The following is a 278786-nucleotide window of genomic DNA, read 5'->3' as shown; positions in this document are numbered from 1 at the left end:
CAATAATGATTCCCTTCTCCTTTCTGACCCTCAACCATAAGTGCTATCAGAGGAAGTCAGCTAAAACAGAAGGTTCAAATAAGATCAGGAGTCAAATGTAATACCCAAATGCCCAGATTTTATATGTGCTGCCAAAGCGAGCACCCAAATGCCCAGACTTTAAATGAAAATTGCTCATCAAACCATGGAATGAGGATTTCAGAGTGAATGGAAGAAGACAATAGATGTCAACATCAAGATGCTTGAAATGTTAGAATTATGTGACAAAGCATTTAAAGCAGCCATGATAGAAATGTTTCATGAACAATTATGAATATCCTTGAAACAAATGAAAAATAAAAAGAAAGTCTCAGCAAAGAGAAAAAAGAGGAACATTCATATCATTATAGTTCTGGAAGGAGAGGGAAAAGAGAATGAGGCTGATAAGGTATTTAAAGAAATGATGGCTGGAAACTTCCCAAATTCACCAAAAGACATAAACCATGAACAAATGTGAGATACTAAGAACTCCCAACATGATAGACCCAAAGAAATCCATACCAAGAGTACATCATAGCCAAACTTTGAAAAATTAGAGACAAAGAAAAAAATCTTGAATGCAGTAAGAAAGAAATGACATTTGTGGGGAAAGACAATTTGAATGACAGATTTCTTATCAGATACCATGGAGGCAATGAAAGCAGGACATTTTTCATATGCTGAAAGAAAGAACTATCAACCCAGAATCCTATGTCCAGCAAAAATAACCTTCAGGATTGAAGAGAAAAATCAAGACATTCTCCGATGAAGGAAAATTAAGAAAATTTGTCATCGGTAGACCTACTCTAAAAGAATGGCTAAAGGAATTTCTTGCAACAGAAAGGAAATGATAAAAGTAGAAAAGGTGAAACATCAGGAAAAGAAATAAAGAGACACAATGATCGTTGGAACAGAATGGAGAGTCATGCTTATTTGGTCAATTAATCTATGATAAGAAGGTCGGAATATACAATGGAGAAAATGTCTCTTCAATATATGGTGCTGGGAAAACTGGACAGCTACATGCAGAAGAATGAAAGTGGACCATTTTTTATATCATACACAAAAATAAGCTCAAAATGAATTAGAGACCTAGATGTGAAAACATAAAAGTCCTAGAAGAAAGCACAGGCAGTAATCTCTTTGAAATCAACCATACCAACATTTTTCTAGATATGTCTCCTTACACAAAGAAAAGAAAAGTAAAAATAAACTATTGGGATTACACCAAAATTAAAACAACAACAACAACAAACTTTTGCACATCAAAGGAAACCATCAATAAGATGAAAAAGCAAACTACTCAATGGGAGAAGATATTTGCAAATGATATATCTGATAAAAGGTTAATATCCAAAATGTATAAAGAACTTACACAATTCAACACCAAAGAAACAAATAATCTAATTAAAAATCGGTAGAGGACTTGAATAGACATTTTTTCAAGGACATACAGATGGTCAACAGACACATGAAAACATGCTCAACATCACAAATCATCAGGAAAATACAAATCAAAGCCACCATGAGATATCACCTCACACCTGTCAGAATATCTATTATCATAAAGACAAGAAATAACAAATGGTGAGGATCTGGAGGAAAAGGAACACTTGTGTACTGTTGGTAGAAATGTAGATTGATGCAATCACTATGGAAACCAGTATGAAGGTTCCTCAAAAAATTAAAAATAGAAATACCACATAATCCAGTAATCCACTAGTAGATATTTACCCAAACAAAATGAAAAGATATATTCACCCTTATGTTTATTGCAAATTATTTTAATAGCCAATATATGGAAGTGACCCAAGTGTCCACTAACAGATGATTGAACAAAGAAGATGTGACATATACGCAGTAAAGTATGACTCAGCCACATAAAGAATGTAATCTTGCCATTTGTGATGACATGGATGGATCTAAAGGGGATTGTGCTAAGTGAAATAAGTCAGACAGAGAAAGACAAACACCATATCATTTCACTTATATGCAGAACCTAAAAAACAAGACAAACGAACAAACAAAAACCAAACAGATTCTTAAATACAGAGAATAAACTGGTAGTTTTCAGAGGGAAGGGAAGTGAGGCATGGGCAAATGGGTGAAGGGTAGTGGGAGGTACAAGCTTCCAGCAGGAAATGTACAAGTCATTAGGATGAAAGGTACGGTATAGGGAATATAGTCAATGGTACTGTAATAGTGTGGAATGGTGACAGATGGTAGCCACACTTGTGGTGAACATACCTTAAAGTACAGAGTTGTGGAATCACTGTTTTGTACACCTAAAACTAATATAACATCATGTGTCTGCTATACTTCAATAATAAAAAAAAATCTTTCCACAAAGATAAGTCCTGAGCCAAGCACTTTAACTATAAATTTTACCAAATATCTAGTGAGAAATTTCACTGACGCTTTGAAAAAAAAATAGAAAAGGAAACATTTGCCAATTCATTCAATTTGGCCAGCTATTACCTTAATATCAAAACCAGAGAAAACCATCGCAATTAAAGAAGGTTATGAATCAAAATAACTAATTAATATAGATACAAAAACCCTCAAAATATACTAGCAAACTGAATTGAACAACATATAAATATGATTAGACTATGACCAATTGGCATTATTTCATAAAGACAATGTTTGCTTAACATCTAAAATCAATCAATGCAATACACAATAGAATAAAGAACAAAAAATGTCATTTCTATAGACCCAGAAAAGCATTTGTCAAACCCAAAACCCATTTGTGATAAAAACCTAAACAAGTTTTTAGTAAACAAAAATTTCTGAGACCTACAAAAATGCACCTACGAAAAACCCATAACTAACTTCACACTTAATGGTGAAGACTGGATGTTTAGGAACAATATAAGTATATTTAATTTGCACTCTATTCAACATTATACAGGGGGTATTAGCCAGTGAAATTCTCAAGAAAAGAAATAAAATTCTACAGTTTGGAAATGAAAAAAACAAAAACCATTATGGCTAAGTCAAGATGAAATTCCTTGTTTTTTTTTTTAAAGTAAGTTCTATGCCCAGTGTGGGGCTTGAACTCACAACCCTGGGATCAAGAGTTGCAGGCTCTACTGACTGAGCCAGCCAGGCACCCCCAAAATGGAATTCTTTAAAAAGTTCAAGTAACCCACATGAAGACAGGAAAAAAGAAACAGTAAAGTGAAAAGCAGAACAAACAGAAAACAAAAAATAAAATTGTAAACTTAAGTTTTGACAGAGCAATAATTAAATCAATTATAAACGATCTAAATACACTAATTAAAAGACAAGGATTGGCAGAGTGGATTAAAAACTGACCCAACTATACATTATCTACAAGAAATTCATTTCAAATATGATATAGGCAAATTGAAAGTAAAAGAATGAAATAAGATCTATCATACACACATTAATCAAAAGAAAGAGGTAGTTGAATTATTTCAAATAAAATAGACTTCAGAACAAAGAAAATTTCCAGAGGCAGAGGGACATTATATAATGATAACAAGATCAATCCACCAAAAAGACAGAGAAGTCCTAAATTGCAACAAACAATAGAGCCACAAAATATGGAAAGCAAAAAGTGATACAACTGAAAGGAGAATAAGAGAAATCCACAATTATAGTTGAAAACTTCAACACCCCTTTCTCAACAATTGATGAAGCAACTAAACAGAATGTCATCAAGGACATAGAAGAGCTCTGGACTCAACACCACCATCAACAAACAGGATTCAATTAACATATACAGACCATGCCATGAAACAATTCCAGAATACACATTCTTTCCAAATGTCCACAGAATATGTACCAAGATAGACCATATCTTGGGCCATAGAATAAAAAAAAATAAAAGAATTTGAAATAATACATTGTATTCTCTGACAACTGAATTGAACTAGATTTCAGTAACTGAAAGAGAACAGGGAAATCGCCAAACACTTGAGAACTAAATAATACACATCTAAATAATCAATGAGTCGTAGAAGTTTCAAGGGAAAAGAAATGGACTGAATGGAATGAAAATAAAAATAAAATGTATCAAAAATTTGGCAGGATTGCTGACAAGGAAATTTACAGCACCAAATGTCTACATTAGCAAAGGGGAAAGGCCTCAAATCAATAATATAAGCTTTCATCTCAAGAACCTAGAAAATGAAAGTGAAATAAATCCAAAACAAGCAGAAGGGGAAAAACAAAACAAAACAAAACAAAACAAAAAACAAAGCAAACCTGTTCTGTAAGAACAGAAATCAGTGAATTTGAAACAGAAAAATAATAGAGAAAAATTAACAAAATAAAGAGCTAATTCTTAGAAAAGATCAATAAGATAGAAAATATCTAGTAACCTGACAGAAAAGAGAGGGGACAAAAATTACCAATATTGGAAATGAGCAGGGGCTATTATAGACTTTTCAGAAATCAGAAGGATAATAAAGGAATACTACAAACAACTCTGCATAAATATGACCATTTAGATGAAATGGATAAATTTCAAAAAGAAGCACAAATTATCACAACTCACAACTAATATGAAATAGATAATGTGGAAAGCTTTATGACTATAAAGGAAATTGAGCTCATAATTTTGAAACTCCCAGAAAGGAAATCTCCAGGCCCAAATGGTTTCACTGGAGAATTCTACTGAATGTTTAAAGAGGAATTAATATTAATTCTACATAATCTCTTCTAGGATAAAGAAGAGAAGACTACTTCACTTTATAAAGCTAGTATTACCCTAATACAAAACTAGACAAAAACAATACCAAAAGACTCCACGCTACAGACTAATGTCCCTCATGAATTTAGAGACTCAAAAATCCTCATTATAATTATGTATTATGGCACATATAATTCAGCCATACATAAGATAATTACATGGTGAATTTGCTATATAGCTATAGTAATAAAGACTATGTGGAATTGGGGGACACCTGGGTGGCTCAATCATTAAGCATCTGCCTTCGGCTCAGGTCATGATCCCAGGGTCCTGGGATTGCGCCCCCCATTGGGCTCCCTGCTCAGAAGGAAGCCTGCTTCTCCCTCTCCCACTCCTCTGCTTGTGTTCCCTCTCTCACTGGGTTTCGCTCTGTCAAATAAAAAAATAAAATCTTAAAAAAAAAAAAGACTATGTGGTATTGGAAGAGGGATATCCACATAGATCAGTGGGACAGAATAGAGAACCCAGAAATAGATGCACATAAATATGTCTGATTTCAACAAGAGTGCAAAAATAATTCAATGGAATAAATGCAGCACTTTCAACAAATGATACTGGAGCAGCTGGGTATTTATGAGAGAAAAGAAGAAAACCTCACTCTAAGTCTCATTCTTTCTATAAAAATAAAGTCAAAATGTATCATGGACTTAAAGTAAAACATAAAGTTGTAGAGCTTTCACAGAAAAAAATTGGAGAAAACCTTCATATTTGGAGGTAGGCAAAGAGTTCTTAGACTTGAACCAACAGCAAATTCCATTAAAAAAATTGACATTTCAAAACTGAAAACTTTTGGGCGCCCGGGTGGCTCAGTTGGTTAAGCGACTGTCTTCGGCTCAGGTCATGATCCTAGAGTCCAGGGATCGAGTCCCGCATGGGGCTCCCTGCTCTGCAGGGAGTCTGCTTCTCTCTCTGACCCCCCCCTCCTCTCTTGCTCTCTCTCTCTCTCAAATAAATAAATAAATAAATAAATAAATAAAATCTTTAAAAAAAAGCAACACTGAAAACTTTTGCTCTGTGAAAGAACCTGTGAAGAGGATAAAAAAGACAAACTACAAACTGGGAGAAATATTCATATATCAAATATCTGACGAAGGACTGGTATCTAGGACACACAAAGAATGCTCAAAACTCAACAGTGAAACAAACAAATAACTCAATTATTAAATGGGAAATAACATAAGATTTCACCTAAGAGAATATTGAGAAGGCAAATAAACATGTAAGAAGATGTTCATCATTAACCATTAGGGAAATGTAACTGAAAACCCCTTGAGTTCACTATGCCCTAATCAGAATGGCCAAAATGCTGATGAGGATGCAGAGCAAACAAACCATTCATGCATTGCTGGTGGGAATGTAAAGTAGAAAGACCACTCAGGAAAATGATTTGGCAGTTTCTTAAAAAAAACACGAGACATGCATTTACTATACAATTTAGTCATTGTACTAGGTTTCTATCCTAGAGAATGAAACTTACACTCACACAAAAACCTGTACACAAACATTTATAGCAGCTGTATTTGTAATAGCCTAACCTGGAAACAATGCAGTTGTCCTCCAACAGGTGAATGACTGAACAATTTGTGGCACGTACACACCATGGGTTACCAGTCAACAGTGAGAAAGGATGAACGATTGATACATGTGACAACCTGGATGAATGTCCTGGGAATGAGGCTGAGTGAAATTCCAATTCCAAAAGGTACATAGTGTATGACTTAATGGATGAAATGACAAGATTATAAAAATGGAGAACAGACTAGTAGTTGCCAGGGGTTAAGAATGCCAAGGATGAGAGGGAAATAGGTGTGGCTAGAAGGGCAGCATTAGGAATGCTGTGTATGGTGAAGTCCTGTATATTGACTGTATCAATGCTAATATCCTAGTTGTGATATTACACTACAGTTTTACAAGATGTTACCATTAAGAAAACTGTTGAAGTGTACATGACATCTCTGTATTCTTTCTTACAACTGCATGTGAATTTATAATGATCTCATAATTAAAATTTTAATTAAAAATATCAATGCTTTGCTCAAATAATGTATTTTATTATTTATAAGACAACTTAGATTGTGAATTACTGTCCTAGAAGTTTAAATAAGTATTTTTTATTGAACTTTAAATTTTGAACTACTTTTAGACTTACAGAAAAATTGCAAACTGGCACAGATTTTCCATGTATCCTTCACATATATGCTCCCAATTGTTAACATCATACATAAACATAATATCAGAACTGGGAAATTTATGTTGATACAATATCATTAACCAAATTCAAGACTCCAAACTTCACTAGTTTTTCCATTAATATTCCTTTTTTTGTTGTTCCAGTGTCCCATTCAGGATCCTACACTGCATTTAGTTATCATTTCTCCATGTTCTGTGACTAGCCCCAATTGTTACTCAGTCTTTCCTTGTCTTTCACAACGTTGACATTACCACAGATCAGTTGTTTTGCTGAATGTTTCTCATTATTAACCTGTCTGGTGTCTTCTTGTAACTGGACTGAGTTCTTGTGCTATGAAGCCATCTGAAAGCTTCTAGCTTCTAAAATTAGGAAGGATTCCTAGGGAAAGGGAGGGGATGGGAGGAAAGTCACAGCTACTTCTGAGTCCTATGCAAAAAGATCCTTCCTCTTCTGATCTTTCAGATGTGTCACTGGGAGAAAGACCACAGAAGTCTCAAATAGACTTGTACAACTCAAGAGTGAAAGGAACCCATGTCCCTTTCCTGGACAGACAGGTTGGGGGGGGGCCTCTCAGTCAACATGGACAGGCAATATCAAAGGTATCACATCATCCCCTTCACGCTGTCACTGCATCTGGATGCAATCAAGAGGCTGGACAGACCCTCCAAATTGGCTATTCACTTAGCAGAATAGGGGCTCAGACTAGAATCTATTTTAAATTTTAGGAAAATGAAGGTTACATTTCTTAAGCCCCTGAGATGTGGCTTGGGATTTATACCTATTGGTAAGAACTGAAAAAATTACAGTGAATATTGTGAATAACAGTATAAACGCACAGAAGTGTGTGGATGAGTATGATGAGTGTGTTTGTTTTGAGCAGAAAGCAGCATGTTCGAAGACATGGAAGTTGGCATGTGTGCTTTGGGAACTGAAGACCATTCATGGCAAAGTAACTAACTGACTCTACTTGTGTGTGTGTGTGTGTGGGCTCCTATCCATATTGTGTTGTATTCCTTCTAGTACACAGTGATGTGTGTGATGCGCCAAGTTATGATGCCATAAAAACATCTTTTATGAAATGTATGAAATGCCATAACCACCCTCTGGGTAATGGTGCTGTGTGCCTTTGGTTCTCCAGACCACCCTAGAGGGTGTGCTGTCTTTGACCATGAAGGGGAGCCCTTGGCATGTTTACAAGTGTAGATGGGAAGACTTGCCTCTTCTTCTAGGTGATAAGCAGATGAAGTGAGAACTCAGCCATTCTACCACCTATAAAACTCCCCCAAACTTGGCTGTCCTTTCAGAACTGAATCTGTTCACATTTCCAGACTTAAGGAATGATAGGATTTTAGACCAATGGGGTTCTTAGAGGATCCAGCACCCTGAATTTACCAATGAAGAGACTGAGTGCAGAAAGGGAAGGGTAGCTTACGTAAGTATGCCCAGCCAGCCAGTGACTGAGTCTTTGGGCTCCAGGTTCCCAGCCCAGGGTTTGCGGCTACTTTACCATGTTTCATACCCCTGGCCTCCTCCCAGAAAAGCACTACCTGCCCCTCCAGCCCACCTAAATCTTATCTAGCTTCCAAAACCCACCTCATATATCTCATAAACTGACCTCCACTCATGGCAATTCTTGTCGATACTATTAGCTGGCAATTAAACAAGTATTATCTTTTTTTTTTTTTTGAAGATTTTATTTATTTATTTCACAGACAGAGATCTCAAGTAGGCAGAGAGGCAGAGAGAGAGGGAAGAGACAGAGACAGAGAGAGGGGGAAGCAGGCTCCCTGCCGAGCAGAGAACCCGACATAAGCTTTGGTAGATTTGATGCTGCTGGCAGAAGCTTACTGTTGTGTACTATGTGAAACAGAGCAGTGTAATATGAAGGCTAATAATATGGGTTCAAGGGTCAGTAGCCCAGGTTTGGTTGTGTATGAACTTGGGCAAGTTGCTTCAGGGTTGTTTTTTTTTTTTTTTTTTTTTTTTTTTTTTGAGGGAGTGCTTTTCAAGTTTTCATTTAAATTTCAGTTAGTTAACATACAGTGTCCTGTCAGTGTCAGGTGCACAATACAGTGATTCAGCACTTCCATACCACACCCAGTGCTCATCACACGTGCCTCCTTAATCCCCGTCATCCCCACCCCCTCCCCTCTCTTTTGGTCTCTAAGTTGCTTCGGTTTTGAGCCTCGGTTTTCTTTTCTGCAATATGGGATGATGATAATTCTCCTGGGACCAAGAGGATTCAATCAATCAACCTCTCTCTGGCATATAACATACTTATATAGCCACGGTCACAGCCAGAAGCCCTCAGTTGTTGGCAGCTATTACTACTAGCAACGTTATGTCATGGGTTGGAAATCACTGAAGGGCTATTAACTTCATGGAGCTCCATGGTCTTACAGTAATCCTTCCGCAGTCATTTCAACATCTCATAGAAGCGCTACAACATCCAGGCAGGGGCATGTCCCCATAACTGTCACCCATTTTCATCCTTACTCTACTCTGATCCCCATAAAAAGAGTGGTGTGTATTTTATATGTACACATACATATACATATGTATGTATACACATTGTGCACACACAGCACACATATGCAGGGCGCCCCTTCCAAAACACCCTTCAGCTGGTAGCGGGAGTCTCTCCTTGCCTAAATGTTTCAGCCACTAGGCGGTGCCTCAGTTCTTCTCAGGGCAGCATTTTTGCTCGTTCCCACTGGGGAGTCCGCTCTAAAAGTCTAAGCGAATCTTTCTTTCTCCACCTACTGCAGAGAGCGCAAATCATTTCCTCAGCTGATTCAGATGTAGTATGATGTGCTGGGAAACCTGAGCATTCTCTCACCCTGTGGAGATTAATTACCTTGAAATATTCATTGGATTAAATGTATTCAAACATGCACTGTTTAAAGCTCAGTGCTGCAAAATGCCATACTCAGGATATATATTATGGGCATTAAATAATTAACTTGAGTGTGTGAGAGAAAGGGAGACAGGGAGAGAGGGAGAGAGAAGGGGAAGAAAGAGTGGGAGGATGGGGGAGACCTTGTTTTGTGCTAAGCCAGGGGTGAGACTAACAGTAGCTAAGTCTAAAGCTTTCCACAAATCAGCTCAATACCGGCTTCGCTATTACTAGAATGATGTGACCTTGGGCAAAATACTAAGCCTCCCCAAGTCTCAGCTTCCTCATCTTTAAAAGGGAATGACAGTACCTCAGAAGAAGAAATTTTATGAGCTAAGACACGTAAAGCAGTGGGTATCCTATCTAACTCATAGTAGGCACTCATACAAAACAAGATTCTGTGTTGTTTTTGTTTCTTTGGACCCAGAGACGGCCTTGATCCCGGCCCTCTCCTTCTTTCCCCATGCCAAGGTGCTCTCACATAGCTCTGGGAGAAGCTCAAGAGTGGGGCTACTGGGTGCACAGACTCGGGATCTGGCTGCCCTGGTCCATGGCCCAGCTCTAGTACATACCAGCTGTGCAAACTTAGGCAAGACTCTTACACACTCTTGCCTCCTTGGGTTGTCTGGGTGGCTCAGTCCATTGAGCATCTGACTTAGGTCATGATATCAGGGTCATAGGATCGAGCTCGGGTCTGGCTCCATGCTGAGTGCCTGGAGTCTGAGATTCTCTCTCCCTTTCCCTCTGTCCTCCCGCTTGCACTCTCTTTCTCTCTGTAAATAAATAAACCCTTAAAAAAAAAAAAACCCTTTCTGTGCCTCAGTGTCTTTATCTGTAAAAGGGGATAATAAAAGTACCTTACCTGATAGGGTTGCTGTAAGGGGCAAATGAGTCCCCATCTAGGGAGCGATGAGAGCAGTACCAACCGGTACAGTCTGTACTCTGCAGATGTTGGTTATTATGATCGTTTCAGGCTCAATTCAGATCCTGCCTGCGTTTAATTCTGAGCCAGGATTCACACCCATTGTAGGGACTCAACTTCCTCCTAGTGCCCTATCCTGCTTGGCTTGGTACCATGCTGAGCCCTTGGACCTTCTAGAAGCCCCTATGTGGACCTGACCTTCACCAGGTGTTACCTGCTCCATGCTCTAAACCTAGCCTCCCCTCTGTTCCTCATTCAAATCCACCCCTCCTTAGTCCCTGCTGTGTGGCTGCTGTAGGAAATGGAGCAACTCAACTAATTCATAGTAAGATCCTAATGACTGAATACAAGTTCCAAGGGGACAGAAGTCTTGTCTGTTTTATTCACTACTTATCCCTAGTAGCTAGTAGATTCCTGAACATAGGAAAGGCTCTATAAATACCTGTTGCACGACTCTTTGGAACTGTGGGAACATAAAGCCTTCATTGAAAGTAATGCATCTTGAATGGTAGGACTTGAGACGTCGTGACAGCTGAAGAGGAAAATGTTGAAAGCAGGAACTCCCACATGTGTCCTTGAGACAGCCGTGCCTAGGGGACCTTCTACTTCATTTACATATACAGCTGATTTTTTTTCTTTCAATTTTTATTTTGAAATTAATTTTGACTTACAAAAAAATTGCAAAACAAACAAACAAAAAAGCACCTGTCTCTCAGCTTATCCTGAATGTTCATGTTAACCTATTCCACAGCGCTGTGACAGAAACCATGAAATTGGCATCAGTAGTCTTCACGTTACTCTCTGTGCTATGAATTAGCATTAACTAAACCCCAGGCCTAACCTGAGTTTTACTGGTCCTTCCACTGACGTGGCTCTCACATTGCATTTACTTGCTATGTCTCTGTGGTCTCCTCCAAGCTGTGACGGTTCCTCAGTCTTTCCCTGTCTTTGGTGACTTGCAGCTTTGCAAAAATACTGGTCAGTTATATTGTAGAATATCTGTCAGCTGGGGGGTTTGTTGGATGTTGTTCCCTACTAGATTGAGGTTATGGATTTTTGGCAGGGATACCAAAGAGGGATGTGGCCTTCTCAGCATGTATACGAGGGGATACATTATGTCAATATGTCTTATTACTGATGATAATTAACCTTGATCACTTCGTTAAGGTGGTGTCTGCTGAGTTTTTCCACCATAAAATTGCCATTTCTCCCTTTAAAAGGGAGATACTTTGAAACTATGCAAATACTCTCGTTCCCCTCAAACGTTCCCACACTAATTTGAGGATCCATTGGTAGATTTGCCCATAATAATTATCACTGAGTGCTTGCTCGTGGTGATCTTTTTTTCTTTCTCATTTCTTTAGCATTTATTTACTGGAATACTTCTGGAAGAAAGAAATGTCCCTTCTTCCCCATTTATTTATTTATGCAATTAAAATGTGTATCAGGGGGCGCCTGGGTGGCTCAGCGGGTTAAAGCCTCTGCCTTCAGCTCAGGTCATGATCCCAGGGTCCTGGGATCGAGACCCGCATCGGGCTCTCTGCTTGGTTGGGAGCCTGCTTCCTCCTCTCTCTCTCTCTGCCTGCCTCTCTGCCTACTTGTGATCTCTATCTGTCAAATAAATAAATCTTAAAAAAAAATGTGTATCAGTGAGGGAGGAGTCAAGATGGTGGAGAAATAGCAGGCTGAGACTACATCAAGTAGCAGGAGATCAGCTCGATAGCTTATCTAAACATTGCAAACACCTACAAATCCAATGGGAGATCGAAGAGAAGAAGATCAGCAATTCTAGAAACAGAAAATCAACCACTTTCTGAAAGGTAGGACTGGCGGAGAAGTGAATCCAAAACGACGGGAACATAGACCGCGGGGGGAGGGCCGGCTCCCGGCAAGGGGCGGAGCAACGGAGCACAAAATCAGGACTTTTAAAAGTCTGTTCCACTGAGGGACATTGCTCCAGAGGCTGAACTGGGGTGAAGTCCATGCACAGTCAGCGTGGCCCAGGTCCCACAGGGTCACAGAAGGACTGGGGGTGTCGGAGTGTCGCAGAGCTCGCAGGTATTAGAACGGGGAAGCCGGCTGCAGAGACAGAGCCGAGGACTTACCTTGAACTGGTCGCAGGCTTGGTGAGCTCGGAGCGCGGCTGGAGACCGGGGATACGGGAGTGATTGGGTGCTGTTCTCTGGGGGCGCACTGAGGAGTGGGGCCCCGGGCTCTCGTTTCCTCCGGGCCGGAGACTAGGAGGCCGCCATTTTCATTCCCGTCCTCCGGAACTCTACGGAAAGCGTTCAGGGAACAGAAGCTCCCAAAAGCGAACCCGAGCCGATTACTTAGTCCGGCCCCCGGTAAGGGTGGTACAATCCCACCTCGGGCAAAGACACTTGAGAGTCACTACAACAGGTCCCTCCCCCAGAAGATCAACAAAATATCCAGCCAGGATGAAGTTCATATATCAAGGAAAGCAGGTTCAATACCTAGGACAGCAGCGGAATTCCAGAGGAGAAAGCAAAGCACGGAACTCATGGCTTTCTCATGATTCTTTAGTCTTGCAGTTAATTTAATTTTTTTTTAAATTTTTTTTCTTCTTCCGCTAAATATTTTAAACTTTTACCCTTTTCTTTTTTAGCATTTTAAACTAGTTTATCTAATATATATATTTTTCTTTCTTTTTTATATTTTTTCTTTATTTGTTTTCTTTTTTAATTTTTTCTTTTTTTTCTAAACCTCTTTTTATCCCCTTTCTCTCCCCCCACAATTTGGGGATGCTTCTGATTTGATTAAAGCACATTTTTCTGGGTCTTTGCCACCCTTTTAGTATTTCATTTGCTCCTTCTTATCTGGACAAAATGACAAGGCGGAAAAATTCACCACAAAAAAAAGAACAAGAGGCAGTACCGAAGACTAGGGACCTAATCAATATAGACATTGGTAATATGTCACATCTAGAGTTCAGAATGACGATTCTCAAGTTTCCAGCTGGGCTCGAAAAAGGCATGGAAGATATTAGAGAAACCCTCTCTGGAGATATAAAAGCCCTCTCTGGAGAAATAAAAGAACTAAAATCTAACCAAGTTGAAATAAAAAAAAGCTATTCATGAGGTACAATCAAAAATGGAAGCTCTCACTGCCAGGATAAATGAGGCAGAAGAAAGAATTAGTGATATAGAAGACCAAATGACAGAGAATAAGGAAGCTGAGCAAAAGAGGGACAAATAGCTACTGGACCGTGAGGGGAGAACTCGAGAGATAAGTGACACCATAAGATGAAACAACATTAGAATAATTGGGATTCCACAAGAAGAAGAAAGAGAGAGGGGAGCAGAAGGTCTATTGGAGAGAATTTTCCTAATATGGCAAAGGGAACAAGCATCAAAATCCAGGAGGTGCAGAGAACCCCACTCAAAGTCAACAAGAATAGGTCCACACCCCGTCACCTAATAGTAAAATTTACAAATCTTAGTGACAAAGAGAAAATCCTGAAAGCAGCCTGGGAAAAGAAGTCTGTCACATACAATGGTAAAAATATTAGATTGGCAGCAGACTTATCCACAGAGACCTGGCAGGCCAGAAAGAGCTGGCATGATATATTCGGAGCACTCAACGAGAAAAACATGCAGCCAAGAATACTCTATCCAGCTAGGCTATCATTGAAAATAGAAGGAGAGATAAAAAGCTTCCAGGACAAACAAAAACTGAAAGAATTTGCAAACACCAAACCAGCTCTACAGGAGATATTGAAAGGGGTCCTCTAAGCAAAGAGAGAGCCTACAAGTAGTAGATCAGAAAGGTACAGAGACAATATACAGTAACAGTCACCTTACAGGCAATACAATGGCACTAAATTCATATCTCTCAATAGTTACCCTGAATGTTAATGGGCTAAATGCCCCAATCAAAAGACACAGGGTATCAGAATGGATAAAAAAACAAAACCCATCAGTATGTTGCCTACAAGAAACTCATTTTAGACACGAAGACACCTCCAGATTTAAAGTGAGGGGGTGGAAAACAATTTACCATGCTAATGGGCATCAGAAGAAAGCTGAGGTGGCAATCCTTATATCAGATCAATTAGATTTTAAGCCAAAGACTATAATAAGAGATGAGGAAGGACACTATATCCTACTCAAAGGGTCTGTCCAACAAGAAGATCTAACCATTTTCAATATCTATGCCCCTAATGTGGGAGCAGCCAACTATATCAACCAATTAATAACAAAATCAAAGAAACACATCAATAATAATACAATAATAGTAGGGGACTTGAACACTCCCCTCACGGAAATGGACAGATCATCCAAGCAAAAGATCAACAAGGAAATAAAGGCCTTAAATGACACACTGGACCAGATGGACATCACAGATATATTCAGAACATTTCATCCCAAAGCAACAGAATACACATTCTTCTCTAGTGCACATGGAACATTCTCCAGAATAGATCACATCCTGGGTCACAAATCAGGTCTCAACCAGTATCAGAAGATTGGGATCATTCCCTGCATATTTTCAGACCACAATGCTCTGAAGCTAGAACTCCATCACAAGAGGAAAGCTGGAAAGAACCCAAATACATGGAGACTAAACAGCATCCTTCTAAAGATTGAATGGGTCAACCAGGAAATTAAAGAAGAATTGAAAAAATTCATGGAAACAAATGATAATGAAAACACAATATTTCAAAATCTGTGGGACACAGCAAAGGCAGTCCTGAGAGGAAAATATATAGCAGTATATATTCTCAAGAAACAAGAAAGGTCTCAAGTACACAACCTAACCGTACACCTAAAGGAACTGGAGAAAGAACAAGAAAGAAACCCTAAACCCAGCAGGAGAAGAGAAATCATAAAGATCAGAGCAGAAATCAATGAAATAGAAACCAAAAAAATAATAGAAAAAATCAATGAAACTCGGAGCTGGTTCTTTGAAAGAATCAATAAGATTGATAAACTCCTGGCGAGACTTATCAAAAAGAAAAGAGAAAGGACCCAAATAAATAAAATCATGAAGATCACAACTAACACGAAAGAAATACAGACAATTATAAGAACATACTGTATGCCAACAAATTTGACAATCTGGAAGAAATGAATGCATTCCTAGAGACATATAAACTACCACAACTAAACCAGGAAGAAATAGAAAACATGAAAAGAGCCATAACCAGTAAGGAGATTGAAACAGTCATCAAAAATCTCCAAACAAACAAAAGCCCAGGGCCTGACGGCTTCCCAGGGGAATTCTACCAAACATTTAAAGAAGAACTAATTCCTATTCTCCTGAAACTGTTCCAAAAAATAGAAATGGAAGGAAAACTTCCAAACTCATTTTATGAGGCCAGCATCACCTTGATCCCAAAACCAGACAAGGATCCCATCAAAAAAGAGAACTACAGACCAATATCCTTGATGAACACAGATGCGAAAGTTCTCACCAAAATACTAGCCAATAGAATTCAACAGTACATTAGAAGGATTATTCACCACGACCAAATGGGATTTATTCCAGGGCTGCAAGGTTGGTTCAACATCCGAAAATCAATCAATGTGATACAACACATTAATAAAAGAAAGAACAAGAACCATATGATACTTTCAATAGATGCTGAAAAAGCATTTGACAAAGTACAGCATCCCTTCCTGATCAAAACTCTTCAAAGTGTGGGGATAGAGGGCACATACCTCAATATTATCAAAGCCATCTATGAAAAACCCACCACAAATATCATTCTCAATGGAGAAAAACTGAAAGCTTTTCCGTTAAGGTCAGGAACATGGCAGGGATGTCCATTATCACCACTGCTATTCAACATAGTACTAGAAGTCCTAGCCTCAGCAATCAGACAACAAAAGGAAATTAAAGGCATCCAAATCAGCAAAGAAGAAGTCAAACTATCACTCTTCACAGATGATATGATACTATATGTGGAAAACCCAAAAGACTCCACTCCAAAACTGCTAGAACTTGTATAGGAATTCAGTAAAGTGTCAGGATATAAAATAAATGCACAGAAATCAGTTGCATTTCTCTACACCAACAACAAGACAGAAGAAAGAGAAATTAAGGAGTCAATCCCATTTACAATTGCACCCAAAACTATAAGATACCTAGGAATAAACCTAACCAAAGAGGCTAAGAATCTATATGCAGAAAACTATAAAGTACTCATGAAAGAAATTGAGGAAGACACAAAGAAATGGAAAAATGTTCCATGCTCCTGGATTGGAAGAATAAATATTGTGAAAATGTCTATGCTACCTAAAGCAATCTACACATTTAATGCAATCCCTATCAAAATACCATCCATATTTTTCAAAGAAGTGGAACAAATAATCCTAAATTTTCTATGGAACTAGAAAAGACCTCGAATAGCCAAAGGAATATTGAAAAAGAAAGCCAAAGTGGGCGGCATCACAATTCCGGACTTCAAGCTCTATTACAAAGCTGTCATCATCAAGACAGCATGGTACTGGCACAAAAACAGACACATAGATCAATGGAACAGAATAGAGAGCCCAGAAATAGACCCTCAACTCTGTGGTCAACTCATCTTCGACAAAGCAGGAAAGAATGTCCAATGGAAAAAAGACAGCCTCTTCAATAAATGGTGCTGGGAAAATTGGACAGCCACATGCAGAAAAATGAAATTGGACTACTTCCTTACACCACACATGAAAATAGACTCAAAATGGATGAAGGACCTCAATGTGAGTAAGGAATCCATCAAAATCCTTGAGGAGAACACAGGCAGCAACCTCTTCGACCTCAGCCACAGCAACATCTTCCTAGGAACATCGCCAAAGGCAAGGGAAGCAAGGGCAAAAATGAACTATTGGGATTTCATCAAGATCAAAAGCTTTTGCACAGCAAAGGAAACAGTTAACAAAACCAAAAGACAACTGACAGAATGGGAGAAGATATTTGCAAATGACATATCAGATAAAGGGCTAGTGTCCAAAATCTATAAGGAACTTAGCAAACTCAACACCCAAAGAACAAACAATCCAATCAAGAAATGGGCAGAGGACATGAACAGACATTTCTGCAAAGAAGACATCCAGATGGCCAACAGACACATGAAAAAGTGCTCCACATCACTCGGCATCAGGGAAATACAGATCAAAACCACAATGAGATATCACCTCACACCAGTCAGAATGGCTAAAATTAACAAGTCAGGAAGTGACAGATGCTGGCGAGGATGTGGAGAAAGGGGAACCCTCCTCCACTGTTGGTGGGAATGCAAGCTGGTGCAACCACTCTGGAAAACAGCATGGAGGTTCCTCAAAATGTTGAAAATAGATCTACCCTATGACCCAGCAATTGCACTACTGGGTATTTACCCTAAAGATACAAACGTAGTGATCTGAAGGGGCATGTGCACCCGAATGTTTATAGCAGCAATGTCTACAATAGCCAAACTATGGAAAGAACCTAGATGTCCATCAACAGATGAATGGATAAAGAAGAAGTAGTATATATACACAATGGAATACTATGCAGCCATCAAAAGAAATGAAATCTTGCCATTTGTGACGACGTGGATGGAACCAGAGGGTATCATGCTTAGTGAAATAAGTCAATTGGAGAAAGAAAACTATCATATGATCTCCCTGATATGAGGACATGGAGATGCAACATGGGGGGTTAGGGGGGTAGGAGAAGAATAAATGAAAGAAGATGGGATTGGGAGGGAGACAAACCATAAGTGACTCTTAATCTCACAAAACAAACTGAGGGTTGCTGGGGGGAGGGGGTTGGGAGATGGGGAGTGGGGTTATGGACATTGGGGAGGGTATGTGCTATGGTGAGTGCTGTGAAGTGTGTAAACTTGGCAATTCACAGACCTGTACCCCTGGGGATAAAAATACATTATATGTTTATAAAAAAATAAGAAATAAATAAAAAATTTAAAATTAAAAAAATGTATATCAGTATGGAATCATGGATATTTATTTTATTTTATGGATAATAATCCAATATTTCTTTATCAGTTTGTCCCAGTTTTGGCTAATGGGGGTTGCCTTCAGTTTGCCCGTGTGTCTTGTCATGTTCCCATCCTTTTCTGAACCTTTCAGTGAGCTCATATCTGGTAACTGTAGAGACCACCTGGGCATATCTGCCATTGTACTCTGGGGGATAAGGTCCAAGGAGCAAAGCACTGTCAGGGGTAGATGCCTGTCCTGCTCTCTGCCAAGGTACCAGGCTGACTGTCCACACTTCTCAGTCTTTGTTTACCATGAAATTCCCATAACCACACATTCCCTTCCCCCTCTGATTCCTGGGGGTCAGCTAGTCACTGCGAGGCTGAGGGAGGGTCAGGAGGCCATGCTGTCTCCACACTCTGCCAGGTGTCATAGAGGGGTGGCCTTCTCTGTCATCTCTTTGCCACTAACAGCCAGGCAGGCAGTCAGGATTCGTTTGGGAAAGCAGATCTTTAGGTTATGATTATTGCTGTAGTTTTATACCTATAAGAAGTAAAGCATCTCACTTTTCAGCTCGCGTGGTCACCCAGAGCTTTTTAAAAAAGTGTAGGTACAACTTATTTCTCCTTTCTGCAGTAATGAATGTAAATGAAGCTTGTTAAAAGGTACTGGGACACTAAAGTAGGAAACAATTTCCTCTACAGAGAGAGGAATAAATGAAAGGATATCGTTAGGAAACATCGAGACATATCCAGAATGTGGATGTTCTACCATAAAGTTGGCCTGGACTCTACAAAATCAGTGTCATAACACTAAAGTGGTGGAGCTTTTATAGATTGAAAGAAGAAAGAGACATAACAATCAAATACAATGCATCGATCTCTGATGGGGTCCTAATTTTTGTGAAAGTCATTTGAAGACACTTGAAATTTGAATTTGAACTGGGTATTAGACTCCAGGAAATTATTAATTTTCTTAGGTGTGATAATGGTATTATCCTTCTGTAGGAGAACATTCTTGTTTTTAGGATATACATGCTGAAGTGTTTCGGGCAAAGTGTCTTGATATATGTAACTTACTTTCAAATAATTTTGAAAATAAGTTCGTAGAGTAAAGCAAATGTGGCAAAACGTTAACAGTTGTCAAATGCAGGTGTATAATAGAGTAGTGTTTCTCTTTCAGGGTTCTGTATGCTTGAAATTTTTCAAAATAAAGTCTGAATAAAAACTATTTATAATCTTGTTTTACATCCTCTATTTATTAAGGAAATAACCCTTCCCTTTTTATTCCCATTAAAATGACAAAAGTCAGTTCCATCCTGCTGAAATGAGCACATGACCAGGTGTTTAGAAACTCCCATTAACACGATCAAGTATCCAGCCTGGATCTGTGGAGAGACGGTTGGGATGGGGAGCAGAGCTCTGTTCTCTGCATATCCCATCTTAAATCCCAGCCACTCTGCTGTTTGATCACTGACCATGGCTAAGGAACATAACATTTCTGGGCCTCAGTTCCCACAACTGTAAAATGGGAATAGTAACATGTTATTTGTTTTGAGAACCAAGGGTTCCATTTGTACATGCCATATAATATGGATATGGGTGTCACCACCAATGATGGAGAGTATAGACCCACCACAAACAGTTGTTGATGTGTTAGGTACTAAGGGCCATCTTGTGATGGTCTGTTGGCCATCCAGTCCTCCTAGAGTGTGCAGGGATTATAGAGATGATAGCTCAGGCCCTGGGAGCTAGAAGTTGGCTGATGGAAGCAAGACTGGGGGGACAGATGGGAACGGGATCTGTCTTTAGGGATCTCAAGATCCTTTTAGTAAGAGAGATTATATACACAATCACCATACCTTCAAAACTTTCGGGCTAGGAGCATTAGCTTATTAAATGTGAACATTTAAAAATAGCTGACAATATTTTAAAATTCTGGATCTACATAGCTGCTGCTGCTGCTTTTTTTAAATACGGAAACCTCAATAATAGGAGAGTTGACAATTGGATATCTTTATGCAAAAACATGATCCTTGTCTGTTATGTGACACTACATGAAAAAGATTAACATGGAATAGATCACAGACTTAAATTTAAGAGCCAACTAAAAAACTTCAAGAAGAAAATATAGAATAAAACCTTAGTGATCTTGGGTTAGGCAAAAAATTTCTTATAAAGGACACAAAAAAGCACGAGTCATAAAAGAAAAAGTATTAAATTGGACTTCATCAAAAGACAGTGTCTTCAAAAGCTACCATTAAGAAAGTGAAACAGCATGCCCCTGACTGTTAGAAAATGTTCGTAAAACATGTACCTAAAAAAGGACTATCTCTAGAATACATGACAGATTTCTTATAACTCAGTAATGAGAAGATAAACAACCCAATTAACAAATGGGCAAAAGAGGGGCACCTTGGTGGCTTTTCAGTTGCTCCATATTCGTTTCTGCTCAGGTCATGATCTCAGGATCATGGGATGGAGCCCCATGTCCGGCTCTGGGCTCAGCAAGGAGTCTGCTTGAGATTCTCTCCCTCTGCCCCACCCCTGCTCTCTCTCTGTCTGAAATAAATAAATGAATCTTTAAAAAAATGACTCGAATGGACACTTTAGTAAGGAACATGTGCAGATGGCAAATAACCACATGAAAATATGCCCAACATCATCAGTCAAAAACACAGAGACGCCACCACACACTCACTAGGTAACTCAGATTAAAGACAGTACCTAGAGTTAGTTGGTGAGGATATGGAGCAACTAAAACTTTCATACACTGCCGGTGTAAATGCGAAATGGGAAGGTACTTCAAAAAACTGTTTGGCAATTTCTTATAAAATTAAATATACACTTAATAGAATTCCTGGAAATTTTGCCCCTAAGTATTACCCAAGAGAAATGAAAGCATATGTTCCCACAGAGACTTGTATGTGAATGTTCATTGAGCTTTATTCATAATAGCCTCAAACTAGCAGCAATTCAAACATCTATCAACTGGTGAGTGGATGAAGAACTATGGGACGTCCACATAATGCAATGCTATGCAGCAATAAAGAAAAGGAATGAACATGCAGAACATGGATGAATCCCAAAAACATGTTGAGAGAAAGAAGGCAGACACATAATTATGTAATTTCACTTATGTGGCCTTCTGGCACTTTTAAACAGAGGTGTTCTGGGAAAAATAATCTAGTGGGGATATAGAGGTGACTTGACTTGCAGAGATTTCCCAGGGTGGTGGACATGCTAGGAGGTGGGTGCTGCAACCTTGAACTGACTTTGGGGGACCATGGGCTGGGGGATTAGAGTGAAAGCATGAACATCAAGGGCATTATACAGAGATGTGGTTTCTCATCTTGGCTCTGCTAAGGATGAACTGTGTGCCATGGAGCAAGTCATTTAAGCTCTCTGGGTCTCAGTTTTCTCACCCATAAAACAGGGATTAAAGTTCTGCACCCAAGGAAAGTTAGAGGTTAATTAGTTATAGGTAAGATGTCTTATACCCAGAGTAGAAGTATGGCTCTTTGAAGATTAATTTCCTCCCTTGTTGGTTTCTTTCCCTTTGCCCCTCATTGATATGTGTCTTGCCCCTTCTCTCTGCTTCTTTTCTGTAAGAAATGTAAGCACAAAATGTATATTCTGGTGAGCTTTGCCCCAGTGCCAGCCCTCAGTTGGGTCTTTCTCCAGCCACCTTGTCCACTGACATCCTATGTGAGCTGGGCAAGTCACCTTCATTCTCTGGGCATCTTCTTCAAAATGAAGGGCTTGGCCCAGACTATTGCTCTGGGCTCCAATTTTAACTCCTTTACTGTAGGATTCTAGTCCAGGACTGAAGACATGGCAGAACTCAAGAAGCATTTGCTTATGAAAGTCTAAGGAAACAGCTGGATCCTCTGGGTGCTGGGCCTGGGCCTCAGGTCCAGATGAGAGTGGAGAGGGGGGCTTTAGGAAGAGTAAGTCTAGAATCTAGAGAAGGATGGTAAATTCAGACTGGTTCCTATTTCCCTTCCTGCTCAGCTCCCTACCCATGAAACCCTTGCGAGGTGGGTGGAGGCACTGTCCTTTCTCGAAGGAATCATTTCTCCGGATAAGGGTCCTGAGTGTTCTGAATCAGAGGTGCTTCCCGGCTCTCTTCCCCAACACAGCAGACTCATCAGTAGCTTCCAGCAACTGGTCCCTGCAATGAAAAATGAGGTGCCAGCCCTTGCTCCTATGGCAGTGAGGGGTGAGGCAAGGTCAGAGTATTTGGGGGTGTTACTGGTTGTGCAGGCTCAGCACAAGCCCCCTACTGCTCGGCAGCCCCCACTGCATGGAGAGGAAGTGGCAGGTTGCAGCCATTGGGCTTGTGACCTTGGCCTCCGAGAGGATCCTCCAAGTAGGGTGCCGAGCAGCCCCGGAGAAAAGAGCCAAACAAGAGCCATTAACTTCCTTGGTCTGAGGGGTGATTGATCCCACCCAGACAAGCCCCTTTTCTTCAAGCCATTCTTTTTTTTTTTTTAAGATTTTATTTATTTATTTGACAGACAGAGATCACAAGTAGGCAGAGAGGCAGAGAGAGAGGGGGAAGGAGGCTCCCTGCCGAGCAGAGAGCCCAATGCGGGGCTCGATCCCAGGACCCTGAGATCATCACCTGAGCCAAAGGCAAAGGCTCAACCCTCTGAGCCACCCAGGCACAGATTGGCCTGCAGTGTCAGCCCTGAGCTGTTTGTAAGGTAGGCCAGTATTTTGTCTCCAATGGACACGTACTTTGTTAAAAAAAAAAAAACATGTAGTCACACAGGCCTGGGTTCAAACCCCAGTTCTTCTCCTTCAGACAAATGACTTAGCTTCTGTGTGTATTACTTTCTCATCTGAATAATGAGATTAACAAATCTACCTGGAGGGGTTCTAGGGAGAAGGGATAAAAATGAATGCAAAACATGCAGTTCAGTGTGTTGTACATGGTAGACGTTCCATAAATGGGAATTATTCTTACAGTTGTTTTAGGACCTCGTGCACAGGAAAGGATTGCATACCGTAGACTCTTTTGGATGCAACAAGGTTTATTTTACTAGACCAGTAGTTCTCAGGTGTGGCACCCTGATCAGCAGTATCTGAGAACTGGTTAGAAATACAAATTCCCAGACTTTACCTCAGCTTCTCTGAATCAGGAACTCCAGAGTAAGGCCCAGTGAGCTGTTTTAATAAGCCCTCTAGGTGATTCTGATGCCTACTCAAGTTTGAGAAATGCTACAGTTTTTTTTTTTCAAATTTGAACATAAAGAATCTAAAATGGTGTCATACAATATATCAATTAGTTTCACTTTATGCCCCAAATTTGAAATAATACAAATCCCCCAAAATAAATATACCATCACAATTTGCATCATTTCAAAGCTGGCAAGTAAATGAATTTTGAACAGCATTTACATTGTATACACTTGGTAGCGCCATCTTGGTTGGTATCAGCTGGGATGTTCTCAGCAGCAGATAACAGAAAATCCTAACTAAAACGGATTTAAGAAATAAGAACATGTATTAGTTCACATGGAAGAATTCCACAGATGGACGCATCTGGAAACAGTTCATCGGGGCACTTGGCTGCTCTGCGATTCTGTTCTGCTTGCTTGTATGTATTGGTTTACTTTCAGAATGGGGGTATTGTGAACGCAGCAGTTCTAGATGTCAAACTCAGACTTGTCAACACTGCAAGGATGAAGCTGATTTTTGGGATCTTTCCTTAGGAATAAGGAAACCTTTCCTACAAGATCCTGGAAATCTTCCCCTCATCTTATTGGCTGTTCCTAAACTATATGCCCACTTCTAAATGCCCACAAGATGGGAAGAACACAATTGGTTTATACCAATCTTTGGGTGTTGTTATGGGTTTAATTGTGTCTCCCCCCCAACAAATTTACCTGTTGAAGTCCTAATTTCCCACTTCAGAATGTGACTTTATTTGGAAATAGGGTTACCACCCATGTAATTGGTTAAGATGAGGTCATACTGGAGTGGGACAGGCCCCTTGTCCAGTATGACTGCAGTCCTTATAAAAAGGGACACAGACCTACACATGGGGCAAATGTCATGTGAAGCTTAAGGCAGAGTTTGGGGTGATGCTGCAGAAGCCAAGAGAAGCCAAAAAATCACCAGCAAACCACCAGAATCTAGGAGACAGGCAGGGAACAGATTCTTCTCCGCAGTGGTTGGAAGGACTAACCCTGCAGACATGTCGATGTGGGACTCCTACCCTCCAGGGCTGTGAAACAGTAAGTTTCTTTCGTCTAAGCCTCCTGCTTTGTGGTGCTTTGTCATGGCAGCTCTAGCAGAGCAACAGAGTGGTGGAACAGATGTTAGGGTAGAACAGATGTGTTGATTGCCACAATCACTATACCTGCTATCGGGTAATCAGTGTTATGCTAATATCTTTACCTCAAATACACCTAAAATGTGAGACAAGCAGTATCATGAGAAAGTGCTCAGCTTTGGGATCCAAAGATCTGGGTTTAAACTGTATCCTCAGCTTGCTATGTGACTTTGGGCAAACCACTTGGGCTCTCTGAACCACTAAAATCTAAAGTCCACCACTGAGCTATAAGATGGGGTTCAATTGTTGGCATGGAAATATTCAGACATTCCCCTTTCCCAGCCCACCAAAGAGAATTACCCTCCCCCCGCAATTTTCTACCTGGTTCCATTTTGTCCCTACCTCTATCCTCTTCCACCTTACCTCCTCTCCAGGAGACTTGGAGATTGTTTCTATAGAACTAATTGGGTAGAGAAGGACAAAAGAAGGCAGTAGAGGGGAGAGAAGGAAGAGATGGAGAACTTGGCCCCTAGGGGAGGAGGTCAGTCTGCAGAATAAAACCTTGAGAGAAAGAAGAGGGGAGGTGAGAAAAAGAAAAGTTGAGAAGGTTGAAGGTAGAGAGACATAGTTTTGAGGGCCTTTTGGCTAGTGAGGGGCTTCAGAACAAGTAGAGGGTAAGAGAATTTGGAAACAAAGGAAAGAGATTTCCAAGGAGATTTGCTAGTGGTGTAGATTAGATCCACCTTTGTGGGTTTTTTTAAAGATTTTATTTATTTATTTGACAGACAGAGATCACAAGTAGGCAGAGAGGCAGACAGAGAGAGAGGGAGAAGCAGGCTCCCCGCTGAGCAGAGAGCCCGATGTGGGGCTCGATCCCAGGACCCTGAGATCATGACCTGAGCCGAAGGCAGAGGCTTAACCCACTGAGCCACCCAGGCGTCCCTCACCTTTGTGTGTTTTTAAAAGCTTCTAGTAAAGAATGTAATTCCTGAGTTCTAGAGAGAGAATAAAGTTGGATCACAAACTCACCCTCCTGGAATACTTAATGACAAAGTCCAAAATTAAAATGAGCTTTCCCCTGTCAAAACAAAAACAAAAACAAACGAAAACAAAAGCGAGCAAGCAAACGAACACCCCTAGCCACAGCCAATCAAGGAAAAGGGTACAACTTCTGCTGTCCAAACTATGGTGGTCAGGGAAAGAGACAGAGAAGTCTCGCTTGATTTGCCATGACTTGTAAACTTTTCCCATAAGCCACTCAGAAGTGAGTGAAAAAATTTCTGAGAAATCACACAACTATGCTCCAAACTAGAGCCAGAGGGACTAAGGCAGGGCTGCCAGCTTAAATACAGGATACTTAGTTAAATCTGAATTTCAGATAAACGATGAGTAGTTCTTCAGTGTACACCCCATGCAATATGGAGGACATACCCATATTAAAAATGATTTGTTGTTTATCTGAAATTCGAATTTAATTAGGGGTCCTGGTATCGTTACTATTATTATTTTGATGAAGTCCGGCAACACTAGACTGAGGTAATGAGCAGGTATTCTGTAGATAACTAAAAAAAAAAAAACAAACCCTAAATTGATAAGAACAACAACAACAAAACCCCTCAAGCAGAAGTCTCTAACGATTTTAGAAAGGTCTCAATGGCAATTGGACTCACCATTTCACGTGCTCCTCTCTGAGTGGGGATACCACTATCACATCTCAGGGAGCTGCCTGTGGCTTTAATAAAATCTCAGCGGAGAAAGAAAGCCAAAACCCCCCCGGCTCCACAGGATTCCTATGTGAGTTCTCCTTCCTACTGCACCCTCAGATATAAAATGTGGAGAGATCTGCATCACTCTAGCCACTGGAACTTGGAGAGGACATACAGGCTTCGGGTATGGCAAGATAGAGTTCATAAAGAAAGCCTTTTCATCTTGCCATTTATGACGATGTGGTTGGAACTAGAGGGTATTATGTTGAACGAAATAAGTCAATCAGAGAAAGATAATTATCATATGATCTCCCTGATATGAGGAAGTTGAGAGGCAACATGGGGGGTTTGGGGGGTAGGAAAGGAATAAATGAAACAAGATGGGATCCGGAGGAAGACAAACCATAAGAGACTCTTAATTTCACAAAACAAACTGAGGGTTACTGGGAGGGATGGGGGTATGGAGAGAGGGGTGGGGTTATGGACACTGGGGAAGGTATGTGCTATGGTGAGTGCTGTGAAGTGTGTAAACCTGGCGATTCACAGACCTGTACCCCTGAGGCTAATAATACATTATATGCTAATAAAAAAATTTAAAAAAAAAAGAAAGACTTTTCAGAGTTATCTCCATTATAATGAGCAAAAAAACAAAAACAAAAACAAAACAAAACAAAACAAAAAAGAATGTATCACAAGTATGAAAGCGAGCAATACAAAGACAGCAAAGAGATGAAGAATCCTACCTAGAAGAAAACCCAAGAAAAAAAAAAAAAAAAAAAAAAAAGAAAACCCAAGAAATGAAAGAAAATTCCCTCTGGCCATTTGGAGGCAGCTGTTTCTGTCCAAATGGCTGTTCATCAGGTTTTTATAGTAATGGAATAAAAAGAAAAGAAAGAAAAGGTTTAGATCTTTGATTAACTCTCTGCTTTGGGGAATTGATGCTTAAGGCAAAAATCAAAGAACTGCCCCAAACAAACAAAGCAACATATATAATAGAGATACTTGTTCTGCTGCTGTTTATAAAACAAAAATGATTTATATAGTCAGAAATTGGTTAAGTAAGTGGTAGAAATTCATACCATGGAATTTGCATGGAGTGTTGAGAATTGAAATTAAGATCTGTGTTTTCTATCTCTGAGTAAAAATAATTAGGTTATGGAGCAACACGTAAAGAAAAACCTCTTTGACGATCAGCAAACCTGTGATCATGTGCTTATGTTCATACAAGTGCCCACAAGGGTGTTTTCCCAAGATGTTATCAATGGCTTCCATGTCTTATGATGGGATTTCTAATTTTCCCCCCTTCTCTGCACTTTGCATTATTGAGTTCTTTTTTCTTTCACATAATACATGTACTGATTTTATTTTTAAAAAAACCTTGTATACCCTTTTGCTTTTCTTGAGCTCAGGGGACTTTCACATTACCTGATGTACTCTGGGATGAAGCAGACCAGGTAGAATGGGACTAGGTCACATTTGCTTTGTAACAAGTGGCCAACACCTTGCCTGGCCTCAGGACGGTTCTGCAGCCCCATACACTTGGGGAGTCTTAGCAACAGCTACTTAACCTGAAGCTCCCAATGACCAGCTAGGTTAGGCATCTGTTGGAGCATGGGACTTGTGGCAGATGAATTGTTTTGGAAAGCAGAATGGGGCCATGGAAGAGTGGGAACCCCACAACATATTGACCAGGCAATCTTGGGCAATAATTTCTCCCCTCTAGCCTCAGTTTCCCTGTATAAAATGGGGTTAATGAAACCTACTTTACAGGATCATCATGGGCATCAGATAAAACAATATATGTGAAAGATATTCACTGAACTTCAGTCTCCCTTTTCTTTCTTTCTTTTTCTTTTTGTTTTTTTAAAGATTTTTTTTGTTTAACCAAGGAGCCTGATGTGGGACTTGATCATGGGACTCCAAGATTATAACCTGAGCTAAAGGCTTAACCAACTGAGCCAACCAGGCACCTTGTCTTCTTTTTCAAAGACTTTCTACCATGCTGTTAAAATTAGATGTTCCATTTTATTGATGATTGGAACTTGGGTTGAGGGCAAATTTATTTGGAAATATTTATGTAAGGATAAATGCCCTCCCTCCCCTCTAGTCTACACCCACAATCTAGCCTTTAACACACTTTAGGATTTCACTACTGGTGGGAGTCTTACAACTCGATTATTTGTTTCCAGAACTAGACTTCCCTGTGCATTCTCTTATTTGATATGTGGGGAACAAGAGAATTCTACTGTAATTTCTATGAATAGAACATGATTAAACAGCTGTCAGGAAATCAGAACAAAAGGGAATGCTTTGCACTCAAAAGACTTGCAATCAGTAACGAAAGATCAGAATGGCTTCTGAGATGGACATCGGCTTTCCATTGCCTCCTGCAGGGTGAAAGACCCTTGGTCCCCAGCTTTTCATCTCTGGCTTTGGGCTCAATTAAACAGCAGAGTCAACCTGCTGCCCTGGGCTGACACACAAGTTGAGTGCATTTGGTTACTTCTACTTTATTCAGAACAGCAATTTAGATTTTAAAAATAATTAAGATGAGTTAACCAGCCTTACAGGTTGTCTTCGGAGGTACAGTCTGTCCTAGGGTGGTGAAAACTTTCTCTCTGAAGTCTGCTTCGCACAGGAAGCCAGCAAAATGGGATTGCTCCCTGGACCGGGGTTTTGGAAAGAATGCTTAAAACAGAAAATATTTTATGGCAACTAGCATATCAAAGCAGTGATATCAAAGAGCTGAGTTCCAGTTCGGACAGCAACCACGTGGCCACGGACTTCAGGATTAATCAGAGTGTATGACACATCTACATGTCTTCCAGGCAATTTCTCCCTCAGATGACAACATCTGAATTTTTCACTGAGGTTAAAGTTTAGGAAAGATGGATATACAAGTGAACCTAGTTATATGCTTAGGCCAGGGGCTTCAGAATTTAAAAATGCAGGAGGATCCACATCATAACTTTCCCAAGTCAAAGTCCCCCCACCAACTAAATCTCACCTGTTTGGTGGACATCCATTTGCATGGGACTTGACAAAATCTTGACCCTCACAAACACCCTCTATGTGGGGGAAGGGGACTGAGGGAGCTTCCAGGGGCTGTCTTGGGTTGAATATAGTTAGGAGGTGATGACGCTAATGAATCAACAACCAGTAAACATTCAAACATTGAGACCAAGCTCTTCATAATTTTGGTCGTTGGTAGCCATGGGGTTAGTAATTTGTCCTATATTGTGAGTGAGAGAGAGAGAGAGAGAAGAGAGAGAGTGTGTGTGCGTGCACGTTCAGGCATGTTCACACGTTAAGTGGAATAAGAGAGCAGAAATAAAAGATTCTAAACAATTAACTGCCCAATTAGCTGTCTTCACAATTATGGGAATGTGACATTTAATGAAAAACACAATGATCATTTTAAACTAAATTGCCCATTTTGAAAGTGTCCTCCTGGCTCAGTCGCCATGCCAACTGGTTCTTACAGTGGTGCCATTGCTTTGGAGAGGCAGGCACAATAGTCTCCCTCACACCAAGCCCAGTCTGCTTTCTTAATTAACAACATTGAAATGAGGGAGGGGGAAAGGTTGTGCTTGGGAACAGGCAGCTTAGTGAGAGTCCCTTTCCCGTGATTTCTCAGGCTTGAGGGTGGCCTGCCTGAACTTTGCATCTGAGGAAATATTGTTGGTGGGGGGCAGTAATGCTGGGCAGGGCTGGGAAGACTGGCTGATTAGGGACGTTGTGCAAACAGCTAAAGGTCTCTTTCCAAAGCAAAGTGGTATGTGGGCAAAAATGAAAGACAAGTGAATATGAACAAAATTCTCAGGTTCCAAAGACTCAACAACACGACTAATGGAGGTCTGGTTGGATTCTTTCCAACATTTCCTACTGGCTTCCAGTAGGGAAGGGGACAGAGAATCAGAATGTTCTTCTTTCTTCCCCTTGTTTTCATAATATTTAGTCTCATGGACTGACTTGTGTGCCCACCATGGGACCATCTCTAGGGTACACAAGGAACTTGTTTTTTTTCTTTCTTTTCTTTTCTTTTTTTTCCCCCAATTATTCCCTCCTGGCATCATGACCCCTACTGTGCACATACACTCTGCCCATCCATAAAGAGAGCACAGACCTGAACACAATGGGGTCCAGAGTTCCCACATATATCATTTTCATTGCCCTAAGCTCAGAAAGAAGTGCCCTAGGGGAACCAGGATTTGAAGGGCACTGAGACCTTCTCCTTGATAGGCCTCTTCTGCCTTGGGTGGCAGCTCAGATCCCAGAGCCTCGGGACAACTTTGCACTCAGTGAACATTTAACAAATGCAAGCTTGTCTATGTAGAGTTCCTGAGAGAGCCCCATTGGCCAACACTTCTGCTCTCCTGCACAGTGAAGTGTGGTGTTCATAATGGTCATATTGTAGGACATGGACCAGTACTTGCTTCAGAAAGAAGGGGGCTTTTGGATCTGGGTTTACTGAAGGCTCTGTTGTTTCTCAGCTGGGGGAACTTAAATAGGTCACTTAAATGTTACTTAGCATCAGGGAGTCTGGTCTATAAAATGGGGAGAAAAAAGGTACCTATCACATTGAGTCACTATGAAGACTAAATAAGCCAATGTATGGAAGGGGCCTAGCACTGCTAAATACTCCAAAATGGTAGACTTTGTTACTATGAATTTATTATTTCTTTCAAAATGGTGGCTCAGTGTCAAAGCTGGGATGTCAGAGAGGATCCATCAACTCCCAGCCTTGCACAGACTCTGGGACTTGGAGGCCAAGGCACAGGGACTGAGCCCACTCCTCACATGATCTCTAGTAGAGTCTTTCCAAAAATGGAACTCTAATGCATGTCTCTTATACTACCTGAAGGCCTTCAGTGGCTGACTGAGCAATGTAGGGTACTCCAAACCAATAATCGTTTCCCTCTGGAACTGGGTGGAGATTCATTTAGAAAGGAGGCGCCTGGGTGGTCAGTGGGTTAAAGCCTCTGCCTTCAGCTCAGTTCATGATCCCAGGGTGGGTCATAGGATGGAGCCCCACATCGGGCTCTCTGCTCAGCAGGGAGCCTGCTTCCCCCTCTCTCTCTGCCTGCCTCTCTGCCTGCTTGTGATCTCTCTGTCTGTCAAATAAATAAATAGAATCTTAAAAAAAAAAACCACGAAAGAAAGGAGGCAAGGGAGAGCTATGGGTTGGGTAGGCAAGCAGCTTCTCAACATGTTCTAACAAAGATGTACCTCACACTGGCATATGGGAAGCATTCCCAGGTTCTCAGGACTGTGATGTCCTCTAGCTTCATAAACACCTATGGCAAACTTGAGAAGTGAGCAGAAAAAGAGCAAAGTAGAGGTCTGGCCAGAAAAGGGCTCAGGGAGATTAAGAAACTGACTCAAGGTCACACAAATGGTGGAGCAGCAGCAGTACGTTCTTTACCTTCCCTGACTACTCAAAACTCGTTTATGGTCTAGAATCCTTTGACACCAAGAGCAAGAGGGAGTCCAGTGGGGGGCTGAGCTGTTTGTTCTGTGTACAGTTGGTATGTAACAACTCTCTCAGATAATTCCACAACACGTATATCGTAGAACTTTGGTGTTTGACTCCTCCCTACCCCCAGCCCTTAGCAGCCAATCAACTGCTCTCCCTGGCAGCTCTTCCCTGCCACCATCCCTGCTTCCTACCCACAGGCCCTGCTTTTCCACGTTTTGCCTTCCCACTCCTGGTGCCCTTTGTCCCAAGACTAATTACTATCAGTTAATGACAAAATCCTCCCAGTGTGGGTGTGACAGGCAGGGGACAGGGACAAGGGAGAGAGAAAGAACATTCTACACAAAGAGGCTGGGGCAACTCCCCTCCTTGGCAAAATGGCGGTGAAGCCCATCAGAGAAGATCTGGGCAGATGGGCCCAGCTGTTGCTTGCCAGAATGTTGACTCCCAAGGCAAATGCATTGATTTGTCTGTTGGAAGATGGGGTTCCTTCTAAGTTCCCTGTCCCTAAGTTTGGTACAAAGTAGAGGTTGGAAACAGGATTTCAGACAATCTGGCTTTCAGAGGGGCCAATGGGGGCTGAGTCCATTTGTTGGCAGGTGGGGCTTAACCTTTTCTCCTGAAGGGTTGTAGAAAACAGTGGACTTTTCTTGTTATTATTCTATTTTAATGGGAGAACTAGAGCCAAGAAATATCCATCCTGCCCTCCTGCCTTTGACAAGGAGGCTTCCCTTCCTAGGTACCATCAAGAGGCCACAGATTCCTTTAATAATTGAAATGCCCACCATCTAGGCCAGCATGTCCCAGGTGGCCTTAGGGCCTTACCTGAGTGTCTCTCTCTTTGCCAGGGCTGCCTCTAACCTTTCTCAAAGAAAGTCTCCCACATTTGAAGGAGCCCTATCAGGGATATCTGGGGACCCTGAGACTTTTCCTGCCTTTTGGAATTTCTGTGTCTGCAATAAACATGTGTGCCAGAGGAGAGGGGAAATGTCTGGAACATGACTAGGAGTATAGTGGCCTAGTGACAGCTCAGATAACTACTAAGTTCCTTCCTGTCTCCAGTTCTGTGAATCTTATTGAGTTATAATCAGGTTCCCACTGCAGAGTCTTGACTTAAAAAAAAAAAGAAAGAAAAGAAAAAAAGCTTTGTGGAAGTGTAACTGGTACAAACAGTAAACTTGGGACATCCACTTCTGGACAAGATGGAGTGATAGGGACTCGAGTCTTGATTCTTGTGGTAGCCTCAAGTTTTATTTTTTATTATTTTTTACTTTTTAAAGAATTTATTTATTTGTCAGAGAGAGAGAGAGAGAGTGAGCACAAGCAGGGGGAGCACAGGCAGAGGGAGAAGCAGGCTCCCTACTAAGCAAGGAGCCTGATGCGGGACTCAATCCCCGGACCCTGGGATCATGACCTGAACTAAAGGCAGATGCTTACCTGACTGAGCCACCCAGATGTCCCTAGCCTCACATTTTAGAGAAAATGTAGCTGCTTCCCAGATGATGCCTCTGCTTCCCCTGACCCTCACCCTGAATAGAGAAAACAACACTATTTTTTCTAATTATCCTGACATTTCTGACAAGACCATTTTTCCTTAAGTCTAAAGTGACTTCAGGTAGTTTTAATCTGGCTGGGCTCATGTCACATGGCACTGGCTTTCAGGGTTCCAATTAGGAAAGTGCATTAACATTCCCCCAAAGGTCATAAGAAGGAGACTCCGGGCCTCTGTTTGTGATAGAATGAACTTTGAGAGGATGGCCATTTGAAAACATTAACCAAATCTTTGGAATCTTGACTCTTTCTATAAAGAAGTAGGCTTTGTTTAACTCTTCCATGTTCCCTGAGAGAACCAGTATGACAGGGTAGGGGGTAGAATGAGTCAAACAGGGGCAAGACACCAAAGCTGGTCTATGAAGGAAACCTCACAGGTGAGTGAATCTCTTCTCAAGTCTTGGAAGGCAGGGTAAAGCAGATCAATCCTATACTTAGGTCACAAGAAAAGAAGAGTCTTCCAATTTATTCCAGATCATCAACCATGTCGTTGATTGCTCTGTATCCACTGAAATTGTTATAAAAGAATAGTTAATGATGCAAGAAAAGTTCCCACTAGATGAGCTGCGCACCTTCTGCACCACTGACATTTGGGGCTGGGTAAGCTTGTGCTGTGGGGCTGTCCCTTGCGCTGTAGCTCATTTACCAGCAGCCTCATTTCCAGCCATCACAAGCACCCCACCCCTATTTACCAAACCAAAAGTGTCTCTAGACATTCCCAAAAGTCTCCTGGGACAAAAATGATCCCATTTTGGTTAGAAAAAATAAAAGTAATAATAGACTAAAGTGTTGGCCACTATTTATTGTGTGACTGTTACATGCCAGGCACTGTGTTAAGGGTCTTACAGAAAGGATCTTGTTCATCTGTGGCTACCGGATTATAATAGCCGTTTATTTTCTTCTCTTATTACGAGAAACACATCAAGCAACAGGGTTCTGGTTTCTCTAGTTAATTTGTGGGTTCTCCCTCTGCTTCCAGCCCCACCCAGAGAGAAATGGCAGTGTCAGGCTGGGGCACAAGATTGGAGTCCTGGCTGTGTCCCTTCTCAGGGTGTGCTTTTGGATATCCTTATCACACTTTTGGAACCTCATTTATAAAATGAGGATAATAGACTGTCTTTGTTCCACTGGATATTTTTTCCTGCTTTGTCGAAGATTAGTTGACCATAGAGTCGAAGGTCCATATCTGGGCTCTCTACTCTGTTCCACTGGTCTATGTGTCTGTTTTTATGCCAGTACCATGCTGTCTTGGTGATCGTAGCTTTGTAATAAAGCTTGAAATCAGGCAACGTGATGCCCCCAATTTTCTTTTTCTTTTTCAAAATTTCCTTAACAACTCGGTGTCTCTTCTGGTTCCATACAGATTTTAAGATTGTTTGTTCCAGCACTTTGAAAAATGCCAGTGGTATTTTGATCAGGATGACATTGAAAGTATAGATTTCTCTAGGCAGTATAGACATTTGAACAATGTTTATTCTTCGGATCCATGAGCATGGAATGGTCTTCCATCTTTTTGTGTCTTCTTCAATTTCTTTCATGAGTGTTCTGTAGTTCCTTGAGTACCGATCCTTTACCTCTTTGGTTAGGTTTATTCCCAGGTATCTTATGGTTCTTGGTGCTATAGTAAATGGAATCGATTCTCTAATTTCCCCATCTATATTTTCATTGCTAGTGTATAAGAAAGCCACTGATTTCTGTACATTGATTTTGTATCCTGCCACGTTACTGAATTGCTGTATGAGTTCTAGTAGTTTGGAGGTGGAGTCTTCGGGGTTTTCCATATAAAGTATCATATCATCTGTGAAGACAGAGTTTGACTCCTTCTTTGCCAATTTGAATACCTTTTATTTCTTTTTGTTGTCTGGTTGCTGTTGCTAGGACTTCTAGTACTATGTTGAACAACAGTGGCAAGAGTGGGCTTCCTTGTCGTGTTCCTGATCTCAAAGGGAAGGCTGTCAGTTTTTCCTCATTGAGAATGATATTCGCTGTGGGTTTTTCATAGATAGATTTTATGAAGTTGAGGAATGTTCCCTCTATAATAATACTGGCTTTACAAGGCTGTGAGGCTCAGAAACAAATTTGCGAGGAGAGGGAACGTGCCTGCTTTGCTTCCGGCTCTCTCCTCAATGCCAGCCCCCGCCCCCGGATCTGGCACATAGACAGTATATGTGATCCATGAATGCTCTTTGAATGACCAGGTCAATGAAGAAAAATGCCTGGCACCTATCCCAGGCACTGATACTCATACGGGCCCCACAAACACTTGTGCGTGTCAGAGACACCAGCAGGTGTCAGATGCTGTGAACAGGACAATTGCCTCCGCCCAGTGGAGTCTGGGACCCAGGAGGATGGGAACAATGCTGAACAAGAATTACAAATCACTGCACAATTGCAAGTGCACCAGTATTGCAAAGGGAAGGTTCAGAGTCACCCTCATGCTCACGGTCATGCACACACACAGTCACACACAAGCACACCCAGCTATGAGCAGGCGAGAGCAAGTGCCCAGCGGTCCAGCCTGTGGGATTATGGTTAGCCGGGGATCGAGGCTCTGGAGACGTTTTCGAGAAGTTTTCATTGCTTTTGAAGCTTAAAACCATAAACTTTGATAAAAGAAAACATTTCCATTGAACTTGTAAATACTTAATAGGAGTTAGAAGTCATTAAAGCTAACCAAACAGTCTCTTTTGTTCCAATTAAATACGCACATTCTTTTATCAACTTCATCGTCCGTTAGGATTGGGATTCGGGTTTGTCTGCATCCAGAAAAGGTCACATTCGCCCAAGGACTGATGGAGAAATGGAGGGAGGCAGCTGCTTGCACTGAGGGCGCCAACCAGAGATGGGACTCTGTGAGGCTGCCCCACACGCCAGCCCTGCATGGCCTGGCAAGCCCCGCAGACGTGTTCCCCTCCCGATTCTGCCAAGACTCCATTTCCTCGTGTGTGAAGATCAGGTGTTACCACCGTGTGAGGGCATGTTGAAGATTAAGGGAACTAAGATATGTGCGGAAAGGTATACCTAGTTCGTTGTGTGCTACAAAGAGGGCTCGTTCGATGGCAACCCCCTCCCCTCTCTCCTTCCCTCCAGAGACGGCCTCTCTAGAGTGGGCTCAGCCTTTAAATCTCAGGTCAGGCGACAGTGCAGGTGGGCTGGGCCCTCCTCTGGGCTCCTTTAGCCCTCTGCATGCTCAGTCTCATGCATCCTTGCAATGGTCTGAGTCTGACCGGGAGCTCATGGGGGACCGGGGCTGGGGGCCCCTCAGTGCCTGATTGCCATCAGACACCCACCCCTCCCTTCCCTGTTCTACCCTGCACTATGGGGAATATTTCCCAGCCTCCCTGGGAGTAGGCTCTGGGCAGTTTCTACCAGTGGCAGCACTGATGGAGGGTAGAAAGTGGGAAGGAAGGAGGAGCCAGGGCGCTTCTCTGTCTCTTCCTCCGTCTTCAATTTGGGTGTGTTTAGAGGCTGCCTCTCCTCTGATAGCATCTCCTGCCATAGTCTGTCTCACTTGGCAGTCCTGGCTGCTGGGTTCTGATAACACCACCGTCCTCCCAGAGTTCCTGGTAGTATAGGCAGCTTCCTGCTGTGGCTAAGCCTCAAGTCCCTCCCCCATCTCCTGTCAACCTTCCTGGCTTTCCCAGCTTCTGCATAAGCAGTTCCCTGTATTGAATTCCCTGCAGGTGAAATGCCCAGCATGATTTTTTCCTGACAGGAGCAGACTGATGCATTCTGTGTCCCCCCGCCTCGATGGCAGCTCTGATTGGCTAAATGGATTTTCCAATTGTCACTTTCCAAAGAAGGTGGGGTTTTTGTCCATCTTTCCAGGCCTTGTCTTTGGTTCCCTCTCACCCTCCAAAACCGTAGTGATCCAAAAGCATGAGCAACTAATGTGAAGGCCAACCTCAGAAAAATCTAAGACCAAATCTTCAAAGTTCTTGAAAATTTGGTCTTGTTCATTTCTAGTTCATTTTCTCATGCCCCAGCTTCTACTTGGGTCCATTTATATAACAAGTGTAATCAGGGAGCCAAAATGAAATATCTGTCTCCAACTTCTACCCTTCTAATCAGTCACAAATCATGAGTGAAAAGAGCTGGTTCAAGTGGAAGAATTGGTTCTGGGAGGCCTGCTCTGTCCATCCATTCTGTCCCGCTCTGAGCAAAAGTGGGACTAAACCTCCCAACCAGGGAGGGTGTGAACAAGTCACTTCTAGCGACATCTGGTCTGCAGTGGAATTCGTCTTGGAGGAAACTGAGGATGAATGCTGAATTAAGAAGAACGAAGCCTGATTTCAGATCCGACTGGGAAGAAATGGCATTAAAGATTTCCTGAATATGCTGGCTGTCTGGACACTGTTGGGTAGGTTTGGATTTCCAGGAACAAGAGGCCCCCCTGTCCCTACCAGGAACCATCTCCTGCCTGCAAGGTCTAGGCCTCTGGAGACAGACCTACCTGGGTTTAAATTCTGCCTGGGCTACTGACTAGCTGTAGGGTCCTCGGTGAATGTTCGACCAGTCCAAGCCTCAGTTTCCTCATGTGTAAAATGGGTCCCTCTATCCTAGTCCTGGAAAGAGCTCCAGGACAGTAAGAGGAATTACTTAACAAAAGGTTTGTTATCCTCTCTTTGATTTAAGACCCAGGCCTCTCCCGTGACTGTAAGTACACTTGCTCTATGTTGACTTGACTAGGTGTACTGAATAGAGCTTCCTGGGCTTTGGGGAGTGTGTCGGGACAAAACTAGAGAGAACCCCTGGGGTCTCTGTCAGTTCCTGTGGAACTGGCTGTGGCTGGTGTACACTGGCCTCTTGCCTCATAGTTTACTCCGGCCCTGTCTTCTGCATTTGCTCACAGCAAGTGGGGCTTCTAATTCCAAGCCGAGACCCCTCCCTCCCCTCCCTTCTTTCTCCTGATCCCTTCTTTCCCAAATCCTCCTCTCTACGCTTTCTCCTCCCCTCCCTCCACTCCCTCCTCCCCCCCTTCCCCTCCCCTCCCTCCACTCCCTCCTCCCCCCCCTTCCCCTCCTCTCTCATCCTGCACCCTCCTCTTTTCTCTTTCTCCCTCTCCCCTCCCCACCCTTCCCTTCTCCTCTCTCCTGGGGGCATCAGCACTTCCTCACCTCAGAAGTGTCTGTGGCAGCCTGGCTGCTCCTCCAGCATGGGCCCAGGCCTTCCTCCCTCCCCAGTAACTGGAGGCTGTTGGGTTCCAGGTGTAACATGGAGCCACTGGATGGTTGCAGTGGGCAACTGGAGAGAGGGCCTGCTGGCCTTGGCAATCATTGCTTTGCCCCTCACATGCCACAGGCCTAAGCCAAATGCATCATCTCCCTACCAGCTGTCTGGAAGACCATCCTTCCCTCACTTCTCCAAACTCTCGAAGACCATCCTTCCCTCACTTCTCCAAACTTCCACTTTTGTTGCCTCCCCTCCTCTGTGAGCTTGCTGCAACCACTGCCTCGGGCAGGGGCTCCTAAATTGAAGTGCCTTTCACCTTCTTCCCTGCCTCCCCCTGGCTGCTCCCCGGTCCTGACCCCCAGCCCTCGCTGCTTCTCCCCTGAGCTCCTTATGACCAGAGCCTCTGAGCAGGTGAACCTGAGTCCTTCTCCCCAGCTCCATCTGTCCTGCCAACAAGGGCTGGAGAATTTCTCCTGGCCCATGTCCTAGGCCACATCACTCTGTGCTCAGAAGACTGCATCAGCTCCCACGATCCTCTGGATGAGGGCAAGACCCTCACCCCCGACTCTAGTCTGAGCTAGCAACTTCCCGGCCCAGGCCTCCTTCCTTCCATTAGGAGCAGGCACTGCCCTCTCACCTCTCCCCGACACTCTGTGTCATTTTCTGTCTACCACCTTGGCACATGGCAGTCACTTCTCTGCTATGCCCTGCCTCCCCCTTGGCCCACCACCATCTTCCAGTCCAAATGTGCCCCCTGCCACGAGAGCAGGACACTTCTCTTACAGGGCTCAGCAGGCGCGGGCCCACACAGAGAGAGACGGGCAGGTGGCTCTCCTGCACTTGGCCCACCTGTGGAGACGGACTGAGCTTTGCACGAGAGTGTGCAGGTGTGGGTACGTGGATGAACACACATTTAAAACGGATCATGCTTTAGCTGAAAGAAGCAGGGCTTGTCGCTGTGCCCGCCAATCACCTGCAGGTGACTCACGTGGGGATCTTATCACAATACAGTTTCCTAGGTCCTGCCCATGACCTCAGAGACAGAATCTTGAAGGGGGAGGGAGCGGGAGTCTGTGTTTTTAATCCACCCTCCGGTGATCTTCAAATCTGAGGACTGTGGAAGGGATGTTGGTCGGTGTTCAAGCTCCCGGAAAGCAAGAGTTTTAATGGAGGGATTATTATCTCGTCGGGCACACATGCATAATAAGTGGAATTAGGGAGAAGAGTGAGTACTGGCTGCTGTTGGCCATGCTAACATCTGGCTCCGTCTCGCTACTTCCTGTGACACAGGTCCCTAGTCCTCATTCCTGACCCTACAGAACAGGAAATGGGGGCGCACAGTTTCACAGTTGGGGTGGAACAGAACAGGACTTGAGCTCAGGGCTTGAGCGACTCCGTGGTGCTTCCCATTTGTGAACTGGAATTTTTCACAGGGCAGGCTTTCTTTAACTTGCAAGATCAGTCCTCCTGGTTCACAGCTCAGCCCCCCGTCTCTCAGGACACCCCTGGAGGCTGGCTTTCTGAGGTTCTGAGAGTTTCCCAGCAGCCCCACCCCACCTCAGTGTAAGATGGGTTTTCAAAGGCGACCCCTTCCGCTCTGTTCCCAAACAGCCTTGTGCATGCTGAGGGACAAGTTCCTGTCATGGTTTAGTCTTGAAATAGGCTAAGGGAACAGAAATAGGAAGCAGGCAACTTGCCCTGTCCCCCCTAGTGCACGCAGGGCGGGAAGACAAGCCCGGGCCCAGAACATCCGCCCAGCTCATTTGTAGTAAATGTATACTGAGAAAATTGCACTTGGAAATGGGAGATTCAAGTTATATTGTTTGTTACCTGTAATTGAAAAAGTGCTCTGTACATGTAAGAAACCGTCAGTGTTTCCAAAACATTGTGCAGGGGTGCAATGCTGTGTGTAAGGGGACTCCAGGGTTTAGGGTCTGTCTTCTATGCTGCAGGAATTTTCAGAGCTTTAAAAACAGGAATTCTTGCTGTGAATTTCTAAGAAGGAGATATAGTGCTCAGAATTCCCAAAGTTCATTTGACCATGAACCTTTTCACAGGGCAGGTGGGGGGAGGGGTGTCTAACATCCCCTAGAATACACTTTGCAAAACTTAGGATCAAAAGTTACTAATATTAGAACCCTGCCGTGGACAGAACAATTTACAGTGAGTCCCCAGTGGGCTTTCAGATGGATTTTGCTCTTGAGGGGGGAAGGAGAAGGTGACTTGAGGCAGTGCTGGGCTAGGGCAAGACAAAAAGAGGGCATCAAAAGGGGAACCCGAGGCTCCTGGAGAAGCTCCAGAGGAGCTGGGGACAAAGAGCTCACTTTACCAGTCTCTACACCTGGTCCCTGGTCTGCTCCAGGAGATGGGCCTGCAGCTCCTAGGAAGGCTCCCCTCCTTCCCAGCATCCATGTGGGGGCACCTCCTCCCTCCCCGCTCCCCATACCTCCCCAGCCAGCATGAGACTCCATCCAAGCACTTCCCGGACTTTCTTGCTGCCAGAACACAGCTGTCGGAGAGAATAGCTGGCCAAGAGGCCCAGGGCATGGCTGCCTAGTCACCAGGGCTTAGGCCAAGATTGGCCCTGGTCCACATGGCCAGATTACAACTTTACTCTCTGTCCTCACTTTCATTTAGGATGCTTAGGATCAATGAATGATCTGTTCATTCAAGTCACACTGGAGTAGGCCAACATCACATGCTACCTTTCTGGGAATGAACCTGCTTTTCAAAGGTACTGCTCGCCTAATGGTAGGATTCTAGGGCCTGCTACAGACGCGGGGAAGGAAAGGGCTTTGACCTGCAGGGCCTTCCCAGAACCCCATGAATGATCCACCATAAATGTCCCTAATGACCACTCTGCTCTCCCAGGTGCACTATTCCATTTGTGTATCCAGCAGGAAAACACAGTTCTGCTCAGAGTAACAGACCTAATGTTCTGGAGTACCAGGAGGCCTCAGAGTTACTGACCCATCACTAGTTAGCATCCGCCCATTTGGACCCCTGGGCTGTAGAGGGAGTAACTTTACATAATGACCAGAGCTAGCGGGGACCTTGCTCCTGCCATGGGTCAGGCCAAGCTCCAAGCATTCCGTATGCACTGACTGGCTTACCCCTCACAGCAACCCAGTGGAGGAGATGCTATTTTTGTATTTTCCATGTTACAGAAGAGAAAAACAAGGATAGAGAGGCCAAACGATGTGCCCATGGCTACCCAGCTAAGTGGAGCAGCGAGACTGGAACTCAGGCTTCCTGTCAGAGCTTGGGAGTCCTCTGCAGGGGTGTCACTCTGCCCAGGGCTGAAGGGGAGAGTGCTGTCCTGGACCGAGTGCAGCTGGCCCTGCAGACCTGCAGAGACCTTTACAAGTGACTCTTCCCATGCTGCTGAGGGCAAAGCACAAACTAGAAGCCATATGTGTCTTAAAATAGACTCTTGGAGAAATGTCTGTGTTATTCAAAGGAATGAATTTCAAAGGGCAATCTTTAAGAATGAGAAGGGGATGCTAACTTTGCCAGACAATGCTTCCAGGTAAAGTAATCCCCCCAACAAACAAATTAACAAAAAATAAACAAAAAAAAAACCAACAAAAAATAAGCAAAAAAACCCAACAACAACAAATCTTCCCAGAAAACCATCATGCAAGCCATCACCACTTTGCCTGTAGATAAAACTGACAGTTCTAGAAATAAAAGGAGATAGGTATAAAGGGCTTCAAAGTATGGGAGTGATTTTTGTTTTTTTTCATTTAATGCTAGGTTTCAAAGAAGGAAGGATATGTCTGTCAACAGTTACACATTCATTTTATTTAAATCCCCTCCAGATCTCTTAATGGGCTCTGTCAAGAGTGGGAAGGTCCCCAAGGCTGCTTCCCAAAGCCTGTAGAGAACGCTTGGTGGGGAGTGTGGAGCCCAGACTCAGCAGCCCCACTGTGGCCATTACTTCTTCTTGAACACTTGATGGCACACCTGGTCACCGCAGGTCAGCTCCTGCAAGGTCAGAAAGTGGGTGAGTGACTCACAGACCAGGCCTACCTGTGCCCCCCCGCCCACAACTCTTGGTGTCTGTGAGTTGGGGTGGGGGTGGGGAAGCTGGAGTACAGAGGACACTTAGTCCTTCTTTGCCCACACTTTGCCCACCTTCTGGGCAAAGTGCATCTCGTAGACCCCATCAGCTGGCATGCCCTGCAGGTAGCAGTAATTTGCTTTTGACACTTGAATTGAGCTTGAACAACTATAAAAATGAAAAATGCAGAGAAATTACCCTCTTGGGCGGGATTTTTCCTACTCCCGTGATTAAAGCACCATCTCCTAATTTGTAAAAGGCAGTGAAGCTGTGAAGAAGGAAAGGATCTAGGGGGAGAAGTCTTTGGAAGGCAAGAGTCCAGGAATATATAGACTGGTGGGTTGTCACTCTGTGCTTTCTGGGTTTCTGGCCTCTGGTCACTAGAATATTGATTGGTGGCATCCCAGGTAAGGACAGGACAATAGGGTATGGGCTGCAAAAGGGCTCCCCCCGGGCCTGCCTCTGCAGACAAGATGCAGCTTTTGATCCAGATGGAGGAAGCCCCCAGGCCTTACCTACACACCATGACTCCTTGAGGGAGGAGAGAAAAATATGAGTGTGGGGATGGCCACAAAATCATTGCAGCTGACAATGAATCCATTGTCTTAGCCACAGGAACCACTGGGGATTGTACCACAATTAAAAAAATCCATCATCCAAACCTGAGCAGGTAGGGAAAACTGTCAATGGAAAACATGGTGAATGCTTTCCATTTATCACCAGTTGACAATGCCTCCGAAATAAAGATCTCAGGTGAGGCCAGCCTGGCTCTGAAGGGCACGATGGTGACCTGAATACTGACACTGGGGCCAAGTGCTTGCCTGACTCCAGAGGTGAAGTCATGACTGACTGAACGAAGAGCCATTTAACAAATGAGTGACTTAATGCATGAAGGAGTGAATGATTCCTCACTGTTTGAATGCTGGACACATAAATGGCCTTGAAGATTGAAGACTGAAAAATGTAGCTATCTAGACACATATAATTTATTTCAGGAGATCAGCTATTGTTCCTACTGCTCTGTTCTAATACCAAGTTAACTTAAAGTATTTCAGGATTAGGTGGACGCACCTGCTGATGAGAGGTCAATGCCTGTGGTCTGTAAGATGGTTCCCAAGCCCACCTGCCCCTATCCATCCCGCTCCCACCCCTCTTCTTCCCGGCTCTCATAATGGTGAGGAGGCCAGGAGCTACCCTCCTCTGGGCCATCTTCATTCTGGGCTTCACATTTCTCTTTAGCTGGTCTTTCATAGGTTGTGTGCATTTCTCCTTGGACCTCGGCTTCCTAACTCAGCAGTTTGAACCCTCATTTTAATTGCAGCCATTCACAGAAACAGCCATATAGATTTCTTCCTGGAGTCCCCTGAGCCAGATGGGAATGGCTTTCTGACAATATGACCGCACGTGTTTGGCTGGAGCTCAGGGGAGGAGTGCAGGGCCATTTTTCTTGTCAGAGCACGTGGGGAGGTGAACCTGCAGTTTGTGGAAGCACCAGGGAAGGGACCCGGGCAGACCCTAAGACTTACCAGGTGCAGCTTGTCCCCCTCAACCCACTGCCTCCAGCCGCGGTTCTCCTTCTCCCCCTTCTGCACGCACACAAGGACATCACCTTCCCAGGTGACCAGCGTCTGCAATGACAGTTTCCCAGGCAAATAAGATGGATGGTCATGATGGGGTCGGAGCAAACCTGAGCCCGCAGCTGCAGTTCCTACGGCCACTGCCGGGCTCCCGCTTGTCCACAGGGCGGAGTCTTCAGCCTCTGCCAAGCAGAGATCTGCCAGACTCTCCACATATACCCTCCATTCCCCCAAACCGGCTCATTGTAGCTGCTCCTGTTCTCTTTTAAAGAATTCTAGGGGTGCCTGGGTGGCTCAGTCAGTTAGGCATCTGCTCTCAATTTCAATTCAGATCATGATCTCGGGGGGTCATGGGCTTAAACCCTGCTTCTGGTTTCTTGCTGAGCAGGGAATCTGCTTGAGGTCCTCTCTCTTCCTCTCCCTCTGCCCCTGCCCTCGCTCATGCCCTCTCGCTCTCAAATCAGTAAATAAATCTTTAAAAAAAAGAATTCTACTCTCCCATTTTACCATATGGTGAAGATAACTTTCCAAATCAATGGGGGAAAAGATGACGCATTTAACTATAAATGATGTAAAATTTCTCAAAGGGCAAAATAGCATAAAGTCAACAGATGAAGAACAAACTGTGAAAAATAATTGTAATGCAATAAAAAAACCTGATTTTCTTATATATAAAGGGCTCCTGTAAACTAATAAGAGAAAGATCATTAACTTAACAGGAAACTTTAAAAAGGACACAACCAACAGCTTACAAGAGAGAGGAAAAAAAACAACCTAAAACCCAGCAGATGGCTTTTAAACCTAAGAAAAGATATTCAACCTTACTCATAATAGGAGGAATGCAAATTAAGGTTGTTTTGAGATACAATTCATCATAGGGTCAGAGATCAAAGAGTCTGATAACACACTGAGCTAGAGGAAGTGTGGAGAAGCAGGCACCTCCATTAATGGCTGGTGGGTATAGAAATTGGTATGAATCCTTTTGCGGGGCAATTTTATATTATCTCTTGAAATATAACATTGTTATATCTCTTTGACCTAGAAATTCTGTGTCTGGGAATTTTCCCTACAGGAACCACATGGTGAGGACTGCCTATTGTGGGACAATCATATAGGCAGAGAAGCCACCTGACTAGCAGGGGACCACACAGATGGTTCCAGGGCCTCCTCATTATCCAGAAGCAGAAGCGTGGCCCTTCCCCCAGTCCTGGACTTCCTGTGGGCAGAATGCAGACTGGCTAGTAGCACAGGCGGGGGCGGGGGGCAGCAGAGAGGGAGAGTTCATGCTGGACGGCCAGGCTGAGCTGACCAGCAAGTTAAAGAACCCCAAGAGGCTCAAACTCCTGTGCACAGATCATACTTACAGATTATACCCCCCAACTCCTCTGGCTTCTCTTTCTCCTTTTATTACTCCTAGCACCGGCCTCTGGACCATTTGTACTACCCCTAGGTGGTTCTCCAGGGCCACCCACCTCTGAGCCCAGATGAGGACTCCACATGTGCCTTCTGAAGGATGACGTCACTCCTATCCAGACAGTGGCTTTTTGTCAGTCTTGTCCTTTCTCAGGGATGACCCTGATGCCAGCTGGTTTTCTTCCAAGTATGTGCAAACTGTGCTGTGCCTTTGTGAACAATATTATGCTAAGGACCAAATGTTTGCTTTCCTCTCTATCTTGTAAACCTCGCTGGTGACGAACTGACCAGTGCTTCTTTATACACTCTCCTTGCACATTTGGATCTATATTTTGGGACAAATTTGTTGTCTACAGATTGTTAAATATACCTCCTTCTAAAATAATATTTGACCTTGACCATAAGATATATTTTATGTGCAATTTTATCCCTCCTCATTTTACTCCTCAACACATCACAGTGTCGTTTGTTACGAGGACTAGAAGCCTCATAAATTCCATCAGTGGGTGGCTGGTTTAAGTCTGTGTGGTTCAACCATGCTATGCAGCCCTTGAAAGAAGAAGGCGGTTCTATACCTATGGAGGAGACCAGTCTCCATAGTGTATAATGAAGTTAAAAAAGCTAGGAGCGTGGCCATGTGCATAAGACAAGGTGGGGGGAATATGTATGCATGCCTATGTATGCACATGTTCTCTTGCAAGGAACTAAAAGAGTCCTTAATGGTGATCTTCCTTGCAGAAAGAACTGAGAGGCGGGGAGCCAGTTTGGGAAGGAAATTTCAGTTTTTAATCTTCTTAAACCATCTGCATGTACTAATATTCCCTAAATTAGCTTAACAATAAAATTTTACATGTTTGCTAAAGAAAATAGGTCTCCTCCTTCTTTGGAGCCATCTGAAGCCTCCCATCTTTGAATATCTTGAGGAAGCTTAATTCACAGGTTGCTTTCCTTGCTCCTCTGGGGGGAAGATGTTATTTGGAATATTCCATAATTCCCTCCCAAATAGATGAGAAAGGAATATTCATTTGTCATTGCCCATCATTGGTCTTGGGACTCAGTTCCCTCCCAAAAGTATGAGAAAGGATGACGTCTTATTTGGGCAAAGACTGTGTCTTCTAACCCTCCCTCCCCCAGTCCACATTGCCTTATACATCCTGGTACATATTGACTGAACTAGTGTCTATCTCTCCCAATAGACAATAAGCTCCATGAAAGAAGGGACCATGTTGGCTATTTATTTCTGCAACCCCAGACTAAACAGAGAAGGGGCTTGGTGAGCAATGTTGAATTACTCTGTGACTGAGTTATTTTGTCGAAATGGAATCTTGAAGCAAATCCACATGGGAGAATAAATGAGCCTATGTATTCTTCATTGGTGATGATTCTTGACAACGACTCAGCCAGCCTGCCTCCTTGCCTTGATTTCTATGGTCCCCCTGGAATGCACACATGACCATCAATATGGACACTGGATGGGAACTGTCCATCTACTTGTCTGCTTCCTCATGAGACTGCGAGATCGTTCATGGCAGAAAGGGCTCTAATTCATTACTTTACCCATAGCTCCTGACCCAGGTCTCTCATGTAGTAGGGGGTTGGCAAATTTGTAGAAGGAACAAAAAAGAAAAATGTTGGTGCACAAGGACCTGTCCTAATATTTTCTTTTAATAAATCTTACTGGGCAGCAAGATTAAAAGTTATTCTGACCCTGAGTAAATTGGTTACCAGTGAATGATGGTAATACATACAATATTATAACCTTACTCCTACATAAAACAGACAGTAAGAAGAGAGAATGGTTAAATGAACTAAAATTCCACAATTCAATTTCAGATGGTGTCCTTCATCCTTGTGTCAGAGGAGGTTTTGAAAAAGGCTCAATTGACTTGAAAGATCTTGAGATTGAGGGGATGGAGATAAGCGAGGAAAACCATTGCTTCTGAGTCAGAGGATAAAGAAGACACACTGAACAGAATTAAAGAAGGAATCTGGGCCCACACTGCCATTTCCCTCTCTCCGTATCCAAAGTTAACAGTTAAAAATAGCCTTGTATGGGAAATAGATATGGTACTATCTCAATGTTAAAGTCACAGAAGTGGATCGCTACACTGTGATTACATGAGAGAATATCCTAATTCATAGGAAACACTGAATTACTTAGAGATAACACATCAGATTGTTCAGGGAAAAAATATGTATATAATAGCAAGAGAGCATGTACAAATGGGGCAAAATGTTGACAGTAGGTAGCTCTCGGCAAAGAGTATATAGGTGTTCTTTGCTATTTTCATGCAACTTTTCTGTAAATTTGAATCAGTCCTCTGAGAGTTTTTTTTTTAAAGGAAAATAATATTTCTTTAAATTAAACACATTGAAGGGCACCATGAACATGCTTAAACCTTCCCAGCACACCTGTCCTTGCCCAAGAGTGATTTTTGGCAGCACCCATCCCCTCCAGCAATTCCAGGTGGGGGCCTCCTGGAGAAGGCTGCAGCCCCTGGGCTCTCATGGACACCACAGTGGCATTACTCGTTTTAACTGCCATCGTCGTGCCTGCTTTCCCCTGCCCTGATTGTCCGCCCCAATTACTTATTGTTTTTAATCGAGATATAATTCACATACGATAAAATTTACCGTCCTACAGTACAATTCAGTGATTTTTAGTATATTCACCAAGTTGTAGAACTCACCACTGTCTAAATCCAGAACATTTTCATTGCCCCTCAAAGAAACCCTGTACCGATCAGCAGTCTACTCCCCATTCTCTCTGCCTCTGGGAACCACTTTCTGTCTCCAGGGATTTGCCTAGTATTTTTTTTAAGATTTTTTAATTTATTTGAGAGAGAGAGAGAGATAGCAACAGAGATAGCAACAGAGATAGCGAGAGAGAGCACAAGCTGGGGGAGCAGCAGCTGGGAGGAGAGTGAAAACTCAGGTCTCGATCCCAGCACCCTGGGATCGTGACCTGAGCCGAAGGCAGACACTTAACTGACTGAGCCACCCAGGGGCCCCTAGGGATTTGCCTATTCTGGGTGTGTCGTGTAAGTTACAATATGTGGCCTTTGTGTCTGACTGCTCCATTTCCCAAGGTCACGCAGGTGTGTCCCAGTGTTCCATTCCTTTCTACGCCTGCGTGCTATTCCAGCACGTGAAGATCTGTTACTTCCTTTTACTTTTACTCTGGGTAGCTCGCGCACTTTTTGTAAAGGGCTTTAAGTCCTCTTAGAAACAAACCAGGGTGAGTGAAGAATATATAATACCCGCAAGAAGGAGGAAGGGGGGATCCCTGGGTCCTTCCAAAGGTTGACTCCGTGGTTAACATGGTGTCACCACCCCTGCTGTGGGATGGCACAGATCTGCGGACTTTAGGGCCCTTCTGTGCCTCTGCTACAACCCAACCCCACACCCACACACATCTCTCCTCCAAATGGCCGAATGGAGAGGTTCTCGCGGGACCGTGAGGATGGCAGAGACGTTGAGAAGTAGCAGCAGGGAGAGTAAGAGCATGGGCACTACGGCAGCGCACGCACGCACACACACACACACACACACACACACACACACACACACACACAGAGGTGCGCATGCGCACACATGCAGACTCACATGTGCTCGTGTGTGCACATGCACACGGACACACACAGCTTGTGCCCTCCGCCGTGCCACCCACATGCGGCCACAGACATTAATCAGAGAGAGACTCACGGGCTCCCTACCGTCCTTTTCCAGCTGAGCGGTTCCAGTCAGATTACAACAAGTAGGGAGTCGGGAGGACATCTGCTCTGGCTTGTGATTCTCATGGGAACACCCTTTTGCTGGAGATGGGCAGATTCTGTCCTGGGGGCTTCTCAGGCCCCACCAGTCTCCTGTGTGTGTCTGTGGGTGTGTCTGTGTGCATTTGCGTGTGTGTATAAGCCCCGACTTCTTGTTGTGGGTCGGGCAGAGATAAGAAGTGGGAAGTGAGATTCTCTTTCTCTCTGCAGGACTACGAACTGACTCTGGGGAGGGGACAGGGCTCCGGTGGGGGCGGGGGTATGGAACAGAAGGCAAAGAGACATGAGAGTAGGTGTTGAGAGGTAGAATCCTCTAACGGTCAGGACTGAAAAGATGTAACTTATTTTAGGAAGAGAGAGTTCTCTACTATCAAAGGTGATGAAAGAAGTCGGAGAGAACAGGCCTGCTTTTCCACAGCCTGCATCCAGAATGGAAAGGAGAAGGAAAATGAATCATGGTGAACAGATGAGGTTAGAACAGCAGAGTGATGCAAAAATCCAGAGACAGATTTCCCATTCATTCTCGTGTCTGAGGGATTGGCCTTCCAGCCACACAGTTCAGAGAAGCTTTGTCGATCTATCAACCTTCAGGGAGGGGATTCTACAAGGGGCTGTTCCAGAGCCTGGAAGCCTCAGCTCTTATGCCAAGATTGCTCTGATGGAAGCATTTCCAAAGTGCTTTTCATTTCCCACTTTCCTTTAGCAAGGAGCACTAAATATAATTCAACCTTGACGTGACGGCTGGGATTATCGGTGCTGCAGGACAACTTGATGGAGAAATAAAATGTGTCCTGCTCTCTTGGTGTTACAGTCATCACCAAGGAATGATGACAGCTTTTCTCCCCACCCCAGGAGAGCAGCCAGAGCTCCCTTGCTTTGGGGGAGAGTTGAGACCTCTGACTTTGGATTAGCTCCTGAAAGCACCAGAGAAGAGTGGGAGTCTGGAGTGAGTGGGCTCATGGTGAAAGGGAATGGGAAAGGTAGCAGATTCAGTTTCCTTATGGCCCTCGGAGGGGCTGGGCCACTGCTGGGCTGAGGGCACAGATACCTGCAGATAGGATATGCAGCACAGCCCTCCCTCATTTTGGGAGCCAGGACAGAGACCCTGGTGGTTGCACTGGCATGGAGAGAGTGGGTGCTGTGAGTGTGCAAGCTACCCACGGACTTTGCATATGTTTATACACAGTTGTATAAACTGCATGGGCTTGGACAGTGCGCAGTCAGTGGCAACCATGCTAAATGACAAACCAGAAGTCCTCCCAGGTTTCCTGGACTGTGCAATCTACCAGATTCTTACATGATGCTAAGACTGAAATTGGGGTGGGTGGTGCCTGGATGGCTCAGTCAGTTAAGCATCTGCCTTTGGCTCGGGTCGTGGTCTGGGGGTTCTGGGATTCAGCCCCGTGTTGGGCTCCTGCTCAGCAGGGAATCTGCTTCTCCCTCGCCCTCTGCCCCTCCCCCATTCATGCTGGTGTTCTCTCTCTCTCTTTCTTTCACACGCACTCTCCAATAAATAAAGTCTTAAAAAAAAAGATTAGGATGGGGGAATCCTTAAATATGATTGAGATTGCTTTTCTCCGCATTCCTGTTTGTGGGGACTGACCAAGGGATAATTGGATTTAGATAACCAAAGATAGGTACACTGAGTGTGAGTGTGGGCACTGCAGTGATTGGACACTGGGTTGTCATACTACGTGGTGACACAAAAGGCGAGGGGGACCTGCTGTTACCTTGCCCCCCCTGCCCCTTGCCCCCAACCCCACTTCTCCCTGCTGCTGTCATTCTGCCTTACAAACAGCTCCTCTGGGCGAGGGTCGCTTCTCCTGCAGAGTCCAGTTCCTAGGCCTGAGATAACTCCCCACATGTGTACTCAGAGCTGTCTGCTTACTTTCAGGGTCCTCCCTATAATATCCGAGCAGTTCAAGTGGCTGGAAATCTGGGCTTTCGATGAATGGAGGATTTCCTCAATTATGATGTGAGTTAAGGTGGTGCTTGGACAGAAGCCATCCATGTGCTAGAGATTTCGCTAAATGACTAGCCCTGGGAAAACCTTGACCTCTTTACTCTACTGACTTTTTCTGATTAGCATTGCATTTTTCTTAAAAACAAACAACAGGTTAAATTAGTTGGGACCAACCAAAATCGAAGTATTTCGTATAAAAAGTGTGAGTTCTCAACATCTCTTGAAAAGAAAAAAACAGCCTACTAACACGAGGGCCCCGTGCTCTGGCTGGCGCAGAGTGGGGCTGCCCCTGGGATGAAGAGCTGTGCTACCCAGCTCTCGATATCACTATCATTCCAACTGTCCACTGGAATGATATCCACTATCATATTCCAACTATGATATCACCATCATGCCCACCAAGCCCACGTTGGTATAGGAGCTGGCCTCCTACCCCAGATCCTGGAGAGGTCGGCAGTCTTCTGTCTCTCCTTCGCTTATAAGCTTAGTGTAGAAACTGGCTTGTTTCTTCCTGCTGAGCTTCCAATGCTTGTTTATTGCCAGCATCGAGTCACTCTGGTCCCCTCTCCTGATCCCTCTCTGGTTGTTTCTGTCATATTTTCATTGTGAAGCCAGATGGCCAGCTTCTGGACAGAGTATATGAGTTGAAATGGCCAGGCTAGGTCCTCACCTTAACAGTCCGGTTGTCCAGGCCCTTCGTGCACTCCTCAAACTCCACTCCAACAGTGAAGTCCAGCTCATAGTTGCGGAATGTGCTGTTGGTTTTTGTCTTGAAGTTATCGCCGTCTTGTTCAATGATCTTTGTCTGAGTCAGACGTACTGCGATCTTGCGGGTGGCAAAATCAATATCTGTCGGCAAAGGGGGTCGTGGAGGTTATGACGTGCTCAGCCAGACTCATTCATTTCTTTAACAAGGCCAAACATTCAGGACCAGAGACACAGACCACGGGCAGCCCACATTTCTTTGCTCAAATGGGAAACAAGAGTTGTCTCACACGCAGCCAGTTTGCGCATCTCAGTCAATTGTCTGGAAAGGTCTGGTCTCTCAGTGCCTCCTCAGGAATCCTGATGGGAGAGGGAGGTAGCAGGCAGGGCTCGCCCTGAGCTGCAGCTCTCAGTCGGCATGTGCATTCAAACATACATGCACACACACGTACACACTCACACACACAAACCCTCCCCCAGAGAAGTTCCATTCTATTTGACATATTGGATTTCGTCCTAAGAGTATGCTGAATAAGAGATTTCATAGTTTAAAAGAAAAAAGACCACTTTAAAATAACCGTCTAGATCATGGGTAAAATGGGCCTTTTGTTAATGTCCATGACCGCTAAGGACACATACGCACCTCAATTTTTTTTAAAGCAGATTGGGGGTATACTTAGCTGCGTTGTTCTGCCTCAGTCATGGGCCCCCAGGACAACTTTAAGCATATTCCACACACTTAATAAATACTTGTGGAGAGATTTCTTTGTTGCTTTTAGGAAAATATGAATGATTGTTCATATTTATATTACTGGGAAAAGTTTAAAACAAACCAAAGCAGAAAGGAGAGTACAAGGAACTCCACACAACCATTACCCAGTTCAACCATTATCAGATTTTGCCACATTTACTCCATTTAGATCTTTTCTTTGTCTTGATTTTTTCCCACCAAATTCTATAGAAGGTTTTTTTATCCTCAGCTTAACTCAGATACAATTAACAAATGACATTGCGTCACTTTAAGTGGCATGATGTAATGATTTGATACACATATATGCTGCAAAATGTTGACCAACAATGAGGCAGTTCTTTTTTAAAGTTTAGCATGCATCAGAATTTCCAAGAGAATTCATGCAAAGAGATCGCTGGGCCTTGGTCCATAGATTCTGACTCTGTAGGTCTTGGGGCAAGACATGAGTTTGCACTTCTAATAAACTCCAAGGTGATGTTCATATTATTGGCCATTGATCACACTTTGAGCAGTATTGCTATGACAGATGGACAATTGATACATCAGTAGTATTTGTTTTCACATATATTTTTTTCTAATTTTTAATTCTTTTTTGACATTTATTTATTTTTTATTATTTCACCTTTTTTTCCATTTTTTAAATTTATTTTCAGCGTAACAGTGTTCATTGTTTTGGCATCACACCCAGTGCTCCATGCAGTACGTGCCCTCCCTATTACCCACCACATGGTTCCTCAACCTCCCATCCCCTGCCCCATCAAAACCCTCTGGTTGTTTTTCAGAGTCTATAGTCTCTCATGGTTCATCTCCCCTTCCAGTTTCCCTCAACTCCCTTCTCCTCTCCATCTCCCCATGTCCTCCATGTTCTTTGTTATGCTCCACAAATAAGTGAGACCATATGATACTTGTCTCTCTCTGCTTGACTTATTTCGCTCAGCATAATGTCTTCCAGTCCCGTCCATGTTGCTACAAAAGTTGGGTATTCATCCTTTCTGATGGAGGCATAATACTCCATCATGTATATGGACCACATCTTCCTTATCCATTCGTCCATTGAAGGGCATCTTGGTTCTTTCCACAGTTTGGCGACCGTGGCCATTGCTGCAATAAGCATTGGGGTACAGATGGCTCTTCTTTTCACTACATCTGTATCTTTGGGGTAAATACCCAGCAGTGCAATTGCAGGGTCATAGGGAAGCTCTATTTTTAATTTCTTGAGGAATCTCCACACTGTTCTCCAAATTCACATATATTTTTGATTGAGACTAATGGCAATGAATGTTTGAAGATTAAGCTCACTAGAGAGCCTTTAACTATTTTTTGTCTTTAACTGTATCTTCATTTTAAAATCGGGAGGAAGTTATTAGGAAGTATTTTAAAGGAAAATGTACTCATTTCTCAGAGACTGTTAGTAAACAAAAGGGAGTGTGCCCTTCAGTGGGTGTTTCATTTATTAAGCTTTGAATTTTATGGTATGAAGCTAGGTATGGAGCCAAACTTCTCGCTAACTTCTGGTTGTGTATAAAATGTCACCCAAGCCAGAAATTCACTGTCCTGTGGAATAGATTTTAAAACAGAGCATAATTCTGGAACTTGCCATAAACATCATTAAGCTCTTAGTATCTAGCTAAAATCATATTGGATCCCCTTTATGTCTGTGAATTCTCCAGATATTTTTGGTTGCCAATCTAAATCTTTAACTTTTTTTTTCAGAAATTCCACCTGGAAGTTTTTAAAAATACTGACATTGGTTCTATCATAACCCAAAGATAATAATGACCTCAAGAGTAAGAACAATTCAGATTAATTGAGTGTTCTTTCTCTGAGAATCTCGGGCCCATCTCTATGGTAGGGGTAATTAAACTTCACACTGTGTGCTTTCTGGTGGGGGATAGATATTATTGTGTCCATGAGGAAGACCAGTGGTTACCACCAACAGTTTAGGAAGCTCCTGGCAATATGGAGAATTAACACCTCTACTGGCCTACCCCCACCCTTTCTGCTACCCTTCCATGGTAGCCAAGCATCACTTCTCTCATCTTCTCTTCCCATTACTTTCTGACTCATCTTCTGGATCTCTTTAATTACTATCACTCTTCTCCTCCTAAAGGACCAAGAAGAGACTGAAGCTGGCTGTTTGGACGTCAGTGTGGACCAGCAGTTTGGCCACAGCTGGGAACCCTCAATACTATTATATCTGCATAGGGAAGTGCTCTGGATGGGTGTTTGGACCTGAAATTGTATAGTCAGTCTTTATCAAAAAGGGAATAATTTCAACATCAGGCAGCCAAGAAAGTAAACAAATTACATACCCATTTCCTAAGTTGAGAAGAAAAACAAGTTCAAGTTGTCATGAACTAGTGCATGAATGCTAGTGTCTTGCTGAAATATCATTCATGACTATTGGTTGAGAACCTGTCATGTCTAAGAATTCACCAAAGGGTCCCAAAGCTGGCTGCCCATCAGGATTCTGTGGGAAGATATAGAAACTACAAATGTCTGGGTCTTACCCCAGACCTAGAATCTCTGCATGGTTTTAGATCTTGGATTTCTTCATGAGGGGTTGTTTGGAAAGATTTGTATGGTTTAAGAAATTTGAAAGCCATGACTTAAACACCTACTCCTCAAGCCATAAGTGATGATATGGAGGCCAAGAGAGGTTAAGTGACTTGTCTAAGCATACATAGCTGAAAAAGCAATCACAAGGTTTGATAATTGGGTGGATATGTGTGGAGAGATCAGGTTGGGAGGCGAAAACATTAGTTTTGAGTTTGGGAGTCAAGGTGCGATCCAGAAAATTCAGAGAGAGAATTAATCTTATGGGTAACATAGGAACTGAATTTTAGGTCAGATGACCTGGAGGTTACTCTGTGTGGAGCCTTGGTAATATTTGGAGTGGTAATTAAGACACACCTTGGAACCAAAGAGCAATGATTCCCCAGGGTGGAACCACCCTTGAGAAAGTTCACCCAACAAACCCATGAGGTAAGTATTATATTATCTCCATTTTACTAATGAGGAAACTGTCTCAGAGAAGCTGTGGCACTATTCCTGAGTTGTATAGCGAGGAAGCGATAAAGGTGGAATTTGAACTCAGAATAGTTTATCTCCAGGGCCAGCATAGTGCTCCACAAGCTCTGGGCTGGCCCATCTTGTCAGAAGGTCAGACCACCTGAGTCTGCACTTTCTGTGGCTGCTCAAATACCAGTAACTTCTAAGTGATACTTCTTTACAATTCCCCTGGAGCTGGAGGGACTTCTAGATCCAGCTGGAGGACACCTCCCTCTTTGGGACAGTATATGTTTCCCTACGCTCTAATGTACCATCTTCACCACATGTTGTTTTCTGGGCTCAGGGTTCCCTGTGAAGTGTGAGCTGGATCAGTCACACTCCAACTCCCGGCCTTTTTCTGATAAATCATTTAGGTTCTGCTTAGGGAATTGTACCTGTGGACATCCAAGACACAGAGCCTGCAATGAGGCCACAGGACATGGAATTAGATAAAAGCTCTCTCTGCTGACCTTTGTGCTTTGAACATTCTAGGCTAGCATTCATATGTAACCCCACTGCATTTGCCATGGTGCTCAGCTTCATAGGTCATCAGGTGGTCCAAAAAATGTGGCTCATGATCAACTGTTTGGAAAGTGGGGAGGTAAAACCAAGAGAGGCTGGTTTCTACACTGAGGAACTTCAATCTAGGAAAGATATGGACTTTCCCAGTCTTATGTGGTTGTAGGTCCACCCTGTGATGGGACATCCCACCCAGCTGGTCTGGTGTTCTGTAGAATATGATACAGAAAGGCCTGACAAAACCCTCTGGCTTTCTCTCAGTCACCTGGGCCCTGCAATTATGGAACTATATCCTGTTTGGTTTTCTCCATTCAATGCAACTTCTGGCCTGTTTGGAAGGGAAAAGACTAAACAGGACTAAGTGGTCAAGTATTTCTGTCTTAGAAATTAATCTTTCCTTAAGATTGCTAAAAGTCACTGCAGAGTCTTCCATATTTAGTCAGTATAAACACATGCTTGTGGCAGGCAGAGGGCTAACATGTCACACTCCAACTCCTATTTCTCTCCTTCTGCCTCAGATACACAGTCTACTGAGTCAGGTGACACCTGTGTGTCCAGCTTCAGTCCCATGGCTGGACCCTTGAGTCCAGATCTACAAACAGGAGAAAGCAGTGGCCATAAGTGGAGCTATTATGAACTACATCAGGTTGCTTTGAGGATTAAATGTGATGGTGTTTGTGAAGAATTCTGCCCAGTGTCTGGTGGCTTGGGTAATGGCCCCATAAATGGTAGCCGCTGCCATCATTGTAATCATCATTATGAAGCTCCTTTGATCTCACAGGGTGCTGTGCTCCACATCCTTTGCATTTTCCCAGATATGCCCTGTGTGTTTGCCCCCTAAGTCCCTGCAGCTCTCCTCCCAGCTCTGCAAATTTCACAAGACCAAGTCCCAGTCCTGCCCTTGGCCAGTTCTACTCTTTCCCTGCCTCCTTCCTCACCTGCTTTTCAGACCACACAGCTTTAACCCCCACCCCCAGGAGAAACAGCCCGATAGTCTCCTCTGATTTTTCATGGGGGTGATTTTTCTTTCCTCAAATTTCTTACCTCTATGAGATAGAACAATTCTGTCTTCTTGCTCTTTGTCCCCAGGGTTGGGCACAGAGTAAGTGTTCAAGAAACACTTCCAGATTGTTTAATAATCACCATAGTTTAGGACAGTGGTTCTCACAGTGAGGTCTCTGGGCCAGCAGCATTACAGCACTTGGGAACCTCTTAGAAATGTAAATTCTGTATTCTTGGCTGCCTGTTCTTCTCATTTAGTACCCTGAATGTCTCGCCAGTCCTTTTTGGCTTGCTAGGTCTCTGTGGATAGGTGTGATGTTATTCTGATGTTCCTCCCTCTATAAGTAAGAAATCTCTTCTCTCAGCTGCTCTGAGGGTAGCTTCCTTGGCTCTAAGATTTGCAAGTTTCACTAGTATAGGTTGGGGTATTGTTCTATTTTTTTTAATTTTGGGAGGGGTCTTCTCTGCCTCTTGGATACAAATGCTATTTGCTTTCCCAGACTAGGGAAGTTCTTAGCTATGATTTACTCAAATATACCTTCTAGTCCTCTCTCTCTCTCCACCCCCTCAGGAATTCCAATAATTCTAACACTGGAACATTTGATGGTGTCATTGATCTCTCTAAGTCTGTTCTCATGGGCTTCTAGCTGCCTATCCCTATCCTCCTCAGCTTTCTTTCTTTCCATCAGCTTATCTTCTAGATCACTAATTTGTTCTTCTGCCTCATTTACTCTGGCTGTTAGAGCACCTAGTTTATACTGCATCTCATCCATAACATTTTTAAGTTCAGCTTGATTAGATCTCATTTCTGCCCTTAGATATTCTATATTGTCGCTAATGCTTTTTTCAGGCCTACCTATTGACTTCACAATTGCTACCCTGAAGTCTCTCTCTCACATCTTGCTTATATCCACGTCCATTAGTTCTTTGGTAGAGGACATTGTCTCTGGTTCTTTCCTTTGTTGGGAGTTCCTTCCAGTCATTATGTTGAGGGATGGTTGAGGGAATGTACAGAGTCCAAAATATCAATCACGGCCCAAGCAAAATGTACCTACAAAAAAATCCGAAGTGGTCAAAAGCCATGACAGATATGCTATCAAAGCCAAGATGATCCAAAACAATAAAAAAGAAAGAAAAGAGAGAAAAAAAAGAGGGGGGATGGGGACAGATTATAATCTCTCAGAGTGGACAAAGCCAGGTGATCTGCCTGTTCCTGCTTGATTTTTGGTCTGTGTGTTAGAAGACACTATATCTCAAAACTGCAAAGAAATCAGAACTTACATATATCACAATAAAAATGAATAGAGTGAAAAATGGGATAGTATGGGGAATAAATCTCTAAAACAAATATGTGAAAAAGAGAATAAAAGTTAAGAAGTGACTTAAAAACATAGGTTGGGAAATGAATAAAGATGTGGTTCATACATACAGTATTTTATATTGTAGGCATATTACTGAGCCATCAGAAAGGATGAATACCTGCCATTTGCATTGACATGGATGGAACTGGAGAGGATTATGCTAACTGAAATAAGTCAAGCAGAGAAAGACAATTATCATATGCTTTCAGTCACATGTGGAATATAAGGAATAATGCAGAGGACCTCAGGGGAAGGGAGGGAAAACTGAATGAGAAGAAATGAGAGAAGGAGACAAAAACCATGAAACACTCTGGACTCTGGGAAACAAACTGAGGATTACAGAAGGGAGGGAGTTGGGGAGTTGGAGTAACTGGGTGATGGATATAAGGAGGACATGGGTGGTGATGAGCACTGAGTGTTATACACAACTAATGAATTGTTGAACACTACATCAAAAACTAATGATGTACTATATGTTGGCTAATTGAACATAAGAGAAAGTTAAAAATAGAACTACCCTAAAAAATAAATATGGGAAAGATAAAATAAGATGAAATCAGAGAGGGAGACAAACCATAAGAGACTCTTAGTCATAGGAAGCAAACTGAGGGTTGCTGGAAGGGAAGTGGATGGGGGGCTGGGGTAACTGGGTGATGGGCACTAGGAGGGCAAGTAAAATAAAACAACGAAAACAAAACAAAAAAAGTGTAAATTCTGGGGTTTACCCTAGACGTGGGAGTTGGACCCTGGTTCTTTCAACAAGGCTTGCAAGTGATTCTGTACATGCTAAAGTTTAGAACCACTGGTATAGAAGAGGGAGGGTAACGTCCAGGTATAAATTCTGCCCCAGATTTCCCAGCTATGTGACCTCAGGGAAGTCACTTTCCATTTCTGAACCTTCTAAGCTTTCTCACAGTAAAATGAGGAAAGAATGGAGCACCTGGGTGGCTCAGTTGTTAAGCATCTACCTTTGACTCAGGTCATGATCCCAGGGTCCTGGGATCGAGCCCCATACCAGGCTCCCTGCTTGGGGGAAGCCTGCTTCTCCCTCTCTCACTCCCCCTGCTTGTGTTCCCTCTCTTGTTGTGTCTCTCCATCTCAAATAAATAAATAAAATATATTTTTTTAAAAATGGGGCAAGAATGCTCATTTTACAATGTTAGTTATTGAAGGATTCAGTTAAAATGATGGTATAATGCTTTACAAAGTACCAATGAGCTTGTGGGTATTCTGAGCACATTGGGCACCACCCTTGGCCTTTTCTGTTTAGGTGAAACAGTGGCCAGATTGGCTTTAAGTCCAGAGTAAAATGTTTGGTTCATATTTATGCATCTGTAAGGGCTCTGGACTCCAAAGGAACAGTCAGGATGGTGGCTGATCTACTCCCTCACTAGCGGAGCCCTGGCATTTCATCCAGCCTGGCCAAACATTTCTCTGCATGGATCAGCTTCCTCACTGCAAATTTGGCTAGTGGGTAGAAACAGCTTTATCTCCCACTCATGAGGTCCATGCTGTTTTAAACCATGGTGCCAGAACTGTAGTTAGGAGATGAGAAAGAAAACCACAGGCCAGTATTAACCAGGTGAAACGAAGGGGAGTGCTCCAGGCAAAACAACGAAGGGAGAACTGGGGATTACAGAAAAATTTAGGATGGCAGCATTCCTCAAAGAGGATGTGGAAGTCAAGGCTCAGAGAATTTAAGTGGTGGGTTCAGAGTTACCCAGCTGGGACAGAGTTCCTGACAGATTGCCCACAAATAAATTCTGTTATCACTCACAATTAAGGCTCCCCTAACAAAAATGATCGCTTGTCCCTCATTGCCTAGAAAGGTAGATCACAGCTAAAAATACCTGTTGCTGAGAGTACTGGTTTGTCCTGGTCACACCAGCCCCTGTCAATATTTCTGACCAGTGCCGGGGGAATCTTATTAGAGGCTCTATGCAAATGGAATCAAGTATTGCTGCTTCTCTGGATTGAAAAATGGCTCAGCGTTTTGGCCACCCTTTAGCATTTGCACAGGCTAGTTAATCATGTCACCCCAGCTCCACTCCAGGGAAGGGAGCCAAGTGTTCTGTTGGTGGATTCGTGATATTTCTAATCAAAAGGAAATGTTTAACTGCAGCAGTAGAATACACACACACACACACACACACACACACACAGAGATTACAAAAACACTTCCTCTTTGTACTTTGCAGAGAAAATTATTTTCCTGATATGGTATTTTAACACCAGGGTTATTGAGTATGTTTTATCTGCTTTTCTGGATTAAAGGTATCTTCGAGCCTGATTTATAGCCAGGTAAAACGAATTTCTATCTCAGAGGAAAAGGTCCAAAGGCAAGCTATTTCTGAATAATATATGTGGCGCGTAGCTTTGCAGAAGAAAACAACAACACCGAAGTGACTTTATTAAAGCACACTTTCCGTAACTGCATTTTGAACAATGTAAGTCATAAAGTTGAAATATGAGTATACTACTTACCATTACAATGCTTTGTAATATGCTTGTGAAAAAGCTAAAGTGGCAGGCTAAAAGGGCAGGCACTCTTTGTAAATTAAAGAGAGAGATGCACACATATTCATCATGTGAAATCTGAGACCCATTTCAAGCGTGGCTTTGATGGGCTTCAAACCTGGACACCTTAATTCTCAGCTCATCAGCACTCTTAGACAACTGTGAGAAGCAGAGCGCAAGAGCAATTTTTTCCATGTCTTTTCCTCTGGATAACACATTTAGAGAGAAATTGGACTGGCCCCTGCCTGCCTCCTCTAGTCTCTCATGGGCATCTCCAAATATGTTTAAAACCTTTCCTAGACAGTGGAGGCAGGCTGGAGACCCTAGGGTGCCTCCCTGCTCCCTCTGCATGATTCCACCCCCCACCCCACTCATACTCTAGTACTCACTACTGGGATGGAGGCAGGGGGAGGTGCGGCCAATACAAGGGAGGAGAGAAGGGGCTTTCTCTCTCTTTCAGAAGAAGCTAGGAAAGGGCTGAACTGATCTTCATTGAGGTCTTTTTTCTACGGCATTCCCAGCACTTTAAAAATTTTGAAGTCCAACCAGGGAATCCTGGGTGGCTCAGTCCATTAAGCATCTGCCTTTGGCTCAGCTCATGATCCTAGGATCCTGGGATTAAGTCCCGCATCAGGCTCCCTGCTCAGCAGGGATCCTGCTTCTCCCTCTGCCTGTCACTCCCCTTGCTTGTGCTCTCTCTCTCTGTCTCTGACAAATAAACAAAATCTTTTTTAAAAAATTAATAAAAGTCCAACCAGATACCATGTGGTTCAAGTAAAGACTATGGCAATGTATATAACTTCTTTGACCTCTAAGCAGTAGCAGAAATCCAAATTTTGTGAAACTAACTCTTTAGGTCATCGGGCATTTTTTCTTTCTCTCTCTCTCCCTCTCCTTCATTTGGTAATTAATTTCCACCCAGGGACTCTGAGTGACTCTTGCAATGTTTCTAAGGGTGCTGACTATCTATCATCCCAACAAACCTTGCTCAGAACGAATTTCTTCTCCCCTACCCCCATGCTTAGTACCTGCACCTAGAACAGTGCTGTGGAAAGAACTGGGGTGGTAGAAGCAGGCAGACTGGTTTCCTGTCTGAGTAACATCATTGTCCAGCCACAGGTGACCCTGGGGAGGTCCTTTCACTTCTCTGGGCTCAGATTCCTCATCCTGTGAAATGGAAAACATTCCTTCCATCTTAATCCCTGACTATCACCTGAGCTATAGATTTGTATCAACATGCCAATTTTAATACTTTACCTGGATGTGTAACAGGCATCTGAAATCTAAATATGCAAAACAGAAGTCTTAGTGCATTTTGCCCCACTCAGCAACCCTCTCCAAACTCACTCCTCCCCATGTCTTCTCTATTTCAGCCTATGGGATCACCATCTTCCCAGTTGTTCAGCCCTAAGCCTGGGCCACCTTCATTTCTTCCATACCCTCTGGTTTCATATTCTTCCGCAAACCCTGCTGGCTTTATCTCCAAAATATATGTTGAACCTGTCCTCTCTTCTCCAGGCCCCTGGGCACTGCTAGCCCAAGCCACCATCACTTCTTGCCTGAACAACACAGCTGCCTCCTAGAATGGGCCTCCCTGCTTCTAGTCTTGCCTTCCAATGATTCATTCTCTACATTATAGCCATAGTGATCCTTAAAGAATATAAATAAGATAGATTGTCTTCCATCATAAGGGCTCACCTTCCCCTTGTTTACCACTTCCCAACACACCAGCCTTTGTGTTTCTTGAACACACCCAAAACTTTTGCATTTGCTGACTCCTGTACCTGTGACAGGACTTCTCAACAGTCAAGCCTTGGTTCACTTGTCACCTCCTCAGACAGCCTCCCCTGACCACCCAGAGCTCTTCAAGTCCTTTTTACTTTCTTTAAAGCTCTTACCACAACCGGGGCACCTGGGTGGCTCAGTGGGTTAAGCCTCTGCCTTCAGCTCAGATCATGATCCCAGGGTCCTGGAATCGAGCCCCGCATCGGGCTCTCTGCTCAGTGGGGAGCCTGCTTCCTCTCTCTCTCTGCCTGTCTCTCTGCCTACTTGTGATCTCTGTCTGTCAAATAAATTAAAAAAAAAAAAAAGCTCTTACCACTACCTTAAACTATTTACTTTCTCTCTCTGCTGCTAGCGTATGCACTTTAGGAGACAAGAAACTTGCCATGTCATTGACCACCATGTTGCCAGTGCCTAGAACAGTTCTTGGCATGTCACAGGTGCTCAATGCAATTGTTGAATCTGAATAAATTAAATGAAATAATGTATATAAAGTTCTGATAAGATGCTTACAGTGGCTTGATAATGCCTATCATGGCATGTGCCCCCCTCGGAAGCTGGACCATGGCTCCTAAACAGTCAGGACAGGATTTGGAGCATTGTGAGTATTCAGGAATCCTTTCCTGGCAGAAACCATTCGGGGGGGGGGGAGCTGCCTGACTTCAACCTCTAAGCCTGCATCCTTTCTAGGAAATAGGTCTAGCCTAGACACACTAGGACTTTTTGCAGTGGCCTCTGCTCTTTTAAATCTGTGTATGTTAATTTAAATGAAAAGATGTTCTTCATAGAAGATGGCCCCCCCACCTTCTTTTCCAAGAGAAGAACTGGATTTTTTCTAATAGTTACAATTTGTGAACCAAAGAATTCCTAGATGTCTGAGCTGAACATTAATTGAGCAGTTTTAGGACACACACATTCCATTATATGTCCACATCTTCACTGATTAAAGTTACATGATGGTGTTTCATTCTCTAGGCTCCTTCCCTGCCTGGTCCCTGCCCAGTCACCAAATCTAGTCTATTTCCCACTCCAGACTTCACCTTGCCCTCTTTCTTGGCACTGTTCTCACCATCTTCCCAGGGCCATCACAACAACCTCTTTACTACTCTGAGAGTCCCTGCAGATCTATTCACCCCTGGCTGTCAGAGTGAGCATTGGTGACTTCTCTCTCCTCTGCAGACACTTCCTCCCCTCGTAGGATGAAGTCCATACATGGTGGCAAGCCACCTTCAAGATCTGATCTGTCACATTTCTGATGCTCCTTCATCTCCTCCTTACACTTCACCTTTGGCAATACAACTTGTTCTATTCTCTCTGCCCAGCACTATGTTCTTCTGCCCAACACTATGGCCTTCACACATGCCTGCACAGTCATACCTGACTCCACTTCAAAACCCCACCCAGCACTTAGGAAGCCTTCAATGACCTGCGTACAGTAGCTCCCTCCACCACATCACGCATACATCTGGTTCCTGTTGCTCTACTGTTATGGACCCAAGGGATGGAATCACCCACTGTCCCATGAGTGATGGATTGCATTTACTTAAATAGTTGCAGCAATAGTTCTCATCCTACCTGCTCTTCATACCATGTGACTTGGACATTTTTCTTACTGAAAGATAGGGGTCTCTGTATCATTCCCTCGAATGTAAGTGGGCTCATGACTCCTTCAACCCAATAGAATACAGAATGCTGTATGATTTCTGAGGCTGGGTCATAAAAGGCCATTCAGCTTCTGCCTCCTCTCTCTTTGGACACAACAAGCATGCTGTGAGGAGAACCAGGCCAGAAAATTACTATCTGGCAGATGAAGAAACTGGTTCTGGAAGGTTAAAAAGTTGATCAAGGTTAGAGAGCAAGCCTTAACTGGGCTGGCCCTTCTGATTTGGTTTCCTTATCTGCACGATCTTGCTCAGAATTATATTTCTGAGCTAAGATCCAGACCATCTGCCCATTTATAGAATCAGTTTTCCATTCTATCATCCACTCAGGGTACTAAACTCAGCACAGAAGGACTGGGGCTCTGGTAAGAGGATTTGTGCCTTCCCTCTCATCCCCCAAGGATTTGTGGTAAAATTCAGATAGCCAGCAGGAAAAAGAAAGAAAGCAATTCTGTGTTGGAAACATGCCTGGAGTACATGAAGAAAGTTCCAATCTCTATAAGTTGTGTAATACGTCCCAGCTCTTCTCGTTCACTGAACACGGTAGAAATGTTCATCAAGCTAGAAGTTAATTGCACAGGAAATTCCACAATTCCTATTCTTGGTGAGACTTCCCATCATCTTATCCAAATTATTAAGCCTCTCACCCCACAGGCAGCCCCAACAGTGGGGAGATTCCAACCAGGAGCTCCTTATGTGGAGGGCTCTAAAGGAGGAAACATGATGAGGAGGTTGCTACAAGACGAAATAAGCACAGGAAGCCAAAGCTCCCTGCCCAGTGCCTGGCCCATGGCAGCTGCTCCACACATCAGCGCCTCCTACAGGTTTTATGTGATTTCTGTTAGCCCCATGATAGATCCCACAAGAGAGTCAACTCAGGACACAGACTGATCAAGCCCTTGGCCTGAAGTCCAGTTCAAAAGGCAGGTAAAGCAGTGAGTTGTTTGATCTGTTGACAAAAGCCACTCCTAGTCTTCCGTGGGTCTGATATTCTCTAGCTGAGAAATTTTTTTAGACACTCTTTGTCTGCTTCTCCACCACAAGCCTGATGCAAGAGCAAGGCAGAGGCCATTCATGGATAATATCTGGTCCAACTGGTGATCTAAGAGACGGTGGTCAAAAGCAAAAGAGCTACTGCGTTATCCTGTCAAGTTTGGTTTTACTCCATGTGTGCATGCGTGTGTGTGTGTGTGTGTGTGTGTGTGTGTACCCTCCATTCACATGTCTTTTCTCTGTGCCAGGTATTATGCTAAGGACATTTCAGACATCATCTCATTTCTATTATTCCCCACTTACAGATGTAAATTCAGAGAATTTGTATGACTTACCTATTACTACATAGCTAGCAAATAAGGAGCGAGGTTTGCACACAGATCTGTTGATCTCCATGGTGGCACTGTCCAGATGGCTGGACCATAGTTCTCCCAAAGTTCCCCTCCTCCCCCAACACTGGTCTCTCCCTTACCTAGGGCCTTCATGTATCCTTCAAAATTGTCATTACTCTCCATCTCCCAGGTTCCATTCTGGTCCCTTGTCATGGTGATAGCCTCTGGTTCAATGTGAGTGAGTGCTGAATGTCAAGGAGCAGACTGCAGGGAGAACCTGTTGATATGAGCTACTTTTATAGTGTAGTAGACCAGGTTTACAGCTTTGAGATAACAGGATCAAAGGTTATAAGCACAACCCAAAAAAACTTTCCTTTCCTTGGCAAAGTTCAACAGGACTATGAGCAACATACACTCAGAAAGTCCAACGTGGCCAGCGTGGGTGTCCCAGTGACCTCTTCCACCTGCAGGGCTCCAGAGCAGCTCTTTTTTGGCTGGCTGGGTTCCCACAGAACCCCTGGTCCCACACTGAACACTCTTTGTTATCCTTGAGGAAAACAAATACCCTGTGCCCACCCAACACTGGGCAGAGCCCAATCTACTAAAAGCAAGCCAGATCTGGGGAGGCCAGATGAGAGGCATAAGGGAAGTGGGACTCTACTTCAAGACCCCAGGAACAAGCTGAGGATTGCCCTGACCAAAGTGGGGGACATAGCTGGCATTTGGACAAAGACTCTTGGTTCAGGTTGTTCCCCCAATTAGCTGTCCCAGTGAGTCAGAAAATGAGTTGGTTTCTTTCTCTGATGCATAATTCTGAGAGATGAGGCCCAAGCAGGGGCCACTACACTCTGAAGCATAGAAGTGTGAGCTAAGATGGATAAACCATGAGTCCCCAGAAGTGAGGCCAATTTTGATTATGGCACTTTGGAGTTCTAATATATGTATTCATATGTTGTGAAATCTAAGCAATGGTTCTGTCTCTGTGTGGTTTGGGGATGTAAAGCAGCACATCTATTTTTTAGTAAATATACCAGGATCAGGAAGACACATGGTAAAAAACGGCCCAGTTGCTATCAAAAAACCAATGTAGGATAAAGGGAAGAGTAAAGGACAACTTCCTAAAAAGAGAAAATGAGTGAAGACAGAAGAAACTGACAGATGATAAGCATCAGTCTTCATTATTTGATGTTCAGCCAGAAGCTGCTGTAAGCTGAGCACTTAGCCTCCTGGTTTGGAAAGGTAGGTATTCCTCTCTGGGTTCAGATTCAAGGACCTCCACACAGTCCCTCTTATACCAAACTGAATCTCCTATTAGGCCTCCCTTGCAAGAAAATATTAAAAAGCTGACCTGGTGGGGGAGATGGTTGGAGGCAAAAGTGGTATTGATAATTGCAATAAGAAAAGAGATTTGAATTTTAATGGGTGGGTGGAGGCATTCACTCTGTGTCAGACAGGAAGTTGAAAATAAGATTCTTGCAAAAAACTAACACTGGACAGACTACTCTGCCAGTGAGAATGTGAAATACCCAAACCTGCCCAGAGACAAAGAGAAAGTTTGTCTATTTGACCTGGGATCTATGTGAGTTAAAAAGAAGTTCTGCCCTGCTCTGTTTCTGGTTTGGGGTTTGAGCTTATGATTCCTGCTAGCCAATGTATTAAACATATGGAGTCCTGAACTTGAAAAACATATAGGCTTCCAGAAAGAAGTAAATGTGAAAACTGTCTGGAGGGACACATCTTCAAACTAGGCCAACCAGAATTTCCTGTGATGAAGTCAACCAAATGTGAGCACATCAAAATTTGTAAAACACACATGAAAATCCACCAAAAAGCAAACAGCGCAGAAATATACAGTCAAACTAGACTTTTAAGGGCCTCAGATGATAAAAATGGTCAGTAACAAACTATAAATTAAGTATGTTTGGAATGAGCAAAAAAATTTAAAAACATGAAAAAGGATAAAATGACATTTAAAAAATTAGATCAAAAAATAACCAGAGAGTAGGCATAGAAATTTTAAAAATATAGTCAGTAAAATTTAAAAGGTAACAGTGGATTAAAAGCTGATTAAACACAGCCAAAGAGAGACTTCATAAACTGAATGATAGAGCTGAGGAAATTATCCTGAATGTATATAACACAGAACACATGGGTGGAAATTTAGAACATCAAAATAAAAATAAAACTCTAAAATATTCCAGAAAAAAAAAACAACAACCATAGATTACCTATAAATAAACAATACAATAATTGGATTGATACCAGACTTTTCAACAAGTCTGATGGAAGGCAACAATGAACAATATCTTGCAATGATGAGGGGAAAGACTTTTGACTAAGAATTCTAAATGTAAATGAACTTCATTACAGGGTATATCTGAAACTAAAATACTTTCAGATATAATAGCCCCAAATTGGAAACAACCCAAACATTCATTGACAAATTAATAGATAAACATATTGTAGTATATTCACAAAATAGAAAACTACTTAACAGTAAAAAGGAACATAATGGCATGAATAAATCTCATAGCTTTATGCTGAGGGAAAGAAACTTGACACATAAGATTGTATACTACATGGTTCCATTCTTGGGAAACTCCAGAAAAAAGGAACTAATCTATAGTCATATAAGATAGATCAATGATTGGATAAGTATGGGAAGAAAAGGTGGGATAGGAGAGGGAACAAGGGAAATTTCTTGGTGAAGAAAGATGGAAATGTTCTATAGTTCAGGGGTTGACTGTATGACAATTGTTAAAACTAAAACTCTACAACTGAGAGCTGTTCTTTTTATTGTAGGTAAATTAAATTTTAATAAAAATTAATGACATCATTTTTATTCATGCATTCATTCATGATGGTTTTGGAAAAAAATTAGTAGCAATCAAAAAAAAATCCCATATTATAACTGTATGGGAAATTAGCTGATTGAGATGAAGTAAATGTGTGTAAGAATGCTGTAAGTATTGATTGACTAGATGTTTCTAAGAAATATAAGTTTACGTATTACTTGAAAAACAAGAGGAACCTCTAGAGCAGTGGTTCTCAAATTCTAGCAAGTGTTAGATTTATCTGTAGGGCTAATTAAAACACAGATTGTAGAGCGGAGTCAGGGAGATGGCAGGGGAGAATACTGAGCTCAGTTCATCCCATGGGCACACAGAAATAACAACTACATCTATACAGATAACTCTGAAAATGACTTGAACTCTGGCAGAACAGACTTACACAGTTAATCTTAGAGAGAAGGCCATGTTGAAAAGGGTAGGAAAGGTAGAGATGCAGTTGGGAACCAAACTCTTCCAGTGAGACAAACCACAAGTGGGAAGGACATCACAAACACAGAGAAATGAGAGGGTAAGATCCAGTGCCAGGCACCCCTGGCACTAGGGACCTGCACTGGGAAAATAAGTCCCCATAACATCTGGCTTAGAAACCTGCAGGGCTTAATTTCAGGAACTTTAAAAATCAGTGGGCTTAACTCTGGGAGAATTAGAGGGTGATAGGAAACTGAGTTCCTTCCATTAAAAAGCCAGCATAATAAATAACTCAGCCCCAGACACAGCACAAAAAGGCAGTTTGAAAATTGCCTGGGGTAGACATGAATATTTATTGACTATTTTTTAGAATGTGTGCTGGAGAGGCAGGGACCTTCAGGAGCTATCTCCAAGAAGAAAAGACTTTCTCCTCCCTTCTTCAAGCCTAATTAGCCTGATATTTGTGGAAGCTAGCACTAACACTCTCTATCTACCTTACGAGCACCATGAGCCCTGGCCCTGTGCTCCCCTGCAGAACCTACCCTACACATGGCATCCTCCAAAGCAGCTCCTGCCCTGTGATACTCTATTGGCAGCCCTGGCCCTGAATGGTGCAACCCCCAAACTGACTCCTGCCCTGGGGAGGGAGGAAGATAACCCTGCACACCAGCATTGCTGTTGTAGCAGATGGGCCTATTACCTCACTGCCCAGTGAGCAAGTCCTGCCCTTTGGTATGCCTGAAGCTGTGGCAGAGAGGCTAAGTACAAACAGTTAATCTGACTGCCAGCCCCACCCACCAAGAAGTCTTCAGTGACCGCAGACAGATCTTTCAACAGCATAGGTATCAAATCCTACCAAGTGTGCCCACAGTGGGCAAAGCAGGTGATTGCAGCCAGTTGGGCTGAAGGCAACTGCAGCTCAATCAGAACAGTAGGGTGCATGCAGCCCACACAGAGGATATCTCTGGAGTGCCTGGTTCTGGTGACCAGAAGGGACTGCATTATAGGGCATCACAAGTCCTCTTCTTCACAAGGCCACTACTTTCAAGACCACTACTTTCAGGTGATGCTGCTAACCTACCTAACAAACAGAGAGACAAAATGAATTGACAGAGGAATATGTCTCCAATGAAAGAACAAGGAAAAATAACAGTAAAAGAACTAAATGAAAACCACATAAGCAATATGCCTGACAAAGAATTCAAAGTGATAGCCATAAAGATACTGAATGTGAAAAGTAGATGAGTTCAGTGAGAACTTAAACAAATAGAAAATATAAAAAATAACAAATCAAAGCTGAAGAATTCAATAATTGAAATAAAAAATATGGAAAGAATCAACGGCAGATTAGAGGACACAGAAGAATGAGTCAGTAATCTCTAAGACAGGGTAATAAAAAGCAGCCAAGGTGAAAAGGAAAAAATAATAATAAAAATGAGAAAAGATTAAGGGAACTCAACAACATCAAGTGTAATAATATTCACCTTATATAAATCCCAGAAGGAGGAAAGAGAAAGGGGCAGAAAACTTATTTGAAGAAATAATCACTGAAACCTTGTGTAATCTGGGGAAAGAAACAGGTATCCAGGTCCAGCAAGCACAGAGAGCCCCTATCAAGATGAACCCAAGGAGGTCCACACCAGACACATAATAATTAAAATGACAAAAAGTAATGATAAACAGAATTTTAAAAGCCACAAGAGAAAATATAACAGTTACATACAAAGAAAACCGTGAGGCTATCAGCTAATTTTTCAGCAGAAACTTTGCAGTCCAGAAGTGAGTGGCATAATATATTAAAAGTGCTGACAAGCTGGGTGTGGTGCAAAAAAAAATGAGTACTCTTACGCTGAAAATAAATAAATTAATTAATTTTTAAAAAGTGCTGACAAGAAAAAACCTACAACCAATAATACTCTACCCAGTAAGGTTATCATTCAGAGTAGAAGAGATAGGGTTTACCAAACAAAAGTTACAGGAGTTCATCACCACTAAACCATCCTTAGAAAAGAATGTTTAAGGGAATTCCTTAAGTGGAAAAAGCAGGCCATAACTGGAAGAAAATTATGAAAGGAAAAAATTTCACTGGTAAAAACAAATATATAGTAAAGGTAGTAGATTAATCACTTATAAAGCCATATGAAGGTTAAAACATGAAAATAGTAAAAATCAACTATATCTACAAAAATTTGTCAAGAGATACAAAAAATTAAAAGATGTAAAATATGACATCATATACATGAAACTTGGAGGGAGGAGAAAAAAATTAGTGCTTTTAGAATGTGTTCAAACTTAAATGACCAACTTAATATAGACTTCCATACACATAAGATGTTATGTATGTGCTCCACAGAAACCTATAATAGATGCAAAAAAATTAAAAAGAAAAGAATCCAAGCATAACTCTAAAGAAAGCCATCAAACAACAAAGGGAAGAAAGCAAGAGAAGAACAAAGAAACCAAAGAACTGCAAAAACAACCAGAAAACAATTAAAAATGGCAAGTAGGTACCTATCAATAATTACCTCACATGAAAATGAACCAAATGCTTCAGTTAAAAAACATAGAGTGACTGAATGGATAAAAAGGCAAAACCCATCTATAGGCTGCCTACAAGAGACTTACTTCAGACCTAAAGTCACATACAGATTCAAAGTGAAAGGATGAAGAAACTTACACCATGAACATAGAAGTGCGGGGCGGGGGGGAGCTAGAGTAGTAATACTTATATCAGACCAAGTAGATGTCTTTATTTTTCCAGAAAAGAGGTGACTATTAGTGTTTATGGACATTAATATAGAAATTCATGCTATTTCAGAAAATTTTAGCTCTTACAACAGCTTTTTGTATCCTAAAACAGTAGTTTTCAACTGGAGATGATTTTGCCCCATAGGGGACATTTGGCAATAGGGACATTCTTGTTTGTTATAACTTGGCAGGGAGGGAGTTACTACTGATATGGGGGATAAAGGCTAGGAATGTTGCTAAACATTCTATGATATACAGGAAAGCCCCCTACAACAAAGCCTTATTCTGCTCCAAACCCTGTGATGATAACCTGACCTCTGGGGATTATTATCTAAAGGGCAACAGGGATGTTTGGGTGGCTCAGTGGGTGAAGTGCCTGCTCTTCCGCTCAGGTCATGATCCCAGGGTCCTGGGATTGATCCCTGCATTGGGCTCCCTGCTCTGCATGGACCCTGCTTCTCCCTCTCCTTCTGCAGCTCCCCGGCTTCGGCTCTTTCTCTCTCTCAAATAAAAAAAATCTTTAAAAAATGATATAAGATAAAACAAAACTTCCTAGACACTATGAAATCTGATTTCTTCTCAATCTGTAGTAGCAACAGTATTTTAAGAAACTTAACACACTACAAAGGAGAGGTGTACTATAGTGTCTGTAAATTTGTCATTCAGAGTTCATCTAAGTATTCTGTCCTATTTGTTCCATGAGGGCAGGATTGAGGGCAGTCTTGTTCTTTGCTGTATAGTCGATGCCTGAGACATGATAGGCACACAAATGCTCTTTTAATAAGTGAACAAGTGAAGGAGATTACTAACTGGACTTCTCTCTCCAATATAACATGATCACTGTAGCCAATGGTGTTAGAAATTATGAAGTAGCTTTGGTTCGAGACAGAGTTCTTTCTCACATCCTCTTTAAGAAATGGGTCTACAGGGGCGCCTGGGTGGCTCAGTGGGTTAAAGCCTCTGCTTTCGGCTCAGGTCATGATCCCAGGGTTCTGGGAGCCCCGATGTGGGGCTCTCCGCTCTGCAGAGAGCCTGTTTCCTCCTCTCTCTCTGACTGTCTCCCTGCCTACTTGTGATTTCTGTCTGTCAAATAAATAAATAAAATCTTTAAAAAAAAGAAAAGAAATGGGTCTACATACTGCAGCGCATATCTCTCAAAGTTTGAGTTCCTGAACAACCCATTGTTGATGTTGCCAGTTACGATAATCCTCTGCGTCTTGACTAAGAAAATCAGCAGTAAAATGTTGCGCATGCTGGTGTGTTTATAAAAAATGAAGATAATATACTATTCATCTGGGGCATCTGGGTGCCTCAGTGGGTTAAAGCCTCTGCCTTCGGCTCAGGTCATGATCCCAGGGTGTTGGGATTGAGCCTCTCGCATTGGGTTCTCTGCTCAGCAGGGAGCCTGCTTCCTCCTCTCTCTGCCTGCCTCTCTGCCTACTTGTGATCTCTGTCTGTCAAATAAATAAATAAAATCTTAAAAAAAAAAAAAAGAATATCAGCAGTAAACTCAAGCTCCTAAGATGGATCTTTCAGGCATTCCACTAATACTTGCCTATGATACTAAACTTGATAATTTTTGGTCTCTTCCTCAATTATTGCAGTGATGTAGTTCATTTCCTCTGTAGATACTTTTGAAGTGACTTTAAGAGAACTCTCTAAAAATGCCAGTGTATAATTGCCTGCATTTAAGGCAATAGCATCTCTGGTTAGTTTAAAAGCCCATTCACTTCTTCTATCACATTTCAAATAATCATAAACATCTCTAAAATTTTCACAATAAATGATCTAGACCACTGAACTGGGGCCATCATTCTATGGTACTGGATCTATATCAGTGCATTCTGCTCTGTCCCTGTACAGGACATAGGTGGGTGAGTCTGGGCTCAACTGTGAATCTGGGACCTGTTGTCTGTAGGTCATGTCACTGCTTCTCTAGGCTCAGCCATAGGCAGCTAGTGCACATGGCATCAGCTGGATGCTCATGCAGGTTCTCTCCAGGGCCTACTTCTCCTTTTGAGGGACGTGGGCCCTGAAACTTGCATGTTTGGCCTGTGTTTGTTATGGGAACTAGACACCATCAAATTTGTCCTTGCCACAGTCCCCAAGTGGAAGGAGAACTGGAGTTCCTTCAGCCGCCACACAGAGCTGGGTCTTGTTTTAGATTTTTTGTGAATTGTTCCCTTTTCCCACTTCTGCGCCCAGAAGGTACTCCAGAAGAGCGGGAGGTCACAGGCCCTGATTCTTCCCAGGGCCACAGGGATCAAATTGCTTTGGTTCAGGTAAGGGTCCATTTTCAATCTCCTTGTCCTTCCCACCCTACCCTACGCTTTAACTGCAGTTGGAAGGATGTAGGGAGCTGGCAAGAGTGGGTCACTCTAGACCACCTCTTCCCAAAGGAGCTGTCCCTGCCTCTCTTCCAAGGATTCTTGGGATGCCCTTGGCAATCCTGCCAGATGGAAACTGCTCCCCACGGAACTTTTCTTCCACCAGACCTAATGAATTTCTGACATTTCTCAGATTAGGGAAAATCTGTTTATTTATTGTCCTTCTTCCTGAGATTAGGGGATTATTTACTATCTTTCTCCTTGTTTTGTTTACTGCCATATCCCCAGTGCCTAGCACATTGCAGATGAGGAATAAACAAATACTTGTGCAGTGAGGACTGCTGGTATTGAATGTAAATGGGGAGGGGATTTCTGCAGGAGAAGCCCCAAATTTTCTGTGTACTCTGTGAAAGAAGGGCAGAAGCATTTTGACTACTAGTGATGCAGTAAGCTACCAGCAATCTTTGTTTTTAAGACCTCAAATTCAATGAAAACATTGGTGATTTAATCAATAAGATATTGGTCCATATTCTCTCCTACCATTTATCAAATGTCATTTGATGTGTTAAAGTCAGTGAAGATGTGTCTGTTCAAAACCTCTCATTACACAATGTTTTGTTTCCGATAAGTGGCTTAACCCTGGATTAGAATAGCAATCATGATGTTTTGTTGAGCGTGCCAAGCACTTTTCCTGGCTTGTTTCACTTAACTCTCTCAGCAACCCTTTAACAGAAGGGAGTGTCACCAAAGTTCCACTATGAGGATGATGAATATGAGGTTGAGAGAGGTTAGATATCTTCCAAGGGTCACACATCTGTTAAGAAGATTGTGGATTTGAACCCAGACACTCTTCTATCTGACGTATAGGGCTCTGTTTTCTAGCCTGGGAAAATAATATTTACTTCGTAAGACAGTGTTGAAAATTAAATGGTGTAATGTTTGGAAAGAGTTTAGTGCTGTGGCTCTCCAACTTTGGTCCTCTCAGAATTACCTCCATGAAGTTGATGAAAACATAGAGGCAAGACCCTAAGCTGCTTTAAGGATCCTGGGCCTCTGTGTGCCTTATTAGCTCCCCCGGTGATTCTAATACCCGTGAAAATGCAAGAAGCATTGATGCCATACATGATATACACTAAACACGTGGGAGCTACAAAACACACAAGCAGAGACAAAATGCCCATGAAGTCCAGGTATAAAAGAGAGCAGAGGGTAGCCAAAGATGTTGGACACAGAAAGCGTCAGCCTTTTATGGTTTATCAGTGCCCTGTGTTCCGTGAGTGCTGCCCTCTGGATTTGGGAAAGGCAGGCCTCAGGCACAGGTATTAATAATGGCCATGGCACGCTGGCGTGCAAGCCCATACTGACCTCAAGGCGGCCACTGAAGGCCTGTCACTCTTTCGGGGCCAAAGCAGGTGAAGACTACCTGGTAGTACTGCCCTTGACAGCCAGGTAGGTTGCCAACCTCAGCCATGTATTCGAGTCAGATTGAATGTTTCCCAACTGGACACCCCATGAGGTTACTGGGGCCAGGCAAGTCTGGTCCCCATACTGTCGGAGGTGGGATCCCAGACTCAGAGGGCGCACGGGGCCCTGCTAAGAAAACGATTGGTGCTCGTCAGGCTGGGGTATGAGCCATTGCATGTGTCTTCACCCGAGTCTCCAGGAAGAAGGAGATTTGGGAGTCCCCTCAGCTAGCAGGCATCACAAGGCCTTGCTTTGGTTTTTATGTACATTGTGCCCCATCTCCAGTTTTGTGCCAAGAAGTCAGGCTAGGAAAGCAGGGGGTCATAAATGCTCTTCCCTCCCAGGACCAACGGGATCAAATGGCTCAGGCCCAGGAAGGGGCCCATTTGTAGTCCTTGTGTCCCTCCCACCCTCCCCCACCTTCTTATTAATAGGAGGAGATAGGGGGGCGCCTGGGTGGCTCAGTGGGTTAAAGCCTCTGCCTTTCACTCAGGTCATGATCCCAGAGTCCTGGGATCGAGCCCCGCATGGGGCTCTCTGCTTGGCGGGGAGCCTGCTTCCTCCTCTCTCTCTCTCTGCCTGCCTCTCTCGCTACTTGTGATCTCTATCTGTCAAATAAATAAATAAAATCTTTAAAAAAAAAATAGGAGGAGATAGGAACTTGACAGCAGTCACTCCAGACCACCTCTTCCCAAGGGGACCTGCCCCTGCCTCTCCCAGTGACCTTTCCTTCCATGAGACCTAGGGAATATATAACATTTCCATTTGATATATCTTGCAAATCTTTTCAAATCAGCACATATGATCCACTTCATTCTTATTTCTCTATTCTTATTTTAGTGCATTTTGGATAGGTAACCAATTCACATGGCTTGAAATTGAAGCATGAAAAAATACACAGTGGAAGTTTGGTTCAGTTCCTGCTCCTGCTAAACAAGAAACCATTTGTGTTAATTTCTTGTGTATCTTTCCAGAGTTTCTTTATGCACATAAAATCAAATATGAGGATATTTTCCCCTTCTTTAAATTTTTATCCAAAATATAGACTACAACAAGCTTGGATCCATATTTTTTTTTTGTTTCTCTTAGCAAATTTTCATATTAATACACAGAGAGCTTTCTAATTCTTTTTGACTTCTGTATAGTACCCAGCTCCTTCCAAGTACCAAAATTAATTTAGCCGGTCCTGAGTGGATGATCATTTGGGTTGTTTACTATTATTTGTAATTATAAACAGTGCAATTCTGATCTATTTTGTGCATATGTCTCTGTACACATTACAGAAAATGTCAAAGTGGTTTTTAGTAGGTTGTGCCAGTATGTGAGAATTCCTGTTTTATCACATTCTTGGCAACCCTGTGTATTAACAAATAAATTAAAAAAATCTTTGTCAATCAAATAGGTTTGTAAAAATGTATTTTGTTATTTGTTTTTTTTAATTAAGTTATTTATTTTTTCAGCGTAACAGGATTCATTGTTTTTGCACAACACCCAGTGCTCCATGCAAAACGTGCCCTCCCTATTACCCACCACCTGGTTCCCCCAACCTCCCACCCCCGCCCCTTCAAAACCCCCAGGTTGTTTCTCAGAGTCCATAGTCTCTCATGGTTCTCCTCCCCTTCCAATTTCCCCCAACTTCCTTCTCCTCTCCATCTCCCAATGTCCTCCATGTCATTTGTTATGCTCCACAAATAAGTGAAACCATATGATACTTGACTCTCTCTGCTTGACTTATTTCACTCAGCATAATCTCTTCCAGTCCCGTCCATGTTGCTACAAAAGTTGGGTATTCATCCTTTCTTTTTTTTTTTTAATAAACATATAATGTATTTTTATCCCCAGGGCTACAGGTCTGTGAATCACCAGGTTTACACACTTCACAGAACTCACGATAGCACATACCCTCCCCAATGTCCATAACTCCCTCCCCCTCTCCCAACCCCACCTCCCCCCAGCAACCCCCAGTTTGTTTTGTGAGATTAAGAGTCATTTATGGTTTGTCTCCCTCCCAATCTCATCTTGTTTCATTTATTCTTCTCCTATCCCCCTAACCCCCCATGTTGCATCTACACGTCCTCATATCAGCGAGATCATATGATAGTTGTATTTCTCCGATTGACTTATTCACTAAGCATGATACCCTCTGGTTCCATCCACGTTGTCGCAAATGGCAAGATTTCATTTCTTTGGATGGCTGCATAGTATTCCATTGTGTATATATACCACTTCTTCTTTATCCATTCATCTGTTGATGGACATCTAGGTTCTTTCCATAGTTTGGCTATTGTAGACATTGCTGCTATAAACATTCGGGTACATGTGTCCCTTCGGATCACTACATTTGTATCTTTAGGGTAAATACCCAGTAGTGCAATTGCTGGGTCATAGGGTAATTCTATTTTCAACATTTTGAGGAACCTCCATGCTGTTTTCCAGAGTGGTTGCACCAGCTTGCATTCCCACCAACAGTGGAGGAGGGTTCCCCTTTCTCCGCATCTTCGCCAGCATCTCTCATTTCCTGACTTGCTAATTTTAGCCATTCTGACTGGTGTGAGGTGATATCTCATTGTGGTTTTGATCTGTATTTCCCTGATGCCGAGTGACGTGGAGCACTTTTTCATGTGTCTGTTGGCCATCTGGATGTCTTCTTTGCAGAAATGTCTGTTCATGTCCTCTGCCCATTTCTTGATTGGATTGTTTGTTCTTTGGGTGTTGAGTTTGCTAAGTTCCTTATAGATTTTGGACACTAGCCCTTTATCTGATATGTCATTTGGAAATATCTTCTCCCATTCTGTCAGTTGTCTTTTGGTTTTGTTAACTGTTTCCTTTGCTGTGCAAAAGCTTTTGATCTTGATGAAATTCCAGTAGTTCATTTTTGCCCTTGCTTCCCTTGCCTTTGGCGATGTTCCTAGGAAGATGTTGCTGCGGCTGAGGTCAAAGAGGTTGCTGCCTATGTTCTCCTCAAGGATTTTGATGGATTCCTTTCTCACATGGAGGTCCTTCATCCATTTTGAGTCTATTTTCGTGTGTGGTGTAAGGAAGTGGTCCAATTTCATTTTTCTGCATGTGGCCATCCAATTTTCCCAGCACCATTTATGGAAAAGGCTGTCTTTTTTCCATTGGACATTCTTTCCTGCTTTGTCGAAGATGAGTTGACCATAGAGTTGAGGGTCTATTTCTAGGCTCTCTATTCTGTTCCACTGACCTATGTGTCTGTTTTTGTGCCAGTACCATGCTGTCTTGATGATGACAGCTTTGTAATAGAGCTTGAAGTCCGGAATTGTGATGCCACCCACTTTGGCTTTCTTTTTCAATATTCTTTTGGCTATTCGAGGTCTTTTCTGGTTCCATATAAATTTGAGGATTACTTGTTCCATTTCTTTGAAAAAAATGGATGGTATTTTGATAGGGATTGCATTAAATGTGTAGATTGCTTTAGGTAGCATAGACATTTTCACAATATTTATTCTTCCAATCCAGGAGCATGGAACATTTTTCCATTTCTTTGTGTCTTCCTCAATTTCTTTCATGAGTACTTTATAGTTTTCTGCATATAGATTCTTAGCCTCTTTGGTTAGGTTTATTCCTAGGTATCTTATAGTTTTGGGTGCAATTGTAAATGGGATGGACTCCTTAATTTCTCTTTCTTCTGTCTTGTTGTTGGTGTACAGAAATGCAACTGATTTGTGTGCATTTATTTTATCTCCTGACACTTTACTGAATTCCTGTACAAGTTCTAGCAGTTTTGGAGTGGAGTCTTTTGGGTTTTCCACATATAGTAACATATTATCTGTGAAGAGTGATAGTTTGACTTCTTTGCCAATTTGGATGCCTTTAATTTCCTTTTGTTGTCTGATTGCTGAGGCTAGGACTTCTAGTACTATGTTCTATGTTGAATAGCAGTGGTGATAATGGACATCCCTGCCGTGTTCCTGACCTTAACGGAAAAGCTTTCAGTTTTTCTCCATTGAGAATGATATTTGCGGTGGGTTTTTCATAGATGGCTTTGATAATATTGAGGTATGTGCCCTCTATCCCTACACTTTGAAGAGTTTTGATCAGGAAGGGATGCTGTACTTTGTCAAATGCTTTTTCAGCATCTATTGAAAGTATCATATGGTTCTTGTTCTTTCTTTTATTAATGTGTTGTATCACATTGATTGATTTTCGGATGTTGAACCAACCTTGCAGCCCTGGAATAAATCCCACTTGGTCGTGGTGAATAATCCTTCTAATGTACTGTTGAATTCTATTGGCTAGTATTTTGGTGAGAACTTTCGCATCTGTGTTCATCAAGGATATTGGTCTGTAATTCTCTTTTTTGATGGGATCCTTGTCTGGTTTTGGGATCAAGGTGATGCTGGCCTCATAAAATGCGTTTGGAAGTTTTCCTTCCATTTCTATTTTTTGGAACAGTTTCATGAGAATAGGAATTAGTTCTTCTTTAAATGTTTGGTAGAATTCCCCTGGGAAGCCGTCTGGCCCTGGGCTTTTGTTTGTTTGGAGATTTTTGATGACTGTTTCAATCTCCTTACTGGTTATGGTTCTTTTCATGTTTTCTATTTCTTCCTGGTTCAGTTGTGGTAGTTTATATGTCTCTAGGAATGCATCCATTTCTTCCAGATTGTCAAATTTGTTGGCATACAGTTGCTCATAGTATGTTCTTATAATTGTCTGTATTGCTTTGGTGTTAGTTGTGATCTTCATGATTTTATTTATTTGGGTCCTTTCTCTTTTCTTTTTGATAAGTCTTGCCAGGGGTTTATCAATCTTATTGATTCTTTCAAAGAACCAGCTCCGAGTTTCATTGATTTTTTCTATTTTTTTTTTTTTTGGTTTCTATTTCATTGATTTCTGCTCTGATCTTTATGATTTCTCTTCTCCTGCTGGGTTTAGGGTTTCTTTCTTGTTCTTTCTCCAGCTCCTTTAGGTGTAGGGTTACGTTGTGTACTTGAGACCTTTCTTGTTTCTTGAGAAAGGCTTGTACCGCTATATATTTTCCTCTCAGGACTGCCTTTGCTGTGTCCCACAGATTTTGAAATATTGTGTTTTCATTATCATTTGTTTCCATGAATTTTTTCAATTCTTCTTTAATTTCCTGGTTGATCCATTCAATCTTTAGAAGGACGCTGTTTAGTCTCGATGTATTTGGGTTCTTTCCAGCTTTCCTCTTGTGATTGAGTTCTAGCTTCAGAGTGTTGTGGTCTGAAAATATGCAGGGAATGATCCCAATCTTTTGATACCGGTTGAAACCTGATTTGTGACCCAGGATGTGATCTATTCTGGAGAATGTTCCATGTGCACTAGAGAAGAATGTGTATTCTGTTGCTTTGGGATGAAATGTTCTGAATAGATCTGTGATGTCCATCTGGTCCAGTGTGTCATTTAAGGCCTTTATTTCCTTGTTGATCTTTTGCTTGGATGATCTGTCCATTTCCGTGAGGGGAGTGTTCAAGTCCCCTACTATTATTGTATTATTATTGATGTGTTTCTTTGATTTTGTTATTAATTGGTTGATATAGTTGGCTGCTCCCACGTTAGGGGTATAGATATTGAAAATGGTTAGATCTTCTTGTTGGACAGACCCTTTGAGTAGGATATAGTGTCCTTCCTCATCTCTTATTATAGTCTTTGGCTTAAAATCTAATTGATCTGATATAAGGATTGCCACCTCAGCTTTCTTCTGATGCCCATTAGCATGGTAAATTGTTTTCCACCCCCTCACTTTAAATCTGGAGGTGTCTTCGTGTCTAAAATGAGTTTCTTGTAGGCAACATATTGATGGGTTTTGTTTTTTTATCCATTCTGATACCCTGTGTCTTTTGATTGGGGCATTTAGCCCATTAACACTCAGGGTAACTATTGAGAGATATGAATTTAGTGCCATTGTATTGCCTGTAAGGTGACTGTTACTGTATATTGTCTCTGTACCTTTCTGATCTACTACTTGTAGGCTCTCTCTTTGCTTAGAGGACCCCTTTCAATATCTCCTGTAGAGCTGGTTTGGTGTTTGCAAATTCTTTCAGTTTTTGTTTGTCCTGGAAGCTTTTTATCTCTCCTTCTATTTTCAATGATAGCCTAGCTGGATAGAGTATTCTTGGCTGCATGTTTTTCTCGTTGAGTGCTCTGAATATATCATTCCAGCTCTTTCTGGCCTGCCAGGTCTCTGTGGATAAGTCTGCTGCCAATCTAATATTTTTGCCATTGTATGTTATAGACTTCTTTTCCTGGGCTGCTTTCAGGATTTTCTCTCTGTCACTAAGACTTGTAAATTTTACTATTAGGCGATGGGGTGTGGACCTATTCTTGTTGACTTTGAGTGGGGTTCTCTGCACCTCCTGGATTTTGATACTTGTTCCCTTTGCCATACTAGGAAAGTTCTCTCCAATAATTCTCTCCAATAGACCTTCTGCTCCCCTTTCTCTTTCTTCTTCGTCTGGAATCCTAATTTTTCTAATGTTGTTTCGTCTTATGGTGTCACTTATCTCTCGAATTCTCTCCTCGTGGTCCGGTAGCTGTTTGTCCCTCTTTTGCTCGGCTTCTTTATTCTCTGTCATTTGGTCTTCTATATCACTAATTCTTTCTTCTGCCTCATTTATCCTAGCAGTGAGAGCTTCCATTTTTGATTGCACCTCATTAATAGTTTTATTTCAACTTGGTTAGATTTTAGTTCTTTTATTTCTCCAGAGAGGGCTTTTATATCTCCAGAGAGGGTTTCTCTAATATCTTCCATGCCTTTTTCGAGCCTGGCTAGAACATTATGAATCATCATTCTGAACTCTTGATCTGACATATTACCAATGTCTGTGTTGATTAGGTCCCTAGCCTTCGGTACTGCCTCTTGTTCTTTTGTTTGTTGTGATTTTTTCTGTCTTGTCATTTTGTCCAGATAAGAGGATATGAAGGATCAAATAAAATACTAAAAGGGTGGCAAAGACTCCAGAAAAATGCGCTGTAACCAAATCAGAAGAGACCCCAAATGTTGGTGGGGGGGGGAGAAAGGGGATAAAAAGAGGTTCAGAAAAAAAAAAAAGAAAAAAATTTTTAAAAATAAAACAAATAAAGAAAAAATATCAAAAAGAAAGAAAAAATATATATTTTAGGTAAACTAGTCAAAAAATGTTAAAAAAGAAAAGGGTAAAAGTTTTAAAAAATTTAGCAGAAGAAAAAAGAAAGAAAAAAAATTGAAAAAAGAAAAAAAATTGAATTAACCGCAAGACTAAAGAATCTTAGAGATTCTTTAAAAAAGAATTTAGAATTCTCTAAAAAAGAAAGCCATGAGTTCCGTGCTTTGCTTTCTCCTCCTCTGGAATTCTGCTGCTGTCTTAGGTATTGAACCTGTTTTCCTTGATAGATGAACTTCGTCCTGGCTGGATATTTTGTTGATCTTCTGGGGGAGGGGCCTGTTGTAGTGACTCTCAAGTGTCTTTGCCCGAGGCGGGATTGCACCGCCCTTACCGGTGGCCGGACTAAGTAATCCGCTTGGGTTCGCTTTTGGGAGCTTCTGTTCCCTGATCGCTTTCCGTACAGTTCCAGAGGACGGGAATGAAAATGGCGGCCTCCCAGTCTCGTCCTGGAGGAGCCAAGAGCCCGGGGCCCCACTCCTCAGTGTGCCCCCAGAGAACAGCACCCAATTACTCCCGTATCCCCAGCCTCCAGCCGCACTCCGAGCTCACCCAGCCCGCGACCAGTTCAAGGTAACCCCGAGCTGAGAGTTCAGTCCTCGGCTCTGTCTCTGCAGCCGGCTTCTCCGTTCTAACACCTACGAGCTCTGCGAAACTCCGAGACCCCCCCATCCTTCTGTGACCCTGTGGGACCTGGGGCCACGCTGACCCCGCATGGGCCTCACCCCGGTTTAGCCTCTGGAGCAATGTCCCTCAGTAGAACAGACTTTTAAAAGTCCTGATTTTGTGCTCCGTTGCTCCACCCCTTGCCGGGAGCTGGCCCCTCCCCCTGCGGTCTATCTTCCCGTCGTTTTAGATTCACTTCTCCGCCAGTCCTACCTTTCAGAAAGTGGTTGATTTTCTGTTTCTAGAATTGCTGATCTTCTTCTCTTCGATATCCCTTTGGATTTGTAGGTGTTTGCAATGTTTAGATAAGCTATGGAGGGGCGCCTGGGTGGCTCAGTGGTTTAAGCTGCTGCCTTCAGCTCAGGTCATGATCTCGGGGTCCTGGGATCGAGTCCCGCGTCGGGCTCTCTGCTTGGCGGGGAGCCTGCTTCCTCCTCTCTCTCTCTCTCTCTCTCTCTCTCTGCCTGCCTCTCTCCCTACTTGTGATCTCTATCTGTCAAATAAATAAATAAAATCTTTAAGAAAAAAAAAAAAAAGATAAGCTATGGAGCTGATCTCCTGCTACCTGATGGAGTCTCAGCCTGCTACTTCTCCGCCATCTTGACTCCTCCCTGTATTTTGTTGTTTTAAAATGGATTTCTTCTAAGTACAATTGAGCATATTTTCAAATGTTTGTGAACATTTTTCCTGTGAGCTGCCTTTTCATGTCCTTTTTGCATTTTAAATTGGGTTGTTGTTTTGTTTTTGTTTTTGTTTTTGTTTTTTTTTTTTACTGATCTAAAGGTTTTTTTATAAAAGTTTGTATGGAACCACAAATGACCCCAACCCCAAATTACGAAAGCAATCTTGAGAAAGAAGAATGAAGCTGGAGGCATCATACTCACAGATTTCAAGATATTCTACAAAGTTGTAGTAATCAAAACACTATGGTTTTGGGGATGCCTGGGTGGCTCAGTCGATTAAGCATCTGCCTTTGGCTCAGGTCATGATCCAGGTCCTAGGACTGAGTTCCTCATTGGGATCCCTGCTCATCAGGGAGCCTACTTCTCCCTTTGCCTGATGTTTCCCCTGCTTGTGCACACACACACACTCTCTCACACACACATACACACACAAATAAAGAAATAAAATCTTTAAAAATAAAACAAACAAACAAAAAAAACCACTATGGTTCAGCATTAAAAACAGACATGTAGTTCAGTGGAATAAAACAGATAGCCCAGAAATAAACCCACACCTATATGGTCAGTTAATCTATAACCAAGGAGGAAAGAATAATCAATGAGGAAAAGAGTCTCTTCAACAAATGTGAAATGCTGAGAAAACAGAACAGCCACATGCAAAAGAATGAAACTGGACCACTTTCTTATACCATACACGAAAATAAGCTCAAAATGGATTAAAGATCTAAATATGCGGCCTAAGATCATAAAACTCCTAGAAGAAAACAGAAGAAGTAACCCCTTGGACATTAGTCTTAGCAACATTTTTCTAGGTATGGTTCCTCAGGTGAGGGAAACAAAAGCAAAAACAAACTATAAGAACTATACCAAAATAAAAAGCTTCTGCACACTGAATGAAATCATCAATAAAATAAAAAGTCAACCTACTGAATGGAAGAAGATATTTGCAAATGATATAACCTGATAAGGAATAAATACCCAAAATATATAAAGAACTTAACTCAATATCAAAAAAACTCCTGAAATAATCCAATTAAAAACTTGGCAGAGGACAGCAATAGATATTTTTCCAGAGAAGATGTTTGACAGTCAACAGACACATGAAAAGATGCCCAACATCACTAATTATCAGGTAAATGTAAATCAAAACCAGAATAAATTATCACCTCACATTAGCTAGAATGGTTAGGCCAAGAAATGATAAGTGTTGGTGAGGATGTGGAGAAAAGGGAACCCTCATGCACTGTTTGTGGGAATGTAAATTGGTGCAGCCACCAGAGAAAACAGTGTGGAGGTTCCTCAAAAATTAAAAATAGAAACACCACACGAATCAGTAATTCCACTTCTACGTATTTACCTCCCCCCAAAACCAAAATCCTAATTTGAAAAGATATATGCACTCCTGAGTTTACTGCAGTATTATTTACAATAGCCAAGATATGGAATATATATATATGTATGTATATATATGTATATGTGTGTGTGTGTGTGTATATATATATAATGAGTATATACAATGAAATATTACTCAGCCATAAAAAAGAATGAGCTCTTGCCATTCTTGGCAACATGGATAGACCTAGAGGGTAATATGCTAAGTGAAGTAAGTCAGAGAAAGACAGATACCACATTATTTCACTCATATGTAGAATCTAAAAACAAAACACAAAACAAAACAAAACAAATGAACAAACAAAAAATCAGATTCTGAGAAATACAGAAAACAAACTGATGTTTGCCAGAGAGGAGATGGTTGTGTTGGTGGGGGACTGGGGGAAATAGATAAAGGGTACTAACTAGGAGGTACAAACTTCCAGCTATAAAATAGATAACTCCTACCTTCTGGGGCATTTGGTACTTCTGACTTCTGTGTCTCATGGAAAGTTCTATATGTATATTAGATGCTTCTCATTGGCATACTCCTTTGTGACACTTAGGTTGTTTTTTTTTTCTACTCTGCTAAGTCAATTACTACTCATCCAAACACTTTTCCATTTTTTCCCCATCATTCAACTCTTTCACTTTTGTGATTTTATACCATCTTTATTCTTTTTTTTAAAAAGATATTATTTATTTATTTGACAGACAGAGATCTCAAGTAGGCAGAGAGGCAGGCAGAGAGAGAGAGAGAGAGAGAGAGAGGAGGAAGCAGGCTCCCTGCTGAGCAGAGAGCCCAATGCGGGGCTCAATCCCAGGACCCTGAGATCATGACCTGAGACGAAGGCAGAGGTTTAACCCACTGAGCCATCCAGGTGCCCCAACCACCTTTATTCTTTTTTGAAAAGTTTTGAAAAGTTTTTAAATGGGGAAAAAAAAAATCAGTGGGTGTTCTGTCTAACTCACCCGTTCAGGTTGCATTTGGCTATGTTCCAATTTTGTAGAGATAGAGGTTAACATGTAGAGCTGATTGTGATGAAGTTGTTTCCAGTGTATAGCTGTGCAATTGATTCTTGATCACGGCAATGCAAATAGATTTGTCCAGTAGAGAATATAAATCTCTTTAAGTCAAATTATCATTTGAACCAATTGTGACATCTTACTGGTTCCCTCATCAACTGATGAGTTAATTTAAAATCTTTGCTCAGTGTTCATTTTATATTTGTGTGAGTTATGGTTTCATCTTATAAAAAATATCTTTTAACAATTTTGAAGTTTCTGCTGAGATGCACAAGAGATTCATCTGACAGAGGCAGGTAGACTGTGTGCTCAGACAAGTATGCTTCATTAGCAGCTTAAGCAAGACACATTTTTTTATTTTGGTCTCCTACGTGAATCCCAAGTGTTGATAGAAATTTAACTTTGCTAACTGTACATTCTCTGGGTCTTTTCCTCCATTAATTTTGCATTTTGGTTTTGCTCACTTACAGTCCATCAGTTATACTACATTGATGAGCGCAGTAACTGGGCATTTGTCTTAATTGCCCAGACATTTGATGGTTTTTGTAGGTAAGTGATAGATATCTATTCTTTGCTGGGTGAGAGATGACAGGGAATCTGGTTTATTAGTCCTTTTTATTTGTTTTTCTTGTTGTTATTTGCTTATGTGTTTGTCTATTTGGAACATAGATTTTTTTTAAAGATTTTATTTATTTATTTGACAGACAGAGATCACAAGTAGACAGAAAGCCAGGTGGGGGGGTGGGGTGGGGTGAGGAAGCAGGCTCCCCAATGAGCAGAGAACCCGATTCGGGGCTCAATCCAGGACCCTGAGATCATGACCTGAGCCGAAACCAGAGGCTTTAAGGTTAAAAAAAGCCGCCCAGGTGCCTCAGGGAACACAGATTAATTAAAAAATTCATACTCACTAGGAAGAAGAACAGCTCTCTTTGATAGACAGAATGGTGATTTTCAAAAAAAATTTCTATGTCATGTGACCTGTGACTAAAATTATAGAATTGAAACTATAAACTCTCTGTAATTTGGAAAGGCCTTTACCTCTCAGTGTGTGTGTGTGTGTGTGTGTGTGTGTATTTTCCTATTTCTGGAGGGTATAAATAAATTAGAGTACAAAGTCTTTTAAATTAAAGGAATTTTATTCTGGTTGGTTTATAAAATTAATAAGCAACTATATAAAATCCCCCCAAATAAGATAATTAAACTTTGAATACTTTAAATGTGCTATAAAAATATGTTAAAATTATTCTTCCTGATGCTAAGTCAGAAATCTTTTAAAAGCCCAAATTCATATAATTAAAGTAAATGTTTGATAAACAAGATCAATTTACTAATGTGAGTTTAATAAAAACAGCTTTGTCTTTTCTGATTTATCACTGTTAAGTATAATTTAAGCAGTTTTTTCTATGTAGGTGTGTTTTTCTTAGACATTTATAGGTTTGCTGATCAAATAAGCTAACATTACTCTTACATAATGCTTAAGATTATGAAAAAAAATTTATGTTTGACTAAATTGAATCATTATTCTGACATTATTCTGACATTATTCGCGTTTTAAAAAACTGTGAGCTGATATTAAATTAAATTAATTATTATGTGGCCAGTGGATATCTAGGTACTTTCTAAGTAGTATAGAGCACTGACACATTGATTACTAAGCATAATTTTGCTTTTCTAATATGCTAAAAGAGAAGCTATAGCAATGAGTCATGTTAATGAATGTGCTCATTTTTGCCACACAGGAATGCACGTGAATGTAAAAAATTGTATTATGAACTCTGCTAATCTGCTAAAATGCTTCATATGACAGAAAGTTCTCAATTATCTGCTCTCTAGTTTTCTCTGTGAAATAGAAGTTAATTACTTCAGTGAAAAGTTATAATTAATATGACTGGTTGCAACTGCACTAGGAGCAAAGACAGAAATACAACCAAGAATATGCTTTTGCTTTTCCATAAGCAGTGGTTCTTGGGATTTATGTGGTTACAATTATTTATATTTACTCCATTAAAAATAAAAACAGAAATATTTAAAATACTCATTTATGCATTAATTTGAAAATAGTGATGAATCATAGCATGTTATCAAAAATGGCATCTTAATATTATTACAGAATTAGTTTTGAACTTATGGACCCCTTGACATTTGTATTAGAATAAAAGTATAACCAGAATATGAAAAAGTATGGGAAAGGAAAAAACTTGAAAAGTATATTTTTCTTATCCTGGTTTATAATCCTTAGTCTTATAAGCTATGAAATGTGTTAGAATTTTTGCAAGGTTGGGCTTGCATCTTTGATTTTCTGATTAATGTCTTGACCTACAATGCAAATGCCTATTCTTTTTAAAGTGAAAAAAAAAAAAAGTGACCCACATTCTTGAGTGGCCCAGAACTGAGGGCTTCCTGGGATGTGGGACTTTCAGTATTACAATCAGAGCAGTCCTGGGGAAGTTAGCAGGGTTGATTACCTTATTTACTTTCTGTGTGATCTGCCTAGAAAGCAAAGATTCTGTAACTTGCCTGAATAATCTTACATTCTCCATATTGACTTTTTAAATTTTTAAAAAATTTTAATTTTTTTAAATTTTTTTTATTTTTAAAAATTTAATTATGTTAGTCACCATACAGTACATCATTAGTTTTTTCCCATGATTCATTGTTTGCATATAACACATTGTGCTCCATACAGTATGTGCCCTCCTTAATACTCCTCACTGGCCTAACCCATCCTTCCACCCCTCTCCCCTCTGAAACCTTCAGTTTGTTTCCTGTTGTCCATAGTCTCTCATGGTTCATCTCCCCCTCTGATTTCCCACCTTTCATTTTTCCCTTCCTTCTCCTAATGTCCTCCATGCTATTTCTTTTTTTTTTAAATATTTTATTTATTTGACAGAGAGAAATCACAACTAGGCAGAGAGGCAGGCAGAGAGAGAGAGAGGAGGAAGCAGGCTCCCCGCAGAGCAGAGAGTCCGATGTGGGGCTCGATCCCAGGACCCTGGGATCATGACCTGAGCTGAAGGCAGAGGCTTTAACCCACTGAGCCACCCAGGCGCCCCCCTCCATGCTATTTCTTATGTTTCACATACAAGTGAAACCATATGACAATTGTCTTTCTCTGCTTGAACTTATTTCACTTAACATAATCCCCTCCAGTTCCGACCATGTCAATGCAAATGGCGGGTATTCATCCTTTCTGATAGTTGAGTAATATTCTATTGTATATGTGGACCACATCTTCTTTATCCATTTGTCTGTTGAAGGGCATCTCGGCTCCTTTCACACTTTGGCTACTGTGGACATTGCTGCTATGAACATTGTGGTGTACGTGCCCCTTCTTTTCACTACACCTATATCTTTGAGGTAAATACTTAGTACAGTTGCTGGGTTTAGGGTAGCTCTATTCTTTACATCTTGAGGAAACCCCATACTGTTTCCCAGAGTGCCTCAACACTCAAAAACAAATAATGAAGTAAAAAAATGGACAGAAGACATGAACAGATGCTTCTCTAAAAAAGACATACAAATGGCTAACAGACACATGAAAAAATGCTCAACGTCACTAGCCATCAGGGAAATTCAAATCAAAACCACAATGAGATACCACCTTACACCAGTAAGAATGGCAAAAATTAACATGGCAGGAAACAACAAATGTTAGTGAGGATGTGGAGAAAGGGGAACCCTCTTATGCTGTCAGTAGGAATACAAGCTGGTCCATTTTGACTTTATGCTCTTAACTATGAAAAGGAAGGAAAGGAAGAAAAAAGAGAAGAAAAAAAGTTTCCTTGCTTATGAAAGTGCTAAGGTTCTTTACAATCTTGTTTCCTCCCCGTATTTATTTTTTTTTCCATTTTATTTATTTTTTCAGCATAACAGTATTCATTCTTTTTGCACAACACCCAGTGCTCCATGCAAAACGTGCCCTCCCCATTACCCACCACCTGTTCCTCCCCGTATTTATTTTTAAATGTTTTATTGTCACCTTGACTCAGTAAGCAACCAAGCATTGTTTCTCAGGTACCAATGATCCTGTCTTAATCAAGTGTCTAAATCTCCTCTGACTACTCTTGATTTTTGCCTTCCAAAAATCAGGTCTGAAATATAGGAGAAAATAAATAAGACTTGCAGGAAATCTTTTACACCTAAAGTAGTCTTTGAGATTTCCCAGAGGCTTCCTGGAAAATCACAAGTCTTTGTTCTTTTATCTTATAAAAAGGGATGCTAGAAATAATCAGGTTTGGTGAGCTGCATGGGAAGAGTTGTTAATAACATCAGAAGAAATGCTCAGCCTTCCCTAGGTTAAATTTGTATAGGTAAGATGTTATTAATATAAATATTTCAGAAATTTTATGCTTTATGGGAAGTCTCTGGAGATTTTTCAATGCTTTGTTTTCTGTATATGTTTAAGTTCGGGGAAAACACTGACTGAAAGTCTTACAAAAATTGTTCTGTTGAACTTTCCCTTATTTATTTGAGTCTTGGCAGTGTTTTGTCTGATGATATTGAGCAACAATACATTTCAATTATTGTTTACAATGTTGACTCCCACAGGCTTTTTTTCTTTTTTAAAAATATGAATCAAGTAATTTTTAGGTCAGTGGGTCTCAATACATATTAGACCTAATTATAAAATTGGATAGAAATACAGATGTCTATGCCCTACTTCAACTTACTGAATATTTTTACGTGATATTTCTCATATATTACATATCTGTTATATCTAAGGATTATGATATGTTCTATCCTAAGAATTATCCCTCTATAAAAGTATATCATCCAATTTTATAAATCAAATGTGGCATCCACTGTCTTCTCAGCAAGGAGACTTAATGATTAACATAAGAGACATTCGTTTAAAGCTTCTTTTGGGAGAACAGGTTTATTATTTTGCTTTGTATACCGCTAAACAAATGACCAAATATCCTTCCAAGTTGTATTATTCCTGCATTATTATTATTATGAACTCTCATCAGTCCATTTGAAAAATTTCAGTAATAAAATAACAAGAGCTCTGTCATTTAAAAATAGTTTTTGTCAGCAGCAAAATGGTTCTAAGAGGAAAGTTTATAGCAATACAGGCCTACCTTTGCTTCTTTAGAAGCAAAAAAAAAAAAAAAAAAAAAAAAAAAATTCTCAAATAAACAACCTAACCTTATATCTAAAGGAGTTAGAAAAGGAAGGACAAGCAAAACCCAACCCAGCAAAAGGAATGAAATAATAAATTTTAGAACAGAAATAAATGATGTAGAAACTAAAAGAAAAAAAAAGAACAGTTCCATGAAACCAGGAGCTGTTTCTTTAACAGAGCAACAAAACTGATAAACCTCTAGCAAGACTCATTAAAAAAGAGAGAGGGAGAGGACCCAAATACGCAAAATTACTAATGAAAAAGCAGAAATAACCACCACAGAAATACAAATAATTATATCAGAATATTATGAAAAACTAAATGCCTACAAATTAGACAACTCAGAAGAAATGGATAAATTCCTGGAAGCATATAACCTACCAAAACTGAAGCAGGAAGAAGTGGAAAATTTGAACAGATCAATTACCACAACAAAACTGAATCAGTAATATTAAAAAAAAACTCCTGAAAAATGAAAGTCCAGTACCAGATGGTGCCACAGGTGAATTTTACTGAACATTTAAAGAAGAGTTAATATTCATTCTTCTCAGATTATTCCAAAAAGTGCAAGAGGAAGGAAAACTTACAAATTTATTCTATGAGTCTAGTATCACCCTGACACCAAAAACCATAAAACCACCACAAAAAAAGACAACTATCAGCCAATATCTCTCATGAATTTGGATGCAAAATTCTCAACAAAATATGAGCAAAATGAATCAAACAATATATCTAAAAAATCATACACCACAAACAAGTGGGATTTATTCCTGGGATGCAAAGGTGGTTCAATATTTGCAAAATAATCAACATGATGCTTCACATTAATAAGAGAAAAGATAACTGTAGGATCATCTCCATAGATGCAGAAAAAGCATTTGACAAAGTACAACTTCCATTCATGATAAAAAAAAAAATCCTCTGCAAAGTAAGTCTAGAGGGAACATATATCAATTTAATAAAGGCCATATATTAAAAAAAAAAAAACAACTCACAGACAACATCATACTCAGTGGTAAAAAACCAAGAGCTTTTCTCCTAAGGTCAGGAACAAGACAAGGATGTCCACTCTCACTACTTTTATTCAACATAATAGTGGAAGTCTGAGCCACAGCAATCAAACATAAAGAAATAAAAAGCATCAAAATTCACAAAGAAGCAAAATTCTCACTAAATGCAGATGACATGATACTATCTATAGAAAACCCTAAAGATTCTAACAAAAAACTACTGGAACTGATAAATGAATTTAGTAAAGTTGCATGATACAAAATCAATGTCCAGAGATCTGTTGCGTTTCTATGCACTAATAATGAAGTAGCAGAAAGAGAAATGAGGAAAACAATCCCATTTACAAATGCACCGAGAACAATAATATATCTTATTAACAAAAGAAGTGAAAGACCTATACTCTGGAAACTGTAAAATGCTGATAAAAGAAATTCAAGATGACAAAAAGAAATAGAGAGACATTCCTGGCTTGTGGGTTAGAAGAACAAATATTGTTAAAAAGTCTATGCTACCAAAACAATCTACAGATCTAATTCAGTTCCTATCAAAATACCAACAACCGTTTTTCACAGAACTAGAACAAACAATCCTAAAATTTGTATGGAACCACAAAAGACCCGGAAAAGCCAAAGCAATCTTGAAAAAGAAAAGCAATGTTGGACATATCACAATTCCAGACTTCAAATTATATTACAAAACAGTAGCAATTAAAACTGTATGGTACCGCAACAACAATAGACACATAGATTAATAGAACAGAAAACCCAGAAATAAAACCACAGTTGCATGGTCTATTAATCTTCAACTAAGCAGGAAAGACCATCCCATGGGAAAAAGATCTTCAACAAACGGTGTTGGGAAAACTGGACGGCAACATTGGAAGAACTGACACTGCACCACTTTCTTACACAAAAATAAACTCAAAATTGATGAAAGACCTAAAAGTGCGACAGGAAACCATAAAAATCCTAGAAAAGAACATAGGCAGTCGTTTCTCTGACACGGGCCGCAGCAGCATTCTTTTAGATATTTCTCCTGAGGCCAGGGAACAAAGGCAAAAATAAACTATTGGGACTTCATTAAAATAAAAATCTTCTGCACAGCAAAGGAAACAAAACTGAAAGGTAACGTATGGAATGGGAGAAGATACTGCAAATGACATATCCAAAGGCCTTGGTCGTTTGGTCAATTTGTTTAATTAAGGTCTGGTAGAAAGGAAGACAGATTATTACTAAGTCCATGCAAATAACTATACTGCCATAAGAAAGAGACTCATAATTTCTGAATTCTAGGAATTCATAGAATTCGATATCACTTTTAACTGCTTCATTTTAGTTTATAAAAGTAGAGTCTACCAAATTGCCATGGGTTACTTAGAGCATAAGAAAAAATGAAAAGGGCTTCCTTAAATATCTGGAAAATAGTGCATTAAAGCAACATCAGCGATATTCCAAACAACCACAATAAAATCTTTCTCACCAGTTCGTTCAGTTCTATATAATTCTTGTTCCATTCCATATCTTACATTCATAGTCTTATGAAGCCATCTGTTTCTCAACTGAAAAGGTTCTGGAAGTCCTGACTTAGTCTGCTGGTATGGTCTGAAAGATGCCCAAGTGATTCCAGCTTAGATGCCTCTACCCAAGGGTTAATTCCTAGAAATGTCGATATTTGGAAATACATGTTTCTATAGGGCTCTGAGACTTTCTTTGTTAAAAACACAGATTCTATTCTGTGGTTTATAGGAGAGACTTCAGCAAGCATGAGAGTAAAACGAAAACTATTTTTTGTTCTTATTTATTGTTGTTTTTCATTTCATTTCATTTCTTCATCACAACAAATGGCACTCTTTAATCCCTATCACCCCTATTTCCTCCATCCACCATCCAGCTTCTCTCTGGTAACCACCAGATTATTCTCTATGGTTAAGATTCTGTTTCTTGATTTCTCTCTCTCTCTTTCCCTTTGCTCATTTGTTTTGTTTCCTAAATCCCACATATGAGTGAGATTATATGTTATTTGTCTTTCTGACTGATGGATTTCAATAAGCATTATATTCCCTAGCTCTCTCCATGTTGTTGCAAGTGGCAAGATTTCATTCTGGGGAAAGGGGCTGAGTAATATTCCATTATATATGTATATTATATATACATATGTATATATGGAATATGAATACATACATACATATACATATATATGTGCATATATAGCTAGATATCTACATATCTATCTATCTATGTATCTTCTTCACATCTTCTTTATCCATTCATCTATCAGTGGACACTGGGTTGCTTCCATGGTTTGACTATTGTAGATAATGCTACTATAAACATAGGGGGGCATGTATCCCTCTGAATTAATGTTTTTGTATTTTGGGGTAAATACCCAGTAGTACAATTACTGGATCATAGGGTAGTTCTATTTTTGACTTTTTTTTTATTTGTTTATTTACAGCATAACAGTGTTCATTGTTTTGGCATCACACCCAGTCCTCCATGCAGTACGTGCCCTCCCTATTACCCACCACCTGGTTTCTCAACCTCCCACCCCCCCCGCCCCTTCAAAACCCTCTGGTTGTTTTTCAGAGTCCATAGTCTCTCATGGTTCATCTCCCCTTCCAGTTTCCCTCAACTCCCTCTCCTCTCCATCTCCCCATGTCCTCCATATTATTTGTTATGCTCCACAAATAAGTGAAACCATATGATACTTGACTCTCTCTGCTTGACTTATTTCACTCAGCATAATCTCTTCCAGTCCCGTCCATGTTGCTACAAAAGTTGGGTACTCATCCTTTCTGATGGAGGCATAATACTCCATTGTGTATATGTACCACATCTTCCTTATCCATTCATCCGTTGAAGGGCATCTTGGTTCTTTCCACAGTTTGGCGACCGTGGCCATTGCTGCAATAAACATTGGGGTACAGATGGCCCTTCTTTTCACTACATCTGTATCTTTGGAAACAAAAGCGAAAATGAACTTTTGGGACTTCATCAAGATCAAAAGCTTCTGCACAGCAAAGGAAACAGTCAACAAAACAAAAAGGCAACCCACGGAATGGGAGAAGATATTTGCAAATGACAGTACAGACAAAAGGTTGATATCCAGGATCTATAAAGAACTTCTCAAACTCAACACACACAAAACAGATAATCATATCAAAAAATGGGCAGAAGATATGAACAGACACTTCTCCAATGAAGACATACAAATGGCTATCAGACACATGAAAAAATGTTCATCATCACTAGCCATCAGGGAGATTCAAATTAAAACCACATTGAGATACCACCTGACACCAGTTAGAATGGCCAAAATTAGCAAGACAGGAAACAACGTGTGTTGGAGAGGATGTGGAGAAAGGGGAACCCTCTTACACTGTTGATGGGAATGCAAGTTAGTGCAGCCACTTTGGAGAACAGTGTGGAGATTCCTGAAGAAATTAAGAATAGAGCTTCCCGGGCGCCTGGGTGGCTCAGTGGGTTAAGCCGCTGCCTTCGGCTCAGGTCATGATCTCGGGGTCCTGGGATCGAGTCCCGCATCGGGCTCTCTGCTCGGCAGGGAGCCTGCTTCCCTCTCTCTCTCTCTGCCTGCCTCTCTATCTACTTGTGATCTCTCTCTATCAAATAAATAAATAAATAATCTTTAAAAAAAAAAAAAAGAATAGAGCTTCCCTATGATCCTGCAATTGCACTGCTGGGTATTTTTGACTTTTTGAGATACTTCCGTACTATTTTCCACAGTGGCTGCACCAGTTTGTATTCTCACCAACAGTGCAAGGGGGGTCCCCTTTCTTCACATCCTCACCAATGCCTGTGTGGTTGATTTTAGCCATCCTGACAGGAGTGAGGTGATATCTCATTGTAATATATTTTTTAAAGATTTTATTTATTTATTTGACAGATAGAGATCACAAGTAGGCAGAGAGGCAAGCAGAGAGAGAGAGAGGAGGAAACAGGCTTCCCGCTGAGCAGAGAGCCTGATGTGGGACTTGATCCCAGGACCCTGGGATCATGACCCGAGCCGAAGGCAGAGGCCTTAACCCACTGAGCCACCCAGGCGCCCCTCTCATTGTAATTTTGATTTGCATTTCCCTGATGGTATGAAAAGATGAACATCTTTTCATGTGTCTGTTGACCATCTGGATGTCTTCTTTGGAGAAATGTCAGTTCATATCTTCTGCCCATTTTTTAAATTGGTTGTTTTTTGGTTTTGGTTTTGTTTTTGGTGCTGAGTTGCCTAAGTTCTTTATACATTTTGGATACTAATCTTTTATGGGATAGGTCATTTGCAAATATCTCTCCTATTCCATAGGTTGCCTTTCAGTTTTGTTGATTGTTTCTGACTAGGCTATTTTCCAATTCTGGGAGATAGAAGTTAACTTGTAGAACTGATAATATTGCAAACTTTTCCTGTCTATAGCTATGCAAATGACACTTTATCATGGCAAGGCAAGTAGATTTTTTTTAGATGGGGATATAATTCTCTAAGTCAAAGCCTGCTTTGTAAGAACTTAACCAACTGAGCCATCCAGGAGCCACTATTTGTCTATTTTCAATGGCACTAATTTCCAGTTTTGCTTTATCAGATCCTTTTTCTATTATCTTTATTTTTATTCTGCTACTCTTTTCCTAATATTTAAATTATTAATTTAATTACTTTTACTTTGTTGAATATTATCTATTTATATAACAATTAATTATATTTTACATATTAATTTATTAATTATTTAAGGATATGAGTTTTTCCTTGAGCCTTGTTTTAATCATAACCCTTAGGATTTTATACATAGTGTTGTTTCAAAAAAAAGTTTCTAATTTTTTTATTATGTGCAATTAACCAGCATATAGTACATCATTAGTTGTTGATGTAGTGTCCAATGATTCATGAGCTGTGTATAACACCCAGGGCTCATTACAGCACGTATCCTCTCCAATGTCCATCACCCAGATAATTACAGACCCACAAGAAGTTGGAAAAATAGTATAGACAGATCCTGAGTATCCATCACTCAGTTTCCTCTACTGGTGACCTCTCCTATAACTATAGAACATGATCAAATCCTAGGAAATTGGTTGTCACAATACGTATAACTGACCACAAATCTTACTTGGATTTCACCATTTTTTGCATGCTCTTTTTATATATCTTTGTGTACAGTTCTATGACATTTAATCACATGTGTGGATTCATATAACCATCATCACAATCAAGATATGGAACTGTTCTGTCTCCACAAAAACATTCTTATGCTGCTCCTTTGTAATCACATCCTCCTGGCCCTTCCTAACTCCTGGTACCACGGGAGTGTCCTCCAACTCTATAATATTGTCATTTAGATAACGCCGTATAAATGGAACCACATACTATAAAACTTTTGAGATTGGATTTTTCACTTTACTCGATGCCCTTGGAGCTATCCAATTATTTTAAGTATCAGTAGTTTGTTCCTTTTGTTGCTGACTAGCATTCCACTGTATGAATGTACCACAGTTCGTTTAACCCTTCATCTGTTGAAGGTCATTGGGTTTTGTTTTTAGTCTTTGGCAATTAGAAATGAAATGGCTATGAACATTCATGTACAGGTTTTTGTGTGAATATAAGGTTCCATTTCTCTGGGGAAAATATCCAGGAGTGTGATTACTGGGTTGTATCATAAGTGTGTGTTCAATGTTTTAAGAAACTACCAGACTCTTTTTCAGAGGGGCTCTACCATTTTACATTCCACCAAAAATGTGTGAGTGATCTATATCTCTGGATGGTTGCCAATACTTGCTATTATGAGATTTTTAATTTTAGTCCTTCTAACAAATATATTAGCATGCTTTTTGAGCAGGTAAGTCATTATGATTTAATTTGCATTTTCCAGTGGTTAACAATCCTGAACACCTTTTAATGTACTTATTTGCCACCCTTATGTCTTCACTGGTGAAGTATCTATTCAAGTCTTTCCTTCATTTTCTAACTGGACTGTTTTCTTACTGTTGAGTGTAGAAAGTTCTTTACTATTTTTTTTAATTTCTTTTCAGCGTAACAGAATTCATTGTTTTTGCACCACACCCAGTGCTCCATGCAATGAGTGCCCTCCATAATACCCACCACCTGGTTCCCCCAACCTCCCACCCCCCGCCCCTTCAAAACCCTCTGGTCGCTTTTCAGAGTCCATAGTCTCTCATGGTTCATCTCCCCTTTCAGTTTCCCTCAACTCCCTCTCCTCTCCATACCCCCATGTCCTTCGTGTTATTTGTTATGCTCCACAAATAAGTGAGACCATATGATACTTGACTCTCTCTGCTTGACTTATTTCACTCAGCATAATCTCTTCCAGTCCCGTCCATGTTGCTACAAAAGTTGGGTATTCATCCTTTCTGATGGAGGCATAATACTCCATTGTGTATATGGACCACATCTTCCTTATCCATTCATCCGTTGAAGGGCATCTTGGTTCTTTCCACAGTTTGGCGACCGTGGCCATTGCTGCAATAAACATTGGGGTACAGATGACCCTTCTTTTCACTACATCTGTATCTTTGGGGTAAATACCCAGCAGTGCAATTTCAGGGTCGTAGGGAAGCTCTATTTTTAATTTCTTAAGGTATCTCCACACTGTTCTCCAAAGTGGCTGCACCAACTTGCCTTCCCACCAACAGTGTAAGAGGGTCCCCTTTCCCCACATCCTCTCCAACACACGTTGTTTCCTGTCTTGCTAATTTTGGCCATTCTAGCTGGTGTAAGGTGGTATCTCAATGTTGTTTTAATTTGAATCTCCCTGATGGCTAGTGATGATGAACGTTTTTTCTTTTATACGAGCCCTTTGCCAGATATATGATTTTCAAATGTTTTCTCCCATGTAGTCTTTTTATTGTCATTAATGTCTAACCATTTTTCTACTTGAGTTTTGATTTACTGTTTGATGCAAAAATATTTTTAAGAGAGTGGATACCACAAAAAGAATGAAATTTAATAATGACACAATGTTCGTCATGAAAAAGGCCACCTAGGGCTGATAAGGAATGTATCTTGCTTTGGTAGGACCTTCAGCTGAGTCTTCAAGAATAGGTTGGGCCTGGGGAAAAATAATCTGTAGTGATTACAACAACCTTGAGGATTATCAATTAAGAGCTGTAAAATAGTAAGAGTCCCAAAGTGCGAAATAGCAGAAATTTTCTGGAGATATACCCCGGCATTTTCTGGAGATATACCCCGGCATTTTCTGGAGATATACCATGGCATTATCTGGAGATATACCCCGGCATTACCCTGCCCGTCCTACGTGAGGTGTTGCAATGCCCACCTCATCTGAGGAGCAGCACCCTCTCAGAGGTGGCCTGTTTGGTGGGCCAAAGGTCACTACCTATTGCTGCGTGGCAGGAAGATTTCTTAACACTGGAGGTCTCCTTAGAAGGGCCATAAATGAAACCATGGTCAAAGTTGGGCTGATAACCGCAGTATGAAGGTCAGAGGAGTAATTAACTCACTTACACAGCCCAGTAACTCAGAGAACACAGGGCAAAGTGAAGAGGAAAAGGAGGATGGCATGTGACCAGGTCCTACCTGGCTGGAGAAAGTCTGATGGAATCCATGTTGTCATCAACAAGAATGAGCTCTTGAAATGTACAACGTGGTTTGACCCCTCTCTTCCAACATCACCGCAGCACCAAGCCAATCAAAATTGAGAATTAATTAGGAAAGTCAGTCAAAGAGGGCTTTTTGGAAGAAGGACTTGGAGAATTTCATAAGAATTTGCTGGAAAGGGAAAAACTAGGCATTTCTTCAGTGAGAACGGGAAGAACAATAGTGTAGTGCAGGAACTGTCGCTGTTCACTTCAGGAGACAGACCTGGCTCGAACAGAAAGGATGTGTCCAGGACTCAAGGGACAGACTTCTTTTTTTTGTTTTTAAAGATTTTATTTATGTATTTGGCAGAGATCACAAGTAGGCAGAGAGGCAGGCAGCGGGTGGGGGAAGCAGGCTCCCTGCTGAGCAGAGAGCCCAACGCAGGGTATCCCAGGACCCTGGGATCATGACCTGAGCCAAAGGCAGAGGCTTTAACCCGCTGAGCCATCCAGGCGCCCCACCAAGGGACAGACTTCTAAAGGAGGACTTGGACACCAGAATGAGGAGGGCAGATGCTATAGGACAGGAACCCCTGTGGGTTCAGACAGTTCCCTACACTCTCCCTGCCCCACTTGTCATGGTGTCTAAGATGTCCAGGAGGGCCCAGGGTCACTTCTTCAGATGAAGGCATTACTCCCTCCAGATTCTTCTTTGAGAAGCAAGCAGTCTGAAGATACTTCTTCCATCTGGAATTTCTCCCACACAATGGACAAGCCTAAAGTGCTTCACCTAGTACTGCGTCTCTGTGTGCTAGAAAATTTTCCCCTCTTACCTCTCCAAATGTCCAGCCAGCTGGCTCAGTTGTAGACTGACAGGGGGTCTTTCTAGAGTCCTGCACTGCACTCTGTTCTCAATCTGCCAGCGAACTCCTGTACCACTGGGCATCTGAGCACTCATGTGGCCCCTGGCCCCGGTGTCACATTTCCTGGGTAAATGGCCCAGACACGGCTCTGGCCCTGGTTATGTGATCAGTGCACATGAATGGAGCAATGAAGGACAATAGAGGAACATCTTTATGAAGTAAGGCCATTTTAAATTTGTTAACTGATATCGTTTCACCCATTAATGTTTAATATCATTTGTAAGTTATCTTTTTTTTTTCTTTTGCTTAAAACAACAGAAAGTTATTCTCCCACTTCAGGGTTCGTTCCTTCTGGAGGTTTGAGCAAGAATCTGTTCATTGCCCCTCTCTTAACTTTTTTTTTTTTTTAAAGATTTTAATTATTTGACAGAGAGAGATCACAAGTAGGCAGAGAGGCAGGCGGGGGTTGGGGGGAAGCAGGCTTCCCGCCGAGCAGAGAGCCCGACATGGGGCTCGATCCCAGGACCCTGAGATCATGACCTGAGCCGAAAGCAGAAGCTTAATCCCCTGAACCACCCAGGCGCCCCCACTCTTAACTTCTACTGGCGATCCTTGGTATTCTATGGCTTGTAGACACATCACCCCAATATTTTTCCTCCATATTCAAACCACCTTCTTTTGTGTGTGCCCTTTTCTGTCTCCTATAAGGACAGTCTTTTTGGATTTACCACCATCTTATCTTGATTCTGTCTTCATCACATCTCCATGGGACTTAAGTAATTAAATTAATGACAGAACCACCATTTTCTTATATCTTCTAGTTCTTGACCTCTCTAGGATTCAAAAAAACAATCTGAGGTTCATTAGCTATTCCCTCCCCATCTTCTAGCTCCTTGGCAACCAGACTTAGAAATTTAGTTTATAGAAGAGACACAGTCTTGGGCATCTCAAAGACCCAGGTGCTTCTTTTGGTTCTGCCTTTAAAGCCCTACAGAGAAGAGAGGAAGTCTTCCCATGGGCTGATTCATCAGACTCGTGGGGGCATGGGGCACAGCAGTCTTTCATGGTTCCCACTGAGATATCATCGGTCCACACAGAGGCCACCCTGCTTACGCATCTGAGAGTTCCTGTATTGGTTATTTATTGCTGCGTAACAGATTACTCCATAATTTAGCGGCTTTAAACAACATAAACATTTATTATGTCACAGTTTCTATTGGCCAGGAGTGTGAGAGTGGCTTAGCTGGACTGAAGGACCTGTTTTTCAAGGGGGGCTCACTGGCTGCTGGTGAGAGGTCTCAGTTGTTGTCCATGTGGGCCTTTCCACGGGGCTACTCAAGTGTCCTTGTGGCATGGTGGCTGGCTTCCCTCAGATCACGTCATCCAAGAGCGAGACCAGGGAGGTAGCTGTGTACACCACTGTGTGACCTAGCCTCAGACCATCACTTACGCCACCAGTCCCCACTCGGGAGGTGGGAAACGGCCTTGGAAGGGAGGCACGTCAAAGAATTTGCCAAAGTATTCGAAAACCACCACAACTCTCTTTTCTAGTAGGTCTCCATCCTTCTTCTCCTCTGTCTTTATCTACTTGGTCTCATTATTACTCTGTTTCCCCACCTTCTCACCCTTATGCTTGGAGTCCAGGATCTCTGCCAGAGTGGTGTGTGTGTGTGTGTGTGTGTGTGTGTGTGTGTGTGTGAGAGAGAGATACTAGTTAGGGAAAACATGGGATTTCATTGGCTAATGAGCAAAAAGCCCATGGTTAGGACTGATGTCAGACAGGGCTGGATCCTAACATTCAAGCGGTGGAGCATCTCTTCATCTCTTGCTTCTGCTTTCCTCCATGTAGGCTTTATTTCAGTGAGACTTTCTCCATGTGATGGCTCTCAGCAGCTCCAGGCTGATATCCTATCCCTTTAGTTCCCCAAAGGCTAAAGAACATCTCTTTTTCAATAACTTTTTTTTCTTTAAAGATTTTATTCATTTACTTGACAGAGAGATCACAAGTAGGCAGAGAGGCAGGCAGAGAGAGAGGGGGAAGCAGGCTCCCTGCTGAGCAGAGAGCCCGATGCGGGGCTCGATCCCAGGACCCTGAGATCATGACCTGAGCCGAAGGCAGAGGCCTTAACCCACTGAGCCACCCAGGTGCCCCTCTTTTTCAATAGCTTTAATGAAAAACCCCAGATTATGTAATTGCGCCAGGTGTAGTGACCTCGGGTATGATGGGCCAGGCCTGTGTTGTATGCCAATCCTGGAACTGACTGGGGAACAGGTAGGTATGAACTGTGTGAAGCACATGGACTGAGTGTTATTACTGTTAGAAGAAAGGAGACCAGATTGGGACAAGCAAACTGGCAGTGGTCTGCAATACTGATGGTGAAGACAGAAGGAGATAAAATATATAAAATGCCTGGAACTTGATGGGAATTTTTTTCCTGGATTCTTCTATTTTTCCCTCTCTCTGTATTTAATCATATGATAAGTCCCATAGATTCTCCTTTAACATTGCTGGTTGCAACTGCCTCTCCCCTCCAAAGCACTGCCTTGTTATGGCCTCTCACTGCCACTCTCCTGGGCCAGGCTGGAGCACCAGTGGGAAGTCCCACTGACCCCTTCCAACGATCTCAGAGCAGCAGAACCAGAATCTGGCTCTGGAAGATCCATCATCTCCACACACCTTCCAACGTCCCCTTGGCTACAGAAGAGCATGTGGACAGTTTGTGGCAGAGAAGGCTGGCTGCAGGTGGGCGGTAGAGCTAACTAGCTGGGACGGAGCGGAGATGCATGGGAGTCATGGCACTGGGCACCCTCGTTCCCAACGCATCTGTGGAAACCAGAGCACAGATGAAGCTGAAGGGGGCCAGATGGCCAGAGTGCACTGCAGCTTCTCCGCCTCCACATTCAAGCAGCTCCATCCTCCATCTCCCCCGGGGGAGAAATGCTGGCTTTCTATTCTTTGATCTGAAATGGCAAGTGCCTGCTTAACCTTGCCACGGGGCTCTGCAAGTTACCAGCTGTGCAAGAGTGTTCATAGTTAAGCCATATGGAGTCTGATTTCGTGCAAGCTCATTTATTTGTTTAAATTTTTCTATTTTTAAACTAGTTTTTAAAAGAAAACTTTTAAGGTGCACCTGAGTGGCTCAGTTGTTAAGCATCTGTCTTCAGCTCAGGTCATGATCCTCGGGTCCTGGGATCAAGCCCTGAATTGGGCTCCCTGCTCGGCGGGAAGCCTGCTTCTCCCTCTCCCACTCCCCCTGCTTGTGTTACCTCTCTCGCAGTGTCTCTCTCTGTCAAATAAATAAAATCTTTTAAAAAACCCAACTTTTAAATCATGGAATGTTCCGAACATCTACAAAGCAGATAGGATAGCTGAATGAATTCTATACGCCCATCACCTAGCTGCAACATTTATCAGGTCATGGCCAGTCTTATTTCATCTCCATTCCTACTACTTCTCCCCTCTCCAAGTATCTTAAAATGAAACCCAGATACCATGCCCTTTTATCCATAAGTATTTCAGTGTGTATCTTTAGAAGATAAGAACTCTTAAAATACGTGACCATAATGTCATTATCACACCTGAAAGTTCATTTATTTTTAAAGATTTTATTTATTTGAGAGGGACAGAGTGAGCACGAGCAGGGGACAGGGGCAGGGCAGAGGGAGCAACAGAGCTCCCGCTGAGCAGGGAGTCCAGGAGGGACTTGATCCCAGAACCCTGGGATCATGACTTGTGCCAAAGGCAGACGCTTAACCGATGGAGCCACTCAGACACCCTCACACCTGAAAGTTTAATAGTATTTCTGGCAGTATAATCAAATGTTGTCAGTATACAAATTTCCCTAATTATCTCATATACTTTTTTGTTTATTTTGTTTTTATGGTTTATTTATCTGAATTAGGATTCAAATGAAGGCCATAGAGTATAATTAGTTGAAATGTCTCCCTAGTCTCTTTTATTATTTATTTTTTTTAAATATTAATTAATTTATTTATTTGAGAGAGAGAGCACGTGCATGAGTTGAGGGAGGGGCAGAAGGAGAGGGAGAGAGAGAATCGCAAGCAGACTTCCTGCTGCTCACGGAGATCAACTCAGGGCTCTCTCTCCCATGACCCTGAGACTGTGACCTGAGCTGGAATCAAGAGTTGACACGTAACTGACTGAGCCACCCAGGAGCCCCTCTGAGTCTTTTTAGGTCTAACATAGATTATAGGTTCTAATGTAGGTTATAGATTCCCTCTCTGTATCTTCTCTGTTCCTTGCAATTTTTGTTGAAGAAACAAGGTTATTTGTCCTCTTGTTTCTTACAGTCTAGGTTTTGCTGATTGCATCCTTCAAAAATCCTTTACTATATCCCTCTGCCCCTGCGTTTCCTGTAAATATGTGGTTAGAACCAGAGACCTGACCAGATTCTGTGTTGGTTTTTTTGGTGAGTCCACTGGACAGGTGGTTTGTGTAAGAAGCACAGAGATCTCATTGCCTCTCCAGTTCGTGTCCACGGCCAGTGTACATAGTGCCTATGACACGGACACGGGGAATCAGAAGTCTGTCACTGATGTCACCCCAGCCAGTTCCTCCACTGCCACCGTTTCAAAACACTGAGTTCACATTGTCCAACTTCCTCACCTAGTTCTCCTTCCAGATCTCTTTACTGGGGAATCTTGGTCTCACCCCCGGAGCCTGGATGCTCCAGGTGGGCTGGGAGAGCTATTTCTTCCTTCTGTGAATACCTTGGAGAGGTGGAATTCCCAATGAAGAAATTCCTTAATTCCTTAATTAAATAGGGGAGACTGTTCACAAGATGGCAGATAGCCACAAGTGTGACCAATGTGCGCTGGGATGTCTAAGACAATGGTAAGACGGAGAGCTAAGTGTAAGGAGCTCAAATAGGACCTCCACTGGGATTTGTGGTATTGGGGAAGGGACCCATTGGGCCTAGACATCACATTCATGAAAGGATCTTCAACTTTTGATGCTATTACCAAATGAAGTTATATATGAAGGTCACAGAGAGACAGTAATGGGACAGAATGGAATTCACTTTTTACCTTTAAGACTATGCACCATGATTGGACCAGCCTATCCCAGCTACACTATGAATTCAGGAATTTTATAAATGCTAAATTTATCCTGGAACTAGCACTGCAAAATTATACCGTATTTTCGTGTACTAGCCTATTTGTTACCTCCAGCCATTTAAAATAAACCACAACTTTTGTTCATTGAGAATTGGTCTTCTTTTTTTTTTGGAGGCATCTTAAGAAGAAATGGCTAGGATCACCTTTAAGAGGCTCAGCACTCAGGGGCGCCTGGGTGGCTCAGTGGGTTAAGCCTCTGCCTTTGGCTCAGGTCATGATCTTAGGGTCCTGGGATCGAGCCCCACATCAGGCTCTCTGCTCAGCAGGGAGCCTGCTTCCCCCCTCTCTCTGCCTGCCTCTGCCTGTGTGTGATCTCTGTCTGTCTAATTAATTAATTTTTTAAAAAAAGAGGCTCAGCACTCAAAGGAGAGGGATTTTGTGGACTTTGGAAGGAGAGGAGGGCCCCAAACTTTGTCTCTGAAGGATTGGTAGGGTTTGATTGTTGGAGAAAGAATGGCAGATGTCATCATGGGTAAGTGTCCCTCTCAGAGTGAATCAACCCCTTTTCCCAAAGGCATATTCATCCCTTTCCTTGTTCCCACTCTCCTTGAGAAGAAAACTCTTCCTGTGACCTGGGTGATTAGCAGGTCCCCACCACCTACACTGATTCAGTCCTGCAGGCCGCCAGCTCAGGGTGGGATGCCGGGCTGGGGCTGCAGTGGTGAAGCCCCTGGGAACTGAGATTAGGAAAGACTCAGATTTGCAGGTGGGGAGTGAGCTGGGGGATGGCTCCTGTCAGTATTGGCCTGGATAAGGGACGTTTAGGGGAATTAAGTGGAGTTTAATTGTAGGGCACTGTTGAGCTGTTTAATTTGCACCTGAAAAGAACAATAGTGCTGTCCTAATTAATGGAGACAGAGGTTATAAATTAGGGCTTCCAGAGAGGTCCTCGGGGTTCACCTTGTCAGGATTTTCTGGTGGGAGGGTTTTGGAGGCTGTCCAGAGAATGACATTTCAGGGGCTTTGGGGGGTTTAGGGTCTGAAGTTCATCCTCCTGCCAGTCCTGGGATGACAGGTGACGTGTCTGTACATCGCAGACTCGGGGATCCCAATCAGTAACTCTGTGTGTGTGTGTGTGTGTGAGAGAGAGAGAGAGAGAGAGAGAGAGAAAGAGAGAGAGAGAGAGAGAGACTGCACTTGGGCTTGCACCCTCAGAGAAGGAGAGAGGCCTTGCTCTAGTTCCTCCGTCTGCCCAGCTGAGCCAGCCTTCCGGATTTCTGTGAAATGCTCCCTGCATCCTCTGAACTTCCACTCCTTCTGTTCCTCTGTCACCCACACTGTCAGCCGCAAAGTCATGTTGATTTTACCCCTAAGGGGCCTCTCAGGTCTCTGATTTTTTGTTTTTTGTTTTAACCCGCATATAAATTGGCTTGTTATATGTCAGGCACTGTTCAAATCCCTTTGTAAATAAAATATATACAGTAGTCCCCCTTATCTGTGGGGGATACGTTCCAAGACTGCTAGTGGAAGTCTGAAACCACGGAGAGAACCAAATCCTACATAAACTGTGTATTTTCCAATACATACAGACCTCGGGTAAAGTTGAGTTTAGGAACTGGGCATGGGAAGACATTAACAACAACTATAATAAAATAGAACAATTATGACAATACTGTAATAACAGTAACGTGAATGTGGTCTCTCAAAATATCGTATCACACGTACTCACCCTCCATGAGGATGTGAGACCATAAAAAGCCTATGTGAGGAGATGACCTGAGGCGAGTGGCGCGGGCACCTGGACATAGCATTAGGCTACCATTGACCTTCTGCAGATTCGTCAGGAGGAAGAATCTTCTGCGTCCAGAAGATTCCAGAAGAATGCTAGTAACCCAAACCTCAGAAAGTGAAACTGCAGGTGAAGGGCCACTGTATCCGTTCTAAGTTGCCGGCATGGATTAGATTCGTTTAATCCTCACAAAAAGTCTGTGACGAACTGTTAGCCTTGACTTGCAGGTGAGTAAACTGAGGCACAGAGAGGTTGTAGGACTTGCCTTAAGCGCACGGAGCTGGGGAGTGAGGTGCTAAAATCCCACAAGGCAGGCAGAGGAAGCCCAAGGACGCAGGCCGCCTGGGGTGAGGAGTGCCCGCGTGTCCTCCACCAGGAACTGCAGAAGGTGCTGAGGCACAGAGAGGAGCTCACAGCCCATAACCCCCCACTTCCTGCCCCCCGGCTTCCGATGCTACAGACACGCATCGCAAGGGAGAACCCTCCCAACTTCCATATTCTTCTTTGGGAGGATGAGTCCCCTAGGAAGTGAATTTTGAGTTGAAGTGACTGCCCCGGGCTCAGCTCCTAAGGGTATTTTTCCTTCTTTTCTCTTCTTACTGCTGAGAGAATAGCTCTGGGATTAGTTCTGTCGGAAGGCTGATCCTGCCGGGTCCCTGCTCAAAAACCTCCTGTGGTTTGTCTCCCTCCGGGTCCCATCTTGTTTCACTTTTCCCTCCCTTCTCCCCAGGACCGTCCCCCCACAACCCCCTGCCCGGCCTCTCAAATTCCTCATATCAGAGAGATCATATGATAATTGTCCTTCTCTGATGGACTTATTTCACTCAGTATAATACTCTCTAGTTCCATCCATGTGGTTGCAAATGGCAAGATTTCATTTTTTGAGGGCTGCAGAGTATTCCATTGTATAGATTTACCTTCTGTGCCATGGTGAGTGCTGTGAATTGTGTAGGACTGATGATTCACTGACCTGTACCCCTGGGACAAATAATACATTATATGTTAATTAAAAAAACAAAACAAAACAAAAAACAATTCCTCTGGCTCCTGCTACCTGTTAAAATAGATCCTGTGGTCAAGCTCTTCAACCAGAGTGTGGCTGAGTCTCCCCCTGGGACCAGAGAGTCCCAAGGTGGGGGTGGGGCCATGATTCCGACCTTACAGGCGCACTCACACTAACGGCGCCACACTTGGGAGTGCCCACCAGACCCTAACTGTTGGGCCACGTATTCACATGTTGGGGTGATCTGATGGGGGTCTGAATCTCTGGGATGGGCCAGGATGGGAACTCCTGGATGCCCAGCAGGTATGGCTCCAGCTCAGTGGTTGGCACAGAATAGGACTTCATTAGACATCTGTGTGATGAATGAGTGAACAGCCTTTATAAGGGTCTTTACCTTTGCTCTATTTTCAGGGCCAGAACCGGGGCAAAGGTGAAAAGGTCTCTAAAATCTTAGGCAATTCTGGGTTTTCATTTCTTTGGTCTAGGCCAGGGACAGGACCTGGATAACAAAAAAACATTAAACATTTCTGACATGTGCCCAAGGCAAGGTTTCTCAACTCTGTTGACATGTTGTGCTAGATAATTCTTTGGCGTGGGGGCCATCCTGTGCATTGTAGGATGTTTTGCCTAACTCCTGCGGCGACGTGTAGATGCAAATAGCAACCCCCACCCAAGCTATTAAATCAAATACCTCCAGACGTTGCCAGATGCCTCCAGGTTAGAAACAGTGTCCTTGGGCAGTGATTCTTAACTCAAGTGGCATATTAGAATCACATGGGGAGGGGCGCCTGGGTGGCTCAGTTGGTTGGGCCACTGCCTTTGGCTCAGGTCATGATCCTGGAGTCCTGGGATCAAGTCCTGCATCGGGCTCCTCGCTCGGCGGGGAGCCTGTGTCTCCCTCTGCCTGCTGCTCCCTCTGCTTGTGTGCTCTCTCTCTCTCTCTGACAAATAAATAAATCTTAAAAAAAAAATCACATGGGGAGCTTTGTACAATGCGGGTGCCTGGGTCCTACCTGGAGATGTTCTGCTGTAACTGGTTGTGAGGAGTGGCCTGGGTATACGAAGTTCTGTAAGCTCTGCAGGTGGTTCTAACCTTCAGCCAGGTCTGAGAGCCGCTGGTCTAGTGCCTGGCAGTCTCCAAGTTGTATACGAGTTACCAAGTTCACCGCCCACCTTGGTGGGAGGTGAGCTAGATCGTTAGTGTGGTTTTCTGATGTGAGCAGTGAGATTCAGAGACCTGTGGTGTTGCCCTGTGAGTGGCGGGGCTGGAGTTCGAACTCCACTCCTCTGACTCTACCCCAGTACTCTTTCCAAGGGGCAGGGCACACCCTAAGCAAAACTGATGTTGAAAGGGTCCTGGATGTAAGTCTTCCGTTTCCCAGTGCTTTTCCCTATCCTGGTCTCTCATCTCTTCACTCACCCTTTAGTTTCCCTGAGTTTCTTTATGCAAAAGCACACCAGCTGTCGTTTACACTTCAGTGTGAACACGAGGCGGCTTTTCCTCTAGAGGGATCTGCAAGTTATGCCTCATCTGTAACAGTTAAAGGAAGGCTTTACAGCAGCCCATAGATGAGTTGGGAATGTTTTGGGGCAGTAAAGTATAGGCTCATGGTGCCTCCGAAATCAAATCCAACTGGTAATTGCCTTTGATTGAGGTTCACCTCATTCTAGCTTTGGCTGGCGATTCTATCCAGCTCCATCTCATTCACAAAAAATTTTTAGACCATCTCCTATGTGTCCAATCTGGAGCTGGAGATCTCCGTTGGTCGGATCTCCTTAAGCAGGCTTTAAGTGCCTGGGGGGAGATAGGGGGAGAGCATCTTCTCTTGCTTCTGTGGCACTCACCATAGTTTGGCCCTGAATGGACGTGTAACATGGTAGGTGCTTAATATGTGAAGAGCTGAATGTGAAGTCGCACATCCTGACCCTGAGCCCATGCCCTTGGGAAAGAGCTTACAGATGCACGTCAGGACTAAATCTGCAGGTGTGTGGATGAATTTCTCCCTCTGCCCAGGGGTGGCATCAGGAGAAGCTGACTTCAGGAGAAGCAGGCTTCAGAAGCCCCAGGAAAAAAGTGAGCACAGGGGGGTTTGGAAGATTCTTCAAAACAGATGTCTGGAGGAGAAATCACTTTTATTGGGATGGCTTTGTTTTAAGGAAAAGAAAAGAGACAAGGCCGAGAGAGTGCCTCTGCTAACAGGTGCCTGTGGGTGGCTGGACATTTCAGCCCCATGCTGAGCAAAGAAGGGGATCCTGGCCCAAGGGTCCACACCACTCACTCCTCCAGATCCAGCTCTCCACAGGCTTCAGTGCACCTTCTTGAATACTTGCTTGCAGACCACTCCCTGCACTCTCATCTCCTGAAACAAAAGCAGACATTTGCCGCTGGCTGGAGCAAGGTCACACACGGGGCTCAGTACGTGCAGGGGCAGGAACTTGGAAAACACTCAGTGTCTGTTATTTTTCCTCAAGAGTTGGTGTGAACTAACCAAATCCTTGGAAAGTCAAATGAACCGGATCTGTGGAGATGGGGCTCTGCTATGCCCCATAGGCAGAGCTGGCTAGGAAAAAAGGTAGCTTTAAACTAGCCAACAGGACCCTCTGATGACTCCCTTCCTCTTACTCTGCTCAAGGGGCTGAAAGGCTTTAAGAACCTCAGGCCTGAGCAGGACAGAATCTGTGCCCAGGCCTGGGAGAAATCAAGCCCGGATACATGGCTTGACCCCCAGAGGACTCAGTAGGTTGTCACAGGCCAAGGCTGGAAATTAGCACGGAGACTCCAGCTTCAGGCACCTGGAGTACCTGGGGAGCCTGAACAATGCCTGGGTCCCAGGCTAGACCAGTTGGATCAGTGTCTCAGTGGGTGCAGCACTCCAACTGCTGTTATTAACAGCTCCCCGGTGGTACTACATGCAGCCCAGAAAACCCACGCTCTGCCTACAGGGCAGGCCCCGTGGAGATGCCAGGAGGAATGACAGCATGGCGTCACCACACCTTGCAAGTGTTTTGTTTTGTTTGAAGGAGGCTGGACATCTGAATATTTATGTGGCATCTTGTAATTTTTAAACTGTTGCCTGAAGAAGTTTGAAGCTCACTGATGGCCAAATAAGAGGCCTGAGGCCCTCAGTTTGCAACTTTGGGCATTAAGCCACAGAACTACTGAGCCAGAAGAGCCAGTAGAGATCACATCGGCTTCCCCCATGGCTCTGCAGTTGAGGAGATAGAGGCCCCGGGAGAAGACGGGCTCAAGGTCAGGCCCTGTAGCCCAGGCTCTCCACATTAGCCTAACCTGCCTCTAAAGCCATGCCTCGTGCCTCCTCCCAGCCCTCATGCACCACAGGGCTCTTAGGGACTCTGGCCTTTGCAGAACCCCCATGTGGCAGGATGGCATTTTGAAGATGAGGCTCAGGAAGGAAGGCACTTATTCAAAGGTACCCAGTGAGTCAGATGTTGAACCCAAGTCACCCGAACCACGTTGTTTTTTTTTTTTTTTTACTCAGAAGGAAGGTAATTGAAGAGTTCCAAAGGTACAGGAGTGGTAGGAGGTCTCCTTTCAGAGGACATGTGTTATTTTAGCCCTCCAGCGGCTAAGACCCGTACTCTAGAGTTGTGCGTGCTTCTCCCAGACAGCAGATGGAGAAGTGGCTTTGACTAGAGTTCCCAAGATGGAAGCTCACACCTGAACTGGAGAAAGGCTCCTCCTCCCCTGACGGAGAGTGTTGAGATCAGGTCTCAGAGAAGCTTAAAGAATTCTCCTTGGTTCTCGCCTGCCACAACTTGGCATGGTGAGCATAGAGTTTGGGAGCAAATGTCAGTTCTTCCAGTTTCTAGCTGTGCAACTTGGATGTAGGCCTCCGTGTCCCCATCTCCAGAATAGGAACCCTAATAGTGCCTGGCCCATGGGCTGCTGAGAGATCAGAAAGAGATACGGAATGCGGAAGAGCTTAGCTCCATGTCTGCTGCTTGGCAGAGACATCCCTTCCCTCCTGCCTCTGGCTGGACAACTGAGTCAGCCTAGACCTTGAAAACACATCCCTTGGTTTTTAAAGTCAGTCAAGTGTCTTCTCCAGGCCCTTCGAAGAGAAGCTTCAGAGCAGAACAAGGCCCAGCTATAAGGCCTTCTTCCAAGGTCCACAGGACCTCAACAGTGACCAGAGCTTCCAGGCCCAGCTCTGCCCCACACCACCCCACACACCAGCAACCTACCAGGTGCAGCTCATCACCTTCAATCCACTGGGTCCAGCCACGTCCCTCCTTTTCACCCTTCTGCACACACTCGAGCTTGTCCCCATCCCAGCTCACTGTGGTCTGCCAAGCAAAAGAATATGGTGGTCAGTTTTGAGCAAGCAGCCCCTGGGGGGGAAGCCCCAACCTTGATAACCCAGGGTGCACTCAAGTCAATTTCATTACAGAAAATTTGCAGCCGAAATCTGCCCATCATGTGCTCTTTTTTTTTTAAATATTTAAAATTATTTATTTAATAATTTTTTATATTTAATAATATAATTTAATTTATAAATGTATATATTTATATATATTTAATAATATAATATAATTAAATAATATTTAATAAATATAGATTTAAGATTATTTATTTGACACAGAGAGACACAGTGAGAGAGGGAACACAAGCAGGGGGAGTGGGAGAGGGAGAAGCAGGCTTCCCACCAAGCAGGGAGCCTGATGCTGGGCTCAATCCAGGACACAGGGCTCGATTCCAGGACCCGAATATCATGACCCGAGTCAAAGGCAGATGCCCAATGACTTTGCACAATGACTGAGCCACCCAGGCACCCCACCACCATGTGCTCTTATTACAGTATGCAAATTAGTTTTAAAATTTACAAAAACCATCCTAAATTTCACTTAAAGGGGCAATTAGAAGAGAAAAGGACATTACGGTGGGGATCTCAAAGCTGGGGCTGAGTAGGGGCTCTGAAGGGAGAAAGGAGGAGGGACTTCGGAGGGCTGAGCTCACACCAGGTGGGCAGGGAGAGGGCTACGTCCTATATCTTGCAGGTGAGGTTAACTTTTCAGAGTGCTCTGCCTTTTCCTAGACCTTTCCTCCCCACCCCTTCCTTCTTTCCCTCCTTCCTTCCTTCCTTCTATTGCTTCAATATTTGCAAGTTCTTAGGACACATAAGATTTGAGCCCTGCCCTCAAAGACGTTTCCATCTCATGGAGAATGACGTAGATATAAATAACCACCTGTAGGTACTAATGGCAGACCTTCCAGGCACTCTCTGTGCTGTCTTTAAATCCTCATGACTCCATTTGAGCATGGGTTAGCTTCTCTATTTTACAGAGTGGGCTAAGGGACTGGCCAAGTTCACCCAGGTGGCCAGTGACAGAGTCAGGTCAGAACACAGATCTGTGGGGCTCCAAAACCCTCCTGCCCACTTTGACTACACTTCTTTCTGAGGTGTCCATTGTCACTAGAGCTACAGATCAGATGCTGTGGGATCCCAGATGAGAATCAGAGAAGGGGAAGCTCTGGGAGGAGGAGGAGGCAAGAGGGCAAGGCCTTGAAGGACAGGAGAATGGAGCTGAAGCCGAGGAAAGGAGGCATGGGGGGAGAGGGGTTTTCAGTGGATCACTGTAAGATGAAGGCACAGAGATGGGACAGTATCAGGCATGCTCGGGAATGCTCCTCAGGTGGGTTCCAGGGAACCTCAGGGAGGGGGATGGTGAGGAGGAAGCCCCTACTTCCCGGTGCTCACTGCCACCCCACTCCCCACCCTCAAGACCTCTCATCTTCTCTGAGCACTTTGTGCCCCACGCAGGTGCCTGAGCCACGCAGTGAACAGGGCAAATGGAGTCCTAACTGCCACAGCGGGGATGCAGGGCTCATAAGGTGGAACCGCCATGTAGGGGAAGGCTGTTTAAGGGGAGGTGGGTAGCTGCCATTGGCACCCGCACAAAGGTCACAGTCCAGACCATGAGTTCTCGGGAGCCTCTTAAGCCCTGTATGTCTGAGTGAGCCCTTGCCACTCCAGTAAGACTCTGAAGTCTCCCGTGGGCATAGGCTGAGCCTGTGGCTTCCCTCCTCCTGCTGTCTGTCTTCCCTTTGGCATGCCCAGCACCTGAGCAGGACACAAAGTGCTCAGGGAAGTTAATGCCCTCCGGCCCCCTCCTATGACAGGTGGGAACACGGGGCCCCAGAGAAGGGCCATTAACTCAGAGGTCTTGGCTTTACAGAGGTAAGGTTCTAGGGCCCTCGTGTTCCTGGACATGTTCAGACAGCCAGGACAGATAGCAACAGCCTAGTAAAGATTTAGGAGAGAAGAAGTCTGGGAAACGAGTAGAGCGTCAGTGGGGGCACTCCCTGTAGTAGGACCTCAGCCTCCTTCTCCCAAGCCCTTTCTCCCTCCAGGGCCTGCTGATGACGGCTCCCTCTGTTGTTGGGATGAGGCCTGCCATGGAGCACAGGCACAAGGGCACCAGGTGGAGCCCCTGAGAGCTGGAATCAATCTGACTTCCGGTCCTGGAGCCTGTTTCCTGAGGGAGACACAGCCCAGGAGGACTTGGGACGGGGACGTTCCTTTCTGGGATCTAGAGATGGCTCAGGGCACATGCCCAGCCTCAAGCCAGAGAGGAGGTGGATGTCGGATGAGGTGTTTTGTGGGCAGAGACCACCAATGAGTCAAGCCACAGGACAAGGTGACCATTCTCTGCATGCCTTGTCCATGCCAGGCCTGTGGAGGGACGTGGGGGCGGAGCTCTCTGACATTGCTCAATTTCAAGGAGCTCGTCAGAATACTTGCTTCCCCATCCACAGAACTTCTCTTTGTGTTTATCCAGAAGTCTCCTCTGCATACTAAGGGCTCCAGACTTCATCAGAGGCCAGGTCAGGGTTGCTGGTTCCCAGTTAGAATATACACACTTCTGCCTCTGGCAGATATATTAGAGTCTGTAAGGATAGTCATGCCTTCTGTGCTGGAAAGTGCGAGAAGCGCTCAGAGAAGAGCATAGCAGTGAAAAGAACACCTGTAATCCTGCTTCCTCAGAGATGATTACCCTAACATTGTGATGCATTTATGTCCAGTCTTTTGTTCTACTAATCCATATATATTTCTGTTTTTAAAAAATTGGGATTACATCATTTATGGTGTTGTACCCTAGTTTCTTCATTTAACAGAAGCAATTTTCCACTTCAATAAATATTCTGCATAAGCAGTATTTTAATTGTTACATAATATTCAGGAAATGGCTACATAATTTGCGGGGCCCAGCACAAAATGAAAACACGGGGCTCCTTTTTAAAAAATGATTCGGAATTTTAAGACGGTGACATAGGAGCATTAACCCAAGGGAGGGGCCCTTCTCTGTGCTGTGGCCCATGTGATTGCACTGGTCACTCGACCAGGAGGCTAAGCCTGCTGGTATTTGGATAGGCATACTATTATTTAGCTCATTCTGTATTCTTGGACATTTAGGTTATTTATTATTCTGTGCCATTATATATACACAGTTTTGAATATATCATGTTCCTTTTTATTTTAGGGTGGAGGGGCAGAGGGTGAAGGAGAGAAAGAATCCCAAGCAGGATCCACACCCAGCACAGAGCCCCGTGTGTACTCAATCCCACAACCCTGAGATCATGACCTGAGCCGAAATCCAGAGTTGGATGTTTAACCGACTGAGCCATCAGGCACCCCTGAACACATCATGTTCTTAGAACAAATTTACAGAGGAAGAATTGTTGCATTAAAGAATATGCATATTTTTAAGGCTTTTGGTAAGTATTGCCAGCTTGATCCCCAGAAAGCTCCTTCTTGTTTACCTTCCAACACCAATGTCAGGGCATGAAGCTTGAAAGTGATGTTCATTAATAGTAAAGCAGGCTTTGCTCCTGAACTAACATGTTACCCTTTCCAGATCATTTGGCATCTTTTAATGGGGACCATTTGGATATAAAAAATAAAATACCTTACCAAAAGAGTGATAGCAGAATTTCAGGCATCCTGAGAGATGGAGGGATATAGGGAGTGGGTAGAAGGATCTCTGGGAGTAGAGAACCCTTTCTCTACAATCATGCCCCTTTAAGAGAAAGGTCCCTAACACACAAATGCTACAGCAGTTTCTAAAGGAGGCACTTTCTCAACCTCAAGTTCCTATTGACTCTGACCTTGGTTGGGTGAGTTAGACAGAACAGAAACGAGAATAGTCTCTGAGGCCGAGATCAGAGATGTTCAGTAACTTACTCAGGGTTGCCCAGCTAACAAGGAAAGAATGTGGGCTGGAACATGAGCCTTGCATGACACCGTGCCCCATGATTCCCAGCCTAGGGCAGGACACCTGGACATGTCTGCAGAAGACTCTGGGGCCTATAGATACATGTAGGCATTACGCTGAGACTCTGAGCAGCCCCCAGGAGAACACCTTTCAGTTCAGTCTAGCTACTGTTGGCTGCGGGTGCTGGGAGCCAGAGATGGGTCCGAAAGGGCTGACAGTGAAGTACCAGGTGCTTACAGCCCAGCGTGTTTGGCACTGGGATTAGGGGAAGCCCAGCGGCTGCAGTGCTTGGAAGAGCTCCTTGTTCTAACAGGAAACATAAACTACTATTTTTCTTTTTATTTAAGTGGGAAGGCATTCCAAACACAGTGAGTACGGACAAGCAAGCCAGTGCTATAAAAGCTGCCCTGGGCTTAAGGAGAGGGAGGAACAAGGCTGGGGGGTGGATGGGGCCACGCTGTGAGGCTACAAACTGGGGCTGTGGCCTGTAGCGTGTTTCCAATGCCCGCCCGTGCTGCTTGCCCCCACATAGTCCCGTGGCTCTGACCTGCTGGGGGGAACCATCAGGGAGGACACTCATCCTGCGGAAACTGCCAGGCTCTCCTCCAAGTTAAAGAGGGCCGGAAGCTCAGCCATCATTTATGCTGGGTTCCTGGTACCTGTCCCCTTCCTGTATACCCTCCAGCTGCATCAGGCTGACCCAGTACTGTCAGCGACGAGCATGTTGCTTAGAGTCAGCAGACCTGAGACCTAGCTATGAGGAACGACTCTGGGCAACAGGAGTTACCTCTCTGAGCTCCGGTGCCCTCATCTACGAGAGAGGGACTGATGTTATGTATCGTGGCCGACTGTTCTGTGGGTGGCCCCAGTGGATCACATAGTCACACCCTTGTGAAGTCCCCTCCCACACTGACCCTGGCCTTGGCCGTGTGGCTTGTTTTGGCCAATGGGACATGATGCAAGCAGCACCTTTATAAGCACATGGACGCTGGGGGCTTGGTCTCTTAGAACCCTCCCCTCTGGGAACCAAGTTGCTGGGCTTCGAGGAAGGCCAGTCCATTCTACTGGGGGGAAAAGGCCAACGGGAGAAGCCTGGTTACTGCACGAGAACTAAGACACCGCAGCTGAGCCTTATCGACGTGCAGAACTGCCCAGTCAACACAGAGAACCATGGGAATGCATGGTTGCCCTTTTCTGTTACTAGATTTGAGGTGCTTTGCTATGTGGCATTAGGCAACCAAGAGACCAGCCAAGAGAGAAAAAGTGCATAAAGTGCATAGGGCCGGCATATGCGGAACTAAGTCACAGTCATCGAGACATCCAGAGTTTACACAGGGAGCGGATTTGCTGGTCCAAGTTGAACCATAACTAAAAGGCTTTTACTGGAAGTTGGAGGTTAGTGAGGAAGTGACTGATTGGCTATTCATCATGGCTAAATGTTTCAGAAGCTCCTTCCCTTCCAGAAGTCTTGGACCCAGACTCAAGAGGAGACCACGCAGGGGCTGCCTGCTGAGCTGGGCGCCCCAGAGCACAGTGATGTCCTAAAACCTAATTAGTTTTTGTTTCAGGAGAAGATCCATTTGGAGACTTCCCACTGGTAGCAGTGATGGCTCCAGAAATGGTGATTTAGTTCTCCCACTTGGCTATCCCATGTTCACTTTTGGTGGGGCACAGATTTTTCTCTTTAAGCTTTATGTCCTGTGGGAATAAACCAGGCACTCCCGCAGAGGATCAGATTTGTCCTAAGAAAAGAGGGGTGGGGGATTGGGGAGGAGGAGGATGACCTAAGAAGAGATGAGGGAAATAAGGAAAGAAGTAATGTTGGAAGGAGACTGGGTAAGAAAAAAGGGTCCCTTGTTTTCTCGGGATAACCCCTGATGACAACCTTCCCCGGCACCTGAGAACTCATCCTTCTGCAGTAAGAGCCAGCCACCTTCCCTGGGCCAGGAACAGGGACATCTGAGACAAGGATTTGCTTGCCCTGTGAATGCATGTCTGAAAGAGTCTTTAAGAGGTTATTCAACCCAGTTTCCCAGCTCAGCCACTCGCTACTGCTTAATCCATTTAACCAGAGCCTAACAGGGGAATTTGAGGCAAGAGAATGTTCCTGATGTTTTCCAAGTAGCATGGACAGGCAGAAGCCTGTGGGGATTGAGGTGGACAGGGTACAATGATGAGGATAGGCAGTGCTGCCTTCATTCCCACCATGGGCTCTCGGACTCTGCCTTGGAAATGAAACCCAGATAATTTCAAGGACAAGGGAGAGTCTGGCCAACTTCAGTTCCTTTCCTTTTTTTTTTTTTTTTTAAAGATTTTATTTATTTGCCCCAGAGAGAGAGAGAGAGCACACAAGCAGGGGAGCTGCAGGCAGAAGGAGAAGCGGGCTCCCCACTGAGCAATGAGCCCGATGCGGGACTCGATCCCAGGACCCTGGGATCGTGACCTGATCCAAAAGCAGGCACTGAACTGACTGAGCCACCCAGGTGTCCCTTGAGTTCCTTTCCTAAGTAATCCTCACTGCAGAGACCAGTAGGTCTGCAAAAAGGCTGGAGTCCAGGGTGGCTGGTTGTAAAGCGAATTGATCTAACTTTTCTATTAAAAACAAATGACCTCTGACCCTGCGGCCTCGTCGGCAGCTTTCCCAGAAAGACATGCACCTACAGACGAACGAAGACAGAGCTGCATCACTCTGACAAGGAACTGTCACTTCAAAAGCCATTACCCAGCTCCCCTGACCACCTAGAAGACCCAGCTGGCACTGCTGCATGGGGACCAGCGACGCAAAAAACCAGGCAGCCTTAGGGAGCACGGCCCAGGGGTCCCGAGGCCCCCTTGTCCCGCACAGATGACCTGTACTGGGAGTGACAGACCATTCCCCACTCAGTGGATTCGTCTCTGGGCAGTGGCCCAGCGTGGTCTGCAAATAGTGGGGTTCAACCTGCCTCCCAGGCACCTGCGACAGTTGTTAAGGGTCCTACATGCTCCAAACACCCGTTCTGATGAGCCGGGGGAGGATGGGTTATGGACCCGTCCACACTTGCCCACGCAGCTCCAGCAAGCCCTGTGTTCATGCACCCACCTCCCGGAGATGGCTGGGACTGAATCTTACTGTCTCCGCGGCTCCAGAGCCTCGTCAGAAGGGACGCTGCCATGCGTGCAAAAGCCAGAGCCAGGACTGACCCAGGTCTGACCCCAAAGCCTGTGCTCTTGAAATTCTGGAAGGGGTGGGGGACTGAAAAACCAGACAGTGAGCAGACACTTCCTGTACATGATGTGAATCATTAAAAGATGCAAATTGGCCCCTCCTCCTGGTTGATTTTAAAGTGTGCATCACCCGTTGAGCATTCCTGGGACAATAAGAAGGTTCTCAGCCTCTGGTGCCTGTGTTAAGTAAGGGAGCAGATGAGAAGGTCAGGGAAGGTAACGGAGAACCTGCTGAGTGCCAGGTACTTCTGTTTCATTTGACCTTCAAGCTTTACATCTGATAAAAATTAGACTTAGCATTAGACTTCGTTAGGCAACCAGCCTAAGTCTCCTAGGGGTTATGGGCTGAGCCTTCACTTGGATCCAGTTCTTTCTGGTGGAGAAGTCTACTCGCTGCCCACAAGGCAAGGCCAGGTGAGCAATGGGCTCACTCTTCTCCTGATCCACTTCTAGGAGCTGGCCGTTATCTAAAATCAGCACATTCGGGGGCTGGGGGAGAAGCCAATTCTCTCTAAAAGCAAATTAAAATGAAATTAATAAGGCCTTAAAACGTGAACGAGTAATTAGAGACTGAAAAGCTCTTAAAAGCAACTACTACAAACCAGTAAAGCCACAACAAGTCCTTTGTGGGCATGAGAGAATGCAACACTAAAGCCACGAAGGAGCTAACAGCAAATGGTAACAATTCTTAGGACAAACAAAATGCTAAGATGTTAAGACTGACCTTGACATGTCATTTTTTAAATTCCTTAAACATTCCAGGAAGTACCCAGGCTCAATTTTAAAACAAGAAGCCCTCAGAGAGCTCAAGGCCCTGTGAGGCCAATATTCTGGATAGGGAGGAGGGAAATGGGGCTGGGGAAGGTCACAGGGCTCATGTGGAACTGTGCTCAGTCAATCCAGGGACCCAGTACCAAGTGTCCCAGTCTAGGGACCTGAAAGCTGGGCTGGACCCCAGCCATGCCATGGAGCAGCTCAGCCTGGAGGGAAGACAGACATGGAAACTGGCATTGATTCCACAGGCGTTCCATGTTGGGCTATGTGGTGGGTACCCAGCCCAGCCTGGAGGGTCAGGGAGGGCTTCCTGGTGGAAGAAAGAGCCCAACTGTCATTGTCACCATCACCATCATTACGTAACAACATGGGCTGCGCACTCACTACGTGCTAGACAGGGTATTAAGCACAACACGGGTCATATCTTGCTGGAGCACTTACACTTGCCCTGTTTTACAGATGTGGAGACTGAGGCTTCCAGATCACCCAGCCATAAGGTAGGCAGATGAGATTCGACTCCCAAGTCCATGTTCCTGGCTATTGTGCTCTGCAGCTACCTGATCTCAGCGGATTCTTGAATGAGCAGGATTCTCTGGCACGGTTCTGTGCAAGGAAACATTGGGCAGTTGTAGGTTTGACACCTACACACTAGTCTCGGGTGCTGGAAACAGAGGCAGTGAGGCGAGGACCCTACTCTCAAGAGCACACAGGCTATGAAAGAAGACAAGCAGAGAATTCCAGCAGAATGGCAAGTGCTGGGTAGAGGTAGGTGACGGTAGTTGTGGAAAGGGGAAGGCATCTCATCAGTCTCTGATGTAGGGACAGAGGTCCATCAGGGAAGGCTTCCTGGAGGAGGTAATGATGCTGGAAGTAAAGCTGGGACTGACACCAGAAAACACCATGAGAGTTAGGTGAAGAAGGAGAAAGTGGAAAAGAGGAGTGAAGGTATCCCAGGTAGCAGCCTGGACAGATGCAGGGAGGCAAGGGCTGCATGTGGGAGGGTTCTCAATGAGCTCTGCCCAGCTGGACTCTCTTGGCATGACCCTCCCCCTGGAGTCTGACCCTTTACCTCTAACTCCAGAATTTCCTGGGGAGAGATGACTCAGCCTCTCTTTTCCTGCACTTTCCGTCTCTGTGGCTCCAACCAGCCAGGCCTGGAGCAATGGGCAATCAGGATGTTTGCAGGCAGAGCTGGCCTGCTACTTGAGCTGGGGGTAAGGAGTCAGCTTGTTAACAAGTCCACCCTGGCAGGCGGGCTGGGGAGTAAGGGAGGAGCCATCCTACCCCAGAGAGCTCGGAGGGGCTTTGCAGGGCAGAGTCCACCAAAGCCTCTTCCCTTTCACGAGAGCCTCTGGTTCCTTCTTTTTATCTTTCTTTTCCTTTTTTTCTTCTTCTACTTTTTATCTTCAAAGATATCTCCCACAAGATAAGAGATGCTAGCTCAGTAACCGAGGAGTCCCTAGCAGGTCAGGGTCTCTGGACCGAGAGCTCTTTGGGGTGTGGGATCTTTTTATTCACTGCGGGATACCAACCCCCACCTGGGAATCTATGTGGAGAAAATGCATATTACCAATGAATGAATGAACAAACAGCAGAAAACATTCTAGGGCAGTCTTACAATTTTTCAGGCAATGATCAGATTTTTTTTTCTTTGTAGACAAAATATCCCAGACAATGTAGCTGTTTATTCTTTCATAGATTAGCCTTAGAGAAACGTGTTAGCCATTGTGTGCTTCTGAGTCCTGGAGAACTTGGTCATCACGCGCAGGGTCACAGAAGCCAGGAAGAGTGTGAGTCATGGTCTCAACCCACTTCGGCCCAACTCCAGATCTACCGCCCGCCCACTGTTCCCACGTGAGCTTGCCGCCATGGATGCTTTTGCTGCCAAACAGTGCCTGGGAGGCTGTGAGGCTGGGGCTGGCCCCACCATGGGACTGTGTGACAGCCTTGGAGAGATCCAGGCCTGAGCCCCAACCCACCCCTACTTCTTTCCAGCGGGGAGACCCTGAGCGCTGTACTCCACCTTCTGAACCGTCATGTTCTCACCCGCACAGCGGGGCCGGTGAGCCCTGCCCCAGAGCAAGAACCATCGGGACAAAATGACACAAGGGGCTGCAAGGACCTGTTTCAGTGCTAGAAACAGAAAGTACTTCAGTGCGCCATAGTCCCCTCTGCGGCTGGCCTGGCATTTGATACGCTAGACTGGGGAGCCCACGACTTGCATGTCCAGGGCCTACCACAGAGGGCTCCCAAGTGTTCATTAAACAAGTGACAAGGCCCTGTGAGGCCAGCGTTCTGGATGGCGAGGAGGGAAATGGGGCCCGAGAAGGTCTCAGGGCTCATGTGGGACTGTGGGACTGTGGCATGTTCTCTCTGCTGTGGAGAGGGTCGTGCCCTGTGGCATGTTCTCTCTGCTGTGGAGAGGGTCGTGCCCTGTGGCATGTTCTCTCTGCTGTGGAGAGGGTCGTGCCCTTGGCTCCTACTCTTGGACTAGACGATCGCAGGCTTTCCTGCCTCTAACCCTCACTACGAAGCAGTAGGTACTCCTGATTTTATAATTATCCCCAACTTCACAGACAAGTCAAGGCAAGGAGAGGTGAAATAACTCATTTAAGGCCGCCCAGTTTGTAGGTGGCATAGATGGGACTCCAGAGACAACGGTCTGGCTCCAGAGCTGAACCAGTTGTGACTCAGCCCCACCTCTCAGGCCTGCCTCGGAGGGCGTCCAGCCGTGGCCAGCCTCCGCCATGGGGGAGAACGAGAGGAGAGCAGACCCCGCTCCTCTGCCCCTGGCAGTTCCATCCCATGACAGCACTACTTCACTGGGGTCACTGCGTTGGAGATTTCAAAAGCCCCCCAGAGAAATTCTTCCAGAGCTGGGACTGTGAACATAACAAGGATGCCACCCCTCTCTGGTAACAATCTGGAGTCAGACTGCCAGGATCCCAAAGCGGGCTCCACCAGCTTCCTCATCTCAGACCAGTGGTGACACCTGTGCCGCCTCTCATTCATTTCACATACAATATAGGAAGAATTCGGGCATCTTCCTTAAGGATTGTGAGGATTGAAAGGATCTGTGCATGGAAAGGGCCTAGAATTCCTCGCACATGGGAAACACCCAATAAGCGGTATTGTTAAATGGCAAATGGATCCCGCAGTGATAAGATCTACCATTTACATTGTTTGAGGTCCTGCTATTTTTACTTAACACCCATTTGACAAACACACTGGAACCTCTAGGCACTGGACATGCAAAGTATGGGCCCCCCTGTCTAGCATCTCAAATGCATGAACAAGTGTCCCAGGTGCCCTGGGGACAATGGCTGCAGAGCGGGACACTGAAGCAAAAGGAGAGGTTGAATTTACTATAGCACCAAGAACCATAAGATACCTGGGAATAAACCTAACCAAAGACATAAAGGATCTGTACTCAAGGAACTACAGAACACTCATGAGAGAAACTGAAGAAGACACAAAAAGATGGAAGACCATTCCATGCTCTTGGATCGGAAGAATAAACATTGTTAAAATGTATATACTGCTTAGAGCAATCTATACTTTTAATGCCATTCCGATCAAAATTCCACCAGTATTTTTCAAAGAGCTGGAGCAAATAATCCTAAAATTTGTATGGACTCAGAAGAGACCCCGAATTGCTAAGGAAATGTTGAAAAACAAAAACAAAACTGGCGGCATCACGTTACCCGATTTCAAGCTTTACTACAAAGCTGTGATCACCAAGACAGCGTGGTACTGGCATAAAAACAGACACATAGACCAGTGGAACAGCGTAGAGAGCCCAGATATGGACCCTCAACTCTATGGTCAAATAATCTTCGACAAAACAGGAAAAAACATACAGTGGAAAAAAGACAGTCTCTTCAATAAATGGTGCTGGGAAAACTGGACAGCGATATGTAGAAGAATGAAACTTGACCATTCTCTGACACCGTACACAAAGATAAACTCAAAATGGATAAAAGACCTCAATGTGAGACAGGAATCCATCAGAATCCTAGAGGAGAACATAGGCAGTAACCTCTTCGATATCAGACACAGCAACTTCTTTCAAGATACGTCTCCAAAGGCAAAGGAAACAAAAGTGAAAATGAACTTTTGGGACTTCATCAAGATCAAAAGCTTCTGCACAGCAAAGGAAACAGTCAACAAAACAGAAAGGCAACCCACGGAATGGGAGAAGATATTTGCAAATGACAGTACAGACAAAAGGTTGATATCCAGGATCTACAAAGAACTCCTCAAACTCAACACATACAAAACAGATAATCATATCCAAAAATGGGCAGAAGATATGAACAGACACTTCTCCAATGAAGACATACAAATGGCTATCAGACACATGAAAAAATGCTCATCATCACTAGCCAACAGGGAGATTCAAATTAAAACTACATAGAGATATCACCTTACACCAGTTAGAATGGCCAAAATTAGCAAGACAGGAAAAAACGTGTGTTGGAGAGGATATGGAGAAAGGGGAACCCTCTTACACTGTTGGTGGGAATGCAAGTTGGTGCAGCCACCCTGGAGAACAGTGTGGAGATTCCTGAAGAAATTAAAAATAGAGCTTCCCTATGACCCTGCAATTGCACTGCTAGGTATTTACCCCAAAGATACAGATGTAGTGAAAAGAAGAGCCATCTGTACCCCAATGTTTATTGCAGCAATGGCCACGGTCGCCAAACTGTGGAAAGAACCAAGATGCCCTTCAACGGATGAATGGATAAGGAAGAAGTGGTCCATATACACAACGGAGTATTATGCCTCCATCAGAAAGGATGAATACCCAACTTTTGTAGCAACATGGACGGGACTGGAAGAGATTATGCTGAGTGAAATAAGTCAAGCAGAGAGAGTCAAGTATCATATGGTCTCACTTATTTGTGGAGCATAACAAATAACATGGAGGACATGGGGAGATGGAGAGGAGAAGGGAGTTGAGGGAAACTGAAAGGGGAGATGAACCATGAGAGACTATAGACTCTGAAAAATAACCTGAGGGTTTTGAAGGGGCGGGGGGTGGGAGGTTGGGGAACCAGGTGGAGGGCAATAGAGAGGGCATGTATTGCATGGAGCACTGGGTGTGGTGCAAAAACAATGAGTACTGTTATGCTGAAAATAAATAAATAAATAAAGGAGAGGATGTTGTGGGATGGGGGGTTACGATGAGATTGGTGGAATAGTTGAGCTGGTCTTAACCAATGATATTTATTCAGCAGGGGACTTATCACAAGGAAGTGAGTGGACAGATGAAAGAAGGATGGCAAGCGAAGGCACCTGCAGGTGGTGGTGGTGGGGAGGGGCAAGGATAGGGAGTGAGCCAGGGAATGGAGGTGCAGAGACAACCATGGCCATGTCCTCGAAAGCCCAAGCCCCCTCAGGACTTGGCATGTCAGCAGTGGGGAGCCTCTGGGGGTTTGGCTAGGGAATGAGCTCATCAGCTTCCCTTTTTAGCATGTGAAGGGTGGGCGGAAGTACTGAGGATGGTGGATGGGAGAAATAATTCATAGAAAGTGCTGAGCCTGGTGCATAGGAGGATGCGTAAAGGGGGTTTATTATTATTGTTATTATTGTTACCAGCATGAGACATTCAGAGCTATGGGGATGGGGGAAGGGAAGGAGAGGCTAAGAAGCAGAATCCACGGAACTTGTTGATGGGTTGCCGATAAACATTTTTCATTTATCTTCAAAGTGATCATTTATGTGGCTACGCAGTGGTCTACGGAATTAAAAAGCCACAGTCACTCTGGCCACCTGTGGTTATGTGGCACTTAGCCACGTGGGCAGGAGGCAGCCAGCTCTGTCAACCACACAAGGTCAGGGGTCAGAGAGATGTGGAGTTGAATCCCAGGGCTATGGTTAACCAGCAGTGTGACCCTGGGTGGGACCCGAGGGTCCCCTCTGTAAAATGAGAGTAGCAGCTCCTCTCCAGGACTGTTGGGGAGTTATATCACACATGTAAAGTCCTAGGGCAGAGCCTCCCACTTGGAAGCCCCCGGAGGGTGGCTTGTGCTTCTGTGTGGGTTGGTGAGGATAATTATCAGGCAGCTACAAACAAATACCTTCGTACGAACAGATGCAGCTTTTTTTTTTTCTCTCTTTTGAATGATTTTCCTGGAATATAATCACAGAAGTGGGAATCTGATCCAAAGAGCAAGAAGACTTTTCTGACTCAGTGCGCACTGCCATACGGGACTTCTCCCCCCTCGTTTTCTGAAGGCAGAATCACTTGTGTTGTTAAGGCTGGTCAAGGTGGGTTTTGTGGCCTGGCTTCTCCGTTGCCCCTGCCCTCACACCTTCCGGGTCCACCTGTTTTATACAGCTCTTCCCCAGAATCTCCTCTGCTGTTCTTGGACCCTCGGGCCAGGAAAGAAGGGGGGCAGGGCAAGGAAGGACAGACCATTAACACCACTGTATCAAAGACAACTAGCATTCTGAGGTATTTGCTTATTAAAGGAAACACCTAGGGCTGCCTGGGTGGCTCAGTTGGTTAAGCATCTGCCTTCAGATCAGGTCATGGTCCCACTCAGTCCTGGGATTGAGTCCTGCATCGGGCCCCTTGATCAGCTGGGAGCCCGTTTCTCCCTCTGCTTCCGCTCTCTTTCTCTCTGACAAATAAATAAATATGATCTTAAAAAAAAAAAAAAAAAAAGGAAACACCTAGAAAAGTCTTGGGATATTTAACCAAAATAAATGTGCTCTAATGTTGGAATTTCAGGCAGCGTGACAAAGCCCTGGGGTTCCTGTTTGGAGGATGAGGGGTGGAGTGTGTGTGTGTGTGTGTGTGTGTGCACGTGCGCACACACACACACAAACACATGCGTGTTCCAGCACAACTCAGTCTGCAAAATAGAGATAGCTACAAAAATGCTTCCCAGGGACGAAGCTCTTGTGAACCAGGCACAGCGCTTGTTGCCAGAGTTTTCGATCAACTCCAAGTCAAACATGAGTAAGTCCCCAAGCCCATGTGAAAGGTTAGCAGCTGGACCTGAGTTGCAGGGGCCAGTTACCAGAGAAGCCTTCCATGGGGCAAAGGGGCCCAGAAGAGAGCCCTCAGCTCACAGCCTCCAGAGGGCTGGAGAGGAGGGCAGAGGGGTTTCCCACCCACTCACTCCTTACGCTTCTAGGCCCTGTGACTGCTTCAACCAACAGAATACCGAAAAATATGGCTATATGACTTCAGAAGCTAGGGAGATCCCAACAGTGTCCCACCCTTACTTACGCCTTGTTCTCTTGACCCTGTCATTCCTGGGACCCAGCAGCCAAGACCTGAGGAAGCGCAGGCAGCCAGGAGATAGTATGAAGGGCCATAGGGAAGGGGGATCCCCCAGCTAGGAGGACCAGCCACCCTCTTTGTGCCTGTCCAGATTGCAGATTCACGAACAAAATAAATCACTGCTATTGCTTGGAGTGTGGGGGCACTAAGTTTGGGAGTGGTTTGTTACACGCAATAGAAAAAGGACATAATTCACCACCACACTGAATTTTCACACCAATCCCATCCCTGCTGCTACCCCGGCTCATTTTTACAGATGAGGAAACACAGCTGGACGCTGGACCCAAGACTCAAATCCAGGTTCATCTCAAAGCCAGGGCTCCTAAGTGCTTCATCGTAACCCTATACTTGCCCACACACTATTGGTGCCTGCGGGGCACACTGCACACCCCACTGATGTCATCTACTTGAAGCTCCGAAGACCACTGTGGGCTGCTGCTTGGCAGCCCCAAGAAGACTCCATCCACAGGGACCGGACCGCATCTCTCTGCTCTCATTCGGCACCCGCCCCCCCAGAACCAGGCACCCAGAGCCCCAGCATGGGCTTACTCCTCTGAGTCACGACCAGCACAGGATCACAGGGTCACAGGATCCTGGGCACAGGCCAGCCCACTTCCTCATTTTTCTTTCTTAGTAGTTCTCAAAAGCATGGTCTTTGAACCAGCAGCATCAGCATCATCTGGGAACTCAACAGAAAAACCCATTCTTGGGTCCACTCCAGACCTTCGGAATTGGAAACGTAGGGGGGTGGGCAGCTCAAGTTTGGGAACTATGGCTCTGGCTATTGATGTGGTTCTTAATCCACGATCTGTGGACTCCGAAGATCTGAAAATGTTTTTAGATGCAAGTGAAAGCAGTTCAAACAGCTGAAGGCGAAGGAAAAGGAATGCCCTGGCTGGCTCAAGCACATGGGAAGTCTTGGAGATGAGCTAGTGGCAGGGGCTCCAGCATACCCCCAGCATCGCAGTTTCTCTCTCACTCATTTCTGCTTCTCTGCTGGTCTCCTTCTCTTTCCCTTCTGCTGGATTTCTCCCCGCAGCCATGGGCGATAGCACGGCACCTAACATCCCGCCAGCTGATGGATGTCAGAGGACTGGAACACAGCTCTCTGCCAGGGTCCCCAAATTAAATCCCAGGAAAGGGTGAGATTAGGTCACATGTACAGTCATGTGAAGGTCATGGGACACTGTCATCATCCTGGTGTCAGGTCTCATCCTACGGGACGGTGTACGTGACTAGCAGCTCCTCCTAACCCCACAAGGTGAGTGAGGGTGTAACTCCCAACAAAACAGGAGGTGCTTCGCTGGGTGGGTGGGGAGCTACGTTGGTCAGAAAAACAAACAGCAGTAGCTCCCCAACTGCCACCCGGCCATCGTGAGTGATTACTTTGCCCCCAGTCTAGGGCATTGGAAGGGTTTTGGCCCCTTGTTGCACACAGTGTCGTGGCTTCACAAGACACTGTCCCCTGGACTGTCTCTATAGTCCTCAGAATTTGCCTTGAGAGACAGACAGAGCAGCAATCACTATGCCCGCTTCACAGAGGCGAGGACAGAAGCCGTGTATCCAATCATTTAAGGTCACTGTCAGTTGGGTCGGGGGAGGATTCAAACCCAGACTCTTCAAATCCCAGTACTCCTCTCCACACGGCAGGCCTTGTCAGTACTCTGTGCTCGCCTCCGGGCGGCGCTGGGCTCCCAACACGGAACTGAGGTGCTGGCCCAAGGAGACCTTGTAATAGAAAACTTCAGAAATGGACAAGTTAGAGTCCTTCCTCTGCCACCAGCTGGCTGGGTGGCCGGACCTCTCTGAGCCTTAGAGTTTCATCTGCAAAATGGGCACAAGGACACTTACAAAACAGCATTTGTTGTGGAGGTCAAAAGAGGCAAATTGTTAAAATCACTTGGTGCAGGCCTGGTGCTTGGTAAGGATTTAGTGCATGTTATTTTCCTTTGTTCCTGCCTAACAAAAAACAAAACCTAACACAACGATGTGATTCTTGAAAGCTACTTTGTGCATTTTATATGGGTTGCTTTAATTCTTCTTTTTGTAATCCTCAAAAGCATGCTGCTGACACCGATTTCAAAGGTCGGGGAACTTTAGCTAAGACTTGAAAGAGACTCTGTGTTTCCATTCTGGAAGAGACCCAGCTGAGAGCTGGGGGCCTGACCTGCGGCCCCCAGGAGGCTCCCAAATCTGAGGGCACTCACAGCTCGGTGGCCCAGGGAGTCAATTCTGCCACCCGCATCATGTTTTTGGTTTTTTTTTTTAATACGAACCAGAAAAAAATCCATTAATGAGTCAAGAACAGGATCAGAAAGCTGGCAAGAGTTAAAACCAAAGTGTTAACAGCAATTTGGTGGATTTCACGCATTACCATCTATAATTAGATGGATGCGTGGGGGGAGGGGGCATGGATGGGTGGATGGAAGGAAGTCAGGGTGGGAAGGGAAGGAAACGCACGGTTAAAAGAGAGAGAATCCAGGAGACCTACAAATACTGATATGGAAAGGTGCACAAGAAGTATCATGAGTGAGAAAACAATGCGTCAAGGAGTGGATTTCTTTCTCTCTCTCTTTTTTTAATTGTTCAATAGATAGACAGCTTCTATATTCGAGGAAGATTTCCGGCAGATCCATAGAAACAGTAGCAGTGATAACCTCTGGGGAGTGGGAATGAGGCCAAGGGGGGAAGGGGCCCTTTCCTTTGCAGTCCACAGTCTCCTGGGCTATTTGAATTCTTTCTTTCCTTTTACAATAAAAACAAAGAAAGCAACAGAGGGCGGAGGGCTGGGAAAGCGGAAGGGGTCATCCTGAGGTCATAGCTGGATAGGAAGGAGAAGCTGCAGCCCCCGGAGGAGGGACCAGGCTCACACGTGAACAAAGGTGCCCCCTCCAGGGACAAGCTGACCCAGTGTCCATGGTGGGATGACAAATGGCCCTTCTGCCACCACTGTATGGAGTGGGGCTCATGGCTGGGATTCCTGCCTTCCACCACAAACGCGGCTCCTGCTGGAAGCTGAAAACAAAGAACTCCATCATCCCTCATTCCAAGGGATTCCCCGGCCCAGGAATGGGAACGCTATCTGAAGCTGAGGAGCACCTTCCTCATTCAAGCTCCCCCACCCTGCCAAAGCTCCACGGGCTAGATTTCATAATATTGGTTTCAAACCCGGGCCTGAGGTTTCCTCTTTGTGGATAAAGGCATTCAGGAGGCATGGAGGAGCGAAGCCACACCCGGGTCTTTACACATCTCTACCACAATGACAGCCCCTGCTGCTTGCAGGTCAAACCTTACTAGAACAAACCGGGAAACGTGAGCTGAGTGATCCCTGGCCACACGGACCCACGTCCTCCAACCCTCCGCCTGGGAAGAGACCAGAGAGCCATTCCCGGTGGCTCTGGGCACAGATGGCAATGTGCAGGGGGCTCAGATGGCTAGACCCAACCAGCCAGTGGCACGTGGCCCTCTGCAGCTGACATTCTAGTTGTCCCACTGTCTATGGAGATGCAGGCACACAGAGATGCTTCCTTCCTTCAGAGCCACCATTCTCAAGCTTTAGCGGCATCAGAGCCATGGGACGCACTTACTGAACCCCAGACCGCTGGCCCCACTCCCTGAGGGTCTGATTCAGGAGGCCAGGGCTGTGGCTGGAGAATCTGTGTCTCTACCTAGTTTTTGCGCTGCTGCTGCTGGTCTCTGCTTAGGGAACCGCAGCTCTAAGGAACCCACAGGGCAAACAAAGACATCTGGCCGCTTGATCCCCGACTTCAGGTAATGGGGTATAAGCAGGAGAACATCCCATCTAAAGGGAGCACTGTGACAGTGTCCCGGGGGTTCACACAGCAACCAGGGTGGGAGAAATGGGCACCTGGTGTTTTCAGCAATCTTGATTTTGTTCGTAAGAATGGCCAGAAATATGAAATCTCACAATCTTTGGCAATGATTGGCAACTGGCTCTGAAATTTTTCAAACATCGTATAGGCCAAACAAAACACATCCGCAGGCCAGATTTCACCCCTTGGCTGCAGTCCTAGAGCACAGATACTGTTCCCACATAAGGAGGCAGAGGTCACTGAGCCAGCAAGCCCCGGGGCCCTTTGGGGAAGGATGTCAGTGTGACTGCATGGCTCCCGGCAAGAGGTCCCTGCAGCAAGCGAAGCTGCATCTAGGCTCCCTAACGGTCCTCGTCACTGTCACTCCTGTCTTCCCCAGCCACACCTGCACTCCGGTCTTTGTGGACCGCCCCTCCCTCACCTCCGAAATCCTCTCCCAACCAGGCCTTTTCTGACTGCTGGGCCTCTGCGCCTATGGTTCCCTTGGCCTGGAACACTCTTTTCCCTTCTCCACATCTGCCCTAATTCTTGGTGGGCTCTCAAGGCCCCCCTCAGCCAGGCACCTTCGATGACCGCTGCTTCCTCACCCCTCCACACTGTGCTCCTCAGCCCACTGTGCCTCCATCACTGAAGAAAATGGCCTGAGGATGCCCCTGTCTCCTCCCCGGGCAGGTGCCCCTAGGTCTGCAGGGCTGAACCCAGAGCCTGGGGTGGGACAGGTCTAAAATTGCATTTACCTACGCTGTTCTCTTGGCCTTGGCCTTCCTCTTGTCCCTTTCTGTTTGCCTGGCTGTTTCCTGCCTATCCTTCAAGCCACAGTTCAGACTACTTCCTGTGGGAAAGTTCTCTGACCTTCCAGACCCAGTAGGGGGTCCTCCTCTGGCTGTCCTGCCCCGATCCACACAGCAGTCACCCTGTGACTGGCCTCCCCCCTGCACTGAGCTCTAGGAGGTCAGGAATCCCGTGCAATTCATCTCAGTAACACAGAGGCTGCAGAGACAGTATAAGCACCATGACATGTTTGTGGGACCAAGAAAGGGCTGAAAACAGATGAATGCATGACCTTAGGTGAGAAATGAGACCCTTGTCGTGTTCTGGAAGGAAGCTTAGAATGAAGCCAACCTGGTGCTGAGAACAGAGCGGCCTCCTCCTGGCACTGCTCCTGGCTGGTGGGTGCAGAGCATGTGGAGCAGCAGGAGCCCTGGTGGAAGTTCGCTTTGGCAACCGCCTTGCCCCGGACACACACGGGCACTAGAAACCTCAGCTGATGTGGCCCCTTGGCAGGCAGCTCCTCAGACTTTGCAAGCCTCGAGCAGGACAGTAGCTGTAATTCTATTATCCTACACCCACCCCCGGCCATGCTCTTCCCTGTGGGCCTCCATCCAGTTGGCAGCCCAGAGAAGGGCTTCTCTGCGATGCGAAGGGCCACAGGCAGGCTGGAGCAGAGGGGCTGTCCAATCCCCCAACAGCAACAGCAAGGTAAGTGAGTGCCTGTATAATTGAGAGAGGGCTGTCCTCAGTCCTGCGACCCCAAAGGTGACCACGAATCCTAGTCCAATCCCATCTGGTTTGGCCAGCAGCTGGGCTCTCTGATCTGGTCACCTGGATTGTCCTAATGTCCTTCTGCTGGGTTGAGAAAAGAAGGTGGCCATGTGCCCCTTCCTTTGTGTCTGAAACTCCCCCTTCCACCCCTTTTATTTTGTGTCAAAGTCACCTCCTCCAGAAATCCTGCTGGGATTTACTCATCTGGGTACTTCCCTTCGTCACCCGATTGCACTGTGTTCTGACAGTTTGTGTGTCTGTCTCCACCACCAAAACGGTGAGTTCTTGGACACCGGGGATTGCAACATCTCCCTGGGTGTCCCTGTGCCCAGTGCAGCAATTAGCCTGGTAGGTACGGGGCGTCGGTTAACGGGGCAGGGACTCTGGAGCTGACAGACAAAATGCAAATCCTCCCTCTGCCGCTCACTTAACCTCCCCAACGTTTCACAGCGAGAAATCCTGCCCCAGTTTTCTTATCTGTAAAATGGGGTTGAAAACAGTTCTGTGGATAGTGAGTTGAAATAAGACAGTAGCAGGACATGGTGCATAGTCAACCCTTGATGAGCCCCAGCTAGTACTACTAGGTGATCAATGAATGTTTCGCACATTATTGGATGATGTAGGGAGTGCAAGACGGAAGACGATTAGCCAAGTAAGTACAAGCCAGCACATTCCAGAGACTGCAGCGACCCAGAACAGATCGAGATGTCTGATGTGCTCTGTGAGTCCCCTAAGAGTAAGCTGTGGACAAGGAGTTTTTTTACAGCACAGTTTCATGCAGCCAGCCAGGGAGAAGATGTTGGGCAGTGATCTGAAAGGCAGAGCCCCACCTCGCCAAGGCGGATGCTGTCTGCTGGTCTCCTTTCCCTCTGGGAGCCTCTCTGGGGATTCAGGGGCCTTAGGTCCTTTAAAGGCACAAGCTGACAGGTTCATACAATAATACTGGCCTCTCCAAAGATGCTCCCTGCTGGCTACCCCCTCTTCTGCCATCATTCCAAACAGCAGACTCAGACATGACTCCTGACCACTGTCAGATGAATTAACAAGGGGGGATGAGGAGTCCGGGCCTGGGGCTCCTTATCCTCACACACTGGCACCTCTTTAGCCACAGTCCCAGCAAACCTCTACCACCTGGTTTCTGCAGAGGCGACCAGCAGAGAGGCACCTGGCAGAGGACAGGAGGATGGGCTTCAACGTCCAAAGGCCTAAGGTTTAAATCCCATCTCTTGCAAGTCTCTTCCCCTCTCAGAGCCTTGGCCATTGCATATTATGTGGTCACGAATCTCTCCCTCACTGGGCGGTGTGTAAAATGATAGGCACAGTGTAGGACACACAACAGACCTTCAGTAAATGGCCAGAGGAGGAGGGGAGAAGGAGGCGAGCACCTCCTCAATAAGCAAGGCAGCTGCCTGGGGGTGAGCATACGCTAGCTTGGGACCCAAGACTGGGAAAGGGATTCCAGGAGCACCCTGACCTCTCAGTGACCCAAGAATGTTGATGGAGACTTGGGGCTGGCCTTCCAGAGTTTGCTGTGGAAACGCTAATTGGGGTCTCCAGGTCATCAGCTTCCCACCCTGGGGGATGTGCTGCTCCTTTCCCTCCCCCTCCTGCATCAAGGCTTCCTTTAGTCTGGGCTGTAGTAGCACTGACCCACTAGTAGAGGCTGGCTGCAAAGTTCAAAGGAAGCTCAGCAGGCAGTGGAGGACAGGGCGGGCAAGGGGACAGCTAGGAGCCAGATCTCGGTTTGGGGACGAGGTGGGGCAGATCAGAAGCTTCCAGAGGATCATGATGTGTCGCCTGCTTCCTAGAGTGGCTTCATGCGAGATCATAGGGAAAGTTTTACACTTGAAAAGAGTCCCCTGTGTTTCTTCTTTCCTTCCTCCCTCAGGCCACAGTATAGCCAGAGGCCAACGGAGGCACAGACTTGGGAATTCCAGCCCAGCTCCTCTCTGGCTTTGCTATTCTGGGCATGTTACTCATCTCTTTGAGACTGTTTCCTCATCTGTAAAATGGGCATACTCAACCTCCCTCACAGATTGTGAAGATTAGGTGAAGTCAAATATATAAAGAAAGCACCTGGCTCAGTGCCTGGACACAAGAGAGACTCAACAAACTGCGGCTTTCATAACCATTACCCTCCTGTTGGGACAGAGTCCTAAGCTTGATGAGTCCGCGCTGTCAACTTTGTGGGCTGGCAGTGTGAAGATCCCTAGTCCCTAAAACATAAGGGCCCCGGCTCCCCTCCCAGATGAAGTAGCCCGGCCTTTGGGCAGGCTCCCTGGGCGGGAGATGCCCAGGCATATGCAAATCCTCACCATGCACTTGCGGTCATCTATGCCCGTCAGATCCTCCTCAAACTCCTTCCCAACCTGGAAGTCCATGATATAGTTCCTGAAAGTGCTCAGCGTTCGAATGATCATGTGGTCGCCATCCTGCACGATCTCTTTGTCTGGCTTCAGCAAGTTGGCAATTTTGCGCAAGGCCACATTGACATCTGCAGGGGGTGCCGGGGAAGAGAGGGGCAGAGAGTTGGCAGGAAAATTCTGAGAACTGTCTCAGGGTTGGGGGGGGGGCAGGAGCCAGCTCCTCCCAGGAGAAGGACCTTTGGGGTTCCCTGCACGCTTAGCGCCGTCTTAGCGAGCAGCCAGTTCTGGGTCTTTTTTTTTCTTTCTTTCTTCTTTTTCTTTCTTTCTTTCTTTTTTTTTTTTTTTCTGCAACAAAGTTTTCTGCCCTTATGCTGACCCTTTGAAAACAAACACTAGCAAACGAAACCAGCTTTCCTAATGAAGTGACCCACGTCTAGAGCCCACTACCCGATGTTTACACTAATTCGCCCTAACAACACCCGCCCTCCCAGCCGGAGCCCTGGCGGCACAGGCCCTTTGCTGCCCGGCGCACGAAGCAGAGGCCGACCCCGGCGGGAGCAGGCGCGCCGCGGGCCTGGAGGGCTCTCGAGAGCCGCCGCTGGTCCCCGAGGGTCCGGTCGGGGCGCCCCGGGCCGAGTGCCCCGGGCAGCTGCTTACCGAGCGCGCGCAAGTACTCCTCGAAATTCTCGTTGGCCAGCATCTTCCAGTACCCGGAGAAGTCGACCGGCATTTCGGGGGCTACTGGGGCGGGTCGGCCACGGGGCGGACCGGAGCAGCTCTGGGCTCTGCGGGCGCGGCGGCTCGGTACGCGGCCGGATCGCGGGCGGCCGGGAAACGTGCGCCCTCGGGGGGCAGGGGGCTGATTCCAGGCGCTCACAAAGCCCGGGGGAGGCTCCCTTGCAGCCGCCGCTCCTCCCCCTTCGTGGGGGCGGGGCGGGGGCGGTTGGAGGGCCCGGTTTGTCCCCGGCCCGAGGCCACCTTCATTCAGAACTTCGGGTCGCCTCCCAAAAAGGAGAAGGTGGGGGTGGAGGGGGCTTCACTGGCCCAGCTCCTCGGTTCCCGCGGGGGTCCTTCCAACGCCAACTGCTCACATTCAGCCTCCGCTTGAGGGTGAACAAACAGTCTCCCGGCGTTGGCCGGGGTGATTAGGAAAGAGGCCACGTAACTGGCCTTTGTCTGAAGTCCCTCGCCCGCGCCCGTGGCCCAATCGGGCTGGTGGGCGGCCAGGGTCAGGAAAGCGGGGCGGTTGTACGCTGGACAAGAAAGTGGGTACTTTCCACATCCCTCCCCCAAATGAAAGCAAAGTCGGTGATGATGTTGATGAAGTAAGTATGGTTTAAAAGGCCCTCTGGGGCGCCTGGGGGGCTCAGTGGGTTAAGCCTCCCCCTTGGGCTCAGGTCATGATCTCAGGGTCCTGGGATCGAGCCCCGCATCGGGCTCTCTGCTCAGCGGGGAGCCTGCTTCCTCCTCTCTCTCTGCCTGCCTCTCTGCCTACTTGAGATCTCTGTCTGTCAAATGAATGAATGAAATATTTCAGAAAAAATAAAAAATAAAAATAAAAGGCCTGGGTGGTGGTTCAGAGGCAGGGTTAAGTTTGAGATCCCCTGCTTTATGCAAATGTAAGCAATGATCAATACACCGCAGATTTTTTTCTCCTTCCCTTTCATCCAATGGCCGTGCAGTACTCCAGTGTTCTGCACTTTGCTTTTTTCACTAAATACATTCTGGAGACCTTTCTATTTCTGTACATAGAAAATGTTCTTTGGCAGGGCGTTCCATTGTTTCTCTAGCTTGTCCAGCACTGATGGACATTTGTGTTGTGCCCTGTCGTCTGCTGTTAGAAACAATTCCACAATGAAGAGCTTTGATCACATTTCCTTTCCCACCGGTGGGAATGTCACAGTACTTTCAAACCTTTGCCTTTGTCAGTAAGGAGATGACATAATCATGTGGGTTGACTCTTTGACCCTTTATTAAAGATGAACTGTCTCTCATAAATTGCTTTTTGCACAAATCAAAGCCTAGGTGACAGCAGGTACTTTCTCTTCCTCCCCTGGCCCTGCCGTTGCTTCCCGCTTGGCCCCCTCCTCCACCTCCAGCCTGGGGCTTAGTGTTAGTTCTCACGCTGCAGACGGGTGAGTCAGAGGGTGCCTCTTCTTTAGGGTAGGGCCGGCTCTGTCCTGGGGAGAGGCTTGCATTTAAGTCCCTCTAACCCAGCTTGCTCTCCACCAGGGTTTCTCAACCAAGTTACTGTTGCCCATTTGGGGGCCACAGAATTCTCTTTTGGGGGTGGTGGCGGTGGGCTCTCCTACGGACTGAAGCACATCTAGCAGCATTCTTCGCTTCTTCCCACTAGATCCCTCTCAGCACCTCCCATAAGGATGTCTCCAGATACTGTCCAATGCCTGAGAGAGGGGGGTGCAAAATCAGCCCTGGCTGAGAACCACTGCTCTAGACAGCTGAACCCCTATCCGGCCGGTTCCCCTTCTCTTTCTCATCTGGCTCTGGGATGCTCAGGCCATCAGTTGTTCGCACAGACCCTGGCTCTGTGTCCCTCCCTACTAGCTCAGGGTCTGTCTCAGGGGGACAGCTAGGGCAATTTATCCCAGCCCTGCCCCACCTCAAGGTGCAAGAAGGAGTCCCTGTGGCTCAGTCCGGTGGACGGGTGGGTCCCAGCATGGACTGGGTTCTCTGTGGCATCCATGGCCCTGGGTTTCCTTGTCTACTGAACTCACCAAAACAGAGAATCAGCCAAAGTCTTAAATAGTGAACTGGCCGTTTCTTGGTCACCCCAATCTAGTCTAAACTCTTCTTCCTGCTTCCCTGAGTCATCCGGCTCAGACAGCTGGATTTCTCATGCTCCCCAACTTTCTCTCTTTGTGCTGAGTCTCCTGAGATGGCTTATGCCAAATGCCCAGCAGAGCACCTGGCCCACAGCAGGGTCCCAGTCCATTCTGGCTCTCGGTCATGCCCACTGCGGTCCCTCCATGCTCTAGGCAGAGAGGCATGGCCTCCTTATCTGTCTGGTCCTCCCCCGTCTATCCCAAAGACCAACATCTGGCCACTTCGTACATTTCCCACTCATCTGACCTCACTCTTTGGAGCTTGCTGGCTGGCCATTAGTTCAGCCTGTGCTGCATTTGTCCCCCAGTGGGTTGGTAGACTCCTGCCCTTCTGGGTCTCCTCGCCAGAGGGTTCTCCCAAGTGTGGCTCCTGCTAGCTGTGCTGTTCCTTGCAGCTGGGGCCAGTGGTGAGGGCAGGGTTTAGAGACATAATGCTTGGTTTGAAATTGAATGTGTTACTGTCTAGCTGAGTGATCTTGGGGGAAGTGGCTTATCCTCGCTGTGCCTCAGTTCTGACATCTGTAAAATGGGGACACTCTGACTACCTACATTTTAAGGAAGTGAGAAGCGAAGGAGACAATGGATGAAGAGGGGCCTGACACCGAGTATACTCCAGACACACTGCTTTTTGAGCCAGAGGAGACTTATGAGTGAAGGAAAGGCAAGGGAGAGAGAGTGCTGGCCTGTGCCCCCTTCTGGGGCCTTAAGGTCAATCCAATGAGTTGAAGGGAGAAGTGCCCTGTGAGTGTCACGCATACATTAAGTATCATCATGGTTGTCCTTCCTCAGCCCTCTCTGTCCTGCTTGATTTAATCCATTATTCAGTATGTTTCGGAGTTTCTTTTTGTCTGGGGTGTTATCACTTGGGATGTGTAAAGCAACGAGAGTAATGGAGAAGGGTGTATGAAGAAAAGTGGAAGATCTGTGTGGAGCTGGCAATCCGTGAGGGCTTCCTGGAGGAGGTGAGGCTCCAACTGGATCTTAACAACAGCCAGGATCTGACTGGTGAGGAGGAGGTGAGGGGAGGGGAGAGGGGAACAAAGGAGTGCTGAGGAAGGAGCAGGCTTCTTAATGACTGAAAGGGAGAGAGATGTAAGCACTCTACAACATCCTGATTGGGCTTGCTTCATTCCCTAGTTTTAAAGAATAGCAGTGGAGATCCAGGAGCCATCCCAAAGAGACACCAAGAGCACAGAGAAGAAGCAGGCAGTGGGGAGCTACCTAGGAGCTGTGCGTGTGTATACGAGGGTGCTGGTAGGCAGAGTGAGCGATCCTGGGGTGGAAAGAGGGAGGACAGGAGCGAGCCAAGGGCCCCCAGGGTGAGCTGGGGGAGAGGAGAGCTTGGAGGAGCTATGGAGCAAATGTGCCTTTCATTCTTCAGTGGATCAGTCTGCTCCATGGGGATAAATTAGAGCTCAGGGAGCCATCTCCATGAAATGATTCATCGATTGCTCACGATCCTTATAATCACCCTGCATGGTGCGCAGTCCTGTCCCCTCATCACAGGGAGGTCAAGCCGCTTGCCGGATGTCCCCAGTTGTCGGGCCACAGAGCATCCTCAGGGCGAAGGGATTGGAGCAGAGAGCCCAGGAACAGACTCTGAGGCTCCAAGCCTCCCCCCAAAGATACTCCTTGCAAGAAGCTGGGGGCAGAATGTGCCTTCCAGCCTCATCCCCACCCTCTTCGCAGGGCTCCCGCACCCAGAGACTTGAGTGTCCCAGCAGGGGCCTGACGGCCATATACTCCTCGCTCATGCTTATAAAGAAAACCTTCCTCATCTGACATCACACCCCTGCTTTTCTTCTAAAGGGCTCATTTTATTTTGGTGACTTGTAAAAAAATCTTCCCTTTCCTCTGTTCAAATATGTTTCTGGAGTTATTTTATGGAGAACGACCCCGCTCCAATCCCTGAGCTGTCGCAGTGCCATCTGTGAGGTTAATGTCTGAAGGGATGAGAGGGGCCCGGCAAAGCTGCCTTCCTGTGTCGGCTGTGTTGAGGAGTGAGAGGGGTTGTCAAGAGGCCGCGGGTGCTGAGGGGCACCAGGGTCCACTGAGGATGCTCTTCTTTGATGCGTTCATGAATATGCGGATGACACATTGTGTCTACAAGCTGCAAACCCTTCCACCCACTTCGTGGGGTTAGTCTAGGGATTTAGTTCTGTCCAGGAAATGCCTCTGCAGAGTTGGCCAGCCACCTTTCACGGACACATGACAATTGTTTCTACAGATTGTGACACACGGTACATGGGAGGTCTTCTCTACCCTTCCCTTCCCTTCCTTACCCTTCCCTTCCCTTCCTTACCCTTCCCTTCCCTTCCTTACCCTTCCCTTCCCTTCCTTACCCTTCCCTTCCCTTCCCTTCCCTTCCTTACCCTTTCCTTCTCTTACTTACCCTTCCCTTCCATCCCTCCTTTCCCCTTCCCTTCCTTCTCTCTCACTCTTTTTTGCTTTCCTAGCTGTTTTGTTGCGGACAATTTTAAACGTACATAAACATAGAGAGAATTGTATATGGAACCCCCATGGATTCACCACCAACTTCAACAACTATTAGCCCGTGGCTAATCCTGTTTCATCTATATTCCTACCCGCCCCCCTCCCATTTTCAAAATTATTTTGAAGCAAAGACCACATGTGTCCATTTCATTTCATTTGAAAGCATTTCGAGAAGTATCTCTAAAAGATACTCTCATCAAAAACAATCACACAACACCATTATCACAACTAAAAACCAATAATACAATTCCTTAATATCATCAAATATCCAGAAAGTGTTCACTTATTTCATATATTTTTTTAGTTTGTTTGAATAAGGATCCAAAAAGTTTCATACATTGCCATTGGTCAGTATATATCTTTTTTTATGGCCTATCTTCTCATTTAAAAATATAAATATCAAGGTGTCTGGGTGGCTCAGTCGGTTGAGCATCTGACTTTTGATCTCGGCTCAGGTCTTGATCTCAGGGTGGTGAGTTCAAGCCCCACATTGGGCTCTGTGCTCGGCATGGAGCCTGCTTTAAAATTTTTTAAAAAATATAAACATAAATATATTATGTAGTCATGCTTTCCCTTTCTTAGATAAACAGTGGCTTATTATATCCCCTTTTTTTTAAAGATTGTATTTATTTATTTATTTGAGAGACAGAAAGAGAGCCGGGAGGAGCAGGGGGAGAAGGACAGGCAGACTTCACCCTAAGCACAGAGTCTGACATGGTGATCTATCTCAGGACCCTGAGATCATGACCTGAGCAGAAACAAGAAATGGGCACTTAGCTGACTGAGTCACCAAGATGCCCCTATCCTTTTTTTTTTTTTTTTTTTAACTTAAAATCACTCACAGTATTACAGGGAGAGCTTCCTCCTTCCCTTCTCTGACGACACAGTGCTCCATCGTATGGTCGAGCCATAGCTTCTGGAACCATTCCTTGCTCACAGTTGTTCCAGTCTTTTGCTGCAACAAAGAGTGCTGCCATGAACAGGTTAAGTCTTTTTCTATTTTTTGAGTGTGTCTTTGGGATAGATTCTGAGAGGTGGGATTGCTGTGTCAAAGAACAAATTCTTGAAGTGCTCTTGCTAGATGTTGCTAGATTTCCTCCGTGAGCTCAAAACATTTCTCCAGCATCGACATGTGGAAGTGTCTGTTTCCTTGCTAATGGACTGTGTTGTCAAAAGCTTGGCTTTTTGCTGGTTGAAAAAGTGTATCTCAGAGCAGTCTGCCTTTGCTTTGGTTTCGATGCCATGGACCGAGCAGTCCTTTCCTTATTTGGGCCAGGGCTGTAAAAGCCCCAGTCGATCTCCTGTGTCCCCGTGAGTGACTGTCAGACTGGGGTGAACTGCTGAGCACAGATGGGACTTCTGGTTTGTTTTATTAAATTGTGTTCATAAAGCCCATCTGCAGTCCTTACTCCTGCATGTTACCTCATGGGAGGGACTGCTCCGTGTAACATGCTACCAGAAACGGTGTACAGAGCTCAGGGCCCCAAGGAGAACAGGGCCTCCCAGGGTCTGGAAAGATGGCAGGGGCCCTATGGACCGTCAGAGACATCCGCCATCTTGGGAGGCTTCCCACAGAGTGATGGCAGGGCCCAGTTTTAGGGAGGGGGGTCACTATCCTGTGCCTTCCTGCTATTCCAGCTGCAGGGCGGTGGGGCAGCTCCCCTGGCTTGCTGCCAGATGGCGAGAACACCTTGGAAAGGGCGGTAGAGGAGAGGAAGCCCGGCAAGGGTTTTGCGGACAGTGAGGAGGTGGTCCAGCAGGCAGAGCCAGGACGTGCAATGGGGAGATCTTGTGGGTTGTGGTGGTTTCATGAACAGAGCACCTTCTACTTTATCACCCCAGACCACCTCTGCAGTCTTCCTTCCTTTCTACACAGATATCTAGGTCCCAACTTTTCCATGCACTGGCCCCTTAGACATCTATTTGCAAGGAGAATGCCTCTTGGAATGTGAAGCCTGGGTCCTGTGGAATGTTGTGATTGCTGTGTGAATGTTGTGATGTGGGAGCGGGACGATCACCTGTAACTGGTGGACGTTCCAAGGCTGTGCCGGGGTGGTGATTGTGCTGGAGGCCACTGGACCTGATGGCCCTCTCCAGGGGTGGAGACCTTCTGGAGTAGAGGCCCAACCCAGACGGCAGGACCGGGAGTACTGTGGTGAAGATACAGCCACCCGACGGGACAACTCCCAGGACATAGGTTCAGCTGGAAGATAGCCTCTTGTACAGTGGCATAGCTGGTAGGAAATGAGAAGAGGTCCTCTCTGATCTTTAGTCTGATTTCAGTCTTTAAATGGCCATTTCATCTGCGGAGCAATATGGTAGACATAAAGACTGGAGATGTCGTGATTCCATGCCTTACTGAGTCATGATGGTGATGTAGGGTTTTTTGGTCCGAAGTTATTACTAAAGGAATTTTAAGTGAGATGGCATTAGCAATTAGGTTATACCAGAGTCACTAAAAGGTGAGAAAGGGGTCAGTATCATTTATTTGCCTACTGCTAGCCAGCCAGCATACCTCCCTTGGGACAGGCCTATAAAAGGACTGAAGTGGGAGGTGGAGGCAGGTTATCCAAGAAGGTGGGCAGCTAGGAGCAGCCATTCATCATCAGATAGAAGATGAAGTGTTGGCTGATTCTTTTTTTTTCTTTTTTTAAGATTTTATTTATTTTTTTTTGACAGAGAAGTAGGCAGAGGAGCAGGCAGAGGGAGAAGGAGAAGCAGGCTCCCCACTGAGCAGGGAGCCTGATGTGGGGCTCCATCCCAGGACTCTGGGATCATGACCTGAGCTGAAGGCAGACGCTTAACCGCCTGAGCCACCTTGGTTCCCCATATTGGCTGATTCTTAACCCATGTGCATTTGCTTTGTTTCCAGGAAGCCCAGGCTTCTTGTTTGTTTATCACTTTTCTTGCGCAGTCTTGAGGTACTCGGGAGGTTGAAACTTAAACAGGAGATTTATTTTGTGTTTTTACTTTGGATGATAAGGCTTAAAATATTTTTGGCCAGCAATGAATTTGAAAAAAAAAAAAGTGAACTCTATACATTTCCCCTTCCCTGCCTTTTTAAGGAAGATGGTGGTTTTGTGGGCTTTACCCTGGGTCTTCTCACAAGCTGATCAGAGGTGCTAGGTGAAGGGGAGGCTTGGAGGCGGCCCTGACAGGTTGACTTAGTGGACAGAGAAGGAGCAGGCAGATGCCCTTGGAAGAAGAAGGGAGACAGAAAAGGGCGAGGGGTAGGAGGGGTGGGTTAGGAGATGAGTCCTTGCAGAGCTGAGGGCTTTCAGAAGTAATTGTTAGGACTGTTAAGCACTTTGTGCTGATTATCGCACCCTGGGCAGCATATAACTCCACTGGGTCTTGGTTTTCAGAAGAAAATGAGCTTTAGAGAGGTTTTGTGATTTGCTTGAAGTCACGTGGTTGGATGTCAGGGCTGGGGACTGAATGCATGTCTGGCTTTGTTTGACCCAAAGCCCAAAGTCTTAACCAGCTACTGTTTCCCGAATGAGGCAAAGATCTATGGGGCCTTGGCCTGCTGGATCTGCTAGATAAACCCACAGAGGAAAATCCCAGAAAGAAAATATGTCTCCTTAAGTCATCATCAATATGGAAGCAGAACTTGAATTCCCATGTGAAATGAAAGCACAGGGCATATATTCTAAGCAGAAAAAAAATCTATAAACAGTTAAAGATTAATGCACCTTAGTGAGGCTCCGGCCAGATTTAAAAAGAACAAATCTTGCCAGACCAAAGTTTTTGTGTTCTCGGGGCAGAATTATACAATGAGGGATGGAAGGGAGGCAGCTAGTCAAACACACATTGATTTCCAGGAAGCACGTGACCGGCCCTCTGAGGACCGCCCAGAGAATGAATATAGCGCAGGGCAAGGGGGAGGTGGCCTCCCAGGGAAGGATGACCGGGGTGCGGCGGGCAGACCAAGATCCCCAATCACCTCAGGGCTGGCCTCAAGGCTTCCATCTAGCGCCTGTCCCCTTAGAAGCACTGGAGGGTAAATAGGCTTTTTAGGCAACTGGTGCAAGATTTGTGCTTCCAAAAGGTGAAGAAATGGGCCAGCAGCTCATTGATTTAGGGACAAAAAACCCATTCCAAATTGCATTAGAATAATCTTTGTGAAGACCCTTCTCATCTGCGAGCTCCCAGTCTGCCCTGCCCACTGCCCCGGACTGACAGAATCCAGTGCGACAACACAGCTGGATTTTAGAGTCAGACGGCTCCGAATCCCAGGCTCACCATTTCCTAGCTGTGTGATCTTGGCCAGGTCACTGGATGTCTCTGAGCCATCACCTTGTAGTGTAATTTTGAGGGTTCGGGAACATACCTCTTCAATAAATTCTAGTTTCCTTCTCTTCCTTGTCATCGGAGGCCCTTGACCATCTGACCTCAATGTCTTAATGTCTTTTCCCAGCTCCATCTGCACCGTTTCCCCCTGCAGTCCAGTGGACCCCTGTCATCTTCCTGCTGTGGCACTGGCGGCTTTGTCTCCTAAACTCTCCCAGCCCAGCCTTATTCCCCTACGTCTCCTGGCACAAATAGTCTCCCTCTTCCCTTCTCCTAGATTCTGAGAGATTCTGGGCTCTCCTAGTCATGTTGTGTCCACACTGCTCAGGCAGACTGAGCTCTTTCTCATGTGCACACACTTCTTAGGCCTCTTTGGGCTCCCCCAGTGAGCCTGTCGATGATCTGGAGCCAGACACTGGGTCTTAAATTCCTTCCATGTTCCTCACAGCCCCTGGTCATGGGCTGCACACCTCAGAACATGAGCCCAGTGGATCCTCACCAGAAGAACTGGGGCAAGTGGCAAAGCTGCGTGTTGATGGGTCCTTTCAGCAAACACTTCCTGAGAACCTGGCAGGTGCCTAGAACTGGGCTAGATGCTGAGGACTCCGCTCTGATGAAAACACGATCAAGGGGAGACAGGAGTGTAGCGATGAGAGGCTTGTACTGAGTGCTTCTGGGGCATGCTGGTGGTTGAGCATAGGGCCAAAGTTTAGAAGGATGAGTAGGGATTTGCTTGATCATGAGTGTAGAGGACACTCCCGAGAGGGAGTGACATATGCAAAACCAGGGAGCTGGCGTCTTCAAGGGAAGTGGGGTAATCCAGTGTGGCAACAGCATGGCTGAGGGGGAGCCGTGGGGGCAGAAGGGACGGCCTGGTCTGACACAGTGCAAGAAAATGTGGAGAAACAAGTCGGGCCAGGCCATGGAGAACACCTGCTCTAACAAGCCATTTGTACTCTACCCTGTAGGAAATGGGGAGCCATGGACAAGTGTCAGTGCAGGAATGCCACCACAGAGGAAAAACGAGCTGGTATGGTAATAGGCCCAGGAAGGAGCCTTTGGGCAAGCCCACTAGGGAGCCAGCCCCCAGCCAGCCCCGAGGAACAGTGTGTAGGGTGGGTGTAAACGGGCAGGACAGTGACCCATTCTGCCTGACAGGACATTGCAAGAGCTGCTCGGCGGCTAGCATGGTTGTCCTGGTATGGGAGTAGGATGTGAAAGCCATCTGCCCACCCCCCCATAAATCCCCCACCCGTCCAGACAATCTGCTTTTATCCACCCATAGAACATGCCAGGAACAATGTGTGCCTGCAAAAGGCTGTGTCTCTCTGTGGTGAGTCCCTGAAATTCATTATCACACATTATCTATAGAAATAAAGAGATGGCTATTGTTTTGGTTTGTATAAAAGGTAATGAAGGTGACTCCCTGCAAAGGAATAGGGAAATGAGAATTTCAGCAGCTCTATGAGTCTTCTTAAAAAGAAAAAAAATCAACGTACTTAAAATAATAAAAAAAAAAAATCTACAATCTGGTAACATCGATTAGAATAAAAAGTACGAAAAAAGTAAAAAGTTTAAAAAGTACAATAAAAAGTACACATAGCATTTGACCTAGCGATTCCACTCCTGGGAATCTGTCCCATGAAAGCCCTGGTTTGTAAAGGCTTATGGAGAAGGGTATTCGTTGCAGTGTTGTCTGTGATACAAAGAAACTGGGGGAAAACTTTAGATAAGAACTTCCTAAACTGCACCTCTGAGTACCATGGTCCACATATTATTAAGTGTAGATGTATAAGAAGATGGTGTGTGGAAACATGCTTCAAAAACACCAATGCAAAGTTAGGCAGGTGTGTTTATCATGGGCTTCTCAGAGCTAATAAGATGCTTATTAGGTATTATTTTCTGAAACATTTACTGATCCAGGAGTTGTCTAGGGATGAAGAGCAATGATCAAGACGAATTCTTGCTTTTGGGGAGCTGGGAGTCCCCACCGAATCTGTCATTTCCAGAGTGATGGAATTCTCTTACAAGAGGAGGGCAGGGAGTTGGGAGTACAGGTGCAGTGGACAAGTCTCATTTCCCAGAAAGGGCAAGGAGAGGTGGAGAATGGAAGAAGAAATGGGAATCAGCCCAGAGAAGGGACGCAGAGAGATGGCACACATGGGCTGGGGCGCACAGGCGAAGTGTTGACAGAAGGAGAGGTGGGGGGTGGGGGGGGGCGGACACTGAGCAAAGCCAGGCTGGAGCAGGGCACAAGCTGCAGGAGTGTGCTGTGGGGCACTGGGAGCGTGGGGGGTGGGCGGCCACCCTGGGGGAATCAGGTCTTCGCTCCAAGGGCAAGCAAAGGAAGCTCAGATGTTTGAAAAACCCCTTTATTGAGGTATAACTTAAATGCCTCAGAATTTGCCCATGTAAGGTGCAGGGTTTGATGAACTTCAGTAAATTTACAGAGTTGCACAATCGTCCCTGCAGTCTGGTTTTAACACATCCCTAGCCCCACCCCTTCGCCCCACAGAGTTCCCTGAGCTTACTACAGTCAGTCTTCACCCCGACCTGCAGGCAACCGCTGCTCTGCTCTGTGCCTCTCTCTATAGTTTTGCCTTTTCTAGAAATTTCACATAAATGGAACCATACAACGTGCCGTCTTATTGTCTGGCTCTTCCGCTGAGCATGTTGCCAAGAGTCATCTCTTTTGTAGCAGGTTCCTTCTTTGAGCTGCCGAGTAATTTCCCATTGCATGGATACATTTGTTTCTCCATTTGCCAGCTGAGGAACATCTGGATTCTCCAGGTTTGGGCTATAATGAGTACTGCTGCTATAGATATTCACACACAAGTGAGAGCACAGACATGTACATGTTTGCATCTTTTTGGACAGATTCTTAAGAATGGGATTTTGCTGACCAATTTTAAGCACTCACGGACGTGCAAAGTGGTATCTCATTTTGGGGCTCTCAAGACCATTGGTGCCAAGCATCTTTTTGTTGCTCATTTGTCATTCACATATCTTTGGTAAAGTGTCTTGTTTCCAGGATCCCATGTTTGGTGACTCTCTTGAAGAACTCACAGGGCTCAGGGTTAGCTATGCTCACAGCAGTGGGTCATTCCAGTGAAAGGGCGCATGGCAGGACTATCGGGGGGAAAAGACACATCCAGGAGAGTCTGGGGGAGACCCGGTGAAGGCTTCCAATATTCTCCTCCTGCAGCGGGGGCCGCACAGAACACAATTCTTCCACCAGTGAAATGCGACAGCAGCATGCAGTATTTCTGTCCAGGGAAGTCTGTCTGAGACTCTGAATGCCCGGGGTTTTACTGTGGGCTAGTGACGTAGGCGCTGTGCCTGCAAGACCGGCTATGATTTCTGGACTTCCAGGCTCCTAGGAGAGCAGGTGTTCACTACAAGTCGCATCGTGTGTAACAGCCTAGGCAGGCTGCGGCGGCAGGACTCCGCGCCCCAAGTAGACAGAACAGCCTTATCAGTCAGAATCCTGGGCAGCCTTCCAAAAGCCAATTTCCCAGATACCAGCCAAGGGCTTGCCTAGGAGCAGGCCTTTCTCAGCAGCCGCATCTAGCCTGCAGTGTTAGCCTTTTCCTACACGGGTCTAGTTCGATCTTTGGATCATCTTTTAATCAGCTTTTTAGTCTTTTTACTTTTGAACGGTTGGAGATCTTTTCATAGTCTGGACACATTTTGTAAAGGTGTTCTCCACGTCTTGACTTGTCTTCCATTTTCTTTACGGTGTCTGTGGAAGGAGTGTGGGCAGGGAGGTATTGTGATCAGATCCGTGTGCAGTCACAAAACCGCTCAGATTCGTATACTGAGAGCGGCTCACGGGGGCCAAGGGTGGGTTGGGGAGACCCATCGCAGGAGTCTGGCTAAGAGACGATGGTCGTCTGGGCTGGAGGGTGTCAGGAGGGATGGAGAGAAGAGGCTGCATGTGAGGAATGCATGGAAAGAAGACAGTGGGACATGGAGACACTCGTTATGGATTCCACCAGAAGGAAAGCCGGGCTCTCCAAACTGGTCTGCAGAATACCATATTCTTTGTTTCTAACAGTGGAACTCCCATTAATTTGTGGGATTTCAGTGTTCTGAAAAATTGAGAAAGGCCGGATCCAATGACTGTTAGGGTTCCTCCCGGTTTTCAGGGTCTGGAGCCATGAACGAGACTTTCTGGCACTATTTTAACAAGTCTAAAATCTTCTGAGGTGTGTGCCTACACGATTATTATAGATTGTTTGTTAGGCATACATGTGTGTCTGCAATGCTGAGCTCTGGTCCGAGAAAAGAACTTCACGACTGAAACTGAGCAGGTCCGTGCATGCAGATCCTTGCCAAAAGTGAAGGCAGAAACACTGTTGGCAAAGGGAGGGCAGGGCAAGGATGAGGAGATTCATGTTCCTGTATTGACCCAATTACCAGACGTGCCTTGCAAGTCTGTTGCACTGTTGGTTTAAAATGGGATTTTGCATCATTCTCTCCCAAGCGACAGACAGTATCATAAATGAAAAATCCTTTCCTCAGGCTGGGATGCACAGCTCCTCTCATTTGGCTAGCATCTGCTACCACGGGAGAACCTTTATTTAAGGCTGGAAATTCTATTTACCCAGGAGGCCAAAACACTGTTTTTCTGTTCTTGCAAAATAAACAAAACACCTTGGTACGCGAGGTGCAAAGAAGGCCTGAGGGAATGGAAAGGAATGTGAGATCAGGTATGCTGGGCAGTGTCAATGCAATAAATCAGGAGCACAGCGCTGATACCCGTTTTCCCTTCTGATACGAAACAGAACGCTACATGAATCAAGGAGACAAACGAAGAGTCTAGAAATTGAGAGATACTCATGTGCGTGTGCATGTGAGTGTATGTGCTTACTTTATTATTATTCTTAAGTAGGTTTTTTGTTGTGTTGTTTTATTTTAGGAGACAATGTAAAGGCTCAGCACTGGTACAAAGCCACATGGTACAGCCATGAATCAGAGAGATGAGGGCATTTCCTCATCAAGCCTAACTGGGCCTGGTGTCCCAAACCTATGGGAAGGGGGGATGGGGGGACGCTGGCATGCCAGGATGCCTGCTGTGAGGTGCACGCTACAATAGTGAACCCCTTCCTTAAGGAGTTGATGATGAACCCAGCTCATCGTGCTGCTCATCTCGCCCTTTTCTGCCTCAGGGCCTTTGCATATGTTGTTCATTCTGCCTGAAAGCCCAAATGCCTCCATTTGGATCCCTAAGTCTTGTGAATTCATCTTTCAGGTCCATCTTCTCTTCCCTGCTCTCTAGATTCTGTCATCAGGATGAATCCCCAATGTTTTATGGGGTACTTTGTACAATTTTGAAGGTCACTTTTCAGAAAAATAAAAATGATGAATGTGAAATTCGATACCCACACAATTAGCACCCTCCCCCCCTCCCCCGACAGGGTGTTGGAAAAGGACAGGGCAAGTGAGAGACTATGACTTCAGCTTAGCCTCATGGCGAACCTGGGTCTCTGGCTGCAGGGAATGCTGCGCGTTGGCCTTCAGAACCCTCGCCCCAGTCTATAATGACATGTTTGGTCCTGGGGATATTTGATTCCTCTCCACCTTCCCACCAGACTGTAAGATTCACGAGTGGAGAGACGGTCTGTTTTATTCATCGTTATACTCCTAGTGTTGTCTCGTGCCTGGTACATGAGAGGTGCACCAAAAATGATGCAAATGAATGAACCCTGAGTTCTGAATCACAAAAGTTATAATCACAAGACTCCTAGCTTCTGGTCCTTGAGTCTCTGCTTGTCAGGCTGTGGCTGTCCATACTGAGAGCTCAGGACGTTCTAGGAAGCCTCAGCCTGTGAAAACACAGGAGAGAAAGTCAGGCAGGGCATGTGGAAGTCAGGGAGACTGAAATTGGGGGTGCTCCTGAGTCAGGGGCATGGCTTCTAATTCCCACTGTCAGTAGCACTGTGTCCCCCCGGATAAACACAACTTCCTGAGTGATGGGGACACCTGCCCAACTACCCTTTGTAAGAGGATGATATTCTAAAGTCAGGAGAAAGGCAGGAACCCCTCCTCACATACACACCCCACCCCCCAGTCGTATCCTTAAACCAGCGGGTCTCAACCAGGGAGACTGTTTCGTGCCCCAGAGGGCATCTGGGAAGGCCTTTGGGGCATTTTGTTGTTCTATTTAGAGGTGGGGGTGGGTATTCCTAGCATCTAATGGAGAGAGGCCAGGGAAGCCCCTCACAGGAAAGGGTGATCTGGCCCAGAATGTCAATATAAGTTGAGAAACTCTGATTCAAACCCCCAGGATCGCTCACCACCACTTTCTCTGGCCACTCCAGCTGTGTTCTTTCCATAACCCACACAGAACAGTGGGGAAATGTTGCTCAGAGGGGGAGGAGGAAGACAGTCACCAGAGTAAACGTGATGCAATCATATATTTCAACCATATGCATAGTAGACCATGCAGTCTACTAAAAATAAAGCTAATATTTATTTTAACAGGCACTGTTCTAGGAATCTTATTAAAATGCAGATTCTGAGTTAATAGTTCTGGGGTGGAGCCTGAGAGTCTGAATGTCTGTCCAGTTCCTAGGGGATGCAAATCCTGCCACCTCGTTTGGGACAGCAAATTTCTTGGCACTTAGGATACATCAGCCAACAAAACAAAGACCCTCTGCCCTTGGAGAACTTCCAGTGTGGGCAGAAGTGAACTGGACCCCAAGAAGGGTGGCCAGGCTGGAGGATGGCACTCGGTGCCTCAGGAAATCAGAGCTAGAAAAGAATTGAGACGATCTAGTTGAACTGCCAAATTTTTAGAGTTTGGGAAACTGAGGCTCACAGGAAGGAAGGGAGCTGGTCCAAGCCATAAAGCTTGCTGTGCACAAGGCTGTTTGATTCCTATTCACCTGCATCACCAAGGTTCTTAGAGATCCCTTGGGGTGCAGAGCACAGTCAGGGTAGGGAAGGGCCAGCAGCTTTAAAGGTGGCAGGGGTGGGGTTCTAGGGACCCTCCCCACCCCCCAGGAGAGCCCCACTACACTAGATCCAGGAAATCCTGATTGCCTACTTTACTCCTTGCTATCGTGACACACACACGAACGCTGGGATATGTCTGGGGAGATAGGAGATTCTTCCTGGCTGGCCCTTTGTTTTTCTGCACGACGACACCTGGAGAAAGGATGAACCCATGTCAACGTATGGAGTGGTCCATTCTGAATGCACTCAGTCATTTGGTGAGCAGATGTAAAGAGTAAACTCAAACCGAATTAGTCCAATTAAAACCTCTTCTTAAGGAGGAGTGGAATGACAATCCTGCACATGGGTGAAGTTCCTCTTCTTATCCTCTAGGGCCCCCCTGACAGGAGCCCTCGGCCCAGAGCTTCAGATTACCCAGTCGTTACAATGTGTCTGAAAGCAACTGCTTTCCCCACTGCTTGTATCTGGAAACAGAAACTTTTAAATTCATGTCAGTTCAACTGGAACAGTGGCAAATTTCATGGGGTAGAAAAAAGAGCAACAGCTGGTACATCAGGCATTAATAATATAACAAAGGAAGAAAAAAGAGAAACTTTTCATTAATATCTTTCGATGTCAATTTATTATTTATCTCTTTGCCAATATTCAAACAGGCAGGCGGTCATAAAACATTCAAAAAGATCCTCTGTAACAGTCAAGGCATCTGTTTTACCTCAGTTCCTTTTTAGAAACCTGGAAATCAGGAGTCCTGGCATTCATTTAAAAAAAAGTCGTGTTAAAAATATCTGCCGTATCAAAAATACTGTTTGAAGGTCACTTCTTAGAAAGTTTTAACATTGTATCTACAGCTTAGGCAGGCGGACGGCGGTTAAGAGCTGCTTCCAAATTTCCGACTCCTCACTTAGTATGATTCTGTGGGGACAAGGCACTGACAAAGCCCACTGTTCGGTAATTAGCTTCCTGTCCAGTCTCTGCCATCAAGACAGGCAGGCTGCACCTGGTTCTAGTGAAAACGTGTGTGTGGGCAGTTCTGAGCTGACCCTCCGCGGCCCTGCCTGGCACAGAACTGCCTTTGACGCGCGTGCCCGAGTCACCCCTCACCGAATAAGAAGGCCTCTGCAGTGACAGGTTCTGGGAGCCGTGGTCTAGCTCTAGTGACCTGGCATGCCATTTTAACCTCTTTGGAGAAAGTCCATTCTTGAGATGGAGGCGCCTGCTCCTCCTCCCAAAAGAAACGCGTATCTTCCTTGGACAGAAGATGCCTCTGAAGTCAACTCACTGCCTACGTAAAACAACAGAAACAGGAGGGAAAAAAAAAAAAAAAAAAAGCCCAAGTGCTTGACTGCCCTTCGGTCAGGAGGAGTCCTGTGGAGAGGCTGACTCTTCCCAGCCTGTCTTTCCTTCACTCCTCTGGGTGCTGCTGCCTTTCCAGGAACTGTCCCTGGTGTAGAGGTTGTGGTCCCTGATGTACGCGATGACGGCATCTGGGAGCAGGTACTTCACGCTGTGCCCCTGGCTCAGGGCCTGCCGGACATACGTGGAGCTGAGCTCGCTCCGCACGGGTTCCCTGGCCAGGTGAATGTTGTGCCGGTACCGGTACAGGATGGGCGAGCCCGAGATGTATTCCTTTGGGTTGTGACCTGTGCGGCTCACACACACCACGCCGAACTTCTCCACGATCTCCTGGATGTGTGCGTCTTTCCAGAGGTTGGGGGTCTGGAAGGTCTTCAGGACATCTGCCCCGCAGAGCAGCTTCAGCTCGGGCACAGCTGGAAAAACAAGGCCGACAGGGTTACGGAAGGGTCACGGCCAGTAAAGATAACATCATATTCCGTCTGAAAAGTGCACAGGATGCTTTTCTGGGAATGTACTGGGAACTCAGTGTCTGTGTGTTCACGACTGCGGAAGAAAAAGCACGTAAGTGAATCTGGAGGACTTCAGGGACTTGCACTTGTTACGTCATAATTTAATCAGTAAATCTTTTGTTTACTATTGGTAAAGGCCTGTTTGTTTGTTTTCCTCCAGTATTCTACCACAAGTCTGCGGGCAGCGGCTGGACCCCACGGCAGCGTGGTCCGAAGGCGGCTGTGGACCTGGTCTTCGGATGGAAGGTGAGGCTGTAAAATCCTAGTGCTAGCTGTGGGCCTCAGGCAAGTCACCGCCCTTCTCACAATCGTATTTCAGCCCTAACACCTGGTACTTTTAGAAGTAAATCTCTGCATAAAGGTTCTTGGGATAATCAACAGCTAGTGACCTTTTCATCTGTTTTCAATATAGCAAAGCTCTAGGACAACTGATCAATGTGGATAATCCTTTGGCATTTGTTCTAACAGAAAGATGGTTGTGATGGTAAAAGGATGCCTTAGTGGGTGCTCACGGGGAGCACCACCGCTAAGCGCTTTACAGGTTTAATCTCCTCTGATCCTCAGAACAATCTCACGTGGTAGGCATTGCTGTTGTGCCGGGTCTGCGCGGAGAGGGAAACCTGCCTTCCTGAGGTCACTCCAGGCAGAGGAGGAGGCAGGACTCAAACCTGACCTCCGGCGTCCGGGTGGGGCATTTGTAAATGATAGGCTCTGCCGCCTCCTGCTGGCAGAAACTGTATACGCATCAGAACCCCGACGCCCTTCCTGGATTTTCCTGGCACTGTTCAAGGTCACGTCCCTTTTGAACGGGCTGATCTGGAAAGGAGAAAATCAAGTCCATGCTAGAAGCAGCCACTAGGATCTCTGGTCCTCCTGGAAGCCGGTTCTAGCTTCAGTAAATGGCAAAGGCTGTGTTCCTAGAGCTAGCAGCTCTCAGTCACTGGGAAACCTAAGCCGGGGCCCAGGGGCGGGAATGACTTCAGGGATACCATCAGCTGGGGAAAGAGCTGATGTAAATGGTGGGTTGAGGCTCCTCTTCTGTGGAAACTTGGAAGGATCTGGGCATGGATCAGAAAGATGAGTTTACAAAGGAGCTCTAGATCAGCTGTGGGACGGAAAGGGAGAAACTGGAGGGGTCACGGGGAGGTCTGAATTCAGCCTCAGTCAGGCACTGGCTGCTATGGGGCTGATCCAGCCTTCTCTGGGCCTCAGTCTCCCCACTGAGGACTGGACTTATTTACTGATTTTGAAGAAGCAGATATAATTATAGAAACAGACTTTTCAAACACTCTAGCAGCATATTGCTACAACGAAATGATATTCAAACACTGACGCATGTATTCATAAATTGTCTGTCCATGGTTAAGAACTAGGACTTTAAAGCCAGACACCTTAGGCCTGGCTCTGCCATTCAACAGCTGTGTGACCCCAACTTGAAAATGAGGCTGTTAACAGTACTTACCCCTTAGGACTATTTCATAACTGAATGAGCCTGTAAGTATGAAGTACTTAGAACAGTGCTTAGAACAGAGTAACACTTATCAACAGACTGTGACAGGTGTTAAGTACCATCTATCATCCATCCACCTCTTATCCACTAACCCATTCATCCGCATGTCCATTCAACATTTACGAATGGTTTTTTTCCCATAGGGAGTATTTTTAACATCAGTAAAACTGCGTTTAAGAATTATTCAATAACTCACACTTTCCACTACGTTGGGCTGGTCCCATTGCTCACAACACACGTGGATTTGAACTATTTTTCATCCCTAAGGTTCTACTCCAATTTCTTATTTATGCAAACACTGTAATATAACCAGAGACCAGCTTTTGACCTTTTAAACAAACGCGTGATTTTCATGTGCTCTTCCTGTGGGAGAGGTAAAATGATGGGCATTTAATTGTAGGGTCTCCTGAGGCCTGGAGCACACTGTCCTCCCCTCACTTTCCCACAGGTCAAAGAACAGAAGATACCCCCTTTCCTCTCTTGGTGGATTTTTGTGGGGACAGTTTCCACACAATGGTTTCAATATTAGACACTACTTGATTTATTAACAGTGACAGGAATACAATTCACCGTGAGCTCTTGCCCACAGGGGACAAGTGACCACACCTTCCCATCCCCCAAATCAAAGGCATGTCTGTGGGGTAATCACTTCTTCTGGCAACGGGTGCCTTGGACTCCCACTCTGGGCAGCCCTCAGAGACCATTGTCTATCTCTTTCAAATCCGTTCACATCCCTGCTACAGACTCTTCACACTGGGTGCCTAAGCCAGAGGTGCTGAATGGAGGCTGGTGATCTGATTTGTCTCAACCATGATGTAGTGACCTACATCGGATGTCCGTGGGCATTCTGGGGGCAGTGGGCTTTCTTGGAATAGCCACGGCTTTAACAAGCAGAGATTTACGTGGAAAGCGAGGGAAGTGCTACCGGGACCTTTTTCTTGGAAGTCCGGTTTCTATTACGAACACCCAGGCCTGAGGTCAGTCAGCCCCGGGTTCCGTTTCAGAGCTGCAGGAAGCCTGGGAGAGTTCTAGCAGCTGGGCCAGTTCCCTCTGCTGTAAAATGAGGATGACCTCCTGCGGAAGTTCTGGAAATTGAGTGACGGACTGAATGCAGTGTGAATTTCTGGCCTAGTGCAGGGTATGGGCACAAAGCCATGTGTGAGGAGTGCGAGACTCTGAGTGGACGGGACACCAGAGCTGAAGCCAGGGATAAAGGGCGTTGCCCAAAGTAACCAGGCAAGGCCACCGTGGATCAGACTGGTGCAAGATGGAATCAGAGGGAGTGGCTGCTCTGGCTGTGCGGAGAGGGAATCCTTTGAAGTCCGCTGAGCTGTGCTCAGCCTCATCAGCCAAGGGCAGGGACCACCTGCACAGAAGAAACGTACCGTCAGGCTGCTAGAGGACCGACTGAGGCATCCTCCACCCCACGTGTCATATCCAAACAGCCCAGAACCGGGCCGCCCGCATGACTGGGTCGGTCCACGGAGGACCGCAGATCATGGGAGTGACGGGCAAAGCAGGGCGCTGGCTGCCGTAACCTGTTGAACTCAGCCCGTGATCTGCAGTCCCGGGGAGACGAGCGTCCAAAAATCTGCAGTCCCGGGGAGACGAGCGTCCAACGAAATACACGGTACACAAAGTGGTCCTTTACAAATATGTTACTAGTAACATACAGTTATAACATAACGTAACACCTGGTCAGATGCCAGATTTCAACTGAGGAAGAACCCCACCTTCCTCTTGTTCATTGCTCTAGTGTTGTGGGCTGTTTTTCCCTCTGATTACAAACGTGAAATCTATATCCATTATAAAGTGTATGGAAAATATGTATTTAATGTAGAAAACAACAATTCTGCTTTCCTTTTTTTTTTTTTTTAAGATTTATTTATTTATTTGACAGAGGGCATGAGCAGGGAGAGCAGCAAGCAGAGGGAGAGGGAGAAGCAGACTCCCTGCTGAGCAGGGAGCCAATGCAGGGCTCCATCCCAGGACTCTGGGATCATGACCTGAGTTGGAGGCAGACGCTTAATGACTGAGCCATCCAGGCACCCCAACAATTCTGCTTTCTACAAAAACTTAATATTTTCCTGTATTTTTTGTTTTTTTTTCCTATTGATTTAGACATGCAAATAGATGTACAAGTATATTTACATTTTTATATACTTGTGATTATATATACAGAATCATATCCTGATTTTTCCCACTTACCTCATAAGCCTTCCTCCAAAAACCTTTTGTCTCAATTATTTGTCCTGTGTATACAGAATAATTTAAACATTCCCTAATACTTAAACATGGAGGTTGCTTTTATTTTCTGCCATTATAAAAACTGCTGTGCTAAACATCTTTCTACATAAATCTTTGTCCCAATTTCTAATTATTTCCACTGTCTGGTTCCTAGAAGGGGAATATATCAAGCAAAGGACATGAACATTTTTAAAGCCCCTAATATATTTTGGTAAATTGAAAAGCCCACTTTTCATTCAACATGAACTTTCTTTTTTTAACAGTTACTTTAGGAGAGAATGAAGATGAGCAGGACCCAGGGCCTGAATAGCAAGAAAAGGGATAAAGAACAAACTCCCAACATTACAAGGCCAAGCAGAGTAGCCCCTAGAAAAATAAATTTGAAAAGAATGCGGGTGAGCTTTGGCTGAGGGAGGGGGAGAGCCTATCTCCGTGAAAGCCAGCTGGGACTGGTTTCACAGGAAGATGGGTCCAACGTGGGCCAAAGAGGACAGGTTAAGTTTTCAAAAGTGGAGTCAGAGGGAAGCGGGGAGGAGAGGCACCCAGCAAAGACCTAAGACAGGGATTCTGGAAGCAGGTGCAGAGAGGGCAAGTGTGAGAGGCTGGGAGCCTGTGTGTGGCATCCCTCCCACATCACCAGAGGCTCCCTGCCTGTCACTGGAAGCTGCAGCATTCCCTAGCTGCAAGGAATGCACAGTACCTATGCCATTCCCTGCCTTTGTGCCTTGCCCAGCTGCCCCTCTGCCCAGAATGTCCCTAATCGCAGAGAAGATACTTATCCTGAGTCCCGGTACTAGTGTCTCCTCTTCCAGGCAGACTTCCTAATCCGTGCCTGGACTCCACACCATTCACAGCCTGTCTCTAGCCTTAGGTCAGAGGCTGGGGGAGGCTACCTTTGTTTTCCTGAGTCCAAAGCCAGGCCTGGGGAGGTGCTCAGCGGGTGTCTCCTAACTCTGGTAGAAGTAGTTGCTGAGCCAGAGATGCTTCAGAGAGAAGGCAGAGGCTGAGAAGGAACGCTGCCTGTGATCCAAGACTGGAAGATGGGGGAAGAGAGGCAGACACACCAGAGGATTACACAGGAGATGCTGGACCTCCTCCTTTCTTAGATTCCTACTCTAGTGCACTCCCCCGAGTTGGCCATAAAGCAAATCCCAGTAGGCCTGCTAAATATCCAGATTCCCAGAACTCAGGGGGCCTGGGCTGTGGCCTGAATTGTTATACACCTCGCAGGTGATCCTGCCGGTGAGCGATCCTTTAACCAGCATTTGAGGACTGCTGCATGAAACCTTTCGGGCCTGGCAGCATTTGTGAGTTCTTTTAGAAGAACGTCTTCCAGTCTGTGTTCGGGGTGGGGAAGGGCACCGTGTTCTGGGGCACCAATGTGTGTCGAAAAGGGTCCCATGATTAAAAAGTGATAATGGCCACAAGCTAGTTCCCTTTCTTGTAGAGTCACAATGCACATGATCATAGTAAAGGCTCTGAAAAGTCCTGCAGGAAATTTTAGGTTTGTTTACTTGTGACATTCCTGAGCCCTTCTGCTCTGGAACTGGTACACACCACCCACAGTTGGGAGACAGGCAGTAGGAAAACCCCATAGATGCGTCTGCTGGGGTTTCAGCGGGGTGGGACCAGTGAGTCCCTGACCATGTCACATCCTGCCCTTCCATCACCAGGGACTCCTGCTTATCTCCATGAGGGGCCTACACACTTGCCCCCTAGTATCAGGGCTGCCATTAGAGAGGGAAGATACTTCAAAGTCACGACGAGTAGATTCCACCAAACACCAGGAGCTGACAACGGGTAGAATTAAAAGGACATTCCATATAGATTGAAATTCCCCTAATAACAGGTTTCCGTTTGAGGACCAGAATGGCACATTTGTCCTCAGGAAGGCTCAGGCTTTTAAAGGAGCCCAGCATCACTCACCGGTTTATCCCTGTGTAGCCCTGACTGTAATCCAGGTCACAAGCACAAGCCGCAAGGGTAGGTAAACTCCTTCGGAGAAGAAAACCCTAAACGAGCAACCCGATTCACAAGGGTGGTGGCAGACTGCTGACAATGGCCTTTCAAGCCGGGAAGTGTCACCACAGCCAGGGGAGCCTCGGAATCCTCATCCTGCTTGGGAGTGGGTCCTGCGCATCCCTGACCTCTCCCCCTCCCAGGGACTCGAGGGTCCGTACCTACCTGTGGGGGCTGTGCAGTGAGCCCTGTTGCGGTCTGGGCCTTCCCTCCGGGGCAGAGATCTGAGCAGTTGGCTGTGATGATGCCTGCATTGCAAACACACGGGCTCAGGGTGTGTCCGTCCCCCCCAAAGCCCCCCAGGGGTCTGTTTTTAAGTCTCCACCTGCTTTTGTCCATTTTAGGTAGGTAGCTCGTTCCACAAATGTTTGTGGAGGGCCTACTGCTATGTGCCAGGGGCTGGGATGGAAAGCGGATGTGACTGGGTCCTCTTAACCCTCCACTGCCTTCTGTGAGCCCTGGTGGAAGGGGGGCAGGGAAGGAGCGTGGTTCTACTTTTTTTTAGCACTGTCTTTAAATACCTCACTTAAAAAACGTTGAGTAGGGATTAAGGACATGCGCTATGAGAATCAGACACACGTGGGTTCAAAACAAAACCTCTCATTTGTACTACCTTTTAGACTTTTGGGAAGGTGAGTCAGCTACTACACGGTGCGTAGCCCACAGCTCACTCTTGTTCGAAACTAGTATTTCGGGACTCCACGGGGTAGGCTGCCGTTGAATCTCAGCTCCCCCCTGGTCAGCTGGGTGACCCTGGGAGGGCGTCAACAGCTTTCTGTGCGGACAGTTCAGCACTTGTGTCACAAGGAAGAGTGACCGTGTGCCTCTCACTAGCGGTCACGAGGACTGAAGGAGTTATGCACGCAAAGTGCACGGAACAACGGGCAGGACGGAGCAAGTCTCATTTGGTGTTAGCCTTTCAGATCTGATCAGACTCATGCCAGCTTGGCATGCCTGGCTCTTTCAGCCATCAGCGTGCGAATCAAGATGCACCTGACCAAGCACGGGAGGCCCCACTTCTGGCACCAACGCAGTCTTCCACCCACTGCACTGTACATCGTGAGCTGTGTCTGGGGGAATGCAGGAGCTCTGCGGCCAGACTGGGTGGGTCGAGTTCAACTTTTCTTGCTCGTATGACCTTGGATGAGTCACTGCCACGCAGAGCCTCACCGAACTCAACTGTTTCGTGGTCATCATGAAGCTGATGCTGACCTCCCTGCTGAGCATCAGCAGACCGTGAGAGAAAACGCGTTTCTACCTGCCCGGTGCTGGGCGAGTGGCCCAGGGCTGATCATCACTGAGGGGAGGCATGGTGTAAAATTTAAGCTTTACAGTTAGACTGCTTGGTTGGAATTCTGCTTCCGCCCAGCAGCTGTGGAATCTTGGTGGGCTCGTTAAGCAATCTGCCTGGGATTTCCTCATGTGTAGAATGGGGGACGATGACCGCACCCACCCCTGTGAGCTGCACCGAGGATTCATGGAGCGGCTTAGTACCAGCCCGTCCACAAAATGGGCCCAGGCGACTTTAGCAGTTTTTCTGTGAATGGTGAGCTCATTTAATTCATCCTAATAGCTTAGTTCTCAGGAACCCCTTACCTAAAATCTGCTGAATTCAGGAATGATGGAAGGAGTGGACCAATAAATAGACTTAATTCTGGCCCCCAATCTTTTCTGATGATCTCGGAGACTCAGCTGAGTCTTCTTAGGGCCTAATTGGACTCTGTGTTTCCATTATTGTCTCTTTGATTTGGGTAAGCTTCAAGTCTGAGGATTTACTCCCAGTTAGTCTGGAATCTTGCACCCGTACTGAGGTAGATGTGAGTCTCACCTCTACTTTCTAACTGTAGGAGTCTGGATATTACTGACCCCTTCAGAGCCTCCATTTCCCCATCTGTAAAATGGGACTAAACCCACCTACTTCTCAGAGTTGCTGAGGTGACTAGATACTAACCTATCTAGAAAAGCCTGGCACAAACTGGTGATCAGTAAAGGTGGTGACTGTCATTTTATTGTATTTACCTTGAAGATCCTAGTTCAAGTTGACCCTACTTGAATATTAGCTGGCTCTCTGAACTCTGATGTGTGAATGATTATTCTCACAGACCTCCACTGGGCCTCTGTGGGGCAGTGTCCGTGGCTTCCTCCTGTCTGCCTGAGTGGTGCCCCAGTGTGCCCAGCCCCGGGCCTGAGGGCTGACCCTGGGAATGAGTTCTCCATGTCCTTCGCAGTCCAGGCATGCCTGGTCAGAGGGTCCCTGTGGCGGGAACAGAGTCAGCCCCTCTGTGCACCCAACGGTAGACCTCTGGTTGGAGGAGGACCGTAAGTGTGGCTTCAGACTCAGACCGGGCTCTGCCACGCATTCGTGACTTTGATTAACTTAGCCTCTCTGAACCTGGCTCTTCATCTATAAAAGGAGGATAGCGTAAGGTCACGCTTGCAAAGGGGTGGGTGAGATGACAGTAGTGATGGTGACCATGATGACGGGCCACATCAAACGGCACTGTGACGAAGGACCTCCCCCCGCAGCTCCAGAAGGTGAGCAAAGTAAGTTATCAAATGTCCTAAAAGCATGAAAGCTGGCCTAGATTTAAAAAATAAATAAATAAATAAATAAATAAATAAAAATAAGCAATCTGATAAGTAGAAAAAGAACCGTTAATGAGCTCTACCGTGAATTCACTTCATAATGACATTTGTCATGTACACTATTTGTCCCTATGATGCAAATCCCCTGTTGACTCTGTCAGGAAGATACTAAATGGAGCAAAGGGTGGGGTGGCTTATTACCTTGCTTCCAAAATCTCCTAACCTTACAATTACCAGATTTTCAGTCTTAAAAAGAAAGATGCTTGGGGAATTTTAGGAAAACATTAACAATCAAATTTTCTGAGAAGCTCACTCTATATGTTGGAAAAAAAAGAATGGAATCAGTTATTAGCAACACTGTGTTGTCTGTATCAGTGGATTTTCAATTCTGGCTGCACAAAATCAATCATTTGGGGACCTTTAAAAAAATGCCCCCGGGGCGCCTGGGTGGCTCAGTGGGTTAAGCTGCTGCCTTCGGCTCAGGCCCTGATCTCAGGGTCCTGGGATCGAGTCCCGCATCGGGCTCTCCGCTCAGCAGGGAGCCTGCTTCCCTCTCTCTCTGCCTGACTCTCTATTTCCTTGTGATCTCTCTCTGTCAAATAAATAAATAAAATCTTTAAAAACAAAAACAAAAAAAAAAAAATGCCCTCGCCTAAACCCCACCCACAAATCGTAATTCCTGGGGGTGGAGAGATGAGCATTTTTAAAAAAAGCTTCCCAGGTGATTCCTATAGCCAGGGCCCACTGGTTTGGATGGATCTTGGTACTAATCATAAGCCTGGTTCACATACTTTGTGACTGAGGCTGTGGCCTCAATCCTAGCCAGGCATTAGAGTCACTAGGGAGCCCTTAAAAATTCTGATGCCCTATCCCAGACCGGTGACATCCCGGTCTCTGGGAGGAGTTGGTACTTTTGAAAGCTCCCTAGGTGATTCAGGGTGCAGCCAGGGCTGAGAGGCACTGGACTAAAGGATAGAGTAAGAAAAAGAAAAAACACATGTTCAGTAAAATCTCAGCTCACACCTGCATTTTGCAACAGAAGCAGCAACAATATTATACAGTTCTGTGGCCAGTTCCTATTTATCCAGGAATGGCCTATCTGAGGATATTGAGGATAAATCCTGGGCCAGTGTTGGGGAGGCAGGGAAGGCGACTAACATTACTAAGCACCTACCATACACCAGGTATTTTGCCCACATCATCCCATTTAATTCACACAGTGCCCCAGAGAAGTTGGTGGTGTCACACTCATTTTATTAGGCGAGGGACTGAGGCTCAGAGATGCTAACTCACATCAAGTCCCTGAGCTAGTAAACTGGACTTCCACATCCGGGCCCTAGGCCACACGCCTCTCACAGGGTCAAGGAGGAAAGCGTCTTTGTGACTACGTGTTAAAGCTAAACGATTTGCTAGATTTTCTGCGCTTTTGTGTGTCTACCCCTCTGCTATCCTCCAGAGATGAGAACTGGCTGTATTTCTTATTCTGAAGGGATGATCTAGGTGTAAATTTATTCTTTATGTTAAAAAAAAGAGCATGACTCTAACCGTCATTTCATATTTGCTCTTCTTTTAATTTGGCAAGAGGTTCTGAACTAGCACTGAATTGCTCCTGAATGCTTCTAGCTGGTTCTTTCCCAAGATAAAGGCAAATAATCAGAGCTAAGATCTGTAACTAAATGTTTACCTTTAATCTAAGGAAAAGGTAAACAGTTTTCAACCAAGTGACTGTGAAGATGAGTAAAAAATGAACACCTAAATCGATTTATGAGGAACAGGCCTCCCAATTACTGGACACTGTCCAGGCCTAGTGCTTCCAAACAGAGAGGAGACACGGCGCCCAGTTTGCAGTCCCTTCAGCAGAGCCGGCTGTCCGTGAGAGACAGGTCCACCTCCCCGTCCCTCTGACCCCCAGGCTGGACGGGGCTTCCTGCTTCTCTGGTCCCTTTCCCAGACCCAAGTCAGTGACCCACTGCCCCAGCTCCCAGGGCTCTCAAGGCTTTCAAACAGCCAGTTACTTCTGCTGGGTGCTAACAGCAGTTCCAAAAGGAAAAGGTCCCGAGCAACTTTCTAGATTTATAGACTTTTTTTTTTTCCAATTTTACATAAAAGTCGAGATTTATAGAGCCCAGAATTCGTACAATTAGAAAAGATGGCTTATGAGGTATATGGGATTTTCACCCTAGTCAGTGACGACAATGACAGAAGGTCCCACTTAGTGAATCCTTTAATGGGGTTCTGGGGCTGGAAGGTTCTTTACATTTAAAAAGTCCTCATTAGGTTTTATTGTCCCCATTCTGCAAGTGAGAAATGTGTCTCGGAACGTTACATGCCCAGTCTCACCGCTGCTAGGCAGTTGCTCTGGAGCCCGAGGAGAAGCCCTCTGAATCGAGATCGGGCGTTTCCAGAAAGTGCATCCCGAAAGCCAGTGGCTTGTGACTGTGTTCACTCTGGCCCTCCTTGAGAGTGGGTCTGTGGGTCTCTCTCCCTGAGAGGAAGCACTTCTGGGATTTTGGCTGAGCAAGCCTGGCTGAAGCCCTACTTCGTACTCGGTCCCTACTTTCACCCGCACGGCTCTGCAGATGTGTCCCATGACCCCCGGTCACCACACAAAAGCATGCTCTGCTGTTACCTCAGCACCTTCACTGTCTCCATCCACTGCAGCTGCTCGCTCTCCCAGGGGTCCACGCGGACCCAGTCGGACGTCTGCAGGGCCAGCCGGGCCATGGCCACCCGGTGGTGGGCAGCCACGAGGTCTTGCTTCCTGTAGTGGTCGTTGACAGGAGAGATGATGCCCCCGATCACCTGGTACATTCCTAGGCAAGGGAGAGTGGGCGTGTGTGGTATGTGCCAACAGTGACCACCCGGCCACCTGGAAACTCTCCGGGCCTCATCCTGAGTGGGGCAGACTCGGGCATTCTCTCCTGCTGGGCCAGCCCCCTCAGGCACTGGTAAAGGCGGCCCCAGGCACCATGTGCTTCTCCAGTTGGCGACAGCCCCGAGTCATACTTCTCCTGAGAGCCGGGCTGTGGGGGGGTGGCCAGACAAGGCGCCCAGAAGGCAGTGTGGACAGTTAGGGTCAGAACACGGGAAGGTACATGATGGCCTCCTCCTGCACCGGACTTAACAGAGGCACCATCATCCTCTAATCATGGATGGAACAACAGTGACATGCAGGTTCTTATGCCCAAACAGGAGGGGGTTTTGTGACTCACAGATGAAGGGAAGGGCTGGAGCATGGACTGGGTGGGTGGGAGGTGGGAAGGAGATGCGAAGGGGTGGGTCTAGGAGGACGGGAAGGCCTACTTTGGGAAAGGTGTGGGTTGTGCTGATGAGAGAAGCAGCTGGAGAATGGAACGCTTCAAATTCAGAGCCGGAGTGACACGGCGGAAGCTACAGAGAACCAGCATGGAAAGAGTCTGAGCAGGACCCCAAGAGCCTCGGGAGGGGGCTCCAGCTCCATCACTCCCATCACTGCCACTCCCTTGGCAATTACCAACCTATGTGGAAAAATAAAATACGTAGTCATCTGAACTTCAGTTTTCCTGTATGTGAAAAGGGATCATACCTGCTTGGCAGGACCTCGTGCTGAGAGATATTAGCGAACCCTTGTGTAGTGGGATGATATTTTGTTTTAGGATGTGACACATGTTTAAAAATCATATTATAAAATGTAACATGCACATAAAAACACGGAACATGTGGGTGGACAGAGAGTTATAAACTATATCCTGCTTTCAGCATCACCTAGGTTAAGACACAAACACTTCGGGGCACACCAGATGTTCCCGCCACAGGCCCCACTTGGACAGCAGTTAATCACTACTCTTACTTTTTTAATATTAATTCTCGTCCTGTATAGCTTTACCATGTATTTATGCAGCCTTAAAAAACATAAATTCATTTGCCTTCTGAAACTTTTACAAATGGAATCAGACTGAATATATTCTTTTGTTCAGCCTTTTTCACTTTATGTAAATAAAATTCATGTAATCCAACCAGTCTTATTGCTGCATAACCTTCCACTGCAAGATTATATACTAAATAATTGATCTCTTTTACTGTTGATGGACTTGGTTTGCGTCCGGCTTTGGACAATTACAAACCGCGCTGCCACGGACATCCTTCCCCAAGTCTCCCTGTGCACAGAGCCATGCATGTCTTATGACACACACCAAGAGTAGACCTGCTGAGTCATAGGGCAGGTGTCTGCAGCTTTTCTAGATAATGCCGGACCGTTTTCCAAAGTGGTTGTAGTTATTTGTCCGCCAACCGGCCATGCAGGAGAGTTTCATTTGCTCTGGGCCCTGCCACACAAGGTTATGGTCAGGATCTTTCCAATCTGAGAGACGTGCAATTAAATCTCACTGTTGTTTTAAAGTTCATTTTCCTGCTCACTAGTGAGGCTGAGCATTTATTCGTATATATTATTTAACAATCAGGCTTAAATTTTTTGTGAAAGTGCCTGTTCAAATCTTTTGCCCGTATTTTGGGTTGTCTGCTTTCTTAACATTGATTCGTAGAGTTCCTTACATATTCGACATATAAGTCTTTTGTTAGTTGGTTATAGGAGTCATAAATACCCTCTTGTTTTATGGCTTGCCTTATTGTTGTTTTTTAATGGACTCCTTTGAAAATGAAAAAAAAAAAAGTTCTTAATGTTAATGTAGTTGGGTTGGGTTATTGGTTTTTCCTTTATGACCAGTGCATTTTGTGTTATGAAGACATTTTCCTGTATCATCTCATAAAAAGTTTACAGTTTTTTCACATTTGGGTCTTTGTGCACGATGTGAATCCTCTTAAGTTATTTTTCATTTGGATAGTCCATTATTCCAGCAGTGGTTACCAAAAAGCCCCCATCCACCCTGCTGCGGTGCTCTGCCCACCATGTGTGAACATCAGTGTTCACCTGTTCAAGGGCCTGCTTCTCTGCTGTTCTGTTCTTTGCTCTGTTTGCCCAGCACCGTGCAACAGCACGCTGCTTGGCTTAATATAGCTTTATTACACATCTTGGTATCTGGTTAAGCAAATCCTCCCACCAGCTTCTGCTTCAGGAGTGGCTTGGCAATTCTTGACTTCTTGTACTTCCTATATACATTTCAGAATGAGCTTGTCAGATTCCACAAATGAAGCACCTCCTCCTGCCCCTCCCCGCAAAACCTACTGAAATTCTGATAGGCATTGAACTGAATTTATAATTTAATTTAGGGAGAACTCAAGCCTTTACAGTTTTTAGCTGCCCAATCCACAAGCATGGTATATCTTTCCATTTGTTTACATCTTCTTAAATATCCCTAAATAAAGTTTTACAGTTTTTCTTACACAGAGCCTAAGCCTCTTTTCTAAGATGTGTTCCTAGACACTTGATTTTTTAGATGCCGCTATAAATAAATACATATTTATTTCTTAATTTTTAAAAAGATTTCATTTACTTAGTTGACAGAGATCACAAGTAGGCAGAGAGGCAGGTGGAGGTGGGGGGAAGCAGGCTGAGCAGAGAGCCTGATGTGGGGTTCGATCCCAGGACCCCGAGATCATGACCTGAGCTGAAGGCAGAGGCTTAAGCCACTGAGCCACCCAGTCTCCCCTATAAATGGCATTTAAAATATACTTTTTATTCTGTTTCTCGTTAATATATAGACATATGATTTAGGCATCCTGAATGCATATGTAGTAACCTTGCTAAACTCTCTTATTCTGTTTATCTGTACAGTCTTTTGAATCTTGTATCCAAAATATGCCATCTGAAAATACTGACAAATTTGCTGCATTTCCAATCCCTCTGCCTTTTGTTTTTCTCACTGCACCACTGAAGACCTCTAGCATGATACCAAATAGAGGTGGTGTTAGGAGGCCTTATTGCCACTATCAGAGGAAAAGCTTTTGAGTTTCAGTATTACATATGATGTCTGCTGCAAGTTTTCTGTAGCTATCCTTTTTCAGTTGTGGCAAAGACAATGCCATGTGTTCACTAAAACTCTGTTTTTCCCTCTTTTTGGGCACACTGGAAGCTAATATATCCGTTCTTCTTGAAATTAGGTTGGGTTTCTGTGATCTCACTGAGTCGAAGTCAACGGGATGTGGGTAGAAGTGATGTCTGGCCCATCTAGACTTGGCCATAAAGATTCTTGCTGACCCTACAATTCTTTTATAGTGAATCTGAAAGCTGAAGTTAAGGATGCAAAGTCATGGGTGGGGCCTACTAGGATTCCTGAGACACAGCTGGGCAGGGAATTGCCCTGTAGCCCTTCAGGATCTACATGGGATTTATCTGATGAGGGAGAAACGTTCTTTAATGTGGTAAGCTCTTCAAATTGGGGGATTTGTTATGGTAGACTGACCTGGTCCACCCTGACAAATAGGCTACTTCAAGAAACATTCCCAGCTATTCTCTGTTTAAGAGCTTTTGTCATAACTAAGTTTGTCAAACATTTTCTCTGCAACTCTTGAAATGATGGTGTGATTTTTGTAGGATTTTTGACTACTTGCCAGTCAATGCCCCTGACTAATCATTTGTTGGGGGGCTCTCCCCCGGGGGGCAGAAACATTCATGTTTCTGTCTCCCAGGTCCCTGGAATTACGGAAAGTCATGGATGACCTTAAATGAAGGTGTCGACTTAAGGTTCTTTGACTAATTCCAGCAAGGGGCTGCAAATCTGAGCAAAGACTGATGTGCAGCCGTTTCTTCCTATCAGTATTTTATCCTTGCCTTTTTCTTCTTCGGCTTGCCTTAGTGCTAGGGCTTCTCTGAAGGCCTCTAGGACTGGGGGGAGAAGGTGGGTTAAGATCTAGGCCCTGAGGGTACAGCTCTTTGGGGTCCAGCTTAATGTGGGGGAAGATACCCATCAGGTTCCCCAGCTTGTGAGGGCTCTAGCCTCTGAATTCTTTGTTGGCTTGTATGGCTGCTGATTCAAAGCTTAAGTGAGCAGTACTGGCAGGTGCCCACAGCGCATCAGTGGCTCTGATGTTCTAATAGCCTGCTTACTAACCTCCCTGGTTTTAGGGGTTTTTCTCTCCACTGGTCTGAGACATCCCCACTTTTTGGTTTTAACAGAGAGGTTTGAAAAATGTTCTGCTCACCATTTGTTTTTGTTTTTAGTGGGAGAGCTGATCCAAAGAAGGCAGCTTGACCAACCCCCAGCCCCCCAACACACGCACCTTCCCGGAAGCTGAGAGTTCCCTGATGCATTTATCCTTCCTGGAGGTGGAGGCAACCACTCTATCAGGGGCGTGACAGAACTAGCAGAGAATAAGGAAAGGATGTTCATCTTTTCACTTCCAGAAACTGGTTTCAAAAACTCATTTCAGAGAAATTCTGGTGAAGGTTAGAATCAGGGTTTGTTGAGAAAGACTGATCAAATTTTGAAAGTCTCCCTAAAAAATATCAAGAGCCAGAATCTAGGGAGTAAGAGCACAGAGTTTCACTAAAATCCACAGAGCAGTAAGGAGAGAATACGAAAATGGAAAGGCAAAGCCCCTTCTGGGAGCTGGGGTGGGGTGGGTGGAGGAATGAGCAGCAGGTATAGGGAAGGACCTGGTAGGAAAGGTTTATGGTGACCAAGAGTTTAGAGTCAAGTGGAGACCTGCTCCCTACATCCTCCTACCCTTTAGAGACAAAGCCACCTGTGTGTTGAGTGGGGGAGGGTATAGTTAATAGGCTTAGTTTTGGGAACCACAGAGCAGGTGGGCTGGTATTTCGGTTCCCACTTAGAATTCCAGGAGGAGACCATCTTGCTCTGTGCCGGCAGAGCACCAGTGCAGTAGAAGTGACTGTGCGCCGTGACCGGCAGGGAGGCCTTCCGGAAACATCCCCTCCCCTGCCTTCAGTGGGGCATGGCAGACATCCACAGAAATCCCCAAGGCTCTTTGAGAGGAGGAGTGAAAGAAGCTGAGGATGAACAGTCAGCTGGGCTACTTTGGGGGAAGGGGGAGTGGCCAGTAGGGGACACAGGGTGTGCAGCGCACAGCCAAGGACCGTGGTGGTGTTAGAACCAGGGAGAGCCTGGGCATGGGGCCTTAGCCAGTTGAGGCTGGGGGCACATCAGTAGTGGAGGCAGAGAGGAGAGAGGCCAGTGCCCAAGACCCGGATACCCTGTTTCAGATGCTAGGAAGACACACTACCACCTGTGATGCTTCATTCATTTTGGGGGGAAGCAGGCAGCAAAAGACTGACTTGACTAAAAATTGACCTGTAACACAATGACTGTAAAATCAGAAGGTGGTTACCTTGAAGCGGTAAATTTTTTCACCATTCATGGAGATGCTGGCTTCAGAGCAAGGCGAGTGTTACAGAAAGCAAAGCAAGTTCTAGGTCTGCATATCTGAGTCCCATGTTATGCATGGAATATGATCTTTTTCTTTTCCACTTAAAAAAAAGGGGCGGGGAGACCAGCTTCTGAAGAGTGCCCGCTTTCCTGGGCAATTTACGTACATTTAACGTGCACATTAATCTCTGTTTGGAGGAAAGGAGTGGGGCTCCAGGTGGCCCTCCAGGCAGCTGTGCAGGCACCTTGGAGACTCAGGTGTCGCCTTTGATGGTTTGGCTCATCTTGACAGCGAGGTGGTACAAGGAGAAAATCAATGCTTTGTTACAGCACCCAGGAGAAGAGAACCAATAAAAATAACAATCTGGGCTAATACTCCTTCTTGCTCTCCAAATGGTCATGAGCTCAAGCCTCTTCCCTTTCCCACAATCCCTATTCACGTGACCCATTGTCCCTCTAGGTAGATGCAGGTACTTCTCCGGCAGTTCACTGCTGCCCCGACAGCTCCGTTACAGCATCTGTACTGTAAAGGTCTGTTTGTCTTTCCCAGGAGACTGGACAGCTCTCTAAGGATGCGAACCTGACTCTTAACTCTGGGTAACATGACCCGCACATCTCTTAGTACGAAGCTCTACTGGCCTTGCTTTTGGGTTACCATAGCAATAGAGGGCTGTGAGTTTAATATGGTGGACAGAATTCCTTCTTTATCTCCACCCCTGTTCTAATAAAATGGCAGTGAAGGAATAAAATACATATGAAACCACCAGGGCAAAAAGAGTGGGAAAAGAGACAACCACGGATGGGAAAGGTCAACCCGGTTTTGGAAGCTGGAGAGCTGATGCACGATGGTTAACAGGCAGAGTCTGCGGGCAACACAGGTGGGAAGAGGCGAGGGGCCTTGTGCGGCAGCAGCAGTGCAGAGTGGCTCAGGAACGGGAGAAGGGGGTGCCTGAGGGCCCGAACACGGAGGACCAGTTCAGAGTTTGCTTAAGAAGCCCTTCGATCCAATCACCTACCAATTCTGCCATCCTGGCAGAAGGCTGGATGTCTGCTTTCTGCTGACGTTGGACCAGAGAGACCCTTGCCTCCCAGATACAGGCATAGGTAGAGGAGGGAGAAATGCCATCCTTCAGACAGGAGGCTAACGTTTGGCTTCCAGAATAACAGTCCCACCCAGAGGAAGACACCCACAGATCCTCACATTCAGGGGTCTTGGATCCAGGGCCTGATCATATGGCCATGAGGCCCATTGGCTTCACTCATGTACTCAGAGCTTCCAGCCAGCATTTAGGGCCTGATCTGCAAATATAAGTCTAAGAGACAAATTTTAGAAAAGTGCTGACCGGGAAAAAGAGACCAAAACCATCACCAGGTTAGGGACTTGGAGGATACAAGGGCAGTCAATGCACAGAGCAAAAGAAATTTCAAGAATCTCCAAATAATATTGTCAGGAGGGTAAGAGATAACAACCCATCCACGAGTGGGATGCTCTCAAAGGGCCAGTCAGAAAACAGGAGGAAACTTTTAGAAATCGAAAAATATCCACTCATTCAGCAATATTCACCCACTGCCCATTCCACACCAGGTACTGTGCTAGGTCTGGGACACACAGGGACAAAGCAGACCGATTCCTGTCCTCATGGAATGTGCATTCTAGTGAATAAAGCCAGTGGAAGAATTGGAAGATAACCTGAGGAAATCATATGCCAATAAGATACAATTAGAGGACTGACCTGGGAGGCCCAATATCTTGGTAACAGAGATTTCCAGAAGAGAACAGAGGGAGGAAAACATCATAGAAATAGTACATTTTCCCAGACTAGAAGGGCGTTTTCAGAACTCAATACCCTCTGCGTGCTTAGCACTTTGAAGGACAGAAAGTGTACACATGACGAACCATTAGAACACTTCAGACCATCAGGTTCATGGAGGAGAGGCCAAAAATTTCCAGAGGGAACACAGAGGTCAAACACTCCGGAGTGGGACGCAGGACAGAACTGGATTTCTCAACAGCAATTCCAGGATCCAGGAGGCAGGGGAGCAAAGCCTTCAAACTGTGAAAGGAAAATTATTGCCAACCTCGAATTCTCTCTTCAGCCAATCAACCAAACAATCAGAACAGGGGTCAGCAAGCTTTCTTTTATTAAGGGAGAGATAGCAAATAGTTTAGGCTTTGGGAGCCGCATACAATCTTTGTTACATATTCCTTTTTTTTTTTTAAACAATCCTTTTAAAATGTTAAAAAAAAAAAGAAAAGAAAAAAAAGCCTTACTGTTAGCTTACAGAAAGAAGGAAAACAGACTATGGACCAGAGATGGCCCACAGGCTACAGCTGACTGACCTCTGAATTGGAGTGTGGAATAAAGTTGTGTTCATATACACAAGGGGTCTCAGAAATTTAGCTCCCATAGAGCCTTTCTAGGGATAGAAAGACGCAGGAGGAAGCATTTCTCCAAAACAGAAGCAGGCCGAAAAAAGCAGAAGGCACAGGACCCAATAAATCCAAGTTCCTTCCACACCAGGAGACAGGCAGAGGGAATCCCCAGGGAAACAGCCAGGGGACAACTCAGATGACAGCGCTTTGCAGCACAGAGAGCTCACTGTCCAGACAGGAGCTGGAAGACCCCAGCGAGGGCACGAGCAGAATCAAAACGGGACAGATGACATGATGAGTCCATGTATACGGAGATGAGTTTTGGAGATCTTCTGGAAATTTTGGTACTGGATTAGTGACAGGCCTAAGGAACATAAGGAAATAATACAGAAACCCATTATTGTCTCCAGGAAGAACCGAAGTTCACGGGATGCCTGTAATCCTCGTGTGCTGTGTGGCTTAATGACATTACGCAGATATAAATGGAAACAATATTCCTTCAGCCCAGAGTTGTGAGCCAATCTGGGAGTGTGTGGTGGAGGTGAAGTGTGAGGGTAGGGGTGTGAGAGATAAATCTTCCCTTTTCATAACTGGAAGCCAACAGATACTATCTAAATCTGAAAAATCAAGAAACACAGTATCAGCTTATTATACAAAACTAGGGAGACAAATACTAGAGACGATGGCTGAAAAAGTCAAACACAACTGCCCTGGGAACCAGGAATCGGGGTAGGGATGGATGGAACAAAGCTACCATAAGCTTTATAGCAACCTAACCTGTAGTGTACATATACTTATAAATATAGAAAATTAGTTTAAAATGAATGCACTTGGTACAAACATTAGAGTATACTGAAAAGTATAAAGAATCAAAAATCAACAAAACATATCTAAGTAGTTAATATTGTTTATATTTTGGTTAATTGCCTTTTTCTTCTATATTTTTCTTCATATAATGTAAATTCAATTTTTGTATCTTCTTAGATTCTATCATTAGCATTCTTCTTGGCCATGAGCACTCTTTTGAAAACACCATTTTGAATGGCTGCAGAATAATGAAGATATACATACATATATGTGTGTGTATCTGTATATATGATATGCTTGAATTAACATATTGCAGCCATCTTTGTAGATCTTATAGTTGCAATTTTTAGATACATTTTTAAGATAAATTATTAGAAAGGAAAATCACCAGCTTGAACATTTTGGGGGCTTTTGCTACATCTTGCTAAACTGCTGTTCAGAAATTCTGAACAAGGGGAGAGTGTCCCCAGCATGGTATGAGAGAACCCATCTCCTGCCATCCTGGCTAGTGCTGGGATTATTCATCTAAAAACATCTTTGCTGACCTGCAGGAAACTTTTGTGGTTTAAAATTTGCATTTAAGATGATTTGTGTGATTTTTATGACTTATTAGACATTTGAGCTTCTCTCGCTGTGAACCACCTGTTCACAGTAATTGTTCCCTTGTCTTTTTATGTGTATGAACTTGTTTTTAAAAGATTTTTTTTATTTATTCGACAGAGAGAGAACACCAGCAGGGAGAGTGGCAGGCAGAGGGAGAGGGAGAAGCAGATTCCCTGTGGAGCAGAGAGCCCGATGCAGGGGTTGATTCCAGGATCCCGGGATCACCACCAGAGAAGAAGGCAGATGCTTAACCGCCTTAGCCACCCAGGTGTCCCTATGAACCCTTTTTCACAAGTATATGAAACGTTGCCCTGTGGGGTCTGCCGGTGCCACAGAGAGCGGGTTCTTCTCCACATCCCGGACCTCTCCCCCAACTCCAGCCTGGCTGCTGGGAATTTGGTCCAGGTCTTCAACCAACTCAAACTCCCCACATGATTGTGAAGCAAAGTCTCCACTGGTCCTCTCAGGGATGCTTCTATCATTTCTCTGACTGAGTACTGTGCCTCTGCTCTACTCGCTGGTCTCAGTTCCTTATCTCCTCTTGGGATTTTCATATCGTTACCTTTTTCTTTAGTTCTGGAGCTCATTCTCATTCTCTATTTGGTTGCTAGAAATCGCCTCCCTGCTTGCTGTCTCGGCTCCACAGAGCGCTAATTTGGCAAAAATATTTTTCATCCCAAATGCCCGGCACTGTCCTTAGACTGCTGCTTCTCCTGACAGGCTGATCTCCGGCTACGCTCACGTTTTTCTCCTGAATCTCATGGAGAACCAGAAATTCAGTAATTTATCTTCCAAAGTAGAGGGCATCCTCTTGGCCAGGATCTGTAGGCTGGGACCACCTTTGGAAAGGCAGTTCCTTTTCAGATGATACTTTACTCTTCACTGAGTGGTCTCTTGCCTCTGTCTATCCCATATGGGCTGCTGGGCAGCCCTGTCACAGTCTGGGTAGGTTCCTGCTTAATTATTTTATTCACAGAAAAAGGACAAAGGCATTTGTCCTTTTGATTTTTCTTTGCATCTCAGAAATGCACTTGTGTAGTGCAAGAAGGGAGCTAGAGGTCAAAGGAAACCACCATTGATGGGGGAATTCCTCCCCTTCTAAGGTTTATCTTTAGTAATTTTCAAAAAAAGATTTTATTTATTTATTTGAGAGGGAGAGAGAAAGAGTGAGCAATAGCTCAAGAGCAGGGGAAGGGAGAAGCAGGCTCGGCGCCGAGCAGGGAGCCCAATGCAGGACTCAATCCCAGGACCTGATCCATGATCATGACCTGAGCCAAAGGCAGATGCTTAACCAACTGAGCCACCCAGGCGCCCCTATCTTTAGTATTATAAGAATACTTAATACATAAGGTAGGCAACCAAATTGACTTTTTTCCCTAAACACTTCAGGGGGAAAAAAGTACTTAAAGAGACCATCCCACTTCCTTTTATAAAAACTGTCTTCCACACTGACTGTGTTTTACCGTGTCTTATCTTTTTACGTAGACTTTGTGTTCCTTTGTGCTGTCTAAAGTCAGCATCATACTCATGTAACCACTTTTGAAAAAAAATATATTTTAATGTCTCACAGAGCTTTCTGACCACTTGGTTAGTCTTCCAGGTGAACCTTGGGATACTTTTTTCAAGTTAAATAAAGACAAATAGCCATGGATATGTTCACTGGAAAGCCCATCAGTAACTGCCATTCCCTTGAGGAGCTGCTCGTATCTGCATTTAGTGAGGCCTCCCAGCAGAGGGGCCGAGCCCCGCCCCAGCGTCCTTCACGTTTCTAGTTCAGGTTCGTCCTGGGGATAGGTGTCCTTGGCAGTTTCTCTGGAGCATGGTTTTTTTCCCTCAAATTTTAAGATACAGGTTATATGTATTTTTATATGTTACACATTACATATGTTTTATAGAACATAAACAGCTCATGACATTGTATCACAACTGTTATGTCGAAAACTCTGTATTTTGGCTTATTTTTAATCTGGACTACCTTACTGAATGTATTCGTTCTGCTAGGTTTTCAGATGCTTCCCCTGGATTTTCTAGGGATACCATGATACCACCTGCAAATAATGAAAACTGAGTCTCCTATCTGTAAGTCTATTTCTTATTTTTGACTGATGCCGTTAGAAATAATGGTGGTAAGGGGCGCCTGGGTGGCTCAGTGGATTAAGCCGCTGCCTTCGGCTCAGGTCATGATCTCAGGGTCCTGGGATCGAGCCCTGCATCGGGCTCTCTGCTCCGCAGGGAGCCTGCTTCCTCCTCTCTCTCTGCCTACCTCTCTGCCTACTTGTGATCTCTCCCTCTGTCAAATAAATAAATAAAATCTTTAAAAAAAAAAAAAGAAAGAACGGTGGTAAGTAGGCATTCTTTTCTATTTCCTTGCTTCCGTGGGAATGCTTCTGAAGTGTTATATCATGCTAGATAAGTATCTTTATAGTTCTAATTTACTAAGAGCTTAAAAAAATCCCTAAGTAGGTGTTGGGTTTTATTGAATGCCTTTTAAGTGTGTACTGAGATGATGATTTAGGTTCCATAAAAATATATTGTCTTAGTCATGCAATATATTAATAGATATCTTTATGGTATATTGTCCTTGAATACCTGGGATAAATGCTACCTGGTCATGTTGAATTATTCTTTTATTAGCAATTTGATAACCTACTACTTTTGCATCCCCGATTATACTGTTAAAGACCAGCTGTAATGCCACAATATCCTTATCCAATTTTCTTTGTTCTAGAAAATGGCTCTGGGAGATTGAATTATTGGTCCTAATTCCTCAGTCTGTCATTATGGCATTACACAGTCCCCTGCCACAGCCTGACAAAGGCAGGATGTACTTCCCCACCCCTTGACTTTGGACTTGGCCATGAGACTCCCTTTGGCCAATGGCATATTCGTGGATGTGAGAGGAACAAAAACTCAAAACTTGCTTGCTTGGTGAGACTTGCAGTCCCGTGCCTGTGCCGTCTCCAGGAGAAGGATATGTGAGGTAGCCACTACCCCTTTTATTTTCCTGGACCCAGAGTTATGTTAAATCAACGAGTGAAGATTTGATAACACAAAAACAGTGCGCCACACTCAGCTGGGGCTCAGCAACTGTCACTCCCCCCACCCTCTGTCATCAATCGGGAGAGCAGGGAACTGTGGCAAGGTCGTGTTTTACCAAGACGGCGTGGCATCGTCTCCTGGCATGCGCGCTCTCCTAGAACCCACCACTCCTCCGTCAAAAGTCTGTGCCCCTTCCCCTTGGACCTGGGTGAGCACTGATGAATGTTTAACCCAGAGGTAGAAATGACACCATGTCACAGCTGGGGCAAGGTCCTAAAAATGTCCTGCAGGACCACCTTAAGACCTGGGGACACCTGGTTTGGGAAGCCAGCTGGCAGGCTGTGAAATCCCAAGCTAGCCCATGCAGAGAGACTCCACAGAGACACAGTGAAGTCACCTGCCCACGCTCTGGTCAACAGCCCTGCCAACACCCAGCATCCACTACCAGCTGTGTGCGCAGAAATCTCCAAGTGACTCCTGATCCCAGCTGTCTGTCGAGTCACTCCCGGTCTTGGAGGTCCTCCCAGCTGAGTCCTCAGATATTGTGGGGAGGAGACAAACCATTCCCACTGGGCTGTGTCCAGATTTCTAACCCAGTGAATCTGTGAGTGTGACAAAACGGTCACTTTACATCACTGAGTTTGGGGTGGTTTGCTGTGTAGTAATAATAACTGGCGGAGGACTGGAGATTCAGGAAGATCACGTCATTTTCCTGTGGCTACACTACCAGGCCGTGGTAGCATTGGGATCCAGAGCAGGCCTGCCTGTACTTTTCCTGTTGTCTCATACTGGTGACTGGCAGTGAGGTTCAGAGAGCCCCAAGCCAGCCAGAACTCACAAGGGTACCACTCGGCAGCTCCACCCCACCTGTGGGTGTGTGTGCGGTCCCAGACCAGATCACTCTGGGGGTATGACAGGGATCCCTCCCATCTAGAGTAGACCGTGTCCCCCAGCAACACTGGGCTTCTACGTTACTGCTCCTTAAAATGCTAGCAGCCCGGGGCACCTGGGTGGCTCAGTGGATTAAGCCGCTGCCTTCAGCTCAGGTCATGATCTCAGGGTCCTGGGATCGAGCCTCGCATCGGGCTCTCTGCTCCGCAGGGAGCCTGCTTCCTTCTCTCTCTCTGCCTGCCTCTCTGCCTACTTGTGATCTCTCTCTCTGTCAAATAAATAAATAAAAATCTTTAAAAAAAAAAATGCTAGCAGCCTCACAAACCGTGAAGCAAGACTCGATAGCATCCCAAAGTGGAAAGACTTCATTATTATCACAGGGAACGCTCTGGCCCACTTATCAGCATTTTATTAGGATTACCGTATGTATCTAAAACAAAACTACACTTGTCCAAACAACTGAGTGAAGCGTGAGGTCATGCTCAGAGTCTGGCCGGCTCCTACCGCACCCCTTCCCCGGCACACTCCACCCCTGCTCAGAGCAGCTCAGTGTCCCCGTGTGCGCAGGCACAGTCCAACCCTTACCCACTTCGCAGACCCTTCTGTCCCTTTCCTTCCTTCTTTGGTTGTGGTGGCTGAAAAGCACCTCAGGAAACAGGGCCTTGAAAGGCAAAGTCTTCTGAGAAATACCAGGAGCAAGTGTTGCAAGGTAAACAAGGAAAGAAAGCCCGAGTGATGTTAAGCAGGTTAGGAAAAAAAAAAAAAAAATACCAGGGTCTCAACCAAATAGATCTGCACACTTTTACAAGAGCTTATTGTGATTGAACTTGGCCTCCAAGTGATGTCTGGAAAACACGAGGCTGCTGAGGCTTTGAGGCCATTCTGGCATGCTCGTCTTTATTTTCTTCAGTAAGTCCTGCTTTTTGATTTGTTTGTCTGTTTCTTCAGCCAAATTGCTCTTAGCGCTCCTGGTCCAGATGAACTTGAGACTGCCTCTTTACTGCTCGGCTCTGTGTGCTGCTGGCCAGAAGTACCCCCACCTCAAAAGGCCACTAACTGCCTGGATGGAGGAAGCCTGGGGCAGGGAGAACAGACCCAGGACTTCTGATTACCGCACATAGAGCTGGGGTCCTCTGGCAGAGAGGGTGGCCACGGGCAGTGCGACCATCCTCACTCCCCCTTCAGTGCCTGCGGTGTACGTGGCTCTTTTGTCTGCCCTCCATTCCCTCACTGCTTTCCACACGGAGTCTTTCTTTCAACCTGCGTGCTCTTCCTGCACCCGACAAAGCCCCCTCTGCTCTCCAGAATCCTTCAACGCCTGAGCTTGTCAGCAGGAGCTTTCTCTTTCTTTCATTTCCAAATGTCCTGCTTTTTTGGTGTGCAACTTCTTAAAAAACGGGCAAAGTAAACACCAAAGCAGCAATATTTCACGGGGTTTAAACTTCCTTTCTGGTCCTGGAGAGCGGGCCTTTTCTGTTTCTTCCCTCCTGCTCCACTCATTCTCTACAACCCTTTTCCGGAGTCCCAGGTCCGTGGTCTGCCCAGCTGGTGGCATGCCTTCCATTTCTATCGAAACGCTGACAAAGCCTCTGATGGGGCGGCCGGCTCCTGGGGTCCTACGTGCTTTCAGGTATTAGAACCTCTTTCTTACGTGTGCCTCTGTTTTCCAACATTTAACTCCTGGCTGTGTCTCTCTGCCTGGTGAACAGAATGAGTCTCCTTTCAGACTATGTAGGTTTTAAAAAAGAACTCACCAGAACTCCCAGATGCTGGAGTCTCAAGACTTCTCAGAAACTCACTGCTGTCTCTTTGGGGGCCTGAGATCCAACAGGAACTATGTATGGGAGAAGAGGCAGTGGGGGCTGGTTGTAATCAGGCACACTCCTGGCTTGGTGTGCAGTCTGCTGAAGGCGTCATGGAAATGCCGCACGAAACACTGCTGTGGGCAGCCTCCGTATGTGGAATCTCGGTGTGTGAGAGGCAGCCTCATTTCCCGCTGATGAATTACTAGTCCTGGGCCATATGCCACCACTGTGCTCTTTTTTTAAAAAAAGGTCTTATTTGTTTATTTTTGCAAGACAGAGAGAGAGGTGTGAGAGAGATCATGAACTGGGGGAGAGGCAGATAGAAAGAGAGGCAGGCTCCCCGCTGAGCAGGGAGCCTGATGCGGTGCTCATCCCAGACCTTGGGATCACGACCTGAGCTGAAGGCAGATGCTTAACTGACTGAGCCACCCAGGTGCCCCTCACAACTGTGGTCTTAAGACAGGTTTTGTAGCGGCAGGAACTTGAGGGCGAGTAGGTTGAGGCCAACCTGAGTGATGAAGACTCTGCTCAGCTGCTTATGAGCTGTGTGACTTGGGGAAAATGACTTGACCTCTCTGTTTTCAGTCTCTTTACGCAAATCAAATGAACGAATGCAGAAGACAAAGTCCAGTGGGGTGGGAGGGGACACTAGAAATATCCACAGAATCTGAATTTCCCCGACCTGGCCCTCGTTTTCACTACAAACAGCATTTCCCTTCTTCTAAAGGCAAGAGGGAGTCACATGCATTCATGTAGGTGGCAGCCTGACGTGGACTTGGAGCCAGGGGGTGTACCAGCAGGGCAAATCCTGAGTGAATACTGTGGGAGCCCCAAGGGTCACTCCTGGGAGAGACCGCCCCCACGAGGTGGTCTGTGGAGGGCAGAGGTACGCGAGGAGCCCAGAAGAGGCTCTGAGCAGGTGGAGCCGTTTCTGGAGGACGGGACCTCTGAACTCAGCTATGGATGACGCAGAAGTCACGTGGTGACCTAAGAAAGGTAAAGCCTTATTAATCACATCAATTCTTTCTACTCTAAGGATACTGAAAAGAGACTTTTTAAAAAAGTCTTCAGAACAACTGAAGCTTGATGACTCCTTGATTCTGCACTAATATCCTTGCCCATTTCTTGATACATCTTCAATTTACCTTCATGGTAATTTACACTCAAGGGAACTGTCCAGGATCTGCTAAGGGATTCAATAAAATAGGTCACGGAGTTAAATGCTGTGGTGAAACACAGGGCTTCATTTTATGGATCAAATATAAATTGCTTGGCTGCCTTTTTGCATTATTCGTGTTCCGACTAACGAGCACTCAGTGAGTGGGAAGGACGCACTAGAAGAGCGAGGACACCCTTTTCCTCCTCCAATAAGCATACCTGCTGGGGCTGCGGACTTTGCCCTTGAGGTTAAGAGGCGCAACGTCAGGGAAGAGACCCGAGCAGCCTGTCAGCCCACCTCCACCAGCAGGGCTGCTCCTCCGCTGCGACAGGACCAAGGAGAATTCTTCCTAAGAGTGACGTGAGGGGCAAGACAGCGTGTTAACACCAGCACTTTCCCTGATATTTCTCAAAGCGAGTCTGCCCTGATGGATGTCTTTGTTAAAAATGCATATTCGGGGATGTACCTGGACCTGCTCTCTGGCACGGAGGCTTAGGAACTTCGATTCTTCCCAAGCAACCCCGGGTGACTGTGAGACACACGTGGGGAGCTACGAGGCGGCACTGAGCGTAACTTCAGTTACGCAGGATCTTTTATTAACCCAGCACTGGGCTCAGAAGTAAAGAAGGACCGCTTGGCTGTAACAACCAAATGACCTAGGAGTATGGAATAAAAGGATAAAGTCAGCTGTATCTCAGTAAAAAAATATTTAGTGACAAGAAGGACTGGGTTTCCTAGGTTGTCAGTGTTTGATGGAGTTTAATGCAATTTCATTTTTGAGGTGTGTTTCTAATAATACCCTTCATTTACTTGTTTGATGTATTCATTGGTCAATTCTGATTATGTAAGTTGTAGACGACCTTCTTCCATTTGCCATCTAGGACAGAATTTAGAGTTGCAAAACTAACCGAAAGCTAACCATTCTCATCAAGCACTAAGAAATTAGTCCCTCTGGGGGAACATTTTTCCTAAAAGTTTTACTTTTCTTTTCATTCCAAGCGTTGTTTTGATTAGTGTTTCTCTAGCCGTTCTGTGTAATGATTTATAGGCACCTACCAGCAAGCACCGCCCCCCCCCACCCGCAGCAAAGGGTTCACTGGTCAAGTAAGCTTTGGAAATAGCAGGGTAGACAAAGTGAAGGCCTTATTGGAGACTGCAGATCCTTTAGGAGCCCCTACCATGTGGATATGCAAAGTCACTGTCCAAGAAGGGCACAGAAAGCTCAGGATGTACCAAGCGCATTTAGGTGGCATGGAACCTTCTGCTGGCTGAGTGTTCAGAGGACCACAGCTCATGAGATACACAGTTAACTCCACTGGCAAGTTATGGCAGAGGGGTCAGGCTGCACTGATTTAGGAGAACTTCTCCTAAGACCCAGGCCTAGGAAGTGTTTCACAAGTGGAGATATAGATCACTTGGGGAGAGCTTTCTCAAATACAGACCTCCCCACCTTGACATCAGGGTTCAAGTACCGATGAGAATGACGGATCACAGTCTACTAGGTCACCGCCACTGCTACTGTCATCAAATCCCGATCCGCATTTCTGACGGACACCACAACCCCCCCCCCCCCCACCACGCTGGCAGCACCACCATCATACCAGGACCGGCAAGATTCCCGTCCTCACCAACACCATGCTCGGTCCCATCACCCCCGCCACCACACCATGAGCAATGAACGCCACGGTCATTATCGCGCCACGGTCTACACTATGACCGCCACCGCCGCTGGGCAGCCATCACCACCGCTGCACCCGCCGTGGCCACCATCCTTCTAGTGTTCAGACTGAGAGGAGACAAACAACAGTGTCCTTATCTCAGGTTGAAGTCAAAGGTCGGAAGGCTGGGTATAATTGCACATACTTTTCCTGGGACATCCCAATAAGCATCAAGTGGAACCAGACATGGCGTCACAGTGGAATCTTGGGGCCCACGGTCTGGAGTCTAAACAGGATCTCAAGTCCAAGGCAGGCGTGCCTCAATTACCTCTGTGACTAGAGTAAAACATGTCACATAGTTGGGCCACATCCCGCCTATGTGATGGGAAGATTCAGCTGCAATCTAATTTCAGGAACGTGGAACCTGGACTTGAGCTCGTTCAAGAGCAGTGCGAGCCCCGTGGACCACAGAGGGACCTTAAAACCAGCACAAAGGGCGTCTGGGTGGCTCAGTCGGTTAAGCATCTGCCTTCGGCTCAAGTCACAATCCCGGAGTCCTGGGATCAAGCCTCGTGTCGGACTCCCTGCTCATCAGGGAATGTGCTTCTTCCTCTCCTCCCCAGTTGTGTTCTCTCTTGCTATCTCTCTTGCAAATAAATAAAATCTTTAAAAAAAAATAAATAAAACCAGCACAAAATGAGATCGTTACCGCTTGAGGACCTAGTCTGGGGGGTGGGGGAAGGGGAGAGGGGTCACAGCAGAAAAAAACTCAAAGGTATATTACAGTTTACATAACTAAGTTAAGTTAAAGTGGCATTTTACGTATGCACTGTTGTATATATCACACACACATGTATAACATGGTGATGGTGGACGGCACGCACTGAGGACTAACGTGTTGGGAACTGAGCTAAAGGCTTTACACATATCACCCCTTTAACGCTCACGACCCCTGTGGAAGAAGTGTGATTGTCAGTCCCCTTTTTCTGATGCACAAACTGTGAAGTAGGGGTTCTTGAGCGAATCCATTGTGGCACTGTGGTGGGAAGCAAGGCGGTCTGGTCCAGGGTCCATGATCTTAACCGAAACTGGACACCGGTTAGCACACTGTGTGTGCTGTGGGCACAGATGTGCAGTGTGATACCATCAGCTGTGCACACGTCAGCCTGCATGGAGTGATTTACGGGAACGTTCACGGATATTGTTGATTGTGCATGATTTGTCTCATGGGCTGATTTCTGAGATGAGATTTAAGTCAACTGAATTCCACACAGTGAAAGGCCACCAAGTGCGAAGCCATTTGGTGCAAAACATGATGGAGATGATGACGGCCCTCTAGGCCAAGTTCACAGCATATGTAGGCAATGAGCAGCTGCGGTGTGCAGGGCACCGGGCTAGGCCACGCCTTTCCTCCTGCCCCTTAGGCCACAGCTTATCTTGCGTGAAGTCCCCGATGGACCACCAGAAAAAAACAGTGCAAAGAGCTTAAGTTTCCAAGCACTTCACAGAGAGCGAAAGAACTGGGCACGACTGGAGACGATTCTGAGGGTGGCGCAGAGGGTGCCTGCCAAGGGACCGGCCCTCCTTCTTCCTCACCCCAGCTCATTCCTTAGACATACCCATATCAGAAACGATCACTTTGCGAATGTACCTACTGTTGACTCTTAAAAATATATGAACATGCGTACATTTATATGGACAGTCTACACAATACAGACGTTCACCTTCGTTTGTTGTGCAGAGATGGATCCCTTCAGTATTAAGCCGTACCTCCCCCGCCCCTGCAGTGTCTGCGGAGGGGCCAGAACCACAGTTGGGGCTGCTCTGACTCCGGTACTGGGTGGGCAAGTCTGCTGGGTTGGGTGCGTAAGTGCCCCCAGCTCCAAAACCCATGCTCATCTGCTGCTGCTTAGAAAGCGCCAAGGGTGTGCCCGGGTCTGTGCGGAGTGTTTATAGGGTTTAGATCCTCACAACAGTCCCGAAAAGCAGCTGCTATCATGCCCCAGAGGTTGCTCTGCTGGCTTGGCCAAGGTTGCACAAGGCTGGAAATGCAGGTGTATTTGGTTTTGAAGTTCTGCTTGTCTCTGTGATCTGTCCTTGTTTTAATTACACCCAGGACCTCTTAGATCAAGATTCTTCGTCTCTAAAATGGGGTTGGGTGGAAATAATGCTTGCTTGAGGCCTCAGTAACAGAATGCAAGTAAGAACACTGTAAAGTGTAAGGAGCCACTCAAAGGTACTAGTAGTACTATTATTTTGGTTTCATGGGATACAATTAAACATAAACTGTTTCACTGGTTCAGTAACAATTTCAATATAACCTTTGTAGTTTGATGTATTTTAACTTTTTATTTTGAAAGAATTTTTGACTCAACGAAGTTGCAAAGTACTTAGCAAGGACAGTGCAAGGACTTCCCACATCCTTCACTCGGCTTCTGCTCGCGTTAACATCTCTGAGGACGGTGGCACAACTATCTAAACAAGGAAGTTACCATCCGCATGATGCACGAATCTTTTTTTAAAAAATATTTTACTTATTTATTTGACAGAGATCACAAGTAGGCAGAGAGGCAGGCAGAGAGAGAGGAGGAAGCAGGCTCCCCGCGGAGCAGAGAGCCTAATGTGGGGCTTGATCCCAGGACCCCGGGATCACGACTGAAGCCGAAGGCAGAGGCTTTAACCCACTGAGCCACCCAGGTGCCCCATGATGCACAAATCTTGAGACTATATTCCTAATTCCCCTGGACTATATTGCTCTGGTTAGAGTCCAATCCAGGATCCCACATTGCATGTAACTGTCCTGTATCCTATTCTCCTCTAACTGGGGACAGCTCTTCAGTATCTCATGACCTGGATCCTGGAGAAAAGTACTGGCTAGTGTTTTTGGATGGAACATCCATCAGTTTGGTTCGTCTGAGGTTTTCTCTCCATTGGATGGAATTTATGCTCAGCAAGAATACCTCAGAGACAATGTTGCATCCCTTCTCAGTGCGTCCTGTCCAGGATGCCAGCCATTGCTTTGTCTTGGTTCTGGTGGTGCTAACGTTGATACTTGGTTAAGGTGATGTCTGTCAGAGTTCCCTACTATTACGTTACTATCTTCCCCTGTATCTGTAAATAATAAGCATCTTATGGGAAAATACTTTGAGGCTAAGCAAATATCCCGTTACCATCATACTACTGCCCACTAATTTTAGCAAACATCGATGACACGGGTCTGCAACAACCATTACCGTGATGTTCGCCAACGGCCATTTTTTATTTCCAGCATTCCTTCCCCAGCTTTCATTAGAAATCTACCATAAGGAGGAACTGTCCTTTCTGCTGTGTTTATTCATTTATTTATTCAATCATTTATTTATATCTCTACGGACTCATGGATATTTATTTTATTCTGCAGGGTGTCATCCATTATCATTATTTATATTATTCCTCAAATTATCCCAGATTTGCCCAATGGAACATCCTTTAAATTGGCTCTGGTGTCTTTCTGACATGATCCCATCATTTATTAACCATGTTCTTGCTTCCTGGGACCATAAGATATTCAGGCCCATCTTGTTTGTTCTCTGTCCCAGCTCAGGAATCCCACGTTTCTCCAAAAAGACCAGGATTTTTTTTTTTTTTTAATTTAACAGCATTTAGAAACCAAGAAGGCGAGTTGTGCTCAATGCTACTGGGGTTTTGTGGTTTCTAGGCATCTCTCAGAAGACAGAAAACCAGGAAATTATACGTTAGACATTATAATTATATAATGTCTATATGATATAATTATATAATGTCTATATGATATAATTATATATCATATAATTATGTAACACAAACACATCCACACCCCCCTCTGTATGTCCTTCTATAATAATCCCTCCTGTGTAGACATTAAAAACCCTGAGTTCATACTGAACCCTCCAGTTCCAATCCAACACCTCAGGGTTCATTCCAGTTCCCTTCTTTCCCTTATTGTAACTTCTCTCTTCAACAGTGAGAAACCAGGCTCTACCATCCACAATGCATTTCTTGCTCCTGCTATTTACATAAAGTAGCTTCAAAATTGCTCACCTCCATCCCTGTGGAAAATAGAACAGTACTTAGGTATCCTTCTTTTTTGGCTTCAGCCTCCCAGTATCCAGTCAGACTGCTGCTTTCCAAGTTCCTGAGGCTGGTTTTTTGCTTTCCCCCTGCCTCCAGTGGGGCTGTCTACTCCTTTGTAGTAAAGTAAGGCTGTTTGTTACCATTTGTACTTCATCTTGGGTTCCCCTCTCATCCAGGCTGATTTTAATGATATATTCCGTTACTTTGGTATGTGATTTTGAGTCAGAGAAGCGTCTCTCCTCCCATGCCCTAGCTTCCATCTTGTTCCCATGCCCCCATTCTTTCCATTCTTTTCCTATCCACCTGCTGGAAGGGACCAATCTCATTAGTTTACAAAATCTATTCTTAAATGATTTTGTCTTCCTAAGATTTATTTTCCCTATCATTATCAGTAATTCATAAATCTCCCCAAGGTCTAATTCTGTCTCGACAAGGTTGTCTTCAAAAATATTTATACATATGACACATCTTTCCAATTTGTTTTAATTAATGCCCTTTGTACAGTTGGGGGTGTTACTTACTGTCTCATCTGATGTTGGCCTGGGTTTTCTGATGCTCTTTGCATGAGTTCTCTTTATGATCTGCTTAGCAAAGAAGGCAAAGGCTCGTGTCTGACTCTGAATAATCTTTGCTTCCCGCTGGAGGACAAAGATGGTTGCAGGTCCCGGCGTATTAACCCTGGAGCTGTGGGAGTTGAGGGTTAGGCCCGACTGGTTGGCATAGCAGCAGCAGCAGCAGCAGCAGGGAGAGACAATAAAGGTCTGCTACAGAGATGGGGTCCCCCACGGCAAGATGGTAAGAGCACTGAGATCTAAGAGACTGGGGCTTTGTCCTTTACTTGCTGGGGAGGTCTCGTGCAAAATGTTTTACCTCTCCAAGCCTCAAGTTTCCTTATCCTGTGAATGGGAATATTAATACTTGGTCACAGGAATATTTTGAGGATGATGTGACTCTATTTGAATCCCCCAGTCCTGCACTTGGAAGAGGTCCACTGAAGGACAGTGTTCCTTCCTCACTTAACTCCCACCCATTCTTACATTAATACATTGTGGTTTCCATTTTTCTCATATTTTTAAAAAAGATTTTATTTATTTGACATAGATCACAGTAGGCAGAGAGACAGGCGGAGAGGGGGAGAAGCAGACTCCCTGCTGAGCAGAGAGCCCGATGTGGGCCTCGATCCCAGGACCCTGGGATAATGACCTGAGCTGCAGGCAGAGGCTTTAACCCACTGAGCCACCTAGGGCCCATCATTTTAATTAAACTTAAATTGAACTTAAGTTAAACCTTTTCTTTTGAGATCATTGTAGATTTATTTTTTTAAAGATTTATTTATTTATTTCAGAGAGACAGCGTGCACAAGCAAGCGGAAGTGCAGGGAGAGGGAGAGAGAACCTCAAGCCGACTCTGCACTGAGCTTGGAGCCTGACGCGGGGCTTGATCTCATGACCTGCAGATCATGACCCGAGCCAGAAGCAAGAGTTGGATACTTAACTGACTGTGCCACGCAGGTACCCTGAGATAACTGTAGATATTTATATGTGGTTTAAGAAATAATACAGAGCGATCCCATCTGCCCTTCATCCAGTCCCCCGCAGTGTACAGTACAACCAGGACATTGGGATTGGGAGAACACATCTGTCTTATTCACATTTCATCCATTCTACATGCATTCATTTGAGCACATGTTTTTAGCTCCCTGAAATTTCATCCCACCTGTAGGCTGCATTTATCCACCACGGTTGAGCTATGTAACCACTCCCACACCACAGTGAGCCCTCAGCTGCCCTTTATAACCACACCCACTTCCCTAATCTTAAGCCCTATCCCCAACCCCTGGCAACCTCTAATATAGTCTCATTCATATAATTTAGTTATTTCAAGAATGTTATATAAGTGGAGTCCTAAACTATGTAACCTTTTAGGACTGGCATTTTTACCTCGGCATTACTCCCTGGAGATTCATCAAAGTTGTTGTGTGTATGTATAGTTTCTTTTTATTACTGGATAATATTCTCTAATATGGATATATCAAGGTTTAACTGTTCACCCCTTGAAGGACATCTGGGTTTTTTCCAGCATTTAACTATTGTCAAGGAAGCAGCAATGAACACTGGTGTACAGGTTTTTGTGTGAAAGTAGGTTTTCCTTTCTCTGGGACAAATGCCCATAAGTACGTTTGCTGGGTATACAGTAGTTTCATGTTTAGTTATAAAAAATTGCTACACCGTTTTCTAGGGTGGCTGTGCCGTTTTACATTCCCACCAGCAAGTATGAGAGGTCCAGTTTCTCTGCAACCTTGCTAGCACTCACTGTCATTATTTTTTCTTTTAGGCCATTGTCATGGGTGTGTCACGGTACCTTACCGTGGTTTTAAAGTTGCTTTCTCTAACAGCTAACATTTTAAATATCTTTTCATGTGCTTATCTGCCTGGTGAATACCTTCTTCAGTGAAATGTTTCTTTGGTGGCTTTTGCCTATTTCCTAACTGCACTGTTGCTGTTTTTATGGTTAAACATTGAGAATTCTTTATATAAATAGAGTCCTTTCTTGGATATGTGATTTGCAACTTCAGCTCTTTGAGGAATAAGAAAGAGTTACACTAAATAAGCAAAAAAATTTTAAAAACATTGATTTGTTTTCCTTTTGTATCTGATTGGGGGAAGGGGATGGAAAGCCGGGAAGAGGCATCTTGTAGTTCATGAAGACACGAATAATGGTTCTCATTTTTCTTCAAGCCCTTTATATGCACACTAGTGAGGCAGAACGGAAACCAGAAAAATGTCTGAGGGCCTCAAAACAAAGCACATTCACTGGGGAAGAGCTGTTCACCCCTACCCTGGTGCAGCCGAGTCTGGTAGGAGAGTACGAGCCATGGAGACCTCCCTCTCGGAGACCCTTCCGGGATCTGTTTCACTGAAGCCACATCTCCAAGCAGACAGATGAAGAAAACGCTGATTTGTTAGTAAATCAGAAAAGTACCTCGTTCTGAAAGACTTCGGAATGTAACACTTGTGTGGCCTCAAGCCCTTGAAGCCTCACATGAGAAAGAGAAAATTATCTTGGCTCAAAACAATTGCCAGAGTAATTCAACATTCTTAAGTCTATCTCCTCCAGAAAAATCTCTTAAATTAGAAATGTGAAAATAAACAGTTTTTCAGGCCAGGCTGGAGCACTGCCCATGAATATATATTAAAATCACTCTATCGGATTAACAAACGTCTGTGTGAGCCCAAGATTAAAGCAACACGCTGAGCTTATATAATACTTACTCCTGCTCTCATGGTGTCTCCTGAAGCTCTGAAACCTGGGCTGTCACTGCCTTAAACAGAATTATTAGAGTTTAATTTCCCCCTTACCTCAGACTGTCTTGTACCTCCTGATCATGATGCACTGAATCCTCTCTCCATTCAGTGTGTAACGGAGAATCAAAATTAAGGTCGCAGGGGAGAGCACAGGTGATGTGCGTCGCACTGGACACTGATCAGATATTTGTGTTTGACCCAGAAAACCGCTGGTGTAAATACTGCAATAAATATGCCGCGATTTAAAATGCAAGTTGCTGAGAGGGAAACCCGGGAGCCATAAAGTACTCTTCCCTCCTCAAGGTTGTCCAAAGGGAAAAAAAGGACAAGGCTTTCGACTGGGTTGTTATCTTTACGATGCAGTTTAATCTGGGATGCCACAAACACGTGGGGCAGGATCGTTAGGAAATAACGTCGTAAAGTATCAAGAAAGGACTAAAGAAAACAGGAGAAACCATTTTATGGTTTTCTCACCCCTATGGACAGATATGAGAAGATGGTGCTAACCTGTCCGATCATGGCCACAGGAATGCGAACTGCTTTCAGCTGGCCCTGGGTCGAGGGCGGCTCAGGATGCAAGTGGGGAGACTGAAAGGTACACTGGGTGTGTCATGTGGGCTAGACGCACCACATACATCATCCCATTGAAGCCTTACAATAAATAACCTTGCAAAAGTTAGGAGATGTTATTCCCCTGCTGCCGTTGAGGACACACAGGTTGGAGGGGTGGAATAAGCTGCCAAGGTCACGTCTGAGCGAGTGGGATTGCTACCAAGGCTGACTTCACACCCAGTGCTCTTTCTGTGACCCTGTGGTCCCAGGGAAGGGAGCAGTGTCCCCTCTATGGCTCACTACTCTGCAATGCTTTCCCTTGTGCGTTGTGGCATCCGAGGGAAAGCAGAAATAGACATGAGAATCCGAGGACCCAGAACCAAGTCAGGGCCGATTGTGGCTGGGTGGCAAGCAGGGCTGGGAGGAGTGTGCATGCTGGACAGGCTGCCAGGCACAGGTACGGCCTCCTGGATCCCGCCTAGGCTGGGGCAGAGATTTGGCTGAGAGCAGACATGCGCACATTTCTGCTCCACGTGTCTAGAAAACTAGTGTTCTTCCTTCTGGAGGCATCTATTTGGTCAATTATAGAAGAAGCACAAAGGATAAACTCTGGACAATAGTTTGGGACCCTGAATTCAAACCAGAGCAAAATCAGGGAACGGAGCCTACAATTTAGTTTCTCAGCACTCAGAAAAAGAGATGAGTGCTCAGAGCCAGCAAGAGTTCACTGAGAAGTCATTTCCCTATTTTGTAGCTTCCAGACAAGCAGACAGGTAACAGCCAATGAAGGAAAACCTTATCCGGGCATCTGACAGGGTCTCACGGCGAGGTGGGAAATGCACCCGGGGCCAGCTTGCTGCCAGGAGTTGTACGGGGCTGCGCACCTGCCCCCGGTCCGAGTCCTGCTGGTCCTGCAGATGGGGGCCTGAATGCTCTGTCAGCAGTCCCGGCACTAGACGGCGGTCTGAGCTACCCAAGTGCAGGGAGCTGGGGGCATTCTAGCAGTCGCTGTACCGGAGGCTCTCTGGGGGGAATCCCTGTGCCAAGTTTCCCTCCGTGGCTGAGACTTCACTATTAGACATCTGCTGACCACCTGGTAGAGACTCTGAATGAGTCCCTTCATCTTAAAGTCCACTGTCCCTACCTGGCATTTCAGACTGCAAGGTCAAGCCCCGACCGCTTCCCCACTTCCAGCCGGGCCACCCAGACTTTCTGCTCTCCTCGAATCTGGGTTTGAGACCTGTGATTCCTGAGGCCTTGCACAAGGCTGCCGCTGCATCTCTGTAGCAAGGGGAGGAGAGAACACTAGCCTTGGGGGCTGAGGCCTGGGTTCAGGCTCCAGTTCCCTATGTAGGAGCTGTGGCACTGACAACCTCTCCAAGCCTCAGTTTCCCTGTCTTGCTAGGGAGGGATAGCACGAGCCCTGCATTCCAGTCCTTGTACTCCCACAGCCTCCTTTCATCATGACACCCAAAACCTCCTGTTACTCTGGTGCTTAAAGGACCCCTTCTCATCCCAGCTTCCCTGGCTTGTCCCATCAGATTCGCCTGTTCTCAGGAGGAGGACTCGAAGTACCTCCATCTTTGGGAAATCCTTCTGTGCTTGGAGGTTTGCACGTTATATACGGCTCCTCTACCTAGTGGTCATTTTCCCAAGCTTCTTTACTTTGCTGCCCTGACTCAGCTGCCCCCTGTACTCTGCGCTCCGTAACGGCACAGTCCCCAGCATCTCCTCCCCCGTACCTCGACCACCTCGCGTAGCTTCTGTCTATCTGTGTAAAACCATGGCATATCAGCACATTGAGATCCTCCCCATCTACAGTCTGGCTGTAACTGGGATGCAGTTTCCAAGTTCTAACACACTGGCTCTCTCACTGGCAAACTGTTCTCCATGCCCTGAAGCCACGTGTGGGTTCCTTTGTGCATTAGATCCTGTTATCCCCAAGACTGCTGGTCGCCAGCCCGTCCCTTCAGCTCTCGGCAGCCACGTGCTCCACCCTCTCTGATAAAACTGTGCACCCCCCTTGCTAGGCTCTCCAGTCACTCTGACCCTGCCCTGCCCGCCTCCCCTCTTCTTTTGCACCTCACTTTCGATCACCTGGGATCTCAGGTCAGCCCTTTCAAGGATGCTTATGACAATACCCAGAGCCCCATGCCCCTGCATACCTCCACTACACCGAGTTAACAAATTCCTTCCCTGGTTGAACCCTCTTTTTCTGTGGTTGTCTGAGAGTGACCAAAACCGCTGGGAGAAGCCATCCCTGAGGCCTCTCGATGTGCTGAGTCCAGTGGACTAGCCACACGCCATGCACGAGGGTGAGGTTCTGGCCCAGGTGCTCTCGTATCGCACACCCGCCATCTTCCCTCCTCAAGCCTCGGAACTCCCAGCAGCTGTCACTTTCAGCTGGGGGCCATGCCACCTATCTCGGAAGGGAAGAGAAGCCACACGGGGGAGTGTCCCCATCTCTACCTTTGTCCTGCCTGTTCTACCCCCCAGTTAACAACAGCCACAGCCTAGGGCCAGTCCATCTCTTTGGGCTTGGGTTTCTAGTCCCTCCTTATCGCCCAGGACCACCACCAGAGGGGCTGAAAATCAGTCAACTGCAGCCTGAATCTGCCCGTGGCAGGCATGTTTGCTTGGTCCACAGAGGGCAATTATTTTCATATTTGATGAGCCAGTATTTAATATTTTAGAGGTTTGTTTAAAAAAACTTTTAATTTTGATATAATTTCAGGCTTAAGGAGAAATAGCAAGAATATTACAAAGAATTTTCATATACACTTCACCCAGATTTCCCAATGGTAATATTTACCAACGTGCTTTATCCTTCTCTCTCTCGCCAAATACACACATTTTTTTTTCTGAACCAGATGAGTAAACTGTAGATGTGATGTCCCTGTGTTCCTAAATATTTTAGTATGTTTTCTTTTAACAAAACATTCTTTTACATTTATATATAAATATATACACATATACTTATACATATATATAAAAATATTCTTTTACATTTATACATTTTATAGCTACAATGATACGAATCACGAAGTTAACGCTGATGCAGTACTGTTCGCTAACTTACAGACCCAATTCCTGTTTCACCAGACTTCCACTGATGTCTTTTATGGTAATAATCAACCCATGATCAGTAGCCTGCATTCAGTTGTCATCTCTTTAGCTCTTCCTGCATCTAGAATAGCCCTGCGCTCTTCTTTTCACGACACTGACATTTTATACAGGCTAATTATTTGGCAGCCTATCTCTTGCCCTCGCTTTGTATGTGTGACGTTTCCTCCGGAAGGGATGCAGGGCATGCACTCCTGGTGGGCACAACGCAGTGGCGATGGGGTGCCCTTCCCAGCACATCAGGTCAGGAAACACCTGTGTCTTTATGTTCCCTCCCGTCGAGGTCAGCTTGGACCTGTTGGTTAAGGCAGTGTCTGCTGGGTTCCTCTGCGGTAAAGTTAGGATTTTCTCTTTTCTGATTAGTAAGTCTATGTCAGGAGTTACTTTGTGAGTATGTAAATATCTTACATCAACCCACTAGTTTGAGAACCTGTGAACGATTCTTGCTTCAATCCATTATCGTGTGGTTGCCAAATGGTGATTTTCTAGCTCTATCATTCATTCCACATTTATTAGTCAGCATTCCACTGTAAGAAAAAGCTATCTTGTCTCTTCCTTTATCTGTCTGTTCGTTTAACTAACTTAGTTGATTTATATCAGTTTAGATTAATGGATTGGTACTTTACTCAATGAGTGATAATCCTTTACTTATTTATTTTTATGCTCAAATTGTCCTAGATTTTATCAGTGGTAACCCCGGCAAGCCGGTTCCTATGTGCTTCTGCTATGTTCCATTATGTGAGCACTTTTTTTTTTTTTGGCCCCTTAAGTTACTCAAGTTCAGCTTATACGTTCCCTGCCCTCTCCCCAGAATCAACCATTTTTTCCAAAGAGCCCTCTGGCCGATAGGATTGTATTTAGAAACCAAGATTAGAATGGTAGGTTGTACTATTGCTCTTGGGATATTATTATTTCTAGACCCTCAGCAGACAGGGATAAAATAAAATGTATGTGTGTCTGCATACACACTGACAGAAATGTCTATCTGTCCAAGTATCTTTTCTCTCCGTGAACTCCTCACACTGATACCTTCAATTCCCATGTCCCATCCCTAGATATTTCTACGTTTCCTCTGTCTATATTTGTAACTCCTTAGTCTTGCAACAGTGAGAAGCCTGACTTTGATTATCCACTAGATATTTATTTATCACTTAGTCCTAGTATACAAAGAAAGTAGTTTCTGAATTGACAGCCCAAGAATCTGGAAAAAGAACCCTATTTATTAGAGTTGAATATTCACTTACACTTGAATACTTAGTTTCCCCTATTTTGTAGTCACAAACAATGCAGCAATCAATAATCTTTTACATATGAACATTCCTATTTGCAGCTTCCCCTATGAATTCAGAAGGTATGGCTATTCCCCTCTTCGCACAGCTCCCCCAGGGCTGCTAGTCTGCTTACTTTTCCTCCTTGCTCTTGTACATTTAAACCCCACCTCGCCTGGAGCAGACCATTCCTGTAGACCGTGTCCACTAACGTCTCCGGTTCTCTTCTCTCATTCTCTCCAATCCAGCTGTCAATCAGTGCTACTATTGCAGGAAAAGCATTCGCACAGAAAAGTCACTCCATGCTTCTAAACCCCCCAGATGTGATTTTGCACTTTCCAACCAGTAAGACCTCTTAGTAGCATGAAGTGTGGAGACCCTTCTTCGCCCCTGTCTTCTGGGACGGAAACCGCTCTGGTTCCCTCCAACTTCTCAGCCTCCTCAGACTCCCTTGCAAACCATCATCCTCCTTGGTGGGGTTGCAAAATGCTGCAGCCCCACAGGGCTTCTCTCCCTTTGTAACTCTCCCCCGCTCCTGGAACTCAGTTACCCCTATGGACATCTGCCTGTTTTATCTACAAGGGATTGGCCAATGTCCATCTCCAGGCCTGTCTTCCCTAATCACCACCTTCCCACAGATGTTTAGCTGTCTCTCCTCTCAGCATGTCTGAAACTGAACTTGTTCCTTGCCCACGTCTGGCCCACATCCAAGACTCTTCTCCTCCCCGGGAGTGGCGCACTTTCCCCATCAGATCCAACCCATTATCAGGCCAGCTCAACCTCCTAGCTGCCTTCCACATCGGTCACCTGCTCGTCATGCCCTTCCATGTCACCCTCTTGTCAAAAGTATTGTTTCAGGTGCCACTTAACTGTCTTCCCTCCATTCCCTCCTTGGTGCGTGTATTGGGGGAAGGTAAGGGAGGGAAGGGAAATGCAGATCGTCTCATAGCCCTTAGGATGAAAAACACATTCCTTAACAATGACCAGCAAGGCCCTCATGGTTTGCCCCTTCTCTTTCTCTCCCTTGTCTCACCTCCCACAACACTCCCCTTTGCTTCCTGCTTTGCAGTCATCACAACCTTTTCAGTCCTTGGTAACCATGTTCTCTTCTGCCTCAGGGCCTTTGCACGTACAACTTTCCCATGCCGAGAATGCCCCACATCCTCTGATCCCCGGCCAACCTCACTCTTGGCTTTAAAAAATGCCTCATTATTCTTCTCTAGCTCAGCTCTTCCATTCCCCGAAACATTCTCCCTGGATTCTATGTTGAATTGCCTCACTGTCACACTGAGAGCATCAGAGCTTCTCCTCACTCCTCTGAGTAATTTCATGTCTGTGGGATTTGATTAATGTCTGCCTCCCTGTTAGGGACTGAATGCTTGTAACTCCTCCCTCTCTCCAATTCCTGTGTTGAGACCAGAAATCCTGCCCCAACGGTATTAGGAGGTGGAGCCTTTGGGTGGTGACTGGGGTTAGATAAGGTCACAGGGTGGGGGTGCGGGGGTGGGGGTGTCTCATGAATGAGAAGAGTATTCTTCTAACAGTCACAGGAGAGCCTGCTTCCTCTCTCTGCTGTCTACCCTGTACCCGTATGATGAGAGGTCAGCAGTTTGCAACCTGGAAGAGGTTCTTACCAGAACCTAATCCTGCTGGCACCCCGATCTCATACTTCCAACTTTTAGAATAATAGAAATTAATGTACCTGCTTTGCTTCCAAACCACCCCAGCCAACATCTACAGTGTTTTTGCTCACAGCTCTCTGATGACCAAGGCACCCCCACCCCCAACAGGAGCACAGAAACCAGTCTGCTCCCATGTGGTCCCTGCATCTAGCATAGTTCCCAGCACAGGCAGGGGCTCGAGAAGAAACGTGTGGAATGAATGAGGCAGGATGGTGTGGTGGTTACAGGCCCAGACTGGAGGGCAGACTGGCTCTAACCCTTATTGGCTGTGTGACCTTGGGCAAGTGACTCAATCTCCCTGAGCCTCAGCTTCCTCATCTGTAAAACAAGGAGAGTAACAGTACCTGCCTTATAAGGTTGTAGTGAAGGTTAAATGAGTTCTGTAATGCACTTACCACCTGGCAAGTAGTAAGGAAGACACACGTTTGTTAAATACGTAAAACAGGTGAACGGTTGCTAAATGAGTAAGTATTAATTAAACTGGAAGAAACTTTGATCTGAAAAAAAAGATATATAAGTGGCTGTTGTCGAAATACAGGCCTACAGCCAAATCATACTGCCTAGAAATAAACACTCTAAGTAACAGAAAACAGGATTTAAATTAAATTCAACCTCCATTAGTAAGTTTGTAACTATGTGCTGGGAAAACAACAATGTACAACTGGGAATACATTCAACAACTCAAAAGAAATGCAGGCTCGATTTCTTAATATATTCAATGAATGCTGTAGGTATGTCTGATGCTGTTCACTAGTCATATGTTGGGCTGAATCATTTGTTAAAAATCAGCACACTAAGAATAAAAATCCCAAATGAACGTTTTTAAAAACCACCCACATCCACTACACAAACTCATCCATCAAGGCTTTGAGAACTTTCTCTGTGAGAGCCCCCGACAACATGCAGTGCAGAGTAAGAAAGGCCTATCATCTGAGGACCACACTATAAAGTAGGACATCCACCACTGGCCTCACGCATTCACACCAGCCCTTATCTTATTCCTATTCTTTCAAGTGCAGGAGTGTTGAAAAAAAAAATGGCTGCTTCAACATTTTCTCCTCTGAGCTCCTATGACTGTCGTATTAACAATGAAAACCTACAGAGCTAAGTTTCATCTCATGTATAATTTTTTCACTGTGGGGGGGTGTTATCACAGAACCAGAGATCATTAAAATTTTGATATACTGGCCTCTGTCAGCTTGTAGGGTCTTGTTTTGGGAGAAACGGGAAGAAGGAACAAAAGGAAGGATAGTTGCAGCCTGGAGAAGGGATGCTTGTGATAAGGGAAAGATCTCCTGCGGCAAACTTCTCTTTCTCTGTAAAGGTACTCAACAAATGCTTTAGCTGGTTTAATTCAATTTATATACACGCAGGATCAAATTACAATTGTGAGATGTCTTAGGAAAAATACACTAACAGAAGGACGATTCAGCTTTCTTCCTGAAAAAAACAAAATCAGCGGTGGGGCCAGATTTTCATCCAGCTGTAATTGTGAGCTGATCCTGGTTGGCAGAAAAGGTACGGCTTAAATATTTGTTCCTGGAGAGATGAAGGGGGGTTGGGTTATGACTTGGTGCACAGATCTGTGGGCCTTTGGGGGCTGCTGCCGGTGACTGGGGCTATGGGGAGGAGGAGATGACGCCTGACCAAATGGAGAAAGGAAATTCACACCACATAGCTCTCATGGTGGCAGTGAAGTTCCCTTCTCCGTGACCTGGTCCTCCCGACTCTTTCAGCCTCATCTCTTTCCATAAGCTGGAACATCATGCTCTTTCACCTGTGCTCACCCATGCTGCTTTCTCTATCCATCGTGCCCCCGAAACCGTGCCTGGCTAAGCCTCTCATATTCCTCAAGCCTTGGGTGTCACCTCCCCAAGAAGTTTCCCCCACCTGTCAGGTGGGAAATGTCCCTCCTTTGTACCCAGTACTACAGTCGCCTGCAACCATGCATCTCTCACTGTCCAAGGGAGGCAGATAGTCAAGTCCCACAGAGGTAGAATTCCTCAGGTGACCTATGGTACTCATGCCTTCCTGTTGGGCAGGGGATACAATTTAATCAACTCTATTTCCAGCAACAGTGCCTGGCCAGGGGAAGATGCAGTAAATACCTGTGGGATGTTGAAAGGTGTCAACCCAATATCTAACATTCAAAGACACAAGCAGGGGACTCTGTGTGGACTTCCAAAAATGACCAAGTACTTTGCATAGAAGAATGATTGAGAATAAAGGCAAGAAAGTGCATGAGGTCATTCATGACCAAGGGCCTCCCAACTACTAATACCCCAAATGATGGGAATCATACGTACTATAAATATATGCTGTATCATGATTGATTATCCATGCATTCTGTGGTTACCATGATCTTTGGAGATCAGGAACAATCTGACACCTTGCAGGGCCATCCCGGAGCCTTCCCACGCAGCAAAAAGAGCGTCTGCAACTACATTATGGGATGCATATGTCCCCCAAACAGTACAGGTGTGGTTAGCCGTCTGTGAAGTGCACACTCTACAATGTAGACCACATACTCTATCCTGACAAAGCTCACAGCAAAGACAATGTCATGAGGCCCGGGCATTTCTGATGAGTCAGGGTTGGCAGGACAAAGCACTTACTGGCTAAGAGTCAAGCAGATATTTATATCAAGTCCAGGGTATATATCCTGAAAAGAACATGATTCCACACACTATATTAAGATTTACAGGGAAATAAATTTCTTCTTTCTCCCAAATAGAAATGTTCTTTGTTCCCCCCACATACTTGCTTTAGGATAAATTTTGTGAAGTGGAATTGCTAGACCAAGAGTATATACTTTCTTTCTAAGAGATAAGGACAATTTTTATTTTAACACAGCAGCCATTACTGTTGAATTAGTAATTTCTTTAATACATCTACTATTCCATCAGTTGGTCTTCAGATTTTCCCAACTCTCACATGAATATCATTTTATACTTGATTTGAATCAGGATTCAAATAGGGTCTGTCCTGCTATTGTTTTATGTGGTCTTAGATCTCTTGAATTATAGTTTTCAATTCTTTCTTTCTCACTGTTTATTTGTTAAAGAAATTGGTTATGTCCTACAGAATTTATCACATTTTGTATATAACTGACGCAACCTTGTGGAATTTTTTCTTTGTTTGGTAACTGAGGTATAATTAACATAAAATAAACCAAACATATTTAAATAGTATAATTTAGTACGGTTTGACATGTATACACCCATGAAACCAACACCACAATCAAGATAACGAACATAGCACCACTCACCCAATGTTTCCTTTTGTCGTTTTGTAATCCTTCCTTCCCACCCCATGGCAGTCCCCTAACCCCAAACACTAATGTTTGCTGTCGCCATAGATTAGCTTGTAACTTCTAGAATTTTATAAACAGAAAACATAATGTATGTCCTCTTTTTAGGTCTGGCTTCTTTCACTCAGCATAATTATTGTGAGATTCATCTGTGGTTTGGGTTCATTCCTTTTTGTTGCTGAGTACTACTCCTCTGTGTGGATAAACCACCATCTCTTTATTCACACATTGACGGAAGCCTGGATTGTCTGTAGTGGGGCTCTCACAATTAAAGCTGCTCTGAACATTTGTGCATGAGTGTAGGCTTTAATTTCTTTTGGGTAAATACCTAGGAATGGAACAGCTGAATCATATCGTAGGTAAACATTTAACTTGTAAGAAATTGTCAAGCTGTTTTTCACAAGCTGTTGCATAGTCATGTTTCTCCCAGTAGTGTCTGAGACTTCCAATTGCTCCATGTCTTTGCCCATAGTTCTAGGTTGGTCTTTTCAAGTTCAACCATTCTAATATGGGTGCCGTGGTTAGCTCACTGTGGTCGTAATCTACACTTCTTTTATTTAACTGACATCTCTCCATGTGCTTATTTGCCATCCCTATATCTTCTTTGGTGAAGAGTCTGTTTGGATATTTTGACCCCCCCCCCTTCTTTTTAAAGTTCACTACTATTATTTTTTTTTTTCTTTTAAAGATTTTATTTATTTGTCAGACAGAGATCACAAGTAGGCAGAGAGGCAGGCAGAGACAGAGGGGAAAGCAGGCTCCCTGCTGAGCAGAGAGCCTGATGTGGGGCTCGATCGCAGGACCCTGGGATCATGATCTGAGCCGAAGGCAGAGGCTTTAACTCACTGAGCCACTCAGGCGCCCTATTGCCTCTTTTTTAAAATTGTGTTTTACTGAGTTAAGAGGTCTATATATTGTGGACACAATCCTTTTATCAGGTATAGGTTTTGCAAATCTTTTCTCCCAGTCCATGGCTTATCTTTTCATTCCTGTAGTGTTTTTTAAGAACAGAAGCTTTTAGTTTTAATGAAGTTTAATTTGTCCATTTTCTTTTCTATTTTGGATTATGCTTTCTGTGTTTTGTCTGAGAATTCTTAACCTAAGATCACAAGACTTTCTCCCAGAAATTTTCTTTTCTTTCTAGTTTTCTTCTAGAAATTTTACAATTTTAGTCCTTATATTAAAGTTTGATACATTTTAAGTTAGTTTTTGAGATGTGAGCTATGGATTGAAGTGTCCCCCTCCTTTTTTGGCTTATTATGGATATCCAATTATTTCAGCACCATTTTTTGAAAAGGCTATCCTTTCTCTTCTGCATTGCTTTTAATTTCTCCTTTTTCTTTTTCCTGCCTTACTGCTTTGGCTACAACCTCCAGCACAATGTTGAATAGAATTTCCATTCCTAATATGCTGTTTGGTAATTTTTTTTTTTCTTTTAATGTCAGGGATGGATGTTGGCTTTTGACAATTGTCTTTACTGAGATAATAATAGATTTTTCCCCTTTTTAATGTGATGAATTATATTAACTGATTTTTGAGTGTTAAACTAAGTGCACATCTCTGGGACAACCAAGAGATGGGGTTGGTACTGATATATTATCCTGTATATCTATTGGTAGATTTTTTGGAAATATTTTGTTTAGGGTTTTGATCTATGTTCATGAGGGATACTAGCACATAGCTTCCTTTTCATATAATGTCTTTGCTTGGTTTTGATATCAGGGTAGTGCTAGCCTCCCAGATGGGAGTTGTGAAACAGTCTCTCCTCTGATTTTCTGGAAGACACTGTATACAAATGTTATTATTTTGTCCTTAAATGTTTGGTACTATTCATCAATGAATTTACTAATTTATTAATTTATGTAGGTACGGTGGGGGGCAGTTTTTTTTTAAATTGTTTAAAATATACGTAACAACATTTGCCATCTCAGTTATTTTTCTTTTTTAGATTTTATTTATTTATTTGACAGAGAGAGATCACAAGTAGGCAGAGAGGCAAGCAGAGAGAGTGAGAGGGAAGCAGGCTCCCTGCCGAGCAGAGAGCCCGATGCGGGACTCGATCCCAGGACCCTGAGATCATGACCTGAGCCGAAGGCAGTGGCCTAAACCACTGAGCCACCCAGGCGCCCCCATCTCAGTTATTTTTAACAGTTCAGTGGTATTAAAGACATTCAATATGTTGTGCAGCCGTCAGCACCATCCAACTCCGTAGCTCTTTTCATCTTGTAAAACTGAAACTCTATATCCAGTAAATAGTACTTCCTCATTGTCCTGTCCTCCAGCCCCTGGCAACCACCTTCTACTTCCTATCTCTATGAATCTGACTACTCTTAATTATCTCATATAAATGTAATGATACAGTACTTGCTTTTTCTGACTGGCTTATTTCACTTAGCATGTAATGTCCTCAGGATTCATCCATGTTATAGCAAATTACAGAATGCCCTTTCTGTTGAGGGCCAGATAATAGTCCACTGTATGTCGTACCACATTTTGCTTATCTAGTCATCCATCAATGGACACTTGGGTTGCTTCCACAGTTCAGCTATTGTGAATAATCCTATTATGAACAAGGGTTGTACAAACGTCTCTTTGAGACCCTACTTTCAATTATTTTGTGCAAATAGCCAAAAATGGAATTGCTGGATCATATGGAAATTCTCCTTTAACTTTGTGAGGAAGTGCCGTACTGTTTTCCACAATGGATGCACCACTTTGCATTGCCATCAACAGTGCAAAAGGTTCCAATCTCTTCACGTTTGTTGTTGTTCTTGTTGTGGTTGTTGTTTTGGTTTGGCTTCTTATTAGGTACATAATTTGCAAATATTTTCTCCCATTCGATGGGTTGCCTTTTTCCTCTGTCAATAGTGTCTTTTGATGCACACAATTTTAAATTTTTCCCAAAGTCCAACTGGTCTATTTTTTTCTTTGGTTATCTGTGCCTTTGTTGTCATATCCAAGAAAACACTCCCAAATCCTTGCTGTGAAGCTTTTATCTTACGTTTTCTTCTAAGAGTTTTATTCTTTCTCTTGTATTTAGATCTTTGATCCATTTTGACTTATTTTTCTATCTGCTGTTAGGCAAGGGTCCAACTTCATTCTTCTGCATATGGATGTCTAGTTTTCCTAGTACCATTTGTTGAAATGACTGGCCTTTCACCATTGCATGATCTTAGCACTGTTGTCAAAACTCACCTGATCCTATTTGCGAGGGTTTGTTTCTGGACTCTTTATTTTAAACACGTCTGTCTTTATACTGGGACCCCACTGTTCTGATTATTGTAGCACTGTAGTTAAGTCTGAAATTAGCCTTCCAGTTTTGTCTTAAAGGCTATTTTGGTTATTTGGGGTCTCTTGAGACTTTGTAAGACTTTTAGGATGGGTTTTTCTATTTCTTCAAAACAAGCCAGTAGGATTGTGGTAGGAATTGCACTAAATTTGTAGATTTCTTTGCATAGCATTGACTTTTTAACAATAAATTAAAAACTTTAACCCAAGTTATTTTTAACAATAACATTTTCTCAATCCACGAGCATGGGATGTTTTTCCATTTATTCAAATTTCATTCAGCAACTGTTTTGTAGTTTTCATTTGTTTTGTACAAGTCTTTCACCTCCTTAGTTAATTCCAAAGTATCTTAATCTTTTTGATGCTATTATAAATGGAACTGCTTTTCTAATTTACTTATCAGATTGTTCATTGTTACTGTAGAGATGTGACTAATTTTGTGTGTTCAGTTTGCATCCTGCTATGTTGCTGAATTTATTAATAGTTTTGTGCATGTCTGTGTGTAATTTTTAGGGTTTTCTACATAGGAGATCATATCATTTGCAAACAGTTAATTTTACTTCCTCTTTTCTTTTTTAAAAATTTTTAAATTTATTTTTTATTTTTTTGTAAACATATAATGTATTTTTATCCCCAGGGGTACAGATCTGTGAATGGCCAAGTTTACACACTTCACAGTACTCACCATAACACATACCCTACCCAATGTCCATAACCCCACCCTCCTCTCCTCACCCCCCTCCCCCTAGCAACCCTCAGTTTGTTTTGTGAGATTAAGAGTCACTTATGGTTTGTCTCCTTCCCGATACCATCTTGTTTCATTTATTATTATCCTACCACCCTAACACCCCAGTTGCATCTCCACTTCCTCATAGCAGGGAGATCATGTGATAGTTGTCTTTCTCCGATTGACTTATTTCACTAAGCATGATATCCTCTAGTTCCATCCACATCGTCGCAAATGGCAAGATTTCATTTCTTTGAAAAGAAAGAAATGGCTCCATAGTATTCCACTGTGTATATATACCACATCTTCTTTATCCATTCATCTGTTGATGGACATCTAGGTTCTTTCCATAGTTTGGCTATTGTAGACATTGCTGCTATAAACATTCGGGTGCACATGCCCCTTCGGATCACTACGTTTGTATCTTTAGGGTAAATACCTAGTAGTGCAATTGCTGGATCATAGGGTAGCTCTATTTTCAACATTTTGAGGAACCTCCATGCTGTTTTCCAGAGTGGTTGCACCAGCTTGCATTCCCACCAAAGGTGGAGGAGGGTTCCCCTTTCTCCGCATCCTCGCCAGCATCTGTCATGTCCTGACTTGTTAATTTTAGCCATTCTGACTGGTGTGAGGTGATATCTCATTGTGGTTTTGATTTGTACTTCCCTGATGCCGAGTGATATGGAGCACTTTTTCATGTGTCTGATAGCCATCTGGATGTATTCTTTGCAGAAATGTCTGTTCATGTCTTCTGCCCATTTCTTGATTGGATTGTTTGTTCTTTGGGTGTTGAGTTTGCTAAGTTCTTTATAGATTTTGGACACTTGCCCTTTATCTGATATGTCGTTTGCAAATATCTTCTCCCATTCTGTCAGTTGTCTTTTTGGTTTTGTTAACTATTTCCTTTGCTGTGGAAAAGCTTTTGCTCTTGATGAAATCCCAATAGTTCATTTTTGACCTTGCTTCCCTTGCCTTTGGCGATGTTCCTAGGAATACGTTGCTGCGGCTGAGGTCGAAGAGGTTGCTGCCTGTGTTCTCCTCAAGGATTTTGATGGCTTCCTTTCTCACATGGAGGTCCTTCATCCATTTGGAGTCTATTTTCGTGTGTGGTGTAAGGAAATGGTCCAATTTCATTTTTCTGCATGTGGCCGTCCAATTTTCCCAACACCATTTGTTGAAGAGGCTGTTTTTTTTTTTTTTCCATTGGACATTCTTTCCTGCTTTGTCGAAGATTAGTTGACCATAGAGTTGAGGGTCTATTTCTGGGATCTTTATTCTGTTCCATTGTCTATGTGTCTGTTTTTGTGCCAGTACCATGCTGTCTTGATGATGACAGCTTTGTAATAGAACCTGAAGTCCGAATTGTGATTCCACCAACTTTGGCTTTCTTTTTCAATATTCTTTTGGCTATTCGAGGTCTTTTCTGCTTCCATTTAAATTTTAGGATTATTTGTTCCATTTCTTTGAAAAAAATGGGTGGGATTTTGATAGCGATTGCATTAAATGTGTAGATTGCTTTAGGTAGCATAGACATTTTCACAATATTTGTTTTTCCAATCCAGGAGCATGGAACATTTTTCCATTTCTTTGTGTCTTCCTCAATTTCTTTAATGAGTACTTTATAGTTTTCTGCATATAGATTCTTAGCCTCCTTGGTTTATTCCTAGGTATCTTATAGTTTTGGGTGCAACTGTAAATTGGATTGACTCCTTAATTTCTCTTTCTTCTGTCTTGTTGTTGGTGTAGAGAAATGCAACTGATTTCTGTGCATTGATTTTATATCCTGACACTTTACTGAATTCCTGTACAAGTTCTAGCAGTTTTGGAGTGGAGTCTTTTGGGTTTTCCACATACAGTAGCATATCATCTGCAAAGAGTGATAGCTTGACTTCTTCTTTGCCAATTTGGATGCCTTTAATTTCTTTTTGTTGTCTGATTGCTTAGGCTAGGACTTCTAGTACTATGTTGAATAGCAGTGGTGATAGTGGACATCCCTGCCATGTTCCTGACTTAGCGGAAAAGCTTTCAGTTTTTCTCCATTGAGAATGATATTTGCGGTGGGTTTTTCATAGATGGCTTTGATAATATTGAGGTATGTGCCCTCTATCCCTACACTTTGAAGAGTTTTGATCAGGAAGGGATGCTGTACTTTGTCAAATGCTTTTTCAGCATCTATTAAGACTACCATATGGATCTTGTTCTTTCTTTTATGAATGTGTTGTATCACATTGATTGATTTGCGGACGTTGAACCAACCGCAGGCCTGGAATAAATCCCACTTGGTCGTGGTGAATAATCCTTCTAATGTAATGTTGAATTCTATTGGCTAGCATTTTGGTGAGAACTTTCGCATCTGTGTTCATCAAGGATATTGGTCTGTAATTCTCTTTTTTGATGGGATCCTTGTCTGGTTTTGGGATCAAGGTGATGCTGGCCTCACAAAATGAGTTTGGAAGTTTTCCTTCCATTTCTATTTTTTGGAACAGTTTCAGGAGAATAGGAATTAGTTCTTCTTTAAATGTTTGGTAGAATTCCCCTGGGAAGCCGTCAGGCCCTGGGCTTTTGTTTGTTTGGAGATTTTTGATGACTGTTTCAATCTCCTTACTGGTTATGGGCCTGTTCAGGTTTTCTATTTCTTCCTGGTTCAGTTGTGGTAGTTTATATGTCTCTAGGAATGCATCCATTTCTTCAAGATTGTCAAATTTGTTGGCGTAGAGTTACTCATAGTATGTTCTTATAATTGTCTGTATTTCTTTGGTGTTAGTTGTGATCTCTCCTCTTTTGTTCATGATTTTATTTACTTGGGTCCTTTCTCTTTTCTTTTTGATAAGTCTCGCCAGGGGTTTATCAATCTTATTAATTCTTTCAAAGAACCAGCTCCTAGTTTTGTTGATTTGTTCTATTGTTTTTTTGGTTTCTATTTCATTGATTTCTGCTCTGATCTTTATGATTTCTCTTCTCCTGCTGGGTTTAGGCTTTCTTTCTTGTTCTTTCTCCAGCTCCTTGAGGTGTAGGGTTAGGTTGTGTATTTGAGACCTTTCTTGTTTCTTGAGAAAGGCTTGTACCACTATATATTTTCCTCTCAGGACTGCCTTTGCTGTGTCCCACAGATTTTGAACTGTTGTGTTTTCATTATCATTTGTTTCCATGAATTTTTTTCAATTCTTCTTTAATTTCCTGGTTGACCCATTTATTCCTTAGAAGGATGCTGTTTAGTCTCGATGTATTTGGGTTCTTTCCAAATTTCCTCTTGTGATTGAGTTCTAGCTTCAGAGCATTGTGGTCTGAAAATATGCAGGGAATGATCCTAACCTTCTGATACTGGTTGAGACCTGATTTAGGGCCCAGGATGTGATCTATTCTGGAGAATGTTATGTGCACTAGAGAAGAATGTGTATTCTGCTGCTTTGGGATGAAATGTTCTGAATATATCTGTGATGTCCATCTGGTCCAGTGTGTCATTTAAGGCCTTTATTTCCTTGTTGATCTTTTGCTTGGATGATCTGTCCATTTCCGTGAGGGGAGTGTTAAAATCCCCTACTATTATTGTATTATTGTTGATGTGTTTCGTTGATTTTGTTATTAATTGGTTGATATATTTGGCTGCTCCCACGTTAGGGGCATAGATATTTAAAATTGTTAGATCTTCTTGTTGGACAGACCCTTTGAGTAGGATATAGTGTCCTTCTTCATCTCTTATTATAGTCTTTGGCTTAAAATCTAATTGATCTGATATAAGGATTGCCACCCCAGCTTTCTTCTGATGCCCAATAGCATGGTAAATTGTTTTCCACCCCTTCACTTTAAATCTGGAGGTGTCTTCGCGTCTAAAATGAGTTTCTTGTAGGCAACATATTGATGAGTTTTGTTTTTTTATCCATTCTGATACCCTGTGTCTTTTGATTGGGGCATTTAGCCCATTAACATTCAGGGTAATGATTGAGAGATATGAATTTAGTGCCATTGTATTGCCTGTAAGGTGACTGTTACTGTATATTGTCTCTGTACCTTTCTGATCTACTACTTTTAGGCTCTTTCTTTGCTTAGAGGACGCCTTTCAATATTTCCTGTAGAGCTGGTTTGGTGTTTGTAAATTCTTTCAGTTTTTGTTTGTCCTGGAAGCTTTTTATCTCTCCTTCTATTTTCAATGATAGCCTCGCTGGATAGAGTATTCTTGGCTGCATGTTTTTCTCGTTTGGTGCTCTGAATATATCTTCTGCAATATATCTTGCAGTTCTTTCTGGCCTGCCAGATCTCTGTGGATAAGTCTGCTGCCAATCTAATATTTTTACCATTGTATGTTATAGACTTCTTTTGCCGGGCTGCTTTCAGGATTTTCTCTTTGTCACTAAGAGTTGTAAATTTTACTATTAGGTGACAGGGTGTGGACCTATTTTTGTTGATTTTGAGGGGGGTTCTCTGCACCTCCTGGATTTTGATGCTTATTCCCTTTGCCATATTAGGGAAATTCTCTCCAATAATTCTCTCCAATAGACCTTCTGCTCCCCTCTCTCTTTCTTCTTCTTCTGGAATCCCAATTATTCTAATCTTGTTTCATCTTATGGTGTCACTTATCTCTCAAATTCTCCCTTCATGGTCCAGTAGCTGTTTGTCCCTCTTTTCCTCAGCTTCTTTATTCTCTGTCATTTGGTCTTCTATATCACTAATTCTTTCTTCTGCCTCATTTATCCTAGCAGTGAGAGCCTCCATTTTTGATTGCACCTAATTAATAGCTTTTTTGATTTCAATTTGGTTAGATTTTAGTTCTTTTATTTCTCCAGAAAGGGCTTTTATCTCTCCAGAGAGGGTTTTCCTAATCTTCCATGCCTTTTTGGAGCCCAGCTAGAATCTTGAGAATCATCATTCTGAACTCTAGATTTGACATATTACCAATGTCTGTATTGATTAGGTCCCTTGCTTTCGGTACTGCCTCTTGTTGTTTTTTTCATGGTGAGTTTTTCGGCCTTGTCATTTTGTCCAGATAAGAGTATATGAAGGAGCAAATGAAATACTAAAAGGGTGGCAAAGACCCCAGGAAAATGTGCTTTAACCAAATCAGAAGAGACCCCAAATCGTGGGGGAGAGAAAAGGGATAAAATGAAGTTCAGAAAAAAAAAGTAAAATAAAAAAAGAAAACAAAGAAAAAATATAAAAAATAAGAAAATATATATATTAGATAAACTAGTTAAAAAACATTTAAAAAGGGTAAAAGTTTAAAAAAATTTAGCAGAAGAAAAAAAAATTTAAAAAAATTAAATTAGCTGCAAGACTAAAGAATCATGGGGAGAAAGCCATGAATTCCATGCTTTGCTTTCTCCTCCTCTGGAATTCTGCTGCTCTCCTTGATAGGCGAAATTGGTCTTGGCTGGATTTCTTCTGGGGGAGGGGCCTGTTGTAGTGATTCTCAAGTGTCTTTGCCTGAGGCGGAATTGCACCGCCCTTACCAGGCCCGGGCTAAGTAATCTGCTCGGGTTTGCTTTCCGGGAGCTTTTGTCCCCTGAATGCTTTCCGTAGAGTTCCGGAGGACGGGAATGAAAAATGGCGGCCTCCCAGTCTCCGGCCTGGAGAAGCCGAGAGTTCGGGGCCCCACTCCTCAGCGCACCCTCAGAGAACAGCGCCCAATCACTCCCGTATCCCCGGCCTCTGGCTGCGCTCCGAGCTCACCCAGCCCGCGACCGGTTCAAGGTAACCCCGAGCCGAGAGCTCACTCCTCGGCTCTGTCTCTGTAGCCGGCTTCTCCGTTATAATACCTGCGAGCACTGCGACACTCACACACCCCCGACACTTCTGTGACCCCGCGTGGGCTTCACCCCGGTTTAGCCTCTGGAGCGATGTCCCCCAGTGGAACAGACTTTTAAAAGTCCTGATTTTGTGCTCCGTTGCACTGCCGCTTGCCGGGAGCTGGCTCCTCCCCCCGCGGTCTATCTTCCCGTCGCTTTGGATTCACTCCTCCGCGGGTCCTACCTTTCACAATGTGGTCGATTTTCTGTTTCTAGAATTGTTCTTCTTCTCTTTGATCTCCCGTTGGATTTGTAGGTGTTTGCAATGTTTAGATAAGCTATCGAGCTGATCTCCTGCTACCTGATGTAGTCTCAGCCTGCTACTTCTGCGCCATCTTGACTCCTCCTACTCTTTTCAATTTGGATGTGTTTTGTTTCCTTTTCTTGCCTAATTGGACTGGCTATAACTTCTAGTACCTTGCTATAAGAGATATATGTAGAAAAAATGTCGCTGTGGCCAATGTCAGAGAAATTACTGCCTGTGCTCTTGTTTAGGATTTTTATGGTTTCTTTTCACATTTAAGTCTTTAATCCAATCTGAATTTATTTTTGTGTATGGTGTAAGAAAGTGGTTTTGTTTCACTCTTTTGCATGTAGCTGTTCAGTTTTCCCAATATTTGTTGGAAAGACTTTTTCCCATTGCATATTTTTGCCTCCTCCACTGAAGATTAACTGACCATATAATTGTGAGTCTATTTCTTGGCACACATCTATACTGTTCCATTGACCTTTTTGTCTATTTTTGTGCCAATACCATACTATTTGGATCACTACAGCTTTGTAGTATGTCTTGAAATCTGGGATTCGAATACCTCCCGTTTTGCTCTTTTTCAAAACTGCCTTGGCTGTTCAGGATCTTTTGTAGTTTCATACAAATTTTAGGATTGTTCTAGTTCTGTGAAAAATATTGTTGGGATTTTGATAGGGATTGCATTAAATGTGTAGACTGCTTTAAGTAATATGGACATTTTAACAATATTTGTTTTCCCAACCCTGAGCATGGAGTATCTTTTGTGTCATCTTCAATTTCTTTGATCAGTGTTTTATAGTTTTCAGAGTACAGATCTTTCACCTCCTTGGTTAGGTTTATTCCTAGATATTTTATTATTTTTGGTGCAACTGTAAATAGGATTGTTTTCTTAATACCTCTTTCTGCTGCTTCATTATTGGCACATAGAAATGCAACAGATTTCTATATATTGATCTTGTATTCTTCAAACTTACTTAATTCACTGATCAGTTCTAGTAGTTTTTTGGAGGAATCTTTAAGGTTCTCTCTATATAGTATCATCTCATCTGTCAATAGTGAAAGTTCTACTTCTTCCTTACCACTTTGGATGCCTTTTATTTCTTTTTCTTGCCCTATTGCTGTGGCTAGGACTCACAGTACTATGCCAAATAAAAGTGGTGACAGCGTACACTTATTCTTGATCCTAGGGGGAAAGCTCTCAGTTAGTCGCCACTGAGTATGATGCTAGCTGTGGGGTTTTCACATATGGCCTTTATTATGCTGAGGTAGGTTCCCTCTAAATCTCCTTTGTTGAGGGCTTTTATCATGAAGAGATATTGTGATATTTTTTTCTGCATCCAATGAAATACGGTTTTTATCCTTTCTCTTGTTGATGTGATATATCACACTGGTTACTTTGTGAATGCTGAACTAGTTTTGCATCCCAGGAATAAATCACACTTGAGCACAGTGAATGATTTTTTAATGCACTGTTGAATTTGGCTTGCTTGAATATCCTGTGGAGGATTTTTCCATTTATGCTTATCAGAAATATTGACCTGTAATTTCCTTTTCTGGTCCTATCTTTATCTGGTTTTGGGATAAGAGAAATGCCAGCCTCATAGAATGAATTTGGAAACTTTCCTTCCTCTTCCATTTTTTGGAACAGTTTGAGAAGAATAGCTATTAACTCTTCTTTAAATGTTTGGTGGAATTCACCTGTGAAGCCATCTGGTCCTGGACTTTGTTGGAGTTTTTTGATTACTGATTCAATTTCTTTGTTAGTAATTGGTCTGTGCAAATTTTCTATTTCTTCCTGATTCAGTTTTGGGAGATTATGTATCTAGAAATTTATCCATTTCTTCTAGGTTGTCCAATTTGTTGGCATGTAATTTTTCATAATATTCTCTTACAGGAGACAAGCACCTTTGTTATTTCTGTGGTATTGTTATTTCTCCTCTTTCATTTCTAATTTTGTTTGAGTCCCCTTTTTTTTTTTTTTGAGTCTGGCTAGAGGTTTATCTTGGTTTCCTTGATCTGTTCTATTGTACTGTTTTCTTTAGTTTCTATTTTATTTTATTCTAATCTATATTATTTCCTTTCTTCTACTGATTTTGGGTGCTTTTATTATTCTTTTTCTAGAAGCTGTAGGTATAAGGTTAGGTTGTTTGATACTTTTCTTGCTTCTTGTTTGATACATTTCTTACTTCTTGAGGTAGGCCTGTATTGATGTAATTTTCTCTTTCAGACAGCTTTTGCTGCGTTCCAAGATTTTGGACCAGTGTGTTTTCATTTTTTCTTTTTTTTTTTTTTAAAGATTTTATTTATTTATTTGAGAAAGAGAGAGAGAGAGAGAGAGACAGTGCGTGTGTGCACAAGCAGGGGGAGCAGCAGGCAGAAGGAGAAGCAGGCTCTCTGCCGAGCAGGGGGACTGATGTGGGGATCAATCCCAGGACCCTGGGATCATGACCCTAGCCAAAGGCAGATGCTTAACTGACCGAGCCACCCAGGTGCCCCTGTGTTTTCATTTTCATTTGTCTTCATGTATTTATTGATTTCCTCTTCGATTTCTTGGTTGACCCATTGATTGTTTAGTAGCAGGTTATTCAACCCCTATGTATTTGTATTCTTTCCAGATTTTTCCTTCATGGTTTATTTCTGGTTTCACAGAGTTCTATTCAGAAAAGATGCATGATAGGCTTTCAATCTTTTTGAATTTGTGGCCTAATATGTGATCTACTCTAGAGAACGCTCCATGTGCACTTGAAAACAATGTGTATTCAGGCCACTGTTTTAGGATGGAATTTTCTAAATATAACTGTTAGATCCATCTGGTCCAATGTGTCATTCACAGACGCAGTCTCATCGTTGATTTTCTGTTTGAATGATCTATCCATTGATGTAAGTGGGGTGTTAAAGTCCCCTACTATTATTGTGTTACTATCAGTTTCTTCCTTCAAGTTTGTTAATAGCTGCTTTATATATTTGGGTACATAAATATTTTTAATTGTTACATTTTCCTATTGGACTGTTATCTTTATTATTATATAGAGTTCTTCTTTTTCTCTTGTAACTCTTTTTGTTTTTAAAGTCTGTTTTGTCTGATATTGGTATACCCCCCTGCTATCTTTTGGTTATTATTTGCAGGGAGTATCTTTTCCCAATCTTTCATTTTCAATCTGTTTCTCCCTACGGATCTAAAGTGTCTCTCGTAGATAACATATAGTTGGATCGTGGTTTTTTTTTTTTTTTTTTGGTTTTGTTTTGTTTTGTTTTTCCATCTGCTAATCCCTGTTTGACTGGAGAGTTTAACCCATTTACAATTAAGGTAATTCCTGACAAGGAGGACTTTCTATGGTAGTGTTATTTGTTTTCTGTATGCCTTATAGCTCCCCTTTCCCTTATTTCTTTCATTACTGTCTTCTTTTGTGTTTAGTTGCTCTTTCTGTAGTGGAATGTTGAAATTCCTTCTCATCTCCTTTTGTGTATATTCTATAGCTATTTTCTTTGTGGTTACCATGGGGATTACATTTAACACCCAACGTTAAGACATTTTAATTTGAATTTACACCAGTGTACCTTCAATGGCATTCAAAATTTCTGCTCCTTTAAACCTCTGTCCCCACCTATTGTTGATGCCATAAAATAACATCTTCATAAACTGTGTGGTCAAAAACATAAACTTATAATTCTTTTTTTAAAGATTTTATGAGCAAGGGGAGAGGCAGAGGGAGGAGACTCCTTGCTCAGCAGGGAACCCAACTGAAGGCCCGATCCCAGGACCCCTGGCTCATGACATGAGCCAAAGGCAGATGCTTAAGTGACTGAGCCACCCAGGCACTCCTTCTTATAATTCTTTTAAATCCATTAGTCTCTTAAATTATGTAGAAAATGAGACTTGGAATTACAAACCAGCTACAATAATACTAGCTTATATTAGACAATTTTTTTTCTTCAAACTTACAATCTCTTAAAATGTGTAGGAACCAAAAAGTACAACTACAAACCCCTGTTACAATAATACTAGATTTTACAATTTCCCATGTATTTAGCTCTACTGAGATCTTCCTTTCTCCATACAGATTCAAGTTACTGTCTAGTTTCCTTTCATTTTACCTTACAAAACTCCCAGACCATTTCTTGCAAGGTAGGTCTAATGGTAACAAACTCCCTTACAGCTTTTATTTATCTGGGTATGTCTTAATTTCTCCCTCACATTTTTTTTTGGACTATAATAAAAATTTAATGATTTATAAATCATTTGGGAAAGAGCAAAATGCTCTACAGTGTGCTGACAATGTTTATCACAATGTATCAAAAATGAAGAGCTTCACTTATTTGTTCGAGTTTGTTAGGACCATGTGCTTAGGTTAAATTAAGTTAATCTCTCTCTCTCTCTCTTTTTTTACAATAACCTCTCATAAATGTCTTTTACAAATACTAATGCACACATATGGTGTGTGATATAAAATTAAGAAGTTGGTAGTGTTTTCCACACAAATACTAGTTGTAAAGTATCAATGTTTCAAGTGAGAGTTCCTAGGGAAACAAATTTTTAAAAATCATGTTAAGTTTACTAAGCAGAGAAATTTTTCAGTATTTTATTTACCACTCATCTCCACATTCACGTTCTGTGTAATTTCTCATGGTCAACAAAACTGATTCAAATGACTTAAGATCTCCCACCATTTAAAGTGGAAAAGCTCCACAATAATTTGAAACCATGGAGTTATCCTAATTTCACCACCGGCTGCCTTTGCCAGAAGTTCTTTTATCTCCTCCTTTGACACATAACTAATAGCTCTTAATATCATGGGCTCTGGAATCAAAAATACATTCCTCCCCACAAACGAATCAACTTCATGTTCCCCCCAGATACAACCTGATTGAACCTTGCTGTGAATTTGTGTTAGATAATTAATTCTTCTGGAGGAACCTCTTTCATGGGAATTCCTAATTCAGCCTTTAAATATCTTTGTGCTGCTCTTCTTACTCCAGTCGGCATCATTTTCTTCTAGCTTTCTTATATCACTTAATGGAGGACTACAATCAGTATTGGTAAAACAACCTGGAAAGGTAATTTTAGCATCTGAGCATCTGATCTCTGTTGTAGCATGAACTCATTTTCAGTGTTGTATAAGAAAATCCTAAAAGCTCAGTGCAATAATCCTTTCATTCAGGTGACAATTCTTTTTGGCTTCGGTTCCAACTGTATTGTAATATTCATCAGCAAGGATACACATCTCTGCCAGGAGCTGAACCTGTTCCTTATGGAGGTTGTCAGTGTCTATCTCAGTTATCATTATGACCCATCTGATCTGTTCCACAATACCTAGCCCTCCTCCCTGATTTTTGACGTGCAGTTTTGCCAGATACAGAATTCTTGGTCATGGTTTTTTCTTTTAGTACTCTGAATGTATCAGTCTGCTGCCTTCTAGCCTCCACAGCTTCTGATGAGAAATCTGCTGAAAACCTTATTGAGGATTCCTTGTACGTAATGATTCACTCATTGCTCTCAAGATTGTCTCTCAGTGTGCATCTCTTTGATTTCTTCTTTCTTGGCATTCACTGAGCTTCTTGGATATTTATATTTACATCTTTCATCAAATTTGAAAAGTTTTCAGCCATTATTTCTTCAATTTCTTCATTATTTCTTCTTGAATTTCTTCAACTCCTTTATTCCTCTCTTCTTCTTGATTCCCACAATGCCTATGTTGATGTACTGGATGGTGTCCCATGGGTTTCTTATGCTCTGTTCAGTTTTCTTCAATTTTGTTTCTTTCCTTTCCTCAGACTTGATAATCTCCATTATCCTATCTTTAAGTTTGCTAATTCTTTGTTCTGACTGCTCAAATCTGCTTTTGAATCTTTCTAGTGAATTTTAAAATTTCAGTTATTGTCATATTTAGTTGCAGTTTATCTTTTAGTCCCTTTTAGGTTTTCTATCTCTTTGTCAATATTTCCATTTTGTTCATACATGGTTTCTTGACTTTCTCTAATCTTCTTTCAGTTCTCTGAGCATCTTTAATGCTGCTACTTTAAAGTCTTTGCCTAGTGTACCCACCCGCAGATCTCTGATGGACAATTTCTGTTGATTTATCTTCTTCCTTTGAGGAGGCCATACTTTGTTTCTTTGTATGTCTTGTGACTGTTTTGTAGAAAACTGGACATTTGAATCTAATCATGGCAACTCTGGAAATCAGATTCTCCTCCTTCTCCAGGGTTTTCTGTTGTTGTTGTTATTGCTTTTGTGTTGTTTTTTAATTGTCTTAAGCTGTCTCTGTGATGAGGATCAGCCTGAGGTATAAACATAGTCTGAGTGTCATCTCTCAGTTTTTCCCTGGGTATGTATGGTCAATTTCTATTTTTTTTTTTTTTTTTTTTTTTGCTGAACATGCTGTTGTCAATGTCTGGCTCCCAAAGTGGGGGAAAAATGAGGGGAAAGGAAGGAGGCACTGGCCCCTTAAATCCCCTGGAATTCTCTTCAACCAGAGGGGGAGAGGCTTGCAAGAACTACTGGGGACTGGGAGAAGTGCAACAAGAGATCAGAGCAGATTCCTGATATTTGGGGACAGGGCCCTTTTTGCCAACCTTGGCTCCCACAGGCTGTGTGCAGGCTGCTTTAGCTTCACAGCTGCCTGCTGTGTGGAGGTTGGAGGATGGATAACTGTTACTGTGCTGAGCACGGAAATGGACTGAAGTTACCTACAATTTACCTGTCCAAGTCCTCCCCTAAAAGTTCAAGCCTTCAATAGACTCCAGAGTTCCAAAATAGTTACATCAGAAACATTCTGCTAGTGCAATTTCTATTTAAGTGGAGAGACAAATTGCTGGTGTTTCCTAGTCTGCCATCCTCCTAGAATCCTCTGTGGGATGGTTTTTAAACTACAAATGAAATTTCTTTAATTGAGCTATTTAGGTTACCTTTTCTTCTTCTTAGTACTGCCAGATTAGCCCTCACTTCTGCCCTTCGAGTTTCTATGTTGCCATTACTGGTCTTCTCCAACCTAGACATTGCGTAGATAATTGTTACCCTAAATTCCCTTATAACATACTGTTTATGTCCATATCCAATAGTTCTGTAGCAGATGGCACAGTCTCTGGATTTTTCCTCTGTTGGGTGTTCCTCCTCCTAGTCATATTGGTGAGAGGTGGTTGAGGGGATGTATAGCAGAATATTTCAACCACGATCTAAGCAAGGTGCACCCTCTTTTATGCTCTTTTCTTAGGGAGGTTACTTCAAGTTGTGCTCTGGCAAATTCAAAAGGTAAACCAAGAAGTAATAAGCAAACAGTGGATCCAACCTGAGACACTGGTGGAGAAATCTAGAGTGGAAGGTGTTAGGTCCAGGGGGTGCTCTTCTTGCTCCAATTTTGCACCAAAGCTCAGAGTCCAGATGTAAAGACTCAAAGCCCCATGTTCGGGTGCCAAATAATGAAGTTTTAGAATATAAGTGAGGTTCAGTGAGGGTGGGGTCTGGAGCTGACGACCAAGAAGGAATTCTTGAGATGTCTTCAGTGCAAATGGTGGTGGTTTATTAAAGCACAGGGACAGGACCTGTGGGCAGAACGAGCTGCTGCACTGGGGTTGTGAGGCGCGGCTGATTATCCTTCTTCTTCTTTTGAAAAAATCTAATTTTGAATGAACTTTGATAGTGTGTCTTTCAAGGGATTTTTCTATTCTAATTAGGTTGTCAAATTTATAGGCATAAAGTTACTTATAATATTCCCTTATTTTTTTCCTCTCAGTAGAATCTATAGTTATATCACCTCTCTCATGCCTGATGATGGTAGTTTGTGTCTTTCCTCTTTTCTCCCTCCCTTGATAATCTGCCTAGAGGTTCAATTTTATTATTATTTCAATTTTATTAATATTCTTAAAGAAACAGGTATTGGTTTATTAAATTTCCCTAATATGTTTGTTTCCTAATATGTTGAGTTTTAGCAGACTGACGTCTGCTCTGACCTTGTTTCCTTTTTTTCACGCTTGCTTTGTGTTTGCCCCTCTACCCCTAATTTCTTAAGACAGGAGCTGAAGTCACTGATGAGAGGTATTTATCCATCCATCTTTTCTCTTTCCTTTTTCCTTCCCTTTTGCTTTCTCTTCCCTTCTTTCCCTCCTTCCACTAATATGGTATTTAGTGCTATAAAATTCCCCTAAGTACTGCTTTAGTGACATCCCAAAATTTTTGATATATTGTTTTCATCTCCATTTAGCTCAAAATATTCCCTGGTTTCCATTTGGTTTTCTTTTATGACCCACGGGTTTTCAGATGTGTGTTACTTCATTTTCATATTTGGGGATCTTCCAGAGGTCTTTTGTTAGTGATTTGTCATTTAATTCTTCTGTGGTTGTAGGATGCACTTTGTAGAATTTCAGTCCTTTTACCTTTATTGAGATTTCTTTTATGGCCCAGAACATGGTGTATCTTGGTAAATATTCTCTGTGTCCTTGAATGTCCTTGTCCTGTGTTCTGCTGATGTTTGGTTGAGTGTTCTTTAAATGTCAACTAGGTCAAATTGGTTGATAGTGTCATTCACGTCTTCTACATTCTTAATCATTTTCTGTGTCCTTATTCTATCAGTGGTAATTGAAATATCTGACTGTAATTGTAGATTTATCTATTTTTCTTGCAGTTCCATATTATTAAGTAAAAAAAAAAAGGTTCAGGATTATTATTTCTTAAAGAATTGGCCTCTTTATCCCTTTTTCATCTGAACTCTATTTTCTCTGATATTACTATAGTCATTTCAGCTTTCTTTTAACTAGTGTCAGCATGGAGTAGTTTTCCATTCTTTTACTTTGAACCTATTTGTGTCTTTACATTATAATATGTTTCTTGTAGGCATCATATAGTTGTAGTTGAGTGTCGCTTATTTTATCCAATCTGACAGTGTCTGCCCTTTAGTAGGAGTTGTTAGACTACAACTGACACTTCTGGGCACCACCCCCCCACACAATTGAAAATCCACATGTAATGTTTGACTTCCCCCCAACTTAACTAATAGCCTACTGCTGACCAGAAACCTTACTGATAACAAAAAGTTCATTAACACATATGTATTGTATGTATTATAACACATATGTTATATGTATTATATATCATGTTTTTACTGATAACAAAAAGTTCCTTAATACATATGTTGTATTGTATCATATACCATGTTCTTACAACAAAGCAAACTAGAGAAAAGAAGATGTTATGAAGAAAAGAGTAAGGAAGAAAAAATACATTTACAGAATTGTACTGTAGTCATCCAAAAAAAAAAAAAAATCTGTGTATAAGTGGACCTATACAGTTCAAATCTGTGCTGTTCAAGGGTCAACTGTACTTTTATTTTGTGATTACTGATATGGTTAGATTTAAGTCTGTCATTTTGTTATTTGCTTTCTATTTGTCCCATCTATTCTTCAGGCCTCTTTCCTCCTTTCCTTTCTTCTTCTAAATTAACTGAGTATATTCTGATTCTATTTTATCTCCTTTGTATTTTATCTCCTATTGTATCTCCTTTGTAAATCCAAATTAGATTTGGAATCTAATCCATAGATTCTATGTTTATCTCCTTTTAAGCCTCCTTTGTAGGCTTATTAGCTATACCTTTTTTTTTAAGTGGTTGTATTAGGGTTTATTTTATATCTATCTACCTGTCTATCTATCTATGGCACAATCTACCTTTACGTGATACTATACTACTTCACGTATAAGAATCTTAAAATAGTCTTCCATTTTTCCCTTCCCCACGTTTATGACATTGTCATGTCTTATATACTTGTCATATATTTTACTTCTGCATACGTTATAAACCCCACAATATATTCCTATTATTTTTGTCTGAACAGTCAGTTATCTTTTTTTTTTTTTTTAAGATTTTATTTATTTGACAGACAGAGATCACAAGTAGGCAGAGAGGCAGGCAGAGAGAGAGAGAGGAGGAAGCAGGCTCCCTGCTGAGCAGAGAGCCCGATGCAGGGCTTGATCCCAGGACCCTGGGATCATGACCTGAGCCGAAGGCAGAGGCTTTAACCCACTGAGCCACCCAGGCGCCCCTGAACAATCAGTTATCTTTTAAAGAAGTTTAAGTAATAAGAGAAAAACTTACATAATTGCCCATGTGGTTATCAGTGCCTTGTATTCCTATTGTGTAGATCCATATTTCCATTTCATTTCCCTCTGGATTTTAGCATTTTAGCATTTTTAGCATTTCAGTAGTGGAAGTCTGATGGTGAAATCTTTCAGCTTTTGTATAGTTGAAAAAAATTTTTTTCCATTTGTTTCTACAAGATACATTTTTGTTGGATATAGAATCCTAGGTTGACAGTTTTTTTCTTTCAGTACTTTAAAGATGTTGTTCCACTAAATTCCCTTTTGCTGAACTCAGTAATGGGAAATCTGCTGTCCTATTTATTTTTGTTCTGTGGCTGCTTCTAAGATTTATTGCTGGTTTGTGAGAAATTTTAGTATCATATACCTTGGTGTTGTTTTCTTCACATTTCTTGCATCTGGAATTTGAGCTCCTGGATAGAATCTGTTTTCATCAAATTTGGAAAATTTTCAGTCACTATTTCTTCAAATATTTTTTCCTGTTCTTCCTCTATTTTTTCCTTCTAGGACTACAAGTATATCAAGATTCTTTTAAGTTACCCAACATCTCATTTATATTCTTTCTTTTCAGAATTCCATTTTTCCTGCTGTGTTTCATTTTAGATCAATTCTACTGTTCTATCTTTAAGTTCCCTAACCTTTTCTTCCGCAATATCTAATCTGTTAATCCTTTCTGGTGTATTTTTCATCCCACGTTTTGTAGTTTTCATCTCCTAGTATTTGAGCTCTTTTTATATTTTCCAGGTCTCTACTTCTGAGCATATGGCACATAATTATAGTAACTGTTTTAATGCTGTCTGCTAATTCTAACATCTGTGTGAGTTCTGTTTTGGTTTCAATTGATTTTTCTCCTCATTATGGGTATGAGTACAGACTTTAAATTTTTTGCCACAGAATACCAACTTGCCCTCCAAAAATGTTTCATTTATCCTATCACTACCAATAGATGACAATGTCTATTTCCCTCTCTATCCTGCCACCACTAAATTTTGTCAGTCCTTTAATTTTGCCAATAGCACAGGCTGAAGCTCTTTGCTGCTGTAACAGATTTTCACTAAGCACTGACTACAAGCCCGGTGATGGCTGGAGGGATTTCTGGGATGTTCAAGCAGCCACAGCAGCTGCCATCATGGTGCTTATAACCTTGTGGTGTTGACCATGTTTTTATTTGTATTTTCACTGATTATCGGTGACACTGAGCATCTTTTCCCAAGTTTATTGGTCACTTATATTTCCCCTTTGGTGACTGCTACTAATGTTCACTGGATTGTTTGGATTTTTTATTCCTTTGTAAGAGGAATAAAAGGATTCCTTACTAAGGATGGATACCTGCTTTCACCTTTCTAAAGATTTATTTAAGAGAGTGTGTGCACAAGGGAGAAACAGAGGGAGAGAGAGTCTCCTCAAGGAGACTCCCCACTAGGTGTAGAGCCCTAGGTGGAGCTTGATCCCACAACCCATGAAAACATGTCCTCAGCTTACATCAAGAGTCACATGCTTAACTGACTGAGCCATCGAGGCACCCCCACTTTCATCTTTTGATAAAAAGACATTCCCTTTAAAATAAACTAACACTTGTACATAATTTCTTTGAAGAAATTATTTGCATATTACTGGAATACTTTTTTTCTACATTAAAAATAAATAGGAATTGATTCTGTTTTAAAAACAAGGCCCTCAAAGGCAAATATTTTTGAATACAAAATGCATATACGAATACTTAAGGTGTACATAAATACATAAATACTTCCATATATATCTGACATCAACATATAAATGATTTACATTCTTTTTGGAATTAATTACGCAGATTCCAAATGCCATTTTCCTCTCTTAATAATGAAATGGAAAGTCAGAGATGGAACATTTCTAGATTAAATATTCCCAGCTGATGAAATATTTCTGGCAAGGCCCTGCCATCCGTATTGGAAATGCCCTATATGCAAGATTGTTAATTGGTGACTGTCTAAGATCTAGTCAAAGGATAAAATGTCAGATCCCATGACAGCATGTCTGCTTACCCGCTGAAGAGCAGCAAGAGCTCTCATGCACACACGAGTAGCAAGGCACACGCTACCTCCTCATCCGGCCGCGCAGGAAGCAGGTAAATACTTCCTGGGAGCATCAGGAAGAATGCCCAGAGACACAGTTTCTAGAAAGTGCCCATTGCCTTTTTAGCCTTTGTGGGCAACAAGTGGCCGGGGATAGTAAGCCGGAGAAGTTGTCAACTTTATGGCCAGGGATAGGACTTGTCCACACGTCACAGGGCTAAGGGGTTAGCTCTCCGAATGTGACGGGGGACCGTATGCCACCAGTTACGCTGTGAATTCCCGTACTGAGCAGTTCTAATAATGGTGGTGATGACAAGAGACAGCAGAACTCTACGAGGCCCAAGCCATCAGTCTGTCCATTGCGCCTGGCCCCTCTGACTGACCTGTCTGATGTAGGTGGTCTCTGGCCACTTCAAACAAGCGCAGGTGCATGTTGGTGATGGGGTTGAAGGAGCCACAGGCCAGGAGCACCACTGGGATTCGGCTCTTCATCTTCTCAGGCACATCCGCACCTGTGGCAGTGGCCACCCTGCCTTCATGGGGACAAAAACTGATGTTAGAGAGCTGGCACCAGACAACTGTCCAGATCAGCGTCCCTAACGCATACAGAGGCTATTACTTCTCATTTATAAGGTGACTGAGGGGGCAGTAATAACAGTAACAACATTTATGGAAGCTTTACCGTGGGCCAGGACCTGTGCTCAACACTATGTCACTTAGTGTTGTCACCCCCTGGCCTCCCCAAATCCTTTCCACGATCCTAAGCGGTCACCTATCCAGCTCAGGGACCTTAGAAGCTACACAACTGGAATGCAGACAGCCTGATGCAGAGACCATGTTCTTCTTATAAGCTCTATAACCTCCCTGGGCTCTGATGGGTTACCTTGAAATCAAAAGGAGGTATGTAAGACCCCCATATGTCATCTCTGATAGTCCAAGTGAAACTCACTATGTCCCAGAGTACACTGGTACTTTAAAAAAAAGAAAAAAAAAAAAACTTATTTAAAAATACTTTCAGATTTGCAAGTAGAGTTGCAAAATTTGAGCCAAGAATTCCTATATATCCTTTACCCAGATTCCCCAAATGTTAACATCTTACCACATTCGGTTTATCACTTGTTCTCTCTCTCTCACAATACAAACACACACACACACACACACACACACACACACACACACACATTTTTACCTATAAATTTCTTTCAGGTGTTTAAGGGTAAGTTGTAGACATAATACTTCTTTATCCTTAAGTACTTCAGTATTTGTTTTCTAAGAACAAAGGCATTTTCTTATATAACTACAGAGCAATGATTAAAATCAGGAAATTAAGATTGTTACAGGATGAGTATCTAATCTACAGATCTTTTCTGACTTTACCTAGTGTCCTTCATCTAGGGTGGAAGCATTTTGAGGGTACCGTCCACCTTCCAGTCTCCAGCACCTGGGGATTTCAGGGCCAGCGTTAGGTTAAAGGAAAGGAATCAACAGCCTGGGCTCTGGGGCATGCTGCAGACGTGGCTCTCCTGCCTCTGAGACGCTCCCTCCTGGAGTGGCGAGCTCTACGGGAGTGAGGCTATGTGATGGGGGACAAATCACAGTCCCTCTCTGAGCTGCAGTTTCCTCATATGCAAGATGGGAATAATACGACATCCTCCTACAGGGCTGTTGTGAGGATAAATGAGCTATGTATGAGAAGTCTTACTTTTTATTGAAAGTAAGCATTTGATAAATTACTGTGGCTGTGGTGGTGATCACGCCAATAATGAAATGGGTGCTGCAGCTGCTGCCCACGACAGGAGGAGAGAGGAGGAGGCTCCCAGTCAGCCTCACCCCCTAGTACTCACCCGCAGTCCCTCCCCTTGAGTGAGGGCTGAGCCTCATAACTTGCTTCTACTAACAGAATGCAGCAAGAGTGGGATTTCGCTCCACAGAGGCTACAAAACGTCTCTGTTTTCCCTTTCGCTTTCTTGTTTGCTCACTCCGATGAAGCTGGCTGTCCTGCTGTGAGATGCCTCATGGGGAGACCCCGGGGGCAAAAATCTGAAAGGGGACCTTTGGTGCCAACAGCCTGTGAGGAATGACATCCTGCCCATAGCACATTAGTGAACGTGGAACTGGGCCATTCCCCAATCAAGTCTTTAGAGGAGACTGCAGGCCTGTGAACATCTTGACTGCAGCCTTGTGAGAGACTCTAAACCAGAAGACCCACTTAAGTAATGTATAGAGATATTCCCAAGTCACAGAAACTATGAGATAACAAATGTGTATTATTTTAACCTGCTAAATTTTGGGTTACTGTGTAAAGCAGCAAGGGCAACCAATATAGCGACCTGCAGGAAAAACGCATGGTGGTTCTGACTGGAATTCTGCAGCGGCGGGGGTGACATGGAGAGTTCTCGGTCACTGGAACCTGGAACTCTCTTCGTGCCTAAGGAAACTGTTGTAATCTGGCCTTCGTTGTCTGCTTCTCCAGATCCAATGCAGCTGCCTACTTTCAGACTTTTTGTCATGCAGGAAAAGACACCCTCTATCTGTTGAAGTCACTGAAGTTAGGATGCTGGGACTTCTAGTCAAATGCTGCAAATGCAGGGACTTAGGTCCAACCACTGCCTGCCTCAAACTTCAGCAACAGGGGATACTTGTCAGTGGTTTCTTTGTGAGCTCCTCATGGCTTCCGCTTCAAGCTTTTATACATGTTATTTCAGTTTCCTCTAACTGGAATACCCCCCCCCCCAGCACGCCCCAATCTGTTAAGATTCAACTCAGGTGATCACATCATTTGTGACTTCAATCACTATTTCTTTTTTTTTTTAAGATTTATTTTTATTATTTATTTGACAGACAGAGATCCCAAGTGGGCAGAGAGGCAGGCAGAGAGAGAGGAAGAAGCAGACTCCCCACTGAGCAGAGAGTCGGATGTGGGGCTCGATCCCAGGACCCTGAGATCATGACCTGAGCCGAAGGCGGAGGCTTTAACCCACTGAGCCACCCAGGCACCCCTCAATCACTATTTCTTGACTGCCTACTAGGTGCCTGTATCAGTTAGGGATCCATTTGGCTACAAGTCCCAGAAGCCTAAAACTTTAATGGCTTAAACACACAGAGGTTATTTGTTTCTTGCATGACAAGAAGTCTAAGTAGGCAGCCACCATTAGGTCTCTGGCTCAACAAGGACCTGCAGGCCTCTCAGTTTTTCCCTCATGGTCACAAGATTGCTGCTGTGGCTACAGCCATCTTGAATGTGATCAAGGCAAGAAAGAGCAAAGAGCTACTCTGGTTGTAGCTCTTAATAAAAAATACAGCCTCTCCAGTGCGAAGCAGCAAGGAAAAGGGAACTGGAAATAGGAGTAGCTAATGCATGGCATCTGCCATAGACTTGGGGATACAATGGCCATGGAGCTGGATCCCAAGCTGGCTTTTCTGACAGCTAGCTGGGGTTGGCTGATTTATGATCCACCTTCCATAAACCACAGACTACATTCTTTTGGAAAAACCTGCTCTTGTGCCTTTCCCACCCACCAGACAATAAGCCCACTAAGAATAGGCGTGGTGTTTCCTTCATCTCTGGCTCCCACCTTCAAGCACAGCGCCTGGCCCCGAGGAGGGCTCAGTGAAGATTGCAAAGGGCGGCGGCTAGCTGTAGAGGGAAACTGGGTCCTGGCAGGGGGAAGGCCTAATGCACTTCCTAATGTAGAGAAGCTGTTCTGGATGTATTCTGAGGTACAGCATGCAGGTAAAAAGAACTTCCAACCTAAGCGGGCTACAGTTTCTTCAATCCTCCTTGAAGGCAGCAGTAACGCCCCAAACTGCGGCAGAAGAAAGCAGTCTGCAAGCTACTGCTGCTAGCTTCTTCCTGGGGAAGGTGGGTGGTTTAATGAGATATTATTTGCAGAGTGTGCTTTGCTATTCACAAAAGCAGCCTTGTGATGACTGTATCTGGAGAGGCTGGCTGATGTACAAACTATTATGAAGCTTTTCAAAACTCTATTTCGTTTTGACAAAATATAATTTTTTAGAGCTGCTAAAACACGTAACGGCAGCATCTCAGGTAACCTGGGGTTTTGATTGTTTTTTTCAAAAGTTCCCAGAAACCATAAATTAGATCATCTGTTTGAATGGCGGCATCAACAGCAATGGAGTGTGATGTTGGGGAGAAGAATAAATGACATTTAATGTGTCTGTGTCTTTTCTTTCCTTGCCAGCAGTGCACCGAGCCCCAATGCTCCGGAGTGACTGAGCCTGTTGGGGCCACAGCTGGGGCAGGAAGAGGCAGTGAGTGTGGGTTCCCAGGCTCAGGAACAAGGTCGGGGCTCCTGCCTCACTTGTGTACTCTAACCTGCACCAACTAAACCTGCTCCCAAGCCCAAGCCCACCGAAACACAATGACAGCCTCACTGGACGGACTCACTGCAGGGGCCACCAGGAGAATAAACCAGGCTCCGATTTGTGTGCCGGTCTCCTCAGACATGAGGGCAGATGGAGGCCATAAAGTGAGTCAGCTGCCCTGCCATCGAGTAGTATCTAGTGAGACGAAGCAAGGGTGGGATGATGTTGGTGATGGATGTTTCTCATCAAGAAGCATTTTTTTAAAACTATCTTTGAGAGAGAGCAAGCACAATTGGGGGCAGGGGCAGAAGGAGAGGCAGGCTCCCTCACTGAGCAGGGAGCCCAATGTGGGGCTCGATCCCAGGACCCTGAGATCACAGACCTGAGCTGAAGGCAGACGCCTAACCCACTGAGCCATCCAGGTGCCCTCATCAATAAGCAGAGTGAGCAGTAATTGCTGCTGAAGGACTTAAGCTAAGGAGGAGGCATGCGTGACCTTGGAATTTCTCATTAAAACGGAGAGACAAGGCAAACAGCTTCCCCCTGGGGCCACAGATTCCTCTCCAGATACAGACCACCTCTGGCTTTGCAGCCGCCCTGACAGCCCGTCACCCCACTCTTTGAAGGCAGCACACTGCTTCCCTTCTCCCACTTCTGCAGATGCTGTTCCGGCTACCTCTGACACCCTCCTCCTCATCCCTGCCTTCAAGCTGTTCTCCTTGGAGTGTTTACCCAACCCCCCAGCCCCCCACCAGGCTACACATACCCAGGACCCACTTTATCACTTTCTACTTCCAGCCGCCACAGAGCTGCCATTGCTTCATCCCCATCATGCTCTCCCCCAAGCAGAAGGTGAACTCCTACAGGGTGGTTTCTCCTTCACGGGGGTCCCCTCGCCTCCTGCACTGTGCCTAGCACACAAGTGCTCAGGAAATGTGGAGAACGGATGAGAGAATGAGGGATGTTCTCCAACTGAGCATTGTCCTTTGCAAGTGGCTACCCCACTTCTTCGGTTCTGCCCCTAACAGTCCTGGACTGGGCCTGCCGCAGATATAAACTGACCTTTCTGGCTTCCAAGAGGCACTTCAGACCCCAAAACGCCACTCCACTTCAGACTAAAATCCAACAAGACATTCCTGCCCTGGTGCACCATGGTCCACAGCAGGATCCCATCTGCCCGGATACACAGACTTCCCGTGCACTGGATCCCATCTGCCCGGATACACAGACTTCCCGTGCACTGGATCCCATCTGCCCGGATACACAGACTTCCCGTGCACTGGATCCCATCTGCCTGGATACACAGACTTCCCGTGCACTGACACCAAGGGCTCCCTTTGCTCTGGAGAGCTGGAGGCTAGCAGCTACTGCCCTGACAGGCACAGGCTCTGCAGATGTGGTTAAATTCAAGACCTTGATATGGGGAGGTTAGCCTGGATTATGCAGATGGGCCCAGTTTTATCAGGAGGGTCCTAGTGAGGAGGAGGAAGGGGGGTCAGACACCGCAAGGTGCAAGGGTCCAAGTGACCATTAGGAGGTAAGAGGCTATGCTGCCGACTTTGACAGATGACGGGGCGGGGAACCAAGCGGTGCAAGTGGCCTCCAGGAGCTGGAATTGGCAAAAGGAAACAGATCCTCCCCTACAACCTTCAGAAGGAACACAACCCTGTGGACACCTTGGTTTCAGACTTCTGACTTCTAGAACGGTAAGAAAATAAAACTGTTGTTTTCAACTAGTCATTCAGGGCAATCTGTTACAGCAGCCACAGGAAACGAATACACTCCCCGATGTGGGCGCAGGCTCTCTACAGTGACCTCAAGCAGGGGCAGGGAAGGTGAAGGAACTGAACCAGTGACGAGCGTCCTGACGGGTGTGTTGGACCAGCGTGGCAGAGGCCCAGAAATCACCCAGGGTGGGTGACAGACTAAAAGCACACCGATGTGGCTGTGTGTGCGTGACTCAGGATCTAGGCTGCAGAGGGTATAAAGATCCCACAGCCCCTAGGGGGTCTCCAGAGACTTGACTTCATTCCACGGGGAATGAGGAACCTCAGAAGGATTTTGAACGGGGGTGGGACTTACTCCTATTTCTGTTTCAGGAACAGCTCTCAAGCGCTCCCAGCAGAGTGCATCGGGAAGGCCCAAGGCAGCTCCTGCCCAGATCCCGCTGCCCGGGGAAGGGCAGGCACTTTCCCAGCTTCCCCGAGGACAGTCTTTCCTGCTGCCTACATTTCACTTCAATCACCAGGTAATGTGATGCCAGCCAGTGGCCCGCATGCACCAAATTCTAACTAAGTGTGCACCCTTTGGCCCATTTGTCACAGGCCGTCGCAGACGCACAGGAAGGAAAGGCGAGCCAGGAAGGTCAAGTGGTGTCTCCACAGATGTAATGTGCTAATGCTCATCACTCGGGAGGCAGTCGATTTACCTTTCCTTGCGGTGAGCGCCTCTAACAGGACCTGTCCCTTCAGAAAGGGGCTGAAAACATCCCTGTTTATTATAGACATAAAGCGGATGGCTTCAGGCAGAATGGAAATGGATTCTACAAACATCTTTCATTACACAGACCTCTTGACCGGACTCCTCATCTTAAAGAAAACAAGAGATGCGGTTTGTATTTCTGGGGTCGACGAGCACATTTTTCAGGACCCGGGGAAATCATTTCCATCTGCACGAGTATGTCAACTTCTCCAGGGCAATCAACCTTCACGCGAACTCTGGGCACTTTTTCTTTTCAACTTTGCCAGATTCACCTGCTGTTGCTATGGGCACACAGTGCTGCTAGGAACAAAAGCTGAGCGAGCCTTCACTGTCAGTGTGAGGTTCCTCCTTCAGCCACCTCTCCACGGAAACAAACATGCCAATTAAGCACTCGTCCTAATTACAAGACTCCCAGGAAAGCAGGCAGCCTGGCTCTTCGGTTGGGAAAACTTTCAAAAGATGTGAAGGAGGCACAAGGAATGGAATGAGGTCTCTTGCGGCCCCACACTCAGGAGCTGGGATGCATTTCGACTGGTGCAGGAAACCCAAGGGAGTCACAGCTACGGGCTTGCTGAGTGAAAGGTGATGCATTGTGTTCCAACTTCACACACATCAGGCTGATTCTTGAAACCTGCCTGGAAGGAAAGGGTCTGTGCCTGCGTTATGGTCAAGAACCTCATCAACTTGTCTGAGCCTCAGTGAGCCCCAGAGAAGATGGAAATAAATCACATACCTCGTAGGGCTGTCATGGGGCTCACCAGAGCTGACCCACCTACCACGATGCTTGGCCCATAGGGGGTTCTCCAGAAATAGTAACTCCGCTTTCATTATGTTTTATTTATTTTTTAAGAATTTATTTCTTTATTTGACAGAGAGCACAAGTAGGCAGAGAGGCAGGTAGAGAGAGAGGAGGAAGCAGGCTCCCTGCTGAGCAGAGAGCCTGATGTGGGGCTCGATCCCAGGACCCTGAGATCATGACCTGAGCCGAAGGCAGAGGCTTAACCCACTGAGCCACCCAGGCGCCCCTCCTTTCATTATGTTTAAAGCAGAACTCACCATCCCCACTTCCACCTGCTTTTTCGCTGCTTTTTTAGTCATCCACGATCAAAACCTGACAGCCTTAGGGCTGCCTCAGCATCCACCTGCCTGTTAGGCATCTCTTCCTGACTGGCCTGGCCCAGATGTGACCACAGAAGGGTGCTCCCAAGGAAGGCCGCCCCACACACCACTGCTCTAGTCTTCCACCCGGCTTCAACCCTAACAGCTCAGCGCTGAGAGTCACTTGTCCCTGAAGCTAAGACTTGACCGTGAGAAACAGGTAGTGTAATGTCATGCTGGTAGAAATAACATCTGATGCCGAATACGCTCCAGATCACAGCTGACTTGCCACCTTGGAACAAAGAAGGTAGAAGAGACAGGGGAGACGATGAGAAGTGCCTGGCGTCTCCTGTGAGGAGTGCCAAGTAGCAGATAATTAAAATTACAACCTACCAGCAACTGTGCTAGTGCCTCAGAGGTAGAGGGCTAAATAAAACCTGGCCCCTGTGCTCCAGAAGATTATAGTCCGGCTGGAAGAACAAACCACTAGGCCCCTAGGTGGAACAGAGTCTGCTGGGAACCTCCCACTACCCACTTCTGCCTTTCTCTTTAGTAACAGAGTCTCTGTCTTTTGCTGGCAGGTTACTATATTTCCCAGTCTCGGTGGCAGGGGAAGGCTGTCCATGTGCCAAAGGTCTGGCCAAAGATCTATGAACAGAAGTGCTGTGTGATACTTCCAGAACCTTCTTGGAATGGGAAAGGCCGGCCCTTCTCTTCTGCACTCCTGCTGACTACAGTGTGATGACTGGCAGCAATACTGGACCGACTCCCAGTCTGACAGAGAATAAGGCAAGAGAGATCCAGGACCTTAATGACCCTGGAGTGGCCATACCGGCCCCAGACTGCCTACCTTCAGGCTTCTTTTTCCTGGGGGAGAAATAATCTTGTAAGTCACCATTATTTTCTATTTTTCCATTATATGTGGTGAAACTCAGTTTTAACTGATACACTGATACTTAATGAATGTTTACTGAACTAGTGCATAAGGAATGAAAAAGTGTGTAAACTTTGAGAAGTCTCTACTGCCCCAGTTAAACCTGTTTTATATGCAGAAACTCAAATGGATATTGTTTGAAAGGGAAAATATACCTAAGGAAAAAAACCTATCATAACTTAATTTTTTATATGAATTTTTCATGGGAGGGAAAAATCCTTACTCAGGACTCTAGAAGGCTGAAATGTGTAGCAGTGAATCTGCTTTTCTGAAGATCAGAAAACCCAGACTCTGTCCTATCTCCTTCCCCGCAAAACAGACTCATTATGGTGTGCTCTTGCACTCTGCTTTGAGTGGGCATTTGCCATATGGCTTGGCAGTTTAATGGTTTTCTGATACTTGACAAAAATGAAGCACAATCATTTTGCAAGGAGTCTGCGTTCCTAGATGGGTCTTTTCCAAATAACAGCTGTGCCTCAAAATTGAGTTACTCAAATTGCAATTTGTGGACACAATACTCAAACATTTACAAGTGAGCAAAACCTCAAATCACTTGGGCTATTTCCAGGCTTCGGAGTTTATGAAGTTTTTAGCAGTGTGATGAGTGTGCAGCTGTCAACAAACTCAAGCCAAAGGCTCCAAACCACCAGCCCCGGCAGGCAGTAGAGATGGCCTACTTAGCAGCAGGACGCGTGCCACCGGCCACAAGCTCTCGGGAGTGAAAGAACACAAGGGTAGGAAGCTTCACACTAAAGCCTGCAGACCAAATCCCTCTGCCTTTCTCTCTACTCCCGACCATGCTGTACGGATGATAGCAAATCTACAGCTCGGGCCCCGACCTTGCTTATGGGTCCCTCCAGGTCCAGGGATGACGATGTGGCACTGGCCTGATAACCAGCCACATAAACACGATTCAAAGCAAAGTAGCAAGACTTCGGAACTGAGTGACCTTGAGTTTATCAGTCAGGAGAGTCCAGATGAGATAGACACACGAACAATCCCCAAATCTCAGGAGTTTAAAACAATAAAGGTCTGTTTTATGTTCCTATTACATGCGCATTCCACACTGGTTGAGGCTCTGTTCTGTACCATCTTTTCGCCTCAGTCCAGGACTCCAGCCGATGAGCAGTCACTACCTGGAATATGGTGTCTGAAGCAGGGCGAAACAAAATGGGCTCCAGAAGGACTGCTGCCAGCAACTGTACCAAATGGGTGGCTCACACTGGCACGTGTCACTTCCAACAACCCCGCCAACTTCACCAAGGTACAAAATATAATCGACTCTAGCTCTCCACCTTCAGGACACAGAAATATTTGGTGAATAGCCTTGCGCCTACTACAGTCAACCAACCACTGGAGCCTCGGTGACGTATCTGGAAAATGGAGATAATGACACCTCCTCAGATTGTTCTAAAGGTTCATCAGAGTTGACCCATGCAGAGTACTCAGAACAGTGCCTGGCCCACTGGACGTTCTCCAGAAATACCAGCTCCTTTCCTTGCCTTCAAAACAGAAATCATCTCCCACTCCTTCTTCCGGCTGCCCAAACCCCTTGTCTGCAAAAAGTTCCACCCTTTTTCTCATCAATTTCAATCAAAACATGCCAGTTAGCTAGGACATCTCTTCAGCCTTCATCATGTCCTCCCAATACAATGAACCTCCAAGTACAGCCCATATTCCCCACATGAGGTCTTCACTTTCCATCACTACTGAGACCCACCCTACTATTGGATTTCATTATCTTCTTGTATAAGTTAGAATTTTTAAAAATCACAGACGAGAGAAACAAGCTCTGGTCATCCTCGTTCCCCTCCGTGGCCACCAAAGGCAAAGCAGTAAAGGGGCGTGGAATCATGGGAAGGCCATCAGGCCATCACACAGAGTAAAGTATGAGCTGAACATGAGGTCTCAGTGTGGACAAGGGACAGGGCAGGGCCACGGTCTCAGCCTGGACAGAGTCCCATGGTACAGACATGGTCAGTGGGACTCACACCAATGTACAGTGTTGTTCCTAGAGAGGAGCTGTTGATGTGGGCTAGACAGACCGTAAGCCACCCCCACTGAGCTTCCACACGTGGTGAGAGAAACTCTGGAATCCTTTCCCCCCACCACTTCCACCCCTATCCAATCTTTTCTCAATATGCTAAACAGATTAACAGTCCTTAAGTTTGGGTTAAGTCACTGAAACTACTTTGACAAACTACTGAGGGTCTGCCATGGAACAGACACTGTTTAAAACCCGGGACTTCATGCCAAGCCAGTGATGAATTTTCAGCAATTTGTTCTCCATTGGCATTTAGCTGCTCAGCCATGTCCTTCACATGGCATGGGACCTTTGGAGATTTTAGTACCACTCCACCTCTAATTGTTTTCCGACCTATTCCCTACATGTGCTCCCTGTCCTTCCCAAGCTCAGACCACCTGCTGTTCTCTGCTGAGTCTTACGAGTGTTCCCACTCCTTGGGCTTCTGTTTAGGCCACTTCCTAGAGCTAGGTGGTCTCTTTCATGCCAGCTCTCCCACACAGTTTCCCCTAGCAGCCCCTAGTAGTCGCTGTTCCATCCTCTGACCTGTTAAAGGTGACACTCTGTCTGTATTAGTGAGTCTCTGTTCTCTTCTTGCCTAACAGATTATAAATCCCTGAGGGCAGGGATCCCATGGGGTCTAATGCAGAGTGGAATGCAAATAAGGAATATTCACCTTATTCCCTGGGGACAAGGTAAAAGTGAAAAGTAGATCCAAATGAGAGCCAGAGAGCACTGGTCACTCCCTGGCATGGTCTAAGCTGAAGCACCTCCATTCTTGCTTCAAATATCCAACACTTCTTGGCTTTTCCTGTTCGTTTTACCTGATGCAAATTTCTGTTTCCCTATCTGGGGCATCAGCTCCCTTCTGGACTTGAATTTTGCTCTCATCCCATATTGTGTCTACTGCCTTGGCTGGGCTGTACCCAGGATCCTCACTTGCACCTCAGAACCGTCGCTTGATTCCTCTCTCCATTCCCTGCCTCTGCCCCTGCCCAATACAGGGCATATGTCCAGGGCCCTGCTCCAGTCCAGCAGCAGGCAATGAACTGCAGTGAGTGTTGGGAAAAGCGGTCCCACACCCTCTACAGTCCCAGAAAAACACAGAGTTGTCCGTAATGGTGGCAAGGGATCACACCATAGCCCTTCTAGTGCTCAGAGAACAAAATGGCAGCCATCTGGGCTCTTCTCTCCCCTGCCTCGGCAGCCGGCCAGTTCAACCTCTGCAGTATCTTTGTTAGCTCCGCAGTCCTGGCCTTGGATTGGGGCTCATTGTTTCTCTGTTGGACCTGAGTGAACCCTTACCTGTCCCCAGTGTCACCCCCTAGGCCCATCTCTGCTAGCTGCCCAAGGGCTCTTTTGGCGTGCACATATGGTTTCCTGCTTCCCCCATCACCCAATCGCATTGTGGGTAACGGCACTCCTCAGTGTGGCATCCATGCACCTTACAGTGTGGCCGTGCCTGTTTCGTCAGCCTCCTCCCTTCCACCCAAGCCCCTCCCCGGGGCTGCTCCGTCTAACCACTTTCCATCCTGTCCTAAGTCCCCTTCGGTGCAATTTTAAGACCAGCCCTGAAATCAAATACAAAAATTCTAACAAGACAACTTTGTTTAGCTTGCTTGTTCATTCACTAAAAAAGAAAATAAGCTGCCACCACCATCAAGTTCGTCAGGGCAATAGGAGCTGACAGGAAGATCCCAAAATGCCTAGAAAGGTGGGAAGCTGGCTGGCCAGGCTCTCCAGGAAGGCAGAAGAGACCAGTGGAGGTCCAGTGAGCCATAGCAGAGGACAAAGGCAGGAGTCTTGCCGCTCGAAGACAGGTGTTCACTTGGGAATTTCACCGGGCACAACACAACCAAGTCCAGAGCAAACCTTTCCCATTTCACATAACAGAACTTCCTCCAGAAATTATAAGCCAAGCAGCTCATATTCCCTTCTCTATTGGGCTAGAAGCAGACTGCTGTAGTCATGAGCAGTAACTGCAAATCTGGGCAGTGATCTATGAAGTCAGAACAGACCTGGGTTTGGGGATGCGATTAATTAAAATTTTTAACCAACTTCATCCCACATATATTTAATGTTATGCATAAGTGCTCTTGTGCTGGCTGGAAATCAGTACCAAAGAGTGGGCAGTTCACAGAAACACCTACAGTGCCTGTGATTCCTAAACAGACAAACCTGTTGTTTCTTCTCTTGGTTCCTGCTTCAGAATCCACTAGCAGGACTGGCAGATCATTCCCTGCCCACGTCCCCCACTGAAGCCCAGCATTTCTCCTGCACACAAGAGTATGTGCGCTCAGACCATGAAGGGCATGGGGTGGTACTTCTGGCCTTGAACTGAGGCTGCCTGTGCTTGCAACCGAGGGATCTTCTCTGGAAGGGAAAAGGCCTGGCATTGATTAGCTCTGCAATCTTCACAAGCCCTTCAGTCTCCTAGAAAATGAGGATAACCCAAGCTCATCCATGGAGGCTGTGAAGATGACCTGAAGAGACACATTAGGACGTCGTCTCCTACACTGCATTCAGAGGAGGGGGAAACTTCCATCGCAGAGTTAGGGAGCAGGGTTCGTATGTGAAGACACCAATATCCGTGATAGACTCTACCCGTTCCTGCAAGAACAGGTTAAGTGAAGCCACTATTTGTCTGAGCACATCCACCCCTGCACTGTACAGAACCAGGGATTTCAGGCCAACTCAGGCCCGGCTGAAGCAGTCGCAGCAGCCCAGCAGGTGACACGCAACAGGCTCCCTCCCACAGAGGACTTGTTGATTCACTTTACGATGTATGAATTTAAAAACCAGCGAAGAGGTTAATCTGCTTCCATGATTTCTGAAAAAGTGACGTATTTCTCTGGTACACACTTTGGCTGGTTTCTTTTCCTAGACCCCTGTGAGCCACAGTGATCCATGGTTGAGCACACCACATGGGGCTGGAGCAGAGGCTGCCCAGAAGTGCAAGCAAGGAGCGTCCCGGCCTGGGGAACAGGCAAGTCCCGGGGCCTCAAGGTCAATGGGCAGAGCTGGAATCCAAGGAGGTCAGAAGAACTAAAGAGCCCTGCGTGCCCGAGGTGCAGGTGAGGCCGGCCGCAGACGTTTGTGGGTATCAGGTCTAAAACCGAGACAGCGAGGCTTCATCCCCCAGGCTCTAGCTCCTGTGAATTCCCTTACATGCGCAGGCCTCACTGAATCAATAAAGTAGTAATTTGAGTGTAAAACGAAATACAGCCAAAATGAGGTGGTTTAAGCTGTCTTCATTGAGCAGATGTTCCGGGGGAGTGCGACGTGGCAGCGACCCGGCCGGCCCTTCCTGCGGCACCGCAACCCCCTCTCCTCGCTACGAAACCCGATTCGGGGGCACGTGGCTGGTGCAGTAACCCCACGCCTTGGGCTCTCAACTGGGGGGCTCCGCACTCAGCGGGGCGTCTGGTTCTCTCCCTCCCTCTCCTTCTGCCACTCCCACTCACGCGCACTCTCTCCAGAACACATAAATCTTAAACACCACAACAAAACCTGGTTTTGCTCAGCTCCAGGGTCAAGGGGCACAGATCCAGCCAGAAACCACAGCCCCAGGGCCCCCACGGAGGGCCACTTCCTTCACCCGTGATTGGTCCGGCGGGCGCACGTGACCTGGTCCTGACCAATGAGATGCAGGAGGAAGCGCCCGGAGGCCCACGGGAAGATTCTGAAAAGGCAAGAACAGCCTGTCCCGCCTCCGGGCCTTCCCAGCCTGCACGTGGCGGTGCGCGGTGCCGCCGCCCTCGGGAACTGCGCTCACGAAGCCGCGGCAGTCAGCCAGCACAGCTTCTCCCGACACTTTATTACGGGAGCTGCTACCATACCGTGATGGCCACCGCTCCTGCCCGCCACGTTTTCCACGGCCTGTGTCCTCCGGCGGCTGCGGTTCGTGCCTCCACGCGCAGGCTGTGCCCGCGGCGCGAGCCCGTGTGTGAAGACGGCCACTTCTGCGCCGCACGGCCCGCAGGCAGAGCGCCCTCCGCGGGCAGCCGCCGACCCGAGACCGCACCGGCTTCCAAGACTCCGGCTCTCCAAGGCCTCGAACTGCCGCGTGCAGCTGGACTGGGAATCCCGCAGCACACGCGCCGCTGTGATTTTTGGTAGACACCGTGACCTCAGAACCTAGCCTCAAGGAAGCCGCCTCCTGGGCCTCTTCGCAGACCCCTCTCAGCTGCACTCGTCCTCACAGGGGCCCTGGAGGGCAGCTCCGTATCCCAGGGGACTTTTGTACTGTCGACGGCTCCTTGCGGGGTACTGCCTCTGGTGGAGCTCCCACCTTCTCGCCACAGCAGGGACAGCTGTGCCCCTCCAGCTTCAGCGCGGCTGCTTGCCTGCGCGGCCTGTCGGCCAGCCCAGCTTGGTGACCCGAGGAAGCCTGAACACACCCACAATGCCATCTTGGTTCGTTCCTTCTGGCCTCTCTGCCAGGAATGCTCTCGCTACCCTTTTCTACCTATTAAACATTGTTCCCCAGCCCTCAGCATACGTTAGGCCAACCCCAGGTTTCCTTCTCATGATAATGATAAAAAACAACCCAGTTAACAACACGCAAAGGACCTGGACAGACATTTCTCCAAAGAAGATACACAAATGACCGATCAACACATGGAAATCACGAGAGATATGCAAATCCAAACTACCACGGGACACCACCTCCGATAAATCATGACAACTATTATCCAAAAAAGAAAGGAAAAAAAAAAAAAAGAAGTGTTGGCAAGGATGTGGAGAAATTGGAACTTGTGTGCACTGCTGGTGGGAATGCAAACTGGTACAGCCACTGTGGAAATAGTATGGAGGTTCCTCTAAAGATTAAAAACCGAACTACCCTATGATCCAGCAATCCCACTTCTGGGTACACACCCAAGAGAAGTGAAAGCAGCCACATGAACACATGCTTGTACATCCATGTTCACAGCAGCATTATTCACAGACGCCAAGAGGTGTAAGCAAACCATGTGTCCACAGACAGATGAACGGATAAACATAATGTCTACATATATTATATAACATTTTATATTATATGTGTATATACATATATAACTACACATACAACAGAATATAATTCAGTCTTCAAAAGGAAAAAAATCTGACACATGTTACAACATGAAGACATTATGTTCCATGAAATAAGTCAGCCACAAAAAGATAACTACCACCTAGAACAGACAAATTCACAGAGACAATAAAATGGTGGTTGCCAGGGGCTGGAGGGAAGAGGGAATAGAGTGTTGTGTAGTGGGTAAAGTTTCAGTTCTGCAGCCATGAAAGTTTTGGAGATGGCTGCTCAACAGTGCAAATATACTTAACATTACTGAACTATATACTTAAAAGCTGTTAAGATGGTAAATTCTTTATTGTTAAGATGGTAAATTCTTTATTGTATGCACTTTACCACAGCTACAAGTTTAAAATAAAAGGTCGCCTTTGATAAGCCTCGTCCAAGCTCTGATTGCATTTCATTGTTCATCAATCTGCCTTGATTTCTTGTTTTCTGTCCTTTCAGGGTTGTTTTGAGACCTACCTAGTTGCCTAAACCAGAAGAATCACAGAGTAAAGAGCCAGACCCTGACTGAACTGCTCCTAAAGTCTATAGTTCCTAGGGCATTTCAATTACATGAACCAATAAATTCCCTTTTTTTAAAAAAATTTTATTTATTTTATTTTATTTTTTTAGGGTTCCAAGATTCATTGTTTATGCAATAAATTCCCTTTTTGACATTAAGCTAGTTTGAGCATGTGTCCTGTGACTTGTAACCAAAACCAACTGAACTGAGACTACACTTGATTTGAAATATCAGAACTCTTAAGAATTAAAAAAAAAAAAAAAAGACACTGACGATTTCTGAGAACAAACAAAAGAAAGTGCATAGACAAAAAGCTGAAAGTATGACTGGCATTTAACCCCTCATTTGCAACATTAGATGCAACAGACAATTAGCAATGCCTGCATCCTTCTAAGAAAAGAGGACTTTTTTTTTTTTTTAAAGATTTTATTTATTTATTTGACAGACAGAGATCACAAGTAGGGAGAGAGGTGGGGGGGGGGGGGAAGCAGGCTCCCTGCTGAGCAGAGAGCCTGATATGGGGCTCCATCCCAGGACCTTAGAATCATGACCTGAGCCAAAGGCAGAGGCTTTAACCCACTGAGCCACCCAGGCACCCCGAAAAGAGGCCTTTTAATCTGGAATTCTCTATTTGGCTAGATAATTAAGTATGGAGAGAGAAGAAATACATTTTTATATATGAATAGACTCAAAGTTTACCTCCCAGGTACTCTTTCAGGTAGTTCTTTGAGGGTGTGCTCCAGCAAAACAAGAAAGGAAACCCAACAAAGTACAAGATAGGGATCCAACCTAGGAGGATAGTGAAGCTAGGATGAGCTGTACAGGCTGGAGAGGACTGAGCAGGACAGCAAAGTGTGGGGTTCTAAGAAAAAAGAAAGAAGAGGCTGGAGAGGCTGGGTCAAATGGGGTTATGGTGAAAGCATTTCTCTAAACTATGGTAAAAAAAAAAAAGAAAAAGAAAAAATCAAAGTAAAACAAAAAGTGATATAACATGGTCCAATAATAATGTAAATTAAAATGTGACATAATTTTAAGCTCTTTATGGAATATGAGAAAATACATTTGACCCTCATATTAGGAGCCCTGTGATGGGTCCGGGGCTACTTGACCCTGGAGTGAGCATTTATGTGGTCATAATGATTTAAATCCTATTTAATGATGTTCAACTTTTAAAGTCAAATCATTGAAAAGGCACAGAAGGCTTAACTGTGACTACAGAATAGAAAGATAATGTTAAACCCCTGGCAATGTAAGAATACAGCTAGCTACCAATGGGAAGTGGTGGGGAACGAAAGAGGGGACGAAGAGGGAGAGGCACCAGTGTTTTCCTCTTGCCACGTGGGGAGTCTAGGCACTGATTACTTTACCAAGAAGAAACAGAGAATTGGTTCTGAGCATTGGATAAGGGGGAAATAGCATTTTAATCAAGCCAGGGCATAAACTTCTCTCCTTGAAAAGCTGGGAAGGTAGGCAGGTCAGGGATAGTGCAGCAGCTCTGATGTCATCAACATCCCAGAATCCTTTTAGATTTCTCTATCATTTTTTGAACATGCCTTCCATCTATCCTCAAGATTGTCTCATGGTCACCTGATGGCTGCTGCAGCTCCAGCCATCATATCTGTGCCCAAGAAAGAAGAGAGAAGTGCAAAAGATGCCTACCTGCTAAGTCAGCCCCTTCATAATAAACTCTCCTAATGCAAGACCCAGCAACTTCCGCTTATATCTTACTGACCAGAACCCAGTGACATGACTATCCCAATCCAAAGGATAAAATATGAAATCCTAAACTGAAAAGTATGGTTTTTTAGATGGTGCACTGATGTTCTCAACAAAGCTGGGTTTGTTTGTAAAGAAAGGAGGAATGGATATTGGATAAGCAATTTAGCTTCTGTGTGACTCAAGAGATAGAAAGTATACATGTATGTATATACATTGTGTGTGTATATACACATGCACACACACAGATATACATATTTTTTTCTGAAGATTTTGTTTACTTGATAGCATGCACACCCAAAAAGGGGGATGGGCATAGTTTGGGAGGGAGAGAGACCAAGGAGAATCCCTGCTGAGTGCAGAGCCCACTTGGGCTGAATCTCAGGACCCTAAGATCATGACCTGAGCCAAAACCAAGAGTGGGATGCTTAACGGACTGAGCCACCCAGATACCCTGAAAGAATATTTTTTAGAGTATAAGTAAAAAGGTAACCAACAAAAGAATAAAAAAAAAATAACAGAACCATCAAAAATGAGAGGAAGGGTGCAGAGTACAAATGAGTTAAGTCAATCTTTCATAATGGGACTCCATGGCTATCTTTCCTGGATACAGTTTAGAGTTGTGCATTTAAGCCCCAAAATAATTTTTAAAAAGGGGGGGCTACCTTTGGGAGGTATGCAAGGAGGCAGGGGTGGAGCTGTAACTTTTTATTAAAAGCCTTTCTGACTGGGACGCCTGGGTGGCTCAGTCGGTTAAGCAGCTGCCTTCGGCTCAGGTCATGATCCCAGCGTCCTGGGATGGAGTCCCACATCGGGCTCCTTGCTCAGTGGGGAGCCTGATTCTCCCTCTGACTCTGCCTGCGACTCTGTCTGCCTGTGATCCCTCTCTCCCTCTCTCTCTCTCTCTCTGACAAATAAAAAATAAAATCTTAAAAAAAAAAAAGCCCTTCTAACTTAGTTAAAATTTTATTTATTTTTATTATTATTATTTTTTAAGATTTTATTTATTCATTTGACAGGGAGAGATCACAAGTAGGCAGAGAGGCAGGCAGAGAGAGAGGGGGAAGCAGGTTCCCCGCTGAGCAGAGAGCCCGATGCAGGGCTCAATCCCAGGACCCTGAGATCATGACCTGAGCTGAAGGCAGAGGCTTAACCCACTGAGCCACCCAGGCGCCCCTTAGTTGAATTTTTTAAAAGCCATGTGCACTTGTTATTTTGATTACAAAGGTTAACAGGGTTCAGTCTATTCTTTTGGGAAACAGAGCGTCACTACCTTTCCTTTACCTTTGGCAACCTGGGTCAGTGGTGGGCATCTTGGATGTTGTAAGCTCCCCTTACTGACTTAGTAACAAAAATTAGTCATATTCAGGGCTCTCTTTATTTCACTTCTTTCAATTGATTTGTTATTTTTAAAATTCTAACCAAGATTCTTTTTTTTTTTTTCTAAGATTTTATTTATTTATTTGAGAACGGGAGAGAGAATGAGCAGGGGTAGGGAAGGGCAGAGGGAGAGGGAGAAGCAGACTCGCTGCTGAGCAGGAAGCCTGATGTGGGGCTTGATCCCAGGAACCTGAGATCATGACCACAGCTGAAGGCAGTCGCTCAACCAACTGAGCCACCCAGGCGCCCCTCAAGACTTTTCATGAGCAGCTGGACTGGACTGGCAGACACATCACCGTTTCTGGTGGGGAAGGTCGATGGATGCCCCATGCTTTGTCTGAACCTGGGGCCACTCCCATCTGCTTGCAAGCAGACCTCTGTGCAGGGACGTGTATGCTCTACCTGCCTGGTCTGCACTCTCAAATCTCTGTCCCAATGTCTCTGTAATATATTAACAGGCGGTGGCCAAAGGGAGTTCTGCTGAAATACGCAGTAGTTTGGGCCATTTTGGACAAAATCCTAGAATGCACACAATAATGCTGAGTGATGCAGTTTAATTTATGAGCATGCAGGTCTGCTGTGAAATTGGGAAATGGAAGTATGAGACATTAGTATTCACATGCAAGGCAGGGCCAAGTCCAAAACTGTAATATGCCTTTCCCAGGGAAGACTGGAGAGTTTGAAAGAGCAGCCACACGGTCAGTTAAATGTGTGCTCACGAACCTCATCTGTGTATTTTAATGCCACCAACCACCCGAGTGGAATGTGTTTCTTCAGGCCCTATGCCTTTCATATTGCCCAATACCCTCCACTGCCTTTAACAACAGTCGAACACTCATATATGCACCTCTTCTGGGCAGATTCAAAAGATGAATTTCATGGTCTGGATATGGTTTGATCTGCAGGGTCAGGGGAAGGTAGAACAGACAGCTTCTCAACTTCTTCTAGCTAGGGCATACAAACAATTAGGCAGTGAAATATTTCCAAGTTAAAACGGGAAAACAGGCACGTTTGTAATTTAATTCATAGCACCTGTACATGCGGTTCATATCGTGTATTCTCCAGTTAAAGGAGCTCATCAGTCAGAGGTTTTGTCTGACCTTGACCTTCTAGCCCATTTTTCAATGCACAGAATAAAAGAACATCTACCTCCGGTTTTCTTATGCATGAAAATATACCCTCCTAAAGAGTCCACTGGAAACATCAAGCGTGCTCCAGCAGCTAAAGTATGTTGGAAAACAGGCTGAAAATCTCACTGCGACAGGCTGAATAACGTCCCCCAGAGATACCAACTCCTAATCCCTGTTTCCTGCAGATGTGACCTTATTTGGCAAAGGGCCCTGGCAGATGGGATCATGTTAGGGATCTCGCAATGGGGAGATCATCCTGGATTTGCTAGAGGGTCCCAAATGCAATCCCCTGGATCCTTCTGAGGGAGGGAAAGGGAGATCTGACAGTAGCCCTAGAAAATTAACACACCCCAGAGGGGCCACAGGGGAGTTTCAGTTTTGCTAAAAACCATCCCAAACAGGCTATGGTTCTTTTAATGGTATTTAGCAGAACTTAACTCCCTGTCTCCAGCATGTGGGGCAGTCAGGTCCGCAGAGCACGAGTGAAGAACACCGGCGGCCTTGCGCCTGGGTCCCTGGGCACAGCTCTGGGCAATGTCCCTTCCTGAAGCAGGGTACTAAGTACCAGAAGAAAACACGTCTCATTCTTAAAGCAAAAACATGACTAGGTGAGTGTGAAGGGGGTACCAAGGATTTAGGAGACTTCCAATAAATTAACCTTACAGCTCACACAGGGCTGCGTTGCTATCTATACGTGCCAGGGGAGCAAATCTTTAAACAAATGCAGTGTAATTATTAATAAACATGGCCAGATGCCTGCAAGCATATGTTACAAGGCTGTCCTCTGAGGGTTGGTCTGTAACAGTGAAAAATTAGAGACCCAAATGTCTACCAGCAGGGGAATGGTTAAGTCTCCAATGATTCCACACAGCTATTAAAGAGTCACAAAATTCCACTCGTACTGACATCAGAGGTTATGAATGAGTAAATGTTGCGTGAGAAGAAAGGGCACGTTGCAGATGGGATGATAGTGCTCTCATCTTGGTTACACAAAGCTATCTCTGTGGCCGTAATGTACAGTAAGAACGCCTCTGTATGTGTGTCTATCCACTGGATGGGGCCCTACAAACAGAAGTTAACGTCTCTGAGAAAGGGAAGGCTGGCTGCAGGGACAAGAGGAATGGCCAGACTGGGACGCCTTTACATGAATAAGCTTTTGCTCTAGGTGCATACTCACTCCCTTTGTAGTTCTAAGAAAGCGAAGATTTGGACATGCAGTAAAGATGTACTCTGAGGGGTGCCTGGGTGGCTCAGTGGGTTAAAGCCTCTGCCTTTGGCTCAGGTGATGATCCCAGGGTCCTGGGATCGAGTCCCGCATCAGGCTCTCTGCTCCTCAGGGAGCCTGCTTCCTCCTCTCTCTCTGCCTGCCTCTCTGCCTGCTTGTGCTCTCTGTCTCTCAAATAAATACATAAAATCTTAAAAATAATAATAATAATAATAATAAGGATATTAAAAAAAAAAAAAGATGTACTCTGAGAGCCCTGTCAAGTCTGGTGTCAGGTAAACAGCAGAGGCCCTCAGGAACCGTGTGCTCCAGGAGCACTGTGCTGCAGGTGGGCTTCAGAGATCGGCTGGGGCTTCTGGGGACTGCCTGGAAGCTGGCGAGTACTGCAGGGCTGGAGGCAAAAACTGTGGCTTTTATACCAGGCTCCCTAGGGGGCTGCCATGTTCTTACTGAAAGAAAGAAAGAGGGCGCCTGGGTGGCTCAGTGGGTTAAAGCCTCTGCCTTCGGCTCGGGTCGTGGTCTCGGGGTCCTGGGATCGAGCCCTGCATCAGGCCCACATCAAGCTCTCTGCTCGGTGGGCAGCCTGCTTCCCTCGCTCTCTGCCTGCCTCTCTCTGCCTACTTGTGATCTCTCTCTCTGTCAAATAAATAAATAAAATACTTAAGAAAGAAAGAAAGAGGGTGCACCTGGGTGGCTCAGTGGGTTAAAGCCTCTGCCTTCTGCTCAGGTCATGATCCCGGGGTCCTGGGATGGAGCCCCGATTCGGGCTCTGCTCAGCAGAAGCCTGCTTCCCCCTCTCTTTCTGCCTGCCTCGCTGCCTACTTGTGATCTCTGTCAAATAAATAAATAAATAATCTTAAAAAAAAAATTTATAAAAGAGAAAGAAAGAAAGAAAGGCGCAGTAAGTAGACCAAAGTCCCAGGAAAGTGTGTCTTTTGTCTCTTCCATAGGAATGGGGCCAAGCCACTGTTCACCAACTCAGTGGTTTACACCAAAGCCAAGAGAAATCTGTCTTTTGAACACTTTCTCTGAGAAATTCTACATGAAGATGTTTCTAAAGGTTTTTCTGCCTCCTGGAAGGGTGGTTTTCTCACCAGATGAGCAGGCGGTCCCTCTGCTTATTACTGAGCAGAGCTCTCTTTGTATGGGTGAGCCACCCAGCACGACGGGAGGCCCTGTGCCTTGAAAACAGGACCCTCTTAGCCTCCCCCCATCAAAGTACACCCTGGCCACGTTCCATCATATATGAAGGCTGAGCTCTTGGATCTAGAGAGTCTCCCGGTTACCTGTCTCCTGGAAACGCTGTTTTGGATTAATGTACAATTGAACTGATCAACTTGCACCAAAAAGGCATCACTACAGCTAAGAGAAATGTGCACGGAGCTCACACTGTTCAAACCACGGGTACTGAAGAAATGAATGGGAGTGTGTCTCAGAACCCCAAAGCAAAGACGAAGGTTCCCTGACAAGAAATGACAAGCACTATTCTCTTTCGGATAAAAGCAGGGCTGTGGGAGACTTCTATCTCAAACACATGCTATAGGAGCACAGGGCCTTGAAAGTGACAAGTCTCCACAAACACTTGCTAAGTGATGGTTCTTAGTGAAATTACTGCTTTTGGTGGAATAAAAGGAACCAGTCCTCCTTCTCCCCCACATAATATGAAGTGTTTATTTTTCAAGGTAGGTTTCTCCAAGATTTGCAGCAAATCTTTAAAAGTCATGACATTTTATGTCTCCTTATTACAAATTTCAAGAAAGACTTTCATCTCCTGCGTTTTAGAGAAATTGTCAAAAAAGCAACGACTGGAAGCTGGATTTTTTTTTCCTTAAGCAGAGGGAATGCTCTATCTAGACGGCTGAGGCTTAATCAAAATACTGAATGTTGCTAGTTTCGTGCCTCCATTTGCAGAAGGTTCACATCTGGTCAACCCCCCCCCACCCCCCCGCCACCGTTTTACAATTTAGGACGCAGAAGACCTGGAAGGTGCAGCCGCTTATTCAAGGTCCGCAGGAAGCTCACGGAGCTGGAAATGGAGCGTGGGCTGAGACTTCTTTCACACTGTGACACCGCCTTACACACCACGCTCTTCGGTGACGGAGATTTTTAGGTTTTATTCCAGAAACGCCTCTTGACATAGAAGCCGCATGGCTAGGCCTAGTGAGACCAGCACTGTAGGACAAACGCATGGACGCAAAAGACAATAAACTCCAAGAAATAAGGCTGGAAGGGACCTGGAGCGGTTCTCTTACCCCCGTTTCCTTTCCTTGAGGCAGGAGTCGCAGACGCCATTCCAGAGGAGAAGTGTCTTATTTCTAAAAGCCTTTAGGGAAGGTTTCTTAACTTCACCTTACAAAAAGGAATATCTGATTTCTTCTCAACACCAGGATTCAAGAATTCACCATAGCAAACCACTACACAGTTTTTTACCTAAAAAAACACAGACCACTCCTCACCCTAATACCTCAAAAGTGATTATTTAAAATCACTTTCCGGGGGCACCTGGGTTGCTCAGTCAGTTAAGTGTCTCTTCGGTTTGGCTCAGGTCGTGATCAGGTCGTGATCTCAGGGCTTAAGACTCTCCCTCTCCCTCTGCTCCTCCTCCCTGCTCTCTCTTTCTAAAATAAATAAAATCTTTTTTTTTTTAATTAAAAATAAAAATAAAATCGCCTTCCAATTTAGTCCTACTTGAACATTTTTACTATGAAAGGAAAACATGTTGGAAAATAAGAAGAGCTTGGAGAAGTCACGAAATCTTCCCTACGATCTCTGTAAGAATTCGAAAGAACGTCGGAGACTCACTCGGCCTGGCTGTGTGATTAACTCTGACATATGGAGGCCTGCAGAGCACAGAACATTTGTGACATGAAAGCCTCTGAGTGAGAAACCACGTAACAGCTCCCACTGCGGCACTGGTACCTCCAAACGTTTTGTTAAAAGTCCCCCCCCCCTTTTTTTCCTGCAAAGCAGTTTTCACAGCAAGCCTCAGATCAAGAAGTACATTTCTGAGTAATATGAAGGGGAAAAAAATAAAAACAAAATAGATTGTAAACCCCACCCAGGATTCTGCATATATTCCTGCCACATGATCTGAAAGCCAGAGGTTATTCTAAGAGGAGGAAGCCTGCCTACCATCTGTGACACTCCGAGAGGGAAAGCTAATAGCGCAGGTGAGTCATCGGAAGGTGACCACGGCCAGTGGCTTGGGGCCGCTCTCAGTGGGCCGTGATGGCGTTCCAGGCGCAGACAATCAAGGGATGAGCCTCCCAGGCAGCTGCTGAAAGTACGGTGGCCCAAGTCCATGGCCTGGCTGTCTGTGTGGGGAGCTGGCAGGTCTAAGGACAGTGAAACCAGAGTCCTGGCCTCTAAGTCTCAGGCTCTGGGCCAGGGCGCAAAACAGCCTTCCTTAATTTCACCCCATCCCTGGCCCGGCCACACCATTCCACTAACGTCTGTTAAAGCTTCTCACAAGCCATGCCTCAGAGCCCCTGTCACAGGCATTTCTCCTCTGCTGTCCCAAAGCAAGTGTTTCTCTGCATGCCCCAGCCCTGACCCTCCCCTGGCATTCAGGGAATCCCCCATCCACTGGCTGACGGTCTGGGGGCCCATATCCTCCACTCCTCACAGAACTGTAGTGTATCTGGAGCCCTGTCCTGGATCTGTGTCCAGCCCGCACATTCCACCCAGCTCCAGGTCAGAGGGAGAAAGGTTGAGGTCCTCAGCTAGGGGCCCAAAACCCCAGGCTAGAGGCAATGCTGGGAGGAACTGTGCCCTGTGGGCTCTAACCCAGCTGGCCAGAGCCTGGCCCGGATGTGGGCCACGGGACATTCAGCAGCATCTCAGCCCAGAAGCAGCCCATGGTTGCTTCATGAGCCAACAGCTATAACCCAGTGGGGTATGGGTACCCACAGAATGCGAGGGGGCCCAGATAGGAGGCTAAATGGCTCTAGATGCAGGAGCCTAGGAAGCACGTGAGCAGGACAGTATCATTACTTACCATTGATGGGAACATGGCAGGTAGCTGTTTGACACAGATTTCAATTCAATGTAGTTATTCCCCTCTGCAGATGAGCAGGGAGACTGGGGCTGGAAAAGTGAACTAATTCGTTCAAGATTACCCAGCAAGGAGGGGCCAGGTGGAATCTGCCCTCACACCATAGGCTCTCGAGCTGTCTCTCTTGGGTGTGTGCAAGGTGACAACAGCGCTTCTCATTTCTGCAAGGGACTGGGAGCATAAGCTTGAGGGGACAGGCCAGCTCGGATTCTCAGGTCCCTAAGAGCACAGTGTTTAAGTGGAACCACAAAATTCTCAAAACCAAATGAAATTCACTTGAATTTTGAAAGCAAAAGCGAACAGATGCCCAGCTGCCTCTTTTCCTAGAAGAGCGATGGAGATCCAATAAATGGCCAGCCCCTCCTACCCACACCCCCAAGAGAGGCTGGGAATCACTGTGGAACCAAATGCAGCCCTTCCTGTCCAAGCGGACACAGAAGTCTGCAGGCAAAGCAATGAAAGAGAAACCTGAGCTTGAGGCGCTTAACCAGTGAGACACACAGTCACTCGAGAGAGAATTGAAAAGAATTCCAAGTACAAAATGAGATTCGTGATAAACTGTTTCCCCTATTTTAATGAAACCATGGAGATGTTAAAGGAATGCATGTTTATAGGGGGAAGAAGTGCCCCCCATGCCAATGGAAGGAATCATTGCTTCCTAAATGTCACCTTAGTAGTGTTTCTCTATCATTTCCTATGTCTGTCCCATTTTATAAAAACACTTAGGCATGGAATAAGAGGTTCCCAAGATGTGATCGTCGAATTAAATGAGACTTAAGGGATAAAAACCTCCCACCTCCCACGGAGCCATGGAATAATACAAAAGGTAAGTGATATTGTTAAAACCTCATAATAATAAAAAAAACCTTGTTTAATTAAAAAATAATAGAAAACCATAAAATTCTCAGAAACTATAAAATGCTCACTGGAGTTGAAGCCGTTATTTTCTGAGCAATCAAACAGATCGTTTATTAGGGGCTCTCTGGTTCCTGTTTTCCTAGATCAGAATCCTGCATGTGATAAAGAAAGGCTGCATCTGAGACCTCCAAACCCTTTCTCCTTCTGTGTCTGCAGCCCTGAGAGAGTCCTCTTTTCATTCTGACCTCTCTCTCCATTTTCTTCCTTGCCTCCACTTCCTAGGGTGAGTTTCTGGCCTGTGTGTGGGGCCTGGCACCTTGGGGCCCCATGTACCACCTCCAGAAACTCAGCCTGCCATGATGGCCCATCTCTCCACAAGAGGGGCTCCTCATCCCCTGTTATCAACCCTAAGGCAGCATCAGGTGGAAGCACCTCCTGGATGGGCTCTTCCTCCTCTCTGCCTGAGACCCACGTGTACAATTGTTGTTGGCGTTCCTGGCCTTCAACCCAGCACACAGAAGGTGCTTAATAAATGTTTGCTGAATATATGATGCAGGTTATCTGGCCAGGAGCCACTCGCTTCCTTCCCTTCTGTGAAGCTCTTCTCTCCACCTGGAATGTTCCCATCCCCTCAGTTATCCATGTCACCTTCTCCAATTTTCCATAAATGAACAGAACCACCATCCACTCAGTCATGTGGGAGTGACTCCCTTTCTTTAAAGGGAGCCAACAGGCGCATGGGGGGCTCAGTCGGTTAAGCCTCTGCCTGCAGCTCAGGTCATGATCTCAGGGTCCTGGGATCGAGTCCCGAAGTAGGCTCCCTGCTCAGTAGGGAGTCTGCTTCTCCCCCTCTCTCCCCCTCCCCACTGTTCATGCTCTCTCTCTAAGAAATAAAATCTTAAAAAAAAAAAAAAGGAAAGAGAGCCCTTCAATTCATGCATCATTGAATCCTATACTCGCTTCCTCACTCTTTCTCTGACCTCCCTTCTCCATCCCTCTATAACCCCGGACCCTGGCCTTCCCCCCAGTCCATGGGGCCACCTCCTCACAGGGGAGTCCTGCTCCTCACTCCTTGTCCAGCCTGTCCTGAATGCATGCCGGAACTCGTCCCTCCCCTGCTCCCCTATGTTGCCGGGCTGGAGCCCAACGTGCCAACAAGGCAGAGAGGTGGCCCCATAAGCCTCATCTCCTGGCAGTCAGCCCCCGGCCCCAGCCCAGCAGTCACTTGGCACCCAGCTGCCACAGAAGCCCTCTTCCCCAACCCTGGCTGGCTGGCAGAGCAGAAACCGATGCTCAAAGCAGGGAGTCAATCAAAAAATGTCAAAGCGAGCTTTAATTTTAAATTAAAGCTATACAAGTAAGTGATCTGATGCAGGGCCTAAGCCTTGTTTTTGGAGCAGGGATTGGAACTTTCACAAACCCCACTGGGCAGGTGGGGAAGGGCAGCTGAAGAAGCTCAAGAAGGACTCAAGGATGGACTCAGTCTTGAGTTTCTGATTCTGACTGCCCTGCCTCTGCCTCCACCAATCAGAGAGCCCAGTTCTTTCTTCAACACCCCGTGGAACAGGGCTGCGGGAGTGGGGAAATGCGAGGGAGCCACTCTCACCTTTCCAAGTCTCTTCAAAACATCCATTCCTCAAAAAACCCGACTCTTGCCTTGTACACTCACAATCCATCAGTATTAATCCATAGCACTTACTGTTTAACGAAGTTACGTGTACTTACGAAGCACAATGGGCAGGGATGCATTTGGGAAGAAACGCCGCTGACTGGGTCACGGAGCACGCCCAGCCCGGGCTTGCAGCACTCGGGCAACTGTGCTTCCTTGTGCTCACCTGCCCACCTGCCTGGTGCCCCCACTGGATTACCAACTCCAGGCCCAGAGAGCCCAGCTCGGCTTGCTGCGTTTACAACCCCTGTCTGGCACAGGACCAGAGCATAACCTGGCCTTGGGAAACGCTGGCCAAACGGAAAAGGGAGCCCGCTCACAGAGCAACCCTTCCTCAGCTCGAGACTCCTCTAGCACATCTGGGCAGCCGGATACCTCCCCTCCCTACCTGGACTCACTCAGCACCCTTCACATAGTCAAGCAATGCATCCTAAGTCAGACCCAGACGCAGGGGACCATGGGTACTTTTCACCCCAGCCACACGGTTCTCAGGTCAGGGAGAAGGAGACAAGCCAAGAGATCTGGTCAGCGGTAGGTGGGACGGTCATCTCTCTCCCTCTCCCCCCTCTCCCCCCACCTCCCAGCTTGGGTTCCTCTCCTCTCTTGTCCCTGGCTCCCAGGAGCTGGCAGAGCACACTACAGAGGCCAAGATGGCACAGCCGAAGCCGGCAATGGCTCTGGAACATCCCCACCGTGCCTGAGTGGCTTATAGGTGAGACCCTTAGGGCAAGAACCACACCTCCCCATCCTTCCCCAGAGCTTGGGGCACAAGAGGTACCTGATTCACTTAAAAGCAAGCCTTCAGCAAGTTAACCTGCAGATAAAAATTAAGTCAACTTCAAACCAGGGCTAATTTCAACATAAACTCGCGCCCCCACTGACCCAGGAGTCTGGAAGTGACTCAGAATAAGCGTGGTGACGAGAAACCCAGCGGCTGGCAGACGTGCCCACTCACGGGGCTGAGAGCTGGACTCTGGCTTACAGAGCGAGGGGATAAATGGACATAAACTTGCTTCCTGGGCTCACAGACATTTCATTAGAGACTGACCTCATTTTCATGCTGAAAGCATTTGTGTGGCCTTCAATCCTTCCAGTTTCATCACAGAAATAAGATGCAAAGCAGTGAACCCACAGCTGTCCTGTGGTCCAGAGGCACGCAGGATGTAAGACAGCAGTGAAACCATGGTGTTCTCGCAGGCTGGTTTTGCTTTTGACGTGAAATCTGGGCAGGCCGACCTCATGATCCGTCCCTTAGCTCATCCCCAAAAGAGCATGGGCAGAAAGGGTCCAGACATCCCAGCCGGCTATGGAATGTATTATGGGATTTATTTTATCCATAACTATGTGATAACTGTGCTTTTTAAAGACAAACCTGAAAACTGTTCCAAACTCCACTACCATTAATAATAATCCCTTTATTCCATAAACAACAGTCCATACCTCCCATGTGTCAGACAGTATATGCCAGGAACCAGAAGAAAGCCAGAGAAGTTACCCTCTGCCTAGAGGTTCACCTGTCTTTGGTAAGGGGGCAGACGGGCTGAGCAATGTTCGCAAACCCATGTGGTTAAGAACTGGCATAAACACAGGGGGAGCCCGTGTGCACAGAGGAGCACCTCCAGCCCGGCCAGGAAGGATGCAAAAGGAGCACGAAAGGGTGCCGGCAGGGGGGGTGGAGGGGTGGGGGTGGGTAACAGGGGCTTTAGGTTTTGAAGGACGAACAGGAGTTAGGCAGGTAAATGACCTGGAAGGAGGTACAAGCATCTGCAAAGCCTGAGGCTGTGGGAGGCCATGGGGAAAGTGTGGGCTGCAGGAGGGTCAACAGAGTAGCCAAGGTGGGGGTTGGGGAGGTGGGTAGGACAAGGTTCTCCACCGCCAGGTCACCAAGGGCCTTGTATTCTCCGCTGACGAGATCAAACCTGATCCTGGGGCGCCTGGGTGGCTCAGTGGGCTTAGCCTCTACCTTCGGCTCAGAGCATGATCTCGGGGTCCTGGGATGGAGCCCCGCATTGGGCTCTCTGCTAAGCAGGGAGCCTGCTTCCCTCTTTCTCTCCACCTGCCTCTCTGCCTACTTGGGATCTCTCTCTGTCAAATAAATAAAATCTTTTAAAAAGCAAACAAACAAACCTGATCCTGACGGTGGTGACTGGGGAGCCCCTACAGGATTTTACACAGGGGTGGGATCAATGCCCAAGCGATCGGCCCCCCAACAGCTGAGCAGCACCCCAGGGATGGCTTCCTTTATTCACGGCTCTTGAGACAACAGAACTTGAAAGCCTCATTAGCAGGCAGGTCTCCCACGAACAACTTAGCCTCTTTCCCTTCCAGAATGCCCTCTCTGAGGCCGCAGCTACTTTCAACTGCATTCTAATTTCAAGAAGTGATAAACATATGCTCGTGTTTCCATTTACAAGTTTTTGATGATCAGCCTGGCATTGTAGCTGCAAATTACCCATTTTCTATTATAATTATTTTTACTTCTCTCGATGAAGAAGGAAAAGAAACACTTTGAAATGACAGAAGTGCCTAAGCCACAGAGGGAGGGAAGAATTAAGCACTGCTGCAGCTTCTGCCAAAGGCAATGTAATAGCAAGAGTTTGACAAGTGAAACGCAAGCTTATGGGCTGTGTCAGACTAGGCCTTCTGGAGAAGGACATTTGCTCACCGTGAACGGTTTACCTGAAACAGGGCCCAGCCTGCGGCAAACCAGGGGAGAAGCCGTCCAGGGCTGAACTGCAGCTGCGAGGGCTCTGGGCAATGACTTCAAGAAGACAGGATGCTTTAGGTGACAGACATGTCCCCTGCACTCTTAGGTACTAACACTTACTCTTCCTGCTTCCACGTGGAATTTTTTAAAGATGGGGTTGTCCCCAGTCAGACGCATTCCAGTAACTATGGTCATACTATGGTTGGAATTCATCAGGATGCAACCACACTCACTGGCATCCCTGGCCCTTCTCCTAAGCCAGATCCGGCACAGAGCCATGTCTGGCTGTCTTTCTGTCTGGGCTGGGGCTGGGGCGGGGGAAGTGAGGACGGGCCTTGGCAATGGATGGGAGGCAATGAGTTCCGGTCACTGGCTGAAGTGAAGAGGAGGCCAGCATGAAGTTGCATGCCTAGTGGCAGCTTCATGTCCCATTTAATTGGCATGTAACATTAATTGACAGAGCAGCGTGTAAATGAGAACGCGACCGTGGCTCTGTAGCTTTGAACGTGCTCCTCGTGACTTCGTTTTAAAAGCACAGCTTGGACGAGCTAAACAGTTTTAATATTGGGATGACTTGCTCATCAAGAAACCATGCCCATCATCCAAATTCCTAACATCTTCCATGAGCAACTGTGTGCTCAGTCGTGGAGACGTGGGTATGGACAGTGCCCGCTCTCAAGGCACTCACTCCAGTGGGGCGTCAGGCATGGGGGGAAAAACTAAGCAGATATGTTCAGAATGCTATTTGTGGTCAAAGCAAAACCTCTTAGCATTGTAGCTGTGGCCGTTCTAAATCCTGCTCTCTGTTCACACTTTCAGCCCTCACGAATGAGAATAAGAAATCACTATCACAGCCAACCAATAACAACAGTAAGTGAGAAGAGCTCGAAGTTACCGTCGCAGGCCCTTTTTACGCACTAGGCACTTTGCGTCTACGAAGTCCTATTTTGGCAGCACATTTACTGTGCCTGTCACTACGCTGTCTTTCGAGTTACCTTTAATTTTTGCAAACACTGGGCAGAGAAGTGTTATCATTTTGTTTGTTTCCGACTGGGACACTGAAGCTTGGGGCTCTGAAGCTCAGAGCTTGGCCAGAGATGAGGTGCTGGGACACACAGAACAAGGATCAGGTCCTGTCTGATCACAAAGACCAGGTCATTTCCTCCCCACCGCTCTGAAGTAGCAGAAGCCTGGGGGGCTCTGACTGCCCTTCCATGCCAGCCCCAAGCTCTTCGGTATTCGAGATGGACTTGTTCACTTTTGCAGGAAACAATAGATGTAATCAGCATATTAACCATCCTTTAGACATCAATCATGAATTCTTCCCTCCAGAGTAAATTGCTCTCCTTCTTCCTGTGTCTCTCAAGATCCCTGCTTGAGCTGGGAGAGGCAAGAGCAGATTAATGTGCAGGTGCTCTTCCCTCCAAGCCAAAGGCAAGGGGCTTCCCCTCCAAGCTGAGGGCAGGGGTGGGGGTGGGGGCAATCACAGGGTGTGCACGCGCGCAGTGGGGAGTGTGCGGTGGCTGTGGGGGCAGGGGGTGTTGCAGGGGTGCCACACAGGAGCATGTGCTACAGAGGGTGTTGTGGGGGCTTCTGTCGTGGGGGTCTGCCATGGGGATGAGGGGTCTTTGGTGAGTCTTGGGGAGGGGTGCTGTGGATGTGGGGGAGAGGCTGTACTGCACGGTGGGTAAATTATGTTGTGGGGGGATGTTTCAGGGGGTTGTGCTGTGGGAGTATATGGTGGGATGGGCAGCTAGAGTCTGCCGTGGGCCTCTATTGTGAGGCTGCAATCTGGGGAGAATGTTGTGAAGCCGTGTCGTGGGTGCACTGTGGTTACGGTGGGGGTGTGCTGAGGGTAGGGCGGACCCCGCAGATCCCTGGTCAGTGGCGCATCCTGGAGAGCCCACTCCCAGGCCCCAGAAGGTTGCCCTTGCCACTGCACCTGCCTGATCCCCATGATGGTAAGCTCCTGCCCAGCACCCCACTTTCCCCCCAGCCACATCTGGGCTCAGGATATCCAGCAAGACCCTGGGGCAGCATGTTCAGCAATGCTGGTGACTGGGGAAGCCAGGGAAGTCCCCTCTCTTCCTCCCTCACTCGTACCAACCTTTCTGTGGCAGGGACTGGGCCAGGCGGTGTTTGCAGATCACATGGTACATAGCCGCTACATGGCCCCTCAGGGCTAGGGCAATGCTAGGGCAATGCTCTTAGGGACCCTCCAGGCCACAGCATAGGTGAAGGAAGTGCCCTCTTCCTTCTCCTCTTACAGCCGGCCTGGCACAAGGGAGCTACACTCCCTTCCCAGCTCAGCGGCATCTCTTAAGGACCCTGTCCTTCCCTCTTGGCTCACCCCTCTCATCCTGCAGCCTGTCTGTATTCCGCAGAAGCCTCCTTGGCAAGAGCCGAGTGGCAATGGCTGGAGAGCTCAGGCATGCGTGTGGCATGCCTATTTGTTCTTCTGAAGGTCTATGTCCATTTCCCCCCAGTCTTTAATATGAAAAATTTTCTAACATACTGCAAAGTTGAGAGAATTTTAAATGAACACCTGGAAACCCCCCACCTAGATTCCACCATGAATGTTTTATTACACCTGCTCAGTCACATATCTACCCCTCTACCCATTCATCAATCCACTGTATTTTTTTTTTTTTTTGATGCCTTTCAAAGTAAGATGCAGACAGCAGCTCCCTTCTCCCTAAACACTTCGGCATGCATCATTAGCTGGAGTTCATTATTTGCTCGGTGTTCTTTTTGCTTTTTGAGCATATAATCCAGCGCACACATCTGGAGGGTAAACATTCAACAAGTTTTGACAAATGCATGCACCCATGTAACTTCAAGCCTTATGAAGACACACAACATCCCATCACCCTAGAAAGCCCTCCTCGCCTGTCCCTTCCCATTCAATCTCCTCTTCCCCCAAACAACCCCAATTCTGAATGTTTCCACCACAGATTAGTCCTGCTTGTTTTTGGACTCATACAGTGTCTAGTCTCACTGGGCTTTGGCTCAGCCTAATGTCCGAGGTTGCCATGTCCCGTAACAGTTTTGGTCCTTCTTCCTGCTGAGTAGTAATCCATTCTTGGACCATACCAGGGTTTATGTATTTTCCTACTGATTGATTCTTTTCTTAAAGGTAAAGTGATCACCTCATTGAGGTTCCTGTGTCGTGAAGTCCCTCACACGTGTATTCGGACCTTTTTCTGCCATGGCCAGATCAGGTGTGCTCAGGGGTAGCCCATGCCTGACCCATGAGAGAGGATGAAGGACAGAAATAATATATTCCATCGCCTTTGTGAAAAACATAAAACTGTAAAAAGTACAGTTCTAGAACAGAGATCCCAGAGTGTGATGGGACATAAGAGGGATGCAGGCAAGAATTTGAAAACATGTTTACCAGTGTGTCCCTCATCTGGCCTGTGAAACTGGTTTTCCTATGTGAAGGGGATATAGAGTTTGCTTTTTATTTTTTTTAAATAAAGATTTATTTATTTATTTGAGAGAGAGAGAGAGAGGGAGAGGGAGAGGGAGGGAGAGAGTGCACAAGCAGGGGGAGTGGCAGAGGGAGAGAGAGAGAATTCTCAAGCAGACTCCCGGCAGCATGTGGAGCCTGATCCTAGGACCTTGAGATCCTGACCTGAGTGGAAACCGAGAGCTGGGGGCTCAACTGACTGAGCCACCCAGGCACCCCTAAAGTTTGCTTTTTAAACGAATGTACTATCATGACAAAGCTTCATTTAAAGCAAATGAATAGGGTAGTCAATCCTGGGTGCACATCTCCTGGGAGTTTTAAAAACACTCAAACCGGGGTCCCACCTCCAGCGCCTCCCATCTAATTGACCAAGCTGTACCCAGGCATTAGTAAGTATAAAAGGGTCCACAGACAACATGCACACGCAGCTGGTATGGAAAAGAATAGTTTGGAAGGCAGTAGGTCTCCAAGTGTGGTCTCTGGGCTGGCAACATCACCGGAGCACCCAGACCGACTGAGTCAGAAACTGGGACTCGGGCCCGGCAGTCTGGGGCCTCACAAGCCCTCCTGGTGGGTATGATACAGCTCAAGTTTTCGAACCACAGCTCAATGGGCAGGGGGGACAAGCCCTAAAAGCAGCCCTCACCTGTGTCCCGAGAGCAACGTCTGTGCCATCATGGTACTAAATCCAGCCAAGGTTTGCCAGCTCTGCCTGATGTAGCCCCCAGGAAGCCCTTCTCCTCCCCAGGATCGACTCCGTGCACGGGGTGGGAGTGGAGGGGAGGCCGGGTGGTGAGCAGCTGTTGACCAATTACCAAGGCGATGACATCCTAGGGTCCACTGTATCTTAACCTCAATTAATCCACAAGCCAGTTCATCAGCCCCCGGAAAATCCAGTGTTGACTATAATTTTATTTTCACCATGATTTTTGATTATCACTGACCTCCTTCCACTCCATTACCCTTGTTAATTGAGAATTGACTATGCAGTTAAAATGAATGTTTCCTCCACTAACAGAGCTGCACTGGATTCATCTCAAAGTCCCTCGAAGCTCAAAAAATGCGATGAGTTCACGGATGTATTGATCTGATACAATTCATTTCACCAAGAATTTATGAAATTACCACTCAGAGGTCACCTGTTAAGTGCTCGTATGTCCAAAGGCTTACAGAAAAGAAATCGAGTTTTTGTTGAAGAGTAACATTGTTGTTAGAGAGCCAGACCAGAACCTGGCCAAGATTGGCCCAGGGGTTAGCCCTGAGGTCTGTATTAAAAAATGCCTGACACAGTTCTACAGATTTGGCAAAATCCTTAGAAATACAGAGAAGATAAGGTGAGAACAGACACTCCAGGGGCTGTTCCTCTTTACCCGCTGGCTGTATTGATAAGGAAAAAATAAAAAGGAAGAGGAGGCTAACAGGAGATCCGGGAGCCTGATTATCTCCTCTAACGCTAAGTCTGAAAAATGAACTTTCATGTAAAACCCAAAAGATTACAGAATTTGCCCAAGAAAATGTGCTAGGGAATCGGCAGCGACAATGGAATTCCTATTAAGCAGTATGTACCAGGAGGAGAGGTTTGACGAAACACCACAGTCCCTTTCTGTATGATAACACAGTGAAGGAATAATGCCACTTTGAAGGAAAAATCATCCTGCCTGTGGAAGGCCAGTCGCACACCGCAGGGAGTCCTTCAGTGCCGGCGCATTAAAGAAGACCCGGCCTGCTGTCTTAGTTCCTTGCCTGGGGACTGACTATAAACAGCTCCACAAAAGCAACTGCACAACTGGGAGGCCAGAACTAGGTCCTACCACAGGACTCCTTCTCTAAGCCGGCTCCTCCTCCGATGACTGTCCCCGGTGGGCCCCGACACGCCCCTCCACCTCTGCCCCCCAGCTTGTCCCTACCACAGTGGTCATCCATCTGTGGGTCTCCAGAGTGTAGAGCTGTGACTCATTTAGCTGAAGACTGAGTACATCCTAAGGGCTCTGTGAATGATTTTTACTAAAAAGCCCAAGTTTTTATACAAAATTACCACAGACTGAGAAGTGGAGGAAACAGCATAATGAACTGCCACACAGAGGTCCCCAAATGGTCCTTAACACATTTCCATGTTTACTTCATCTTTTTTCCCTGGAAGCATATTAAAGTACATTATAGAAACCATGACATTTCACCTCTAAATACTTCAAAACTAAAAGAAACTTTCTAAAAATAGGAGAGTTTCTTATTTATCCATAATACCATGATCACTCCTGAAAAAATTAATAATTAACAAAAATTGTCAACCTCATCTAACACCAGTCCGAATGTCAATGTATGCCTTCTGAGGAAAAGAACGGATGGATGCGGTCGTGGTGATCCTGAGGGACAGAGCAGAGATGAAGCCCCCACAGAGCCCAGGAAGCAAATGCACGCCACCCCTGTTCCACCCAGGGGCTCCACCACCCCAGGAGCTGCAGGGGGGCGTGGAAGGTGTTCCCTCGAGTGGGGCCTCCTTCTGGGGACCTTGTTCCCATGGGTCTCCTCATCCAAACGCAGCACTCCCATGCTCTGTCCAGTCAGCCTGCGGGTGGGCCGTCTCTCTTCTCCCACTCAGTGACCAATTCTGCCCAGGAGGCTGGATCTGGAATCCACAGAACCTAGCCTGTAGTCCCAGCTCTGTCACTGACAAGCTCTTTGACCTTGAGCAAGGGGCCTAAGCGTACTATGGGAAATAAGAACTGCCTCAGAGGGCTGTCATGAAGATGGAATGAGACGGCTGTCAGGCTGTCAGAGAGCTCCTAGCACACGGCCTGGGCTGTAACAAGCTCACCCAAGTTCAGCTCCGCTGTTGTGGCAGTAATTATCTTTAAGGCCATGGGGCAGCCAAAAAGGCATTAGGGTGATGGCGCGTCTGGCCAAGAGAGACCCACATCCTGCCAGTTCTCTGAGGCAGGGCACCACCTAACGGAAGAGGTCGTAGGCTCAGCCCTTTCCTGAGCTCCCTTTCCTCAGCTCCTGCTCCCTTAACATAGGACGGTGCTGCCAGATGAGGGGCAGACGAACTGGGGGTGGAAGCCTGTGGACCATCAGAGCTGAAGGGTCTCTGTCAGGGGGACTTTGGTCACCTACCTGGGCCATCTGGGGTCTCATACTGACCTCCTAATGGCCCTCAGAGGCACCAACCTTGGTTCTTCAAAGACACCTGCCGTCAGCTACTCCCCTTTTCTCTCTGTATTGATGAGCACCACTGCCCAGACCCACCAGCCCACCAGCACCATCAACATGACTGGGTTTTTTTGTTTGTTTGTTTTTCTTTTTAAGACTTTATTTATTTATTTGACAGGAGGACACAGCAAGAGAGGGAACGCAGGCAGGGGGAGAGGGAGAAGCAGGCTCCCTCCTCAGGGAGCCCAATGCGGGACTTGATCCCAGGACCCTGGGATCATGACCTGAGCCGAAGGCAGACGCTTAACGACCCAGCCACCCAAGCACCTCTCAATGTGACTGTTTACCAAGAATCTGCATGTTCTGGGATCTTTGTTGGGAAATTTTTAAACATTATCTTCCTGACCCCATGCTGCCATTTTTGGAGGCAGGCATGACTATCTGCCTATCTGTCACTGGTATAACCAACTACCCCAACATCAGTGGCTTAAAACCATACACGCTGTATTATTTTACAGTTCCAGAGGTCAAAAGTCCAAAACGGGTCTCATTAATTAAAATGAAGGTGTCAGCAGGGCCACACTACTTTCTGGAGCTCCAGGGAGAATTTACTTCTTACCTTTCCAGCTGTCAGAGGCTGTCACATGTTCCTCATGTCATTCCCCCTTCCCTCCTCCAAGCCAGGCATGGCTGGCCCAGTCCTTCTCACACTGCATCAGTCTAACTCACTCTCCTGTATTCCACTTTTTTTTTTTTTTAAGATTTTATTTATGTGAGAGTGAGAGAGAGAGATATCATGAGCAGGGGGCGAGGAGGTTAGAGGGAGAACCAGACTCCCTGCTAAGCAGGGAGCTCAGTGCAGGCCCCAGGACCCTGGGTTCATAACCTGAGCTGAAGGCAGATGCTCAACTGACTGAGCTACCCAGGGATGCTTCTGCTTTTCACTTATAAGAATGTTTGCGACTACATCAACCCTCTGTGGATAATCCCAAATAATTTTAAGGTCAGTTGATTAGCAACCTTAATTTCATCTGCAACCCAAATTCTGCCATGCCTTATAACCTAACATATTCACAGGTTCCAGAGTTTTCTGGAAGGCCATTATTCTGTCCATCATCGCAGGTGAAGAGACTGAAGCTCAGAGAAATAATGGGGCTTACTCAAGGTCACACAGATAGTAATGGATACTAGACTCAGGAGTGAGATTATGGGGACTCCATTCTAGCTCTGCTCTTTCTACTTCGCTGTGTGACCTTGGGCAAGTCACTTAACCCCTCTGGCCTGGTCCTTAGCTATAAACTGAAAAGTCTACCTACATGCTAAGATTCCTTCTAGCAGCCATCCATGACCACCAGAGGATCTTCCCCTTACAATGTACATGGATCAAAAAGTTAAGGACCCCTTAAAACCCTCACATGGTCTGTACACAATGACCAAAACTCAAGTACTGACCATGAGAAGAAGAGATGCCAACTTGGTCATGGCATGGACATCCTTCTCTCCCCTGACTGGAATCTTCCAAGGTTTTGGTCCTAGGAACCATGGAGACATGGACTTAGGGGCACCTTACTGACTAGCACCAACCCACCCTACTATCACACCACACAAACCATCAACTTGTGTTTTCCTCCCAATTCCCAGCTTAGAGGGCAATAAAGACTAAGGTTTCTTTGTACAATGAAAAGAAACAGTCAGGAAATCAAATAGCATACAGGGATGTACAGGACTGTTTGTTAAAGGTTCCCAAACCAAAGCAGAAAAAAAAGCTCCTTTTTCCTTTTCTTTGGTTTGGTTTTAAAGATTTATTTATTTATTTTAGAGAGAGAGTGTGTGTGTGTGCACCCACGTGCCAGAGCAGGGGAAGGGGCAGAGAGAAAGAGAATCTCAAGCAGCCTTCCTCCTGAGCTTGGAGCCCAATTCAGGGCTCGATCCCAGCACCCTGAGATCATGACCTGAGGCAAAGTCAAGAGTCAGGCGCTCAACCCAAATGCAATTTTTATTACAGAAATTTTCAAACATACACAGAAGTAGAGAGATTGGCATAATAAACCTTTCCTTGACTCCTAGACGCCACCTCCAACTCAGGTGCTCTTCCCAAGCTGAAATTAGAATTCTGAATCACCACCTGCAGTAGGCAGCTCCAGGCACTAGTCCCGCACCCCTGTTTTGAAAGCTGCTCTACCCCTCCTCCTTGCGATTCTGGACGATCTATCAGGATCTCCAGAAAACAAACTTCCTGGCAAAGTGACTAGTTCAGAAGACAAATGGACAAATCAGAGCCCATCTGCAATATGGACATCGGAGAAAAGGGTGACTTCTTCTGAAATCAGGAGCTATAACCTCCACAAAAACCTGGAGTTGCCATCATCCCTACCTTAGAGAATGAAGCCAACACAGTAGTAGAAGAGTTGAAAGAGAGACAGTATGGGGCACCCAGATGGCTCAATCAGTTAAGCATGTGACTCTTGGTTTTGATTCAGGTTGTGATCTCAGGGTCCTTGAGCTCTATGTCAGACTCTATGCTCAGTGAGGAGTCTGCTTAAAACTCTGTCTCCCTGAAACAGAGGAGGACAGAGGACAGAAGAGACAGAGTTCTCAAGCCCTGCTCATAGTCTCTCTCTGTCTCTCAAATAAATAAAGAAATCCTTAAGAAAAGAGAGAGAGGGGGTGAGATTCTTAGTGCTATCAACAGAGCACCTGGATCCAGCTGTGCCTGATACCCTGAAACTTTTCTATTATACCATAGTCTCAGTTTTGCTCAACCTAGTTGGAATGAAGTTTCTATTCCTCACAACAGAAAAAATCCTGAGCATACACCATCCCAGAGAGCTTTCCTGAAAGCAACAAGCACACTGTCAATCTTTCTTGTGCAAGGTCAAGGCTGGCCCTCTTAATTTAAAAAACCAATGTGCATTCCTCAAGGAATACATTTCCTAACAGACACAGAAAAAGTATGTGACTTTAGAATATTTCCTCAATAAAGGAAGAATTTGATTTTGCTTGATTTTTTGGGGACACAACCCATCAACGCTGTCTTAGTACTGTACAGCTACCACCCACACCTTCCCCCAACGACCCCTAATTGTGCTACCTTTGGGTAAGACAAGCTGTCGAGAGCAGTTCTGGGCTGACCAGGGGCACTGCACAAAAACGGGGCACACAAGACCAGGCAGAACAGGGTGGGACCCGATTCCAGTTTTGGAGACAGGCTGAAGTGGTAACTCAAATTAGGAGATGTGGCCACAAATGAAATCAGAGGAAGGGGAACCTGGACCAGAAACCTATCCTTTGTCAGCTCTGCCTGCTCCTCTTTTCTCCTCCCTCCTCGGTGCAGGCCTCCTCCGTCGCTGTGGACATGGAGCTCCCTGTGCTCCAATGCCACAGTCCATGACCTCTGGGTGGCCACGGTCCAGTGAGAGAAGCAGGGGAAATGCCATGATCGGATGAGAGGTGAGATATATGGGAAGAGGGGCCTGTACTTGGCTACAGCTCTTGAGGAGGGCTTCCAGCGTCTTCTCTCCCATGAAAGACAGCATATAAATGTATTCACTGCAGTAGGGTCGGCAACAGCCAGCTGCCCACCCATAGAAAACTAATGAAGTAAACTAAGGTAAAGGCACGCAACAGAATACTCTGTGTGGTGGGGGGAGGGAGAGAGAGAGAAGGGGCTGAGAGAGAGGAGGGGAGAGGGGGTGAGAGAGAGGAAGGAGAGAGAGAAGAGAGAGAGAGGGGAGAGAGAGGGGGGAGAGAAGGGGGAGAGAGAGGAAGGGAAGGGGGAGAGAAGGGGGAGAGACAGAGAGGGGGGGGAGAGACAGGTCGGGGAGAGGGAGGAGGGGGGGAGGGAGAGAAAGGAGGGGGAAAGAGGGAGAGGAGGGGGTAAAGGGAGAGGAGGAGAAGAGAGAGGAGGGGGAGAGAGAGAAGAGGAGGGAGAGGGAGGGGGGAGAGAGAGACAGGAGTCGGGGGAAGAGAGAGAGGAAGGGGGTAGAGGGAGAGAGATGGAGGTGGGGAAGGAAGAAAAATAAGAGGACCCTCCAGTACTGATAAGGAAATCTCTCCCAGATACATTGTTAAGCAAAAGAAAAAAAAAAAAAAAAAAAGCAAAGCAAAGCACAGAACAGAAATATAAAAATACCTGTAAACTCTGAAAGAATGTAAAGAAACCTAACAGTGGTTGTCTATGAGAAGGCATGAAAGAAAGAACATTTTCACAGTATACATTTATACTTATTTTTTCTTAACTTCCCAATCATGTAAATGTGTCACCTCCTCAAAAGAAAATTTTTTTTGTATTTTTTTTTCAGCGTTCCAAAATTCATTGTTTATGCACCATACCCAGTGCTCCATGCAATACGTGCCCTCCTCAATACCCACCACCAGGCTCACCCAACCCCCACCTCCCTCCCTCCAAAACCCTCAGTTTGTTTCTCAGAGTCCACAGTCTCTCATGGTTTATCTCCCCCTCCAAATTTTTTTAAAAAACAAAACAGAAAGCTGGGACTTTCCACTTTCCAGGCAGTTCTCAAAGGACTAGTTAGGCATATGTGAGGACTATGACTGATGTGTTTTCCAGCATAGACACAATGTGACACACTTTCCATCCAGAGGTGGGCCTATGTCCCATCCCCTGAAGCCGAGCAGGATGGTGAACAGGAGATTTCTAAGGTTGGCCCCCGAGGACACCTACTCTTAGAACCCAGCTGCCACACTGTGAGGAACCCAGGCTGCGTGACAGTGTGTCCCAGCCACCTGGTCTTAAGATGGCTCCAGGCCCCGGCTACCATTTAACTGCCACTGAACGAGGGCCCCGGGTGAGAGTTGCCGAGCTGAGTCCCGTCAACCCCTAGAACTCTGAGAGATGCTCAGTAAATGACTGCTTTCTTTTAAGCCCTGAAGATTTGAGGAGTAGCTCTTAGTCCGTGCCCTTGTCTTACACTTCATTTTCCAAGATGGTAGTTTTCTGACAAACTTCCAACAGTTTACCTCTGACGCCCAAGGAGGTAGCAGGAACAACCTGAGAGGGGCACAGAGTTGATTGGCTGCATGAGAACAGGAATCCTCTAGAACAAGTAAAAGATGTTGACCCTTTGTGCCTATGGGAACCCCAAGAGGCCCCATTCAGCAGGCTACCAGATACAAAGGTCTGGCAGAGAGGGGGTGTATGGAGATGGGGATGCAGGGGGCATCTATGTAAAAGTGAGAGTTAAAAACCAGGGTCATGGGGCGCCTGGGTGGCTCAGTGGGTTGAGGCCTCTGCCTTCAGCTCGGGTCATGGTCCCAGAGTCCTGGGATCGAGCCCCACATTGGGCTCTCTGCTCTGCGGGGAGCCTGCTTCCTCCTCTCTCTCTGCCTGCCTCTCTGCCTAGTTGTGATTTCTCTCTGTCAAATAAATAAAAAATATTAAAAAAAAAAAACAAAAAACAAAAAACAAACCAGGGTCATGGATGAAATCATCCAGGAGGAGTGTACAGGGAAGAAGAGGCCAAGGGAAGAACCCTGGGGCTTCCCCCCAACCCCATCAAATGCCAGCAGAGGAAAGGCAGCAGGGAGAGAAATCAAAGAAGCAGCAATCAAGCAGGAAGGAGGAAAATCCAAGAAAGAAGGGTTCAAGAGTAGAGCATGGTCAGAGCCGTCCCAGGCTGTACAGAAGAAACATCTAAGGAAGGCCCAGAAGACTTGGCAATATGGAGGTCACTGGTAACCTACAGCAGAGTAGCCCTCCTAAAGTGGGAGAGGAAGAAGCTAACATTTCAATGCACAGGAGACCAAACAGCAAATATTCTGGCGCTCCCTGCTTTATCTTCTGAGCAACACTAAAGGAAAAAGGGAAGAATGGAAAAACATCAAATGCGCATGGTGGAAGGAAAAAAAGGACGGGAGACCAACACTGACAGATGGAATAACTACCATCTGCATGCAGAGACATGAATAAAAAGGCACAAGGTGAGCCAACCAACTGCCTCCTCTGGCATTCTTTTTTTTTTTTTTTTTTGGTAGAGAGGCTATGAAAGATTCCTTCGTTAACGGCTCACAGCAATGGCAAGGATGAGTAAAAAGATGTGCAAGGCAAGGAGAGCATGCTGGCTTTGCCCAGTGAGCCAGTCCTGACAAGGGCCACGGCTGCAGGGGCGCCTCGCAGAGGGGGAAGCAGGAGGTCGGACCAGAATGATGTCTGCCACACAGGACGCGGGGACGGGGCATGCACACCAGCTACTCACCATCTCATTCTTTGCAGAATAATGCATGCTGAACCGCGGCGGGAAGGAAAATGACCACATTTCTCTAAAACACTGGGATCTTGAATCTTCTACACAAATTCTAAAAAGCCCATAACTCAATGCAAAGGGTTTAGCCACTCAACTCTACTGGGCTCATTGCATGAACAATTTTACATCATCTCCTGGAGTAAGGCCTTCATTTGTGGTGACTAACATGCCGGTAGACTTGGTAATAATAAGTACACAGACAATGTTTCCAGAATCTGCATTCCCTCCCCCAAATTTCTGCCCCATTCCTCCTCCATGCATAGAAAACAAAAAACAAGCATAAAAAAGGGACTGAGACCCACAAAACTATAGAGTGAATTAAGTTGAAATGTCAACACACCCATTTGGTGCGCCTCAACTGTGAATAGGTATTTCGATGAAGAGCTTAGTAAATCTTTAATTGGAGATGGAGTGTTTCTACAGAAAGGCGATGACTGGAAAACATTTATCAGAGAGCCTAAAGCCGTAACTATAGAAACGCTCTCCCATCCTTTGGTATTAGTGTCCGCACGGTGAATGCTGTGTTAATATTAAAACATGGCGGGGCGCCTGGGTGGCTCAGTGGGTTGGGGCCTCTGCCTTCGGCTCAGGTCATGATCCCAGGGTCCTGGGATCTAGTCCCACATCGGGCTCTCTGCTCAGCGGGGAGTGTGCTTCCCCCTCTCTCTCTGCCTGCCTCTCTGCCTGCTTGTGATCTCTGTCTGTCAAATAAATAAAATTGAAACACGGCACTGGAGATATCACCGTGGGTTGACAAATGAGTTGAAATGTTATCTCCCAATGAGTTTTTCTTTTAACATCATCTTAATGTACTCGTGAAATAACAGAAAAAAGTCAAGGTACATCAGAGGTGGAAACACTGCCACAATCAAGATCACTCTTACTACACACTCAGGCCCTCTTCCAGAGGGGTGGGTCTCAAACCGCACAGCTGCGAACACAGCTGCGAACACTGTCCTGCTGCTTAGGTCCCATATTAATACTCTATCCCAGTTCAGGGAAAATATGGCAGTATTTTTCTTAAAGATGTCAGTTTTTCAGAAACTTCTGGGTTGGTTACTATTTAATGCAGTCTTCAATTTAATATAAGAGGGTCTCTGATTCAGCACGTAATTGTGAATTTGGTTATTTTCAGTTCAGTACACTGATAATGTTCACAGTGCTTGGGGAAGAAGGTCACAGCGAACGCTGTCAGCGCTGTGTCCGGAGCATTCAGGCCTCGCTGTTTGTTGTTGTTGTTATTGTTTTGCTCTTTTAAGATTTTACTCATTTATTTGAGAGAGAGCTCGTGCCCATGAGCAGCAGGGAGGGGCAGAAGGACAAGGAGACTCCCTGGCTGACTGTGGAGCTCGAGCACAGGGTCTTGGGGTCATGACCTGAGCTGAAGGCAGATACTTAACTGACTGAGCCACCCAAGCACGCCCACGGCCTCACAATTTCAAGGCAAGCCAGCTTGACTTCCACATGCTTGTCTGCCTCCCTTTGCCCTGATGCTTCACCGGGGAAGTGGAAGCTACCAGAAAGCCCAGAGAATTAACTCCACGTAAAAAGCAATGCTCAACCAGTGGTGGACAGCAATGGTGGCTGTATATTCAGCCCCTACTCCCCATGAGAGGCTAACTCTGGGATGGGTGCTCTACACTGGCTGCCAGAGTTTCCCTGCAGATTTAAGCTCTAGTGGTCCACACTGTTGCCCGGCTCAAATGATGTGCTTGTCTGGCTTGTTTCCCTATTTTCTGCTAGTGCTTCATGGGATCTCCTCCCAGGTAAATCACCAAACTCAAACTCATGTCTCAAATAAAAACCCGTTATGATGTCCCAATGTATGAGAACTGCTGCCTTGGGACACACCACTGGCCCTGCACCAGTCTCTTGCCAGTGCCAGGCAGAGAGGACACATGCGTTTAGGGCCAACCCAGGGACAGTTGGTATTAAGAGGTACTGGAGGACCGAGGCCTGAGCAGGACAGCAGGGCTGCCCCAGACAACTGCTAACTTAGGGTGAGTGGGTGTGTGTGGGTGTGGGTGTGTTGAGGGCAGAGGTTGCTGAAGCTTTACAAACAAGGGTCTCAAAGACTGTAAACCCAAATCCCCTGTCCCCACCCTCCCAGTGAGGCAGAAGGATGAGGGAGGCTTGCAGAGGATCAGGGAGGCTCGCGGAAGGGCAGAAGCTGCAAGGCAGGGAGGAGCTATAGACTTTTCCACCTGAACGCCCCCCCCCCCCCCCCGACGCAGCCCCCTGGCATCTGATTCTCTGAGCCAGAGTGAGCGCATCTGCCGGCCACTCGGCCTGTGGATGAAGAGCATGTCCTGGATTTTTCAGTTTTTTTGAGGGAGGCTTGGATGGCTATGTATTTCCCCCTTAGAACCACCTTTGCTGTATCCCATAGGTTTTGGACCGAAGTGTCTTCATTCTCATTGGTTTCCATGAATTGTTTCAGTTCATCTTTGATCTCCTGGTTGATCCAAGCATTCTTAAGCAAGGTGGTCTTTAGCTTCCAGGTGTTTGAGTTCCTTCTGAACTTTTCCTTGTGATTGAGTTCCAGTTTCAAAGCATTGTGATCTGAGAATATGCAGGGAATAATGTCAGTCTTTTGGTATCGGTTGAGTCCTGCTTTGTGACCCAGTATGTGGTCTATTCTGGAGAAGGTTCCATGTGCACTTGAGAAGAATGAGTATTCTGTTGTTTTAGGGTGGAATGTCCTGTATATGTCTATGAGGTCCATCTGGTCCAACGTTTCATTCATTGCTCTTAATTATTTATTAATTTTCTGCTTCGATGATCTGTCTATTTCTGAGAGAGGCCTATTAAGATCTCCTATTATTATTGTATTCAGATCAATATGACTCTTTATCTTGATTAATAGTTTGCTTATGTAATTGGGTGCTTTTTCTTATGTAATTGGGTGATCCAGAATACACCAGCTGTCTCTACACCTTAAAGAACTGGGGAATCAACAAATAATCAAACCAACTCCACATGCAAGAAGGGAATTAATCAAGATTAGAGCAGAGATCAATGAGGTAGAAACCAGAGATACAGTAGAACGTATCAATGAAACGAGAAGCTGGTTTTTTGAAAGAATCAATAAGATCGATAAACCACTGGCCACACTAATCCAAAAGAAAAGAGAGAAAGCCCAAATTAATAAAATTATGAATGAAAAGGGAGAGATCACAACTAACACCAAGGAAATAGAAACAATCATCAGAAATTATTACCAACAGTTATATGCCAATAAGCTAAGCAACCTAGATGAAATGGATGCATTCCTGGAAAACTACAAACTCCCAAAATTGAACCAGGGAGAAACTGACAACCTGAATAGACCCACATCTAGTAACGAGATTGAAGCAGTGATCAAAAACCTCCCAAAAAACAAGAGCCCAGGACCTGACGGATTCCCTGGGGAATTCTACCAAACTTTCAAAGAAGAAATAACCCCAATTCTCCTGAAGCTGTTCCAAAAAATTGAAGCAGAAGGAAAACTTCCAGACTCTTTTTATGAAGCCAGCATTACCCTGATCCCCAAACCAGGCAAAGACCCTACCAAAAAGGAGAATTTCAGACCAATATCACTGATGAATATGGATGCTCAGATTCTCAACAAGATACCAGCAAACAGGATCCAGCAGCACATTAAAAAGATTATCCACCATGACCAGGTGGGATTCATCCCTGGATTACAAGGATGGTTCAACATTCGCAAATCAATCAATGTGATAGAACAAATCAGTAAGAGAAGAGAGAAGAACCACATGGTCCTCTCAATTGATGCAGAAAAAGCATTGGACAAAATCCAACATCCGTTCCTGATTAAAACACTTCAAAGTATAGGGATAGAGGGAACATTCCTGAACTTCATAAAATCTATCTATGAAAGACCCACAGCAAATATCATCCTCAATGGGAAAAAGCTTGCAGCCTTCCTGTTGAGATCAGGAACACGACAAGGATGCCCACTCTCACCACTCTTGTTCAACATAGTATTAGAAGTCCTAGCAACCCAATCAGACAACAAAGAGAAATAAAAGGTATCCAAATTGGCAATAAAGTAGTCAAACTCTCTCTCTTCGCAGATGACATGATTCTTTATATGGAAAACCCCAAAGACTCCACCCCCAAACTACTAGAACTCATACAGCAATTCAGTAATGTGGCAGGATACAAAGTCAATGTACAGAAATCAGTGGCTTTCTTATACACTAACAATGAAAATACAGAAAGGGAAATTAGAGAATCGATTCCATTTACTATAGCACCAAGAACCATAAGATACCTGGGAATAAACCTAACCAAAGAGGTAAAGGACCTGTACTCGAGGAACTACAGAACACTCATGAGAGAAACTGAAGAAGACACAAAAAGATGGAAGACCGTTCCATGCTCTTGGATCGGAAGAATAAACATTGTTAAAATGTCTATACTGCCTAGAGCAATCTATACTTTTAATGCCATTCCGATCAAAATTCCACCGGTATTTTTCAAAGAGCTGGAGCAAATAATCCTAAAATTTGTATGGACTCAGAAGAGACCCCGAATTGCTAAGGAAATGTTGAAAAACAAAAACAAAACTGGCGGCATCACGTTACCCGATTTCAAGCTTTACTACAAAGCTGTGATCACCAAGACAGCGTGGTACTGGCATAAAAACAGACACATAGACCAGTGGAACAGAGTGGAGAGCCCCGATATGGACCCTCAACTCTATGGTGAAATAATCTTCGACAAAACAGGAAAAAATATACAATGGAAAAAGGACAGTCTCTTCAATAAATGGTGCTGGGAAAACTGGACAGCGATATGTAGAAGAATGAAACTCGACCATTCTCTTACACCGTACACAAAGATAAACTCGAAATGGATAAAAGACCTCAACGTGAGACAGGAATCTATCAGAATCCTAGAGGAGAACATAGGCAGTAACCTCTTCGATATCAGCCACAGCAACTTCTTTCAAGATATGTCTCCAAAGGCAAAGGAAACAAAAGCAAAAATGAACTTTTGGGACTTCATCAAGATCAAAAGCTTCTGCACAGCAAAGGAAACAGTCAACAAAACAAAAAGGCAGGGCGCCTGGGTGGCTCAGTGGTTTAAGCTGCTGCTTTCGGCTCAGGTCATGATCTCAGGGTTCTGGGATCGAGTCCCACATCGGGCTCTCTGCTCAGCGGGGAGCCTGCTTCCCTCTCACTCTGTCTGCCTCTCTGCCTACTTGTGATCTCTCTCTCTCTCAAATAAATAAATAAAAAAAAAAAAAAAAAAAAAAAAAAAACAAAAAGGCAACCCACGGAATGGGAAGATATTTGCAAATGACAGTACAAACAAAAGGTTGATATCCAGGATCTATAAAGAACTTCTCAAACTCAACACACACAAAACAGATAATCATATCCAAAAATGGACAGAAGATATGAACAGACACTTCTCCACTGAAGACATACAAATGGCTATCAGACACGTGAAAAAATGTTCATCATCACTAGCCATCAGGGAGATTCAAATTAAAACTACATTGAGATACCACCTGACACCAGTTAGAATGGCCAAAATGAGCAAGACAGGAAACAACGTGTGTTGGAGAGGATGTGGAGAAAGGGGAACCCTCTTACACTGTTGGTGGGAATGCAAGTTGGTGCAGCCACTTTGGAGAACAGTGTGGAGATTCCTTAAGAAATTAAAAATTGAGCTTCCCTATGACCCTGCAAATGCACTACTGGGTATTTACCCCAAAGATACAGATGTAGTGAAAAGAAGGGCCATCTGTACCCCAGTGTTTATAGCAGCAATGGCTACGGTCGCCAAACTGTGGAAAGAACCAAGATGCCCTTCAACGGACGAATGGATAAGGAAGATGTGGTCCATATACACGATGGAGTATTATGCCTCCATCAGAAAGGATGAATACCCAACTTTTGTAGCACCATGGACGGGACTGGAAGAGATTATGCTGAGCGAAATAAGTCAAGCAGAGAGACTCAAGTATCATATGGTCTCACTTATTTGTGGAGCATAACAAAGAACATGGAGGACATGGGGAGATGGAGAGGAGAGGGAGTTGAGGGACACTGGAAGGGGAGATGAACCATGAGAGACTATGGACTCTGAAAAACAACCTGAGGGTCTAGAAGGGGCGGGGGGTGGGAGGTTGAGGAAGCAGGTGGTGGGTAATAGGGAGGGCACGCACTGCATGGAGCACTGGGTGTGGTGCAAAAACAATGAACACTGTTATGCTGAAAATAAACAAATAAAAAAAAAATAAAGTACACATTCTTACAAGATGACCTTGGCAGCATAAACCACAGTTTACCAGAACTTACAGAAAAATGTCATCCAGCGGTCTTCAAAGGTATATAAATAAATGAGTATACGCCTCAACCAACATTTATGGATATACTTTACACGGATACTGAATAGATTTCTGCAACCGTCCCACCTTTTCACATTCTCATGGCAGGCCACGCTCTCCTTCCTGACAGTTAACCCAGTTCATACCATGACAGGTGTGTGCTGATGTGCTTAACTCCGCCTTTCTTAGTAACCTGTGTCATGATGCCTGTGGGCCCCCTGGGGGCTGAGACGGTGTTGCTTTGACTCGAGCTTCTAATCCCCATGACCCTGCCTGAAGAATTTATAAGAGAGAGAAAGGAAAGAGAGGCAGGCAGGGAGGGAGGGAGGACAAGGAGCCAGGCCGGGTGCTGGGGACCAGGAACGCTCAGTCCAAAAGTTGTGGAAGTGCTCACAGCCCAGCAAAGGGCAAGTCGGGGTCAGCTGGAGAAGGGCGTGCCTGGCAGCAGTGCCCACTGTGACTGTGGGAAGGCAAAACCAATTCAGAAAAGCTTCCCTGCAATAGGGCTGTGTCTCTGCGGCTGCTCCAGGAACTCCAGCTTTAGGGGCAGTTCTGGTCAGAGGCAGCGACGGCAGAGAGGCATGGAGAAGCAGATCAGACCTACGAGGGAAAGGAGGCCAGCCCCAGAGACGGCACTCTGAGGGAGAGAGAAGAGACGGCCCTCACTTCCAGAAGACGCCACTTTCACCCAAAAACCCATCATGGAGAACCTTCGATTTGCCCAGACTCACTCTAGCAATAGAACGAATGCCCTTCTATTCCTACTTCCCAGACTGGGGCTGTGGGTCTGTGTGTAGGTGAGGGAGACGACGATGAGGGGGCCGTCAGCCCCCCGTAGCTGGTTAAACACCGCTATGCCCAAAGCGTGGCTGAACCAGTGGGGTAGCAGCCGCCATCCCGTGGCCTGCCCTGCAAGATGGGATCCGTCTGTCTTCACCAGGGAACCGTGATAAATGAGCAAAGACAGACACTGGTCAGGACCAGCCACTTTATTTAAGAGCTTTGACAGCCCAAAGTGGTTTTACATAGAGGCACGGAAGATTTATGTCGATGATAAAATACCTGAACTTGAAAGGCACATAAATTATCATTTTGCAGGGTTTTTTCCTTTTAAGATTTCACATAGTCAAGTGCTTTAAGTAATGAATGAAATGCACATAAAGTTGACTTAATTTCACAAGAGTTGTCTGGTTCCTGTCTCCAGAGACTCTTTGCTTCCAGAAGGGGCTGAGTTCAGAAGCAACACCACCCCTCTGTGTCTTTGGCCTTCTGTTTCCACATCACAGCGGAGATCATTTGGAGGGCTGATAAATACGGTAATAACAACAGCAACTATTATACTGCTGAGCACTCACCCCACCGGGAGTCTGAGCACCAGGACAGCACTTCCTACAGGAGCATTCCCACCGTAATACTCCTCACAGCCTGGGAGTTCACACTACTGAGAGAGGACCTCATCCCCTTCCCTTTCCACCTCAACCTTCCTAATTAAGTTCTTCTCCCCAGCACAACTCTTAACTAGGCAAGAAACCCTTCAGGAAAGCATCCCCGGTGGGAACTGAAAACTACCCCCTCAAACCAGAACAGCTGCCCTGAGCCAGCAAGGCCCCCAGGGTTGACCCCAAGTCACCGATAGACCTGACCTTCACAGCCCACCTTCCTATACCCACTGACCTTTGTCCCACCTTTTCCTTACATAAACCTGGAAGTCATTTTGGCACTTCGTCCACAACCTTTAAGATGTCAGTCTGCTGGCTCCCAGGTCCTAACCTCACTGAAATAAATTCCTTTCCTGTTTCACCACCACTGGTCCCTCTGCCTTTGGATTTTGCCAGCAGTGAGAGCCGAACCTGGTCTGTTTGGGATGCCCCCAGAGCCAGGTACTCCTGTACCCCTGCACTCCAGCTACCAACGATTTCTAGTTTCCAGATGGAAAAACTGGGCCTTTGAGAGTTTCTATGACGCATGTGAGATCACACAAGCAATTTTGTCAGACTCCAGACCTGCAGGGTTCACCACAACACTGCAACATACATGAAAATACCTGGCCAGGAGCAAGTACTTGATTTCTGACTGTATTCACACTCCTTTCTTTTAACCAGCACACTTTAACACAGAGAAGTCTGCTTGTGGGTTTGTGTGCATCCATTCATCCATTCACCATTCATTCTGGGCCCCATACTCTGCTGGATGCATTCCCCAGCTCCCACGCCAGCCTCAGGAAATCACCACACCCCTCTGAAGGTTGGAGGCAGCACCCGGCAGGGGCAGCCCCACACAGGGGACCCACAGGGAGCTGTGGGTTAGAGACACAACGTGAACAAGACAACTTTAGATCTTTTTTACTCTGGTCCTCACCCTCTCCCTTACCCCTTAGCTTTTGCTTCTCAGGCTCCAGCGGCTCCCAGAAGCTTTTTATCAGGCAGAACATTCCTCTCTCCGGTGCCTGTTGAAGCTTTCCAGTAAAACCAGCGCCACAGATAACCCAGCTCCTCGGCTAATCGCCCAGCACAGACCCTCAAAGCCACCCCTCATACCCACCTCCCCCTGCCTGGTTTCATCAACTTTTACCCAAAATAAGGAATAAGAACAACAGCATCAGCACTAGCAACTTCCTGCATGTTAGGCATTGATGTATTTTAGGTGCACTAACTCATTAAATCCTGTAATAATCCTCTGACCTAGGCACTATGATTACTCCTATTTCAGTTCATGTAGGAGAAGAGGGAGATAGTACTTCTTCAGGGCCAACTATATGACAGCCACTGGGAAGCATGCGCAGAGGATAAGTAACCTGCCCAGGGTCCATCAAAGAGCTGGGAAGTGAGGAACAAGAATCTGGACCCAGGTCTGCCACAGCTTGGCCTACAGTCTCCCCCGCTTCCCTCCTTCCCTTCTCCGTGGCAGGCACCGCCAGCGTCTGCAAGGGAGAACAGGGTGGCTGCACAAAGACAGCCGTCTCTCCCTCTTTCTCCACACTCTTTTGTTAACATCTGTCCTGTTTTTATTACCACTACCCACAAACAGTGCCAGCCTCCTCTCTCAACTGTGTTTGCCCAATCTCTGGGCCTCCCAGCCAGTTTTCATGCAGCAAATCCTAAAGCTTACAGCAACCATGTAAACAAAGCCAAAGAAGGAACTGGGAAATTTCAAGCCAATGAAATACACGAAGAGGCTGACAGGTGATCCCTGAAGTGCCAAACCCCCTCCTAAATCCCTGGGATTTCAAGATCTGGGGGTCCTCGGCTAGGGACCAGAGGGTTACTGGGGAGCATTTTCCCCAGCTGTTGGGGATGATGCCACCAGTGAAAGTGAGCAAGTAACGGATGCAGTGGAGCCTTGTGTTCTGGAGCCGCAGGAAACTGGCAGGGACAGGTGAGGCTTTCTGGCAAATGGGCACCTGAGGGGGGAGGGGGAAGGAGGGCGCTCCCAGCAAGACGGGAGAGTCGGAAGCCCACCGGCTGAAACTCCTGAGTCAGGTTTCTCTCTGGTCTCTCGGGCCAGCCAGAAGTGCTAGCTGAACGTTTCCAGCACGCCCTTTTGGAGAACGGAGAGATCCCACTCCGACAGCCTAAGAGGACTCCAAGAGGTGGGACGTGAGTTTGGGCAGAGGCAGGCACTCGCTTTAGAGCCCAGATCAACGTCCTGCTCCAAGCAGAAACCTGTTTTCACTGTACTTCATTGACTGACCTGGAACACCGCTACGTCATGTAAATTCAACGCCTCAATCGTCAATGGGTAGGCTCAGTGCTACTGCAGGGAGCGGAAAGTTCGGGAACTGGCTTCGCCCCAGCTCTCTGCAGCCAGGCCCCACAGTCCTTCCTTTCCTCAAACAAGCCACCTTCTCCCCTAACAAAATGGGTTTGCTCTGTTGCCCTCCACTTGGGACGGTGGGGCTCAGGCTGAAGTCGGCCCTCCCGCACCGCCAGAGACGGGGCCGCCGCTACACGCTCGCCAGCGCCTGCCCCGAGCGCCGTTCCACCGTTCACGCGGCGTCAGCTGCGGGTCTCGCCCGACTGCGAGCTCCAGCGTGGCCGGCACCACGTGCGCTCGCCCGCCTCCGGAGGCGCAGCACTTGGCCGAGTGGCAGCACTTGGAGGCACACGCTGCGTATCTGGGGACGCGTCTTCGTATCTGCCGGCGGCCAGACTGGGGGAAGGTGGGACGCGAACTCCTGTCTGCCCGCCTCGGCTCCGAGCCTCAGGCGTACTGGGGCTCAGGCTGACGCCGCGGCGGGGAGAGCCGGAGGGGCGAGAGCCTGCAGGGGAGGCGCTCCGGCGTCCATCCTCCCCAGGCCGGCTGCCGGGCTCCGCACCCTGCCGCCACCTGTCGCCCCAGTTCGGGCCGGCGCCCGCGAGGCCGAGGGCGGGCCGGAGGCGCTTACCTGCGCGTCCGGGGCTCCGCAGAGTTTCTCTTTCTGTGAGCCTCGGGGGGCTCCAGGGACTGGGAATCCGCCGCACCGAACCCGGGCTCCAGGCCCAAGCGCAGCCCTGCTCCGGAGGACCGCGCCTGCTCGGGCCCAGGAAGGCCCGCTGCGCCCGAGCGGCCCCGGGACTAGGCCGCCCCGCCCCCACGCGCTGAGCAGGGCGGACCCTACGGTGAACTTGACCCGGCGCTCCCCGGGAGCCCCGCCGTGGGCGGAGCCAGAGGAAAACTCCGCTCTGCGCCCCGCCCCCTCGGTGGGGGCGGTCCCTACGGGCGGCCGGGCCCTGCGCCCCGCCTTTTCGAAGCCCCGCCCGCCTCCGCACCCGCCAACCCCACCTCTGCTCTCACCCGCTG

At 45.2% G+C, this 278786-nt stretch overlaps 3 protein-coding genes and 2 pseudogenes across 4 annotated transcripts; all 5 read right to left on the bottom strand.

The window, feature by feature from the left end:
* Window positions 1–42646: 42646 nt before the first annotated feature.
* On the bottom strand, window positions 42647–66605 carry RBP2 (retinol binding protein 2). Its single transcript, XM_046002667.1, has 4 exons — window positions 66466–66605; window positions 52322–52500; window positions 44452–44553; window positions 42647–42849 (listed from the first exon to the last, which is right to left on the bottom strand). Exons 1-4 carry the CDS (start codon window positions 66536–66538, stop codon window positions 42799–42801), a joined length of 405 nt encoding a protein of 134 aa, XP_045858623.1. The 5' UTR covers window positions 66539–66605; the 3' UTR covers window positions 42647–42798.
* Window positions 66606–70954: 4349 nt separating this feature from the next.
* On the bottom strand, window positions 70955–74256 carry LOC123940012 (annotated as a pseudogene).
* Window positions 74257–111534: 37278 nt separating this feature from the next.
* RBP1 (retinol binding protein 1) lies at window positions 111535–137703 on the bottom strand. Its single transcript, XM_046002689.1, has 4 exons — window positions 137329–137703; window positions 136621–136799; window positions 113627–113728; window positions 111535–111780 (listed from the first exon to the last, which is right to left on the bottom strand). Exons 1-4 carry the CDS (start codon window positions 137399–137401, stop codon window positions 111727–111729), a joined length of 408 nt encoding a protein of 135 aa, XP_045858645.1. The 5' UTR covers window positions 137402–137703; the 3' UTR covers window positions 111535–111726.
* Window positions 137704–153869: 16166 nt separating this feature from the next.
* On the bottom strand, window positions 153870–278573 carry NMNAT3 (nicotinamide nucleotide adenylyltransferase 3). Of its 2 annotated transcripts, XM_046002403.1 has the most exons (5): window positions 278392–278573; window positions 223977–224126; window positions 166117–166300; window positions 161067–161149; window positions 153870–155029 (listed from the first exon to the last, which is right to left on the bottom strand). In XM_046002403.1, the coding sequence occupies exons 2-5, from the start codon at window positions 224083–224085 to the stop codon at window positions 154614–154616; spliced, it is 792 nt and encodes a 263-aa protein (XP_045858359.1). In that variant the 5' UTR covers window positions 224086–224126; window positions 278392–278573; the 3' UTR covers window positions 153870–154613. The 2 variants fall into 2 exon arrangements, with proteins under 2 accessions (XP_045858359.1, XP_045858360.1); XM_046002404.1 differs by lacking the exons at window positions 161067–161149; window positions 166117–166300.
* On the bottom strand, window positions 216032–216971 carry LOC123940084 (annotated as a pseudogene).
* Window positions 278574–278786: the final 213 nt, after the last annotated feature.

The sequence above is a fragment of the Meles meles genome, chromosome 4 (assembly GCF_922984935.1).
Source record: "Meles meles chromosome 4, mMelMel3.1 paternal haplotype, whole genome shotgun sequence".
NCBI classification, from domain to species: Eukaryota; Metazoa; Chordata; class Mammalia; order Carnivora; family Mustelidae; genus Meles; species Meles meles.
Note: the sequence above shows the minus strand (reverse complement) of the source record. Positions and strands in the feature narration are given on the sequence as shown.

Excerpts from the sequence above, each read along its gene's own strand:
- RBP2 (XM_046002667.1), bottom strand. The coding sequence starts at position 66,538 with ATGACAAGGGACCAGAATGGAACCTGGGAGATGGAGAGTAATGACAAT. Across the intron at positions 44,554-52,321 it reads TGGACAACCGGACTGTTAAG|ACGCTGGTCACCTGGGAAGG; the intron begins GTGAGGACCTAG and ends CTGTCATTGCAG. Across the intron at positions 42,850-44,451 it reads AGGGGGACAAGCTGCACCTG|GAGCTGACCTGCGGTGACCA; the intron begins GTAAGTCTTAGG and ends CTGACCTTGCAG.
- RBP1 (XM_046002689.1), bottom strand. The coding sequence starts at position 137,401 with ATGCCGGTCGACTTCTCCGGGTACTGGAAGATGCTGGCCAACGAGAAT. Across the intron at positions 136,800-137,328 it reads GGAGTACTTGCGCGCGCTCG|ATGTCAATGTGGCCTTGCGC; the intron begins GTAAGCAGCTGC and ends CACCCCCTGCAG. Across the intron at positions 113,729-136,620 it reads TAGATGACCGCAAGTGCATG|ACCACAGTGAGCTGGGATGG; the intron begins GTGAGGATTTGC and ends TTTGCTTGGCAG.
- NMNAT3 (XM_046002403.1), bottom strand. The coding sequence starts at position 224,085 with ATGAAGAGCCGAATCCCAGTGGTGCTCCTGGCCTGTGGCTCCTTCAAC. Across the intron at positions 166,301-223,976 it reads AGACCACCTACATCAGACAG|GAATGTACCAGGTGATCGGG; the intron begins GTCAGTCAGAGG and ends TCCCTTGCCTAG. Across the intron at positions 161,150-166,116 it reads GAGACAGTGAAGGTGCTGAG|GCATCATCACAGCCAACTGC; the intron begins GTAACAGCAGAG and ends TTTGCAATGCAG.